Here is a 243793-nt window from a genome sequence, read left to right on the forward strand (position 1 = left end):
TAAAATAATAATCTGTGCATTTAAGAGCACATTTCTCGGAAAATGCCTAAAGTTGCAAACAGAACTGTGCCAACGTTTTAGGGATTTAGATGCTCAATGAGCCAGCTTGTACTGAGGCAGCCAGTGGATACAAAGAAAAAATGTGTACTTGAAGGCCACATTTTACTACACCAAGTACACAAACTGTTATTCCATGCACTCAAGAAACAATGTATGACAAACCACCATATTGCAGTACTTCTGGGAGCCCAGAATTTCTCACATAATGTTTTCAAGGGAGCCTAGGTCTTATTAAGATGAGCCAAGTCCCACTCTGTAGTCTCCTTCCTGGCTTTGGCATGAAAGGCAGGTCTGGTGTTGGCTCACTGTATGCATTTATCTTGTGCACACAAATTAATCAAACAGTGGAAAGGAATTCATCAAAACTTGCACGCAGATGAATCAGCATGTGTATGAGATCATTCATTTCCATATAACATTTTAATTTAGGTAAATTGTGGCCTAAAAAAAATATTTTTTTTAAAATCTGTGGTTACATGAAGAAACAAAAGCAAATGAAACAGCCTTAATCAACATGAGAACGCAAGTACAACAATTTATGTCTCATGTACCTGGAAGAAATTACATTCATTTATTCATTTTATAATAACTTTACTTTGTATTAAATTTACTGATAAATGAAACCTGTCCATGGAATTTTCAAAATCTCATTAATTTAATTTTAGCACATGAAGCTTGTGCTTATTGTGCTTATTGTTACCAGTTAATGTAATTAGTATGTTGGCTTGGTTCATTATATATTATATATTATTTTTAGAATATGTAAGAAAAAGTAAAATGAAAAAAAAACAAACTAACAAATATAATGAAGTATAATCAGTTCAAAGAAAACTATGTGTATACATTTTGAGCTTTTTATAGATTAACTAAAAACTTGGCTGTGTTTACTGTTTTCTCCATTTGAGAAAACAAATGGTTAAAATGTCGTGCAATTGCAGATATTTAATTGTAATGTGATTTTGTTTTAAATATCTTGCCTGCTTCATCATTCTTGTTAACACAGTTTGTCTGTGGTTGAAATTTCACAAAGCTTTTGATTCAAGTGTCCTGTGTGTGTGTGTGTGTGTGTGTGTGTGTGTGTGTGTGTGTGTGTGTGTGTGTCTGTCTGTGTCTGTGTCTGTGTCTGTCTGTGTCTGTCTGTGTGTGTGTGTGTGTGTGTGTATGTGTGTGTGTGTGTGTCTGTCTGTGTCTGTGTGTGTGTGTGTGTGTGTGTGTCTGTCTGTCTGTCTGTGTCTGTGTGTGTCTGTCTGTGTCTGTCTGTGTGTGTGTGTGTGTGTGTGTATGTGTGTGTGTGTGTGTGTGTGTGTGTCTGTCTGTGTCTGTGTGTGTGTGTGTGTGTGTGTGTGTGTGTGTGTCTGTGTGTGTGTGTGTGTGTGTGTGTGTGTCTGTCTGTGTCTGTGTGTGTGTGTGTGTGTGTGTGTGTCTGTCTGTGTCTGTGTGTGTCTGTCTGTGTGTGTGTGTGTGTGTGTGTCTGTCTGTGTCTGTGTGTGTCTGTCTGTGTGTGTGTGTGTGTGTGTGTGTGTGTGTGTGTGTGTGTGCATGCGCGTGCATGTGTGCATGCGTGCGTGTGTTCGATAGATCAAGCAAACAATTTAAAACTGCAGGTGTGAACATAAAATGACATTTACGAATCGCATCTGCGCCAGTGCGCATGTGGGCTTTGACACTCGTAAATAGGACTGAGCTGAATTGGCATCACAGAGAGAATATAAAAGAAATATTCCAGTTGTGTGCTGCAAATATCTCTGTAGCTGTTTTGTTTCTGTATATAGGCAAGTACTCCATTAGCACTGTCTCTAGCTGTTATAATGGAGCTGGTGAAGGCTTTTGGCAGGCCCATTACAGGATCCCCAGCCCCATTCCACCCCACCCACCCCTCAAATATCTCTTCTCATTACCTGATCGACCTGTTAGCATTCGTTACCAAAAGCTGTGGCCGCTCCCCGCAGAGTACTTCAGATAGATTTCCCATTTTAGATCAGAGCAAAGTGGAGTCAGCTTCGATTGGAGCCGACATCGGAGGAGTTCTTCAGGGCAAACCAGCTGTGACTGGGCTGATGTGTAGCTGTCACTGTGTCGTGACATGATATAATATGAAATGATATTGAACAACGCTGGTTTGGCACTAAATTGTTAGCAGGGCTTCAGGTCTGACAGCAGCCAGTTTATGGCTTTAATCCCAAGGTCCTTTAAACCTTGTTTGACATAAATTGAGTTTGGCTTCTTGACAGGGAAAAAAGAGCAATGACAGAGAAAACAGTTTCTGTTCTTCTGTCTTGTTTGGTTCAAACGGAAAGTTTTTTTCTGTCTGTGTAGTTTCATGAGCATCAGTAAATGTAGATGTTAATGTCAAAGTCACTCAGCGGAGTGAATTCTGCATCCTTACTCCAGAAAAGCACGACATGCGATTTTACTCCATATGTACAGGTCGATTTACACGTTCTGTATGCTTGCACTAAACAGATCGCTGTCCACACTGCGTCAACAGCCCTTAAATTAAAGTACTGAAGCCAAACGGTTTTAGACGGTCATCTCTCTCAAAGTTGGGACGTTGACATCAGCCAGTGATCTGTGATAAATCTGCTATGTAAAGCTCAATGAAAACCCCGAACACAGGTCTGAGGAACCCGTTACCATGACAAATGCTTCGACTGACAGCAAAAGATAAGACTCATCCTTCACCTCAGCTCAGCCTATTTCTCAGCAATAATGTTCATAATGGAGTGCCCCGGTGTCGTTATTGTGTGAATAATTTAAATAGTGATTTAGGTTACTGGGCACTGAGGTCACAGCAACAACATCTACACCCGATACAGCTTTACTGTACACGTATGAGAGGGACTTTCCTACCCAGAGGGAAAATGGTTGGAGATGACCGAGCTGCAATGATTTGGTGTGTGGCTTAATTAGATGTTCCGCAGACATCTGTTTTTAAGGGAAAACTGCAACTCTGGCATATTAATTCACTTTGTAATGAATGACTGAATGTCAGTGCAGGCCATGAAATCACCAAGAGAGAAGTATGTGTGTATGAGTGTGTGCAACACAGTGATGCTTTTCCATCTGTTTGGCAAAAACATTCTCCCAACACTGGCACCATCATTGTGCAGTAGCCAGAACAAGGAGGGATTCAAGATGGCTTAAAGCTGATTGGAATGCCATTTCAATGGAGGAAAAAAAAAATGAAACAAAGATGGAGTGGACATTATGCTGCTGAATCTTAGTTAAGGACGCTTCACAAGTGTGTGACAGTGTCATTAATCTCGTGAAATTACAGAAAGAGAAACCAATACAACAGAATCACGAGCTGCTAACAGAAAATGTGTTCACTTTTGGTGTGGAGGAATCCTGCAGATGCCCACATACAAACATAAAGATGTTATTCTGGATATAGAAATATGCAGGACATAGAAATATCACAGGACTGGAGGCATAAAAGCAGCTTGCACTAAAATCTGGTTTCATTTATTAAAGTAAATATCTTTTCTGTCCTTTAAATGGAATTAATGAATCTACACATGTATTTATTTTTTTTCTCCGGCAGGATAAAAACAGGCAGCAGCTTCCTCCCTGTGAGTGACTGACTGCAGTCCAAGGAGACCACTTGGCACCTGGAGTGACAGGCTGCCATCAGCGTGTAAAGATGCTAATATGAATTCTGATCACTCACTCATATAGGCAAGGGAATTACTGCCCATCACCAGCATCTAGTGATTCTCCACACATGGCAAAGTCAAGGGGCACGGTGTAAAACCCAGGCAAATGGAGTTGGCACGACAATCAAAGCCAGATTCTGCTTGACACTTCCTTCCTAAGTGATAGTGCTGCAAGATGTGCTCTGTAATGTAATAAATTGGGAGCTCTGCCCTCAAGATTTCAGACTGATGAGAAATTTCTATGACAAATCCATCGCTTAAACTATCTCTGTCCTTCAGTCTTCACGCCTGCTTGAGCCCAGGGGGGTCAAAGGCTAATTACCAAACAGGATAAGAGGCAGAGGAGGAGAAAGACAGCACATTCATATTTTTAAAAGGTGTAAATTTATGCAGATTATTGCTAAGAGTGGAATGTCTTTTAACTCTCATTTAAGAGGAAGAAGCTTGACGTGCATCCATGGATGGGAGCTAGCAAACTTTAACAGCATGTCACTGTTGATACTTAACTTTGGTTTGTTTCATCTAAGGGATGAATAAAACGAGGACAGATTGTTTTTCCAAAGAGGTTTTACTTTCTCATACTCACCTGTCTCACCTGTTTTGCAATAGTAATAAACAAGGATCTTGAAGCTATAACTATAGTAGATGCCCCCGTTCACTAAGACCTTGTACAGAACATATTTTTTTGCTACCAAAAGTCTACATAAGAATTCCCTGTCATCGAGGAAACTAGTTTTGACTCTAGTGTGGGACCATTAGCCTTTAACTTTGTTTTGTAATGTTTTTTGAATTTCAGAGACTGTTTGATTAGGTTAAAGCAGTAAGCCTTGTGTTTAGAAAACATCACGTTTTGGCTTAAAATTTGAAATGCTATTATAAAATATTAAGATAAGAAATTTTTAAAAATACCTTAATTGACACCTCTATATAGACTGCAAAAGCAAGGGTCCAAGTTTACTGGGGCCCCTGTCTCGCAAGGATAACAAGCAAAAGAACCAAAAGAATAAAACTGTGGATACAAGTGATAAAAATAGGACGCCGAGTGTCTTCAGTCTCCTTCAGATATAGAGCACTGTACAAAAGTCGTTGGCCCACTCTCATTTTTTAATATTTTGATTTGAGTCCGGCTTATAAATGTATTCTTTTAGTCCTTATACCTGTCCATTTTCAAAGGATTGATTTTTTTGGGGGGGGCCACTTAACCCTGACCTATGAATAATTCAGGCATAAAAAAGGCACCTAATGGGATTAACCAGTGTTGTGTCTACACAAAACACACAACTTTTTATCAGGACACACGGTGGAAGGCTATCAGTCTTCCACACATTCTGGACCTCAGCATTATTGAAGCAGTGTGGGATCAACTTGATAGAGAACAGAACAAATCACAGCCAACATCCAAGAAAAACTATGGAATCTGAAGAAGCCTGGAAAACTCGTCCTGAAGACTGTTAACAGAAATTACAAGAAAGTTTGTGTAAGCGAGTTCACAGTCCATGCTGAAGAATAAAGGTGGTCCAACCAAATATAATTAACATTCGTTAGAAATGTAAAAACTCTATTTTGGCTTACATATTGTATACATTATGTTTGCATGTTTCAATAACTCACTGTGCCTATTTTCCATTTTCCTAGCATAAAAACAAAAAGACAAAACAAACCCCAAAGAAAAAAAGAGGTTGTTAAAGTGTTTTGTATTGTATACTGAAGAACTCATTCACACAGGAGGGGTTCAGATATAGAGCAGCTACTCCTCCACAGTGAAAGGAGCCAGCTGAAGTGGGTACCTCTTAACTAGGATGGCTCCTGGTCACCTCCTGGGTGAGGTGTTTCGGGAATGTCCTACTAGGAGGAAGCCCCGGGACATGCAGGAGAGATTGAATCTTTCAGCTGACTTGCAAACGCCTTGGTGTTCACTCCAGGAGAGATGGAGGAGATGGCTGGAGAGAGGGAGGTCATGCCTTGCTAGATTGCTGCTCCTGTGACTAGGACCTAGATAAGCGACAGAAAATGGATGGATGAATGGACGGATGATTTAAACGGGAATGCTATCCTTTTCAAGGTAGTCTCCTTGTGCAATTCTGGACTTTTTCCAGTGACCCTGTTCATTTGTTCTGTCTAATTTCACTCATTTCGTGAGAGAGAGTAACTGCCCTTTTGCAGTCTAACCCATGAGGAGAAATCCACACTGGAAAGTCCAGTGTGGATTTCCAGTGTGAATTTAGGGAAAAAAGATGAGCACATTTTTATACTTCTCAATTGATGTGCCGTGCAGGAAAATGAATAGCAAAACGATGACACACAGTACATGTTGATTACAAATTTGTGACACATCACAAACAAATGTAATCTGATAGAAAACAGGTTTCTGTTTAAATGTCAGTGAGAAGCCAGTTGTGTGAGAACATAATTTTAGAAAAGAGGATGAACATAAAGACTGGAATGGGTTTGTCTGTCTGTCTCTTGAATACAGTCACACCCTTAAGTCCTCACTGGGTGTAGTGGTTATGTAATGGTGTCATTAAAGGTATATCTCTTCATTTTACTATCAAATAATCTTCAATAAGATTTGAAAAGCCATATATTGTGATATTTTGTGAGTTTTCACAGATTATGGTTTTGTCACTTTTATTCATATTTTATATATAAGCTAATGCTAACTATTCACTGGCTATAACCGTATATTTTGGAAACAGACATGAGAGCAGTATCAGAGGTCTTTATTCCCTTTTTCAGAGAGTGTCCCTGACAGACTCTGTATTCAAAATGAATGCAGCTTGCAGGTCAAGTTTAGCCAATGAAAGTATTTTCAATCTGCATTAATTGGAGTGGACAGCAGGGGGCACTCCACTGGTTGCAGTTATAAAGTCTACAAACAAAAAAAAACAAACAAAAAAGACCAAACCTCTGATTTGATAAATGGGTTCAGTAGATGCTGATGAGCATATGGTGTCACTGACTAGTTTCAAGTCTTCTTCAATACAAAATGCAAATGACTTTAAAAGTTATAGTAAAACCTGACAATAAGGCTTCTTTAAATTATGGCTCCCTTTCAATTTAAAAGTCTTTGCTGTGTGGCCATGCTGAGTTTCAGAGTGTCACTTCTGTTTTTAAAATACCAAGCTATGATGGCCAAAATGACAAACTCTGGTCTTAAAAATGACATTTCACAAACCAGTGGATATCTTAACACCATCTTACATACGTAACATCCATGATTTCACTTAGACTTTAACTGTTTAACTTTCAAAGGACTTCATGGATATGTATCAGTATAAGTTTTCTTTAGAAAAGAAAGAAAGAAAGAAAGAAAGAAAGAAAGAAAGAAAGAAAGAAACTTTATGAACTCGGCCCTATTTAACTTGAGCACCCTCAAGATGAAGCGCAGCCAATTTTGGCTTGATAGGATTATTAGAGATTGAGCACGCTTCCAGTAGAATGGCTGTGAACATTTTTTCTTATTTTTACGGCTTCTTTTAATAGATTTTTTTTTAAATAAAACATATCATGTGATTAACACAACAAACTCGATGCAAACCTGCATCTCCAAAACTTTAAGTGAGCAAGGTAAGCAAGGAGGAAAAAACCCAAGCTGACACAAAAGTCAGGCCAACGGTGCCCAATCTGCACCGCTGTCCCTCCACTTCTCTTCTCCCCTGTGAATTCTTGCTTCACTCTGGAGAGTGATGATACTGTCTACTCTGCAAAGACTCCCCCTGCTTGACATCTCGACACGAGGAGAAGGACGTTCCTGTCTGTCTCGTCACATCACAGACGTCCTGATTCGGATCCCTCCCATCCAACACCCTGTGATGCTTCTCTTTAAAAAGCTGCCCGTCCATCATAAACATCCTCCCTTTTATGTTCCCCGCCTGAGAAGGAACAGGAAAGAGAGAAATCAGCCCTGTCTCAAACACATGCTGACAGCTCTAAGCAGACTGACGTGACATCAGAGGAGCGATGTGCCAGACATAGCTTTGAATTTCCATAACAAGGTAACACCACAATTATTAGTCACTCAGTGAGACCATAGCTCCTAAAACTTATTGAAATATTTCTGAATTTGTTCAGAGTAGTTCAAGCAGGGAAAAAACCCAGCAAATCCATATTAGAGTTACAACTGTGTTATACTTTTTTCCTGTGAAAAGTGTTAATCATATACATCATTTTCCTTTAATCAGTCTTTTTCTAAATGTTCTGAGCTGTTCAGCAAGAGTCCTAAATTAAATCCCTCACCTTGACTTCATATAAATGTAATACTGTCAATAAAGGAGATATAAATAGATAGGGGTGTAACAATTCATAATCTACCTGAATATTTTAAAAGGGTCTTTTGGGCAATGAAGCACGGGAAGAAGAGAAGAGAGAGAGAGGGAGAGACTTGATCAATCACCAGAGTTCTGCCTTTACAATCAGAAGTGCACTAATTGAAATGGTGTGGAGTCGTCTACCACCCCTAAAGGATGAACCCTATCAAATTAACGATTTTTCCTAATAATTTACCCCAAAATATAAATCCTACTTTTGTCTCCCATATGCTTCACTTTTCCCGTCTGGACAATGACTGAGAGAGAGTTGGTTGTCGGCTGTCTGGAGCGAAGCACAAAGAAATGTTAAGGAGACCTTTTCAATGCCTGACCCATTCAGTTTGTGAATGTTAATGTTTATTAATGAGGACATGAAGGGAAAACCAAACTAAATGGCTTAATAACAAGGGAAAAGAGAATGAGAACATTAAAGTTTCTTTATTAAGTCATCCATGCCTCAACTACGTAAAAAAAAAATCTCTCCATCAAAAGTTTAAAGAAAGATCAAGAGTGTTTAAGGTGGTTCATGGGATATATTACAAAAGGTGCTTACTTTGAGCCATCATCACATGTCCACCTTTTCCTGAGCTTTTCTATTTTCAGTGTGAAGCTAATGAATTGGGATCTGGAAAAGGTTTTTCTGCAGGCTTACAATGAGAAATGATAAGAGATTATTTTAGAATGAAGATCAATGACAAAGTCCAAACGGTATGAGGAGGAGCAGCAGCAGGAGGAGGAGGAGGAGGAGAACAGGAGAATCATGTGCCCTAATGTAAGATGAGTGTAATGCACAACCCAAGGCCAAAGGCAAGAGCTTCATCTCACCAATTTTCTTTACAGGAGTGGAAATTACTCTGTGCCGTACATAGCTGATTTATACAAATTAATGACCTGGCTTATTAATAGGAAGAGGTGCATATATTAAACACTATGAGTAAAGGTAGCTTTAATTATGCATCCTTTATAAAACCTGTTTGACTTCAGCACGTGGTGCGTAGGTGCGTTTTCGAGATTAATCAGAATGTTGAAAAATTAGTTCATATAGCACTTGTGAGTCTTTTCCTGTTCTACACACTGTGGTGACAGTGACAAAAGAAAACACAAGGAGTCACATGGCTGTTTATTTTTACATCTTAATTTAGCTCCATCTTCAGTCATTTCACTCACGTTTTTATATTAAAGATTTTTTTAACCTTTCCTATGGTACACTAAATTTACACAAAGGGCATTCGCATTTCACTGGACACTTCGGGGTCGGTGTATGAGCAAGTGTCCCTGCCCTGCCCCTTTTGTTGTCCGAGGGGACTGCTGCGCTGACAATGGTGTCACCTCTCCCTTGGGGGGACACCTCGGAGTGATTTGTGGTTGGGGAAGACTGATGAACTGCTATTGCCACCCTGTTTCTTTGCTAGATCAATTCTACATGTAGGAGTGCGCTTTATGAATGATGGAGACCTCCTCAAGCCATCCATACAGCTGCCCAAAGACACTGCCCTGGCCCCCATTGCACCTACAAGGCAGGAATAAAGCAATCATTCTTCTCAACATGGCCATGCATTATGCACCCGTGAACATAGCCACATGAATACACAGACAAAGCAAGTGCACAGACAAACACAAGTGTCTGTTTGCAAGAAATCAATAAAAAATACCCCATCTATTGCAAATTTGTTGGCTCTTAAGTTTTATTCCTAAGCATTTTTGAGAATAGCATAAAAACTTTGCAATATTATAAAAGATTGGTCCTTTTCTTGCACAAAGCGCTACTGATGGGGACTTCTCATGAGAACAGAACTGTCAGATTGCGCTCTGCCTCTACACGGTGCTGCCCATAACGGTGCAGGCCAATAAGAGCGATTTGATGGTACTGAGGGATCACTTGCAGCACATATCGGAAGGCTGAATAGCATTGTGAATAGGAGCGGCATACATAGATGTCATGAGTCCTGCCTCCCGCAGAGAGGTTGAAAGCAAAAAGTAGAGCGCAATGAATACTTGAGTGTTCTGGAGGCTATGAAATTGAAAGGCCTCTCTCTTTTTTCCAAAAGATTTCTGTAGAAAAATAGAAGCAGCTCATGCCTTTTAATCACAACTTTGAGATTGATTGGGCGAACTTGTGTGCAAATCAATGCAGGCTTGACAGACGTTCCTCTTTTATGATAATCCTGGTGTCGAGAGCAAGAAGAGAGGAATAATGCAGCAGGGCTACCTGACATAAGAAGGAATCACACATATGCCTTAAAAAGAAAGTATCTGAGTATTAATAAAATATCCAAATTTCCTGTATAAAATTGCATACCTTAAAGCAAGTGAGTAATTGAGCTTGTGAAACTGCGTGTTGTTGTTTTCTTTAATAAAACCCTGCACAATGAGTTTCAAACTTTCATCAGTACAATATTGTTAAAATGCTGGAAGCATACCAGATACCATTTGCATCACTCTAATTATACCCATAATGTCCTCTTTTTCTGAATGTGCTAAACACCCGGCTAGATTAAAGTATCTCCGTTTCAAAGCTTTAACACACACATGAAAGTAAGACAGATGCACAGCTGAGATAACCTCCATTTACAGTGTAAGCCTGGGAGAGCCACAGTGTAGAGGCCATATACTATTTATGGGTTAATCGATACAGTAGCTGGATGACACCATGTCCCCGTTACTTTCTGTCATGATGATGGCTCACTAATTTTGGAGTGACTGCTTTCTCCTCCTGCCTTCAGCAGGCTCCAAGACAGTTTAATTTGGCTGTAAAAACGCCAATCACCAGGTTACTTCTTGTTCCTGGGGGAGGTCATAGTGAGGCCAAGTCCATAGGAGGGAATATATTCGCATACTTCTCTAGCAGACACTGCTAACCCTTGACATCCCATTTGGGTTGTAATTTCATGTTGTTAAAGTGACAGGGACCCAGCCTATGTGCTCTTAGAGATGCAGAGACAGAGGCCAGTCCTGATCAGAGAAGGCTTTAATTCTTGTTCTCTGAATGAGGATGCTTACGTGTGTGTGTGTGAGAGAGAGAGACAGACAGACAGAGCGAGAGACAGAAAGGCGAAGAGGGAGTGTGTATGGTGTTATGTTTGTCAGAAGATCCTCGAGTCTGAGCACACTCGCTTCCATTTGTGTGTCTGCAAAATGCGTGTGTGGCTTTGAGCACACGGCATGCAGTATGTTTTGGTATTTGTATGTGCCGTTTTTGCTGGCAGGGGTCAACGCACATCAGAGACACAGAGGGAGACCCGGGACCGTCCCACTCTGCAGAGATGCTGCTGGCATCTCTCATTACCTTGGCTCTTAAGACATGACGCTGTTCCCTTGAACTGGCTTTGATCTCTACCTAACGCAGATTTATGGGAGAAGCAATACTTTTTTTTACTGTGATGAAAGCTAACATTTTTAACTGTTCACATCAAAATATCGTGGATGAGGCATCGGACATGTTTGCATAGTGGAGCGGGATTGTTTTACAAATTTTGTTCATCAGTTATAAAATATTTTGACTATGTGAGCTTGCAATGAAAATGACTTGCAATATGCAGTATAAAGACCTCCGAGAGCCATTGTCCTCTCTATTTGCATCTCTTGCTATATATATAATTGATTGTATGTCTTTAACATATTACAAACATACATTGCATATACATACTGTACATATTGTCTTCGTTGACACTGTACATACAATTGTACTTATTGTACTGCATTATTAATTCGTCCCCACCCATATTTTATACACTGTCAGTTTTTTTATACAAAATTTTACTTATTCTGTGGCGTGCCAAGATAAAAAGGTTTAACCACATTGAATATAAACCATGCAATCAAAACTTTTATATACTAGTAATTTTGGATTTGTCCAGCTGTGATCCACAAGTATGAAAAAGTACAAGATTGAATTGTGGGAGATTATTTACACACACACACACACACACACACACACACACAAACTGGTGAATCATAAAAAAAAATCATAAGAAGTTGATCAAAAGTTAAAATGTCATATAGATGAATGAATTACAATGTAACAGATACACTGAATCATTGTGGCAAGAAAATTATAGTTACGTAAGTAAACAACGGGGAAAATTTGTTCTTTTAATGAATAGAGCAAAGTCACAACGTGTGATAAACGTTACATTCTATGATTATTCGTTAGACTGACGTGCCTGGTGGTATTACTGGAATCATTATGATAGCTGTGGTTTTGTGGCTTGTAATAATCAGCTGCCTGCGTGTAATAACCTCTGACTTGCCTGAAAACCAGAGGTAGGAGGACACTCGTGTGTGGTGTCCGCCCCTCTCTGAGAAGTAAAGAGTTAACGGAGCGGTGGGTTTGCCCATTCTCCTGCTGTGAGTGACGCGATCATCTCTCTTATCCCTCAACTTTGCCTGTTGCCAGACCAGGCAGCCGAGGTGGACGCTGGCTATCACCGCTGACATTCTTAACGCGATCACACCAAAACAAAAATATGCTCCCTCACCTTGTTTATGTATTTTCCCGCTGACTTCTCAGTGCATGCCCTTATTCCAGTGACGATGGTTTTTAGTTTTTCTTTTCATCGGACTCCCCGATGTTGTGCAGTCTACTACACGAAGGCGTGAATCTTTTTTGAGTAGAGGTGGATCTTCCCGGATACGGCGAGGGGGCAGCTATATGAAATAAAAAGAAGACTTCTCACGGAAATCCCCACAGATTAAAAAAAAAATGCCACGGAGGAAACAAGAAGCGCCGAAGCGCGCAGCAGGTATGTGGATCCAAATACTATGTGCGTAAAATAAGGCTCACGGTGGCAAAGCTGCGGTTCATTTGTTTTGTAAAGCTCACTTTCCAGTCACCGCATTTCCGTTTTCACTTCGGGGTTTTTTCCCCTCTCTCCAACGATGCGCTTTGTCACTCTTGGCTACTCTTGTGAGACCTCATAGAAACTATTACCAATATAAAGCGGACGTATAGTTTACATACAACATTCTGCGTTTTCGCTCTCGCTTAGAGTGGCTAGTGTGCCCCGGTCGGACGAGTCGGCTGCTGTAAACTTTCGCTTCCTATTTTTCCAAACTTGAATCCATGATAGTTTACCGATTCGAGATGTAATTTAAACTGGATCTTTAAGCGTAAAACCTCTGGAAATAAGCGGCGTTTTCTTAACGAGTGCCCGAGGCGTGCCATAAAAGCATAAGGGCTTTGTGCGCATTTGATCACAGCGCATAACTTATTTGCACAAGCGAAAAAAAAACTCTACCTCTGAGGTATTTCTTTTCTTGGGATAAGATAAACAATTTGAGAGCAGACAATGGGGTTTCGTGGGCTGGAAGGAGCCATAATCGACAGTTGCCATGTCTGATTTGACGGTTGATTGATTGGCTGTCATGCGGCTTTGATCTGATCCTTCCCGATTTGCATCAGAAAATCACTTCCCACCATGTGCTGCAGGCCCCTGACGTCACGTTTAAACCACTTTGAAAGGCCCTGTGTACTTTTTTACACTGGCTCTCACTCATACACACACACACACACACACACACACACACAGTTTCTATTACCGTGATGGTCAAGTGACTCACGAAAAAGTGAAGGAAGGGGGGGACAAAGTGGTTTCACAGTGAGACATCACACACACAAGCAGACACATACTTCCAGCAGAGAACATCACACTTCCATGTGCACATGCTCACTTCTTCACTTTGAACACACATAGGCAGACACAGTTACACACATACAGTGGGTGAAGTAGGCGGGAGGAGTGGGTTAGGGGTTGTAAAAGGAGCCGTGTGCTATGTAATGGAGGGGAGGAATGGGTTTGCTCTGTCAGACCGGGCCGTCACAACGGCTTTGTTTCATGTTTGATTTAATTGTCTCTCCCCTGACAGGCCCATTCATCAATGGCTTTAATGGTCAATCAGAGACAAGCTGAGTGAGTGCTCCCATTCTGTTTAGCCATAAGCTGGCCTGGGCTTTTATTTCATCAAAATGCCCCAGCCTAATGTACATGCTCACTGGCTCAGAGTGGCCGCGGGGAGCACATAAAGAATGACTGAAAGCTTTCTGATTTCAGATCAGTGAGAAGGATGTTTTTCTTTTTTCATCTCCTCCTCTCCTCTCCTCTCTCTTCCCTGCTACACTGCTGTTTCTCTGTTGACGAAAGGGAATAAAAGGCTGTAATATAGATCGTTTTGTGTTTTTAGAAAACAACTTTTTCTCCCTGAAACCAGGCTTCTTTGTTCATTCATTCATCTATTCATTTCTTCATTTTTTCATGCTCCCCTTCCACCCCTGTCAGTCAACCCGTGCAGCTGCAAGTTATAAAGTTGTCAACTGTTCAGTGGCACACAAAGGGTGATGATGAATTGATTGCAGCACAGAGCATGGTGATAGAGAGAGCAAAGAAAAGGATGACAGATGATGGGCCTTGATTAGGGACTTAGGGGGAGAGTCAGCCCACTGCAACCTTGAGACTTGCATGAAAAATCTACCCCCCCCCACTCCACCTCACACACACATATAAACGCACACACCCACCCTGCTTTGCTCTCTCTCATTGTCTCTCAAACACACTCTCGGCTTCTCCCTCTCTTTCTTTCCTGTCTGAGAGGGTTTCTCTCTCCACAGTAGAAAACTTGTTTTGCCTGCTTCATTAGCGTTGGTCCAATTAGCCGTGAGGCTGATGGAGTCCTGACAGGCCCTGTGATTGGAGATGACAAGCTCGGGGTGCCCAGCCCAATGAGGTTTGCCACCACTTTGATGTAATCAACTTGATATTACACAGAGCCGCTCGCCTTTGGTTGTGCTGTAACTCAATTTTCTGCTGCAGGTGACAAATGGGCCTGCGTACCTGGGTCAGGTCTGAGTGCTCTTAACAGCCAAGGGCAGCTGGCCACATAAACAGGCGAGCAAACATGAGAGAGCGAGACTTTCCCGGCTGTGGAAATGCAGAGCCCTTCGTGAATTTGCCACCAGCTCGGGGTCCCGAAGCTGTTGAAATGGCTTCAGAAAGTTGAAATACTCCGTCGACTTAACAGGAAGTCGACATAGGCTTTACAACACGAGGGCGAAGACGCAGCTGTTTGCAGCTCGTGTCAGTGCATTGTCACACCACCACAGCGAAATCCATCCTGCCCTTTTCATTCTCAAAACGCTGTGCTTTGCTCGTTTGTGTGAGAGTTAGTCTGAGAGAGGGTGTGATATAGATGGAGAAGGGTGGGGAAGTCGGTCTGATGTGGACAGGACTCCACAGCAACAGTTTCTTCTTTCTGCAGGGTCAGGATTACAGCTGCCAAACTGGCAGCCATCACTTATGTTTGTCTATGAGCGGGTGAGTGAGTATACACTTAAATAAGTGGGCATCTACCTTTGAGTTTGTTGGGTTTGAATGTGTATGTGGTTTGACTTACTGATACTAATGACGGGAATGGTAATTACAAACCACCTGCTGCGGTCAGGTTGTAATTCTCTGAACCCTTCAGGCCCAAGAAGTCTCCACTTTTTCTTCTCTTCCCACCTCTTTCTTAGCAAATCATATGTGTGTGCCAGCAAAGAAACAACAAACACAGAGTGTTGACACCAGTAAAGATACAAGCGTTTACAGCACACATTGCAGACGCACGCCCATATGTTCTGAATGGGTTGTAAAAGCACCAAGTGAAATTAAGTACGCTTTTATATCTGTCTGCCTTCCTGTTGTTTATGTGTGAAAAGCACGCCCTTTTGGAAGCAGCAGGGGACCGCAAGTTTGGACTTAATTGTCCAACCGACAAACGCAGTGACAGCGCTAGCGAGGTTTAACAACAATACGTCTCCTCAGCTGCTGTTGTTTGCAGGTGTGAGTAAGGCAAGTGTTTTGGCCTTGCTGGGCCCGTTGCTAATGAAAGTCCTGTGGCTAGATTCCGGTGAGGTTGAGTCACGTCTGTGATCTATGTGTCTGATAAGTGCATACCTAATGAGGCTGTGAGCACCAGTGAAAGGAGGAGGAGGAAGGCTGACAGAATGTTTCCCACAGGTATTGACAGACGCCTTTTTGTTTTTGCCATAGGCCTTGACTCCATAAATCCTGCCTGTGTAATGATAACAGTGCCACCCTGCCAGCAAGTGACTGAAAGAGATAGTGTAAGAGAAGAGAGAACGAGGGCAGAAGGGGGAGGAAGGGGAGGAGGAGCTGGTGGTGGTGATGGGGGTGGGTGGTGGAGGGTGGTGGGGGGGGGCAGGATGACGAGAAGAAGAGCGAGGGCGCTGAAATGGGCCTTCTCTCCTTTTTAACACGCACTTGGCAGACGTCAACCCATTGGGTTGGGCTCTGAGAGCAAAAGAAGAGTGTAAGTGCTGTAGTAGTGTCACAAATAGAAAACCGTTAGCCATACACTCTTCCCTTTCAGCTTTCAGTGTGCTTTCAGCCGAGGTTTTCAGCTGAGACTGCTGTCTGGGCACCGAGTCGGAGGCTTTGTAAAAATAGTCCCACTGCTGTTGTGATAGATGCAGCTGCACTGTGGCGACAATTGGGACAGGCTGGATCCTTCCAACCCCACCACCCTCCCACCCCTCCCAGAGGTAGAGAGCGTTAGAGAGCGTTAGAGCCTGGTGGGATGTGTGCTGTTTCGGGGAAACTGAGCTGCTCCGGTCTTCAGGGGTCCTGAAACCCAATCCAGGAGGAGAATAGCCCGGCCATGCCAGAGAGCCGATTTCCTTTTCAACAGAGTCATTTATCACTGACCCACCCTTCGCTTCTGACACGCTGACGTGTGTCATTTATCAAACGGGCTTTACCAGACACACAGAAAAGGGAGGTGGATAGGGGGCAGAGAGAAAGAGAGAGTGAAAGAGGGGAAAACAAGACAGAGATTGCACTGAGAGAAACAAAGAGAGGTAGTATGAGGTGTAAAGTCAGCAGAGTTTCACACAAAAAACAGTTGTTTGTGTATGAGTTTGGGAGAGTTTTTCCAGGGACGAGTGAGATTTCCTGAAACCCTTAAGGAGAAGCGTTTGGGAGGGGAGATTTTTTCGAGATGACAGAGAGGATTGAGTTACACCGAGTTGTGTTTTGATGAGTGACAGAATGTTCTTCCATGACACATCTCTGGATGTCTGAATGAAGGGGAGAAATATGCTTTGTGAGTATACAAGTCCGACAAGTGTGTTAGCGTTGTTTACTCATAATATATGCACAACGAGGACGCTTGGAGGCATTGTAGAGGTGTGTGTGTCTGTGCGCAGATGTGGCCATATGGCGCCAGTGTCTAATGCTGCGTGAGTGTGTGTGCTGCTCCCTGATGAACAGGGCTGACAGGTATCACTCATGCAGCAGCCTGGCCTTTAAATGAACCCGAGCTGCTCTGCTCTCCCGTGGCCCTAACAGGCTCTCTCCAAGATGGATGCTTCTTTAAAAATCAGATTAATGATGGATACCAGGCTTATAGTGCCATTTATCATGAAGAATATTATTTAGGCCGGCCGTGTATGGCTGTAACTGGAGAGCCAGGACGAGAAGAAGCAGGGTGGAAAGCCTTAGACAGACACTCACTGTGTGATGGATGGCTGAGCGCTCTCTCTGAGTGTTACTAGACACCAGTGCCGCTGCAGTAAGCCATAATCAGATAGCCCAGGGATGTTTATCCCGCAACTACACTACCCAGATTGCCTTGCCTGAAGGGTTGCTTTATGAAAGGTATAGTCTGTCATTTTTATCATCTTTAAAAAAGTTAGTTGAATCGCAAAAAACTCTCCAGACGTAAAAGGGCAGGTTGAAGCCACTATAGAGTTTATTGCAATTATGCCTTATACAGCAATCCATTGGATCCTTTATAACCCAGTGTAATGATTACCCAGAAATTTCCATTTAGTTTTGCCCAGAAGAGTCCCCAGACCCACATCATTCCCCAACAATCGTGAAAAGTGGAGCCAGCTCTGCTGGTGCTGCTGCGGCAGAAAACTGGAAAACACATTTTTGTTTTTGTCCTCTTCATGTTGCCTTCTCTCTGTGTCCTACCTCCTCCTCCTACACACTCCTGTGATTTATGGTGGCCATCCATCTTCGGGCTGCGTCCATCACCTCCTCGTTGCTAGGCGATCACGGCAGCAGCTGTGTGTTTTGAGAGGGGTTCGGTCATCCCACTCCCCAGTCCTGATTTTATACCCTTCACCTTGTGCTCTGACCCAAAGTTTCGACTTTTAACATCAAAAACAAAAAAAAAAGGCAACTCCAGAGGCCGTCCTGTGGTTTAGGCTCGCACTCTTTGGGCCCCCATTTTGACTAAAATAACTGGATCTCAGTCAGTCAGTTTTTTTCTGTCCAGTCGTGTAAATATTTTACTCAAGCTACTTGTAATGAGAAAAAAACCCCCTACATACTTGTCTCCCTTGCTGTGGCACCGCCATGATATCACTTTGAGAGTGACAACTTACTTCACGTAGCACAGAAAATGAGGGCAGATTGGACCAGTCCAGTTTAATCCAGTTATGAAAACACTAGGAGCTGAAAATAAATATGAACATCAAAATGATTAACTAAGCTAGCCATTGCAAACTGTTACGGCTTTGATCTACTGTACTAATGCGATTTAACTGCATGCTGTCTTGCAATGTAACGACATGAATGAATTATAAGCGTCCTGGTGCATTGAATTACATTTACAGATAATTGTGTTTATGTTTTCTACAGGTTCAGGTGCACATATGCATGCCCCCACTAGAAAGCATTTCAGATTGCACAAACTAGAATGTCAGAAAGTCTAAACTAACATAGTCCCAGTATTTGAAGCTGGCTTGATATCCTTAGTTTAGCTTTAGTCCGGCTTTCAGCCTGCTGTCTTTCTGTTTTGCCCCATTCACACAGCCCAGTGACTTTTTAACAACATTGTTATATGAGGCCTAAACAGTTCAAGGAATGTGGGAATGAGCAGCAGTTCTGCTTCACGAAACTTTGCTTGAGAGCTGCTCAAGTAAGGCGTATATAAAAAATTGATGGAAAGAATGAGGGAAGATGTGGAATAGTTGAAGGAAGTTTGACTGACTACGTATCATCAGACGAGACAGGCTTGATGTGCACATCAGACTGGAACATCACCTTCCTCTGGAGCCTCAGTCCTTATTACTGCCTTTTATTTCCGTGCCTGTGGAAGTAGTTTGTGTGTATTTTTTTTTTTCTTCTTTAAAATTTTATCACCTATTGCTTTGAAATAGGACGTCATGGCTTTCAACTTATAGTGTTCTATATTAGATAGATTATAGTAAGAAACAGGAGGCCTTTGTGTGTTGTGGCTTGTCTCATTCTAGATAAACTAGATGGAGTTTCGGGTCTTGTAGGTCTGTATTTGCAGCTGGCAGCTTTGAAGTCCAGTTATAACACAACAAGCAGCTGAGGGTTGACTCTATTCACTTTCTCTCTCCCTCCTCTTACCATGTGCATTGACAAGGTTCAGCCCTAAGCTTTGCCTGGGGCCAGAATGATCTCTCTGTTTTTCCCATCTCCCATATCACACATCCTGCACTACAATCGGCGGACACAATGTATTCACAATGCCATCAGGGGGTAGAGAACACACACAAATAAAAAATGACAAAGACATCCACGATTGCCTGTAACACGATAGCTTGTATAAGCACAATGAGGCAGCAGAGCAATGTATTAAAAACCTACAAAAAGAGAGCAGCACAAGACAGTCTTCTGCGGTCATATCTGAAAAAGCGACTTATGTCAGAGCTTGTTAATTTTTAAAATAATCACACATCACCTGTTTCATTTTTTTCTCATGGGACTTTCAGCCAGCTTGTGAGGATCAAAGGGAAAAGAGTAAGAGAACTAAGTTTGATTGAGTGTGTTACTTTGACAAATGTGTACAAGAGAAAGGCATTTTAGGTATGTTCCTGATCTGCTGCTATTTTGACAGAATGGGGCTGTTTTAGACTAAATTATTCTAATCTATTAAAGAGGTTTAGATCGCTGCAAAACTTGAGTAAGAAGCAGTGGTTTGTAGGGGTTTTTTGAAGGTTACTTCCTGTTCTTTAATGTGCTGGAGGTTTTTCCTGTTGGTAAGAGCCCCCCGCTGAGGGTTCGTGTTGGTTTAAGGATGTCAAGTTCCAGCTAAAATATTGTACACATGTCGAGACACACACGCCATGTTTTCATACAGATTAACCCTCTCCTTGCAGAGCTTCACTTTCTTGTGTTGGAAGCTACTTTTAGCCTTTTGTTGTATCCTTTTGATTACCACTGCAGAACTTTTCTTTTACAGTAAACTATTAGAAACCACTCATGTGGACAACTTCCTGCTCCCTCCCTGGATCCCGGTTGTGTCTTTGTGCACTGAAGGTGATCTAACCATAAAACCCACATAGACAATGCTCCTTCGGCAGTATTAATTTCCATTTTAATTTCCCAAGAATGTAAAGATTATATGTCTTACTTCTCTTTTCTGTCTAAGTAATTCTATATAATGTACACGCTGGATTTACACTCTGCAATACATTAGTTTGTGGCGTAACTAAAAGCATTTTACAGATTGTTACTAATAGCAGTAGTTTTGCACAATAATTTTAGGAAAAGAAATGAAGACGCGGTGCTTTTGTTCTGCAATTTACAGCCATCTGTTATACAGGCGGTGTTCTTTTTTAGTGCGGAAAAACCCGACAAATAAAATATTGTGCTCATGATGACCGCGTAAAGGACTCTCCTACGATGCCTCTAGCAAGGTTGTGTTCTTGACGAGGCAGTCATTTGAGTATAAGGGTCAGACACAGGTAGAGATTTTAATGACACATCCTGTTTACCCTGCTTGTGTTGGGTGTGATCCGGCTCCCAGACTGTTTCCCCAGCTGTGAAAACCAGATCACAGACACTCCCTTTGGTCATCAAGGGGGTAACTTAAGAAAGGGGTCTAGATGAATTTGTAGCTCGATGAAAACCTATTTGTGCATTCCGTGTTTCTTCCTTTTGCAAATGTAAAATTACAGCATTTTTTTTCTTCAGGAACTCACGCCGTATTTTCCTTATGCATACAAAACCTGTTTAAAGCGTAGCATCAAAAACAATGTTTTCAACTGCACTTGAGGAGAAAAAACCCAAAGGACAGAAGGAAAGAGACAGACAGAAAGAGACACTTAAAGCCTCAGCTTTAGAGGCAGCCACAGCACCTTCCTGCTTAATCACCCCCCTGTCCCTGCCCTCTCTGTTGTTCCTGATCGTCAGAGCAGCACTGCAGTATTTCTATCAGATGATCTCTCCCTCCTCGTCTGCGGCCCTTATGTTTATGAAAATGATACTCCACAGGAATGCCTCCTGCATGCCAAGATGTCACTGTCTTTCCTCATCGCTTGCATCTACATGCGTGTACAAGTGTGTGTTTGTGTTTGTTGAGGGGGGTGGGGGGTGTCATAACCGACTGAGTAGTTGTGTTTATAATTATGCGAGAGCGTATTTGAGGTTGTGTATTTTTACATTAGGTGAAATGTGTGTTTCGGCTTGCGAGAGTTAGATTTTCTGCAGTTTGTGTGTTTGTGTGAAGTCGTTATTGCTATTTCTGTGTGAGCTGTGACTGAGATGTTGAGTGTGTGAATGTGCACCTCCTACCCCTCTTAACCCCTCCACCCCATTTCCCCTCCCTAAAGGAATCATTCATAGAACCTAATGATTCTTGTCTTTCCCCCACATGGCTTCAGCTCAGTTTATCATTACATGAACACACACGCAATTTCCTTTTTTTTCCCTGCTTCTCACACCAACGCACACACTAGGAAAATTCATACATTGGCCTTACACCATATGCTCAGATATTAGTTAAGACTGCATCCAAGAGTATTGTTGTATTCATAATATTCATAATTTATTCTAAGGGAGCCTCTATACTCCCATCACCTTTTATTAGCTTGATAAATCACCTCTGTTGTCAGTCAAGGCAGGGAGAATAATTGGATGTGGTTGTCGCCCTGTGTGATGGATTATCAGTCATTGGGGATTAAATTAACAGATAGTGCTCAGACATAATGGTTTTTGTTTTGCATTTTAAATTGCCTGGGAGCATGGTTTGACTCTATAGGTTTTTATAGCCGGTCCTTTTGGACTTCACTCCCCCTTTCAGTGCTTTCTAGGCTTCATGACAAATGAACAATAAACCATAGGGCTGGAGCTCTGTTAGTACAAAATGTAAAACATTTGCTACCAGGTTAAGAAATAGACAGGGACCTGGGAAGGCTTACAAATGCAATGGCGTGATGGAGATGTAGAATTTATTAAAGCAACAGTTTGTTGAAATATCCAGACAATGCGAAGAAATGCTTGGAATGTTTTTGTGTTGAAGGATGAGAAAGGCGACATGACGACTCAGTCAAGAGATGTAGCTAGTCGATACACAAATGTGGTAACTACCTCATTCTGGCTGGTTTTAGTCATTTAAATTAGAATCAGACATGACCTTCCAAAAGCAAAAGAAAAAAAGGATGTGGAAGTCACTTCAGCACTGGTTGTACAGAGATATCTTTCTTGCATGTTTTCCTGAGGGTGAGCAATTTACCTCCTCACCCACTTCACCGGCCTCCCAGACCCCTCCCTCCCCTTCAACGTCCACATTATCATAATTGTGTCCAGAACATGAGGGGCCGGGGAAGTGATCATGTCATTTTATTTACACCCTGCTTGGCCCTTTTTACAAACGACATGCCACTGACTGCCAAGCGGACTGGGGCCCAACGACATCTTTTGATCAGGGCTGTCGGAGCCTATCAGCGGAGAATGGCAGGTAATGGATACCCAGTGACAAACCAAATCTCCGGGAGGACGAAGAGTGGGCCGCACCTGCCAGGTCTCCATTAGGCTGGCCTCTCAGTTGGGCTGCCTGCTGACTGTGCCCCCAGGGCCCAAATCAGACCAGCGCCAGCCGCATGGCTGCCTAGAGATTGGCTGTTAGCACTGGAAATGAGAGTTATTTCAGCTATGACATTTTTGTTTAGACTGGATGTGAGTGCATGGGGAGGTGGGGGGAATGAAGGATTTAGTCACAGCGCATGTCTGTGTGTGTGTGTGTGTGTGTGTGTGTGTGTGGGCGTGTGTGTGTGTATCTGTTTGTGTCCACACACATAGACTCGACTGTGCGTGAGTGCTCAAACCGTTTAGTCTATACCTAAAGGTTCTTGCCGTAGTATTTGTCTTGGTTTACAATATTGTCCAAATGGCCTCAGACCTGTCCACAGGCCATCTACTATTTTCTGAGAGTATTTGTTTTTCCTTAAGTTGAGTGGTTTTGTGAGTGAGGTGGTCAGGAAGCAAGGGAGCAGGGGCTCTGTGACACTGCGGAAAAGGGGGCGTGTGCTAGGCGAGTTGGTGCTAGGTGGGTAGGCTCATCATCACGAAAGACATAGTGGTTGTGTGTGTGGAGGGATGGGGGACGCAGTGGTACATATGCACACACACCAACGCACATACACTCATCGCTCTCTGTAGACGCCACCATGCAAAGTGACAGGTCACTTATGCATCGCCATCGTGTCAGCCGTCCTCAGTCTCGCCTCGTTCTCTTTATCCCCGCTTCCTTTGATTTTAATTATAGAATTCTTTGTCTGTTTAAAAATGCCTTATATGTGATATTTAACACTCTTTGGGTCTTTTGGTGTATAGTTTGAACAAGGAGTACTGATTATCTGTCGTATCAAAAAAAACTAGTGAACTTACTTTAGTGCAGATGAAACTGTGTGGTGTCTATTCAACATATCTGCATTTCATCAACAAAATTTTGACATCCCTTTCTTGAAATTCTTGAAGACATGCTCTTTGCCTGTGTGCGTGTGTGTCAGTATGTATGTGTGTGTAATCAGAGAAGAGGCAGATGAAGAGGCGTCAGACATATTAACTGACAGATGGAGGTTGATCCAACTCATTTATTACCCCAGAGGAGAATGCCACAGTGAGATTGGGCTTCATTAATTTCAGATTTAGTTTTCATTTCAAGCTGTTGCGCCCTGAGATAAATAAAATGGTGCATTATGTTTTTGCCAAGATATTTCTTTTTTGTTTTCCTCCAATAGAAGGAGTGAAAAGAGGGGAGGCATAAGTTCCGTGTGGCTGGGGTAGTATATAAATACAGGCTCGCCTAGAGGAAAATAACACCTCAACGGTTGATGAGGTGAAATGGGATGACTGTAATTTCTCAGCTCAGCTTTAAAGGCTCCCACACAGATGGCTCATTTATCCCTGGGAGTCCTCGGGCACACATAGCAGGGAAACTTTTTCTCCAGTTATTCTAACATAGCGTGTTCACTCCCTGCAATTTAACTCATCTCTTTCCTTCTCTCTTTGTCTCGGTTCTCCTTGCAGCTTATTCTCCCGACGAGCTGACAGAGCACCATGTGGAGGATGAGGAAGCAGAAGCGGACGACCTGCCCTCAACCCCTCAGGACGACCTTCCCATGAAAGATGAGTTTGTGGAGCAAAGTGTAGAGACTGCCAAGGAGCAGGCATGTGACCAGGAATCAGCTGAGACCACAGAGCTCTCAGGACAAGAGATGGACAGTGAGTCACATGTGAGTGAGACTAGTGACCGTCTTTCAGACTTCGAGAGCCCCTCCAGAAAAGTTGAGGGCAGCGTTGTCACAGCATCTATGAATGCTGACAGCAAGACGCCTCCCATAGGCATGGACACGTTAGAACAAATGAAGGCTATCTACTCCAGCTTTCTCACCAGCCCCTTGTGGTCACCACTAAATTTTAACTCCACACCTCTACAGGCGCAGTCTTCGACTTCTGCAGAGAAACCAGCTCGCAGTAACAGCACCAGTAGCAGTAGTAGCTGTAGCAGTGGTAGCTATGACTGGCACCAAACTGCAGTGGCAAAGACACTACAGCAGCATCCTCCACAGAGCCGTCACCCCGCTCAGTCAGAGCCCAGCCTCTTTAGTACAGTCCAACTCCACAGGCAAAACCCAAAGCTGTTTGGCTCAATCTTTACTGGGGCCAGTAAATTCCGTTGTAAGGGCTGTAGCGCTGCTTATGACACTCTGGTGGAGCTGACAGTTCACATGAATGATACAGGCCACTACCGTGATGACAACCAGGACAAGGCAGGCAGTGGCGCCAAGCGCTGGTCTAAACCACGTAAGCGGTCCCTGTTGGAGATGGAGGGAAAAGAGGATGCCCAGAAAGTTTTGAAATGCATGTATTGTGGCCATTCCTTTGAATCCCTCCAGGACCTCAGTGTCCACATGATCAAGACCAAACACTACCAGAAAGTGCCTTTGAAGGAGCCCATGGCCCCTGTGGCAGCCAAAATCATGTCTTCAAAGAAGCGGGGACTCGTGGGGTTAGACCTCAGTGCTACACCGCGCTCTAGAGAAGGAACCCCTAAAGCTAAACACCCACAAGGAGAACTTAGTGAATCCTCACAGAAACCTTCCTCCAGCCCATACACTACCCCAAATAACCGCTATGGACACCAGAATGGTGCTAGCTATGCTTGGCAATTTGAATCCAACAAATTTCAGATCCTCAAGTGCATGGAGTGTGGGAGTTCCCATAATACACTCCAAGAGCTGAGGACCCACATGATGGTGACAGGACACTTCCTGAGGGTGACCAGCTCTGTGGGAAAGAGAATCAAAACACTTCCCGAGGCTACCTCCCCCAATCCCGGGAGAGTTACCACACCTACAGAACAGAGGGTCCAGTCTGTACCTCTTGCACCCTCTACCTTCTCCCCTCCGCCTCTTCAAACTCAACTTACCACAACTCCCCCAGCCACCTCCCCTCCCCTCAGAGAGATCAAGAAAGAGGAGGTTGAGGAGGAATGCACTAAGCAGGAGGCAGTAGGAAATGAAAAGCAAGTTGCAGTTACTGTTAGTAAGGAGGAAGATACTGAGAGGGAGGAAAAATACGACATTTCGAAATATAACTACCTTACCGAAGAGGACCTGAAGGAAAGCCCTAAAGGGGGATTGGATATTCTGAAATCACTGGAAAACACTGTGACATCAGCCATCAATAAGGCACAGAGTGGCAATCCAAGCTGGGGAGGCTATCCTAGCATCCATGCTGCCTACCAGTTCCCCAGTGCCCTTAAGCAAGGAAGCATGGAAAAGAATTCACAAATGAAGTTCTTGTTCAATGGAGGCGATGGAGCGCCGTCCTCCCTTGCCAAGAACCAGCCCCTCATTTCCCCACCACTTAGTCAGTCGTCACTTTTTCCCAGCAACAACTTTCAGGCAATGGAAGACTTAGTGAAAAAAGTGACTGAGAAAGTAGCAAAAGTAGAACAAAGAGTTAAGCAGTTATCTCCAAAGAGGGAGAACCAGTTCTCCCCCTGCAGCAGTGAGGCTGGAGAATCACACAAGGGAGGGGAGGCAGACTCGCCTCGGGAATGGAGGGAAGTTACCCCAACCAATAGCGACAGGGGAAGCCATGGTGACAGAGCATCTCCAGCAACCGAACCCAAGAGAGAAGCAGCAGTGAAATCCCCGCTTGCCTCTACACTGAGATGCAGCACCGCCATTATCACTGGTCACACTCCTCCAGAGCAGCCCTTTGTCAACCCTCTAAGTGCTCTTCAGTCAGTAATGAACATTCACTTGGGGAAAGCAGCCAAGCCCTCTTTGCCAAACCAAGATCCCTTGAGTCTCCTCTCTAGGCTCAGCCAGAGCATGGCTGAGAAGGCCGCTGTGGCTGCTCCTCCATCACAGACCAAAAAGCAAGAAAGTGTAGCTAATAACAATAGCTTTTGCCAGCCAAATGATGACCAACCCATGGACCTTACAAAAGGGAAAAGTGATCGAGGGGACTCTGTAAACTCAGCTCCTCTAACGCCATCATCCACAGCCTCCTCAGTCTCCCCCATCTCTCTTGTTACTCCTGCAAAGCTAACAGTGGTCTCTCCATACACATCCAGCAGCCCTCTACACGAAAATGCATTGTCGGATATCTCAGACATGCTGAGAAACCTTACACAGTCCCACCATGTCACAAAGTCGGCGTCACGCCCACGTGTGACGGATAAAACTGAAGTTGTGGGCTCTACCCATGACGATGATGACGTGTCCCTGCATGGCCACAAACGAAAGGGTCGTCACTCCAACTGGAACCCACAGCACCTCCTTCTTCTGCAGGCCCAGTTTGCCTCAAGCTTGAGGCAGACGTCAGAGGGGAAATATATCATTAATGACCTCAGCCCACAAGAAAGAATGCACATATCTCGTTTCACGGGTCTCTCCATGACCACCATCAGCCACTGGCTGGCCAACGTGAAGTACCAGCTACGGAGAACGGGCAGAACGAAGTTCCTCAAGAACCTAGATTCCGGTCAACCTATATTCTTCTGCAGTGACTGTGCCTCGCAGATTCGAACCCCAGCAGCTTACGTATGCCACCTGGAAGCCCACTTGGGGTTCAGAATCAGGGACCTGGCCAAGCTGTCTCCCAAACAGACTGTCAGGGACTCTCAGACTCTCACTGAGAAAGTAGTGCCCCTGGAGTCCTTTCTTCCTCCACAGTCGCAAGATGACTGCAGTAGTAATGGGGGAGTTTATCGCTGCCAGCTCTGTGTCCGTAAGTTTGCCACTAAGCATGCCATCAAGCTTCACCTCAGCAAGAGCCATGGGAAGTCTCCAGAGGACCATCTGCTATACGTGTGTGAGACGGAGAAATGTTAAATCCCTCTTAGCAGTAGAAATACTGTAAAACATATGTAGAATGACAGACTGTTAAAAAAGATAAAATGAAAAACAAAATATTCGAAAAGTGTGGTAATGCACAAAGTTGCCATGAACTACTGTTAAAAATTTCAGCACAAGGTGTTTACATCTATTCAGCCTATACACATTTCTGATTTCTCTGTATTTCAAAAGACATTTATTTCACTTTAAAATATACTGTAGGTCAAAGCTATTCAGCTCCCTCAGTCTGTGTTCACCTTTGTGAGACGGATTATTTCACGATTATTTCAGTGAATCTTTTGACTTGAGAGTCAACTATTGACTTGAAATGTACTAATTTTATTGTATTTATTTTGTATTTTTGTGAGTTTGCTTTCGGTTTGCTGGTAGACTGCATGTTTTACTGTTACATTTGTACAGTCCTATCCTGTCTAGATTTTAAAATGCCCTTCCAAACTGGTCATCAACACATTAAAACAGCCAAATGCCTGGGAAAGCTCCTTTAAAGAATCTGCCAAACAGCAGAAGTTCATTGCTTGTTTTATAGTTTTCTCTGTGCGGTCTTGTTTTCTTGCTGATTGTAAAAGCTGCCTTGTTCTTTATCACTGATTAAGGGGCACTTAAAATCCAGGTCTGTGTAAAAATGTACATATAGTGTGTAAGCTTATGATTTGCTGTTTAAATTATGCATACTTGTTATATTTCCTAATTTAAGAGGACTATGACTATCCACTGGTGCAGAGCCTTTGAAGAAGATTAAAAAGGACACTGTTTTGCACAATAGTTTTATAAATGTTATTTGATAAAAAAAAAAAACAATACAGATATGTTAATGCCTTGTGCTTCTATGATTAAATCAAATTAATTGCTGCAAAAATACATTGTGTTCTTTTATATTTGTTGATCAGGGTGGATTTAACGAAGACAAACATCACAGTATTGGCTGAAATGTTGCCGAAAAAAGAGAACCTCAGCCCTCCCCTCTTTTGTCCTACTTTGAGTAAGCCTTTACAAATCAGCTGCTCACCAGGATACATCTGCAGATACACTACACAGAACTTTAAAACTCAACATTTTCCAGTGCAGTTATCTCCACAACCACAATTTGTCAAGTGTTCGTGGAGATTTCTATGTTGTTGCGTTGTTGTGGAGCGGACTGTAGAGGTGCAAGCGGTGCCACTGCCTGCAAGGCGTCTGGCAGGTGGTGTGTGCTGCATGTAAACCACCAGATGTTTCTGAAACGAGCCACTGGAGGAGGAGGAGGAGGAGGAGGCAGGCGAGCTGCAACAGCAGGCAGAGTGGGCTGATTACCACGGGGGCTTGGATGCCATCAGGAGCCCTGGGCATAGACAGCAGATCTGGCACACACCTGGACTCCAAGACTGTCCCTTGAAAAAAATAAAGCAGATCCTATATACGCACACTGAGACAAGTTGACAGTGGTGCAGAATGCACAGACAGGTGCTATTCCCTCAAAGCAGGCTTTTGGATCTAACAATATTACTGGCAGGTGTTGATGCTATCAGAGTAGTCACAATTCAGGCTCAGTGCCATATAATGAGAGTGTTGTTTTTCTGTTTTTTTAATATTTTTCAGCAGGCGTGATGGAGGCGTGTGCGCACACACACACACACACTGGAACACTCATATTTACTCTTTCAATTTTTGACCAGCTACCTTAGTCTTACTCGAAGACGCCTGGGGACATCATGTTCTTTGTGTTTGATGTTCCCACCTTTGCTTGTCATGACTGACTGACTAAGTGACTCAGGGCTGGGGAAGTTATATGGTTACTATGACGACGGCCATTTGCCCAGCCTCTAACCCTGCTCGTTCACTCAGCAGAGGACAGCTCGAGTGCAGCACACCCATTTACTCTCTTAAATCTCATCATCTCGCTTCAGTTCCTCCCACCCGGGAACAGATTAATTAACACACACACACTGTGTCCTGACCCCGTCTTCTCACACAAACTCATTACCGCCTCAGACTTGCTCCCAGCCCTCCGACGTTTAGGATACATTGGTGAAACGTTGTGGGAGAACCCAGCGATGACTCACATCTGACAAGCAGAATAAAGCCCTTAACAAAGGATGATAATTGAAAGATGGGATTCGGGCCGGTAGCCATTGATAATGCAAATGAAAAAGGCTGAGCGGCCTTATTGAATATCTTGTGAGTTTTCAGAGCTTACCGAGACCTCGCAGATATAAAATTACCTCTCAGACGTGATCAATTTTTTTTCATCACTGTATGTGTTGATAACGCTTTGGGCTTAGTGATGGACTTGGGGTGAGGATGGTGGGGGACATTAATGAGATGGTTGACACTTTGGGGGTTAATGAGGGGCTGGAGGGAGAAGGCTAAATGATTGGACTTCTGCTTGAATGAGCATTATAGTGGCTGCTTGAGAGCAATGTAGAAGGAGCAGCTTTACTAAAGCCAATTATTTAGAATGAAGAACACAAACCTCCTCTCAGTTGTATTTTTCTGCAACAATAAAGAGGAGATTAGATGTGTTATCCATTGTTCTTTTGTCTTGACTTTCCTTGAGGGTTGGGTAGTTACAGACGCCGATGCGCCTCGATGCTCCTAAAACAAAGTCAGCAGTGAAGGGGGAAGGAAGGAGGCGGACAGGACAGGGATAGGATAGGAGGACAATGAGTCCCCCCACTCCTCCACTCCACAGATCTCCCATCAGCTCTTGTCATCCCTCTAATGAATATCAGTTAAATTGCTCTGTGGATCTGAGGAGTTTGGATGTCAATGTGATTTGTGTGAGTGTGGCGGATGGAGGGGCCCAGACTAATGAAAGGCGAGCCTAGCCTGACAGAGTGATGAGCATCAAGACCATCAGACCAATCACACAAGAGTGGCTGACAGTGCCAGCAGACAGACAGCTGAGAAGGAGAAACTATGTATTTAGGAAAACAAAATGGCTGCCAAAATAGTGGTGGATGTCTTTAGAGCACAGTGATATATATCACTCCTGTCTCAGTGTGCATGAACAGTTAAGCGGATCCAGGCCACAATGTTATGCACAAGTATGTGTTTCTGGAAATTCGTAAATTGCAATTTCTGTAGGAAAAAAAAGCCGGCCTTCTTTGTGTTCACTTTAATCAGAGAAAATGTTAAAATATCAACAGGTCATGGAGATAAAATTATTTAAAGGACAAAAAAATCGTTTTTGTCTAGGTTTGTCTTGGCCTGACATAATATGTGATGTTGCTGGCTACAATCAGATCCCCACCCCATCATCTCCTTGCGTGATGAGACGGAAGACAATGTACGAAGTGTTGCCAATTCAAATAGCCTCCATACCAAAGATGATACAATGTCTTCTGACAGCAGCGCAGGAGTCGTGGGTAGAGTTGGCTTCACCTCGGACCCTAATCCGTGTCGCTAATGTATGGGAGGAGTCGCACGCGTCTGTGACAAGCGATATAGAGGTCGTGGCCTGCCAACATTTGTGCAAAAAGGAACTGTTTTCATATTAAGAAAGTCGCAGTATATAACAGGTTTGAGTTATCCACAAAATGCCACGATGATGAACCCAAGCGGTACAGAGATTGGAAAGCAGACAACATTCAAAGAGACAAAGAGGTGAGTTTAAGGTGTCTGGATTTCCAAATGTGCCTTCTTTAGTGGGTGCAAGTTTTCATGCCGCTGTGTTGCAGTGCTCTGGCATTGCCTGAGATAGCTGTCAGAGGTATTTTGGTGTGATATCTGACAGATTTGCTAAAGACACTCGTCTCAGGGCAGTACTCTATATATTGTTAGTTTAATGCACAATGACATGACCAATTATAGCGAGCTCCATGCTCAAATAGCATGTCAAAACCTGTGTATCAATCCATTAGATCCTGTCTCCCATCACATTAAGTGGTACCTTTAGCTATCTGTTCAGCATGTAAAGAAAAATGCTGACTGAATGGAAAATCTGCCAGTGCTGCTCACAGAACTGATGTGTTTTGGAGAAAGTCTCTCTCTCTCTCTCTCTCTCTCTCTCTCTCGCTCCTTCTTTGTCTCTCCTTCCCTCTCTTTGCTGCTCTCTCGCTCACTTGCTCATCCAAGCCACGGAGCTCAAAATGCATAAACAATACATCTAGATAATGGCCCGCATTGTTTACTTAGCTCTGAAAATGTATTTGTGCAAAACTCTAAAATGCATTTAGGAGGAATCATTCACTGGGTGTAAAGCCTTGTTGACATTGGGGTGCTCTCAAAAGCAGGGGAAGTGTCATAACAACATCATATATCACTGTATCAATTGGAATAAGAGGGTATGATGTGCATTAGTTGTAACAAACCAGCGGATTCCACCAGTAGCTGCTTTGCCTCTCCCAGTATTTCTGCATCAACCTGCTTCGTTGGCCACGACAGTGGGTGGGAGGAGGTATATGATTTAGTGCAGTTGGTCCTAACGACCTCTCTGTCCTTGTGACGAGGACACTCAGCCTCGGGGCTCTGGCATGGAGGATGTGCCTTGGACCGCCTGGCACCTCGCCTGGCACCACGCGTGGCAACACGTCCACACTCTGCCACCCTTCTGATGGATTGGCCTGTCTCTAGTGCCACCTTCATGAAATCACTTTTTGATTTGTTGTCATGTTTTGCTCCTTTTTTTCCTGCTACTTGGGTTTTTCACGGGTAAGAACACCCTCTGGTCAGGTATTACAAGAGTGATTAAATTAACCTTCAATAAATCAGCATAATAGAGCATTACCTGCGAGTGTGTGTGCGTGCCTGCCTGATGATATGAAGGTGTGCGATCAAGAGGTCAACATCAAATGTCCATCCATGACTACTCTATGAAACACAGTTGCCCCGTGGCTGAAGATGCTCTTTCCGATGTGCCATTTCACAGGAAACACATCAATAAGGCGCGATTACAAGGCTGACAAAATTAATCTCAACTGTCATTTCACAGAGCTCGGGTTTGAGAGTGCTCTGATCAAGTTACATTAGTGGAAAGCTACTGAATGATTTGGAGTGGAATCAAAATCCATTTGACTTCCCTTCTGTTTGGCAAAGGCATATCATTATCTAGAACCATTTCTTATCAGATATAAATGACATTTATGAGTGCATTACATTCCAGGCTCCAGGATTTAAAGTTAACCTATCATGATATACTTTATCTTCTGTCACATGTACAGTGCTGTGCAAAAGTCTCAAGTCGCCCCTCATTTCTTTATCTTTTGCTAGAATGGTGCAAGGCTTCTTTTGAATTTTTGAAAGTGGTCTTGATCGGTAGTGCCCAAGACTTTTCCCAAGTTTTTTTCTTTTTCTTTTGGACATTGTGAGTCCAGGTATTGTACCTAACAATTTTCATTTTTTCTGAACCACTTAATGCTGACCTATGAATCATTCAAGCATAAAAAGGGCACCTAACTCAAGGGATAAACCAGTGTTGTCTCTGTACAAAACAGACAACTTATCAACAAACCAGTTTAAATTGTACCTTTAGGTACTAAGTCACTGGTAGCTGTTACAAAGGCACATCATTTATTCCCTCTTCTTTAGTTAAATCTATTACAAAGATAATGATGTTTGACAGGCATAGAAACAGTATATAAGACCATTCCCAAATAGCCAATAACCTCACATTTGGCATTTCTCAGCATGCTGTGCAGTGTTTCTCTATATAAGTTGAGGAAATTGGACATGTAGGGGACAAAAGAAGAACTGGCAAGCCTGAAAAATTATCTACACGAGATAAACAGTATCTGAAAGTCATATCCTGAAGAAAGAGGAAACAAATCCAGCAAAGACCTGACACGGGACCTAAGAGATGCATCTGGCCTTTCAGCTGATCTATCTACTATTTTAATAAAGCCTAATCAGAAACAGTTTCAGTGCAAGTGTGGCTGTCAAAAAGCCATTCTTAAGTAGGCGAGGAAAAGGTGAGGTATTGCTGGACTGAAAATCTGTAGCAACAGGTCTTATGGAGTGATAAATCCAACTTTGAAGTTTTATTTCCAATCCAGTGTTGGAGGTCACGAGATTGGTACAAAAGTATTAGGTACAGCCAGTCTCTGTCATGGTTTGTGGCTGTGTTGGGGACCTTAACAAAACCGATAGAATTATGATCTTGATCCACCATGCAAAACTATCTGGAATTTGGGGTCAAAAGGTAGTCAACATTCAAGAAGATGTTGCAGATTTTTCACAATGTTTCTAGCAAATTATAAAGAAATGAAGGGCGACTCAAGACTTTTGCACATTAGAATGTTGGATAAGTAAGTAAGTAACTAAAATTTTATTTATATAGCGCCTTTCAAGATAAAATCACAAAGTGCTTTACAGAAGCAGAAACAGACATAAAACCTCAAACAAACAAAATAAACCAAAAGCAAGTTTAAACAGATTTTGAACAGGTTTTTAACTGCTTTTTAAAAGAAATGACTGAGTCCATAGGTCTCAAACTCAAAGGGAGCAAGTTCCAGAGTCTGGGAGCCACTGATACAAACGCTCTGTCACCTTTTGTTTTTAACCTTGTATGCTGGACAACCAGCAAGCCCTGGTCACAAGACCTCAGGGACCTGCTGGGGCGATAAGGAAGAAAAAGATCACCAGTGTAAGTTGGACCTACACCGTGCAGGGCCCTATAGGTCATGATTATAATCTTAAAATGGACCCTGAACTTGACAGGGAGCCAATGCAGTTGAATCAGCAGGGGAGTGGCATGTGAGTATTTGGGATGCTTTGTCAGAAGCCTAGCAGCAGCATTTTGAACACCCTACAGTCTTTCCAGGGAGGCATTACTTAAGCAAGTAAACAAGGAATTACAATAATCTAAGCGGGATGAAACAAAAGCATGAATAATCATTTCCAATTCGGAGCATGACACAATGGGACTCAGCTTAGCGATATTTCTTAAATGGTAAAAACAAGAGCGAACCAAAGATTTAACGTCTGTGTCCAGCGTCAGAGCTGGGTCACATGTAACACCAAGGTTCCTAATGGAGGGTTTAATATAAGAAGCAAGAGGGCCTAGATTTTTAACCACGAGGGGAACAAATTTCTCAGGAGCAAAGACAATGACTTCCATTTTATCAGCGTTTAGCTGAAAGTAATTATCAGCCATCCAATCTCTAATGGAATCAAAGCAGGACTGCAAGATTTGGAGCTTAGAAACATCAGGTGGCCTAAAAGAGATATAGCTGAATATCATCTGCATAACAATGATATGAAATATCAGAAAAAGAGCTAAGAAGTTGCAGAAGAGGGAGTAAATACAACAGAAACAATAAGGGTCCCAAGACAGAGCCCTGTGGCACCCCATAGGCGAGAGAGCTGACGGAGGATCTGAACTTAGAGGTAGCCACAGAGAAAGATCGATTAGACCAGAGGTTCCCAAAGTGTGGGGCCCGCCCCCTGGGGGGGGGCGCAGAGCCATTGCAGGGGGGCAGTATGAAAAGAAAAAAAAAAGAGCGCTTGGACACTGTGGACAGGTTTTTGACGGGGGTCCCACACAAACGCAAAGCAGGAGATGAAGCATCGCCAAATATGTTTCCAAACCAACTTCCTTCCAAGCCAAAGACTAGAAAATATGGTGAAGCATATCTTCCCTTTGGCTTCACCTGCACAAGTGCCAAGGTAGGTCTCCCCTTCCCTGCGTCGGGAGCAGCGCTGGGCTCTCCAAATCACGGCCAAACAGTATCTGTTGTTTGTGTTTGGGAACTAAAAATGTTCATTTTTAGTTCACAAACACTTCTTGTAATAACTACTCCTGACATTTTGGACATGTTAGCTTATGCAGTAAAGTTACAGCGGGATACAAATAATATCAGGCTGATCCTGCCGTAATTTGTTCCCCCCGGTTCAAATCACGGACAAACAGTATCCCACAGCTGTTTATGTGTTTAAACCCATTTTGCACAGAGAGACATTTGTTGAAAAATGTATTGATACCAATGTTGAATATTATTACACAGGAAAAAAAACAACTACACGTAAAATAATTACACCGTGACTCCGCTGCCTTTCTAAATGGAGGGACAGTAACTGCGTGTGTGTATGTAAGCCTGTAAAAGCTGAAGATAGATTAACAGTAACAGTATTTTGTCTCTATCTGCCATTCTGCAATTCATCTCATGTAAACAATAACGTGGCGCACAGCGTGATGTGAAAAGAGGCACATACCTTTGACGTTGCGTGACGAACTCTGTAATCCTCGTCCACACGTAAACGCAAAAAAGGAGTTTTAAATAATCTCCGTTTTCGGTGAATCGCAACGTCGTTTACGTGTTGACGAAAAGCCCAAACGCATAGAAACAGCTGCGTTTTCAAAAATACCCGTGTAGGTGTGGACGTAGCGTAAAAGAGTTAGTGGTATATTTTATTACTACCTGTAATTTATTGCCGTTTACTTGTATTTGCTTAATTGTTTACTATGTGTTTGCGCGCGGGGGGGGGGCGAACATTTTTCTTGTAAAACAAAGGGGGGCCTGGCAAAAAAAGTTTGGGAACCACTGGATTAGACAAGTAGGATTTAAACCATTCCAATGCGGTACCCGATACACCCACCCAGTGGTTTAATCTATCTAACAAAATATGATGATCAACAGTGTCAAAACCAGAGGTCAGGTCCAGCAACATCAAAACAGTGCACTTTCCAGCATCATAATTCATCAAAATATCATTAGACAAGTGCAGTTAAGGTAGAATGAGCCATACGAAAGCCAGATTGAAATTTATCAAGAACGTTGTGTTCATCTAGAACAACAGTGAGTTGCTTGGCCACAACCTTTTCTAAAATCTTGGCACTAAAAGGCAATTTTGAGATGGGTCTGTAGCTGGAAAGCAAAGAAGCATCAAGTTTTGTTTTGTTTTTAAAGTGGGTGAATGACAGCATTTTTACAGTAAACAGGGACCTGACCAGAGAGCAGAGATGCATTAATAATTGTAAGAACACTAGGACCAATAGACTTAAAAACATTTAAACAAAGACCCCGATAAAATATTGAGGGGGCAAGAGGATGATTTCATTGAAGTAACCAGCTTCAACAACTCAGGTAAGGACACTGGTAAAAATCTTTCAAATATGACAAGCTTAAGTAAAATCGGAGCAGGCAAATGGTACATGGAGGGAGAGATGTTGCTCCTGACATTGCTAACCTTTTCAACAAAGAAAGAAAGAAAGTTTTCACAGTCTTCATTCGAAGAGATTGGGACAGCAGCAGAAACCGGAGCAACAATATCCCTAATAGTGTCAAATAAAACCTTGGGGTTACCTCTGCTCCTACAGAGTAGGTTTGAAAAATAAGCAGCCCTTGCACCACGAATTGAAGCACTAAAAGAAACTAAAAGGTCTTTTAAATGAAGGAGATGAACCTGTAAACGAGTCTTTCTCCACAAACGCTCAGCTTTACAACAGACACGCTTTAAACAGCGAATGCTGTCGTTTATCCAGGGAGAGGGTTTTGTAACAGGGGCTAGTCTTGTTTTAATAGGGCAAATATGATCTAAAATAGAAAGACAATAATTATTAAAAAGATTTGTTAATAAATCAACATCATTAGAAGCAGGCAGAACCAAATTAAAAATGTCAGAAAATTTAGCAGCAGTAGAAGAATCTAAGACGCGCAAGCTAAAAACACGACGTACAGGAGAAGGAGGCTAATAAAAAGACAAATTAAATATAATACAATGATGGTCCTAAATAAAAATATCCTCAGAAATAATACAGTCAATGGTTAAGCCAATAGTACAAACGAGGTCCAGAGTGTGTCCTTTGGTGTGGGTGGGGCCAGACACATGCTGTGTGAAATGAGAAGTCCATGAGTTCATGATGCTAAGAAAACCTCTGGCAAAGAGGTCAGAGTCATCATCAATGTGTGTGTTAAAATCCCCAATTATTAACAATGTGGACAACTTCAAGATGGAAGATAAAAAGTCACTGAATTCCTTTAAAAATTGACGGTTAGGTCCAGGTGGACGATAAACTACAGTACAGTAACACAGATCTTTAATTCCAATTTTAACCAGCTGTAGTTCAAACGATGAAAAATTTTCAACCATCAGTGAGCGACAGTGAAACCAATTTCGATACACCACAGCCAGACCTCCTCCACGACCAAAAAAGTCCTTGGCCAACTGATGAAGAAGTACCCGCCCAGGCAAAAAAGTGATACAGTGTTGGGGAGTAACGGAATACATGTTACTTTGTTGAAATAAATGGATTACACGGCGGTCTTTTCCTTTTCATATGTTAGGGTGTGCCCTCTCTATTTTTGGTAATTCCATGCCGGTGGAAACAAAACAAAACAAAACAAAACACGCATTAAAACGCTCTAATGCCTGTTTCTCAATCTCACAGGCCATCTCTACTTGCGACCGCATAATGACGTGAAGAAATATTTTTTTAAATTATTATTCAAAACATTCTTTAATATGAAGGCAATAGGCAGAGTGTTACAGGCATAGCCCTAAAGAATGTAGCCTCATGGGCAGTGTAGTCCGTGCTGCAGGGAGAATGGACTGCCATACCCGTTATGTGTCTGTGAGCGAGGGAGGGAGAAAAAGGAGAAAAGTACGAGTTGTCACTGAGCAGAAACAGGAGATGGAAGCATGTAAATATAATAATAACCACTGCAGCCAAAAAGAGTGCCTGACGAGCCCAGTTGTAAGTAAGCTGTTAAGACTCGACTGTACACTGTGTTCCTGTTTTCCTCCCAAACAATAAGCTCCATTGGAGCAGCCTTTCAACGCCTCTCTCTGTCTCTCGCTAGCAGAGTTGACCCGGACAACAAAGTAAAGCTAGTTTTCGGCTAGGAGCCGGACACAGAATCTGACATATTAGCCAGAGGTCCCTTTACTACGGACCTGTTTTATACGCGCGGAATAGTTTTCTATACGAGAGTGCTGCAAAAAGTGCAGCCTTACCCATGTCCACCCTACTGTTACTTATTTTATATTAAGATTTAAAAGTCTAGTTGGTATTGGTATGGCGAGTACATTCATGTAGTTGTAAAAAGCATGACAGTATATTAAGTAATCCAAAGTATTCAGAATACGTTACTCTCATTGAGTAACGTAACGGAATGCAATACAAAATACATTTTGGGGTATTCTGTAATCTGTAGTACATTTTGAAAGTAACCTTCCCAACACTGGTTGGATAATAACATTCAATATGGCAAAAAAAAATCAAATATTCAGGTATTCGCATGTGTCAAGTAATCTTAGTGAGCCCCAAGCTAGATGTTAGGCAGATTTTATACCCTTACATCTGTATGATGTACGAAAAAGGGGAGGGGTCTGTAATGCGGTCATCTCAGGTGGACATTATGGCTGTAAGCGCAGCAGCCACACATTGACATGTACTGGGGTACCTGTGGTTTTCAAGGGTGATAAGGATGTGTTCCAATTGTTTTGTCTTACCTGAAGAACAAGGAACAGAAGACTCCTTTTCTCAACAGACCCCAGTGAATGTGCCTGCTCCATAAAAACACCTTTGGGTCAGAAGTGATCGGTGCAAGTAACACTATGAATGTTTGTCTTGTATTGACTGAGTATATGATTTGTAACTACAGGTAACAGTGTAACTAAGCTGCTCTTTAACATTCTGCTAAAGTCTATAATTTTTTGTTGTTGTTTTTTGTTTTGTTTTAATTAATAAAAGCAGCAATAAGGAATTGTGCTGGGAGACTTTAGCAGTTATTCAACAGCAGAATAATATTTTATTCAGCTACAGTATTGTACAATTTTAGATCCCTTCATTTCTTTATATCTTATGGGGAAAATTAGGTGCGGCTTTTATTTAGACATATTCAAACATAGATGGAAACAAAAACAGAGTATGGGTATGTTTTTACTGCTTCAAGCTATGTGTTTGACACCATTGCTGAAGCTGTTGCCAGTCAAACGCTTTCCAGACGGTACTGCATGCAAATCTGATGGTACTTTTTTGCATTCATGATTCCATCAGTTTTGACAAGATCCCCAACAGTGCTAGCTGAAATTCAGCCCAAACCATGACAGAGCCTTCACTGTGTTTTACAGTTAGATGTAAGCCTGACGATGATTTGAACCAAACATTTACAAACTTGGATTCATCTCTCCTCCTTTTCATAAGATGTTGTCACCGATCTCGGCCTTTCCCTTCCTAAAGAATGCCTTTTTGACGGCTGCACGTCCACTGAGACCGTTTCTGATGAGGCTTCATTAGAACTATTGATGGAGCAACTGAATGATCAGATGCATCTGTTAGGTTCTGTGTCAGGTTTTTGCCTGATGTTTTCTTAATTCTTAAAGGTATGACTTTAAGCTATTGTTCATCTTCTGTGGAAGCCAAGATGCCAAGTTTTCAGTTAATCACATTTTGGTAATCAACTTAAAATTTTATGCCTGCCAAACTAGGTTATCTAAAAAAAGAAAAACTCTTCTGTAAATAGTCAGGTACAAGGACTGGACTGAAAATGAGAGGGAAAAGCAGCTAAACGTAAAAAAACAAAACAAAAACAGAAAGCATTCAGAAATCCCCGAAAACTCCTGCTCAAGACCACTTTAAAAAATACCAGAAAGTTTGTCTCCTTTGAAGCGAAAATATTAAAAGAATAAGGGCAACTCAGGACTTTTGCACAGCATTGTACAAGTCACAGTGGGTTCACTTTTAAATCCAGGAGCCTGGATTGTAATGCACTCATAAATGTCATTTGTTGCAGCCATTCTGACATGAAATTGTAGGTAAACACAAATGTCACTCACGATATTAATTAAGGCTCTGCACCTAAATATTACTGAACCCTAATTAATGTCATTAGTAACACCTCCTCTTAAGTATTATTTCATTTATTTCATGTCAAAATGATTGCTGTTAATTTTTTTTCTTGTACAGTTTAACAAAGTTTAATATTTAAAATAATACTCAACACTACAATACTGTTGTTAAAAATTGCATACGGCAGTAGAGCCGTTTGGTATTGTATTTTCAGCTATGTAAAACTGACATGTTTAATGGGATTTGTTTTTAACTAAATGTCACTGTCCATATTTTAGATTAAGACAAGTAAGGAAGTGATGCTTAAAAGAAAAGGCAGCTTGACAGACTGTTATGTGCATATGGATCTTTTAAAAAAAAATAATAATAATATTAAGCTGTGTGTTTTTCTAGAAAGCAATATTCTGGAACAAAAAAAGTCCTTCAGCACTCATTGTCATCAAAACAGAAAAAACTAAACCTCGGATAACTAATTTCTTCCGTTGTTGCTGTCTTCCTTGTCCTTCATGAGCAAATCTTGACGGCTCTGTCCAGAGTAGGAAGGCAAACTCAGGACATCTGCTTCTCTGCTTCACGAAGACATGGCAGAGATTTTGACACAGGGTATCAGGGTAATCTAACAAGACAAGCTTCATGTTTTATCGGAGCGTTCAAACAATGTGCCGCCGTCGCGCTTGCTTGTGTCTTCCGTACATCATTCTGTCTTCTTCTTGACTGTGACGCGACACATAGGTGGCATTGAAACGGAATGTCCTGGAAAACCGATGAAAGAGGGGAGAAAAGGAAAGAGAGGGAAAAACGGGAGAGAGAAAGAGGAGTCAGACCCATGACCTCTTCGGCCGCGCGATGTGTCTGGAGCTGGCAGGGGACGCAATTGAGAGTGACACTCCTGGTTGGAGCTGCCAAACTGCCACTTCCTGTCCTCTTTATTCACACATAGCAGGAGTTTAAGCTGGATGTTTGAAGAACGGAGAACAGACATGTGTCTCCTTGTACAGCCATCGCTTCTGACTGTCATTATTGTGGTACACAACCACTCCATCAAAGCCACAGTCTGACACGCATCTGCCAAACAAGGATGAAAAAGTAGGGGAAATGATGGGAAAGCAGTATAATGGGTCAAGATTCTCGATTGCGTGTGTGAGAGAGGGTGTTTTTCTTATAATTGACTGAAACGTGAAACTTTTGTTGTCATCACTGTTCCTTTTTCTTCAACTCTTTTCCTTTTGTTCAACGCCTCCTCAGCTCTATCATTGGATTTGGGAATCCTCAGTGGCTCAGCGCGATCAAATTGCTGCAGAATTGGAGAAATTGGACTCATAATTTTGATGTTTTGTGTTGAATAACCCTTTAACTTTGTTAGGATCAAGTTTGTCACTCTTTCTCTTGTGCTCTCTCCTTTAATGGCTTTGTTTTTCTCCTTCCTAGCAATCCCTAATAATGCTTGCGCCTGAGATGGGTCACTTTCACCAATACAAATAAGATTCAAAGCCATGTGTCCAGCTGCAGGTTTTCATTGAATTCTGTCCCCTTAGGTCAAGTTTGTTTTATTTCTCTGATATTCTTTCCTGCCTTTGTCTTACCACTATATCCATCTCTGTTTCTGCCCTTTTCTCTTTTTCCTTTCTCTCTCTGCACAGACACACACTATCTCGCTCGCATACACGCACGCATTATCCTTGGGCTATTACCAGGATAAGTCAATTTGATCCATCCAAGGCAGTGGATGTCATTTTATTCATATATTTTCAAGCCTAGTGACTTTATTAAAGGCTACTGCTTCAATCTATCCTGAATGGATGAATGCACCCACTGATGAAACACAGGAAAAAATGAGGCCCACACAGCCTGAAATGACCACAGCCAATCAGCCTGTCATTTTCAAACATGTTCGAGAATTCTGTGTTTTATATGCAATCGAAAACAGCTTGGTGATTTTGAAGCTTTTGGCACAATGTTTTCTATTCATCTGTGAGTGAAGAGACAGAGAGCTGCCTGCCCGCCTTCCAATGACAAGAGAATGGCTGTTGAGACTTCCAGCTTGGGGGAAAAAATGAGATGTTACAGTCAGTGGAGGCACAGAGCAGAGAAAGTTGGAGATGAGACAAAAATGTGTCTATTCATGCCAACTGGTGTCCTGACCCTCCTCCAGGCTGCCATTGCCTTCTGTCAGGAGAGGGAATTAAAGGGCCATTCACGAGACATGGAGACTTCAACTTCTTTTTGGCCAGGCCTTGCAACTTCTGCTCGTATGCTTTCCTCTCTGATACCTCGTAGGTGCTGGAAAAGAAGGCCTCTTAAATTAGGATTTATTCATAAAGAAAGAGATCCTGTCTCTTTAAGGTCAACAAGGAGATACCAGAGTCCACAGAGCCAACTAGTCTACCAGAGTAGAGAGGAAGGTCATGTAGAGTTCAGAGCGAGAGCACTGACTTATGGCTGTAGAGGGACTCTAATGTTGGCTGCTGGACCTCAAAGACCAGCCTTCACTGGCTGTGAACAGGTTGTTTCAAGCTGAGACTGGACCAAGGACATCAAAAACTGGACTTTAGTCACAGTGCACTGAGAATGCCATTAACTGTCTATCTGCTCTTTCCCTGCTGAGACAGCAGCTTGAAAAAATTAGATGACATCCCAGTTAATCAGTAGGCTTGTTAACTTAACTAAAATATATATAAATATGTAAAATGTGACCAGATGATCCAGATCTGTGTCTGAAAGGTTAGCAAATTACAGCTGTAAAAATATTGCAATTACTGCAATACAATTGCATTTCATATGAAAGAAAATTATAGTCTTTCTTGGTGAATACAGTCCTCAACACTGTATTCACCGGCTCAGCTGTAGAGATTTGGGAACGTGGACTCGTACAAGATCAAAGGAGCAAAAGCAAAAGCTCCCTAAAGTTTTCCAAAGATCTTATATTCAACAGAAATCTTTCTGTAAACACACAGAATTGTTCAATTGACCCAAGTGAAATATATAAAACATATGTTTGATGCTTTTTAAGAGACTGCTCAAAGATTCCTGTGAACAACCAAAATTATGTCAGGTCAACTACACCCTTGTCACATAATAGTGGTAAATCACAGCCTTAAACATGTATCAACAATGTTGATACATTAGAGCTTACTGGAAGAGGTCAGGGTCATTGGGAAATCATAAACTTTAAAGCTTTAAAAGGTACAGTACTTATTGTTTGCAGCTGCTTGACGTGGGCCTTTGAACCTTTTTACATTTAGAATATTCATTTACATTGGTGTAAATGCTAGAAACTGGGATTGGACTCAAAAAGCACAATAATGTGCCCTTAAAAAAACAACACATGTACTACTGATATTACAGGAAAAGTCAAAAACATTTGGTAACAGAGAACTGTACATGTACAACTGTACATTTTCTAAACAGCTACAGAGAGCCAATCACTGTGGTGGAGCAACCTGGTGCAGTTGTATAAAACGTGAAAGGGTTGATTACCGACCGCAATGCAAATGGAATTTGGATAGACAGTCACTATTTTTTTAAATAAATAAATACCTAAAAGTTTTTCAAGATATCAACAACTACCAGCTGATTAACATCTCAGTGCTACAAGAGAGTGAACCGAGAAGCTCAGCACCATCCAAAAAACATTAAGACCTGAACAAGAACACAGCGCGCATAAAGAGTTAGGCAGCACAGAGATTTTGCATCCACAAGGTGACCCGGATCACATCACGCTTTGACAACATCCCATAGCCTCACCGCTTTCTCTTTGACTTAACTACACCAAACAATAAACTAGAGTCTCCCACCGCTGTACAAGAGAGAGATATGTGCGAGTGCATGTGTGTGACAGTTACAAAATCTAAATTCATCCCCTATTGCCTCCGAAATCCTCCTGCATCTCTCCGCCGCCCCTTCCACCCTCCTCAACTATCAGAGCTGTATCGTTTTGCAAACCTCTGCGGTGATGTTGTCAGGCTTCTTTCTGTGAAGTGGCCCCAGCTATAAAACAACAGTGACGTGAGTGATTGATCCAGCAATGAGGATGGCAATACTCCTCTGCATCAATATGAAGGCAGCCTGCGGGACTGGAGCCCTTTCAGACAGCTCTCTGTTTCTCCTCAGAGGAAAAATCCATACACAATTGATGGCAGTTCAAAGAGAGGCTTTATTGTGGGATATCAAATAAAACATCAGAGAACACAGAGAACGGCAGAGAGAGAGAGAGAGAGAGAATGAAAGAGTGCATGTGAGTGAGTGAGAGAGTATGGGTGTGAAAGAGGGGGAGACCGAGAGAGCGATCTGCATTTTGCTTTATCTCCTTTTTGCACCTGAATGGTAATGAACTGGCTTAGATGAGACTGAGAGACTTCATCGTTTCCAGAGGACTTGCAAACAGCATGTGGATGTCAACAGTATCTATGGCACAATTACACTATATGATCCTACACAAAAATGGTATGCAGATACAGAGAGAGACCAGGTGACTGTGTAGGAATGAAGACAACCTAGATAGGCCGGTAAAAGTGTTAAGTATTTATAGGGTTATTTCAGGGTATAGCAAAAGAGTGGAAGTAAGAACGAGAGATATCAGTCGTTTCCTGTCTGTTCTCTGCAGCCTGGCCTCCAGCAAACCCTGTTATGATTTCATCAGCACTGCTTCTAATCCACTTACTTAATGAAATACATAATTAACACAGCTTAATTGTGGTAGGGACAGCTTTGACTGAAATCATTTCCTGTGGCCACTGTGTGCTGTAATTGAATGTGTTCTTCACACCCGATCGAGACCTTTGGATTGAAGCAGAAGAGGTTTGTTGGTTTTCCTTTAATTAGTTCTTTTGTTTGGTGAAATAGGAATCCTTCTGGCTTCATTTCTGTCACTAGCATCTATTTGTGTGTTTGCTGCCAGCTCGTATTTTAATGTATATTATGCATTATTTTTAAAAGCCAAATTACACCGGTAAATCAAATATGGAATGTTACTTCATTAATGTTGCTTCATTGTCTTCAGAAACAACTTGCGTTTTAAACTGCAGATAACTACATAAATTGTGTTTTGTATATTAAATTATATATATGGACAAAAATGATTGAATTTATTCAAGAACCCGTCTCAATTATAATAAAAAGCCCAGATTAAACCATCAAAACAAGCTAATATCTTTACTCATAACTGGTCGAGTTTCATAAGACACGCTTTTGCTTTGATTTCCTCTCACTCTCCTGCTTTCTCTCTCACTCCCGCCATCTTCTCTCTCTGTTGCACTTTGGTTGTGATTGATCGATGTGTCAGGTATGATGGGGCATCATGGTGTTAGAGCGGGTTTTGCAGCTCAGTCATGTGACCGCAGCAGATGGCACAGCTGAGTATTAAAGTGGGTTCACCTGCTGTTTGCTCTCCTGCTTCCTGCTTTACTGCTATCAAATACCACCAAGGGAGAGCGAAGGAGTGAGGCAAGGAGCTGGGAGGAGGGAGGGAGGTGAAAGAAGAGTTGCCAGCTAGGACGGGAGGGAGGGAGTGCAGGTTTTAGAACGACAGCGCAGGAGAGCAGACAAATGGGAGGAGAGATAAAAACAGGGAGATGAGATGAAGGGATTATGAGTTAGGATGAGGGAAATATGTGCAATTGTGCGCATGGAAAGCGTGCAAAAATGAATCCTCTGTATTTGTTCATTTATATCTTTCTCTTAATTTTCTTCTGTGTTGTTTCCATTTTGCTCTCTCCCTCTCGCTCTCTCTCGCTCTCTCTCTTCATCATAAGGCTGAAATCATAAGCTCATAATGATGGGATGTGGTCTAGGATCCATTTAACACCCGTTCCAGACCAGCGGATGAGTACAGATAGAGGGGCTTAAGAGACGCACAAAGTAACTATGACTGATTGCTGAGACTGGTGACTCCAAGGGACATCCTCTATGTAATTCTCTTAGTGTAGCATAATATCATTTATCCCACAAATAGGCATATGACCCCGCAGTACCCGTGTCACTCAGAGTTCAAGACTCTGGGAGTGCACTCGAAGGACAGGACACACTCATAATTATATACAATCGGGTTAGCGCACACACATAAACATACATTATAGTTTATCCACATGCCTGCGCTCTGCACTAATGGCGCTGAATAAACACAAGCACACACGGTTACAGATAAGAAACATCATTCACACATACAGTAGACACACATGCTCATTACATATGCATAACCAGCATAAAGTGCTGAGGGCACTGCTGACTAATAGAAGCACTCTATGAGGCCCGCAAACACAAGCGTGTTATCAGTGATGAATTCCACCACACCTACCCACCTTGACAGCAGTCCAACCAACAGCCTCCTCGGCTGCTATCTGCCCTCCACAGCCCTGCTCCTGGGCTGTTTGAGAATGAGTGGCAGGTGTGTGTAAATGCTGGTGCCGATATGTCACAGGCACCAATCTGCAGTCCCCGGGGATTCTACTGGGAGTTCAGCCTGAGTATCACACCGCGGAGAAAACAATTTCTGCTGCCAATACTCCCGCGCAGATGAGAAATGTTTTAATATTTGCTGCTGCTTTATGGCTGCTGCTGTGACAGTGATGGAGAAAATGTCAGCTTTTTCCACCCTTAAATGCCACTCTTTGTCTCAGTCTGTTTCTTTTCATTGATCTCTGCCTCTGCCTTGGAATCAATAAGGTCCACCAAACAGTCGCTTGTCTGAGAATGCATTGCCGTTTTCCCCTTCTCAAACCTTTCAGCAATGCAGAATTTCGCACTTTACTTTCTTTGCCTAATTAGTTATCCGATACGAGCCTGGCTTGTGTAAGGCAACATGTACAAAAGGAGAAATAGCGTTGTAATTCCACAGCTGATTTAGTTGTCAGTCACTGGAAAGTCGTGCCCCCCCCTCCCCCCTCCCCCCCATCCACCCTCCCTCTCGAGAGAATGTGAGTATGCTCACTTAACTTTCTTTGGCAGAGTTGTAGTGTTGTCTGTTTTGTCTAACTGCAGCAACATTCGGACCAATAATAGCAGCACAAAGAAGACAACAATGCCTCGCTTCTTCCCTCCAGCTACTCCAGGGCTCAGCAGAGGCTTGTCAATAGTAACTGACCCAAACTTGCACCCTCATGGGGTGAAGGGTAATTCAGTCAGTGTTGTCACTCAGTTGCAGTCCCTCTTCTGCTCTCCCCTCTGGTGCAGCCACAAAGATAGAAGAACAAAGGAAAAAGAGCACTAATAGTTTAAGGCTCGACCAGGATAGTGAATGTTTTCCATCGGCTGTGGCCTGTAGGAAAAGATGGGTGCTGGGCCCAGTGTCAATCTCAATTAGGTTTTGTGATGTCAGTAAAATATACACGCACGTCCTTAAAATCACACATTTCATTCAATGAATGAAAGTTTAAGATTAACATAGGGATAACAATAGGTCTATTTAGCCAAATCACTGATTCTAGGGTCATTCGGGGGGCGTTGGGCAGCGCGATGATATAATGTAACGCATCACTTCTCTTACACGTCGTCGGGGCAGACAATTAAAGGTTTGTTCTCGTAAGAAATGTCATCCATTCCTGAGGGTGGAGGAGGAGGAAGAGGAGGGAACGTGAAACTGATCCCTCCTGAGACTTTCTGGACAATGCATTGTGTTTTTAGACATTTACTGAAACACACACACACACATTGCTATATTCTACTATAGCATATAAACACATGCAAAGAATTCATATGCTCTTAAAATGTAACAATAGATATATAGCGTATGTTGTGATTCCTCTTCCATAAAGACAGGAAGTAGATGTACAATACCTGGAAGCACCAAACTTTTCGCAGGCAGTTACAGGTTAATGTTTAAAGCAAGTTCACCACTTTAAAGGGTTTACAGTTCACTTTAACAATTTACATGTTTTCCCTGTGGTCCACTACAGTTCAATCAATATTTACAGCATGAGCAGCTGTCTCCCAAATCCTGTTTCTGACCTTTCATGTTATTCTGGCAGTCAGCGTACAAGCAAACAAGTTGTTCACCTGCTGTGCAATAAAGAGCAAAGAGCTTTTGAACTATAACATGCTGACTTTCAGGGATCCAAAGACTTGTAGGGTGTTTCATGAAATTAGTTCAAACGCTTTAAATAAATAATTCTAGATTGTGGGAAAAAGTTCTCCTTAATGATGAGAGTTAGATGGAAAAACTGATTGCGCTTTCTTATATGTCAATAATTTAAAGGCTAGCTCTGCAACTGTTTTTTTTAATATATATACACATGTTCATCTTTGCAATGAACAACAAAAGAAATAAAGAATGTGACACATAAATGGACTCTAGATAACAATACAGCTCGTTGGAATGGTTAAATCTAGTGGTGTTCAGACAATGCAGCTACCTAGGGTACTGCTGAAGGCTGATGAATGGAATCAAAACAGATTTTGAGAGAAAAGTCAATCTAATTGGCAACAGATTTGAAACATTACATTCAGTTAATGCGTCTGTCCCGTCCAGGGAAATATCTGCATTTGACTGATAACAACAGCTATAATCCGCTTTTGAGTTCCTGTGCTTTAATACACATTGTTTAAGTCTTATTGGAGATTAAGTATCAGAATTTCAGGAGCGGGACCACGCCCCCAAACACACTTCTTCCGGTTCTCATCTATATAGGTTCCCCCAGTTCTACAAGCTCTTCATTCTCGTTTACGTGCCCCACCCTCCCTCCCCTTTTCAATTCTTTAACTTCTATATAGTACATGGGGATCTGCCAGGCCCGGGACTCGCCGCCAGTCCCCTTTGAGGCCTTCCCCAAACCGCAGCTCAATTCATGTCCAAGCCATTCACCTTTACCTACTAAAATGCTGTCAAACCTAAAATGAGGACGTGGGCCCAGGGAGTGAATAATACATATAATACATACATTTTTTCTTTCTTGGTGATTTTATACAGTATACAGTAATTTAGAAGTAAGTGCAAGAATAAATGAGGTTACTGAAAGCTGCAGCAATCAAACAACAGAAAAATACTAGTTCAACTTTAGGACAATAAACTTAAGAGCAAACTATGATTCTGAGCTACATCTTTCAAAACTCTGGAAGACCCTCAGAATGCCTGGAGAACTGTTCATCAAGACCACTTAAAAAAAGAAAAAAACTCCCAGAAAGTCTTGCTCCTTTTTGCAAAATATATAGAAATGAGGTCTGGCTTACCATCTGCAAAACTGGACACATTTGAATTGCATTACTAAGATCTGCTGGAAAATGGTTGGACATCCTGTTAGAGCTTTGTCTACCTCCTGTGAACAACAAACACACAGGATTCTCCAAGATCCCTCACATCTTTTTACGTTCAGTGTTTGAGTGATTTCCATCAGGACATGGACTTTGCTGTGCAGGATGCAGGAAACAGAGAAGGAGAGTCACTTTTCTCCCCACAGCAGTCCAGCTTCTCAACTGTGACTTTTTCCTGCTCCAGTATTACATTTGAATCAAGATTTTAGACAGCATTGCATATATTTTTATAGTATTAAAAAACTCTGACTTTGTTATTTTGGCTAGCCCATGCAGCTTCATGAGTTAAAGAATTTGCAATGGAAATTTGCAGTTTTCATGTTAGAAATATGACATTCTGTTCCTCAGAGTCTCTAATATTCTCTCTTAGTTCTCAATAACTTAAAGAATGTGACACTGTTACACACACACACACTGGCAGAGACAAGTCCTCAAGAAACATGAGTAAGAGAAACTGATGGTGTGTGCACACGAGGTCTTCAGAACACTTCAGCTGAGGTGCTACAGCTTGTCAAAGCAGCCCAGTGTCAGGTGACAAGGCATCACGCTGCCTCAGACAGAAATGGCCAAGTAATGTCTCAGCCAATGAACCACGGGCCATAGCTTTGTCCCTCCATCACAGCTGTGTCCAAACAGCAGCCTGCTGCTGTCACTGTTAATGTGTCTCCACATAAACACTTGCCTTAATCGCATCAGTGCTTCACTTTCATGTGACCTGGTATCATTATCACTTTGTTTCCACTCGCTTTGGGTTCTGATTTTGGATGTGCTCTGGTCAAAGTTAATGAGACCGCCTAATACTGTTTGCAGTCTAATTTTCAAGCTGACAAATTATCTTCTGGCAAAGGTTTACCTTTTCTCAGCATATTGGCATATAAATATTCAGTTCAAATGATACTTTTAAAGAAACCCGCTTTGCTACTTTTGTATCAAAGAAGGTGATCCTTTCTATAAGTACTGATATTCTATTCACTCTGTTCATTGCTGAGATCAACAGCAGCAGAAAAACACATCTTGTAATATGTCTATTCACCCTGAAGTGGTCACTTGAGGTTAAGCTGTTCCCAGAATGGAAAACTCAACTCAGTTTGTTTTTTGTTAACATTTTTTGCCACTTTTTGACAGGTCAATTTACTGTTTCCAATAATTATTTTCAATTTTCTTAATATTGAACTGATAACATTTATTTAGTTTTTACATTAGTTTGCTTGTTTTCGTTGTTTATTTCATTCTTTGCCATCTTCTTCTAGTTGTAAATCTGGCATTACTGTTATCTCTGAAGTATTAGTCGACTTTTAAATCACAGGATACCACATATCACAACAATGTCTTGTCGTGTTTGCCCTGCACCAATGACAATGAGCAGTGTTAAGTCACTGCTCTAAATTTCACGGGGAACTGGGGAGCTTAGGGAGTATATTCCAGGTTACTTCCACTTGCTGTTGTGCAATTGTTGCTTCTTTTCTTTTTTTTTCAAATTCTCCCCCTAATCAGAAACATGAGCAATGAGAAGGTTTGACAACATTCAAGCAATCGCCAATCTGCTAGAACTTCTTGGAACCTTCTGAAAGGTAAACTAATCAGATAATCTGTTTGTTGAAAGCAGCCATTAAACATAAGTGGTTTAGATTATCTTGCTAAATTGCTGGCTTGTTTTTAATTTACGTGCTCTTGTTTTTTGTTTTACTGTTGATACAATGGCATGTTCCAGCATTTAAGCTGTCACGAGTACAGTATTATGGTAACGATAGGAATACTTTTTTTTAAATGCTTGCTTGTCCATTCAAGCACCCACAATACAAAGCGTTAATATATGACTATATATAGCCCTGATCTCTGACTCGTGCCAGTAAGACACTGTCACTAGCTTCTGCTCGACTGTGAATAACAATATTTTCCTTTGATGTTTTGCAGTTCTAACAAAAGAGAACAATAGTTAACTATAGTTGAATCTAATTGAGCAGACAAATCATATTTTGGAGAAAAGATGATTTGTTTGACTGAATAGCGTTTGAATGCTGGTATTGTACAACATGTTTTCCTCTGCCACACATCTCATAGTATTCTGTCTAATCCTCTTTTCCAGTCTAGTATGAAAAAGGCCTTTCACTCTGTGGCCTAAGGGACATGAATAATGTTGATACAGAGGCTGTTTCATAAACTCCTAACACAGTAATCACACTCTGACAGATGTAGGCCCACTGCATACACACACATGCATGCACGCACGCAGTTAACCCCCTCTTTCTTCTCCCAGTGACTCACTGCTCATACTGTATCAGCATAATGTCCACAGACTGATCCCGCCCACAGGGTCTGAGGGTTGAAGCAAAACTGGGTTCTGAATAAACAATGAATGACGTATGAGAAGGAGCTGCATGTGGTAATAAACGTGTGTTTCACAACAAAAAGGGACACTCATAGGCCACAGACGCTGGCCATACCGCTCTAATGTGAAAACAGCCCTGCTGCCAGTAACTAGAAAATTGTTCACATGAAACGCTTTCAGTGTTTTTGACAGTCCCGGCTCACATCTGTGTTCCTTGCCCCCAAAACATAATTTTTCTCTTATTGCTATGGATTATAAAATGAATGACATGTGACCAAATGCAGAACAATGGGCTACAATCTAACCTTTTGTCCCCTTGCTAAGTGGCAGTATCCTGGTATAGATTCTGCAGCGATGAAGCATGAATAGTAATTGTTTACCTGCAGTTGGTACAATGTCAACAGACTAATCCATCACATGAACACTGTCAACTTATTTATAGACAAGGGGGTATAATTCAGGCAAGTGGATGAAAGTTGAAAAGACAAATACAAGGACACAAATAGAAGCCCCATAGATAATCCTTTAAACATTTTTAATCAAGATGTCAGCAACAGGAAAGATGAATGAAGCATCTATCCATCTGTAATTAACTTGTGCATCATCATAATGTAGATATAATGTGATAAACAGCCCAGCGGTGATATACTGATACTAATAATGCGGTAAATGATTTAAAGTTCATCATCGCCTGAAGTTTGCATTGTAATACTGAAGGTAAATGATTTGAGCTACATTGCCATTATGGCTTTACATTGTAAAACTTGGTGCTGAATGATATGAACTAGCGTATATCTTCACGCAGGCATAATGCAGTGTTGAGGATTAAAAGATTTTAATTATTATGGGAAGGCTAGAGAAAGGGGTTTCAGTGTTTCAAATTACAAATACATCTGGAATTTTTTGAAAGGGTGTTACTGGCAGTTTGTAGATAGCAATCTTTCTTCCTCATCTGACCAATGGGAATCAACACTTTGCTAGAAAAACAAAACTGTCATAAAACATTCCCAGTTCTGGTGGAAACAATAATCTCTTGGAAAAATCTGTGTGCAATATGCTTATCCTGTGATCTCTTCTTTAGCAGTATTCCTTTCGATTGTCAACCACCAGACTGCTATCCATCATTTCCTGCAAAAAATCCCCCCCCCCATTTGTTTATACACAAGAGATAAGGAAACACTGAGTGTACTTATGAGGAAATTGAGCATGCATCAATATTTTCCACATGAGCCTCATTTGAAATTTCAGAGAAATGTTCTGTGTCACTCTTTTTTACATCTCCCACACACTTTGGGATGTGCTGTCAGGAGGTGTTCTCTCTCCAGTGTCTTTTTCATCAATTTGAAAAAAGAGGAGACGGCAGCACACCTTCAGACAGTCAGACATACAGTATGATGGCTGGAGGAGAAATGCAAAGAGACGGGAAAAACAAAACAAAAGAAAACAAAACAAACAATAAAAAAAACGCTCCTAATCTCTACCAAGAGTGTTTCCTTTACTGCGAGATAGCACGGATTTAAGTTGATGGGCCTCATTCTATCTGCTCCAAAAACTCCTGCTACAGTCCTAACTTTCAATGTCATTGGATTTCTCTGCATGTTAGTAGGAGGGTGGTGTAGGCGGTGGGGGTGGGGGTGGCTTGGGGTAGGTGGAGGGCTGAGATTACAGTGAATGTCACCCTACCTCCTCTCTCAATCATCCACTTTCAATCCATCGCCATCCCGGGGTTTGTGAGACAGCTTGGCGATGATGCCAGTAAAATGGGATCAATAGCATAGGGAAAAACGGACCAGACAATCTCTTACCCCCTTGAACTTCTGTACCCATGATTGATTTGTCCCCTGCCACAGCACAGGAGACATTAGAGACAAGAAACATGTGTGTGACCATATGTGTGTGTGTGTGTGTGCGTGCCCGTGCACCTGCATACGTGTGTTAAAAGCATGTGTTTTGTAAAAGTCTGACTTGTGTGTGTGTGTTTGCGTAGGTGTGTGTGTGTGTGCTCAGTGATTGATGATCTGAAGTGCACACACATCATCAGCAAGGCATTTGCGAGGTGTGTGAGTCAGGAGCTGTCATCCCCCTCAGTCTCCCCAAGCAGAGGCCTCGTCTGCTGATTTATAGTAAATCATTAAAATCTGCTTATTATTGCAGCAGCTCATCACCCTCCCCCCCTCCCTCAGTCCCCCATAACCAACCCCCCTCCCCATTTAAAACTTGCCACACCACTGCAGAGGCACACTGAGATAAGACTATACACGCAGAGTGATGGTCAGCAGATTCTGGCACATTAAATCCATTCTGACGCCTGTTTGAAAATAAATATCCCAGATGTCTTGTTTCATAAACATCGGCTGAAGAAGCCAATGAAAGAATCTGGCCGTGTTCCTATACAACAGCTGGAGCCGAGTGGACATATCTACCCACAAAAAAGAAAAAAAGAGAGATGAAGAAACTTTCTTATGGGTTCTCATGCTCACTTGTGCATAAATACACACATGCAGACCCACACACACACACACACACACACACATCTGCACACCTCTCCTGTCTTCTGTTTTTGAATCTGAAAATGTGATGTGACTTGAACAATGACAGGTGTGTTTGTCAAGGATGTGGCTGTCACTTCAAATCAATGGACGAGAGCATCTTCCCAGGGAGGCTTTCCACTTCTTAGGGTTTGACTGGTTACACTGCGCTTCGGTGCAGATTGGAGAACAGTAAGTTGTCAAAGTGGCATTCAGGGAGCCTTGCTTGGGTGTCATCAAATCGAATAGATAAATAAATAAATAAATAAGCTCATTTCAGTTTTTAGTTCATCAGGAAACCGTGTATAGGTTCCATTGGCCATTATATACCGACTCATGTAGAGAAAAAGAAAATCGTTATGCGGGTGTCTATCCATCTGAAGATCGTTAGCATGAGCAAATCCGAGAATCACTGTTTTAAAGATGTACTATTCAAGGAAGTTGTGTAGGGCACCGAATAAAATGATGATAATCATTTCCACTGAATAACTCAAGTGAGAATCACAGCTTGTCTATTGTCGCTTTGCGGTGCGTGGTTTGTCAAATGCGTTTCAATTATAGCCTTTAACTTGAGGCACTATCACATCCCCCATGAAGTGATTTTAATGGAGTTTGGTGCAATTGTTTGTTATGCGAGACAGGTCTTTTCAGCAGAAAGTGAAGAAAAAAAAGTGAAAGAGAAAGAGAGAGAGGAGGCTTGAAACTCAAATCAGCTTTGGGTGATAACGCCACACAAACTGTACCTATGGACTCAAATCGAGTCACTTCATGTCACTAGTATTTAACTGTACACATGTACTGAGAAAGCTTTACTCTCCTGCATGTAAGCCTGAAACCCAAAACACGGATGCTGGCATCTGATTTGCCAGATACAGCATTCTTGCTGTCTCCAGCACCCCCAATCAGTCTGTCCTGTCCCACTTTTTTCTTCCCCCTCCTTCCTCCCCATCTTTTTTTTTCTCCCTCCCTGATTCAGTATAACAGCCTCCTCTCCATTCTGTCTCTAAAGCTCCTGGATCCTCAAAGCACAGGTGCAGGACTGCCGGGCAAGAGCCCACAGGCCCTGGATGCTGAAACAGGAGAGGCAAGCCGGCACACATGCAGAATTACAACGCCTCCATTTCTCACACTGACATAATCCCCATGTTTTATTTGTCCCCTTGTAATTCTTTTTATATCTTGGGCTTATGTTCTTTGGCATCCATTCAATCCCAGCCTCGGGACACAGGGCTCTACCAGGCCCATATGTGTGCCTTGCTCCACTTAACGCATATTAGTTCCTTTGTAACTGTGACTAAACTGGCATGTCTCAGCTGGGAGATGTGCCGGCTTTGACTGACAGTCCATGTCTGGAGCCTGTACTTTGAGTCTCACGCAGACTTGTCAAACACGGGCTCTGTCAAAGCATCCTTCACTCTGCTGTCAAGCACAGGAACCATGGAGAGCTGCAGAAGGTTTGCAGCTCCAACCGCAGATCTGTGATTTACCTTATATTCTATATATGTGCATCTCTATTTGTGTGTGTGAGGGAACCAGAGAATGAACAGACTTCTCCGTGTTTTATTAGAGCTAAATTTTAGAAGCGTGTTGTTGGCATGTTCCCTCTTTCCCTTGGTAGGAAAAATCTGAGGGGGAAAAGCTAAGTGAAACATTTTTCATGCTCGCATTTTGGCAAGATTGCCTGAGAAGGAAAAAAAAGGAGCGAGACGTGTATACCCCAATCAGATCAGTCACTAAAATTACATCTAGAAAGCTTTTCCAATAACAGCTTGATATTAGGACTTCAGCGTGGTGTTGATGTATGTTATCAGCGGAGAAAATCTGTTAAGTCTGTGCCATGTGATGCCAACAGTCTTAAATATTGTTTTCACAACTGTGCAAGCTAATTACCTTTAATTTTTCATCTGTGCTCCAAGGGTTGTAAGAGATTGTGATTAGTGATTCATTACTTCTCATTACCTGGCCTGTCAAACTGTTTCCTTTACTTATTCAAGCTGATTAGCTGTACATGGCCCGCCTCTCTCAATGAGGCTGAGAAAGAGACCTCAAATCTGATCTGCAGATCGGCAACAGTAACTAGTAGTAATAAAAGGATGGATAATAATGAGGACACGAGCAGAAATTAAAGGAAGACGAGAAGAACAGGAAGTGTTGGTGATCGTTTTCATTGTGGGAAAAGAGAAGAAGAAGAAAAAAACAAAAGATCTGTTAGATGTGTTTCACCCCGTTTAACATGTTTAAATGTTGCACTTTCAGACCAAAACGCTTGGCGTAAAAATGGCTTGATTCCGACTTCAGGTTGTGAAGATAAACCCTGCGTCGACAGTCACTGGGATGACATCTCTTCCTTTTCTCCAGAGAACGGTTATTTATAGGCGTCAGAGAATGAGGATTGATTTACTGCACGTAAACAGGATGTCATTCTCAGCAAAAGGTCAAGGTGAGCCAAAGCTTAGGCAAATAAAAATACAAGAATTTGGCATCTCTGTATTCTACTTGTCTGTCAAGCCAATCATATGAACACAGCCTTCTCAGATCAAGTGGCAGCAGGGTCTAAAATTGAGTCCAAATGTAAATCAGCACTAAAAAAAAACACGCAGGCCTTCCAAAGCACAAAAATCCTGAGCGTGCTAGTGACAACGGTAGTGTGACATTAACTAAAACATTCATCACCATTAAGAGTAATTAACAAACTTCTTCAGCATTAATTAAAGTCCCTGCTTTAAGGGAAACTGTGCCTAATTAGGAGCTTTGACAGGATGAGGCTTTAGGGATGAACCATATCCAGAGGGCTGTTGCAGGGGTACAAGCTAGTGAACTTTCTAGAGTTTTCCTCCTCTTGTCACAAAACTCTGTGCCCTTGGTCAACTCAAAAGATGGTCTGGTCTAGCTTGGCACAGCCCTGAAAAAATATTGACAGGTATGACAGGCCTCCGATTAGCCAGTCAGCTGGAGGCCCAGACCTTGTCACCTGTCAGGTAGAGACATGAAGGGTGAATGAGCAGAGGAGGTGGAGGAGGATGGTGCAGAGACAAACTTGGAGAAAAAAGAACTGGTGACATTCAGAGTTAACTGGGTACACACACATGCGAGAGGCAGCTGTGAAAAAAACCAAAACAACACATGTATATGGAGCCCGAGTCACCTGCAGAAGTGTTTGTGAAGCACTCCATTACAAAAACCAGAGGGTTTGAGGATGACAAATGTGTACCCAAAGAATCTGTGATTGGATCGGGGATTAAGGGGCTGCCATGTCTCTGATGGGAAACAGGCAGGAGACAGACAGACAGAGAGTGGAAGAAAGAGAAGGAGATGGAAGGAAAAGAAGGGTGGAAGGAGGACAGTAAACGAATGTCAGACTGCCCAGGCAGGGAGACAGAGTGGCAGAGTGGGTGGGCTTTGACAGACACATCTCACACAGGCTGACAGCTCCGTCAATAGCCCCAGGATGGCCGCCCTGATTGACAGCTAGCAGGTGGCGCATGAATGGAGTTGTCAGGCCGACTGTCAGTCAAAGTCACATCGCTGTGGCTACGAGGCCCCGGCTGAACAGGCACACAGCTGCCCAAGGTGATCTCTGGGTATACAGGCGGGCTTTTGGCACGGGAGGCTGAGGCAGCTCAGATCACGCTAAAATTACCATACATGGCCATAGCAGCACACAATAGCTCAGTTGATTGTGCCTGTGTTCCACTAGTGGATAGATCTGGTATATACAGACATGATTGGTTTGACTGAATTGAAAAAAGTAGGAGGGAAAAAATCATTTGAATGTACTATCGATGAATCTCTGCAGTTTTTCCATTTCTTTGGTTCCCCTTAATTGAGCATTGTTCCAGCACGAGGGCATGAAGCATAGGAGTTAATGGGCAATAATTATATGTGAGAGAGGCTTTCTCCCTGGAGTGGAATCCAGAACAAATGGAAGCTCCGATGTGCAACATTCTACTTCATTACATCTGCCGCGATTAAAGCCTGAACATCTGGCACCATATCCTGACAGATAGACAAGACTTCTGGACTGGAAGGGAAATCGAGCGATATTTACAAAAATGTAACACAGGGTATTTACTGGATGAAAGAACAAGTGCTTTGGGCAGGCACGGTACACTCTCCCTATCAGACAAGTGCTGGACTGATAGATGCATGTAAACACAAGTAAATCGTTTGGACACTTTAGACAAAATGAACGACACTAAGTACCCCAGCTACACATTCACATCACAATGGACTTTATTATTATAGGCAGCTTCTTTTGCTACAGATAAATACATACTGTGGCTCTTCAAGTAAACACTGGAATGTACATCAAGGTTGGCTGTTAACTTCTTTTTAACAATCTCCATCATCCTAATCCTTTTGAGGTGAAGCTAAAACAATAACCATAACTGTCTGTATGTGCTGTTAATACGATAACATCAAGTCCCGCAGAGGGATGTCACGCCGATCTGGTCTCTCTCTGGCGCACGGTTGTCTCCCGTGATGCTCAGAGGCAGTCTGGAGGGCATCTGGGGTGTGTGCGAACGTCGAAGGCGGCGGTCAGGGTACAGGCTGTTGTCGAACGGCTTACGGTGCACACAAAGGACGTGCGTCTTCAGGTTGCCCTTCTGGGAGGCGCTGTAGGGGCAGTAGCGGCACTGGAATGGCTTCCGAGCTGGAAACGAATACACGGGAATGGGGTGGCGGTTAATGTTTGCAACAAGTAAATAAATCACAATCCCACCAGGCAGTTTTTGAGATTATAATGCATTGGGTTTGTGCATGCTGAACACAACACAGTCAGCCAATAAAATCAAAGAAAAACAAGTTCCCTGACAAAAATAAAAACCCTCACTGTGTGACACAGAATAAACCTCTAAATACTTCAGAAAAAACAGAATAATACTGATTTCTGTGAAGAACGCATGTGGTATGTTTTTAGTTCTGGATAGCAAACATTAGTCTTGGCAGGTCATTTTTCCAGTGCTCTACAACAGATGTGGCCAGGTGAGATGTGAGAGAAATGTTAATATTTGTTATTGTGCACTGAAGCTGCTGTAGGCTTGCAGATTGTTGATTTTCTGATCACTTTGGCACTTAGCCTTCATCCTGTGACACCTAATGGGCTGATGAGTTTTTCTAAAAAGGCCTGCAAGTTCTTGCTCATTATTACACACTTCCTGCTCACAGCTCACACACACACACACACAATAAATAAACACACACACAAGTGTTGAGCTGAGGAATGACAGATGTCTGCAGCTGGGAGGCAAGGCATGCCAAAACTTCCTGTCTGTCCACCTCTTTAGTGCCCGCTGCATAGTTTCTCCATAAACAATGTGAACATACATGACCCAGCACACAATGTACCCTTAAGATACAAACAACAAAGCTTAACACTAGTAGCTTCCAGATGTTTATCTAACCTCAATAAAAAATCAGTATGATACCAAAGCCTTCGGGCTTGCTAAGATCAAAGCAAAAGTGACTCATTTACCTCTCTACCTAGACAGCCATGCGTCCTTGTTCACCGCTGTGCTATTTTTGAGATGTTACCTCATATAATGACTTTCTCTTTTCCCCTCTGTCTAACACTTCAATGTGTTTTTCTGTGATTCATGGTTACAGTAAACCATTATGTGCTGATGTCATTTGACATCACTTCCCAAAAAGTGAGGGCTGTCTCAGCCTTTTCACCCCGCCCTCGCCTCTTCCACTCTATCATGCTCCTCATCAGAGCTGAGACAGCTGTACACAGCTCAACGCTCGCTTTCACATCTACATAAAAAAGGTGTTTTTTGGAGGGAAAAGTGGGAAAACTCACAGAAGGTGTGAGCAATAAAAGGTAATGCTCCATCTGTTGCTGTATAATAACCTGATGGCCGTAAAGGACACACACACACACACATTTACAAACTAGGCCTGACACATCTGAATATCATCAGGATAGCACAGAAGGGTCTGTGTGTGTCTGTGTTTGTGTGTGTATAAGCGACAGAGAGCTGGAATGAACAACAGTAAAGATAAGCTTTGTCAGACCCAGGTAGAGTGCAGTTTGTGGTGCATCTTAAACTCTGCCTGCCTCACTTAAGCTTCCCTGGCTTCAGCGTGACGTGGAAAGACAGGAGAGGAGGTTGGATGCATAAAAATAAACACTCCTTGTTAAAACTTTAATGTCATTTTTCTGACTTCCGCTTCCTCAAATTTCACACGTTCCCTTGTAACTTGATAAACTTGACAGATTTTCCTCAATCTTATCAAATCCTTGTAAATGCACTCAGGCGCTGTGAACAATTCTGTAGCCTATTACACTCTCATAAAGTCGGTTAATAATAAGCCAAAAGGTCTTGGGCCTACATTAGTCGCTCGGTGCCCAGCGTGTCTCCCCCTTCTCTGCCTCTGTTGCCTTGCTTTCTGTCCCTCCTCGTCTTCCTCAGTCTGCCGTTCTTTTAGTCCTCCCACCAGAGGAGAGGGGAGGTCCAACAGAGGGCAACCTCCAAATAAGTTCCATTAATCACAGGCCAGAGTCTAATGTAACTAATATTTTACAATTAGAGGAGACAGCAGTGGGCTCTTAGCCATCCATCTCGCCGCCATATGATCCTCCATTCACAGGCTGCTCAAGCCACAGCTTCAGACCAGCCATTCGCTCACAAAAATACACTCACACACACACACACACACACGTACACACACACGTACCCCTATACATATATAACAATGCATGAAGAGACTCAACAGGAAATGAGAAGGGTGGGATTGTGTGGCGTTGAAAGAAAGAGTGGAACTCTGCCAGTAGCACAAAAACAGAGTGATTACTGATTTTGAATCTGTATAACGTTGACACTGAAATTAAAGGATAATCTCAGTTTCTTGCAAATTATTTTCGCTGTTGCAGCCAAAGGAACAGGACAATACGCACAAGCTTTCATGAATAAACCAGATTATAAACAAACCAACAGTTTAACCAGATATTCAAAATGACTTTATTTAAACAATAAACTGAAAGCGAGTGAACTTGAAATCACAGCACAAAAAGAAAAAAACCATAAATAACCTGTCACAAGTATGTTAGGTTAGAGATGAACCAGAAGGCAAGTCTAGAATTTCTTCGAATTGATGTGTTGCACCTCACATTTTATATTTCAAAGAAAAGGGCAAAACTTGGGAATTTGTTTAAAAGTTCATCACCCGACTCTGGCGTGTATTCCCAAATTTCTGCATGTTGAATGAGCCTTTTACTAATTCAAAAATCAAGATATTGAATCCAGAGCCAGCCTACCTATTAAAAGGTTAAATATAATCCTTTCATCTAACTCATTTGTTTCCCCAAATTTCTTATCATTCCTTTAACTAGCTATTTTTTTAATAGGGCTAAAACCTCAGAGTTTTTGTATAGACTAAAATGTGTCAACCTTGGATCAATTTTTAACACTAAACTATGCAAAGTTTTTATATATTCTTTAGTAGATTTTTACTTATTTGAGTCTTTCAGTTGTAATTATTCTCATCATCATTCTATATATCACAACAGTACGTTTATATGTGGTAACACTGTCTATTATGGGAAGTATAGTTTTATATATATTTTTGTTTTTGTTGCTGGGCAGGGACTAGTACTAGAAAAGCATATCCTGCCTTGCCTTTGCATATTTGCTTGAGGTTGTACACATGTATGTTCACACCTGCATGCATGCAATGATGCGTTTGTGTGTGTGCGTGTGTGTGTGCAGCGAGAGTGTGTTGTGTGTCACAGGCTGAGATAATGACCATGATGACAGTGGCGGGGCCGACGGGGGCCAGAAGAGCTGAATGGTGACGGATGACACAGGCCTGAGCTCTGATGGCACACAGACAGTGAGTGATGACTGCACATCCTTCCCAGTGCTCCACCCTTCATTATCTCTATGGGGAGAAGCACGGCACAAAGGCAGGCCGCGCTGCCCTCTCGCTGCCCTCAAACGACATCTGCTCATAGAGACAGCCGCACTACCGCTCCTCTTTCACCTCGCTGTCGCTCCATCTATCTCCATCTATGGTGATCTTTCTCGCTCCTTTTCTCTCTCCTTTTCTCCTGCTCTCTGTCACCCTCTCCGCGGAGGGTATACAGAGGTCAGACAATGAGATAATGACTCACCCCTTTCAACCTTTCAAATCAGGGCCTTTTCTTTCTCTCTGTCCTCCATGTTCTTTCATTCTTAATCCTTTCTTTATCGATCTTCTCATATTCACTTGTTCTCATGAGTCTGAGAGGCCTGGTCTGACATCACCGAAGGAACAGTTGACATGGTTAACTGGTTAACTCTTTTAAAGTTGCCCCAAGGCATCCATTTTGCAACATGACAGCATTCTCAGAAATAGTTGTCCTAATTGTGCCTCTGAAATATGGATGCATGTCACACTACTTGGGAGTGAGATATTTACCGCAGCCTCAGCTGTTGGAGTGGTAAATGTTGCCATCTAGTGGTTGAGCCCAGGCAGCGCAGAGGTAAGAGAGTGCTTAAAACACAAGGGAGGGCTCAGTGAGACTAATGAGCATGCAGACAGGTTCAACCAGAGGTCACCATCTGGCCAATTACCACTGCTGGCACACTGGAGCCGACCTGAACTGTCATCACAAACACATCACTCCATGTCCAAACTGCCCAGCAATATGTCACCATGCCACTCGACGTGCCATACAGTATGGAGAGGATGGGGTCAACAGAAGACAGCCCCATGACAAAGCCACCTGGTCAGCGCTGCAGACAGGACAGACTGCCGGGCCACCTGCTTAGCTCAGTTTTAGAGGACACTCGATGGACTCTCAATGTCAGCCCCGCATCTCACTGTCCAGCTTGACTGACAGGTGTTTATTGTGCCTTTGACATCAACTTCCTGAGAGAGAAAACGCAGAGGATCAATCTGCAGTGAACAAAAGGCAAGCGATGCTTGAAATAGCTCCTTGCATTGATCCGACTGCTGAAAAGTGCAGGCCACAGTTACGGTATGGCGTGCTGTATGTGAGGGATAAACTGTTTGATGTCATTTTTTCTGCTTTTCGGAGGAAAGTTTTTTTTTGTTAAATCAATGTTTTTTAATCCAAATGGCATTATACATAATAAAAGCAAGAAAGAAACATGAACAGTGTGACGGCTATGACAGGAGGTGAAGGGGAGGGGTGCTTTTCGGCATATTATAATAACCATCTGTACAATCAAATAGAAAACTACATCTTGCTGTTAGAATCATAAAGAAAGGGAACAGATGTTAATCCCTAATGGAGTTGACAGGCACTTTCCTGTCTTTCACATGAACATATTGAGTTTCTGAATAAGAGGGGGATCAGAGGGAAGGTGTATCATGTTGCACTCATAATACATGCATATCAAAGACCCCAGCTGTTGGATTCCCTCTCCTGAGAGACAGCATTATTAAATCTGCACTCAGCAAGCATATCACACCAGCACAAGAGCTTAAGCCTCTCCATCAGTGGGCTCCATTGGCTTGGCGATTTGTAACCTATCACACTAGGAGATTATATCACCCTTTAAAGTGTAGGGGTAATCAGTGCCACACACCTGTGTCTTCTTTAGCCCTTATTTGAGATCAGAGATAAGATCTGCAAGAAAAAACTCAAGTGCTATAAGTATAAGGGAAGTGTGCTGTTCATAATTGGTGTGATTCAGTCACACACTCACACTCGATCTTCACACTTCCGCTGTCAGGTGACGAGGGCTGAGATACTGCCAAAACTTTTTTTGGTGTTCTGTAGCAGGATCCTCATGCCAGACAATGTATAAAAGTTTGAGCTTGCACTCTAGTTGGCCAGTTATATATAGAGCTTAGTCAAAAACTAATAATCATGCTCTATTCCCACTCGCAGCAGTCTATCACATGCACAGAAATAATGTGGTTCAAAGCATAGCTGCTGTTTGACCACTAGGTGGCAATATTTGCCTTCAAATCTGGAGACAGCTCTGGCTACATCTTGATAACAGTGACAGCTGCATTTAGTGTATGTGATATATAAGCTCGTGCCCACCTGATGCAATATCTTTCTCCATGTTCCCCCCACCGTTCAGACCGACTTTGTGGGCGCTAGCAGGTGTGCTGTTGAGGCTCCCCTGGGATCTGAGGAAGGAGAGCAGGCCGCCCTGGTGCTGAAGTGGATCCGACTGTCCTGGAGCTAAGCTCTCCAGAGAGGAAATGGGAGATTCAGCCACAGCTCTGACCCATTGTCCTAGCTTGTCTTGCTTCTTTTCACCAGCACCCTCAAAATCAGCGCTGGCCTGTCCCGGCTCTTTTGACTCGAGGACATTATTTTTCACTATTTTCCACTTGGCAGCGTTGTCATTTTTGTCCTCCCTTCCTTGGTCAGATTTCTCAAATTCACCTTCACCATCATGAACTGTAGAGCCTGCGTTCTGTGCGTTCATCTCCTCCTTGGCTCCGTGCACCAAGAGGTCAGACTGAAATGTGGGTTTCACACTGAGTTCAGCTGGTGCGTTAGAGTAACTTTGTCGCTGGCGGGTAATGGAGGAGGACAGTCCATTACTAAAAACGCTGGACATCTGTACCAGCACAGCAGGAGACACAGCTGAATGAGATGTGACGGTGTCTGGCCTGACAGACAAATCCAAAGGCTCATACTGGGACTTCCGAGTTTGAGCAGACAAAGAGCCGTCTAGACCCGCATCTCGGTCAGCGAGATCGGACTGCTTGTTAATGAGCAAGGAATTTTCACTGTGGCTCTCCAGACCGAGGTACGGCCCCGCAGCCGGGCTCCAGTCCTCCCTGGATCTGGGTCGGAGCTTGGAGCTGGGGTTGGGGCTGGAGCTGCTGCTGCTGCTAGGCTGCAGAGGAGAAGAAAGATCCCCGTTGTTCTGCCAGTGGGTGAAGTGGTACTGATCCAGATGGAAGCCGAGGGAGGCTGTCTGTGCAGAGGTGTAGTCATTTGAAGGTGGACACCTGTAGACTTTCTCACCTAACAGAGATGATAAGAGCAAAAACATAAGACAAACTTAATCAAATTAGGAAAGCATGTGTATATGAGACATACTGAGCATTTGGTTCTGAGCATGTACCAACAACAGTTGTCTAAACATGAAAAATGTTGCAATCCCACACCAGGCTGAGTTGAATGATTTAAGTGCTGCCCTGCAGTAAATCAAGCTTGTAATCAGCTTTCAGCTCCAGTGATCCATCATTTTACAGTATGGACGCCACCACCATGTGCAATAAATACACCCAAAGACGTTAACACCAAACAAGATTCTTCCAGAAATAATAAACAGTGAGATTGTAAAGCAACTAGAACAAGGCAGATGTTGCAGACAAGAACCTCATTCCATCAAAACCAGTAAGTGGGTTTCCCAGTCAGAAATAACGAAGTCCAACATGTGAGCAGTTCTGATTAACCACACCATGTACTGTAGCTGAGTTTATTTTTGCTTCACACTTGAAAAATGGTGCGTTGGAAACATAATTCAAACAGTACAAAGTGTATTATTGTGGAGAATGACAAAGGGTGATTTTTCTCCTTTTAGCCAGTGAATAACATCCATCTGGATGCAAGATTTGATCTTGCACACCATAACTTTTAATTAAAGGTAATTTAAATGTCTTCTTCCCTCTGTTTACCTTCAGTTTAATCCTTATAGCTATCACAGAAACACCCTTCAGGGTTAAACACACTCCCTGTGACCATTTTGAGTTAGTGATTGTCTGAGACCTCAGCCTTGCACTGTCTTTAAACAGCCCAGCTGTTTCGCTGCCATTCCAATTACAGTAAAAGTCATCCGATGCCATTAAGCCACAAATATTGGCAGTTTATTGCCCAACACTCTCCTGGCATTTGAAGGTCAGGTCATACATTATACTGTGTCTTTTAGGGATGTGTCTGGGATAGGGAGATAAACCCACCACCATTAATTTAATTCTATGCATATTGATGCCTTATTGTTCTTCTTTAATGGACTAATATCTGAGTTACAACAGTGATTCATCCCCCGCCAGAGAAATATCAATTTCATACACCTCGAGATCTGACCCTGAGGTAATTCTCTGAGGTAAATCTAAATCTAATGATCTGTAGTAGTTACTTTACTTTGTTTCCAACTTTAATAGAAAAACCTGCATTATGAGCTGAATCGTAGTAAAGAGAGGGCTGTTTTTTACTATTACAATTTACAAAACCGTAAAATAACGCCCACGTATTAATTAAATAGAGCTCCAGCAAATGAAATTGAAAAGTCACAGCTGAAATGGGAAATTCGTGTCCTTGAACTAAAGTCGTCTCCTTTTGTTTGCACTGCACTCTGAGTGTTTATATGTGAGCGTGTTCGTATAGAGCATGTTTGACTTAAAGTCTGCGTAAGATTACATGTGTGTGGGGTGTGCAAGAGCGGGAAAGAGACTTCAACAGTGCCACACCCTTGTCTCCAGTAACAGACCAAAAAAAAAAGAGAGAAAAAAAAAGATCCAAACAGCTTAATGGAACTCTTTCAGACACACTATATATCTCAATTATTCTGTGGCTTAAATTACGATGACATTACCGGTCAGCTCCAAATGCAGAAAACACATATATCTGACCTCATCTTTCAGTGCGGACCTTCCTAAACCCATTTGCCAGCCTTCATGAAAGCGGTTAAAAACAACACAAAGACTGAAGACTCTGCCTTTTTTTCTCTTCCTTTGGATGGGTGCCATCTTTGTGATTGCCTGGTTCATGCTAACTTAATCAGTTTAAGATTTACTTACAGTGCAGAGGCGCACATTATGTGAGGGGAGTAATTTTAGAGCTTAGATTTATCAACCAAAACTCCAATTACTGCATCATTACAAACCCCAGCCTCTCTCACCTAACACAGAGCATCTAATGAAGTGATGCGTATGAGTTATCCGCCCTTACTGAATGTGCAAGGCGGAGGAAAAAGGTAAATAAATAAATAAATGCCTCAAGTGAGCCGTGTCTATGGAAAAAGCATGCAGCTGGGCTCGGACGAGTGATTCATTTCATATGGAAATGGGCTTTAAAATTTACGTCCATATATCACCGTCAATGCAATCACGTACTCACACACTATATGCTTAGACATGCATTTGGCAGCAGCATATTGTAGGTATCAAACTCTGTATGCAGCGGGGCTTTGCCTCTTTCTGTATATATGTAATCAAGCAACTGAAATGCAAAACAGAGATACATAGTGGCTGGTTTGGTTTAAGATGAAACAGTGAGAGTGAGAGTCACACACAAGACTGGTGAGAAAAACAGGGGCACCAGATGTTCTTTGATGTTTATAATAGCATATATTATTAATATTAATTAGACCACATAGTCAATGACGCATTTGGGACGTTTCCAAGTCAATTAAGCCAAATGGCATTCAGGAGACGGTGGAACAATATTTCAAGGCAGGTGTTCAGAACTCCCTGGGTAAATCTTTTTATCTGCATGCTAGGAAAACAAGCATTTTGAGCTTAATTTGAGCCTCATATCTGCAATAATAATTAAAAAGAGGATTAAAAGACAGAAGTGAGAGGGAAACGGCAAAGCCAACAGGTAATCAGTTTAGAGAAACCAGTCAGACTGACTCTGATCTGTGAATAAGAGCTGAATTTGTTAAGCTAGGACAGAGTTAGATAAGGACCTATTTAGTAAAAAGATGCTTTCTTGCTTTCAACAATCACAAAGAATAGACGGATGGAAGTGGAACAGCCAAAGGAAAAGTGATATTCTGCACAGCAGCCTGCTTTATCTGTGTTTCTGGGTAAACCGCTGCTCATATTACCATTCACAGTTTTATAGACGCTTATCACTTCAGGCTCTCTTGGCTGTAACACTTACAGTAAAAGTAGCATAAAAGCAGGGAACACATGTGGGGACAACATCGTTACATGGTGCCTGCTCGCCGACCTTGAGGTTAAGAGTATTGAATGGGACTAATTAATAACTGTCAGCGCATTTTAGCAGTTTGTGTTTTCTTCATTCAGATGTGGGATCTAGCTGGTCCAATGTAGGTCAGAGGCCTGCAGCATGGACCCTTTGTGAGTTTTAAGAAGAGTCGTTATTCTTAATCTCAACTTATAATTAAAGTTAAAGCGCATTTTGAAATCTGTCCTGATTAGATATTGAAAGAAGCAATTCATAACACGCCTCCTATTCAAATCAAAGTCAGATTTCTCATTTACGACGCTGGGTGTTTGTAGTTAAAAATCTAAATCGGGCGCTGTAAGAACCTGTCTCCCACTCTGACAGCCATGACTGTACTATATTTGCCATCCATATTGGGAACATCAATAACTTCATGACCACCATAGGCTGACTATGAATAATGTAGCCTGTAATTCTGGACTAATCAATGTTCCTCAAGCCGAACATCTGGCAGTGGTAATTCTTCCTCAGCATCTCCGCTCTCCTGAATTAGAAAACACTCGCTCTCTCACTCTCTCTGCCTCCGTGTCCAAGCATCGAGACAGACAGACTTGATCAGTTACAACCCCCCACCTCCGAAAAAACTTATCCCTGTTATTAAACCCTCATCAAGTGGTGCGTGTTCTCCATATGTGTAGGATTTACCTATCTGTCCCGCAGCAGACCTGTGCGTTGAGCCAGGGCCAGCAGCGTGTGATTGTGTTAATTAATCTGTCATTGTGAGCACAGGGAGCAGCTGCAGAGGTCTCTGGGATATATTGTCAGAGCTAAACAATGCGGTGCTAAGCCCCCAGAGTGAGTCTACCATTACACAGGACTAAGAACAGAGAGGAGAGGAGGAGAAGAGGAGAGAGAGCCTGCCGGATCCATCATTGACTAAAGCAATGACGCCTGACCTTTACAATGAATTAGTTTCCATGCTTAATATTGACTGAAATTAGAGTCTGATACTGAATGTGCCATCCCAGAACTGTGCACGCTCAAATCCTCAGCTAGCCAACTATCGTAAATGTTTCTGGAAGTGACACCGTATGGTCTCGGAGATAGGGGAGAAGAGGGAAAGTAGAAACAACAGAGCTTGAATATGTTTCTTAAAGAGCAACCAGAGAGGGATTTGGCTGTAAACTGTGAGCATTTACATGTAAATATGCAGATGCCAGTATGTGTGTACAATATGGAAACAAAACATCTAATGAGATTAGACCTGATCCATTTATCTCTGCTCTACGGCCATCATTTAAGAGGATACTGGCCCAAATCCCACAGGAGCGCAGCAGACTTAGATGCACATAAGTAGTTCTCTAACACTGGAAGAAAATAACCGTAAGCATAAGCTGTGAGGAAAGCGAACAAAGTTTGGATTTATCTTTTCTTCTCGTCTCTTAATAACGCCGTTACAGCAGTAATTTAGACTCATGATAACATGTTAGCAGGATGCCATGATAAAGAAGGCATTTACCCATAGAGCCGAATCATCTAAATCACCAGGTGGAACAGAAGACTATCAATAAAAATACCAGGTGGTAGATCAAATCATAAAAATCACTGGGTGGTATATATCAAATCATTAAAAACACCAGATGGCATGCATTAACATCTTGTGCCCCTGTAGGCAAGGGGTGGGGATGTGACGGATATAAAATAGAGGGTACTAATTATCCCTACAATTCACCATGATGCCATTATCTTTAAAAGGAAGACAAAGTCCTTGTGGATGATAATATCTGTAGCTGTGTTGCTGACCCTGTGCTTGCTTCAAATCCACCTACTCTGAGTAGTCAGAAATATGATGACACATGTTTTACATACACTTGATAATTTCTGACAAAAAGGAAAAAAATATTAATAATAATAAGATGCTTTTATGTCAAATATTTTAAGGTTACTTCACAGATGAAAACATCAGGGTCTAATCCCTAATGAATGATTAAAACATTATCTAGAGGCTGAGAAGTACTCCTAATCTTTTACTCTGAAAACTTGTCTTCCTTCACTGAATTACCTGTAGCTGGAGAAGAAGACTGTGGTCGATGGTCCACAGCGCTGCCAGAGTTCCCTGTCTCGGTGATCATCTCTGCTGGCCCATGATGACTCACGCTGCCTGGGCTCCCAGGTCTGCTTATGGCTTTGGTGTCTGGGTCACCGAAGCACAGTTTCCCATCATCTACAGGGAGACATCTCTCTGGCAGATAGGAGGAGCACTGCTGCTGCTGCTGCTGCTGCTGCTGCTGGTCTTTAGGGCTGAACATTTGCTGTTCAATAGGTAACCCTGGTGTTATGATCTGCCAACCCGCATAGCTGCTGCTGTTGGTGAGAGCATCTCTGGCAGCAATTACTTTCTGCAGATATTCCATGCTAGAGGAACTCAGCGGAGGGTGGAGATGATTTAGACCCAGCGAAGAAGAGCTCTCTGCATCTGTCACTGCACCAGGCCCTGAGGAAATCATCCGCCCTAACATCTCTCTGACCTTCATGTCAACACCTGCTGCAGCTATCATCTGGTTGTAATCTGGGTGGTCCACTCTCTCAGCTGTAAGGAACCTGTTGTGAATGCGGGAGATGTACTGGGAGTAGAGGTTGCTCTGATGCTCCGATGGCGTCAGGTTACTCATTTCAGCAGAGGAATCGCGCTCGGGTGGGAGACTGGTCTTAGCAGCGAGCTTATTGAGGTGCACCTTCATGTGGTTCTTTAGAAACCAGGGTTCCTTGAAGCGACGGCCACAGATTTGGCAGCAGTGCTCAAAAGAATCCTTGTGTTTCCTCATGTGGCCCTTTAGGAACCAGGCCTGGCTGAAGGTCTGGCCGCACACCTCACAGGGGAATTCACCGACAGGCTTTCCCTGATCACCAGCCCCAATCGCGGGCTTTTGCCCTGAGCCCGAATCGGCTGTGATATGTGTCATTTCAACATGGCTGATGAGCTCCTCCTCGTGTGAGGCCGCAAACTCACACAGAGTACATTTGTAGGGTTTGTGGAGGATTCTGATGTGGCGCTCGAGCTCTTGCTGCTTCCTGAACTTTCCCTTACAGAAAGAGCAGCGGAACCCAGTGGTTTGGGGCTGGATGGCCTCGTCGTGAATTGTAGTCAACTTGGGAGAGGTGGATCCACATGGCTGGCTGTCTGCTGCGCTAGAGTTGCTTAACAGCTGAGGCTGTGTCGGAAAAGTCTGCGGTAGAGGCTTTTGATGATGGTTTATATTAGCTGCTTGCGGTTGGCTAACGTGACTAGCTCTCATCTGCCTGTCTCTTAGTATCGCCCTTTCCTCGAGCTCGTGAAGCAACCTGTTCTCCTCCCTAATCCTCCCACGGCCTTTGCCCAGAATGCCTTGCTTGTGTGTGCGGAGGTGTATCTTCAGGTTGCCCTTCTGTGCAGCCCTGTGGTCACAGTATGGGCACTTGAAAGGCTTCTCACCTGTATGAGTGCGCATGTGAAGGGAAAGGATGCTGTTGAAGCGGAAACGTTTTCCACATAACGGGCAGGGATACTTCCTGTTTTTGCGGTTGTCATCTTGGGAAGAATTAACCTGGGAGACAATGCTTTGATTGGTGACTCTCAGGAACTGGGAAAGCTCTACTCTCCCATTCATGCTGCTGAGAATTCGTGCATCCATGATTTGATTGGCCAGAAGTGCCATCTGGCTCCTAATTGGGTGGGTGGACGGGGTAATGAAGCTGTCCTTTCGGGGACTGGGTGATGTTACAGTATGGTGGTCAGGGGTGTCTAACTGGGACAGTCTGAAGGTTAGTAAAATGAAGTGTTTGCACTTATTTAGCTGAAACAGGATGTGGATTCATGCTGTTTAGGTGACGTGTCTGTTTCCTGTTTGTCTGACCTGAAGAGAAAAACACAGAAGGTGCATTAAGTTATTTCAAAGTCTGCTGCAGGAAATGTATTATTAAAAAAATTAGAAGCAATAAGAAGAGCAGGTAGTAAAGAAAAAACAAAGCTAAATAAATATGGCCATGTGTTGTCAACAAGGTGTAAATCTGTACTTTTGCAACTGCTGTATAATGCCAGTTATGCACCACAAATAGGTCAGGAAATAGTGCAAAGTAGGTTCTGACTCTCCTCATCCTGTCTTAAGTATACCTGTGGTTTTACATTATTGTTGGAGACTGCGAAAATGCTGATTATGTATAACCACAAAGGCTTCCTCAACAAATATCTCATCTTTACTAAAGGGTAAGTTGAAAATCTTTGTCTAGATCTCATTTTGTTAGTGACACACAATACTAAAGCAGCAGAAACATCAAAGCTTGTCTGCTTCTACTTGCCCTTCCTTCGCATTTCACAAATCTTTGAAATGCTTTAAAGAGAAGATTAAAGTAAATAGTTAAGCTTTTTCAGCAGGTCTGCTGCATATTTGAATAAAACTGTTACTAGGATAATTATGTCACAGGAGTACTGAGGAAAATAAACAACTTAATGATGGATGCAAAAATTTAAACTAAAGTTAAAGGAAGCATATCTGAATAAAAAGCCTGCCCTTCCCAGCTCCCTTTTTTATTCGACTGTAGCTGCAAAACAAAGCTTCAAATTCACATCGTGCTACAATGGTAGAGGTCACACAGGCGAGCCCTGCACAGCTCTAGTGCAGCACCAAAGGGCACAGAACAAAGCCTGCACTGTCCACACTGAATTAACACAGGCTTACATCATCCTGGACTGCAACCTCAGTCAGTCACGAAAATGATGTACACAAAACCACACAGATAAAGAGTTGGCAGGCAGGGAGCAATGGTTCGTGTGACTGGCGTGTCCGCTCTAAGATGTAGATTAGAAATCAATGTGACCATTATGGTGCTGACTTAATCATATCTGACAAGAAAAGGTCTGTAAATTATATCTTTATATCATAGATCCACTTTACAGCTCCTGACCCGATATTCCTGAACAGTCTTTCCACAAAAGAAAGCAAATGGGAGGTTAGCCCCACTTCCCACGCATTTTCAAGAATGGCCGTCAGTTAGACCGAGCTCGCATTTGCCTTAATTAATGTCATTACTGTGCAGTTGCTTTTATTGTACGGTGTATCCAATATAAAGTCTGCAACCAATCAATAATGATTGATTGAACTTAACTCTAAATAGCTCTGTCTCTGCATCTTCTGAAATCACTTTGACAATGGTTTAGTGCACAAGTGCATGCCTTCTTTCCTTAAACACTGCACATGTGTACTAGCTCTGGTGACATTTAGCGTTTTAAAGAGAGATTGAGCTAAACAAGAGAGCAATAAGAACAATCTGACACAACACAATCTTGCTGTCATACTCCAGCACACTAATTCACCCTTACCTGGGCGCCAAAATGAAAACGCTAACTTTCATGTAAATAACGGCCTTCCAAATCAAGTCTGATTATGAGTATAACCCATAACAACATCAACCAAATGTTTGTTGATTAAAAAAAAGTCTTAGTCAGCAAAGTTTTGTTTGGTCAGTCACAGAAAACTCCAACAACCACAGGAAGTGGTGACATTGCGTCAGACAGCTAGTCACAGATAGACATTGTCATTTACAAGAGCTGGTGTCTGCATTTGTTACAGTGCACATGTCAGGCAGGCAGGAAATCCAACATGTGGGCTCATTTTGTGAAGGTAAAGGACGACACCCGAGAGAGTGACAGGCAAACTCTGCTGGCAAATATTTTGCCCATCATTCATCCATCTCAAACTTGGCTTATCAATTGAAACATGTAAGCAGCCACTTAGCATGGCTGTTCATTATTATGCTAGATAGACCTTGAGTTCTCATGTCTTGCAACAAATTTAAAATTAACATCACTTTTGCTGTTGTCACAAACAGGCAGCTTGCCTCCCGTGTGTTCTTGTATCTTTTAAAGCTTTGTTATGATGGTTATGTATTCTTCTGCAGTGTAAAACAGCAATAACAATGTTACTTATACATTCCTCCACTCAACTCAAACCATTTTCTGATGCCCCTTAACATATATATATATTTAAATAATTAAAATAATATCCTAAATGTGAAACACCTAGTCAGCTACTAGTCAAGGAGAAAGCTCTATCCCTAGTCCACAGCAACTTCGATCATCCATGAAAATGTTGCACATAAAACCACCCGGATAAAGAGCTGCCTGCAGCCATGGCTGGTGTGAGCAGTGTGTCTGCACTGAGCTCAGATCAATGTAAGGCTACAGGCCTGACCTAATCACATCTGACAGGAAGAAAGTGAGCGAATGATATTAGCATACACTAGATCTACTTCATATTTACTAAAGTGATATTTCTCTGATTAACTACGCATGGCAACGAGGCAGAAAGCCGTCATCGCTTGTGTGTGCGGACTTTAGTAGGAATCTGTGGAGATGGGAGCGGGGCCATCAGGTGTTTTCACTGTCAGAGTGGATTAGGCTCTTTTAGTGCAGATTGAGAGAGCGCTTGATTGTTATGAAGCATTGTGTCACAGTAGCGCCTCTTAGGTGTGGACGCACATATACGAACAAGGAGCAGGTGTGATTTAGCACAGGCAATAAAAGGGAAACAAAAATGTGACACATACATTACAACCAGCCAAGGAGGCTGTGCATTCGGGATGATTTTAGATGTGACAATATCAAACACTGTTATATTTACTCTCACTGCTGTCAGGCGAAGGGGATTCTATAAAAGATTTGACCTACAAGAGAGTGGAAACACGATATTTTTACCTTGTAGTGCATTGCCATGTAGGATGGATGGATAGATGCATAGAGGCCTAGAGTGATGAAAGTGGAATGAAACACATAAATGAAATTTATAGATCAGAAGCGCATATTACATTTTTCTTTTTAGCAGCGGTTAAAATTAATAAAAATCCATTAATAATTTATCTTGATTGTAGAGCTGAAAAATACAATAAATGCACCACAAATGGCAGCAAAAGCCTTCTCCCAACAGCTACAGTAAGCCCTCTAATAAGCAAAGAAAGCTAAAGATCATCTGATGTTAACATGACTGATAACAGCCTTTTCGTGTATGCTGTTTTCAGATGACCAAAAACTGGAAATTCTTGTTTAATTTCGGTATGTATCTATTTACCGTCCCTTGTGATAAAGTGTGAAAATCTACATGCAGTGCCTTAGATGTGTTCTGTTTACCCAGGCAGGCTGGAAACAGTTGTATGCATGATACGGTAATAAAAACTCAACTCAATACTGAACACATGCAGCTAAAAATGAAACACATATGTAATTATACAGTTGGATGCAGATACTCATGCCTCATATGCGCAAATAAGCATGCAGCCTGACATTTAATATGTCTGTTGATGTCCCAGATTCTTTGTAAAATGGTTCAGCCTACTTCAAAATTCCTGGAATTCCTGACTTCCCAGGCTGCAGAAGGCAACTGTTTATCACACACAAGCTTATGTAAAGACAGTGAAAGCCCCATGCTATGCTTTATGTCCCCTGTATCTCACTTCATCCACGTGCCCACCCACCAAATCAGCCAGCCAACACTCCTGTGGACTGCAATGTCAGGGGATGAACAGCATGCTCAAGGAAGAGGGCAGTGGTAACACAGCTGCCCACCATGACCCATACAAAAGATAGCACACATATACTTTCTGACAGCCAGATTAATGAAACCCTATAGGAGCTCCTCTGTAGGCCCCCCAAAAGCCTGACGGAGACAGAATAGTCTAACCAGCACCATTCATTACTGCAGGAGTACAGAGCACAGAAAGAGCACACACAGCACTGACAAACTAGCTCCTTGTGAGTAATAGCTAAAGAACTCATAAAAGAATACATACACATTTGTTGCGGGTGTTGTACGTAAATCTATGCCACTCCTTCTACCACTATCAAAAACAACCCCTAAAAACTGACTTGTGCCCCTTAAAAATAAACCTGGCATGCAAGTGATACAGCAATGATGAACAGTTATGTGAGAATCAGCTATTTCAGGTGGCTTTCGATTAATTTTGTTTGTCTCAGTCAGCAATGCAGATTAGCGGCCTTGAATGCTCTGCGAAGGAAAAATAAGTTCCTCTGGCAACATACTAAAAGCCACAGGGTATAGCACCTGGAACTCAGACTGAAAACAGCAGGTTTGCTTAGAGGCAACCAGCTGTGTGCGTACCTGTATGAGTTGGTGGCGTCTAAGTCTTTTCAGATGACAAACGGTTCCAATCCACGTGCAAGGATAAGACATGAAAAGTGAAAGTGTCCATAGGTACTCTGGTGAATAGTATCATAACCATATTGTGGTATGTGTGTGTGTGTGTGTGTGTGTGTGTGTGTGTGTGTGTATGTGTGTGTGTGTGTTGTAAATAAATTCTGGATTCGTGAAATTCCTTCGTTGTTTTCATTAGCTCTCACACACTTTGGAGTGAGGGAATATAAACTTCACTCTTCTTTGTCAGGCATTTGCAAACACACCCATTTTCACATCCTCTCTCGCTGTCTCTATCTTTCCATAACACACACACACACGGAGGCACATGCATATAGAATGTATTTAAGATCACTAATGTGTAAACAGTTGCTCTTGTTTGCACAGACCACCTGTTCTTTCTGGACACAAACAAAGCTTTGGCGTACGATGGGGTGTGTTAACAGTGTGGGGTGAGTAGGGGATGCCTCACAGAAGAGAAGCCTATCCACATGGTGTAGGCTGCATCAGATGGTTGGGCCCTGCATGACAGCAGTCAGCTCCAACATAACTCGCACAGATCTCAAAGAACACAGCTTCTTCAGCCTGCAACAGACTGACATGTTTTGCTTTCTCGACAACTTCCCCCGGCGAATGCAAACTCTTGCTCGCTATAACGTTTAAGTTAGCAGCCCTCCTAACTGTGAAAGGATCAATTTGTTTTTGCACTGCATTTGTCTTTCACATTGGCCAATATTTGCAAAAGTGAAAGGAAGACAAGAAAAAAATTAGATGTGTCTATTTTCAGTTGCGAAAAAAAAGCACTTGAAGGCACTAAAACAAAAGTCATTAAACGAGTCATCACAAAATCACAGCAGGAGTCTGGTAATGCCACTTACAGTATCTCATTAAGCTATGGCATCCACAGGAAAAAATACTGACAAACAAAGAGCATAATCCAAGGCACATTAGCTGGGCTGATAATTCAATGAACTCTCATTTGGCAGCCATCTTGCCCTTGTGATGGTCTTTTTTCAGCCACAGCAGCAGAGCACAGACCCCTCGTGAAGTTCCTGTCTCTCTGTCTCTCTCTCTCTCTCTCCTTCTTCCTCTCCCCATCAATCTATCTATCTCACACATACTGTATATCCCTCCTCCTGCTCTTCCTCCCTTTCTCCCACTCTCTCTCACATGCTCTCTAAAACAACAAAACATCCACCATTAGACAACGGGGTACCAGCGTAATTAGAAAATGACTTCCTTTGCAATCCTAGCTAAGTAGTTTACACACTGTAATTACAGGGACAAAATCATCTTTTCATCATTTCACTGATTGAGCTCATCAACCCAGTGGGATCCCAGGACTGTGCTCAGGCAACATCTGGGCTAAGAGAATTAGCCCTTAGTTTAGCAGGCCTTACACAGTGGCAAGCAACGCAGCATGACCACCGGACATGGTCATGGCACACATCTCTAATTGGGACTGTATTTTTTTTTCTTTTTGATGACGTTGAATTAGGCCTTATCAAACAGTCATCATCCAGAGGAACGTTCAAAAGGTACCCACTTAAATACAACAGGGGAAGAAGAGCACAAGCAACACAAAGCAACAAAAAGGATCATCTCAATTTTTCCCACACTTCCCAAAATGCCTTATCAAACTTTTACTCTCCTGCAACAAACTCCTGTAGTTGTTAACTGAAGCACTGAAGATCGACCTTGGTGCACAACAACGTGTCTTTTCGCGGAGAGCTCTGTTTACTCTAATTCTGTGTGTAACTCGAGCCTTGACTTTCTAACAAACACATGCGGTTCCTGGAGTTGAAGGTGAAGTGCTTTCGTTCGTCTCTGTCCTGTGGAAGGGCTCTGCCTCTGTGTGTTGGCAACAGAGGCAAGTGTTTAATGTGGCAGCTGTTAGCCTCGTGGATTTTCACTAATCACTCTCTCCTGATTACTCTGATGAGTGTATGATGCTCTTAAATAATCAACCCGCAATGAAAAAAAAAGAAAAATAATTATCATCATCTCCCTAAGTAGTGCAGCTGCACCCGCCTGCAATAATTACAACTAGAACAGGGCGCCTTCTCTCGTCACTTACAACCACTTATTATTAGAGATAACGCTAATTGGTGCAGTGGTGGGCGACAATTCTTCATGGGGTTCATCATAAAAAGCCAAACCTTGAAAGTTATGGCACATTAGAGGTCTTAAAGCCAAGGTACGGTATTAAACACTGCATGCTGAGACACGCCGATAATCTGAGCCAGGGGAGTAGTAGACGTCCTATCACTAGCCCCCTGGTTGCCTCACTACCTTGCCCTCACTCCACCCTTCCCCCACTCGTGGTATCAGCCTGGCAGACACAATTAACATTTTCATAAAAACAATTCCCTGCCTCCAATAGTCCAATGTAATTTGTTTTCCATCTCTGTTCATTAATCATTGTTTAAATCGGTGAGCCATCCCCTCCACTCTGCCATCTGCACTCAGCTGTGTTACAGATATGACACCTTCCCCCTTAATGGGAGCTGACAGCCAAGAGAGGAGGCCTGTGGAAAATAGCTTCCTGCATGTGCACTTCCACCTCACATACTGCCAGCAGGTGAGAGAGGGGTATTTAATGGGTTCTGATTAATCTCAAAGGCAAACAACATTACACTACAACATTATACAGCATGCAAACAGCATGCAACCCCTACATTATGTGCAAGTATGGAACAGCAGTATAGAAAGTGTGAAAAGCAACAGTGGATGGAATAACTAGAGCGAAACTCACACAGACATGCTTTACAACAATGGCAGAGCATTCCACATTTTGTCAAAGTTTTTTTGTTTTTTCTCCTCTTGTTAAATTAGTGCAGTGTTCCTACAATATGCTATTGTTTTCCTGGAATTGGGAGCAAGGTTATTAATTATTCACTGTTGTGTTCTCATATGAGGGGGCTATGCTTTTCACTGTATTGCCTCATAGCTCAAATACTTAAGGCCATAGTACTCGGGCAAATTTCATGAGGCAACATCACAGAGATATTATCACAGTGCAGACACTTAGCAGATTCAAAGTTTCCTGAAGAGTTTGAATGACTGGAAAGGTTCTGATACTGTTTCAAAGTTCCACGATTTCCACACAATGCATCGGGAAAGACAAAATAAATTACTTTTGCATTGCTTTGTCTCCATACTCGAAGTGATTTTAAGCCAAAGTCTAAATAGCTTAGGCATTTTGGGGGGGAGAAAATCCTACTCAGTGTGGTGGTAAGAAGGTGCCAAAAAGTTCATCTGGCCTGTTGATTTCAGCATGGATTACAGATATTCAAATCATGTGCCTCATGTTCAAACAAGTGCTTCTATCAGGGGAGAAAGTTGCCAAGCAGAGCTTTGTCATGTAAGCTGCATGAATTTACCGCAGCATAATGAGAAAACGGCTGTGGCACTAAATTTAATACAGTTTCATCCACTCACCCTCCCTCTCTCTAATTTCTTCTCAGTCATAATGATAATAATTTTTGATACCCCTCTGGTGTCAGTGCAGCGTATAGTTTACCTTTTTTTTTGTGGTGCCACCTGAATATGCACTGGCCCAATTTTTCATCAGGAACTGTGTCACAGCTCACGCACACTCTCGGTTATAAAACGCTTTAGACAAGCGCCCCAACTATTTTTCAGGGTGTTTCTAACAAGGAGAGCAGCAGCAGTATTAGTAAATGATGTGTATATTCAAAGCTGAATATTTCATGTTGATTGATCGTACTGACTGCCACCCACCTGCTCCTCCTCCTGTCCCACCGGAGCTGGCATGAGGAGAATTCAGTAATTGAGAAGAGCAGAGCATGGTCTCTCTTTGCTCACATATGACAGATGGGGCATCATCGCTTCAAAGGAGAGCATTTGGAAACAGGAGGAAGGAGAAGGGGGGGGCAGAGGGTGAGGGTGGCTTTGAAAGTAGCTGTGCCACTCTGTACAGGTGATAGTTAAGAAAAAAGGTTACAAAACCTAAAACGTGGGCTTTTAATGCTGCTAGAGGTGTCAAAAGTACAACTTTAAAACTGTGAATTCTTTTAGGCTCCTGCTTGTCTTTAACAAGCAAACTGGGGATTGTAATGCACAGCCACCTTGCGTCATTCTTATTCATAACTACACAACTTATAGTATAAAAATCCTCATTTTTATGTTTCTAAATCATAATTTTACATTCTGTGAAAGAAAAAACCTATATGCAATAATACGATATAATTGAAGGTTGCAGTGAAATATGATAGAATATGATGCTCGTGGTCTAACTGTATACTAATTATATGCTCAATAAACACCAGAGAAATACACAGATTTGGTATTTTTTGCATTCTATTGGATGACTCTCGACTAATTTTTACGATGAGCTGTAGAAAATTCCTTAGTCACCTTTCAGCCCTCGCCATTACTTCCTTTTTTAACAAGAAAGAAAACCAACAGTGGCATCCCTGGGAAACGCGTGTCCATCAGAATCCGACTCGTCAGAAACTTTTCACAAATAACTTGGGTAAATCTTTAAGAGTCGCAGTGATTTCTCTTACCTGGCCAGTTCGAAGAGGCGCGGAGGACACGATGTGACAGCTGGAGTTCAGTGGAGAGTGATGTTGAACTGGATGACTGACTGCTGACTGACGGACTGTACGCTTCACACGCTTTATCATAAACGCCCAGCACACAGTAGCGCACTGATTTCCTCCTTTAACTACCTTTTCCTCCTCGGTCTAAAAAAAAAAGCGTTTACACGGTTTAGCCAGACGAAGCCAGCAACGCGCTTTGCTCTGTAGTATTTCCAGTTGAAGAAAGAGGTAATGAAATCTTATAAAAAATTACTCGGGATACTTCGACATGTCCCGAAGCCGTATGTCTCCCTCATCTGGCCGCTGGTATGTAAGTGTAACAGACTGGCACCGTGCGTAAAATGTGCACCAGCGTCTCCAGAACGCAGACTTTAGAAATCAATCCTCCCCCCCCCCCTCCCATATGCACGCTTGTAGAAGTATTATGTTATATCATGCATGTCACATTAGTCCCGGGGATTACCTGCAAGAGTGGTGCTTTTATTTTTGAAAACTTCTGTGAAAGCACGAAGGATTTGTATGGCGCTCTCATCTTTAAAAAAAATTATACACATTTATATCGGGATAATGTTGTGTGGAACACTTTGTGCTGCAGCTGCTGCTTATTTTTTTCGTATCCGATATGGGGTTTTTCGACGTTTAAGAGAAGACGGGATTATACCTGAGTGATTATAGGTGGTAAATGACTCTATTAAGAAAGCTTAATTGGAGGCTTGAAGCATCTCTCACACTTCTGCTCTCCGCCTGACATTCAGTATTCTCCAAAAAGGAAAAGAAAATCTTGCCATCTTGCTTCTAATGCAAACATATAGATAAGAGAATATATATATATACATCAACAGGTCCTTGGGTTCTTCATTTAGTTGTAGCTGTAGGTGTTTTCTATGAAGCATCGATTTTTATCATCATTAAGGCTGTAACCATTGCTTGTTTTTCAGTGGGGGAAGTGATTTTTTTTTTTTTTCATCTTTAATTTTTTACATTTTCTGGCCAAAACTTAAAGGTACTGAATTTATCAATATAAGACAAGCTCACACAGATAATTAGTTGGTAACATGTCACAGGTTTCTCATTTTCTCTCAATCGTTTATAAATTATTGACAAATTAATTCAGCTCTAAAAGTTCTATAATACGCTGCTGTAGTCGTCCCATTGATTTTATTTATGAATATATAGGCTTTAATAACACACACAAAGCAGACTAAAGCAAACAAAAAATGACATTTCAGAGGATTTAAGAGATTAAGGATCGAAAGAGCAGCGCAAAGATCATACCACAAAGCTGTTCCTGGACATTTGTTTCTCTCCTGTGATTTCCACCTGAGCCTCATTAGTGGAAAAAGTCAGGAACAGAAACCAGTTGCTCTTATAGGCAGTGAGTGTAAATGATCCAAGTACAAGACCGTTGGATATTTCATATCATATGTTCAAATAGCAGTGAAGCAGATACACTGGCTGCTGTTTAATCCATTCTTCTGTCATTTGGAACTAAAAGCTCCCCCTCTCAGACCCAAGCACCTGTCTGGACAACAATACCTGCTGAATCCCTAATCATACAACTCTTAAAATCCCTCATAATCCCTGAAATGTAGATCTTGAGTGTGTTCCAGCTCATTACATAGATTGTATGCAAGTTTTCTTTGAAATGTAGTTCCAGCATATACCTACGCAGCTTAACCTACATAAGACCATTGATCTGTGTCTCACCAACACAACTCTAGCATGTTAAGCGTTGCCTAATCTGTCTCATGCTACCTGGATTTTCATATTGGAGGAATAATCCTGGAAGGGAGGAGGGTGAGGGGTGTCACCTCTGGACCTGTTTCAAAGCTTCTTATCAGAGACATGCACTCCCACCATTTAACTAAAAGGGGAGTGATAGACTTTTTAATTCAAAAATCATAGCTTTAATTAAAGCTGCACTTCAGTGTAGATGAAGTACACGTGCATCCGCTGCTGTGCTAATAATCAATAGGTGCTCAGTTGAGTTCAGCATTTTGACCTTTTAGGCCACTAAAAACAGGAACACCTCCCCTCACTACTTCATCCAGCTAAAAAAAAAAAGAGGCCCTTTTGGATTTTTCCTATGATTGTTTTGAAACTAAGTAGAGTCACAGGAAACAGTCTCTTAGTTTTGAAGGTTACTTGATTGTTACTTAAAAGAGCACAACTTATAATGTATTTATTCAGCAGGGTTTTTTCAAATCAGCCATTTATGTAAAAAAAAGAAAAATACATAAAATACATAAAAAATATAAAATACAACGAATGAATATTTTGTTTTAGGAAACAACTTGCAAAATACGTCTCATATTTTATTTTGTGAACAGTCTGTTTCACTCACTGTTCTCTGAACTGCATATTTCTCAACATTCATGCAGTGGTTTTAGTTTATCCTTTTCCTAAGCACATTTAATGCAACCATGAACTTCTGACTTTGATCTGTAAGTAACACTTGCTTCTGGTCTTTAACAGTGAAATGTTGGTGTTGCACCCAAAACATCCTCGATTTGTTTGTCTTGGGAATTCTTTCTCTTCCTTTAAGACTTGAGTTTTTACTAACAGGAGGAGCCATTTTGCTTTCAATTAACTTCCACATTTGATGAAGCATTATTGCTGCCTTAGAAAGTTCAATGGCGGATGGTGCTTTACTTAGCTCTTCTAATTCCACTGCATAACAGGAAATTCACTAGGAGTAACAATAATTCATAAAAGCCTTATCTCAGCGTCTAGTAACAGCTATTTAAAGACTGAAACAATTTACACTAAGCATCAGGCAAAAAATAAAAAAAAAAACGAAAATATTATTACCCATTATTACTGCACTGTGTGCAACAACAACTGGAGAAAAACGTTTTGGTATAAGATATTCAGAAACACAATAAAGCCCTGTCAGCAGACCATAAATGAAATATAGATCCATCTCCTTGTGTAGGAGAGTAAGAATTATTTTCTCTTATGGAACAAAGAGAAATCAAGACTTGTAGTCAAAATCATTTATTTTTCTTTTACTTTCCATCAATATTTTTTTTCTGTTTTACATAAAGCTTGTCACAAAGGGATACATACATTCAGTAGGGCAGGTCAAGAGATGGTCAAATGAGAGCTAACGAGACCTGATTCTGTTTAATAATCAATACTGGGGGAAAACAAACAAACAAACAAAAAAAGGCAACTCATCTTATGTGGCAAAGCCTACAGTCTGAGTTAACCTGGTGATATCACAGATCAACAGAAGAGTAGACAGGTAAACATATGACAGACTGCAAATGTCTTAAACAAGGCTAAAAGAAGAATGTCTTTTAAAGCAGATAAGCAAAAGAGGCTGCAATAAACCATAAAAAAGCAGTGTTACACAAAGGCCGACTGGTTAAGTGTTCTACTTTACAGACAGAAACAGAAACCCTATCAGTGGATGAAAGGCGTGCAAAGAAATGAGCATGTGGTTTGTTTTTTTGTTCGGTTACCAAAGACAAACAAAGGATTCACAAAAGATGTTCATATAAAAGCTGAATATTTGCCTCTTAACAGTCACTTCTGCTGCAATCGGGCAGCTTTGAACTTCGACACCCTCTTTGGGGCTTGCTGGGGTGGGGTAACATCAGGCGCCACCTCCTCCTGTTTCCTCTCTAGTATTGTTGGCAGAGCTGGTGGAGAGATGGTCAGATGAGGGACAGCTGAGGGCATTGGATCCTTTTCTATTACTGTACCTGAAAAAGCCTGAAAAAGAGGAATAAGAAAGAAATAACAGTAAGGAGACTGATGTTGGTGGTGTTGCATCGCACTTTCATATATTTGTGCTCGGATATATTGCAGAATCTTTCACACCAAAATGAGATTAAGAACTATACAAAGAAACGTGTAAAGGTAACAAATACTAAACAAACTTAAAGCTCTTTCCAAAGCTGGGACACTACTTAAAATGAAATAACACAAGTGCAGTAACTTTGAATCATGCAGACCATACATTTAATCAAAATGAGTGTAAAAACAAACTCAATGCTGAAACTTCAGCTCTCTTTCACCTCAAATCTGCTGGGAGGTTGCAGCAACACTGCTGTGGGACTGTCCTCTTCTGTGATGCCATCGCTGGTGTCGCTGTGCGTTGCCTCGTCATGACTGAAGCTGCGTCCCATAATTCTGCGCTCCTCAAAGTCTGCAGCGCTGCTCTCACTTGTGTCGCTGCACACGCTGTTCTCTCGACTGCGTGATTTCAGTATGGACTTCCTAGGTATGGGTTCCCCATTTTTCACATCTACAAACAACCTGATTAAAAACACAAAAACAAAGTAAGAGTCAAAGCAGCTAAACATGAACTATATGGAAAAAAGTACTGGGCCACCAAAATGTTACTTCCACAGAAGCTGCTCGAAATCCCATGAAGTTCCTGGGACACGTTATTTTTCCTGATGTTAATGCAAAAGCAGGTTTATAACTCTGAGTTACTGAGTCAGCACAGTGTTGCCAACTATGAATATGCTCTCAATGTTGACGTTCAGTTATTGAGATAACAGCGACTGAAGCAATGCTTCTGCTTTGCAGTAATGCCACTAGCAGCTGATCAGAGAGAGGGAAGAAATTTCCCCAAACCTATTACAGCACTCAAAATCAGTGAGCGCTTTAGAGTGACCCATTTCTTCACTGGTTTGTATTGCTTGATTTTGTACACGTGTGACAATGGGACTGAAAATACAATGTGGCCAATTTTTTTCCATACTTCAAACCAGAACCTGTTTATTGCCAAATTTCAATTTTAAACACGCAAAATTCATTCGTTCATTAAGTCTAACTGCAATATTTTTACCTGTAAATGTCTGCTGGTGTTGTGATTTTGTGAAGTTCGTGATGAGCATGTCCATTGCTGTGGCCATTTTTCTTTTTCCTCTTCGAGTGTTCCTTCTGCTCTTTCCTTTCACTAAACTTCAGTGTGGTGTTTTTGCCTGTATTTATTCTCACCTGATGCAAAAGGCAGACACATGGAAAGGTCAAGAGAAAACTCACAGAAGACTTACAGATGTTCTAACTTATTCACTGCTCTAACCTTCTTGGGTTCGACTGTGTGAGAAAAGTAGATAGTAGGAAAATAATTGGCTTCCTCTTCCTCCTCAAAGTCTTCTTCCTCTTTCCTGTCCTGTCTAAGTGGTGCTGTGCTGGAAGGCAGCACGCTCCAACCTGGCTTCAAACTCAGCCCATTTACTGGAGTCGCAGCATCTGCATCTTTCTCCTCTTCTGAGGAAGAGGAAGATGTGTCCTCACCATTCATGTCTCCATTATCAGATAATCTGAAGGGACAAAAAAACAAAACATCTAAATTTGAAAAAGAACAGGGAAAGAGCAGGATTATTGATCCTCATACAAAAACAGAAAAGTATCTTCACATACTTGTCCTGCTCATCTTGTAGTTCCTCCAGTTTCTCGAGTTCATCCAATCTAGCCCATAGCTCCTCCTCAGTCATAACGCATTTCCTGCTTCCACTATCTCTGCTTTCCTCCTCATTCTCCTCATCCTCTTCTTTAAAATCAAAAACCACATCCTGCTTGGGCTTAGAGTTTGGCTTGTGAGCTATTCTTTGCTTTCCTGTTAAAGCGTACAGAAAAAGAAACCTTTAAACTATTCACAGCTACATATGAATTTAATTCTGGTGTAGAATTAAGCAATGGGTGAAAAGCTACATTGCTTTCTCTACGGCCATGATGCACAAGTGAAATGAGGTCAGAAGAAAGGCTGACAAAGATACCTTTGGTGACAACAGAGTCATTGTTTCCAACCTCCTCTCTGATGTCAACATAGTCGCCTTTACTCTAAAAGAACAAGAACACTACAGTTAATGTTTTTGCCCCCATTTATGACTTGCACAATAACTTATGTGTGAGACAACTTGTTGGTAATGCAACATACAGCAGAGATGGTTTCCAAATCCTTCGCAAACCCAACTCTGGCTTCAAAGTTTTTTATCGTCTTGGACAAGCCGTCTAGTTCATTCTTCACATCTGTAGACAGCAAATGCATTTTCATTAAACTGTGCACTTAGGAGGGCAAACTGACAAAGCCACATGTGTCGAAAAAAAGACACAGAGACAGCAGGCAGATTTCAATGAAACGCTTCAAAAAGAAAAAAGACAACCAGCTTGTAAAGAGTTAAAATCCTAAACAAGTTGTGAAGAGAAAAAAAATGAAAAATGATGACACAAACAGTTCATAATATCTTCTGCCCTGAATACTACTCCGGATCATTAAATCTTCACAACAATTAAGCCCTTTCACTAATAGCAGCAGAGGGCCCTTGTTTCCATGGCAATCGGGAGCCCCTCCAGTCAGTGCATCAACTGGAAGTGAGGAAAGGTCAAACACAGAAGGCCTGACAACTCAGCCGCTGTCTGACACATTTCAGCTAGCTATGTTTGTATTACAGCACTTAGCTCTGTAATAGCAGGGTGGGCAGGGTCAGGAGATGGGGGAGGACGAGAGCGGGGGGGTTGGGGGTGGCGCTGCGGATGGGGCTGTGGCAGCACATTTCTGCTTCACTAAACATTCTAATAATGTTCACATCAGAGATCGTTACTTGGGCCCATTTGACTTGATATGAGATTTTCAGACCTAGAAATGAGCAGCGGGGTTAACACACACACAGGGAAGCAAAGCTGCACACAACTGATGCGAGATCGAACAAAGCCGCCGCAGTAACGGGTTACGATTTGACCACAGAAAAGAGGAACAGGTAGGAACTGTTATCCTACGGTTCACAGCCTAAGCAGCGACAGCGGTGATCTGAATGAATGCAAGAGCTGCACGGACAATGAGCCCTGCAAACACTGCACATTGAAATAAATGCACGTCGAATGTGTCTGCAACCCGCTATGACAAACTTCCAACAGCTGTAGCATCTTTGCATACGTATGACTGCTGTGGTGAATCGTTACACGGTTTAAAGTTTTTCCTTCATGGATCTGCTCAGACGAGCTATGTTGATATGATCAACTTGCGCCCTCTGCTGGATGAAAAGCAGCACTAACAGATTATGTTAACGTCAGGCAGTAAGTATTCAGTGAGAAGTGGGGAAAAAAAAAAAGTTTAAAAAATACTCACATTTCATCCTGTGATCAACAATTTTTTGAGCTTGCTTGGCAGAGCACTTGGCGAACCAGTTATCACCCAGCAACACTGTGACCTCGTTGGTGTGTACCAGTTTTCCGGGCATAAAGGCCAAAGGGCCAAATGGTACCTGCACGTGTGGAAAAACAGAGCGTAAGGAAAAAAAAAAAGGGAAACAGGTAGAGCAAATGTAAATAAAGGAGTAAAATGTATATAGGTGTGAACTTTTGTGTATTTTAGAATTCTCTCCTTTCCTCTGTATTTTAAATAAGGTCATCACTCACCATGATGTCATATGACAGTTGATCTGGCAGAGTTTTGAGGCGGTCATTCAGGGCTTCATAGTCACCCGACACCTTCTTCCTGCAAACAAAACGTTTCTCCCATGAAACCACAGCTCTCTGAAGCCATCCTGTCTAATATGGTGTGTTTCAATTCAATTCAATTCAATAAAACTTTATTGATCCTGAAGGTTGACCCCGAAGGAAATTGTCATATCTTGGGATAAGTTGAAATTTAAACAATGGGAAGCAAACAATGGAGTAAAGGGGGAGTGCCTGTTTTCCATTTGGGGAGGGCAAATGTGGCATAGCAGCTAAAGTAGCCTCAAGATGTCACTGTTTTTCATTTACTTACTCTTATTACTTATTTTTTTGCTGGGCATTATAAAACTTTAGGAATTATAGGAAGAGAAACTGACCAAAAAAAGAAAGAAAGAAAAAGGACAAGCTAATTAAAATTTCTTATCATATTTATACAATAAAGACCACAGAAACCCTCCGCAAAAATCACTTGACCACTTTGTAAATGGACCACAGCTACCAAAGCTTTATGCCAGCATCCCCAACATAAACTACTGAATCAGGCTCAGCTTCCAATGCCTTTTACAGCAAGTGTTATATTCCCACTTGAAAGCACAGTGCTGCCAACTATGGAACGCCAGGACTGCCATAATGAATTACTTAAATACACCATTAAATAATTAATTAAATGTGTCAATAATTAATTAAAATGGGAATTAATTAATTAAATACATAGTTATGACACATGTATTTAATTAATTATTGACACATTTAATTAATTATTTATGTATTTCACATTTTAATTAATTATTGACACATTTAATTAATTAATTATTGACACATTTAATTAATTATTTGTGTATTTCACATTTTAATTAATTATTGACACATTTAATTAATTATTTAATGATATATTTATTTATTTCATTTTGGCAGTCCTGGCGCCTGGCTCTCACCATGAAATAATTTTATCTGTCAGCCTCACCCATCAAACTCAGGGGGCGGGGTTAACGCTGATCGACTCAAAACCATTGCTTTGGCCTGGTGGCCATTGTTTTTAGCCCACAACAACCGGCAGAACTGAACTTTGAAAAACCCTGTTTGTGTGTCACCAAAAACAGTTTTAATATTTTTTTAGCCGAGAATGTAGTGGTTTAATCTTCATATGTCTGGTCGGTTTGTCAAGATACAGCCTCTTTGCAAAAGTGCTTCGATGATTTCGGAGATGTCTGCCCAGTCTCACGGCAAAGCGTGGGATAGACCCGCTCGCCTCGCAAGCAATCGAGCTGTTATTACCGCCGACAAAGCGCAGGCCCCGGTACACAGCTGTAATAACCCCCGCTGACACTGACTTATTTTACTGAGGTTATATTTATCGGGGTGTTATTTCCTGATGTTCGTATGTGTCCTACGTGTTTCAGTCGCCAATTCTGAATTATAACTAACATTAAAAACATGTTTAAGGAGGAGGGAGAGCAAATAAATTCGATTAACAGCTGATCTTTGGGTTTCTGTTCAGTAATCAGCGTGACCTGCGTATAAACGCAGAAGAGAGATAACGTTAGTGTTTCCGTCATGTAGTAGCTGCTGGCTTTAACTGTACAAAGGTGGTTCGACACTATGAAACACATACAGACTTCATGATGTTGGGCTAATATTTTTATTGTGAATATTAATCATGAGGGTAAACGGACCTGTACACCACGGAGCAAGATCAGCATCTCCATGACATCTTCAGATCTCTGAGTTAACACAGAGTTTCCCAGCTGACTATCTAACTGTCATCTACGAATATGTCACGGGTCATATCAATATGATTTTACAGAAAAGCATCCTTAATACTGCCAACTATTCCAGAGACGTGAAAATCTACAGCATAAAGAACACAAAAATATAGCAGTCTAACGAAACACCGTAACAGAGATGAACCGTCAGTTTGTCGCAGATCAAAGTGGAATGAAAGTGATTGGTTGAACAGTTCGTGATCTGTGTTATCTGCATTTTCATCAGTGTAAGAGACTCAGCAGCAGATTAGACTAACAGTTATACATTTAATAAATTACCAAATGAATCCACGATCGAACCTGTTCCGACAATTTGAGTTTGTATTCCCTCAGCTGCAGACTCGCTGCTGTTTAAATGTTTGAGAGGAAGATTAGATATAAAGCAAACGTCAAACATAGACTCAGTCTGCGGTCACATTTGATATGAGGCCAGCACGGATATTGGCTGTGTCCTGTTTTAAGATCATACATGTAAAATTGTTGTCTGACCTCCGTCGATCCAGCCGCTCAGAGTCCGTGGTTACCATGGTTACTGCATAAGCAGCTATAATGTAAACATTACGCAGCATGGGTGTTTATGTTTTTCATTGCAAAAGAACTGTCTGAATGGTTAACTGACGTTAACTTGGATAAATTATAGTTAAGGAGTATCACAGATAACGCCCATGTGAGCTGCTGAAATAAGTAGGCTATTACTGAAATATACGTGCTATATCATAAACTACAATATAAATAGGGAGGTCCTATTAACATGTTTAGTTTTAAAGGACACCTTCCTGCCTTTAGTCTCATTCATGAGCAGTATTAGTTTTCTTCTAACATCCAGAAGTCTGCACGATGTGTTTCATAGTTTGTAACAAACCTTTTACAGTTAAACATAACATGACCGAAAAAGAAAAGAGAGAGAGAGAGAGAGAGAGAGAGAAATCACACAAATTATATGTTAAGCTCATTTATTTTTAGTTAAGTAAACTCTAAAAATTCTAACATAGCTGGTGCTTAGAATACAGTTAAATAACTATTAAAAACAGATGATATAATATTTCTGTCCAGGTTGCAGTCTTCATGATGAACACGCTGTTGCAAACTCTGCTCCTCTCGGTGGAAATGCGCCTTCTCTTTCCTCTTTGTATAAAAACATTTTAAAAGTCAGTTTAATCTCAAAATTCACTGTTAAATCCGAAACACACCAGATAAAGAAAAGCGAATAGTTCAGTCTAACACATGTGCCAGTGAACCATTAAACGTCTGTAAAACTATGCAGTTATGAAACGTAACTTTAACCTCAGCCAAACCGATTTGCTCAGTTGTAAATAAAACAGCGAAGTAAACGTGACCCGACAGACAAAACCTGAGTGAATTAAGTCCAGCGTTTAACCACTGAGAGCTAAAACTCAGGTGAGGTTTCAAAGCTGTGTGCAGGTAATTGGACATCAGCTGCCGATAAAGTGGCTTCGCCTACAAAGTGCTCTGTAAGAAAACAAGCTCCAGCAGCTCTGCGATCGGGAAAAATACTATATTTACTTATGTTGTGCAGAAAAATGCGCTGACATTGCGTTATATCGAGCACCGGCTGCCCAGTTAAACTGTGACTATCACCAGGTAACGTGGGCGTGTTTCTTGAATTAGCAGCAGGTGTTAAACAGCTGACAGGTGAGGAGGAGGATGCATGCAGGTAAACTGAGGGCCTGCTGAGCTGATCGCTGGTGTCGTGAGAAACATGTCAGCTCGTTCTTTATGTTACAGAAGCACAGAGACACAAGACCAGGCGGAAAGAGACGATCGTTCGGTGAAAATGAGAATCTGCGAATGCAACATGTGGAACGCGGAGAGTGGAATATGTAAACAAACCGGTTGACGTAACCCCCCTCGGTGCACTCTGCATGCTGACTGTTAGCAGAGCTACTGAAATCTCTGAAAACATCTGAGCACTTTTGCAAACATGTTCTATGTTGACAACCTGACCAGACGTGAAGATTACGGCGCGACATTCGCAGCTAAAACACTGTTAAAAGTGTAGCTGGTGACAGAAAAACGGGGTATTTTAAAACTACACCACCACCATTGCTGCCTGTGATTTGAAACGCATTCTGGGATACCTGGCTGCCTCAAGTCTACAGAAGCGATCGATTATCTAGGATCGACCTGTTTTGACTTACATTGCACGGCAACCAATCAAATGTTAGAGAAGCTGCATGGGCAGCGTTAACCCCGCCCCGTGAGTTTGATGGGTGAGTCTGACAGATAAAATTAATTCATGATGAGAGCCAGGCGCCAGGACTGCCAAAATGAAATAAATAAATATATCATGAAATAATTAATTAAATGTGTCAATAATTAATTAAATGTGAAATACATAAATAATTAATTAAATGTGTCAATAATTAATTAATTAAATGTGTCAATAATTAATTAAAATATGAAATACATAAATAATTAATTAAATGTGTCAATAATTAATTAATTACATGTGTCATAACTATTTATTTAATTAATTAATTCCCATTTTAATTAATTATTGCCACATTTAATTAATTATTTAATGGTGTATTTAAGTAATTCATTATGGCAGTCCTGGCGTTCCATAGCCAACAGCCCCCTCATACTGGGTAATAAATCCCTTACTCCAGTCATCTGTTGGAAGAGTATTTTCTCCTTTACAGTCTCCTATTGCAATCAAATGTTTGAAACCAAACTTTTTAATGAGCACTTTAAAATCCAATTAGTAAACAGCTACAGCAATGGAGGCAATAGTAGTTTTCTGTAGCTTTTGTAATGCATTTTCAGTAGGATTTATGAATTTTACATTTATGAACTTTGTATGCAGTTACATCCATACGTTGTTGGTTTACAAGCAGTTGGATTAACTGACAAGCAGACTGAATGTCAGGTGAAGCCTGTTCCCTTATTTCATGACAAGTAATACAGATAAAAGATCTTGAGTCGATTATAAGTTTTTAACTTGGATTTAGTAGCTGTTTACTGGAGGAGATGTTGATGAATGAAGGCCATTATTATGGTTAAAAAACAAACAAACAAACAATGATCAAGAAACTGGCCTCACAGCCTATTGTTCGTCAGTGGAGCTAGTTTCAGTCATTGTTCAAAGGCACTGTTTATAAGGGTGGGGAAACCTGCAGTCAGCTGAGACTAAAGAAGTCACTTGAATGAGTGATTTAAAACAGAATCTACTTCTTGTGAAACAAACAAAATGAACCTATGTAATCTGGCCTACAGAAATGTCAGATTACACGTTAGAGAAAACACGTGAAAGCCCCTGCGTATTTTTGAAAAAAAATAAATATCTGAACCGATGAAACCACGATTTACTTGTACCTCAATGATAGAAAGCAAAAAGTATGGAGAAGGAGAGAAACAGCCAATGAGCTGAAGAACACAACATCATCTCTCAAACTTGGTGAAGACAATGTTATAGCATGGGCACATATGGCTGCCAGTGAAACTGGGCCAGGAGTGTTTACTGATGATGTAACTACTGACAGAAGTACATACGGTGAAGTGTACAGAGCTATACTCTCTGTTCAGATTCAACCAAATGCTGATCAGAAGGTGCTTCACACTGCAAATAGATAATGATCCAAAGCAAACTGCAAAAGCAACCCAAGAGTTTATCAAAGTAAAGAGATGGAGTATTCTTCAGTGACCATGTCGGTCACCTGATCTCATCCCAACAGATCCTGCTTTTCAAATACTGAACACAAAACTGAGGGCAGAGAGACCCCCCCAAAAAACAAACAAGCAGCAGCAAATGAAGGTGGCTGCGTGAAAACCTAGCAGCATTTTATGATGTCCTTCGACAGACATTGACTGGAAAGGATTTTCATCCACGTATTTAAAAAGATCCTTATATTTACAAGTATGTTTGTTTGCGCAAATAGTTTTAAGTCTCTGAAAATGGGGGAGTACGTATGATTAAAAAAAGCCAAACTGTGTAAATTTCATCATAAATCTTCTACTGCGTGCTCCTTTAATGGGCCACCACAGCAGATCATCTCCAACTCATATACACATATCCTCCTTCACTGTATCCATGACTTTACTCTTTGGTCTTCCTCTTTCCTTTCTGCCTGGCAGCTCCAAAATACCAACCATCTCTCCTCTACACATGTCCAAACCATCTCAATCTTACCTCTTTAGCTTTGTCTCCTAAACTGTCCTGTCAATATACTAATCTCTATCCCTATTGGTCACTCCCAACAGAAATCTGAGCATCTTCAACTCTGTCACCTCCAGCTCTACCTCCTGTCTTTTTATCAGTAGCAACACCTCTAAACCATACATCATAGCAGGTCTCACTACCATCTTGTAAACCTTCCCTTTCACTCGTTCTTCTATCCATTTGTCAAATCACCCCTGGCACTCATCTCTATCTACTCCACCCTGTCTGTACTCTATTCTTCACCTCTCTTGTACACTGTCTATTATTTTAGATCACTCACACACACTTCACTCACTGTGTTGAAAGGATAGAAAGAGTATTTTGAGCAGTGGTGAATTTAAAAATAAAGACATTGAGAGGGGACCTTTATATTCACAGTGCAATACAGTGGCCTCAGCATTCTTAAAGATATTTTTCTGCTTCTTCTTTTGAATTTACTTACTTTTTTGTTTTTTAATTTGGGAATAGGCAAATTTTCTGCCAAATCAGACCCTTGTGTAAAAGAAACGTGAGAGAAACTAGACTGAATAGCGTATAACTGGACTGGATTAATGTATCAATTAGGGCTGCTCAATTAATCGAATTTTAATCTCGATTACGATCTGGGTTTTCAACGATCATTAAAAATGACTGAGCCGATTATTAGCACCTCCCTCGTGCTTTACTCTCGCGCTGCTCCGTGTGGCAAATCGAGCGCACCTCTCTGCGTTTCGAACACGGGTCACAACAATTAAGAGGACCCGAGGGAAGCTCGGAAAGCTAAGCAGAAGTTATTTGGAGAGGAGAGGATAATGGCTGCTGAAGAAAGAGTGCCGTTGGTTGAAAAGAGGTAAAACGACTTCAGTGGTGTGGAAACCAATGTTCCCTCTAAGCTGCGCACGTGCGCAATTGCGCACTGCTGGCACGGTCTCTGCGCACAGAAAATCTGCGTTGCGCACAAAAAAAATCTAACCTGAATTGAAATTAAAATTAAAACTTTAACAATTCTGTTTTGCAGTGTTAGTCAGTAAGTGACTGGCTGCTCCTGTATGGGATTAGAACGATGCCACCTTATCCCATAGTCCAGCCAATGATGCGATTCACATTCGTATATACGCAGCCAATCAACGTCGCTGACAGGCTATGACAGCGTCCTTATGTGCCGACACCGGTGTTTTAGCTAGCAAAGCGGCGTGGCTGATGTGCAGTGAAGCCACGTTAATGACAACGTGTACAACCATTGGAGATGTGAGCAGGACAGACGGAACAATTGACAGAAAAAGTGTGGACTTTACACCAGTTTTTAAATTGTGTTGATCGGCCACGTAAAACCAGAGTTATGATAAAAATATCTGCAATGTTTGGTTTTCTTCCTGAATACTATCGTTGTTTATATTTACTGCGGGAAGAAACGGTAAAAACGGCGTTTTATAAGGAAAACGCTCGAAAGCACTCTCCGCCTGTGAACAAAAACAAAACCAAAAAAACCCCCACCCTTTCCTATTGGTCGAAAAAAGTACCGTGTCGACCAATCAAAAAATGATATGGCAACGTGGCATCTAGTTGTTAAGAAACGGGGGGAAGTTTTAGGAGTGACGGCGGTGTTCTGAGATGTGAGAGATTTGAGACGTTTAGCGCAAATCTTGTGTAGTTAGTGTGTAGTTAGTGTGTAGTGTAGTCAATAGTGTTGTTGGTGTGTCAGAACAATGAGGCGGCTGCTGAATGTTACAGGTGTTACAGCAGTGATACATCTCCTGTTGTCAGGCCTGCAGGTATCAGGCTGTTGTTCTCCTTTATCTCATAGTGGACAGAAATTATTTTTTTGGAGCAGCACAAATAATTTGTGTGGCATCAGATTTGATGCAGAACAGCTGATTGTTCTGTAAATAGTTTGAAGTGTTTATTTAAAAAAACACCTTGGCTGCATTAAAAAAAATAAATAGCTGCAAAAAACTTTGTTGTTTGCCAAACTGAGTTACTTTTTTGAAGTAGTAACTATATAATTAATTGCCCAACATTGGTCATTATATACTGTATTTGGCAGACAGAGTTACAGGACTCTCTCCCAGACCACAGACTCATAATACAAGTCAGAGCTTTATGAAAAAAAAAAAAAAGAAAGAAAGTTGTGTTTTCAAAATTGGAGTTCAAGTTATTTTTACTTCCAATAGTGTTAACATACTACACAGGTCATGAACAGGATTTTTTAAATTTTCATTGTAAGTGGGCTAAAACAGTTAATTAAAAGTAGTCTAACATAAATGTAAATGCTGTAATTTGATTATTTTAATAAACCATGTAACTTGGATGGATTAGATGCTGGCGTGACCACAGTGCACACGTCTGATGTCGCTCACAGTGGTCCAAGGGACGCTCAGGGAGTCTGTGTGTTCGCTCAGACAGATGAAATATTAGAGGGAACATTGGTGGAAACATTATGGGTTCGCGGAGTCAGACGTGGATCAAATATTGTGCAGTATTTTGAAGTTCACTAAACATAGATGATTACATTTTTCATTTATTTTTTATATTGCAAACATTTGCACTGTAATCAGTATTTGCACACTATTTTATATTATTTTTTGACAATCTTTAAAGCCATTATTGTTAAATAAATATCGTCAAATAATCGAGATCTCAATTTCAGTGAAAATAATCGTGATTATCATTTTTGCCATAATCGAGCAGCCCTAGTATCAATAATAACAAAACAGGGATTTATCTCACGTCAGGTCCGTGAATGCTAATAGGAGCATGAGGTAGATATTTATCACACTCTGCACGCCCATATAGTCTTTAAAAGCCCTAGTTAGTGGAAATGAAATCACCTGTGTGAGTCTGTCGAGACTTACAGGACAATGTTTACACATCTGTTATAAAGAAAATGTTTTATCACCCTTTTACTGATAAGTACTCTCTTTCATTTTACACATAATGCAAAATAAATGTAATAACACAAAACCTACATGCACTTTTCTTATTTTAATCAATAATACTTAAAACACTGATGCTAACACCCCCTGCTTAGAATCAATGGAAATGCATTTACCGTAGCAAATCTACCCTGTAGTGAAGCCCCTACACAGTCATGGTCCACTCACACAGGTGTTTTTATCTGTCTCTTAAGAGCTCTACTATCTCTTAATGTCTCTCTGTGCATACACCACATGTCAATTCCCTTAAATGCGTCAATACTTTTAGCATCTTTTTTTTGTTAGCAGCTCTGCTAATCTATGTCTGCTTACAATGCCTGTAGTATAACAAGGCACAAAAACAGACTACTGCCACTGAAACAAAGTAGTAACTTCCTCAAATACGACAAATGGCAGTGTGAAATATACTATATACACTTAAATATTGGGTCACACCTTTAAATCTTTGAATTCAAGTACTTAAAATCCATCACCTAAACATCCATTTACAAACATTTGTGAAAGAACGGGTCTTTCCAAAGACTTCACTGAATTCAAGCGTGGTACTGTCATTAAATTTATTTCCTACTAGATAGAGTAAAAGTATTTCGGGAACCATTCAGGAAGTGGCAGACTATGTAAAGTTTCAGAGTGAGGTCACTGAGTAATGAAGCGCATAGTAGACAAAAGTCGTCATCACTCTGCCGACTCAGCAGCTACAGACCTCCTCTGGCATTAAGATCAGCACAAAAGCTGTGCGTTCGGAGCTTCATGGCACAGGTTTCTATGGCTGAGCAGCTCCCGTAGGTGTAATGTGTAAGTGGCCCAGTATTTTTGTCCATATACGGCATCTCTGCATGTTTCCCTTTTGTAAACTACTTGCACGTGCACATTTAATAAAATAAGCCAGTTTTCTTTTAATCAGCTGTGCTGTTGCAACACAATTTGTGCTAAACAAATACATCTAAATTTGTTGATTTCACATCAGAGTGAAGTCTGTCCTTGAAGACCCACAGGTCATAGCAAGCAAGGACTGACGAGTATCAAGTAAGAGAAATGAGATGGACCCACCCTCCCTGACATGTTACTTCTCTGATAATACTTTGTTCTATTTATTAACCAAATTCTGTTAAGGTGCTTCCATGTCACTAACCTGCTGTTTTGCATCACAGGCACTGTTTATTGTTAAATACTCCAGGGTTGTTGACAACACTAACAGTAACACCTACAATAAAAAGTCAAAAATCTGTGCTGTGAAATGGGGCCTGCTGGAACCTGAGCAAAGGTCAAACACTTCATTAGGAAATAAAAGAATATCACCGTGTGGGTGTGCACAAACTTGATAAGCAACTGATGTTTTCTGTCAATTTAGAACATATTTATGACCCTAAAGGAATCAAATTTTGGTTATAACAGCGTGTTTGTGCAAAATAGGGCAAAAAAATGGGGATGTCTAAACCTGATATAGTAAACTTCCAAACTACACTGAAGGAATATTAGAACATGAAGAACCTACACAGTGTACTCAGTTAATGCAAGCATATTTTAAAAACAACCAACTTTGTGCTCAAGTTCATTGGTGCTTTCATGCTTACCAGTGTTGAATCCGACTTTCACAGTCTTTCACCACCTGTTTCAGGACAAATAATTTTAGTAAGAATCAAGCTGATAAATCTACGCAACTTACACAGTCTTCAGGTGGAAAATCTAAACATTTAAAGCATCTGTGATAAAACATTCATTTCACCGAGGCTTTTACTTTACCCCGGCTGCAGACACAACTGCCCAGAGGCACGAATTTATATGTAATAATAGTTTGAAAGTCATCACACACAGGGAAGTAGGTCAGCAACTCCGAGGAAGTAGGACGAGACAAACACGGCTGTCAAAAAATTAATACATTTAAAAATGAAGCAAAAAAACTGAAATAAAAACACAGTGTTTTTGTGTCTAGGTGAAATTTACTTCCCAAAGTAAAGAAGCAAACAGCACTGGTATGAAATTCTTTTTTTTTTAATGCCAAGAAACGAACCTAGCTGAGCACGCCCTCCTACAACATTTAAACTTGAACATGTGAGTGTCTGCAGGAGGAGGAAGCTTCTCGAAAACTGAAAGTCAAAACAACAAACACTCTTCGTGTAACCTGTGAAACAATAATGGCACAAATGTCTATATCTGCTGTAAAAGGTACTTCAGCAAGTCCCAGCAAGTGGTTCCAAGACCTTTCCCGGTGCACCATGTGGCCAGTGGCAGACGGTGGCTTGGCTAACGTTGCATACTAGCCAGCAAAACGTTTCGCGACAACTGGTGATATTACCTTTTCGTGCTCCTCTCGGAGCCTGATAACTCCGCCGAGGTGTTCTACATCCACTTGACCCTTTTCAGCCATTGTCAACCCACTTGCACAAAAGAAATTTCTGGTGTTTCGTGACCCCAAAACAAAGCTCAAGGGCTGTTGTGAGTCCTAAAGAAGTGTTTATGAATGCAGCAGCAGCTATTCCTGAGACCCGTTCTGCTCGTATTCATCAATGGGGCAGTGATAGTTATCCACACTTTCGGAAGTGATATCATCTCACACTCTCATTTCAGAATTTCTGCATGATTTCCAAAAATATCCACAGTCTGAATATCCGAAGATTAGCCAATACTCCTTGTCACTCTCGCTGCGCCATGCACCTCCGTCCAACTCCAAGAACTCAACCGTTATTCCAGGGTGGTATCCGGTCTGAACTTTCAAAATAAAAAACTTCGGTTGTATACTTGGTTTAGCATTAACAACAACAACAACAAATACAAAACGTAAAATTAAAGAAAAACAAACTAAAACAATTATACTTTTGGTGGACAGAAGTGAATAGGAATAAATCTGGTAAAATTACAGTCACAACAAAGTGCACACCTTGTTGTGGCTTCTTTCTACTCTCAAGCCCATCCTCCCAGTTTCACATCAGCAGGTTTTTCGTAAGGCTAAAAAATCAGTCAGTGTTGGATTCACACAAGAAGTAATTCAGCTTGCGTATGGAAGGTTAAGGTGTGGAGGTCGACTGGGCCACTGCAACACCTTGAGTTCGACAGACTTAATAATTGCAAGGCGCACACATCCTGTGACTACAAATGATTACATTTAAAAAGTGTGTACTTTATTTTTACCATGACTCCACGAGTACTTCAAAAGTTTTAGCTTTTAATGCATCTCTTTCCTTTCACATTTAATGCTTTTATTATCAATCTCAAACATTACATTTTCCGTTTTGGTTTCAAATGAAGCGAGCTTGATGCAGTTCTTCCTCCCAGTGTACTCTGGGTAAATATGAACGTCTGCACAGATGTAAACAATCTAAAGCGAGGTAATGTTGTTCCACCTGCATATAAAAACAAAGTGACAAGCACATCAGATTTGCACATTCAGGCACTATTTAACTAGCAGCAGGTGCAAACCTCCCCATGTTCACATTCCCGATGCTGCACGAAAATTTACAGATATTATTTAAACACACATCACATAAAACCCTATAAAAGTATCAGAAGTAACGAGTGAATCAAACACGGCAGTTGAGTGAGTTTGGTTTAATATGATAACAACAATATAATTTATCCCCAAGCTCCCAATCTTCCTGTGTGGCAGGCATTAAATAGTCTGTTTTTGTTGCTTTTAATTGCTGTTGGAAATATGAGAAACACCAGTTATAAACAAGGTGTACACAAGGGACAAAAAAAGAATGGCTAATAATTCAGAGTTTACCCTTTAAAGCACAGTGAACACAGATTATTTGGCCTGAAAATCAAAGACTATTTTCAACTGTCCAATGATATTTTAACGTATTTAAGTTAAGAATACGTTATAATGGCTTGATGCCATATATGCTATATTTATAAACTCACACGCTGTTAAAATGTACAATTTGTAAGAAAAATATAACAATACTAATTTAGGCTAGTCTAAAAATATTATACATTGCTGAAACTTGTATTGGAATTTAGGCTGAACACTCTATTTTAATTCAACTGAATGTGGTTTACACGTTTGTAGTTTTTGGACTTGAATGCAACTTCCTAGCCATTCCCATCAGGCATTGCGACAAGAGTCATACAGCAAGCTTCATATATCATGAGGTGCATGCGGAGCCTGGCCGAGCTGAACAAATAATGAGAATGACATAGTAAAACCAGGACCAGTAAATGTCGATAAGGATTTGAATAGACAGCAAGGTATGTTCCAAGCGGTTACTGTGGATGGTGAAGCAGCTATGGCTTTAATTTGAATTGACAGAGTTTTGTAGAAATGACAGAGCTGCGCAGTCTGTTATGAAGCTTTTGATTGCTTGATCGCCTTAACAATACGAAAGCATGCGGGAAGAATATTCATAATGTTAATTGTTTGTTTTTTTCAAAAACTGTTTTTAGTAAAGGTCGCCAAATTCAGCATCAGTTGAAGTGAGATAAGGGCTCACGGTGATTAAATTGCGGCTGTATGGATAGATAATACTATCAGTTTAACTTGCATTAAGCCAGAAGTGTCATAACACAAGAACACTCACCAAAATGTATTAATTATCAACAGCCCAAACCGTCCGTTTGAGTTGTTAATGACTTTATTATTCCTAAACTTCAATGTGTAATTATGGTTTATTTAACCATTTATTGTGACGAGAGTCTCTGGTGTCATGGTTGAATTTAACTGTAATTAAAAACACTCTGCATATAATTATAAAAATCAGTGCGTACAACAGCTGACAGTAAACATAGTTTTGATTTTAGTAGAAGTGTCAAATTCTTATTAACAGAGAAATAAAAATGATGCGTTCACGAGTCAATCCGAGGGCGCATGCTCGGTAAAAGTATGACCGTTTACGTCAGCATACCTGGAGTGTACATAAAGGCAAAGCATTTTAAAAACAAAGACCTTTGTAACCTAGCTTTTCGAGATACCGGTCATTGATTTTTTTTAACCTATTTATATCACTTCTACTCATTGTCTCATATTTACCTTTAACTTTGTTCTGTTTTATTTTTAAGCTTAATGTTATTTTTTCATTGAGAACTGATTTAATTACGTCTGAAGTTTCTTATTTTAGCTATTTAAAATGTTAAATGTTTTATTGTTAAAGTTTACCAAGTAATGTGTGGAATTTAAGATGAGTTAAGCTGTGTTGGTATTTTGTTCATTTATTTAATTTTGAATTTACTTTTCAATTATAACCTGCTGAAATGTTGGCAATGTTGCTGCTGTACTCAATCTTGTGAAACTGAAAGTATTTAATAAATTATGAGGGAACACTTCTAAATAAAAACACAATTTCAAATCCTTTCAACTTTTATGGGCCTGTGTTGCTGAAATGTTGAATAAAATTGTCTAAATTGTGCAATTGTTTTATGAATCGCAAATCTAATCCACAGTATGTCTCCACGAATGGATGATGTTATGAAGCTGTGTTGTGAGTTGTCCGCCAATCAGCAAGTTAAGACCACAGTAAAAGGTTCTGGGAAAGGAGCAGCAGCAGCTGGGGCGCTGGCCTTTGCTGGAGGATTGGTTGGGGGTCCTCTCGGCATAGCTGTAGGTGAGTGGAACAATGCAACAGTTCCTCTATCTTTAGGAACCATTTCTAATCATATAGATTCATCATAAATGCTGATGTATTGGAATTAAGCTGTTTATTTTGGAGTGATCAGCATTATTGCTTTATCTCAAAAGTTTGAAATTTTGATCTTCTGTAGGAGGGGCTGCTGGAGGCCTTCTGGGCTGCTGGCTGACCAGTGGTCAATTCAAACCACTTCCACAGATCATAATGGAGCTCAGCCCTCAGGAAAAGCAGAAGCTTTATGATGATCTCATGGAAATCCTGGGAGACATTCAGTGGACTGATTTGGCTCAGCTGATTGCTCTAGTCATGGGCAACGCAACTCTGAAGCAGCAGCTTACGGCTGCTCTTCTTGGATACATCACCAAGGAGCTCCAGGCAGAGGTGCACTATGTTGATTAGTCGCTTTCAATATTGTGACACAGAAGCCTGATTGCAGAGGAGGATGTTCTCTGATGAGTGTGAACTGCTTTTTGACACTTAAAAGATTCTTAATTAAATTCTGTATGATATAAATGTTAAATATGTCGATGAAAACACCTGTATGGCTGGGTAATTTATTTTGATAAGTGCAATTATTACTTATTTATTGTATCATTTATTCTGTCTTTAACTGCACCGATCATCAAGTCTGGCTTTAAGTCATAGTGAATTTTGGGTTTCATGGAGTTGTGCATTTACTCTGTTTTTGTCCAGTCTACCATCTTATTTACATAAGAAGGATTGTGAACTGACTAAGCCAAAATTCTTCTGTGTAATATAAAGATTTGATATAATTACATCAATTACCAGCCTTTTTACATTTTAGCAGATTTGCCAGCAACTGTATACAGCGTATTGTACACTTTGAATAAAAAATAAAACCAGTGTGGACTTGGCATTTGGCATAGCAGTCTTCATTCCTTGGCATCGAATCCATCTGGGCATTAACATTGTAGCTCTGTCTTTTATTAAACTTAGTACTAACACACTTAAGCTAGCATGCTGGGGTTGGCATAGGATTCTAGTAATCTGAAGGTCTGTGATTTTATCCTAGCTCTTCCAGTCTGTATGTTGAAGGGTCTTTGGGCAAGATACTGAACCCTAAGCTGCTCTTAGTGCATCCATGAGCATTTGTGTGAGTGTGGTGTGTGCGTGCTTATTATTCACATGAAAGTGCCCGAAGGCATAAGACACATAGACTATAGAATGTGTGAATAAGTGCATATAGCATGTGGAGTAATGGTTCAAGTGTTCAAAAAGACATCCATTTAACTTCCATTTTATTGTGATTCTGCTCTATTGTATAGACATATACCTTCTCCATTAACCTTTTATCAGCCTGAATGAAGAATAGCCTTTAAGAAAGTGCCTCCAGACATCGTTAATAAGAGAGTTGGCTGTCAGATAATTAAATGTATGTACAGGTTAAAATTCACACTGGTGTATCAAGTTATTTTTTAAGCATATGTATTTTTAAATATAGTGTTATACACCTGTTGTGGGTGTTTTGGTTCTGTATTTTACATGGTTTCATTCCTGCTTTAGTCATTTCTGATAAAAACTTAATTCTGGTCTATTTGTCTTTGCTTTTCTACTGTTGTGTCATTGGCCCAATAATAAAGTGGTGAAAAATGGTTTGTGTAAGTAGATTAAGTTCTTTATAAGATTCAGTATTAACGTGTAATTGCTTTATGATATCAACATAATGAACTGAAAAAATACCCCAGTTAAGATTGAAAAAAAAGATCCATGATCCCAATAATACAGTTGGATATAATATTCTTTATTAGTAAATACACAACCCAGATTCTCTCAGGGAGCCATCAGAAAATACATATTACAGAGAGGAACTGAGACAGAGCTCCTGTATTTATCCCACCACCACTGTTTCATCATCTTGGAATTCATAGTAGGGAACCTCTAGGTTAAGGGGAGCGGGTCCCTTCCTGATTCTTCCTGAAGCATCATAGTGAGAGCCATGGCACGGACAGTAGTAGCCTCCGTACTCTCCGGCATTAGCGATGGGCACACAACCCAGATGGGTGCACACACCAAGAACGATGACCCACTTGGGGTTGGTCACTCTATCCTTGTCATGCTCGGGATCACGCAGCTCTGCAAGATTCACTGCCTGCTCTGTGGCGATTTCCTTCTCTGTACGGTGACGGACAAACAAGGGTTTTCCTCTCCACTTGAAGGTCATGTTTTTGCCTTCTGGGATATCGCTCAGCTTGATCTCTATCTTGGATAAGGCCAGGACATCAGCAGATGCGCTCATGGAGGAGATGAACTGGGTGACGACTGTCTTGGCTGCATAAACTCCCACCACAGTGGTAGCGCCAGTGACCAAGTAAGAGAATGCCCTTCTTGCCTCACTGCTCTCTTGGGAGGACTTGTTGGGGTCCATAACCTCAGGCCGACGGTAGTCTGAAAAGTCTGGAATCTTGATGTCTGTGTGAGCAAGGCGGACTCCTCCAGGAGCTGAAGCGACAAATAAGTTTCAAAGACACGGGCAGCAGATAAATAAACAGATAATAAACTATACAACAACTCACAAAATAATCATTTTCTGTCAAAAACTCAAGAATCCAGAAAAGTGTTGTTTAATTTGAGGCTTAATTCACAATTGACTGTAATGACAATAACTTCTGGTGCATTCAAATGACCCTAAAAACTGAACGAATTTGGTTTAGCAAAAATATATATTTAAATCTCTACTTTTGGGCTCATGCTTTAAATTCATAGAAACCATTAAAAAAAAACAATCTAAATAATCTGTTATATGTTTCCACATGTCCTAATTTTGCAGCCATATGGTTGTTCTTGGTTGTATTTGGACCCAACTGTTCTGTCCAATTACAGGCCTATCTCAAAGCTTCCCTTTCTATCTAAAGTCTTGGAGAAAGTGGTCTACCTACAGTTGCAGGCCCACCTTGATTTTAAAATGATCTCTGAAAAATTTCAATCTGGTTTTAAATCACTACATAGCACTGAGACGGCACTTTTAAGGATTTTTAACGATATTCTTTTAACTCTGGACTCTGGCAGCCCTGCTGCCCTTTTATTGTTGGACTTGTCAGCAGCTTTTGACACGGTCGACCATGACATCCTGTTATCACGGCTAGAATTTCATGCTGGCCTAAAAGGATCTGCCCTACAGTGGTTTCGGTCCTATTTGTCAGAAAGGTCTTTTCATGTCAATATGGGCCCCCACAACTCCAAAATAGCCCCTCTTAAATACGGTGTACCTCAATGCTCTATTTTGGGCCCTGCCCTGTTCGCACTCTATTTGTTGCCATTGGGCTCCATCTTCTCGCGGTACAGCATCTCATTTCATTGTTTTGCTGATGATTTACAGATTTATCTACCTTTAAAAGCAGGGTCAGACCATCCCCAGCTCTTATTACGCTGTCTTGACGATGTCAAACAGTGGTTGTCATTAAATTTTTTAAAGCTAAATGAAAATAAAACTGAGGTTGTCATTTTTGGCAACTTTAATCATATCGACAGCACTCTGGGCGCCCTTTCCTTGTATTGTAAAACACATGTAAAAAACCTCGGTGTCTACATTGATGGTTCTTTTAAATTGAATAAGCAGGTGAGTGCAGTAGTTCAGTCCTGCTTTTTTCAGCTAAGACAGCTAGCCAAGGTAAAGCCATACCTCCCGGCTAACGTCTTTGAGCGTGTTATTCACCTTTTTCTTACTTGCAGATTAGACTACTGCAACTCATTGCATTATGGTCTAGATCAGGCCACCATCCATCGTCTTCAGATGGTTCAAAATGCAGCTGCTCGCCTGCTAACTGGTACCAAACGGAGAGAGCATATAACCCCAGTTTTAGCTTCTTTACACTGGCTTCCTGTCTCCTACAGGATCCAATTTAAAGTTTTACTTTTTGTTTTTAAGTCACTTAATGCCCGAGCCCCTCCTTACCTGTCTGAGCTCCTCTCTGCCTATGCTCCAAGAAAAACCATGAGGTCTAGCTCAAAATTAATGCTGTCCATCCCACGGACTAATCTCAAATCCCGTGGTGATAGATCCTTCTCTGTGGCAGGTCCCAGACTTTGGAATAGTCTCCCCTTAAATATTAGATCTGCACAAACACTTGAGCAATTTAAATCATTACTAAAGACACATTTTTATGCCCTGGCTTTTAACACACTATGATCCAAGCATTTTGGTCTTATTTGAATTAGTTTTAGTTATTGTTTTAATTCTTTCATTGTCCTATTATTGTTTTTTATTGTTATTATTGTATTACATTGTTACTTTTTAATGCCATTTTTATATTGTTAAGCACTTTGTGCAGCATCGGCTGTTTGAAATGTGCTATATAAATAAATTTTGACCTTGACGTTGTTCTAAAAGATCCCTAAGTTTTGCCGTCACAGACTCGGCATGCTGGTGGACTGGCAATGTTGTACTGAGTACTTCTTCATCACTTTAGTGTTATAGTCTGTGTTTTATGCTGTCTTCTCGTGTTCTCCTTTTTTGTGATGGGTAGTTGTTGCTCCCTGAGCCTGGTTCTTCCATTTTCTTAACGTTACATTGAGTTTTTTTGCCTGACTGCTTGCGCATACACGAGTATCTCATTGTTGAGGTTTTCCCTTTAATATGGGATCTGTTCCTTTCAATATGAATGCGTACAATACACATATAAAATGGAAGTAAAATGAAAAAGGAAATTCAAATTAGGTCAACTGATACAATGGTATAAAAAAAAAGTGGTGATATTAAAAATTTAAGCCTCATGTTCATAATGCACATAATATTCTAAACAATTCTGTGCAGACTCTGTAGCACCCCGTATTGCTACTTCAAGTGTTAAAAATTTGAGAAAAGAAATTCAAAATCTAAGAAATACAGTTAAAGAAGAGAACGTTATTTCCTCTTCAAACTTTATACAAGACAGAATAATATTCTCATTGTAAATTCTTGAAGCTATGATAACATTATAGTGACAATTAGGGCTGCTCAATTAATCGAATTTTAATCTCGATTACGATCTGGGTTTTCAACGATCATTAAAAATGACTGAGCCGATTATTAGCACCTCCCTCGTGCTTTACTCTCGCGCTGCTCCGTGTGGCAAATCGAGCGCACCTCTCTGCGTTTCGAACGCGTCACAACAATTAAGAGGACCCGAGGGAAGCTCGGAAAGCTAAGCAGAAGTTATTTGGAGAGGAGAGGATAATGGCTGCTGAAGAAAGAATGCCGTTGGTTGAAAAGAGAGGTAAAACGACTTCAGTGGTGTGGAAACCAATGTTCCCTCTAAGATGCGCACGTGCGCAATTGCGCACTGCTGGCACGGTCTCTGCGCACAGAAAATCTGCGTTGCGCACAAAAAAAATCTAACCTGAATTGAAATTAAAATTAAAACTTTAACAATTCTGTTTTGCAGTGTTAGTCAGTAAGTGACTGGCTGCTCCTGTATGGGATTAGAACGATGCCACCTTATCCCATAGTCCAGCCAATAATGTGATTCACATTCGTATATACGCAGCCAATCAACGTCGCTGACAGGCTATGACAGCGTCCTTACGTGCCGACACCGGTGTTTTAGCTAGCAAAGCGGCGTGACTGATGTGCAGTGAAGCCACATTAATGACAGCGTGTACAACCTTTGGAGATGTGAGCAGGACAGACGGAACAATTGACGGAAAAAGTGTGGACTTTATACCAGTTTTTAAATTGTGTTGATAGGCCACGTAAAACCAGAGTTATGATAAAAATATCTGCAATGTTTGGTTTTCTTCCTGAATCGTTGTTTATATTTACTGCGGGAAGAAACGGTAAAAACGGCGTTTTATAAGGAAAACGCTCGAAAGCACTCTCCGCCTGTGAGCAAAAACAAAACCAAAAAAAACCCCACCCTTTCCTATTGGTCGAAAAAAGTACCGTGTCGACCAATCAAAAAATGATATGGCAACGTGGCATCTAGTTGTTAAGAAACGGGGGGAAGTTTTAGGAGTGACGGCGGTGTTCTGAGATGTGAGAGATTTGAGACGTTTAGCGCAAATCTTGTGTAGTTAGTGTGTAGTGTAGTCAATAGTTTTGTTGTGTGTGTCAGAACAATGAGGCGGCTGCTGAATGTTACAGGTGTTACAGCAGTGATACATCTCCTGTTGTCAGGCCTGCAGGTATCAGGCTGTTGTTCTCCTTTATCTCATAGTGGACAGAAATTAGTTTTTGGAGTGGCACAAATGATTTGTGTGGCATCAGATTTGATGCAGAACAGCTGATTGTTCTGTAAATAGTTTGAAGTGTTTATTTAAAAAAACGCCTTGGCTGCATTAAAAAAAAAAAAAAGCTTCAAAAAACTTTGTTGTTTGCCAAACTGAGTTACTTTTTTGAAGTAGTAACTATATAATTAATTGCCCAACATTGGTCATTATATACTGTATTTTGCAGACAGAGAGTTACAGGACTCTCCCAGACCACAGACTCATAATACAAGTCAGAGCTTTATGAAAAAAAAAGAAGAAAGAAAGTTGTGTTTTCAAAATTGGAGTTCAAGTTATTTTTACTTCCAATAGTGTTAACATACTACACAGGTCATGAACAGGATTTTTTAAATTTTCATTGTAAGTGGGCTAAAGCAGTTAATTAGTCTAACATAAAGTAGTCTAACATAAATGTAAATGCTGTAATTTGATTATTTTAATAAACCATGTAACTTGGATGGATTAGATGCTGGCGTGACCACAGTGCACACGTCTGATGTCGCTCACAGTGGTCCAAGGGACGCTCAGGGAGTCTGTGTGTTCGCTCAGACACATGAAATATTTGAGGGAACATTGGTGGAAACATTATGGGTTCGCGGAGTCAGACGTGGATCAAATATTGTGCAGTATTTTGAAGTTCACTAAACATAGATGTTTACATTTTTCATTTATTTTTTATATTGCAAACATTTGCACTGTAATCAGTATTTGCACACTATTTTATATTATTTTTTGACAATCTTTAAAGCCATTATTCAATACATTGTTATTGTTAAATAAATATCGTCAAATAATCGAGATCTCAATTTCAGTGAAAATAATCGTGATTATCATTTTTGCCATAATCGAGCAGCCCTAGTGACAATCTGACAGTGAAAGGCCAAATAGAAAAAAAAAATCATTTACTGTGGCTCTACAGCTGCTTGAAAAATTTATTTAGAATTATATGATAATCTGATAATTATACGACATCGAGTTGTTCGGTCGATCTAGAATAAATAATAGAATTCTAGGCTGACATCTTCATATTTTGACAAAACAACGAAAATAAACACATTTGCTACAAAACCGAGGCACCATTGTTCATGTTTATCAAATTGGAAACTGTGTAAATATGAGGCTTAAAAAATGTCTTTTATGTAACCACTTCCATGCAAATGGAATTATTTAAATATATATTATTATATTTCTTTAGAGCCTTCTATTGTCATCTTTCCTTATTCCACTACGCCGTTATTCGGATCCTATTTGTCAGTCAGGTCAACGATTACCCATTACCCTTCCGACGTCCTGCTAGCCATCGCAAGTTGTTTACGATTAGTTTTCAAGAAGCCTCCGAAAATAGGTTTCACATTTTACAGCATTAATATGTTATAGAATAATTAAGACGCCGGTACTGCGTTTTTGATCGTCACATCATGCTGCTCATTAGCAACCCCGGCTAACATTAATAACGTTCGTCACTGGGCCTTACCAGCAACAACCGCCACTTCTTTGGCTCCCGGAGACATCAAAGTTTTTAGTGCATGCTTTGTCGTCTGGAGAAACGGGGAAAAAGCCCCGGGACGAGCGGTTATAGACATCATTTTCGCCCAAGACAAGATTTCTCAACCCCACAGTTGGGGACACGACCTTGTGTACAATCTCAGGTATGAAACTTGTGTGTACCACTCTAATCTTCTGTACCGGAAACTGTCCCCGAACTTTTTTAAAGTTCCGCATAAACCTAACTGTCTTTCTTTTTCTCATCTACAAAAAAATCGTTATTAAATATTGTCTGACTTCTTCAACTAAATATAGGTATTAACACGTTACGATAATTTGACCCTAAAGCCTACAAACTAAACACAAATGTTTTAGTACAGGCATTTTTCTCCGTCAGCTGAATCCAGGGGTCCTTGTGATGTAAACAAGGGTCCTTGCAACAGAAACGGAGCTACATACACCATGGTAACCTGAGAAAAAAAGGGGAGAACAATGAAAATACCAAAAAGAAAGCTGTTCCTTCTCCTTATTTTTGCATATGTAGCGTTTTCACTCTATGCTGCATATAATGTTTTCTTCAGCACCAAAGTACTATCCCGCGTTCACAGGGTGGTGAAGAAAGAGACGGGAGCACAATCGGGTAATTTCACGGAGCATGAGGGCCGCCTGAAAACAGAAGCCGATAATTAAAAATTATATTTATTTAATTTCGTGTGGAAAAAAATTGAATAGATAACGGTGTGTTGGGTTTGTAGGTGGTGTCAGGGATGGCGGTGCTCCATACGTTGCTGATGAGTGGAATCCGTGGGAGGATGAACAGGTGGAGTACAACTCTGCTTTGAACAAAAAGAGAGAGGCCTTCAAGCAGTACCTGGGTAAAATTGACAAGAACAAACCCAAAAGATACAAGGTCCAGATATGGGGGAAAGCTGCAATAGGTAGGTCATGATCTAATGTGTCACAGCCTGAAAGGAGGTTTTGATGTCATCTAAAAATGGAAATGCTTTGCACTGTGGCAAGATATTATGGTTTTACATATATTTTATCTCATACTTGGAGGCCTACAGAACAACCGTCACTCATCTATCTATTTTCTTTACAGGGCTTTACCTTTGGGAACATATTTTAGAGGGCCCCCTCAACCCCACTGACAAGGTAGCACAATGGAGAGAGGGGGAGCTGCAGTCAGGGAAGATTGATTTCAGGTAACAGATCAGAGATAGAAAGTTTAAAACCACAAACATATAGTTTGCATTTGAGCCTTAATTACATATTTACAGAAGAAAACATGACCCCATCCTTGTAAATCACTCTGTCTCTAGTTTCTACACAGGTCCTGCTGTGGTGCAGGGTCATGTGCCTCTGGACATGAATAGTCTGGTTTTGGTTCTCAATGGCCGCGAGAACCAAAAAGTCACTTACTCCACACGGTGGCTGGAGCACGTCCAAACTCTGGTTCAGTCCAATACAGTGTCTCACGTTGCTGTGGTTCTGCTGGGCAATGAGCACTGCAACAACAACTGGATCAGCCCACATCTGAAGAGAAATGGTGGCTTTGTGGACCTGCTGTTTGTAGTGTATGATAGCCCCTGGGTCAATGACAAGGATGTCTTTCAGTGGCCTCTTGGTGTTGCTACGTATGTCCTCGCTTATTGTCTAATTTTTGTGTATGTGTCGTGTTTCCTCTTTGAATTAGTAACGCTGTCTAATATAATGCCACAATTTTGTCCCTGTACAGATACAGACAGTTTCCAATGATCAGGCCTAATGCCCAGTTAATTACCTCCAACCGGCCATACCTCTGCAATTTCTTAGGAACTGTTTACAAAAATTCTTCCAGAGAAACACTCATGCATATTCTGACACAGTCTGGCCTGGAAAAGGACTGCATCACCACTGGGAGGGAAAAGTAAGTCATTATTTATTACCTCTTTCATTGCCTTATCTGAAAGAATAAAATCTTTTATTTTTTTTATTGGCTGGATTATTTTTTACTTAGGATGACTCTGCTTTAACATGGCTATAACAAGAGGACAAAAAGTTGAGATATTTAGAATAGTATAAAAAACATCTTGCCACTAAGGCCGTCCTAGTGTATCTTTGTTAAACTATTATGTCTACAGTTAGCAACATGGTCAAGCGGTTTCAAATTATTAATCTTGTATAGTGAAATCCAATACTTATTTAAGTTTTTGGGAACCAAACGACTTTGGTTAAAATTAGACATCACAGAGGCCTAAGCTTTTAATCCACATGTGGGCAAAATATAGGGCAAATCAACTGAATCTGACCAAAATCTCCTTAAAGAAAAAGAAAAATGAATAAGAAAGAGGATTATGCTATGGAATGTCAAGGAGAATGACTGCAATGAGTCTTCACTGCTATTTAAGTCAATTTCAGTGCAGTGTGGTTCATCAATAATCTACGCAGTAGCATAGATCAAACAACTGGCAAGATAAATGCTAATTTAAGGGCTGATAAAGAATTTATGTGATTTTTTTTAATGCTAGCAATACTTATGTTATGATTGATTTATCCAGTGTGTACCCCTACAGATACTTCATCTAAGCCAGTGTGACCTTGTAAGAAAATCCCATTGCTGGTTTAAATCTTTTAATATCAAGAAAAATTGATATGATAAATCATTGAACGCTGCCACATCAACACAAACATTGTTCCCTGGTTTTATTGTGAACAGCTAAGGCATTCAGATACTGTTCAAGTAAAGAAAGTAAATAATAAAATTAAGCCTTTAAGATAATCAAGCCCTAATTATATAGGCATAGATAATTGTGACATGTGCTCAGTATTCCACTTATATTTAGGTTATGGCAATTTTGTACCAAGAAACACTTCAGAGCAGTTTATCAAAAACTTTGAAATCTGTTATGTGAAAGATGGGACAGTGGATACTTTTTGTTTAAAATGAGTTATGGTCTGTTACTATTATTACTGTCAGTGTACCACATGTTTTAAGTAATAAACATGTCAGACACAGAGAAATTAGTACCTGGTAAAAATGGATAAGAAGTAGCTATTAATTTAAGTTTACTCTTCTGGCTTGTTTATTAATAAATGGAGCTGAGGTGAGACAGCTTTGACTTCTAAATGTAAATTACATGGAACAATATTATAGTATATCTTCTGCGTTTATAAGGGTAGACTGAAATATCTCCCCTTCTTACTTGCCACAGGTGGCTCCCTCAGGAGACGGCAGACAGTCTGAGACGCTATCAGACAGCTCTGGCCCAAAGTGAGCTCACTCTCTGCCCAGTTGGGATCAACACAGAGTCTTACCGCATCTACGAGGCCTGCTCTTATGGCTCTGTGCCCGTGGTGGAAGATGTGATGACACCTGGGAGCTGTGCAGCAGGGCCCAGCTCCCCGCTACGTCTCCTAAAAGCTGCAGGGGCGCCCTTCATCTTCATCAGCGACTGGAAGGAGCTCCCAGCCATCTTGCAGAGGGAGAGAGGGATGACACAGGAGCAGAGGGTGGACAGGAGGAGGAGGCTGCTGGAGTGGTATTCCAGCTTTCGTCAGCAGATGAAGGAAAGGTTCACCGAGGTCATCGAAGAGACCTTTTTCAAAAACGGCTGACTGTGGTGCTTCTAAATATCAGCGGGGTGGGTGGCGGTTAAAAACTGATTTTATTTATTTTATGGTTTGTGGAGAAATGTGATGTACTACTGACATAGTGAAAGTGGTGATGTTCTTTTCAATATTCTGGCGCAGGTTATTAAAAAAATAATTTATGTGTGTAGTAAAGTTGTAAAGCTGCCATTACTAGTCAGAAAGGGGCCTCGTGATATTTAAGTATATTCATCATCTAAATGTTTACAACTGTGGAATGTACAGGCATTTAGAAATAGAGAATTATGAACTGCCTTTGCATTTTAAAAAATCCTTAATTTACTTTAAGTATGTTTTATGTGTTTTTATGTAATTCTTATTGTGATTTTTAGGAAACACTAAATAACATGTGTAGAAGAGATTGTAATGTGTTTGCACCATTTTTAACACCCCGATATCCTTTTTAAATCTTTTCTCTTTGTGAGCTGCTTGCAAATGGATGTTGGGATGAAATGTTTTGGTTTGTGGTAAAAAAAAAATAAAATCAGCTGTTTTATATTTATTTCAGTACTTTGCTGCATGTGTGTGTGGATTTCTTTTTTTCTTTTCTTTTTTTTATATTTATTTCAGTACTTTGCTGCATGTGTGTGTGGATTTCTTTTTTTCTTTTCTTTTTTTTTTTAAAGACAGTGCAGTAAAATAAAATGGAGCATTGTCCTGAACAGAAATGTGAGGTTGTGCTTTCATTGTGCCTGCAGATGGCACTGTGGACCAGCTAAATGTCACTGGATGCGATGATCTCCAGTGAAATGTAAAGCAGACGCTTTTTGAAGTTGATAAAAAAAAAATTATATGTGGGGAAACTTACTTTTCACATAAGCTAATAAACACGAAACATGCCGTGAAACTGAGGAGAAACTTCTGGATGTCTATCAAACTAATGTATTTGAGATGTTTAGGGCACAGATCGATATTAGCTAAGAATATATTGATACGTGGATGTTACCAGGAATTATGGGGTTTCTCGCTGTAGTTCAGCTAGAGCTGTGCACAGGTGTGCGGCCACACTTTTAGTCTACCCTGTAGACTACTTAATGTCTGTAAATAACAAAAAAAAAACAACGTCATTTTGTTTTGGTTTAGAAAGAAAAATATTGAATGCAAAACTAATATAATGTGACATCTATTTCAAGTTACGTATAAGTAGTTTGTCCCTAATAAGGACAAAAAGGCTTCAGGTTTGGCAGCAGGAGTGTCCGTCAGGGCGCGGATGTCCACTAGTGTGGAGATCCCTCCCTCCCTGTCCTTCCTACCTCCAGCTGCTGTGTGCTGCAGTCGGCCTGCCTGCCCTGTCTGCCTCGTCGCCTGCTGGGAGTTGAGTTGTAGGGTCGGGGGGGCGAGAAACCGTTGAGGGAGAGCGAGCAGAGGGGGGGGGACGTGTGGATGTGTGGGTCTCAAACTGGAAACCACCACCAAAGGAGCGCAGACTCTTAACCATTCAAACCGACTTCCAAGCCCTTCGGACATGCTGTTGACACTACTTCTGCCGGAAGGACCCTAAACTTGCGCGATTGTTTTTTTCTTCTTCTGTGGTTTCAGCAGTGCTGTCGCGCCGTGCCGACTGCTCGGATAGTTGAGAGGATTCATTGGTTGGAGCAGGATTGCGCATTGGCCCTGCCGTGTATCCGCCGCTTATCCTGAGGGAAGAGGAACAATGAAGCGATAAACGTTTCCTCCTTTCTCCAAGTCCCGCTGCAGACTTAAATCCCGCTAAAGAGTCTAAAAAAAAAATCTCGCCCCTTCTTCCCCTGGCTTTCATTTTTCTCGTCTTGTTTGGGATGCGTCGGTAGCTGTAGGATCCCGCTTGTTGACAGTTTGTTTTTCTTTATACAAGAAGTTTACAACAAGTTTCGGACATAGGAAGACGGAAAATGTCCACACCGAGGTTCAAAAAGGATAAAGAAATTATCACGGAGTACGAGAGTCAAGTCAAAGGTAAGGGGAGGGTTAAATGTTTCTCTGGGAAATGCGCTTGTAGGAGCTGCTGGGAGAACCGAGAAAGGACTAATTGGGACCAGGCTGGTTCATCACTACCTGCATGAGTCATAGCTAGTGATGGTGGTCACTGGCTATGACTTGTGGTGAGGTGGATTAAGAAAGAACGTTGGTGTAAATGACCCCCTTTTGGTCAAGTCAAACGAGGACATGTATTTCCAAGAGGTCCAGCCTTCATATAACTTGGATATCTGTAAAATGACTTAAAGGGCTGTCACAGCTCAATAATATTTGTGTCAGCAGGGATATAGGGGATATTAGGGATGTAGTCAGCAAAATAAATCATTAGTCACAGTTCAGGAAGGCTTTTTAGTCTTGCATAGTTTTCCATGTGAAACCCATTGAGAACGCTCAATAGACTGACCACTGGTTCACATGGCTTCAGGCCTGTAGCCTTTAAAAAATAAATAAAATAAAATCTGTTATTTTAAAGCTGTATGTCTACCCATTGTCCTTAACAACCGAGATGCTTGTAATTATTCCCGCTTGGCCTGTTGCATTTTTAGTCACGCTTGTGTGTTATAACTACCTGTTACTGTTGAGGTTTTTTCTTCAACTCTAGCTGGTGTGGGACTTTTGTCGTTAAGGCATTGTTCCCATAATATCACAGCAAGATTATGCAACTGGAGAGGTGAGAAAGGACAAGTTCAGGCATCACAGATACACACAAATTAACTTTGACTGAATTGCTCAGGGGCACTTAAGAAGTACTGGATGGTTGTGCGTTTGTTTTTAGTATTCTATGGCAATTTGTTTCCCACTTAATGCCACACACCCTTTAAAACATAAAACTGCTCAGTGCCTAGATTAAGGTATGTGATTTAAAGGTGTGCTTCACTGATGCCGCCCCTAACTTATCTTGTCTCCTTCAAGTCCCCTGTTGGCTTATTCCCAGACAGAAAAGGCAGTTGCTGCTCCAGGGTAACCATGGGAATTTGGGCCCCAGCCAACCAGCTCTGTTCCTCAGTGCTATTAGTTTGCAGAAATACCACCTATTCACCTCCCATAGCCAACCTTAACTGCTGAGAAAAGAGGGGAGGTTAGTGGTGGTTGGTGGCGCTTTAAGAAGGGTATAGAGAAAAAGAAGAAGTTTCCAGTGTTGGTTGAGGAATTACAAGATTGCATGAAAGCAAGCTCTCATTTGCTAAGGGTTGTTCAGGACCCCATCCCCCTGCACCCCCCTGCAAGGATGACTAAGGGCTTTCAGCCAATAATAGAAGATGATGCACAGTCATAAACGATGTCAAACAAGACATGACTTGGCCTCCCATTTGTCTCGAGGAAGTTGGTGTGTTAATAAAAAGCACCTGATGCTGAGAATAGCTGCTGCTTGACAGCACCAGAAGAGCCTCAGTAAATCAAAGTTTAAGTGTATTGTTTTGTTGAATCTAATTCTGAGGCTAATGCTCTGAAGCTTGTCGTGCATTGTAAATATCCTCTAGGTAGGATATTTTTCTTCGGGGGAGTTAACTTCACAGGCGGTGCTCGGCTATTTGCATAAAGTACTGTTCTGGTTCTTTTTGCATTGTAAATAACCCATGGGTATTCCATTTGAGAGATGCATTATTTGTTATCTTTCAAATGTATGTTCCAAAAAGACTGATTAAATATATCTTTGACTATAATTAACCACAGGTAAACACTGTATTTCTTATCACATGTTCAGAAATACTGTGTCGTCTGTTAAACAGAAAAAGATGAATCTTTATTAGGTCGGTGTTCGCCTGCAAAGGAAGACTTGTTTTTTTTATGGGGGGGGGATGTTTCCCCCCAGGTAGCTGCTGGGCTCATTGGGATATGAGTAAGTAGTCCAGGAAGACAATGCTTTGTAATGTAGTAACATGGTTTCTGCATTCAGAAGAGCAGCTCCTGATTCAGCGGTTGTAAAGCCTTTTATATGTTAAGAGTTTGCAGTGGTAATGAGTGGGATTTCATCTGCAATGACCGGTGACAGCCAGAGGCAGAATCTGGTGAACAGACATTGATTACTTTAGAAGTAGAACAACAAGCATCCTAAAAAACACCAACAACTGGAGCCAATAGCCTGATCTTTCGGCCAATATTCTCCTTGTTTCATAGCTTTTAAAAAGTGCAGAATTTTCACAATATTTTGACAGAGATCTGGAAGCCAGTTTTGCTGCATCTTACATAAGCACACTGATCTGTAGCCTCAAACCCTCTGCCTTGATTTTGACAGGAGACTTGCATCGTTACACCAACAATTCATGCTTCTTTTTTTTCCCTGCGACTCATCATTTTCATATTTGTGCTCAGCACTCTTGTGCTTAGTGGGATTGCTATTCAAGTCAGTAAATTTGATGTATTTAAAGTAGCTTTCCACAGTGACTGTCTGAAAGCTTTCCTACAAAGTCTTACACTACTGTTCCCTGGCCTGGTTTGTCATTCAGCTGACATTCGTTTCATAAGTCCCGTCCAATAGCCTTTTCTTAACCTCCTACGAGAAATGTAAAGCAAGTCATTTTGGCAATTGAAGGTAGTTATCTTTTTATTGACAATGCTTTGTTGCATGGGGATTTAATTCTTTATAATTGCTAAGAATTGGCATCTACATCAAGACTCAGCTTGATCTGGGAAAACAAAAACATTAAGAAGATTGGGTTAAGACAGTGGAGTTTGTTCGTGCTTTATAACGTGCATCAGTTGCAGTCAATTAAAGTAATTGTAAACCAGCAAGTGAAGGCTGTGGGTACATTGCAATTCTCTGTATGCCTCTGTTTCTGTGGACTGGTGGAACAGGGCAACACTGGCTGCGATGTTTTCTTGTGGGTGAAATGTCAGTTTGATGTCAGGCTCCAGCTTGCTGTTTGTGTCCTGGGGGTTGTGACTCAGATGGCAGAACCCCTTAAAACCTCTGACAGGGGTCTTCTCCTGGATCATTATAAAGGCTGACCCTTGACCTGACTTCACTGCTCTTTGAAATCAGAGCTCTGCCCCTTTGCATACAAAGAGAATGGTCCCTCCATGTTTGTACGCAGGGGGATTAAAGGAAGGAAACTGCTGGGAGGTTGTATGGTGGTAATTGCTTTTCAAATAGCTAAGATTTGTCTTGTGGTTAAAAGTGTGATTAGTTAATTTACTTTACTATCAGCATGAATTACGTCTCTTCAAATGCATGGAGACGTGCGTGTGGATCATCATGCATTGCATTTGATGTTCATGTGACATCAGGTTATCATGTGGATGGATTTTTGCTTTAACTCTGCCTGCTACCAAGTTTTAGCATGGACAGTGGTCTACAGAGGCTGTCTTTATTTATTTAGAAAGAGTCTAGAAGAAATACTGTGAGATATAAAACACTGGGAATTTTTCACAATACTTCAGAAAATAGTCTGTTTAGACAAAATCAGTTTGAAGAGGGATTTCACAACAAACCCAAAATAGCAATTAGCCAATTTTACATCCTTGGGTACATAATTTCATGTTTCTGGTACTCCAGTTATTAATATCAGTATCATGAATATTGAATTTGTAACATTAGAAGTTTGTTACATTTGATCTAGTCGCTGATAGATTGACGAACTGTTGGTTGGTTGTTTCATACTTTGGGTTAATCCAGATAGAGCAGCTGTCTGAGCAGACTTCTATTTCCCAGTGTCACCTTTGCCTCCTCCTTCAGTAAATATTGTCAGATGTGAGTTTGAAGCTGTGAATGGCTCTGAAGCCAGCTGTCAGTATAACATGACCCTTTTTGCAATGGTCAGATTTTTTTCCCATTAACACCAACCTGTAGTTACACCACCAAGCCTCTAATTTCAGCTCAGCTTTCTTCCACGTTGCTTTTTGCCTACAGCCAATCAGTTCACATAGAGAGCCATTTTACTAACAGTATTGCACTTCCCACAACAGTTAAGTTGTAACCAATACCATGGTGTACATTGGTGTATGTGTGATGCTCCATCTTGGCAGAATCTCAGAGGTGTTGATGGAGTTTAAAGGCTGCAAGACTAATGGAATTCTAAACCCTCCTGGATCACTACTTCACATTATCACACATCCATTCACACACTTATCATCAATTTTACTCCCCCCCCCAACTTCTATAACTGTGTGTGTTTGTAATGTGCTCACATGCAGTGGTATGGCACTGGGTGTTGTCTTTGTGCATGGGTGTGTGTTTGCATGGCTGGGTGAATTGTTATTGACAGCACCATCTGTGGCCATTCACCCTTTTTGTAGTTTTAATAAACTCTGCTGAGCACAAGCAAAGCTTCACATTCCCTGCTGTGCTCTTTATTGTCACCACAAAGGCTACCGGGACCTTACTGCAGCCCCCCACGCTGACCATCAACATGGAAAAAAAAAGAGCTAAACCAGCCCCCATTCATGCCACTATATTCCCCAAACCAAACAAACATGTTGCCTGGTGTATTGTCTTCAGATCCAGTTAATTCAGTTTCTTCCCAGAAATGTACCCTACTGCAGTGTGACTGAATAAATTTAGTCCGAAACTTTACTTTCAATGGCTGACTTTTGTTCCTCTTTTTTTTTTTTTTTCAACTACTATTTTCCATCTCTCTGGTGATGTTGGTGCAAAAAGAAGAATCCATGTAAGTGCCTAGTAATGAGCTGGATGAGATCCAGTGTGTTGCTGCACTGGATTAGCTAATATGAGGTGCAGGGTATAAATGGAATAAGACTGTGCTTGAAGAAAGTAAAACCGGAATTAAAATCGAAAGGGGAAAGTTTAAAGTAAAAAGGAGGTTTTGTGGGGGATTTGCAGAGATTTTGGTTACTCTCTGGACAACCTTAATTTCTTTGAACCATGGCTGAGGCCCAACAGATGGACAGACAGGAAGGCAGATAGACACAGTTTGACTACCAGGCCATGCTGCTGTCTGCTACCCAGTAGGCCTGGATTAGGGGTAAGAAGATTGGGGGAAGGGAGAGGACAGTATGAGGCCAGGGCAGGAATAAGTGAAGGCGGAGGTCACAAGCTCTGACTTGGGTGACTTGTTTTAAACTGCGTGTGTGTGTTCATCCGATTCATCTGCGGCTGTAAGCCATTTATGTGGTTAGCGGTGGTGAAAGCTTTTTAAGATGAGTGCAAACATTCTATAAGTGAAGTCTCTCGTTAGCCCTTGTTCTGGGTTCCCTTAAACAATGTGACATCTGCCACTTTGGTTGCTTTTTTCCCCCCCTGTGTCAGTGGTTTGGCTGACCATGACCAGGAAAGCTGAAGCTTCTTTGCTGAGGTAGTTTATTCATCAGCCACAAAGAGGGTACTGCACTAAAAAAACCCCTCTGTGATTGTCTTGGTTGCTAGCAAATTACAGTGCTCGACTGTTTACATCGATAACATCGACTTGTCTGCAAATATTTGTCATTTATTTACTCTCTAAGCTGTAGTAAAGCTTAAAGTGAAACACAAACCAGAAATGTAGAAGTGTAAGTTATGCCTTGCTGCTGCAGTCAAAACGGTTCAAAATGTGCAACTTCTATCTTGAAGGTAAACATTTTCCATTTACAGTTTGTATCACACTTTTCTATGTTTGACTACTGCTTGGTGAATAGTTTGCAGATGACTCTGCATCTTCCAAGCAAACTAATTTGGCAACTGTGCCAATCTGCTACTAACCAAAACGGTTGCAAGGAGATTTTTTAGTGCAGTAACACATTTCTCTCGGCGACCAGTTTCACATTAGAGGCTGCCAGAAATCACTTGCCAACCAGTTGCAGGATACACACTTTTCCTTGTGACTGGTGGTTACCAGATGGTCACTGACTGGTCTCTAGGGCTGTGTGGGGGAAAAGTTTCTCCTTTTAAGAAAGAGAAACTGATAATATTCTACTTTGTTCTGGTCTTTTGCACAAATAGAATGTTTATGTAATATTTTGGCTTAATTAAAGCCTAAACCAAAGAAATAAAAATATGTGTCATTTAAAAAGTGAGCGATATGCAGTCTATTATTAACAACTGTGCTCGCTCGTACTGATCTTGAGCCTTTGTTTGTGCCTGTTTACTTTTTACCTCTGATCGCCTTTGGTTGGCAGCCTTCCCAGCATTCTTGAAATAATGGAATTCAAAACAATCAAATGTATGACAAGACTGACAAATAATATTTTGCTGGCAAGTCGAGCCTTGTTGGTGTTCATCAAATAGTTACCCATATTCCCAGCACCTGACAAAGATGATTATGCTAGTAATTTGGTGTATTGAAGAAATTTCTTTTCTTTTATTCCCGCTATATGCTCAAGTGAAATATTTGTATTTGGACGTGTGCATACTTTTAGACATGTAATATCCTTGAACTCAACAATTCAACTTTTTGCTGATATCGCACACCATCTGGAATGTGCTTTGCATAACACTGTCTTGGTCAATCAATCCATGCGTAATCTGGAAGAAAAAAACGCATTCAAATCGTATAACATTCCCCTCCATCTTAAATTGCAAAGGTGAAGAAAGCACCTCTTAGTAATCTCAAATAACCCAAACGCGAGAGTTTCTTTGGGTCTGATAAAAGGTGGTGCATGAAATGTAATTTGCATCAAGGATGAAACCTTGTTTCCAAAACAATTTCTTACTTCACTGTGTGCCATAAACTGTCCTTCCCATCTAGCCTTAACACTGGTGAACAAGCTTAATGTAGTGATCCAGTGGCTCCTCCTTGCCCCCCCCTTTTTTTTTTTTTTTTTGCTTTGTTCTACTTTGACCTCATGACCTGAGGAAAGAGAGCTTTTAGCCTGCCTGATCTGTAGCCAGAGACCACCCCTTGAGGCACGACTACCATGTTGGGCTGCTGCCCTGAGGAGATTTCAGGGGGTGGGGTTATAAAATCTAGTCAGAAAAATGTCAACTAAGTGACTAATCTTTTGTGTGTGTGTGTAGGTCTGATTGACTACAGCTTAAAGACAAGAAGTCACCCATGTCTTTCATTTAAAAATATAACAGTGTACTGCTGTTGCGGACACCACAAAGTCTTTGTTAATGTAGGGAGGAACTGGAGAGAGTTTTCCACGGTCTCAGCTTATCAGCCTTGCAATAAAGGATCATTGTGGGTTTGCAGGAGGAGGAGGCACGAACTGAGTGTACAGCAGCCGGGGCTAGTGTTTGAGGAGCCTCAGGCTGGTCTTATGAGCTCTAGCCTGAACTCTGCTCCACCCTCCCTTGGGATGGAAACTGGAGCAAAAACTGTGGTTCCAGCCACAGATATGTGGGGTGCTTGGAGAGGAAAAAAAAAAGCGCCATTTAGGGATAAAGGTCTGTCAGCCATGTTCCTCCCCTCCTCTTGGAATCCTACTTCCAGCAGTCACATGTGGAGAGAGTCCCACTTAGTCCTCTTTGAGCTGTTGTTATATCCCTTCTCACTTCTTAGTCTGTTTCCAAGCCTCAAAGAGAGTTTCTCCCGAGATAACTAGTATTGAACAGTTAAATAAACCTAAGGGAAAAGATAACGCTGTGTATTTATAGTTCTCTTTTATCATTACAATCATCACGGAAAATTTAACTTTTCCTGAAAACTGTCCTTGGTTCTATGCAACACTGTCCAGCTGTTTCCAGAAATAACACAATTATTTTGTTGTCACGAGGCCTGATATCATGTGGTTATTATCAAATAGATGAAATGGCCAATATTTGTGCTTGCTTGTGGTTTAAAGTTAGATGAAAGTTAATTGTAGCACATTTACTGCTACTCCCTCACTGATTTATCCTAAAAGTTTATATCTGATATGTTTGGAGCATGCTTCTTAATGGCATTCTGTTTCCGTCGGTCTGTCAGTGTTGCTGTTTGTCCTCACTGACCCTCAGCTGGAAGCCTTCTCCCCAGGACAGCTTTGCCCTTTAGTCAGCAAACTGCTGACCTTTGATCTTTGACCTGAATTCTAAAATCTAATCTCTCCCACTTCTGTTCACTTGGTTGGTTGTGTCTTTTGTGTAGATATCGTGGCTTGCGGACAGTCAGAAGATTAATGGACAAATTTAAAGTCAAAGTTGTCATTTTGTGCAACTTAACTGCTCAGTTACTGGCAACAGACAAACCAGTTCTTACAGCTGAAATGAGTAATCGGTAAAAAAAATTTTCATCATATTCTTCCAAGAAAAATTCAGTTTCCAATTTAAAAACAGGAACTAAACAAGGAACTCAATTGCCCACTGATTCTAAAATTAACCACTTCCTAAGAACGATGTATTTACTATGAATGGCGTTTAGATTAACTGGCACTTTAATACATCTTTTTGCAGTTGACAGCTTTCAAGATTTGTTGTCTGAATGAAGCTGTGAAGTTTTCCTCTTGACCATTCTACTACATATAGTCTTACAAATTTTACCCCTAGATTCAATACATTCAGGGTTAATGTAAATTAGTACAGACAATTTTGTTTTCTTCTTTTTTTGTGGCAGAAACCTTAACAGTGGCATCATTTACTGTGGTTGAAATGCAGGTAAAATTCCAAAGTACCTTCAAAGGTTTGTAAGCCAGTAGAAATTTCTGGTATGAGCTACTGAGCCTTGAGTTAAACTATTCTCGAGTCCAATGAAGATATTCAGATCTCATTTCTAATTGTATTAATGTCTGTATGGGGAAAAAAATAACAAAAAAGTTGCAGAACTGCTTTATTTTCTGGTGGATTTTTTTGTAGGTTAGGGTGAAGTGGAGCATATTGCTGTCTGTAAGAAGTCTCTGCGGAGTCTGACATCCCATTTTATTACAGTTTAATAGGAATGGCGTGAGCTGCAAAGAAAGTTCTGGTTTCTGTTTTTTATGCTTTCTGGGGGTTTTTTTTTTGTTTGTTTTTTTTATCAGTCTGGTCTCTCCTGATGTGCCCTATTTCTCTCAATCCAAAGTGGAGCATGATACCAATCATTATGAAGAAAATAGTCCACAGAACTTTTTTTTTTTTTTTTTTTTTTTTTTTAAATCTCCTTAATTATAGATGGTGATCTGCTCTTAGGATGACAGAATCTGTCACCAGTATAGCTGGGGAATAAGATTTTACAGAAAAAAATTAAAATGTAAACGTGTGTGTGTGTGTGTGTGTGTACACTTGCACTTTTCAGCTTTCCAGCAGTCGCACAAGCATGGTGGACATGCCTCATATATCTTACTTTTTAATCAGGCAGTGTGGAGGAAGCTCCCGTCTACCCTGGGGTCCTGTGATTTGTCCTGGTTAATGATGTGTCAGAGGGACGTGATACATAGTAACCTGGCTGGTTGTGTGGCACATGCATGATGGTGCTATGGTCACTTGCAGAAAAATAGGGTGGCCTTCATGTCCTGAGCCTGTAGGGGACAGAGAAAGAAATGGCTAGTTTTGCTTGCCTTACGGTAAAAAGACAAAGGGCAGTGAAAACTGATCTGTCTGTTCTTTTATTCTTTCGCCCCCTTTTGTCCATTGTTGTCACACTCTTAACAGCTGCCCTAAGGTAGACCACATTCTCCGATCTTTCTTGTGTTAATCCAAAAGCCCTGGGTGGATAATGTTGGGGTTGCCTTCTGCATGCAAAACTAGCATTTGATTTCATCTGTCCAGTCTTGACAAGTTTGTTTTCCACATAGGTACCATGGCATATTCTGATGGACATTTATTCTGTTCAAGATGTGTCATCTCAGCCCCTGAGAACAGGCTCTCAGTCAGCCGTGGGTACTTTTAAAAAACGGAGAGAGGATTGGCAGTTAAAGCCTCCCTGAGGGTAGGTCTGAGGAGATAACAGAACGTAACTCTCTGTCACTTCCTCCATATTGGCTTCCACTGTAATTATCTGGAAATGAGGTCTTTTTGAAGCCTCCTCGTTCTTTTGTTTTCACTCTGTGTGCGTGCACGTTGGAGCTGATAGTGTTAGCCTGTCTTAGCCTCTGGTGCCCTGCAAAGTGTGGGTTGGGACCATTGTGGACTTTTCATTCTTCACAGATTTGCTTTCACCACCAGATGCCTTGTGAGAAATCAATCCCTGCTGCTCGTGACTGGGACTGTGACAAGGGGAGTGATTGAGCCTCAGGCTACAGTGAGATCGCTCTGTCTGAAACCTGAGTGAGGGCCAAGATAAGGGTGTGATTTGAGCTACAGCAAGTACAGTTTTTTTTTTTTTTAAAGCTAGGATCAGAGAAAAGACCTAAGTAGAGACCATCTTATAATGGATTTACACCAGCTATGACACCACCGAGTTCTCTGACCACACCTATCTTTGAACTCGGCTTTCATTTTGCTGACACAGAGTCCTTAACTTTGTTCTCATGGACTGGACGTTGGCTGTCTTTGAACTCAACATTCATTTTGATGTCAAATGGAAGAAAGTGCTCCCTTATTTCCAAATCTGCCACAGCAGATGGAGCCGCATATTAGATTTGTACACATTTCTTCACCGGATGCCCTTCCTGATGCAACCCTCCCATTTATCTGAGCAGGCACCAGTACTAGCATGTTACTACCGGAGGCTAGGTTTGTGTCTCCACCTGGTTGTAAGGCAAATATATGAACAACTATACTGCACGACTGTGTCTTGTGCAGTGCTAACACAGTTTTCCCTTAGATTGAAATAAATATAAATAAAATAGACACTTGCTAAAGTACTCAAAACCATCATTACTGCTACAGTAGATGCCCATGGGCAGTTTCATTTATGTATGTGGTCTGAGAACTCATTGGTGCTAGGGGTGGTGTAATCCCATTGCAAGATGGTTTGTGGTTTGTTTTGCAGGTGTTTACTCAAAATTGGCTTGATTATTAGCGATTATATTGATTGACCAAAATGATCACAATTGCTGTCCTGAACATAACACGAGCAAATTTCAATAAAATCAAAGAATATTGTTGTAATGTTACAACTGAGAGGAAAGCCGTGGCAGCGCTGAATTCACCCTCTGAATACCATGAAGGAATGAGCTGGTGTAACACATTTACTCATTCCAACTTTTTCTTCCTAATCTTTTCCTTGTCAGGTGATGATCTTTACAATTTAGGATGGGGAATATGTTCCCCATCCTGTGCCTACTTTTAAGTATCCTAACTCGGCTCCACTGCAGGAAGCCATCTGAATCAAAGCAGCCTCATTATTATGCCCTCACAGTGCAGTTTAGCCTTACACATTTTTGTTGTATCAGCCTGCAACTGTTAAAAAAATAAGATCCTGTAGTATAAAGTATTTTCAGTGTTTTCTTTTTATCTGTCAGTTTGGTTAGCTCCAGCTTGAAGGATGTGGTTCTACTGTTTTTCTCAGTTCTAGGAATGTTTGAATCATTCATGATAAAATGATTATGATTGTAGGCTTCAGATGGAGCTCTGATGATTCATTCACAGCCCTTAAACAGCCTTTAAAAATACATGTGCGCGTATATGGCTGAAAATGAAAAAGTGCATCATATCAGCGTAATTATCTCGCTTTGATTTTTAGATTATGCTTTTGCTTTGAAGTTTGGCTCTTGGCAAAAATTCTGTGGCATTTTACTGTGGCTGCGGGGAAGACCTCCCCCAAAAGAGTTCTGTTGGTGGGAACTGGTTTCAGTATGCGTTTCAACTGGTTTCTTGGTTTTCATTCACTGTCATCATCAGCTGGGTTAATTATAATGGGTTTAAAGTTAACAAGACACTTATGTGGTTATTGTAGCTACTGTATTTCCTCAAATAAAAATTTCCTGTCAACTACAAGCCAGATTCTTGGCTTTTTGGGGGTGTGGGGCCTGGGGAACAAACCATCCTGTCAAGCTCTTGTTGCATGTTATCGCTGCAACTGTTTCACAGTAAGGCCAAAACGAGGGTTCCATCCATTCATCTTCTGCCCTTGTCCAGTTCTGGATCGTAGGGCCAGCAGTCTAAGTAGAGATGGCCAGACATGTGACATGAATGTTATTACACTTTTAGGCATATTTCCCTCACTATCCTCCACCTGCCCTTAAAATCTACCCTTAAGTACCAGCTGTAGTGTATCCATCCAGGCACCTCATTACTTTAACCCCCAACCTGCACTGCTCAGTGTCAAGCAGATGCTCTTGATGCTAACATTCAGATTGAGTTGAGGTGTCAGTAAACCAGGTTCATGTCTGTACAGGTTGGCAGTGGTGAGGTCTAGTATTGTCACGTATCAACATCCTTGTTGATATGGTGTGAAAATTGAAACTTTTCTGTGTAGTAAGCACATTAAGGTGGTTTGACTGCGCACAAAAGGATTAGTTCCTGTTTAGAAGCAAATTGTAACATGATCCAAGTTTCTCCGGTGCTTGCAACAAGTGAGAATTTTTTAAATACTGCCTTACCTCTTGGGTTCTTTTTTCTAACTTGCTGAAATGTTACATAGAAAACTGATAAAACCTTGTAGACTTGCAGGACTCTTTTGTTAGCTTGTATAGTAAAGTGTGTAATCAAAACATAGCACCAAACCAAGGCAGAGCTTCCCAAATGAATTTCTTGCATTTAAAGAATGAAATGTACTTTATCTGACTGATTTGGCTTTCGGGAAATCGAAGCACAGATGCATGGGATGTCATCCATGCCGATAGGTAAGATGTTATATCTGCCCTGCTCCCCATGCCCCACAGTGTGCACAGAAATCATGGCGTAACTTGTAATTCAAATGTCCTTTCTGGGAAGCGGTGTAGAAATAGTTTCCAGATTAGTACATAAATTAGCTGAGCTCTGCTTCATATGGTCAACATTTGTATTTCTGTGAAATAGATAAGACTTTTTTTTAATGTTCTTAGTTTCACAGTGGCTCAATAACAAAATTATTACTCTGACACTCTGAGAAATGTACTGCTCTTATTTTAGTGCAGTTGAAAGACAACTTTTAAATTACTTTATACTCAATACATGACAATTAGACTCCACATTTAAAGGAAACAAGTATGTTGAGACTTGGTTGAAGATGTCTCAATGAAAGGATTGTATTGATGTCTCTCCCGTCCAGATGAGCAGAATCAACTTTGCAGGACAATGAAAGCATTGTTTCACCTATCAGATAAATAAATGCCAAGTTGGAAAAGATTATTATTTTTTGGTTAGGGGAGAGAAAATCCAACTTTTTTTGATCATATTTTCCATCATAAATAGAGATTAAAGTGGAAGGATAAATCTTTCAGTCAATGTCTGTGTTTCCTGTCTTTGCTGTCCCAGAGCTGGTAGCTGGCAAGATTCCCCAAATTGAGTTAATTATACTTTACTGCATTTTTGCACAACGTCAGCTTATATAGATTTTATCAGCTAAACCAGACGATTGCATATACTGAACATTAAGGAGATAATATATGTATTCATATACAGTATACTAACAATGTCCCACTATAAAGCTTCAGTCATGCCCTGCACATGCTTTTCAACCAAACAGCCTCTTGTGTGATCACACGGAACGACTGAAAAGATGAAAGATGCAGACAAATGGCACAGAGACACAGAGCACATCACTACAAAAACATTCATAGATCCCTATTGACACTCACAAGGTTACCACACAGGGAAGTTCTGTGCTACTTAGAGTCTAATTTAAAGGCATTACCCTAGTAATCAATACTGCCTGTGTGTAGACACAGAGGGGTTTGTAATAGTATTTTTAGAAAAGCCTGAATGGGCATGTGTGTTTCTTCATGGTGTGTGTCTGTATGTGTTTGTGTGTGTGCATGTACAAGCTTTTACTTGTGCTTTGTCTAAGCCAACTGCTCATTTGCAGATAAAGCATGTTATTCATTGTCTTTGACCTTGAAACTATTTTTCTTTTCCAAAACCTTAACCTATGAAGATCTGATAAGGAAATCAAGCCGATTATACTTCCAAAAGTATCAATCATGGGATCTGTCTTTTCATGGTTTGTTTTTAAATGAAATGAATAAAGTAAGCACGGGGATATTAAACCCCAGTTTATTTCAAAGCAGACAAGATGAGCATTAGGACGACAAAAAGCCTACTCACTCATTTTCAGGTAAATTAAAAATAGGGCAACAGATATGTGCAATTTGTTTTACAGTACAGACTAGCTAGTGGTAGGGCGTCAGGTTCACAGAAGCTAAACTGCAGGAAGAGGAGAGGTGCTGGTTTGTATTTAAGTACAGCAACATGTAAAAATTTATATTACTTTTTTTATTTGTCGTGTGTGTGTGTGTGTTGTGGAGCAGTCTTATTTGTACTCGCCTCTGGATTCTCATAATACACTATAAAGAAAACTATTAAATTAGCTCAAAAACATCATGGCAGGAATTTGAGATTTCTGGGGTGTCCCTGTGGTGTCTGTTACCGGTATGGTGGCAGTGGATTATTTGAGTGTGTTCTTATAGGTTGTTAGATTTGCACTCTAACAATAGCATACCTTTTTTTCCCTTTAATGTTTAAGAGCTTGCTAAGCCCTCAGTCCCCTTTGCAATATTTTTATTTTACTGACCTTATACCACGTTTGCTTCCCTTATCAGTTTCTTTTATTCCCTCCGTCTCACCAGTAGGCTTGCAGCACATGTCCTTCCCGATGAAATTACAGGCCTAGTCTTGAATAGGAGGGTTGTTCCTCCTCGGCCCATCCAGTTCCACTGCCGGCTTAACCCTATCAAAGGCCCAGAAACCGCACATCCTGCAAGGTGCTGTTTTTTGTGGTAAAGCAAGGGGAGGGAAGGAGGAAGGGCAGAAGGGAAACCGAGCAGGGGAAGATGATTTTTCTTTGCTTTTCAGTGTGTACTGTACAAACGATGAAGGAATGGCTGTTTCCTTCTCTTGGTTTTTAGTTTAATTTCAGGATATTTTTTTGAAAGATTTCTGAAAGGGAAACAGAATCCAGACAGAAGCAGGTGTTTATGAGGATGTAACTTGCAACAAGTGGGGCCAAAAGCATTTAAGAGAGATCTCAAATGGGACTGATCTAATCTTTGCATGCAGTTGGTGTTTTGTTTTTTTTCTCTCTCAAGCTTTTTGTTTCCCAGCATTCCCTTTTTTAAAGGTCGGTATATTGCCTGGTCAATGTAACCTTAGCTGTTGCCGTGTACAGTCATCTCCTCTTCTGCCCCATAAACCAAAGTGTCCTGACTGTGTTGTCAGATCTGGTGTCCCTGTCCATTTCTGAAGTCTCCACATAGCAAAAACAGTATCTCAAAAGAACAGGTCTTTAAATCAGGTCGCACAATCTGTGAAGGAAGGCAGATGTACAAACACAGTGGGTGAATAGACAGCTGGACAGAAAGAAACACAGAAGGACAGATGGCTTTGGAAGCCAGCTATTAAATCATCTGAAACAAAACAAAGTACGAAAAAGAAGATGGATGGACAACAGAGGCAGGCGAACAGGTTGATAGTGTTAAGACAAACATTCATGCAATCGAGGAGGCTCCACTTAAAGGTCGACAGTAACGTTGGTGATAATGTTGAGATGTGTTAATAATTTAACACAAACTAAAATGCCACCTATGTAACATTTTACTAATCAAAGGATGAATGTGTTAGTTGATGATACATACAACGTGAGCAAACATACTTACAAATTAGTAATTCATTTATTATATTCAATGTCTTTAGTGAGTCATCTCTCCCACTGAAAATCTCTTTGTAGCTTTGTCTCTATACCTGCAGTGTAATTGTCCAAAGCCCATACAGGTACAAATCCCTGCTCCCCTTTTCTCTCCCTTTCTCATCTCCTTGAGGCCCAAGAGAGGGAAATCTCCTAAAAAACAATCCCTCCTTCAACACTGTAGGCCACATAACTGCCCCGCCATTCTTTAGGTTCATCTTACAGACATTGTGTCATTAAAGTCTTTACCAGCGTGCTACAGTTTCCATTTGTTTACTGTGATTTAGAGTAAATACTCCAGCAGATGAAAGCTTGTGCGCATCCGTTCCAGATGTTTCTCATGCTGCACCCTCTTCAGCTGTCCAACCGCACAATTTTCATACTATTGTTACCCCAAACAAACATCCCAACTGTAAGACTTGTAGGCATGCCCAGCCAAGTTTTTTTTCTTTCCCCCCTAAGGGCAGCTTTGTTAAAAATGACTGTTTGCCTTGACATACGAGCTTTAGCCCCTTTATCTCTACCTCCACTAATATGTCCAGACAAAGGCACTAAGACATGCCAGATGCAAGGTGAGGAGTTGGATTTTTTTTTTTATCTTGGCAAAAGGTAAAAAGTTCAAACTTTAGACATATAGAAATTTGGTGTTCGGTGCAGCATTCCTTTTGAATTAAAATGAGCTTTTTTCAGTATGTACAGAATATTTACATACTTCATTGTTTGACACAAAAGAGCCCACACCGGTCCCTTTAGGGCAGCAGAGAGAACAGCTGGGTATATTCAACAGATAAATGAGAAGACTGGGCGAGGTTAGGCCATCATACTGAAAGAGATTGTTTTCCTCACAGATTCTTATTTTTCTGGCGTTAAGCCACACCATCCTTTTTTTCTTACTTGACTACTTTCTTGCTTTAGTTTAACATGTCATGTCAAAGCATGTGTCAGTGGGAACTTGGGTCCCCCCCCCCTTTCTTTTTAATTGTGCCACTGGCTCTAGAGAGCTGGGTAGTTAATGCTCATCAACTGAGTGGCACCATGCAGTTTTATTTAACATAGCTATAGCAGACAGACATAACAAGAGTCATTAGTAAAAATCCATCTTGAAGATTAAAAGAAGCACAATTTCAGATACCATAAAATATGTTTAAATGAATTGGAATAACTATATTTAGTTAAGAATAAAGTGATATGATAAAACATAGTTTTCAAAGAGATTCAAAGGTAGACACTAAGGCAAGAAGTTTCACATTCAAAAGGTGACAAGTCAGATGTTAGGACATACAGCAGGCTCTGCCTGATGTTATGAAATGGGCATTTGGGTAATAGAGGGCAGACATTTAAACTATGAAGAAGGAAAATGTTTTAAAAAAAGAGCTAGGTATTATGGTACTATGACTTGATAGGAGTTTGTCTTCACATGTTACCTCTAAACTTAACAGTAGGCCTGTTTATGGCTGCAGTCATACCAGGCTTCAGTCATGCTAGATGCTGGAAGAGCTCACAGTTTAGCCTACTTTATTCCTCACAGAGTTAGATTATTCTACACTGGTGATGTCATATTTTTCCATGATTATTTGAAGCTTTTGTTGTCACTCTGGCTTGCCATTGCAGTCCATTGTTAAACAAAGCATTCTCGAGCACAAAACACCACACTTTCGTCTGACGCACCAACACACCAGACTGGTATCCAGATCAAACAGTGTGTCTAGATGTTAAACAGCAGCTGAACAAACAGCTCAGACTCTAAAAACGGGCTCACTTCATCCAGCGTTCGGCTCCTTGCACTCTTATTTTATTTGGATCATAATGATGGTCCTCGAAGGCCACCGTAAAGTGATTGATCTCATGCCTGTCTGCTGTAAGCCTCTGGTGTGTCAGGGTGTTGCCTTAGCAACGGTGCCTTTTGACTTATGAGCCACTTAGCAGAGCTGAATCTAATTAGCATAGATTATTAGATTTCTGTTATTAAAATTATACATTTTAAATATTACCTCGTTGAATGGACTTGACATAGATTGAAGCCTTTGTTTCGTGCAGTTAGAATCTTCTAGCTTAAGATTGGTTTTTAACTGCTAGAGTGTGTTTTGGTTGCACAGTACACAGAGTTATCCACCATGACTGAGCGGTTTCTGAGCCAGACTGTAAAAAACTAGAGTGCAGGAAGGAACCTGAACTCTTTGAGTCTGCTGCTCACAATAATCCTAGACCCAAGAGGAAACACAAGGATTCACAGCACAGTTACTACCGCATTTCCTGTTTCTATGTGTGTGTGGGTGAGTGTGTGGGTAGGAGTTATCAAGAAAAGTAGCTGGTTTGTTGGTCACTGCTGCCACTATGGAAAAAGGAAGAAGCTTCTTTAAAATGTACCTCTGGTGAGTTTAAGACTGTTGCTGCTCAAACACAGAATAGGTCAAAGGATCTAGTTTTGATCTGAGTGTTTGAAAGAATCGGAGAATTATAGGCTGGGCTCTCTTTCCATTCTAATTTAGCAGCCGTTCTCTGGATCACAGTAGCCTACAGTACTTGCACTGGAAGCCTCTCCGCGGTTTTGGAAGCTGTTAACATGTCAGTCAGATGTTGTAATGTGGACCTTGTTGCCAGCTCTACAATATTTTGAGATAAAACCCTTTAGCAGAGCTGCCAATGTGTTATGTGTAATTTGGCTGTGCTTTAAGCAAACGGAGGGAATCCATTCAGCCTCTTTGGCAAGTCCCTCTGACTTAAGACCAACCTGACTACTCCTCAAGTTAAAGCTGTGTCCCTCACAGCTTTATTTCATTCAAAAAAATTGCCTGGCTGCCCTTTGATTATTTTTCATTTTATTTTTTATCAGAGAGACAGGATATCTGATACAAGTAGAGAAGGCTTACATATTAGTAATGCAGTCTGGGTAGTGATGTAATCTGAGATAACACTAACATATTCCAGCTGTATGCCCAGATGTAGGACAGAAGGGGTGGTCAGGCATACCAAGCAAACTATGAATTTTATAGTGGTTTCCCCAGGCTAACGGAGTCAATTCTCAAGTTACTACATGACCTAAGCAGATATAGTGACTGACAGGGTTTTTTAGGTGCACTGCATCTAACGCTGTCCTGATGAGTAATGATGTAAAATGTGGAAATCTCTCCCATTTGGAAAACTTTTAAAGATTTCAACGTGGATCAAGGGTGGGTCACCCACACCCTCAGCATGGGTTTGATTTCCTGTGAAATTAACAGCAGTGTTGGTGAAGATTCACTGTGCATGAGTACTGTGAATGAGAGAAGGCAACAGTTAGACAGCTATGGCTATAGTAATTTATTTATTTCATTTTTTGCTTTGCATTCTTGTTGCACCCCTGTGCTAATAAAACTACCCGCATATGTCCACGATCCCAACTTTTCATCTCCCTTTTTAATATCTAATTTCAACATGCCCCTATCACATGGTTTGAGTTTTCACATCAACGATTTTCTGTTTTTCTGACACATTAATATATAACAGCAGGGCCTTCTTCATAGGCAGTAATGTAAATGAGTATCTGGACAAGCAAGATGTCGTTTAGATCTTTTATGGATCTAATTGCTTGGATAGAACTGCTTTTGTGCCATTTTGTGTCTTGGTATGTGTTTATCAAGACAGCAACAACATGAATGATAGCACTGCTGCAGTTAAATATAGCAGCCTTTGTAGGATTATCCAAATGTGAGAGAAATAAGTGACATAGGCGAGTTTTTCTAGAACATGATTCCATTCCAGTTATAATTAAAAACCTGTTCTCTATTAAAAGCTGATCGGTGGTTTTGTAATTACGTTTGATGCTATTTATCCTGTCTTGTATCCAGCCTCTAGAAGAGGCATGGACAACTCCCCCTCTCCCATAACCCTAGATCTGAAGCAGATGGTAAGGTTGGGCACGCTCCTTTATAGTCCCTCCCCAGGCCTTAGCCGCTATTTCAGGTGCTGCTGAAGAGCCAGTCTGCATGTGGAAATGCAGCAGTGGGACTGATGTGGTACAGCATGTCCCAGATAGCTGCTAGTGGAAACTGTAATCAACTTGGAGCAACTGTAGAAACTCTCTGAGAGTTTAAAGTCTTTTATAGTTCCCATGGAAGAGTACAATGTTGCACTCATTATAAGTAACAGATGTATTTCAGGCAGATTGATTCATAACAAAGTTAATTGGCAGCATCATGGGAGGGCATGTTGTTGAGGGAGAGGAAAAGTTATCTCTCGAGCCCTCTGACAGTAGCTGAGTTGTTTTTTTACCGGAGCCCAGTTTCTCTCTCAGAGGGTCAACACTGTGGGTCAGTAACCATCCTGCTTACAAGGCACTTTCTTTGACAATAGAACAAGCCTATCTGGCAAATCAGATCAGCCATTCTGAACTGCAACTTTGGACATATTTGTCGCCATGAATGGGGTTATGTGAAGTATGTGATGTGCTCTCCAAAGGAGCAATTGGATAGCATCCAGCTCAGAAACAATGGGGCCTTGGTCCTACTGATCACCACAAAGAGCAAATCGCATTCTCTCATTGTCCATATCAAAACCATGTGCATTCTGGGTAACACTGACTGGGTGTCCATCGGTGAGCTGGATTTGTTGCCGACATGTTTACAGGCTATGCTATCATTCTGCAGGCTGCGTAGCTTTGCAGGAGGAATAGGAAGACTGTGTTACACTGTGCATTTCTGTTTTCTTTAGCAGAATTTAAGACATAACACGGGTGCTCTCATTTCAGCTTGACTGTCTATCACAGTTGTGCGTGTGTGTGCGTGTGTTAGGGTGCAGTGCATCACAGGCTTTGATGTAACACCGCACAGACACACACAGACCTCCACACATGTTTACCATACAGATGAGCTCAGAGTGGCAGAAAGGAATGCACCATGTAATAGTAGATCAGCACTCGCTGCCGCAATAAGATGGTTCCAGCTTGAGAAAAACTTTGGAGTGGCTTGATTTTTAAAGCCTTCAAGGTCCCAAGTGACGGCCTCTGTTGGTCGTGTTAGCTTTTTAAGAAGTGAGTCAGACAGCAGATGCTGCCCTTAGTATGGGTTTCAGATAAAGCATCAGTATGATCAAAAGAAGCCTGACCTCAAACACCAAAGCAAATTAGTTTTTCCTTTCAAATATTTACACGTGGGGTTAGATGAATTTCTCCCGTTTTCATATAAATGTAAAATCATAACTCTAGTTTGTGCCCTCTAAATGGTGCATAAACATGAAAAATTTGCAGGTGGTGAGCAAGCTTTCCTGTCACTCTTTCTGTTGGTTTGCAAATACTTTCTTTACTCTGCTTTGTTCTGTTTGGTTTCCTGAAGTTTAAACATCCACTGATAGCTATTTTGGTTTTGAGACACAGTTTCATTGTCCTGTGTGACACTGCAGTTTAGTATCTGTATAAATGGACAAGTTTATATACTCCGAAGTGATCATGGCACATAAACAACTGGTTACAGCTGGCTATTCTTGCAGCAATCACTGTATATTTCTCATGCATATCCCAAGTCAGTGACTTCTGTGCACAAGGCACCTCAGCACTCGGCGACCCTGCTCTATAACTTTATGTTGTCTGCCACTTTGCAGCTGAGTTGCGGTGGTTCTTAAATGATTTGACTTTGCTATTGATCGTGAAACATCTAGCAGGGAAAAAGACAAATTTATAAACTGTTGAAAGTTGCAACAATGCCATCCTGTTACAATACCACACTTGTGCATACAGTCTAGATTCCTGGTTTGAACCCACCAGCTGATTGAGGCCCTTCTATGTGGAGTTTGCCTTTTCTTCCCATGTTTGTGTGGGCAGTTTCTGGCTGCTCTAACCTACCCCCACAGTCCACAGGCTTGCATGTTGTGTTTACTGGTGATTCTAAATTGGCTATAGGTGTCGTTGTGAGCATGCATGGCTGTCTGTCTCACTGTGTTAGCCCTGGATGGACTAGAGACAAGTTCAAGGTGTAACCTGCTTTTTGCCTAATGACACCTGGAAAAGGCCCCAGTTCATCCATGGCTCTGAATTGGATAAGCTGCTAGAAACTGGATGGACGGCTGGTCTAAACTGAAATAGAAAAATCAGCAGTTGGAGTTTTATAGTTATTAAAGCACAGGTGTCGAACTCCAGGCCTTGAGGGCCGGTGTCCTGCAGGTTTTAGATGTATCCTTGATCCAACACAGCTGATTTAAATGGCTAAATGATCTCCTCAACATGTATTAATGTTCTCCAGAGGCCTGTTAATGAACTACTCATTTGATTCAGGTGTGTTGACCCGGGGTGAGCTCTAAAACCTGCAGGACACCGGCCCTCGAGGCCTGGAGTTCGACACCCCTATATTAAAGTGTCCAGCATTTGGAAGGCAGTTTTGGAGGATATGGCTTTAGGTTGGGAAAATAGCAGCTACATGTGGCCAAAACTGAGGGGGGGAAAAAACAAATTTATTTTTGTATTTATTGTGACAATAGGCCTTCGCGACTTTGTTTTCACTGTTTAATTTCTAGAGCTAAAAAGTCAATTTGCAAAGCACGTCCTAGTTTTAGGGAGCACCCGACCTATTATCTTGTCTGACAGGTGGTTGCCTTATAACATTCGTTTCCAGATTTGTTATTTTGGTGCTACAGCGTTAGTGGCCAATACTTGACTTCGAAAATGAATGATTTAATGAGTTTGTGTGCAGTCACGAGTGTAATTGTGTTAAATGATCCAGTACAGTCCTTTGTGTCAATGCCACGGTAGCTTTGTTTTAATCCGCACACCCTCTGGAGATGGGAACAATTGCAAGGTTTACTCATTCATCAAAAAGCCCAGTGTACTTTGCTCAAGTCAAATTCAAAAGCAAACCTTTTCTTAGTGCTCACTGGTGTCCTGCTAGGTCGATTAATGGCCTGATGTTCTTGATTGCAGACTGTCCACGATAATGTTGTTTCTGGTTCACAGGACTTTAACAACTGTGATAAACATTCATTCAAATTTAGTATCTCTGTGTTCCATCTGTTTCAGAGTGGTTTATTTGCTTACGAGTGCCAGAAGGAAGTCGATGCTATGTGTGAATGCAAAAATAATCAGTTCTAGACCCAATGTAAATGTTTAATTTAACAGGATTGTGAGCACATCTTGTGTTGATGAATGAAGTGGAGCTTTTTCTAATTGATTACTGCATCATGGGCATGTGTCCATATGCACACACAGAGACAGACAGACAGACAGCTCTCACCCATCTTTGGCTGGAAGCTTTCTAAATGAGTCAGCAGCTGATTGGCCATTAATTGAACTATTGATGGATTTCTGTTAAGACTCTGGCTCTTAGGGATCTTTTATCTTCCTTGCCAAAGTATTTGTTCCTGTATAATTGTATCATCAAATACTTATCGCAACGTTTTGTATGCTTTACTTCTGTATTAATGACTGCATTAACTAAGTAGGAGGTTGGCTGATTCAAACACTGACCAAGCCTTAATTTCAGTATTGTGGCTCCTTGACGTCTGGGTTGTGTTGCTCTGTGGTTCAAAGGATGTGTCCTATATATTTGACCATGGCATAGGAGATGATTAAATTCCCTCCCTTATAAAGCTGAACAGCCATGAATGAATCACAATTTCAGACACTGATATATAAACATAGACAGTAAGATCGAAACAAATCAGGTAGTTCAATAGTGATCCAGCAGCGCAGTATGCCAAAGCCTTTTCAACAGGAACTGATACACGTTCAACTATGACTAATGAAAAGGAAACTGATTCACTGTGACATTCATGAAGATGAGGCCAAAGTGGGATTCAGGTCTGACGTACATTTAATACTGGGCAGAACTACATAATCCACAAGACTGTTTCACTTAATTCCTAACAGGCTGTGCTTATGCTTTCTCTTTACTACAGCAGTGAAAGAAGCCATCCAGGGTACTGACCAGTAGTTTTAACAAACACAGAAGCCTAACCAGTTAGCTAAAAGTAGTGAATACATGGTTAGCTAACACTAGGAAATAGGAACTCAAAAGTAACAGAATTTTCCTATATTTATTTACATATTTTTTTCTCAGTGTAGCTGAGATTCATTCATATGATGTAGATGTCATTTCACTGAAGATCTTACGCCACTTTTAATCTAAACAGTAAAGCACAAGAATACTCCTCAAAGGAAAGCAATGGTTTGCTATTATATGTTTAGGTAAAAGCTATCTGGGTTGAACCAAAGCGTTAGATCTCTGTTCAGTTTCTACTCAGTGATAATCTCAGTAACTGCACCTTAGAGCTCACAAAAAGGATTTCTCTACTGAGTAATCAGAAAATGATAAGAAAAATCCAGTGATAGTGCTTGGAAGGAAAAGGAAATGTAGGAAGTTTTGCTATTGAAATTGATTTTTTCAAATTCACTCTTTTATTAGAAAAAGCAGAAAAACAGATAAAAGAGTTTTTTTTAAAGGTCAAATGATATGGTCATTTGAGCTGATATAAAAAAAATATGGCATAAAAACCTTGAAGTTTAGTCGGCTTTTTCTGAATGGCCCTGCATGGTTAAATCTTTAACCCAATCAGGCTGGTTTGGTTTTTGTATAATGGTTCAATATCACACTACAAATGTTTCAGAACAACTTGTGAGGCATTACAAGTTGTCATCTTAGTGTTTTCTACCTTTAAAATTAGGGATCACTCCACACTCCTCTCCAGTGGTGTTGGCTTTAAATCACCTCATTAATCTGCTTCCTTTGCTGAAGATGTCCGACCAGGCTGCCCCCATTAGGTAAAATCCATTATACACGGCCCTGGTGAGATGGAACACACAGAGGAAACAATTTGTGTGCGACTGTCTTCATGCAAGTGTGTGTGTGTGTGTGTGTGCGCGCTCCCAGTTGCCCTGTTGCGCACGTAAATTTAAATGAGGGCCACGCTGACAGCCGTGATTTCTCAGAAAAGACCTTAGAGGGTCATTTACCTGCATGTACAGCTTGTTTATGTGAGGCCTGGTGTTGTCCCTCTGCTTCCTTAAGTGGATTTTCACTGATGAGCACCAATGAGAATGCATGTATCTGTGTTTGTGTGTGTGCGTGTGCATGCACGGGTCTGTGCTGTAACCTCGGTATGATGTGAATCAGCTTCCATTCATCCTCGAGTTATTTTCAGCCTTAATGAAACACCTGAGACCAGTCGCCAACCCCATATCTTTACAAGCATTCATAAAACCCATAACTAAGGGATAATAAGCTACGGTGGGCCATTCAGTTGCACTCCTATGCACACATACTATAATGTAATTGCTTGCATTGCTGATCATTTGTCCTATTTACCTATCAATACATTTTAGACATTTTATGCTTGCATGCCCAGTTTTAAGCCAAATTGTGCACCTTCATAACTGATATTTTTCAAGTATTTTAACATTTAAGAGTGTGTAGTTTTCAAAATAAGAGCCAATTTAACAGGCAAATACATGCGATTACTGCAGAAATAACTGTTGAATGTAATCATTTAGCTAGTTTAGCTCTATTACAAGATCTCAGAAAGCTAAAACATCAGTATATGAGTACCAGCCTGATGTGTGTTTCTGTGGCTTCTTCTCATCCATTCAGTTTGTAGCTCCTAATATATTTATATTTATATATTTTTTTAAATTTGTGTCTTTTCAGAGATCAGGACCCAGTTAGTGGAGCAGCAGAAATGTCTGGACCAGCAGACAGAAATGCGGGTCCAGCTCCTGCAGGACCTCCAGGATTTCTTCAGGAAGAAGGCGGAGATTGAGATGGAGTACTCCAGAAACCTCGAGAAGCTGGCCGAACGCTTCATGGCAAAGACTCGCAGCACTAAAGATCACCAGCAATACAAGTGAGAGGAAACTGTCTTGATGTTTGTCTGGCGTCATTGTGTTTCCTATATAACATGGGTCCAATAATAACCTTTAACTGTTGCTCTGTAACTCTAAGCTTTTCTAGATTTTTACATGACAGGTATGGATGTAACAGATCTCTAAATTAATCAGATCAGGCATTGGCTAGTTCACCAACCAGGGAGTTTTTCTATTGGTGTTACCTGGCCTCATTCTTTATTTACATCCTAGAAATGGTCATACAAAAAAAAAGTCCAAAATCATCAGCTTCCTACAATGTGTGTACGGCCAGATTTGTTCTTATCACTGTGCATTATTGGTGAATCAGAATTACTCTAAATATACAGGTCCAGGTTGTTTTAACAGAGAAATCTGCATTGTTAAAGCAAAAAGAGCAAGACAAGGTCTAACTAAAGAAAAACCGTATAGTGTCGGAGGAGGAATTTGAAAAGGTACATCTTTCCAGTGTGTTTCGTGACAATTTGTACTGGTGAAGTGTTGCCTGTATGAATGTGTAGAACCATGTAGTGTTTTATATTAATATATTGAGAATATTACATCATTGTAGCAGGGGAGTTTCTTGAATAATCCATCTTGACTTTTCATTTTTAATTTCTGTTTGTGAGACAATAGACACAAACCTAAGTAATGAGGGCAAAGTGCTGTGAATGTCATCATAAGGACATATTAGAAGTTATCTAGTGGGTGGGGTATTATTTTGATACAGTTCCTAAATATATTCTAAAATTGTCAAAGCTATTATAAAACGGATTAGAGTTAAGATCTTTGACAGTCTCTGTACTGTATTTTGGATATTTGGATATATTTAGTTCTCAAGGAGTATTTTTGTTTGGTATCTACCCTTAAACAAAAATACCAAAGTGTAGTGAGAAGAAAAACTGTTTGCTTTCATTCTGTTTGTCTTCTTTCTGGCTCTGTCCTCCTCCCTCTTCTTCCGCTGCATTTATTGTGCATCGGTTTGTCTCGGAGGCTTTTTGATCGATTTTGACACAGTTAAGTATGGTGTGCTTTTTGGCCTTATTACATCGTAGGAGGTGGCTCATGGAAAAAGCAGACATTAGCATATCGTTTGAACTTGTGGTGGAGCAAAAATAAAATGTATGTTCGTCCTCGCTGTCTGCAAATAGCCCCTGCTCTCTGTCTGAAGTTCCAATGGCTCTAGCAGCTGTGTGTGCCCATGTGTGTAACCAGTGAGAAGACTCTGGTATGGCGCTCTGTGGTTTTCATTGTATGATGTACAGTCTGGTCACTTCATTCACAGGGTAAACATTTGGCATCTGCCTAGGAGCATATTTCTTAAGTAAATATAAGACGTTTGAATAACATTAAGAATTCTCCTGTGGGTTTTAAATCATGTGGCCCATATTTTTGTGTTCACATAAACACACGTACAGTAAGGCTTCAGTATTCTCCAGGCTGTTTTCATTGGACAAATTTGTCTGTGGTGTGAAAAACTGTTTTTATTCTGTCTGTGGCATGATGTCCATTTTTATTAGCGATGCACTGGTTCTATTAGCAAAAGCCAAGGTGTCGAAATAGTGTTTGCAAATACTAGGTAATAACGTAATATTTGTTTTAAGGGTGTAGGGGTTCGTTGGTCTCGTATCAGACAACACCAAGCTCTGCTTAAATACTATTTATTTAACTTTGTAGCAAATACATGCCTCAGAGAATATTAATTTACTGAAATAAGTATCTACATCTTTTACCTAAATTATTTGCAGTAATCACGTTTCAGCTGAGTGTGAGAGTTACTTGGTTCCTGCATGCTGGTTTTAAAGTTTTGCTACTTTTATATTTTCCTGCTCTTACTGCAAGTGTAGATTTGACCACAATGCAGTTAGTTCAAAAAATATTGAAGACATAAAAAGAAAAGTTGTGTTGAGTGTGAAAGGCTTTCAAACTGTTGACCCTTTGCGGTTTGCTTCCTCTATGCTGTTAGCTCTCCTGCTAGCAGTTGCTGCACTGCTGCTGCCAGCTAGCACAGTAACCACAGAACAACTGAAGTGACCTGATGGCCCCATAAATCTGACCTTTGTCACTGATACACCATCCAGCTCTTCGAGTCAGGACTGGACAGAGATTGTTTCCAAATATTAGGTACATCACTAGTTTTGAAATGAACCTGGGGGGGGATTGGTGAAATCGAGCAGCGAGTTAAGGTCTTAGTTAAACAGTATTAGAAGCTGGTCAGTGACCCTTCTGATAGTTGGTGAGTGGTTGCTAGCGTGAAATTGGTCGCAGAGAGGTATATGGTGCTGCACCAAAAACCTCCTTGTGATTGTGAAGTGAAGACACTTGCAAACTACTCGCCAAGTCCTAGTGAAACTCTGAAAAATGCAGCACAAACCAGAAATAGTGAAAGTTCACTTTCAAGGCACAACATTTACAACAGTATATGCTTCACTTTTCAGTTGCACTACAGCACAGAACATAAATGGCAAATGCTGGCGGACAAATTGACATATTTCATGCAAATTACAGGTGACTGTGGCAGTCTGCTGGTGATCAAACCAATCACAACACCTTCTTTATGACCATTCTCACCTTGCAACAGCCAGCAGCCACTCACCAACCAGTTGGGAAATGCAGATTTCCCTAGTAATTGGGAAAGCCAGATGTTCACTGACCACTGACTGAGGGCTAAGGCAGGCTATGGAACATCCACAATGGCAGATCAGTTCATCTACATAAGTCGCTTTAGCCTGCCTACAGCCGCTGACACCTGCAAGCCACTTTATAACCCACCATCATCCCAGCTCCACCTGCTATGCTGTAATGAGTAATGATCAATAACACGTCGTTTACACTGATGCCTACTCCATTATGAGCTGCTGATGCTTCAGATCTAGCTTTTGGTAGGCAGGGAGCCATATTGCCAAACTCAAACTTGTGCTTATTTTGACTGTAGTGCTCCTGGCTGAACTATCATCCTTTAATCAGCAGCTACATCTAAGAACTGGTCAAGACCAGCTATATTCACAAAGGGTTGGCAATGAAGCAGTATTGTTGAGTCTGGTTTGCGTAACAGATTTTGAGATAAGCTGTCAAGATGTCATTCTTTTTAGTCAAAAATGCATTAATATACAGCATTTTTGACATATTCAGTTTCTTTGGAAAGTTCCCTTGTAGACAGCTTCATGCCTCATCTCATGGGTATTTGTTTTAGTTGCCTCAGGGAAATGGGGCAAAACACAGGTGGTGGTTGATGCTATGCTTCTGTGATCCCATACCCCCTTCGTATAAACCATGTTTCTGTGAAGCTATAAAGTCACGGTGCCACAATTTCCTTCCACCAGTCTGCAAACATTGCCATGTGTGATTGTGTTTGACGAGACTAAACCTAGTTTTCTGCTGTTGGAAGGCAGCTATGTTGTTCTTGAACCATTTACGTGTTACCATAAAGTTCTCAAGCTATTCCAAGCTACGAAAAAGTTTTGACACAGTAGGAGTTCAGTCTTTCTCGGGGGTGAAATGAAGTCTGTGCACATCTGAAAGCACAGACTTTGTGCGACCTGTGGGAGTATTGCAGTTGCTCGCTGCTGGAGAGAAATGCTTCTTGCTTCGGGGGGTGCCCTGTACTGAGCTGAGCTATACCTGTGGAGTCTACAGAGACTGCAGTAGAGGTCTGCTGAACTCTAAAGTAAAGGTTTTCTGAAGGCCTAACGCAAAATAAGTGTAATTTTTAAAGTAATAGTGCTCGTTTCTGTTTCTCAAAATACTTCAGCATAACAAAAGAGATAACAATATAATAAATATGTGAATATAACGTCTTACAGGCATCATTACTTTTGAACATTATGTAGTTTAGTGTTTTTCTAAGCTGCTCCCTGTTCTGCTGTTGAATTAGTTTGAATTCTGAGACTCTTGTTGTCCAAGAGAACTTCTGTTTTGCAGTTAACTACGAAGAGATCATTGTGTAGTTCTGTTTTTAGGTTTTGTTCTTCAGCCTTCATTATAGAAGTAAATGCAGTGCACAGCATTGGAAAAAATTGTCCCAATTAAACGTAATAATTAGCAGCTATAAAGTCAAATTAGGAAACTTTAGAGAACACATGCTGTTAAGCATGTAGTTTTATTTTGGTCTAAGCAAAAGTGTAATAGATCCGAAAACTTTCAGGGCTTTAAGTGTCCAGGATGTTAGGCAAGGCTGCAGTGAAGCAGACAGCAGCAGCTTCTGAATGCGGCACATCAGTATCGAAAGTGAACGGGCATTAGGACACTCCAGAGACACCAGTTTAGTTTTGGGTTTTTTGTGGGGGGGATCTTCTTGAAAGAAAACAAAATTACAGTGCTGTCCACTGCAGCTCTCTGTGGGAGAGCCATCCATTTGTGTTTCAGCGGCTGTTTGCAGAACACACACAAATGAACAAATATGGGCAAACACTCTCTTCTCTCTCTCCCCCAGTCTTTCTTAAACACACACATGCAAACAACCAGATACTGTATTATGCAAGGTTTGTTCAGGGAGGGGACGTGGAATCGGAGAGCAAAAGAATAACTGAAATATTTATGTAGCATCAGCCACAACTGGGATTGTCTTAAATATGCTGCTTTTATCTCAAATTAAGCCGCTGGTTAGAGGACTTCCTCACTTTGTCTCAGAGGATTAGCAGAAGGTGTGGAAAACGTCGTGGCTGCTTAGTCTGTATAATGCCACACATAACTACCTGCTGTCTAGGGAAAACTGCTGACGCATTCTCATTTGATTAAGTTCAACTTTGTTGGGATTCTTTCACAGGACCAGTGATGAAGAAAATGGTGTATTTCCTGTGGTCATTATGAGCCTTTGGCATTCTGGTGCTTCCTTTTAAAATGTAAACGTGTACTCCAAGAAGCAGAAAGGCTGCACCACGAGTCATCTTCGGTTGGTGCTGGAGATTTGTGCAATTTAAAGTGAAACGTTTTGGGGTTTTTGTTGTGTGTTTTTTTTTTTTTTTTTTTTAATCAGTGTGGCACTAGACAACTTTGCTATTTTGCCATTTCTATTGATAAGACCTTCTGTTTAAATACTGTACATACTGAATTGGTATCCTTCATTTTTAGTGTCATCCTGCTGTATGAGAGTGCAAGTATGGTGACATTGTTCCTCTGTCCTCCCCCACCCCTCTCCTACACACTAGTTCCTCTTTTCATACCTGTGTTTGAGTCTTGTGGGGAGTCCTGTCTATCTGTCACTATTCTGTCTGACCCAGTTCCTGCCCTGGCTGAGGGGGAAATGATGACAGTGAGAGACTTTCCTGCCATTATATGTGGGGTTAGCAACTCCCAGGGGGTTATGTCGTCACAGCCTGTGTGGGTTTCCCACTTGTTTTTGTGCCTGTCCTCTTTATAATTTGTGAACGAGCTGACCTACTAAATCAAACTTTTTTTTTTTAACAAATTGATTTAATTTGATAACATATGCTACACTGTTACTTATGCTACGTTATTCTTTAAATGTCTCAGATTTAATCCTATTTCATGTGAAAGATGGGTGACGTTTTTGTTGGATGCCCTGGATTTTATTAGCCATGTGCACATAGGTTACAGATTTACCTTTGGTGTTAAATTAGGTTAAACTTCTCATAGTTGGGAGTAATGCTGTCCTACTTCACACAGTACAGTGATTTTTTTTTTTTTTTTTTTTTCCAGCCAGAGGAGTCAATTTACCAGTATTAAATTGTTTAGTGGCTTGTGGCGTTTTATGCCTAGCTTCTTGTCAGTGACCTACAGAACATTATTCATCTGGACCTGAGAACATGAGTGAATAAACACAAACTAGTACTGTTCCCACATGTCTGGATTGAGTGCTGTAGAATGGATCTGATACATAATGCAGAAAGGATTTCTATAGTAATTGCTCTTTGACAGATGGTGAGTGATGCCGTCAAGCAGAGTTACTGCTTGAGTAAGTGTGAGTGTGAGAATCTATATTTTTCTCCGCGTGTAAAAGTTATTTATACACAAAAATTTGATTAAAATGTGTATTTGTGCTAAATGGCTCATTTTAATTTATACTTTTACTTAGACCATGACTTCACATGGTGCTGTGAGGGAAGGTACAGTGAACTAACTTGCAATGAAGGGCGCATTCACAGGGCCGACGTCAGGGACAGCTGAGGAAAGCAAATCAGGGAACTAATGTATTAAAATGATATGCCGCTGCTTTGTGATGCCACCATTATCACAGGCAATGTATTGCAATACTATAGTCTTAAAATGTAGTTATTTTATGATTCCCAACCATACTGGACATGTTATCATGTTTATCTGGTTTCTTTGAAAAATGAATGCCCTTGGATGTTTTTCATGACTGCGTAGTTGTCTTCCTGTTTTTGCTTCACCTCAGGAAACATTTCAGCTGTTTGGAATGTTTGCATCAGTTGTTCATTCGCTTCATTTTTGCTCACCAAGCAGATGCTGTGCCAATGTTGAAGGCTAGGTCAGGGCTGGGCAACTTTGCCAAGTGCAAAGTTTCACCTGTTGCGTTGACAAATGTTGTCCGTCTTTGCAAACTCAGAGAGGTGCAGAGGCGAGTCTCCATATGGTTCCTGAAAGACTTGACCCAAGACCCAGTTTTCAGATCTCTCCCAAGCGCACACACATGTGCACAAGCATGCACACTTATATTCTGTGTCACTTTTTTGCAGGCAGGAGGAATGTTATAGATTAACCCAGAGGAAGTCCGCTTGCGGGCCACTGCTTACACAGGGCCCCAGCTCACTCTGGTCTGGACAATGTCCTACAGTTAGCCTGGCTGCAGGCAGCACACAGCGCAGGAAACGCCTCTCTGACTTCTGTATTTTTATTTGAATTCTTTTCTATTATTATCCACTATTCTGCAGCTTCTCTTCTTTTCCTTGTCTTTCTTGTTCTTTTTGCAGTTTTACAACATATACATGGCTTCTTTAACACCAGTCTACAGCATGTATTTATAGTCTTAGGCACACTCTTCCCTGGTTTTAGAAAATCATTTTTGCTCAGAGCATTGTAGCTCTGCCCTAAAAATGTCACTGATATTTCCAAGTTAGCTGTGTAGTCCTTGTAATATTTGGAGAACCTTTTTGGCCCAGAGCCGGTGGTACATGGGACATTTAACGCCCTGGGACTCCTGTGATGAATCTGTCTTCTGCTTTAGTGACGAGCACTGGTGCTCTTGAGGTTTTTTATGGGTGCTCTTGAGGTTTTTGTAAACATCCTGCTTGTCACGATCTCCTACATTTAGAAAAAAAAAAGAGGAAATGCTGTCTAAACCAGCCAGCAGTTGCCAATAGGAAAATGTTCAGATGAATGATACAGATACAGATATTTTGTACAGGCCTGCAAGTTTATTTTGATAATAATATTGATGTATGAAATTGTTTTGGGGGCAAATAGATCTTTCTATACAAAGAATGTCTCATTTAGCTCCTGAATTTAAACAGCAGCACAACAGCTTGGCTTGGAAGTAATGGGTGGTTAACAGTGTCGTCTGAATGAGCCACATTTCAGTCATTTTGTTGTCTAGCAAAAAAAAAAAAAAAAGATAACTGCTTTAATGGGAATTTTGTTGCATTAAAATACAACGAAAAACCCAAAAGACTTTAGGTTGCACCAATTATTCTAAAACAATATAAATAGTAAATCCTCTTTAATTCTGTAAAATGGTTAATTTTACTCCATGATACGTACAGTCTGGCACAAACGCTAACCTAGAAATACCCCCGTTATAACCATTACTTTATAATGTTTGTAATTTTCATTCCCAAATTGATCTGACCTCTATTTCCATTGGTTTATTCAGGAAAGACCAGAATCTGCTGTCACCAGTCAACTGTTGGTACCTGCTGCTGAACCAGGTGAGGAGGGAGAGTAAGGACCACGCAACACTGAGTGACATCTACCTCAACAATGTCATCATGAGGTTCATGCAGATCAGCGAGGACTCTACACGGCTACTCAAGAAGGTGAGGGCAGAAAATGCAAAGTAGTTTTTAGAGTTGAGGCGGTACACACACACACACACACACACACACACACACACACACACACACACACACACACACACACTGTAGAATGGAAATAAGGTGGCATCTGCTTTTCACACCTAAAAATGACTTTTGAGTCTTTATTCGTGCTATAAGAATTGCAGCAGGTATTTTTCATTTAGTTTTCATTCATTTTCTTTATGGTTTAAAGGGGAAAACTTGTTTGTTTGTTTTTTTTAACACAAAGAAAATCAGCACAAATTTTTTTTTTGCAAATTTGCAGGAATTCATGGCACTTTTCGGCCTTGTTTATCGTACAACTGTATAACAAAACCTTTGTTCTTGATCTTTAACACAAATTACATTTTATAAGTTAATAAATTAGTATTTTTCTCTGCATCACCGTTTCCTGGTCTATTTAAATCCTCATAGTCTCATTTTGACTGCTTTTGAAGGTTTTTTGTTCATTATACTGATGTTTGACCTCTGCTAGAAATGGGTCACATGTGCCTTTTTCTTTGATCAACAAAACACCCAAAGTCACCACTAACACGATCCAGATTTTTCATAGCGGTCACATTGGGCAGCAGTGTCTCCAGGCACTCATGTTATATAAACAATCTTTCACTTTTAATGCATCCATTCATTCAAAAACAGTGTATATTTAGTCGCATGATATGCGGGATATATATTCAGCATTGCGTTTGATGGTATGACCGTCTGTGGCGCTCCCGTGGTTTCGTTTTGTGAATTAAGAGTAATGCGCTGGGAGCTCGGTCACCAGTCTTTCAGATTCAGAACATCTTCGGTCTCTCATGGTTTTATGACCAAAACCAATCTGCTGCATTTTCTACCACAAAGCTGACGACTCCCTAACAGATTATGAGCTCCTATGTTGCAGGAGTCACATGAACTCACCGCAAACCTAAATTACAAAGTGTCTTTTCTTCAGAGGAGTGCCTTTTTGTCATTTTAGCTTGCACAACCTTTTCATCCTTTCTCTTTTTTTGCTCCACTTTCTTGCAAACCTCCAAGATCTTATCTGTTTAAAAAGAAGGAAACATTTATTTTTTTTAATTTGGTCTTCAAAGCAGTATGATTTTTTGGGGGTTTTTTTTAAATGATTGCCTTGAACCCCCAGCAGACCCACAGGAAGCTGCAACACTCATTTCCCTTTAAAGGGTTCTGGTTCTACTAACAAGGCCAGATGTGAAACAGACAGTATTTTCTCAAAGCTTCGTCTTGTTGCAAATACTGGGGGAAAAAGAGCCGCTATAATTTTAAAACAAGAATAATCATGAAAACTATTTATATATAATTATGACTTTAATCCATTTCAATGTGCTGGCAACTTCTTTGTTTTCATCAAGCCACAGGCAGCAATCAACCACCCAGCCCTGAGCGTAAAATAAACTTAATCAGCTCAGGGTCGAAAATGTGTTGATATTTATTACAAATAAGAGCATATAAAATGTGTGATTTCCGTTTCTCAGCATCACTGCAGAGCTTCTCAATATCAGAGCTCTAAGAAGTCACTTTAATATTCATGCAGGACTGCAGGGTGTCATCAGTTAGGAAACAGCGATGTTTGGACTTCATGTAGTTGATGTCTGAGAAAACCTGCTCGCATGTGGATCCAAAGATGGACAAATACGGAGATAAATTTGTCTCAAAAGGGTTGCAAATGCACACAATATGATCCACATGTGTAAGCTAAGCTTTGCAAATGTGTACAGTGAACTTTTGTGGACTCTCACGTGCGTGCTTCAATCCACACACAAAACAAATGACTACCACGTAAAACTATTTTACAGATGCAAACATCCAAACCTGAATAAATACTAATCATTTACGCACGATCTATAAAGTTCAGCTTCACGAAGGCAATTATTTTCACTTTCAAAAAGCCTTCTGTGTATACAGAGTCTAAACCTACACGTAACATCACTCAACCCTCTCTTAAATACGTGTGGGCGAGCACCTGATACGCACAGATCACGTCACGCAGGGAAGGTTATGCCTGTAACATTTAACATTTTCTTATTTTAGCCACAGCGAGTGAAAGAGCCACGCGTCGCGGACCTCTGTCCTGGCTTAACTTACTTTCACGATCATAATGATAGACTACTTTGAATGATGATACATATTTTTAGTGCAGCTCAGAAAGCATTTTGCTAAATCCTCACAAACTGTGGAATAGTGCAGTCCTGTCATTACTCCACCTGCATCCCCATTACTCCTGTGGAATCTGCAGTATCTAGACACTTTATAGACTGTCCTTTTACAGTTGGCATTTACTTTGTGTATCCAGGTGACATTGCGCAGACAAGAAGCAGTCTGATGGGAGGTCCCAGCTCATTGGAGACCCGAGACACAGCTCACACTCTAATTAAAGCTTCCCCGAGCCTTTGATCTCAGCAGAGCTTCAATAACGAGGCACAAACAACAGAGAAGTCCCCCATGTTACGTGGACTCCCTCACAGCTTTGAGGAGACAGCTGTACTGTTGTCATCCTTCCACCACATCAAAGACCCGTGTTTATATTTCCTTGTATGTTCAGGTTTCATGCTGCGAGGTGCCGCAGCGGAGGAGGGACCCCATAGTGGCCATATTGTCTTCGTCAACATCCTCTGGTTGAACTGTTTGCTGTTCGGCGTGTGCATTTATTTCTTTAGTTCTGCACTGTGGTCACTTAAAAAGAAACCACGGCTTTCTTTAGAAGCACCACATCTTTTCTTTTTTTTCTTTCTTTCTTTCTTTCTTTTTTTTTTTTTTTTTTTGTTGTTTTTTTTGTTTTAAACGCAAGACTCGAGTAGTGGGCTTTTTCTGTCTTTATGCTTGGAAAGATCTTCTCACATGCATCAAGTTTTCATTATTCATACAACTGGCTCTTTGTTTTGCTCTGCCCTGTTTTATTCATGAAAGTGATATTCTGTGGCAGCAGCTACATGGTGGATTTCCTAGAGCTTGAGGCACTTTTGAACTTAAAGCAACACATAAGTTTACAAAAAGGTTATTGAAATAATTCAAGCTGAATCTATTTAGCCGATTTGGTGTAACAAAAAAAGTGTAATATCCCAAAATCCAGTACCAGCACCTCAAATACGGTGCTTAAAAAATTCATTAGTCCACCACTCAATGTTAATTCAGGGCAGCTGTGGAGTAAACCTAACAGTAGCGGTAATTACCAAATTCATTTTTATGTTTCTGTAATAGTTAATCTACCAGTATGTGCAAACACTTTAATCAAAATAATATTTTTAATGCTAAAATAAAATTATTGATGTTATCAATGAATTTTTAAATTTACTCTTTTACAAAAAGCTGAAAAAAATTGTAAAAGATGCCAAATTAAAGCTATTTATGTTCAGTAATTTCATTCCTGAGCAGAAAACTTAGTGTTGGTGGTTAAATGTTATGCATCATTGAATTTGTGACTTCTCAGAGACGTCCACTGTGCCGGTGTTCTGACAAACCATCCTACTTTGGCAAACCGTTCATCGTACGTAGTTTATGCATATTTCTGCTGTCACACAAGAATTTCAGCAGAAATGTAAGTATGTAGGACAGTTTGCCACTTAACTTTACCCATCAGAGTATGCTTCTAGTTTATATTCACAAAAATAGGACGGTTTGCCACTAATTTTGTGTTGTGCGTATGCACAGCACATGCACAGAAACAACCGGTAGGATGGATTCCCAGAACACCGGCTCAAATTTTTGTATAAAACATGAATTTAGTTTGTTATTTATTGTGCAAATAAGAATGCAACGTTTAGTTTTAAACACTTTAAAAATCTGTCAAAAATGATTTTTGTTTTTTTTAATCACAAGGGAAACAGCGGGACTAACCCGAATTTAACCATGTGAACCAATAATTACAGTTACTCTTACAGAGGCTGACATTTTGTAAAGGGTTAAATATTTGTGTCATTTGGTCAAATCCCAAGTTACAGTCGGAAGACACTCTAATCTACACACGGGCCCTGCAGGGTATACAACTGCCATCGCTATACCATGATTAATGTCAGTGGCAATATGAAACCCACCACTCCCTAAGTGCTGCCATGGTTTCTTCTCTCTGGGTTTGTTTCATCTTTCTAATGTGGTTGGAATACAGATGGTATGAAGTTGAAAGGGAAAACCCATTTGTAGGATCCTTTTAATGAATTGGACTGAATTGGAAACCCCCCAGCTGAGATTCCTTTAAGCAGGAAGGGGAAAAAGTTGTGCAAATTAAATCAGCGACATGGGTTACACAACACAGCTTCGCTAAACAACCAAAATTCAAAACCTCGTGCTATGTGTAGCTTTTTCTGGTAAAAGGCAGTCGTGATTGTAAATGTAATTTACTATCATCTCCCTCACATCCAAAACACACACACACACACACACACACACACACACATACATTCTTTCTTGCACATCTTGTGATCTCTAAGAAGGCTTTTCATTGAGCTCTGGATCACTTCCCAGCCTCCTCAATGGGGAAGAACTGATGTGTGTTAGATCTGACAGATAGTCAAAGGTCCTGTCCATGGAACTGATGCTTGCTAATGGATTTTCCCACAGGGGAAGGTCTGTGTCTTTACAATCGTGTGAATTTACATTTAAGAGGCAGTTTACTGAGTATTGATAAACCCAAGGACCAGGTGATCGTATAATTCACTAAAAAATGTAAGACTGCTTAGTAACATCCTTATCTACACTCAACTGTCAAACATGCCTGAGGTTTCCTCTTGCTGAGTTTGTTTCTCCTGGGCTCTGGTTATCTGATTACCTCTCGATTAACTAAAGAGCTACAAATCGGGGAAATGACAGACCAGGTGGTGGTTAGGTAGGTGTTGCAGATCAGTCAGGTCACCTAGCGTGACTCTATAATTTCAGACACCAGCCTAGCAGCCAGTGACTGCGAGCGTAATCCTCTTTGCTGTCTGTTAACATACTTGGACACTGTACAGCTTTACCTGTGTGCAACGTGAAGAACAAGAGTCACAGACTGTGAAAATCTGTGTACAAACACTCGCAGTCTTGCTGCGGTTCAGGTCGGTTGCATATGCACAGTTCAGTTATAGCCAAAAACTGGTGGTGTTTCGTGCAAGCATGATCATATCTGAGAACTCACTTGGATCGATGATGCGTTTAACGACATCTTGTGTCACAAGTAATAAACAACTACGACACAATATATTGCATTGTAAAAATAAATGCATCCAATTAACTTTGCTTCAGTTTATCTCTTTATGAATTGTATCCTGCGGCTAAAACTGGCAGACTGACTACTTTTAGTCTTATTCAGTAAAATATAAAAACAGCTTTAAGACGACTCACAATCTACAATGCTTTCGGTGGGTTTTTTGTATCTAAATTCATGTTTTCTTCCCAAAAACATTGTGCACATCCAAACAGGTTTAGCTACATAACTAATTTGCTTGGCTTCAGACTGTTGCCAATGCAACAGTCTGAAGCCAGCAGCAGGAATGTGCATCTTGTTGCTCGTGAACTCGCCCCAAATTTACCCTCACTCCTAAAATCATTGTGCTACCTTTTTTCAAAAACTCCAAAAGCCCCCTTTCATATTAAATTTAGTTTTTATTTCAGCGTTATGGCTCTTAAAAAGACTACAATGCCCTCTACATCTTTATCAGAAAATAAATCCCCACTCTCTTACTACAGGAGGTGGCTTAATACCCACTCAGAAAGCTTGTCCATCAAATCGCTGTGAGTGGCTCCCACAATGAGTTTTGTCTGAGGATAATTGGGTTAGATATAGACCTGGTGCACAGGCCAAGGTTGTAACATCATCCAGGTGGCAACACTATAGTGGAGAGATCAAAAATTCATTGTCATGACTCATAATCTCATAAACATCTGATACACTATATGAGTCAGTGTGAAAGAAATATGGAAGCTTCACTGTTAAATTAATAGTAAAGGCCTCTCTAAATCCATCACACCATCACTGTTAAACTGTATCCCACAACCATCAGATGCATTAATGTGGGCGTGTGTGTGATAGCATTACTGAGTCAGCTTTGTGGCGTGGCTGATTGAGTTAACATATTTGGAAGAAATCTTTTACATTCAGGCGTAGAGGCCAGATAATGTGTTGAGCATGTGGACGCTGAAACTCTAGCGGTGTTCGATGATTTAAGTGGAAAAGCTAGCATGACACCGGCACCACTTTCACACACAAAAGCCTGTATTTGACACAGTATTAGAAATGCACTCATCTGTTTTGTATGTGCACCATTAACAGTAGAGAATGGTTTCACCTCAGTGTCTGGTCACTTATATTAAATCTGATATAGAACGAACAGTGGGCATTTGCTGAAAAGATTTGTGACGCTGCAGTTTACTAATGGTTGTTCCCACAGTGCTTATAATGTGTTGTCTTTAAAGGGGAACTACCTAGATCGAACATGCATTTCTTGTGTGATAATCAGGATTTCTTTGTATTGCTCTTATTGTTTTTCCTTTTTGCATTTCTTTTACAGAGCAAAGAAATAGCCTTTCAGCTCCAGGAAGACTTAATGAAAGTCCTCAATGAGCTATACACAGTAAGTAGTAATGACTGCTATTTTTCAGTAATGCACTTGAATGCATTCATCTTGGCTGTGGTTGAGACAAGTTTATAGCATTGAGCTCAATAATTTCTTACTGTCTATAACAGCTTGATGTCTTTAACCCTGAAACTGGAAGATATCTGATGGATTCTAAATGAAACATTCAAGCAAATGTATTGCAAACAAAGTACAGGAAAAGTCGCATTTCTTTGCACCACAAAAGCATAAAACTGTGCCCTTTACTCTCATAAATCAACCATTCAAGGCTACAAAGTTTCATCTCTGTGTTTGCTTGACTCATTACAGTTCATATTCTGTTTCTAATGGCTTTCATCAGCCAGTTTTATTTTATTTTTGCAAAGTCACACTGGGAGGTCTGAGCCAAATAGCAGCTTGCTCCCTATCATTCTTTATTTCTCTCAGTAGCTGACATCAGAGACAGACAGAAAACCTGGGAAAAGCTCAGGTTGCATTACACGCAATAAAGGTCAGCAGTCAAAATGAGAACCATTGTAATTATGCTATATGTGCCCAAGACTACTAGCTTGCAGGTTGCACTCTATATGTATTTTAAGATACCAAACCATGGCTCTAAACCTGCGAACCCACAGGTTAAAATTTCATCCCAGTAGGTCAGTGAAATTTTACCAAGCTGTCAAACTGGTGCATCACACAGGCTGCACATGTGCAGTGTAGTTTCTAACCCTTTTCATTTGTAACATTAGCAGCCTCTGTGTACCTCTGACCCTGCTGGTTACTATCAGCTCTGCTAGTCCTTTGTATTTAATGCCTCACAGAAGCCATGGATATGCAAACCCTTAAAAAGTAAAATGAAAGGATCAAGTTAATGTTTGATATTTATTAAATATTGTGTAGCTTATGTACCATAGCGTGAGTAGCATTTCATAAATAACAACAAACCTAAGGTTTAAAGCTTATGAAATGGAATTCAGTAATACTGTTCATGTGTGTGTGATTTTGTGGTTTTAGTTGCTTTTCCTGACGTATTGTCACCTTGCATGTACGGTGATGTAGCAACAAGTCAAATCAGTTGTTCTGCCTTCCCAGAACATTCACTGAAGAGCAGTTCAGTTTGCTTATAGAGTCTCCAGTTACTCACCATGAAGGACTGAAGTTGGTTACACTTCCCGTGTGTGTAAAGGGGCAGACCAGCCCTTTCTCCTCCAAACACAACAACGTGTTACCCTAGAGCTTAATGTGTGTCACTCTCACCACAGTCCACGCTGTAGATTTGGCCTGCTTTAACCCCAGTGGGAGGACACACGTGAGCACACGCGCGCGCACACAGGGTAGCTGTTGCATCAGACAGCCGCAGTCCCAATGTCGGCCACCGCCACTGAAATAACAGGTCTCGTCCGCGTCTAAATGTGTCCCTCTAAAAAAAGCGGTAAAGTAAACACAGCAGTGGCAGACTCCAGACCATTAAGTGAGGAGTACGCGGACCAAGGTCACTCACCCATCTCTAAACTGGTTCCAGTTAAGCCAACCCCACCAAAGACGAAGGGCTCCAGACAAACCAGGCTTTGCTCTGCTGTTCCACTCGTACAGAAATAACTCACATTGGGGGAAAGATGTTTAGATTTTGAATGGGTGAGTCTCTATTTGTACTAAAGCTGAGGTTTTGTGCAGACAAATGTATTTCATACACAGGTTGTGGAGCTGTAATTTGCAGGAGTCGGTTCATTCCAGGTTAAACCGCTCTATGCTCTGTATTGCTGCCTTGGACGTTTGAATATAATTTTTGCCCTTCTACTTAGTTCAGTAGTTTTGGCCGACCGCCACGAACCATCAGCTCAGATCTCATTTCCTCTCCTCTTCATTTTCACCTGTTTTGTTTCTCCTTCCTCCAAATGCTTCCCTAATGTCTTCATTTTCATGGATGTGTGGGGTTGAGTGGCCTATTCTGCTTTTAGACTTCACAATGACATCATGAATTTGTTTCAGTTTTCCTCTTACCATGCCAGTGAGTCATCATTATTTTCCTATGAGTCCACTGTCTGTTTATCATCTATGTTAATAAGACTTTTATCATCTCCCAGCTCTCTTGTAAAGTTTGGAGAGTTCATTATTTGTATTTTGTAGTTAACCTGCTACTTGCAGCTGAGTCACTGCCTAATGGATCCATGGAGTACTGTGAGGAACACACGACTCCTTATTCCGAGGAGGATGATTCAGGCTTTAGGAAGTAGCTCTAATCAGCAGGTCACTATCAGCGTAATAAACTTCTGCTGTATTACGTTGTTACAGTGTAATGGCAAAACTGGGGATGACTTCAGCTTAAATGTGATTATAGCTTTAAGAAAAAGAAACTATTTTGAAGTTTATGCTACATGACAAATGGACATGAAGCCAGAGCCAAATACCATCTAAGTAAAAAGCTGAATTGAAAGTCTAAAAATAGTCCTCTTGAAAACTTCCTAAGTGCATCTTTTTTGTTAAGTGTCCCTCAAAAACAAAAAAGACTTTTTGATTTGTGGTTTAGCACAAGAAGAACTGTGAGCGATGAGTGCTTTGACATGAGTTGAATCGATAGGTGATAAATGAGTGAGTCCGAAGATGGAAGCCTTATTTGCGGGTTAGGTCACGGTTACAAAGGTGGGTTATTCTGATCTTTGACCCCACAGAAACTAACCCAAGGCCCACAGGCTGTTGCCTTTTTTGTTTTTTCTGGTCTTGAAATAAAATAATGCCTTTTCTTTTCTGTCCAGGTGATGAAGACGTATCACATGTACCACTCGGAGAGCATCAGCGCTGAGAGCAAGCTGAAGGAGGCTGAGAAGCAAGAAGAAAAGCAGATTGGCAGGGCTGATCCTGTCTTCAGCATTCGAATGGAGGAAAAATACCAGAGGCGCAGCTCTGTGAAGAAAATTGAGAAGATGAAAGAGAAGGTAAGATGCCAGGTGTTAAAGGCAGTAAAAGCCAGTAATTGCGCTATAAAAGACAAAAAAATAACTGTTCAGTATTGAAAAAGTTATCGGAGTTAAGGAAAAGGCTCACCCAGGCTTTGTTTTCTTAGAACAGGCCTGTCTGTTAAATCTCTGTGGCAAATGATTAAAGTCCAGGCAACTGATTTTTTATAACACAAGTTTTCCAGGAATGCTTTTGGGAAGTCTTAAAATATGAGTGATCTGGAGTGTGAATCAGAGCCTAGTGCAGTGGTCAGCGCATGTTGACTAACAGCCTCATGCTTGTCTGCTGAAGAGGAAGTGCAAGTTAAAAACTTCTGTCCCACACTGAGGTGTCCAAGTTGAAACCAAGGCCACAGCCTGGTTTTAGTTTATTTTTTCCATACTTTTCCATACTTGTTCCTTTTTATGCCAGAATGTAACTTATTTATCCTCTAACGTTGCCTAAAATGTTTTGTTTTGACAGTAATCTAGTCCCAGCACTGTGACTCGCAGTGCGTGCGGAGACATGAAAACATAATCACTTGTCAAAAGGCAAATCTTCACTCATTAAATTCACCGTCTCGCTCGCTCTGTTGTTGTCTGTTTCTCATTCTTGCTTCTAATTCTCTCATCAGCGTCAAGCCAAGTACTCCGAGAACAAGCTGAAGTCGATCAAAGCGCGGAACGAGTACCTGCTGACGCTGGAAGCCACAAACTCATCCGTTTACAAATACTACATCCACGACTTGTCGGACTTAATTGATGTAAGTATGAAACCACAGGATTTTGGCAGTCGTGTTGTGAGCCAGCTTCTTCTTCTTCTGCAAACACTTTTTTGCCTCAAGTGAGATTGAGGAAAATATTAATAATCAGAACACACACGTTTTAAGAGGTGACCCAAAATATGTTTTGTTTTGTTTTGTTTTGTTACTTTCCAATGCAGATTTTAGGAGACACTGATACTGGTTGGTACATATGATGATGATGATGTATTTTCCCAGAATAATTTTATTTTTGGCAATTAAATGTCTATTCACAATTAATCAAAAGCATTGTTGCGCAACAACAGAACTCAACCTGCACTGCAGATGTCTCTGCATTCATTTTTGGCCTCCTGAAATTTTCTTTGGCTGATGCAGATTAAACTGCCAAAATGGTATTTAACATACTGATTTATTGTCCAAACAATCAGTGTGTGCATCAATTCTTTTATTTGTCCTGAAAAACAATGCCAGGAATACGCACCAAATCAGTACTATTGTTGTTAAGTTGATAATAAGTGTGCTCCACCACAGTAACGGTGTGGATAGGTTATTTAATGATACCAGGCTGCTTTAGGATAGTTCGATTATGGAGATGATTACCCAACCTTACTCACTACTTCACCCTTTTTTATAGACATTGGCCCCCCACCCTCTCCAATCCCAAAAAAGATTTTCTCATCTTTGTTTGAGCTTCTTATGCAGAAGACCAATTACTGCTCAGGGGCTTTTTCTCTGACCTTCAGAAGAAAGACTGATGACTTTAGCAGCTGTGCTTAATGTAAGAGTTCTGGACACTAGACTGTGGGATGGAAATTATAGTGCAGGACCAAATTAAAGCAGCTTTATTAACTTTGGTGACGAAAGCTATTCTTTCCTCCTACCATACTCTATCATTATTGAAATCCTATGTATAATATTTAGTTATACATTCTGTAACAGCTATTTTTCACATGTTTCAGATTGGTTGAATAAAGGGGGCTTTTTTATATTAAAGATGATTGTTACGTAAGCTGATCATGTTGTTTTGCTTTGTTTTGCTTTATACAATACAGATATATATATATATGACTTATTCACAGTTTTATTACCTGGATCATTTCTTTTTTCTTTCTTTTTTTTTGAGAGACAGATAAACTTACTGCACCACTTTCTGTCGCGTTTCTAAGGAAACAGGAGACGGCTGGGATTTTGGCAAGTGTTTGGGTTTTTATATTCCAGACAGGACTGAAGGAGAGAAGAGAGAGAAATGCAACCTCTATTCAGCAGCATGCTGTGCGCTGAAATTACCCCTCTCCCTGCTTTGCTCAGAAGCCTTCACATCTCACCAGGGTGTGTGTGTGTGTACGTGTGTACGTGTGTGTGTGTGTGTGTGTGTGTGTGTGTGTGTACGTGATTGTGTGAGAGATGCTCTCTGCGTGAGTTTGTGTGCAGGCTCACAAGCATTTGTTTATTGATGAAGAGACTTTTTATAGTGAAAAACAAAGTGAACAAGCAGGCTGGTTGTAGCATCGTGTTTGACAGTTGTTCAGGCCATTTTGTGTTTCTCTGCGTGGAACTCTCGGTGGGTGCTGTTGTTAGAAGTGACCTTGGCAAATCAGATCCCGGAGGTACCGCTCGAGTCGTGCAACACAGAGGCAATACTTTTGGCTCAGAAGATGATGTCATTTAGTCTATTTTTTAACCATGAAATGTAGCCAGTTATTGGTCATTTATTTTTCCATATAAAATTGAGAGTTGGTCTTCACTTTTAACAAGAAGAATTTAAAAAAAAATTTTTTTTATTCCATTCATGGTTTATAATTTACAGCATCTAAATAAAAATAAGCACAGCAAAATATTAGTAACACAAATTCACTCTTTGTTGGTATTACACACCAGGTCTGTGCAAATAAACTACTTTCTCTGCTTGTCATTGGTTTGCTATTGCTACTATCGCTAAGGGTGGCCTTTTCACTTTCATCGAGTGCTCCTTTGCATCACAGTCTGGATTTACAGAAACCACTTTGAAATGCATTTATCACACTTGGAATCAACTGCAGGCCTCTTTATCTGCTTAACATGTGAAGAAATAACCAACGTGGCTAAGTAACAATAATCTTTGGGTGAATTATTCAGTTACTTTTTTGCCAAAGGTTGAGTGTAAAGTTGATGAATAATAACAACTAAATGATTTTGTTTAACCCCCTTAAATTAAAGCTGAAAGTCTAAACTTCATAATAATCAGCCATAATTGATAAAAGCCATTTACTAATCTGCCTTTTTTTCTTTCTTTTTTTTCCATCCAGTGCTGTGATTTGGGATACCATGCCAGTCTGAATCGTGCCCTGCGGACTTACCTGTCTGCCGAATACAACTTGGAGACGTCACGCCACGAGGGTCTTGACATCATTGAAAATGCAGTGGACAGTTTAGATCCACGAAGTGACCGACAGAGGTTCATGGAGATGTACCCTACGGCCTTCTGTCCACCAGCAAAATTTGAGTTCCAGCCTCACATGGGAGACGAAGTATGTGGTGCAGCTGGATTATATCTAATAAGTGGTGCAAATATACCGAATACCTTTGAGCTTAATTTTGAAAAATAAAAATATCTCAGCCTTAACAAGGTCAGATATTCAGTGGCTTAAGTGCAGCTTTTTATTGCGTATGGGCTGCTGGATCGGGTTTTATGGGGTACTGAAATTAACAAATCATGTGTTATTACTTCCCCTGAAGTCATGAAGCTCAACATGTGTTAGGGATTTTACTGTTTGGCTGGCACTCTGCTGATAGCGTGTCTGTTTACTAGCTGTTTTTGCGTCGGTGTCTGCATTCATTTGGGAGAAGTCACTGTGGTTTGCCTTGCAATTGGAAAAAGAATTTGGATGCCTACATCCTGTTTAAATTTAGAGCTTACGTGACCTTGTTCCTCTGATAGCTTGAAATTTCAGGTTCTTGGTCAGTGATGCTGTGATTTGTCTGTTTTTCCAGGTATGTCAGATCTCAGTGCAGCCACCAGTGAATGGGGAGCTTATACTGAGGTTCCAGCAGCTGCAGTCTCGCATTGCTACTCTGAAGATTGAAAATGAAGAGGTAAAATGGGGGCAAGAAAAATGGAAATCGCAATCCGGGTGTTTGTGTTGCAGGGGATTTAGTTGCATCAAACATGTCTCAGTTTTGTTGTCTGCCTGAGATTTGGCAGCTTTATGTGTTTATTTGTTGGATGCACGGTGCTGACAGTGAATTAAAGATACTCAGCAAAGTTAACTTTAGCCAGAAGTCATCCAAGGTGAGATAAAAAGTAGTTATAGATGAGCTGTGTTACAAACTGTGTTTTTTCTTCTTGCTCATGCCCTGAAGGTAGTCTCTGAAATCCTCTCTGTGAAGCCTGTCTTTTTGCTCCCACCTGTGCTGCATTGACATTGTAGGTGCTTCTTTGCTTCTCAGGCTCTTTTGTTTTAATGCATCTGCAGCATGCTTGAGTAAATTTACATTTTGTTTTCTTGAAAATGGAGAAGAAAGGCTTTTTGTTGGTTCAGAGTGCAGTCACCTCCATCGGGCTGTTACTTTGTATCACGTCTGACCTGCTTCTCCTTTCTGCTTCTCTCCCTCCACATCGCTGCACTTTCTTCTTTTATCCTTTTACAAAGACGCACACAGGAGCAGGCCTCACATCTGCATTCATCATGATTTTATATTCCCTTTGATCAGATTGTCAAATCTTTAGTTAAACAGACGTCTAAACTATACGTCTACAGGAATGAACTATGAGTGCAGAATAACAGTATGTGCGGCTTATTTGAATATGCTAAATATGAAACTTTAATGACTGACTGTGTGTGTGTGTGTGTGTGTGTGTGTGTGTGTGTGTGTGTGTATACACATATACCCCACATCATTAGAAGAAAATATCAGTCAGTCAATGGTGAAAATGATCCTCAGTCACAGCTTACTTACTGTGACTCAGATTGTGGTGTTTCATGCAGTATAACCAGACAAGTCTGAGTCCTGTTGGCATCATCACAGTTCGTCTGCAGTACGTATAGTGTTTAATCAACTGTGCATATACTTGTGACTGTGTGTGTGGTTGAAAAGCCCCGGTTGCTTCATGCCCTTGTCCTCCTGCCTCGCTGAAGCGGATGTCCTGGTGGGTCAAAATTGGAGGGCGCCGCTGCCTCATGTTAGGATCACCAGATGGCCTCTCTTCCTGGGCATGACGTGCCAGATACATCCTTGGAAAATGAACTTTCTAAGCACTGTGGCGACCTACAAGCTTGACTGTTAAACGTACAAGGGAGAAGGAGCGTCTGTCTTTATCTGGACAGGAAAAACTACAGGGCAGTGCTTCATAGAGAAGTGCAGCTGCTTCCTCAAACCTCTTTGGCTCCCGTGAAGTGGTGAAAGAAAACATTGCTGAATAATTTACTCTGTATTGGCGCTGGATAGAATGCAACACAGGGAGAAGGACGCTGGATTTCACTTTTATTTAGGCGTAGGGCTTAGCATAATCCTGCTGGATTTCTTTCATCAAAAAAGTCATTTCTCTAAGGACATAATTTCATTTCTCCTCATCAGTCAGTCGGGGTGATTTGTCTTTTTGCAGACTTAATAATCTGCCCATTTAGATCTCATTTGCCTCTGCATGACCCAGTGCTCACACAGACTAATTTTCCTCCTCTGATTTCTGTCGTCTTCTCCTGCAAATACACAAGCACACTTAATGGTTATTCTCAAGATGTTTCACACTAAACCCTGGCAATCTAACAGCATCATCTTTGCAGGGAGTGTTTGTTTTTCCTCCAGATAAATATCAAGGAAGCACATCAAAGCCTGTGTGTGTGCTCATAGCGGAAGATCAGCAAATTACACACTTACTGTACTGCAGGGTCTGTTGAAAGCTGTGGACAGTCTGACTTCTGATGACGGATGTAGGATTAACTAGGAGTGGTGCGCTTCCCTGCAGAATAAACCTTTATTCCACTTTTTTGCAACTGGAATTATTTTTTGCTTTTAACAGTGCTGAAGTTAAGTGCAGTTTAGATAATGTTGGCTACTTGCTTACTTTTGAAATGTCCATATCAAACTATAGAGAACACTTGATTTATGGTTTATAATTTACGGATTAACACACATATCCACCGAGTCTCTCTAAGAGCTCTGCTGTAACTGAGCCCTGCACCGAACACTGGTAACTATCCGTCTGCTGAATAATAGATAAACTCAACAACTTTTTCACTAGGAGCAGTTCTATCACACATGCATGGCTCTTGTCTTCATGATGACAGCTGGGCCTCTCGCCTCCATGGTGCCACTCTGAATGAGGCTGCCAGGAACACGGGGAGAGGGAACTCAAACACACTCAGAGTGTAACCAACAACTGCATGTTAGAAGTTACCTGTCATTGTGTGAATTTGCCTTTTTAGTCATTTGAAAGGTTCACTTTACTGAATCTAGCATTTCATGTTCCGTGCGTGCGTGTCTGCGTGTTTCCTTTCCTTCATGAAAGGTGGGATAACTCTGTAACTACATCCATTCTGTGTGCCCGAGCATGTGTGTCAGCGCCGTAATTCATCACAGCAACACATGAAAGCTGAAAAGTCTTCTTTGGTTTTCAGGGCGACTCTTTTTTTTCTTCTTCTTTGAAGGTGAAATGAGTCACGGGTCAGGCAGTTTAAAAGAAACAAGCCACAGTTGTCTCAGTGTGTATAATTGTTACACGAGGAATTCGCCTTGTTCTTTCATTACCTCTGAGGTTGCGCTCACTAAATAACTGACAAATGGGGTCACTACCTTTTGAGTTGGGGTCATTCTGATCATTAAGGATAATCAAGAGGAATTTCAGCTGCATTACTTTCAGGGTCCCATTGACCTGTTCGTTCCCCCCCTTTTTAAAATCTCAATAATTGAACTGACATGGTGAGTGTCTCCGTGAAATGCTGCGATAAAGGTTTCACTGAATTTTTCCAGGGAAGTGGTTGCTGGTGGGTTTTTGTTTGTGTTTCTGTTGTTGTTGTTTGCATCAGCTTTGTGGCTTTTCCACATCAGTGATTCATGTTCACACTTAACACACTTCAGTTCACACTTCAGTTTAGTCTCTTGACTATGCCTCCCTGTCTGCCTCCTTTACTTTTTCCCTGTTTATATTTGCTCTGTTAGTCCATACACTGCAAGTGCCTTGATCCCTTCTATATATATATTTACATTTGGGATTAAACATGTGCCAAAATGGCCAGTTTTTACCCCTGGATGTGTGTGTGTGCGCGTGTCTTTAACTTTTATGGGACTTATCTACTTTCTCATTTGAATGTCACATATTGTGTCATCTTATGTCATAATATTATGGGCACAGTTATGCCCTGCAGCTCTTGCAGCACTGGTCGAACATCTTTCACACTAAGTGGTGGGGCAGCTTGGCCAAGTCCTGGTGTTTATAAGCTCCGAGAGAAGAACTGTTGACAGGGAAGACGTGGTTATGAAAATGAATCTTAAAAGCCTACAGCTCAATCTGGCATTTCCATCTGGCACTGTTCACCTCTGCACCCCGTGAGTGTGTACAACATGATAAATGAGTCACTTTGAATGGATTTTTTTATTTTAGGGAACATTCACCTCATCAGAAACCACCTGAATTTTAAAGTGTGTCATGGGATAGAGAGTGATTTTCAGGGAATGTGATGGAGTGAGTTTCTGTGTATACTGAGATGGTAACATAGTGATACTGAAGAGATGACATCAGGCTTTTATGCAGGCAGCTTTTTCTCACCTTCTCTTCTTTTCACAGATCAAAAAGACATCAGAGGCAACCCTGACCACCATCCAGGACATGGTGACCATTGAAGACTACGATGTGTCTGAGTGCTTCCACCACAGCCGGTCCACCGAATCAGTCAAGTCCACAGTGTCAGAGACGTACCTCAGCAAGCCCAGCATCGCCAAGAGGAGAGCCAACCAGCAAGAGACGGAGCAGTTCTACTTCATGGTGAGTGCAGAGATGAGGTCTGCTGCGAGTTAGCGAAAGTAATGACTTTAAAAATGTATTTTTAATGTAGAAAACAGAAATAAATATCAAATCCATTCTCTCTGTAATGCAGCTTTACTTTTTATTGTTGCTTTTTTTTTTTCTAAAGAAGAGACAAAAGATTTGATCCTGTCTTATCATAAACCCCAGAATCTATATAATAATAATAACATGTAGTCAAAGCTTTTATCTATATCTGAGTATCCTTGATATTTGGGTTGTAGGTGATGTTTAACTTATGCACATCATTCCTATGAAATCTTTGATCAGCTGGCAGAGGAGTAACTGTCCCAGAATATTTCCATTCTGTAAAGCCAGCTGCAGTCTTGTTTCAGTCCAGGGATGGACATGCTCTGATAAGGGCTTCTAAAAGGGGCACTTAACACGTCCTTTTGCCCTTGGCTGCTTCATCATAGACTGCCGTCTTAAGAGTGGGTGCTCTCGCCGGTGCTCAGGGCTGCTGTGTAATTACTCTAAATTCTCCACAGAAATTCCGTGAGTTTTTGGAAGGCAGCAATCTCATCTCCAAACTGCAGGCCAAGCACGACTTGCTGAAGAGGGCACTTGGTGAAGGTACGTTCATGACCCCGTATTTACCCTTAGACTCTACACTGTATTGTACTTGGGCTTAATTCATACCTTGAAATGGGAAATGTTCAACCAGCCAAAATGACTTATTAGCCCCAGTCAATATCCAAACATCTATTGTAACAAATAATTGTGTACTTTACTGAATTCCATTATATTGGGCAGTCCACCTTGAGCAAATTCAGTCTATTCTACGGCAAACTTCCCATTGTTTGTTTGCTTTTGTCACCAGTCAAAGCTCTTAGATTGTAATCTGGTTTTAAAGCAGGCAAGTCAGAGCCGAGGGGGAATTATGAACTTGTATTATCCATCTTATGATTGATTTGCTCGAAACCTAATGGCCTGCCCTGTATAAGAACAGGCCCCCCTTGTTCTACACTGGTAGGATCTCCTAAAGGGCTCAGCTTGTATTTGTCAGTTCGTTGTTCTAACAGGCAGTCCCGGTGGTCTCCTTCAAATTCGACACTGAATGATTAATGGAGCCTTAAGTTAAGAGGAAGAAAAAACCCTCCTGTTTCTCCCACATGCTACTTAGTCATTTTGGTGTCTGCATGAAGTACAGTTTGAGTCACCCAAAAATTTGAGTGTCTTCCTGTTATGCGAAACCATTTGGTAGTTATTTTTGCTTCATCTTCTTTTACTTGTTTTAAACTTAGCTCTGTGCATTGTGTGCGTGTGCATGCACCCATCTGTGTCCTGTTAGATGTTGGAACTATATTTTGATGTAACTGTCTCGGCACAGGTTATAATAGTATGTGGAAAAACAGTGTCTATGGGTTTCTGTTGGATTGCTCAAAAGGCCAGTGGTTGTGAGCAGATGGTAAATGCTTTGTTAGCCATATGCACAATTCACTGCAGGGACTGCAGTGATGAGTCTTGGCATGTCCACCCAACTAACTTCTTGTCACACCTTGTCTCTTTTCTCATATCTCAGGCCACCGAGCTGAATACATGACCACAAGGTAAAGTAGACACATCAGCACCTGTGCATATTCACTTCCCTTTCAACAGCAACCGAAACATCAGGACGGTTTTTCTTTTCACAGCAACTTCTGTAGTTAAATAACTTTGCCTGTTATACTAGTTTTATATATTATGATATTTCTATCGGTAAGTTCTAGGACCTCTCTTCCTGTGATGCACATGGGTGGACACCATATACTGGGAGACCAGCAGGAATCGGTGACAGCTGATGGCATTGATGAAGTCGGACACACAATAAAATGAAAGGCTGAGATGGAGACAGGTTGAAAGGGTATTGCAGTAGTAGACATGGGCCGGTTTAAGCAATTTAAAGAGATTTGTCGCTTTCGACTGACGTTGGCTGGCTGTTATCAGCAGATAATATGCTTAATTTGATGAAAGGAACCATATTTAGTGACTAGTAACTCAACAAGGAATAGACGTTTAATTTGAACTTGCCTCTTGAAGCAAGAACATTTACTTTACCCTTATATTTTTCCAGGGGAAGGGTCACAGTTTCAAACTAAAGAATTTCTTATGTGTACCGTTGACCAAAATGGGCAAGTGTTTTGATTACTAATAATGATATTAATTATGAGTCATTTTGATCTTCTAGCTTATCGTCAAAATTTGATTTTGGTCAAACGACGTAAGACAGATGTGTCCTCATGTGCTCTGCAGAGTTTGATGGGTTTTGTCACTGTTTTTAACATCTTCAGGCCTTTTCACCAAAAAGGTTTTTAACACTATGACTGAGCAGCAAAGGGAACCCAAGTCATGGATTCATTTCACCTCCGTCCTCCAGATCTCAAGAACAGCATTACATCACACACACACTAACTAAAAAGGACTGTCACCTGCAGGCTCTGTCACGAGGTGCATGCTGACACATACAAAGCTCCCCGTGGGTCTGGCATTTCTCTGGCCTGTTTGTGGAGGATTAAAAAAAAAAAAAAAAAAGGTTATAAAGAAAATGTTATTTCATGGGTTTCAGCTGTGTTTGAAAAAATAGCCTTATTCATCCGTCCAGCCATCATCTGGAGTTGAAAGGTTTTGAAGATTAGTCATCCTCCTCTTCAGTTCAGGTTTTGAAAGGACATAAAGGTGATGGGAGGGTACGTGCAAAGAGGGAAACCACAAAATGCATTGTTTGCCTTTTCTGATTCATTCTTTGTGTTCTAGACATCCCAATGGGCCGTACAGAACCCTCACTGGCACCCGGCGGGCTAGACCCCGCTCTGTTTTTAATGTTAGGTTATTTAATGGCAATTTGGAGTCATTTATCAAGGTACTGATTGCCAGTCTCCCACTTGACTTTTCACCTTCTCCTATCCGTTTTCTATTTCCCTCTGGCTTTCTGGTCATTTTGGTGGGTTCCCCCGTAAGCGTCTTAGCTTTGATCATCATTTACCAACAACAAAACATGAACATTTGTGCTAAGATGGATTCTGGAAACCTTCCTCATGAGTCAGCGAGCTCTGGCGGTCTGCTTCTCAGATGTGTGGGGTGGTGGCATTGATAGATTTGGAGGGCAGCAGGAGGAAGGGAACAGCAGTTGGAAGGATAAATGTTTGCCTCCATTGGCTCCCCTGACTCACTGCTGACCTGGCATCACTGAGCTGCTCTGGCAGGAGATATTCTCTCCTCCGCTTCCAGAGTAAGAGCAGAGGCCAGTGAAAACAGCAGGATAGATGGCAGTCAGGGAGTGGATGCCAAACTGATAAGGTGTGCTGCCCCCCTCCTCCGGCCTCTTCACTGCCTCTCGCCGGTGGCCGTGTCGAGTCCTGCCTGATCCTGTCCAGTTCCTGCTGTTTTGTTATGGGTTTGATGCCAGCACAGAGTGGAATGTAACGCTCTCTTAGTAAAAGCTTTGGTGGGAAGCTGCTGAGATGCTAATCTGAATCTTGCTTTTTTCCCCCCTTTTTCCATCTCTGATCATCTCCGACTCTTGCAACATTTCTCTTTAGCCGTGGACGACGGAACTCACACACTCGACATCAGGTAGAAACTCTGAGGCATGTTGGGGGGGCCCGTGCTGCTTACCTTTTCTCATTTCCTGTATCTATTCTGTACTAACAAATTATTTACCTGCGACTTGGACAGACTGAGTTGAAGGTTACAGCTGTAGTTTCAGTTGTCTGTGCAAATGTCTATTCCTTATAGATCAAAATCAGTCTCTCATATCCAAAGGGATCGCATTACATAATCTAGCAGCACCCAGACTTGTGCCTCAACCCTCACTGCTGCGCTCCAACCATAGCTAGTCGATTTTAGTATGGCTGTTGTGTTTGGGCTCATTGTATACCCCTGAGGGCTGTAAACAGATCCACTGTATCATTAAAAGCATGTACCGAGTCCCCGTCCAGCAGTGATTTACAAGAGGAGCCAGCACACAGGCAGAAGGAGAGTTGAGTGCACATCTAAGTGCTCTTATCTTGCCATTTTAGGCCCGAACTTCATATCGAGTCTGTGCCCTTTTGGATAAGCTCTTGTTAATTTAAGCACAGCTCTTGATTGTTTGCATAAAAAAAAGACATAAGCCTTGTTTAAGCACATTTCAATTGGCCTGCGGTGTTGCTATTCCAGTTGGTTAGTGATTTTTGTATACTTTGTGATAATCCGCGACATCCATGACACTGAGTTATTATGGGAGACTGAGCATGAGCAAAGGAATAGCTGTGAGGTCAAGTCAGTCTGTCTTAATAAGATCACACACACTTTGTATTTAAACTTACCAGCTTCACTTACACTGGGTGTGCATGATTATATTCTTTTAACATGGTGTTGACTGGCTCCTATTGGGCCACAATCAATACATTGAACCGGTCAGCAGTCTGCATGCACCAGATATGCATTAAGAAAACACAAAAGTGAGACACTTGTTTTAATTGATTAGATTTTGGCTAAATTATCTCCTCAAAATGTGATATAATCCTGTTTATTACATATTTTTTACACAGTTTTCATTTTATGTGTTAATGAAGAAAAACAAGGACATTATAAACCAGTGATTTTTTTTTTTTTTTGTAATGAATCACTGCAAGAAATTTAGTGTTGGTTAGGCTCTTATACATGTAACAAAATGATGATTTACTCATTATCTGACTTTTCTTCAAAGGACTCTGGACAAGCTATTCCTCGTGTGGTTGAAAGTTGTATTCGCTACATAAATTTGTATGGTGAGTGGTATACTGTCAGCTCTTATTGTGTTACATTAGTTGCTGTATTTATACCTTCTTTGAAGTCTTCTTATAAACCAACCTTAGGTTTATCTAGTGTGGGAGAAAGTAACACTTTCACAGATGCAGATGTTCGAGTTTCAGTTTATTCCATGGAAATATGCATATTCCGTCCTGTTTATCTTTTTGCAGTCTCTTCTACTGAAATTCCCATACATATTGTGAGACAGAAACCTCCCACTTGTATGACTGATGAGTTTAAATATTACTTACTAAAGCAGATTTATAAAGACTCTGAAAGAATCTTAATTTTAAGCATTGGAAGGTGTGACTGTAGATAACATCCTCTGCATCTTATCTGGCAGCCAACTGATGACACTCAGAGATAAATTCAAAAAAATGTTGCAGGCTAGTTACAGTACCTTTTGCAATATTGCTTAGTAATTATTATTATTATGTGTCGTTTTGGGCTATTTTTTTTTTCTCATTTGTATGACCACAGGTGGATTTAAGCTCATGAGTTGGTCTTCTGCTTTTCTTTGCTTCCTGATCCCCTTTCTTTGTTTTGTTTTTCCCTGTACAGGCCTCCAGCACCAAGGAATATTTCGTGTATCTGGATCTCAGCTGGAAGTCAATGACATCAAGAACTCATTTGAGAGAGGTACCGGGGTTCTGTTACCACTATAAAAGATGCTCGTCAACAGCTTGATCTCTTCTATATTTGTTTGCAATTTTAATTTTAATTAGGTATATGTCACCTAAAATGATTCAATAAAATAAATCCAACTTGACCTGCTCGCTTCTCTTTATTTTAGGAAATGACCCTCTGGCAGACGATGAGAATAATCATGACATCAATTCGGTGGCTGGCGTTCTCAAACTGTACTTCCGGGGTCTGGAGAACCCACTTTTCCCCAAAGAGAGGTTCAATGAGCTGCTCTCGTGCATCAGTAAGAACATATTTTTGTGTATTATCAGTCAGTCGCTTTTTTTTCTTTATTGTTGTTGATTGTAACAAGTTTTATTTATTTACTTACTTATTTTAAATACTTTGCGTTACAGTGAAGAGCATATTTGTCTAATTTAGATGGATTTAGATCCTGGTGATTTTATTGTCTTGTGGCTAATTAACTAAAGACCTAAAATTAGCTCTCACATCCTCTGTCTTTACACTGTAGCCTTGGGGGGGGGGGGGGGGGGGTTGTACATGTTCGATAATGAAAGTTTGAACATTTTGGGATATTCCTTGTAGTCTTGTTTGAACCCTTTGTCATTCTGAAGTCTGAACAATGACTTGCGTTTTGTGGGTCCTGCTCTGCTGTGTTTGGTTGAGCTCTGAGCCGGATCGGATCTGTTGTGAGCGGCACAAAGCTGACCATAGAGTTTTGGTGGAATGTTAAATGTTCGCAGCCCGGGGCTGAATCTGCAGTGGAGTCCTCACAAGAATGGTCAGATTGTGAATTTGTCTGAATCGATTCACAGTTCAGTCAGCTCTTTGTATGGCCTATTCAGATCTTTAATGACACTGCATTACATCACATCAGCTCTGTTAAAGAACAATTGAATATACACAGAGTCACATGGACATAGTGTGCGTCCTGATGCCTCGTGCGACTCTGCGTGAGTGCGTCTGTGCCCCATGTATTTGTGTGTGTTCTTTGTGTACTCGCAAGTGTGTGAAGTGTGTCCTCTTGAGTTTCTTGGGTCTACCGTCGTTTACACATTTGTGCTGGATGAGTGATGGGGATTCCCTGTTTACATTTCCCAGCTCTGCATGCCAGTGATTGCAGTGTGGGCTGAGCGCCCAGCAGGCTCCATATATAAACCTTATTCCCATATGGAGCAGCTCAGACCAGCTACGAGATCATTTAACCGCTCTCAGTTGACTGTTTCATTTTCACCGCAGCGGTGCACTGCGGCTTGTCATATCTTTCTTTTCGGAATTTGCGGTAAGAATGCTTCGCGAGGATGTGCTTGCACACATGTGATGTATAAGTCTGCATTCGAATAGATCTTTAAATAGCAGCTTCTGAAGTGCTTGAGAGCCTCACAGAATCCTAGTTAGGTATTCATGAAAAATGAAATACATCACAAGTATCCCAGAAGCCCAAATCCCAGATGGCACACAGTGGCTGGAGGGTGACATGGCTATTTTTAGCAGCACAGCCCCAGCTTAGCTGGGTAAAACAGCCTGCTTCAGGTGCCACACTGGGACAAACATAATAGTAACGAAGGACAGAAAGGTCGACATTCTCCAGTAAAGCACAATATTTTTTCTCTGTGAAAATGATAATAAAGACTTTGATGAAGAAAGCTGCTCTTTTTTTCAAAAGTAAGCAAAATGTGCATGTGACAGAGTGCCTATTTTCACTTCTTCTTCCTCTTATTTTATGAGAGAATCGGGTGATAAACCAAAGTTGTGGTGAGGATAATTACCAGAGTCAACATATCACCTGTGGCCACGAGGACTATACAATTAAACTTCTGTGCCCGTTCAAATATTTAATGTTTCTAAAAAGTATTTGGCCGAATTTATATCTTTAGACTTGAGAGTATGTGGATATCGTCGATTACACAAGTGTAAGCCCCAGGTATCTACTCCATGGACTGAACCAGAGAAAAACTTGTTATATATGCTTTTATTTTTTTGGTTTATAACATTTTATTTTGCTAACAACATACTCTTTTTGATCCTCCATTTTTATTTTAAAATAGGAATAGAAAACCTGTATGAGCGAGCGCTGTACATCCGTAAGATCCTCCTGACCATTCCCAGATCAGTCCTCATTGTGATGCGCTACCTCTTTGCCTTCCTCAACCAGTGAGTTTAACAAAAAAAACATCCTAAATATCATGATTGCCCTTGCTCAATGATTTGTCCGAAATACTTTATACTAAAATATTCCAACCTTAAACTCCTTTATATTTTGTTTCTTCACTCTCCTTCTTACCTCCGTCCCTCTCTTCAGTCTGTCCCAGTACAGTGATGAGAACATGATGGACCCGTACAACCTGGCCATATGTTTTGGCCCAACACTCATGCCCACACCAGACAGCCAGGACCAGGTCTCATGCCAGGCCCACGTCAACGAGATCATCAAGACCATCATCATCCACCATGAGACCATCTTTCCTGATGTCAAAGAACTGGATGGGCCCATCTATGAGAAGTGCATGGCAGGCGGGGACTACTGGTAAGAAATAAGAACATATGTCGACAGTGCTATACACCAATCAGGTGAAGTGCTGCATTTACTGGACCCAAACATCCAGAGATGTTCACACTGGGGAGTCGATGTGAGCGACAACACATACCAGTTCAACACGTGCAGCTTAAGAAGATGACGAGGTAGCTCATGTTTCAGGACTGTATTTAGATGCAGGCCTGCTTTGTTTGAGAGACAGGCTGAAACAATCATTTTAAAAAGGGGGTCACCTGGCAGGAAGGGGGTGATTAGTTGAAATGCACAGCAAACTGCAGTCAAGCAAGACAAAAACCAGCCCCACATCTGTATACGAGGCTTATCACTTGTTTCTTCCCGTCTTTATCTACCTCTGTTTCTCCTTCTCTGTGCTGCCCCCACATCACCGCAGCCTGACAGCGATTTATCTCTGGCCAGAGTAAATCACCTGTCTCAGCGTGGCTGTGTCTCCCCGAGTGAGGCATAACCCCTGGGACTTTTTTTTCCCATTCGTTGCTTCCTCCTCTCCCTAAAGAGGAGGTTGCTACTGACATGTTAGCTTGGATGCAGACGTTCATTTCCTGGCCGGGGTAATCTGCGGTCATGTGTGGCGTTCCTGTCAGCTCTCGTTCTTCATTTCCAGGAGATCATTTAGAAAGACTTCCTAACCACACAATGGGAAAATCTTGATAATGACTGCTGGTTGAACGTCCTCTATATCTTATTAATTGTAAAAACCTTCCTGCTTTTCATCTAGTCTTGAATGACATTTTATCATTAAAATTTTGTGTGTCTGTTGTTGAAATGTACCTTGGCCCTTGAGCCCTGTTGTGGCTGTGACCCTGGTAATTTGGATGTTGTCCCCAACAGTGAGAGCCCCTATAGCGAGCATGGAGCCCTGGAGGAGGTAGACAATGAGGGAGGAACAGAGACACACACCAGCGAGGACGGTGAGTGACTGCACAGCAGTAAATAGTCATACAAATGTTTAAGCTTGCTCTTACATACCTTTGTGTCCTTCTAGAGTCCAATCAAATTGTGTTTTAAGGAGTTGCAATCACTGAATATAGAACTAAAACTAATTATTGTAACTATTGTTCATTTAACATATGCACGGTTAAATTAAACCCAACCCGGTCTTTGGTGTGCGGAGGGTTAAACTTGTCTCTCTGCAGCTCAGGGTGGCTAATCCTGCCTTTCAGCCCGATAAATGCATTAACCTTGAAGAGCCAGGGAACCGGGCTCAGAGTGACAGACAGCCATTCATATTCTAATGGTTCTACTTTCCTTGGGGCTTTGGACAGCTCCACACCCCCTCAGTTTACAAATTCCTTGGTGGTCTGCACCCTTTGGGCCTCCTGGGAATGAAAACTTGGTTCTTAAAGGTCCCAACCTTGGATTACATTTTTAACTCCCTTTGTGAAAAATCAGCGCAAAAGTAATTTATGAAAGAATGGCAGATTTATGAAGCGTGTTTCAAAAGTGTCACATTTTATCCGTGGTTCAAAAATAATAAAGTCTACATTTAATTACATTTCCATATGTCCCAGAGAAATCTATAGACACGAAGGAGAAAGGAAAAGAAAAAACGCTGGGCTGTTGTTGACACTGGAGGACATTAAGTACTTCAGCCAGACGCTGTTGTGTGATCAGACATGTGGTCCTTTGTTTCCATGAAATGGATACCAGTTCGTCATGTCCAAATCAAATATTTAGTGAGTTAGTTGAGACCAAAAGATCAGACGTGGTATGACTTTGCTGTTTAACGTACAGTAAAAAGCAGAAAAGGACAATAAAACTTTAAGCTCATTAAAAAGTGAGAGATAACTCTGACAGAAAACTGACCAGATGTAGACAGAACGGGGCAAAAAACACTTGAACTACTGTTGAACCTAATTTTATTGTCTTACCTTAGTAACACACTTTCCTAAACTTTTTCCGTTGAAAGCAATCACCCAAATCCTTCCACATCATCACCAAGCTACATGTTTTGGGGCTCCCTGTTGACATCAGCCTCCACAGAGAGACTTTGAAAACCATAGTTGATCTCTTCTCGTGACATTAGCTTTTAATCACTGTTTCCAAATAAAGACCCTCATCTTACTGTTAAGTATAACCAAAGGAAATATCTGATTAGACGAGGAAACTTATTCCTACTGTAAAACACAGATGGCAGCTATCAACTTTGAGTAATTACAAGAAGATTATGTTTTCCAGAAAGCCCTTGCTGCCATGGTTTTGTTCCAAAAGCTTCTCTAAGCAGACTGGGAGGATGTCCTCACTGACTGAGTTCCTCCCTGTAGAGTCTTGAACTGTGGTCAAGTTATTGTCATCAGTTATTTTTAAATCCCTATGACCTCAGTTGGATTTCAGACACAAAAACAGAGCTTGTTTCCTGTTTAGTTACTCTCGCTTGTTTTCTCCAGACTTAAATAGTTGTCATTTTTCTCTCCTTTCTTATCAAGGATCCAAATGTGTAAAATTGTGTTGGCCTTTAAAGCAAGTGAATGCAAGTTAGGTGGCGAGAGAGGAGTAAAAGTCACCTCGTGTGCAAACAGGGGTTGAGAAATATCCTTGACTCGTTAGAGCAGATGCATTTCAAGCTGATTACATACAGAGTCTTAATGCAATGTGCTGTCCTGATAACATTTGTGGAAAAAATGAAGTGTGTGGATAACTGATGATCAAGATCTAACTTTTGTCATATTGTAGTTGTGACCAGTCAGAAAGTATAGCCACAGTTTATGTATTTCATGTATTTTTTCGGAGGCAAACAGTCTTCTGAAAGACATAATGTCAGCCTTCGCCAGGATTGCCCAGATGGTTATTTCATGAAAAGCTCCCCAAGATGTACCAGAATAGTTGGGTTCCTATGCTTACCTTTGTTTTTAAATATAAGATAGCAGCTTCTTGGTTTTAATAAACAGAAGTGTATCTCCAAAAGAGGGTCCGGTTGTCCACCTGTTTACCACGTTGGCCCTCACTAGTATCTCTTTTGCCTTGAGGTTTTGCACAGAGGATGAATCCTATATTAGTCATCCCATTTCTTTCATGTCAACAAAAGGTCTAGATTTTCACTCATCCTGTTAAATTTGATGCACAAATTCTTATTCTTTTTAAGAAGACACTGGGTAGTCACTTTTATTTTAGCAGCATTGTGAGGTTTTTATGCTCCTGATACATTTTGTTCGTGATTAAAAAGCAGTACTGCGCAAAAGTCATGAGACACACTTAATTTCACTCACGTTTTGCTGGGAAAATGACAAATAAATGCAACAGTTTATTGAAACATCTACAACCATGAATGGAAATATAGTATATAACGTAGAAAATGAAGCTTGAAGGTCAGTGTTTGGCATGAGGACTTTTATTGAACACAGCTTGAACCATTTTAGGCAAGCTGTATTTAATTTTTTTTCTTTAGTCTTCAGGGATACTGGCTATGGCTGTCAAGATGATCCCACATTGCTTCATTATAGTTGAGACCAGGCCTCTGCAGAGGCCTTCAATGCCCAATGTTTCACTGTCTTTTTCTATCCAGGTATGCTTTTACTACATTGGCAGTGTGTTTGATATCACTGCCATGCTGAGAAATGAAGTTTCTGCCAATTGAAAGCTTTCCACATGGTATTACACAGTGGAGCAAAATCTAATGGTTCTTTTCTGCGTTCATAATGCCATGAATCCAGCCTCAAACCATGACAGAACCATGTTTTGTGATGCTGGCTCACTGTTGTACCTCATTCCTGACCTCCTCTGTACATACTCACGATGATTTGAACCAAAAATGTCACATTTGTCACCCCATCAAACCAGTTGACACTGATTATCAGGCTAGTTCTTGTCTAATTTGGCCTACCTCACCCTTTTCTCTCAGTTTTCCTTCCTTAAGAATGGCTTCTATACAGCCGATTAATTTTCAGAGAACAGTAGAGGAATTAACTGAAGGTGCAGTTCCGTTTCTTTAGGATGTGACTTTCAGATACTGTTCATCTACTGTAGCTGGTTTATTTTTAGGCCTGCCACTTCTGTTTTTATCCACCACTTTCCTCACACATTTTAAGGACACACTGCACACCATGCTGAGATAATGCCAAGTTTCAGCTAACGGCTTCTTGGAACTCGCCTTGTTGATGCAAAAATAGTATTCCGAGCCAGGGAACGAATTGTGTTTTACTAGTAACACAGTGCCTAAAGATACCATTTAAAATTGGTTCTTTCCCAAGTTATCAGTTATGTGTAGACACAACACTGGTTCATCCCTGGAGAACCACTCAAGACCACTTTAAAAAGTGACAATAATGTGTTGCTCTCTGGAAGCAAAATATAAAGAAACAAGAGATTGCTGAAGCCTTTTGTGCTGTATGTGTAAAACTAATCACATTCCTCTCGATCTCTGCAACAGTTTTGTGCTTTTTATTAACCTGCTAAGCAAAGACAGCTTTGAAATCAATCTTAAATTATTAAAGTTTTTCTCCTATAGGACACGGTTATTTGAAGCAGCAATAATGTTAACATATGGGAGGCACAAACTGGGGCATTGTGACATTTGAGATGATGGTTGTCACGCGAGGAGCTTAACTGTTTTTAGAGTGGCAACATTAATGTTGTGTCTGCTGGTAAATTTCCCACAAGGTCAGAAATGAACTAAGTGACTCATTGATTATGGCAGTTACAGGAATATACCAGGATGCCCTTGATGTCAAGTGAACCTGCCAGCTGTATTGTAGATATTGGATTGTACATGTTAAAGGGGAATGTATTGTTTTACTTTGCAGAGAGGGTAATCAGTTTTCCTATAAAGAGCCATGTTTCTTTTCTTTTTTTTCCCCCCAAGTTCGCTGCAGTGTCTGCTGTTTGTTTTGTAACAACAAGAACATGCGATTATTAACATCGTTATTATTATGATGTGTACTGGGGGAAAAGAAGCCTCCTTTTGTGCCATTGATCCTAAAAACATATCAAACCAGGCTTCTGCTGCCCCATTTCTCTGTGGGAACATTGGTGTAAGCAACATCCACACCAGCCGCGCTCCACTGGCGTGTGCAAGACATCTGACAGTTTCTATCTCTTGGACCACATGCCTCCAACTCTCATGCTTCAGCATTTCTTTAGCTCCAGTCTCAGTGTGGGAGGGTGTGTATATGTATGTGTGCAACTGAGTTCAGGTGGTTCTGAAAAATTCTCATTTATAATTGCACAACATGACAAAGGGAATCCGTTACCCGCACTGAGATTTTGAGTTTGTAGCCTGCTGCTTCCAGCTGCAGTCACGTCCCTGCAGCGCTCACACGCGTGTGCCTTGGATACACATTTACAGATCGCAGGATCAGCTTGTTGACGTGAATGAAAGGGATGAAGAAAGTAGAGGAAGGAAGAGAATTCCCCTGCACCGACGACTGTGCCGTCTGCTTTATTAACAGCCTCGTCCACTGTAGTGCAGTCCAATTAATTCAAACTGTAAATTCCTGCTTGTCACATTTCATTGGAGCCACGTCAAAAACTGACAACCCAGTGAAGCAAAGACAGTAGCAAGTTAAAGGTGGGATGAACTGAATGAGAATACATGAGATAAAATAGGACACTGGAAGAAATGCAGAGCCCACAAGTCTTTCCAGAATCAAGCCTATATTTTCTTTAGCACACGGGATTCTCATCTTGAAATTAATCTCCCACTCCTGAGAAAGATGCAGTATATCACGATGAGTTGTCACAGCTGAGACAGGTTTCAGACATTTACTCTGTTGCCTTCCTACCAGCGTGTATATATATAGAGCCCGTGTTACGTCTGTCCAGGGACCCCCTGTCTGACTTGAAGTGAGAAAGTGAGCTGGGAGGAAAGCAGAGGTAGGAGCGAGGGAGGAATAAAGAAGCTATTTTTAGACTCGTGTTGCTGTAGTGCATACATATTGGCTTGGAGACATGTGCCTTTTTTGAAAAGTAAAGTCAACTCTAGATGTTGTTTTCTTCGGATTGTATGCGGGGAACACAAATATTTAAATGTGTACAAGTAAATTAAAATAAACTGTAATAATAATTGTTCAGTCGACCACTGGCTAGTATTTTACTTTTCATGGTATGTTTCACATTCTGTTGTCAGTGATCCAGAGCTCTATTTGTACAATTATTGAGTAGTAATCACCCCAGTCTGATGATCCATACCGTGACTCACATGCCCCTGAGTCGTATAGATCTCCTTTCAAAAGCTTCTATACATGTCCTGCTAAAGCTCCTCGGGGCCCATAGTGGCTCTGGCCTGGTGTTGTAAAGCTGGGTTACTATTGACTGGAACTGGAGGAGGGGGGGAATCAGCTGGCATAGCTTACTTGCACTCCATGTGCACTTGCACCAACTGCATATTCACGTGTACAAACATGTCGGTGTTAGACTCCCTTGAATTGTAGCCAGCCTGTATTTGTAAGTGCATTTGTTTCCAAAATTACATTTTTATTTCCTCAGTCTACAGCACTTTAATCAGTCATTAGAAATGTCTGCACATGAAATAACAACCATCTGTACATGATGACTTTGCTATATCTGACATGTACTTGACCTGACTAATCCTCTTTCTGTTGACAGAGGGTGAGCCTATTGAAGCCATTGCCAAGTTTGACTACGTCGGGCGCTCTTCTCGAGAGTTGTCTTTCAAGAAGGGCGCCTCCCTGCTGCTGTATCAGCGGGCATCTGAAGACTGGTGGGAGGGGAGGCACAATGGGATTGATGGCCTGGTGCCACACCAGTACATTGTAGTCCAAGACATGTGAGTGTCCTACATTACAAATATAGAGCAATAAATGTCTTCTGTTTTGAGTGCAAACAAAAGATGTGCATCATCTTTTGTGAATGCTAACTGGTCAGTTTACCTCTAGCTAACCTCAAACTGTAGGCAGTTGTAAAGGAATAATCAGATGTTCATGATATATTTTATGTACTTTCTTCCCAAGAGATGGATGGGAACATTCATCCATCCATTTTCTTAACTGCTTATCCAGTTCAGGGGTGTGGGGGTTGGGCTGGAGCTTATCTGAGCTGTCTCAGGGCGAGAGGCAGGCTGGACAGGAAGATTTATACTGTTTCCTATCTGCACAGTAAATATGAACCCACTGCCAGCATCTTTTGGACTAAACCTAAGACGAGGGAAAACATTTACTCGTTCCACAGGTGACAGAGTCCTCAAACCTTGAAAAATGCTCTAACACATAGGTGTCAAACTCTGGCCCGCGGGCCAAATTTGGCCCGCAGCCTAATTACATTTGGCCCGCGAAGCCATACCAAATTACTATTAGAGCTGGCCTACTGGTATTATACAGCTAATATATATATTGTTTAGTATTAAGCTTTGCTTGTTCCATATTCAGTTTTTCAGCAAAATGTGTTTGAGTCCATAAGAAAAGAGTCATTCTTATATCTGGAGGAATAAATATATTTCAATAAATATTAACGTTAGCCCGCGACTTTGTTCCAGTTTTGAATTTTGGCCCACTGTGTATTTGAGTTTGACACCCCTGCTCTAACAGAAGGTGATTGTAAAGAATTATAGAAAGCAATACATTCATTTATAAATTTACCAGTGTGGGGATCCTTTGGCAAAATGTAAGTTTTATGTATTTTTAATCATATAATTAAAACAGAATTCTTTAGGTGGAAGAGGAACGAGTAGTTTCTGACCTCTCCTTGCTTAATTATTATACCAAAGGCTACTTAACTAGTGCCGGATCCACTTAGAGTCTGAGAGCTAAGGTCCTTAGCAAAATATCCCTGTGGGTTAAACAACACACTTGTCCTTGTTGACTTTGCTCCACAAAAAGGCTGCTAGGCCGTCAGGTTACTATAGGGTCACACACAGGGGACCTTCAGGCTCATTTGTCTCGTCCTCCACTGTCATCCCTGCTCAGCTGTGGAGCATTCTGCATCTCCAGGGTCCTTAACCAAGCCTTCTGTCACTGTCTCGTGCTCTCAGCACTAACAAGCATACACTCTGCCATAGCAACTGTTGGTGCCTAATGGACTGAAGTCACTGTCTCGTTAGGACTGGAACAGAATCGCTCCAATCACTTAGTAGCTGGCTGGCAAAACGGTCATTTAGAATGCCTTCACGCTCTCTGTTTTCCTCCTTCCCCTGCTGCTGTTGTCCTGTCAAAGGACCCCTATCAATAATTCACTAGGAGGGAGCACTGCTGATGGGGTGTCATCTTAGTTAATGAAAGAGCACAGAAATTTACAGCTGTACACGTTGTTCCCGAGGAAGTAACATCCTGGTCTCTACTTAAACTGAGCAGGCAGAGGAATGCAAGAGCACGCAAGATTACAATCTTCACTCGCCACGTTAAAAAATAAAACATACAGGGAGATGTTTCGGAAAGTACTTTGGCACAAGATGTCACCTGTCAACATTTAACGTGAAAATTCGTTTGTAATTTTTGTTGGTAGCTGCCTCTGCTTTGGAGAGTGCTCGTCTGTGCTGTGACCCTGTGCGTTCATGTGGATTTGCTAAATAAGTGACTGTGTTTTATGATGCCATCAGAGGCAACAGTGCAGCTCAGTAGGTCTGATTACTGCCACCTGACAGGCACCAACTGTACCGAGTATCCAGTGACACAGCTCGCTGAAACTCATGCAGCTGGTTTGTGTGTGAGTGTTTGTGCGTGTCGCCGCCACAGCGCATCACCAGAATGCTGAGAGGTTCGGGACTATGACTCATCTGACTCCGTAGACCTTGGGGGGGGGGGGATACATGCTGACTTTCAGGAAACGGATAGAAAATACTGATACTGAAGAACTGAACAAATATAAAAGATTGACTGATTTGCTGATTTGTCCCTTTTTTTACTGTTGGTTTGTCTATCACTTCTTGCTCTTTTCATGTCTCAATGTCACACTGTCTCTGTGTCCCAGAGATGACAACTTCTCAGACACTCTGAGTCAGAAGGCTGACAGCGAGGCCAGCAGTGGCCATGCTGGGGAGGATAAATGCTCAGGAAAAGACATCGGTTCACCCAATGACACCAGGATCTCTGAAGCCTTCATCACCAGGTGGGTATAAAAGTGGTAGCAATGTTGATGTTTTATTTTTGGTTTTTTAAACAATTTCTATCAAGTACCTTAAACAGGAACCACAAAGATTTTGCAGTTCTGAATATCAAAAAAAAAATCACAGTATTTTAATTTGGATAGATGCTCTTGCCATGTTTTTAAAAAGGGATGTCAAAACTCATTTTACATCCACATCCAGCCCACTTTAATCTTATGTGGACAAAATTGCCCTTTCTGCCAGTATATACAGAAGTTTAACTACATCTCTAATCCCTGAGATGTATATGAAAAATAGATGAAAAATGAACAGTTATTTCAAGAGAAAGAAAGCTGTCAGCACCACTCTTTGGGCTTAAAGTCATTGGTGTGGTATTAATAGCCATGGGGCAGGTCTTTATCAGTAGGAAAAGCTGTAAAATCTATGAAAATACAATAAAAAGTCCACATTTTCCAAAGTCATCCAGCGGGCCAGATTGGAGTCTTTGCTGGGCCGATTCTGGCCCCAGGCCTTACGTTTGACACCCCTGTTTTGCGGTAATTAATTTACTGCAAATATGACTTTTTGCAGTGATTTAACATAGTAATTATTCATAATGTTTCCATTTTACCTAAAACAGGGCAGTTGGAGACCATTAGTTTTACGGCTGCAGTAACACATCCTGAGTGTGCTGCCTTCCTCTGACATTGTGTTTCCTAAGCTCAACTCTTTGTCTAATTGCAAGTGGAGGACTCAGCATCAGCCACATTGTTTTGTCCCAAGTGACCAGACAGTTCCCGTCAGAAAGTATGAGTATTAAACAACTATTTCAGTCGTGCACATGGAGGATTGGTGTGCGCGCACACACACACACACACACACACACACACACACACACACACACTGTGTAGACACACAAATCCAATCACACCTCAGTCTTTTTGGCAGTCTCTCTGCTGGTTGCGTGCCAGTATTTTGTCTCCTGCTTCTCTTTTCATTGGTGGAGGATAAGCGACCTTGAAATATCTCTTACTGGGTTTTGGCCAAACACATGCTATTTTATTCAGAGCCATACTCACTCCCTCTACTTCACTGTTGAAATGTTGATGATTCATACTAGAGGCAACATTTACACCACTGCAGGTATTGGTATGCAGCTGAACGTATCTGAATGAATCATCCTTTTAACATCAGCCTTAATAAGCGTCCTCATAGTCCTTAAACTAGAATCTGCCACACTCTTCCTGTCACTGGCTCCCAGGTGATCCCCACCTCTCTCTCCTTTCTTCTACCCTCCACCCTCCCCCTGCTCACTATCTACTTTTCCAGTCAAACAGCAAGTGTTGAATCATTTATACCACTGGATGTATTTTTCTTTGGATATTTTCCCCTCTTGGTGGTCTCTGTCTGGTGAGCGTGTTATTGACTGACTTCTATGGTAATCACAGTAAGCATTAGTAAACAAGACAGCTGTGTTAGAGCCTCTTTAGTGGAGAAGAAGCATGTTGATGTGACCAGAACAATTCCTTCACTCGGCCTGTTTTCCTGTGTTAATGAAGAGGGGCATGTACAGCGTCTTGTGATTTATCTTACATTATTAGTGAAAGCCATAATAAGCAAAGGGTGAGCTGTCAATGCGGTGACAGCTTGCAGAGTAAGTTGCGGTGCCTGTTGTAGTACATGCTGTCCCAGAGGAAGATTAGTGTTACGCATGCTGACTGCTCCACCTGCAGTTTGTGAGCAGGCACTGCAGTTGTTTTGCTATTCAAGAAATGTCAGTGCAGTCAAGGAAAAAAAATGTTGTTTTCTCACCAGACACCGTGTCTGCGCCACTCGACCACATTTAGTGTGTGAGCTTTCAACAGCAGCCGTTGGTGCAGTCATACGTTTTTATTGTGCACATGAATGTATAAATTTACATTCAGACGTGTGTGTGGGTTTCACAGTGTTACATAATCAAAGGTCTGTTTGGATTTACCTGATACTCTGGCACTGCAGGTAGAGCTCACATTATATTCACCAAAATATTCACCACCTCTTGTCCATCCTCATTACTGCTTTTTGTTTATCACAGTAATAAAACTGCCTGGAAATGTTAACGATAATGTCTGAGAGCATGTTCATAGGGCTGATGTAAATGCTCTACTTGAAGCCATTTGTTTCGGAGAAACGACCGAGGAAGAGTTATTACTGAAGATGATTAACTCTAATAGCTGACCTGACCTGCATTAGAACCCAGATACTGTATTATCTGTATTACATGTTTTAAGTTGTCCCCATTTCCATAAATGTAACACCAACTCAAAAAGCAAGTGATAATAAAATTAGACACTGCGCTGCTTGACTGTAAGTGATGGGCTGCTTTGATTAATCGTTACAGCCCTCGACTCTGTTGTGGTTGTCATACTCAAGCAGAGCTGAACCTGTTGGAGCAATACAAAGGAGGATACGCTCCTCTACTGGTCTTTTACGGAGTAACAGAAATGCTTCAGTGAAGCTGATGTTGATATGGAGCAGTCTGTGAATGTAAAGGGATTTATGTGTGATAGAAGTGCATTCATACTCAGCTCCATCTCCATGTTTTAACTGTGTGGTAAGGCAGCTGCAGCGTCCCCCGGAGGAGTCTGTTTTGATGCTCTGATGAACAACAGACCTCGCCCCTCTGGTTAACAGATCTACCTGCTCTCCAGAATAACCTTAACTGATGCTTGACATCAAGGATTCCCTCAAAAAGCTAATATGCCGCATCTAATTCTGTTTTTAGAAGCTTTAAACTACTGAATAAATCACAGCTAATGTGATGAAGTAGTGGTGAGGAAAACTGCTTTTCTCCTGGGAACGCTGTAAAGTCATGAATTAATGCTTGCCTGTTGTTTCCTCTTTCCTGTACTTATATTGCAGCAGACACAGGAAAAGATCAGATCCACCTTCTCGACGGCCACCTGCCCGTCCCAGTGATGTCCACTGCATGGTGCATACCTCCCAGCAGAGTCATAGTGGACATGGTGGGACTCCAGAGATGGGCTCACCAGTTCTAGGCCACTTCAGCCCACGGGACATGCTGCGAAGTCGCAACCACGTTCCCATAGACAGCCCTGAGCGACGGCGCCGCGCTGGCCACAGCAGTCTGACGAATATCAGTCGTCACGAGTCCCTGAAGAAGATGGAGAGCCCACCCATTCGACGTTCCACCTCCTCGGGCCAGTACACAGGCTTTACCGATGCCCATCACCACCACCACCACCACCACGGCGGCAAGCCCCTGGACCCGGAGACCATCGCACAGGTCAGCGCGGGACGAGCGGCGACCCGACCGCAGCTCCCTCCACCATCAAAGCCCTGCCCTGCCCTGTAAAAACATAGTCAGTCCCTGTCTTCTGCTTCCTCTGGCTGCAACCTAGTCCCTGTGCTAAAGAAACACAAAAGACTAGCTTCACAGGCAGACGGCAGGGATCACAGTATACTCCTACATACAATATTCCTATAAATTCTGAACTTTTTGGAAAATGCCAAATATTCCAAAGTCTGATCCTGAATTTTGTGATCATTCTAATATGGCTTCTGTCATATAAGATTATATAATAGTGGAGCCATAGTCTTTTTACAGGCTGTCATTTAGAAAGCAGAGGTTACAGAGAGCACCTTAAACTGTGCTGGGCTGTCGATCTGCCTACTGGGAGCATGCTAAGATGAACATGTCATCTCTGCATCTCATTTGCAATCCAGAGCCATTAGCATGGTGAGGGAGAAGAGCCAGTATTAAGTAATATTGCCTACTAACTAACTTGCATGTATACTGCATGCTTGGTGTTTTTTAAAAATCTCTCCTTGTGGTCTGTTCTCTCCACGTTTTTGCATGTTTATGGTCTTTTTCACTCTTAATTTCTCCATCCAATCTTGCCTTCTTCTTTTCTCTCTTTTTTCATCCTAACCCTCCTGATTTTCTGCTCGTGTCTTGCCTATGTATTTATCATCCTCTCTCATGCACATTTTTCTCCTCTCCTGCAGGACATAGAGGAAACTATGAACACTGCTCTGAATGAGCTGCGAGAGCTGGAGCGGCAGAGCTCAGCCAAGCACGCCCCCGACGTGGTGCTGGACACCCTGGAGCAGCGGCAGACCTCCAGCAGCAGCGGCGGAGGTCCGACACCGGCCAGCTCCAGTGAGTCCCTCAGCCCCATCCACGGCGTCATGCTGAGGTCAACTGCCAACACTGAGCTGCCCACCCGCCGCAGCACCAGCTCCTCCAATGAGTCTGTGAGCACGTTCAAGCCCGTGGTAGCACCACGCATGGGGGTGCAGCTCAAACCCCCCGCTTTGAGGCCCAAGCCCATGGTCTTACCAAAATCAAATCAGGCCCCTCAGCCTCCTGCTAATTCTTCTCAGGACCCTCTGGATAAGTCCTGCACCATGTAACCTCCAGGGCGGGAATCGGAGAATGTAAATCAAAAACTCTCAATCTAGTTCCCAAGGGACTGTGAAATGCTACCAGTGTTTACAGTTCTCAGAGAGAGTACAAGTAATATCCAAGAGTGTGTAAAATACTTGGCCCTGGATTGGAGACATTTCTTTTTGATGGTTTGAAGCTGAAAACAAGAATTTAAAGAGGATTAGATCTGAGTTATTGATGTAGGAGTTGTAGTGAAGACAGATTTGTCAGCCAGATAAGTCTGTTGTCTCAGATTTGTGTTAATATGCTTAGGTAATATTAAATAACAGATATCTTTTATTTAAAAAAAAAATTAAAACAACAAATCACAAAGGCTTCCGGAAAGTTTTAGAAAATGTACACATTAGTTTAGTTTACAGGTGATAATGAACTGTAACTCTGAACAACATATGGTGCATGCAGTTCTTGAACCTGTGGTGAGAACTGTAGTGACCACAGGGGTTAGGAACTAGATTTTTCTTTCCCTTATATCTAGAATGGCCTTCGGAGGTGTTGTGAACCAGTACATAGGCCTTTCAGACTTGTGACCGATTTCAAATGTTCATTAATAGAAAAGGTGCTGTGACTTGCTGGGCAGAAAGAGTTTTAAAGTCGGAGCCTAAAGAGCCCTTTACAGATGATTTATTAACGGTACTCTGTTAATAAATGAATAGTACTGACACCAGTATGCTTTTTTTCCACTCGCATGTAAACTGCAGCTTTCTTCAGCAAAGCATGCCATCTGTTGTGTTTCGTTAAGTACAAAGATCACCTCTGTGCTGGCTTCACTCAGATTTATTTAAGCATATTGCCTGGAATGAGAGATGATGATTGGATAAAACCACTACTGCTTTATGACTTTTACGTCTGAACATTTTGATCCGTTCATAAATTCCTGCAACGTTATCTTAGGTTGCGGGAAGAAATGCGCCTGATATGTGTTTGGCTTTGCATCTGTGTAACCTTTAGGGAGAAAATGATGATGAAAAATATGTTGTTATACTGCGTGGACTACATGCCATAGCTTCCTTTTATGCCTTGTTTGGCTTTATTTACCCAAAGACACGAGTTTATAAGTCAAAGCACGGATACTCATCCTTCATGTTTAGACTCAAGGTGGCGCCCTGTGGTTGTGCTGCCAGTAGCCATGGACCTGATGACTGTTAGTTGTAAAAGCCTCCTAATACGTTCCCCCTGCTTCCTGTGCTTCTCTTTGCAAAGGTGTTTGAAAACAGCAGCTTGCTTTGAGTCCCTCTAGTCTGTTTTATATTTGGGAATGAATGTCAATAATGTTTGCATACTGCTCTCAGACTGACATCGACGCTCTCGCGCATTTACCGATTTGTGTGGATGATACTTAGAAGTGCATGAAAAGAAATGGGCTACGTGGGTCAGTCAGCTCCTATATAATTATTTCAAAATGCAAAAGCCTCATAAAATTGTATGTGCCAGACTTCCAGTTTTGTGGCTGCACCCCTGTATGTCTCGGTGTACTGTAGAAATAACAGAGCTGGGTGCATGTCACTGGAGTGTTTGGCTAGTATAGTTACATATAGAAAAGAGTTTGGTAGTTAGGTTGCAGTGCATAAGCAATGCTCTCTAACAGCAGGTTTACACTATCTTTGACTTGACAAATATTATATGTATAAATAATTAAAGGTTAATTAATTTCTGAATTACTAACTTTCATTATTTTTGTAATCTTCTTTTTGTTATTTGTTGTGTTTCTGGGTAGAAATCACTTAGAAGATATGATGTAGAATAAATATCCAGAGATACAGGTGTCCCACCTATAGTGTGAAGCCAGTTGTGTATATAAAAATGTGTTTTTGTCACTATGTAACATCAGCAACAGTAGGACTCAAGTTATGCCGTCTGTAGGCTTTAAGCTACTCTGTGGTGTTATGTACATCTGTATTCTGTGAAAGTGCCTTTGGAAATGTTTTAGAGGAACTTCAGACACTCTGCCCGGTCGCATATTAGATGCCGTGTTTTTGAGAAAATGCAGTGCAGGATGATGAAGTGTGTAAGAAATTATGCCATTTTCCAAACAGTTATATGGCAGAATTGATAATAAATAAACAGCTTACTCAATGTGACATTGCACTTTTATGTATATAACTGTATATATGGCATGTAATATCATAACGTTTAGAGTTCATTCAAGGATTTCTTTCTAATAAAGTAAATAGTTTGTCGACCCTGTGTTGTTGTTGTTGTTTTTTTGTTTGGTTGGGGTTTTTTTATTGAGGAACTTTAACTGCAGTTTATTCACTAGATTGACTAAACTTGTGTAGATGAAATTTTAGTGACCCTAAAAGACATTTGAGCCAGGACAGTAAAATGACCAGTTTTGCAAAGAATAACACACTCTGGTATTGTCAGGGATAGTAAAAAGAAAATGTGAAAGTTTTCATTAAATTAGGTAACACAGACTCATTGCCTTCATTGTATGGGGACAAGGACCAGCTTAGTGTCATCGGTTTCCCACAGAGCCAGTGTGAATAACCTTTTCTTTGATCTACTTCACACTTGGCAGGTGTTCTGCTTGGGAAACAACAAAGTACAGTTTCAAGATTGTAGTCATTCAGATTTGCAATAGTCAAAAAGAGAGTAGATGAATGGTAAATAGATCGGTGCTTACAAAGCACTTTTCTACTTTAATTGCACACCCAAAATGCATTTTTACTACAAACCTCATTCACCCAATCTCACATGCATTCATAAAAGTGCTTTTTTTCTAAACCTAGGCACACTGACATTCATGCACACTCTGTTAGATGCACTGGGACAACAGTATCTTGCGCATGGTTACTTCAACGTGCAGACTACAAGAGCCAGGGATCAAACCTCTAATCTTACAGCTAGTAAATGACCTGCGCTACCTTCTGATCAATAAGGTATTCTCATCTGAAAAAGATGAGAATACAGAAACTCATGTGAGCACAACAAAAGGCAGAAAGGCCACAAACAAACTGAGTTGTTGGCACATTTCCTCACAGCAAAAGAGTCCCGAGTCCTTGTTGTGAGCACAGGCCAGGGCAGGGCCCTGATGTGTGGAGTTTGCTTTTGTTTATTCCAGAAGTTCCCGTTTCTTCCTGCCGTGACATGATCAGTTCATTCTCCTGTCATTGTGCCATTGAACAAGGCAAAGACCCACAGCTGCAGATGGTCCTCGGGCACCACACCGAATTACAGAACAAGTTTCCCTTTTGTGTCAATAACGGCTGTCTTAATCTTAAATGAATGAGTCACGTTTGCATAAATAAAGAAAGGAAAAGCAATAACAGTATGTATTTTTAATCTATCATTCATAATTTTGAATAAGTAACTCTCAGGGACGCAGACATGATGAGGATGAAAGCCACTGTTTTTACATTTAACAAATAGCATTAAAAGATTGCAAACAATAATAAACAATGCAGATGCAGAATGATTGATGGAAAGTTTTCTTGTTGTCATCAAATCAGTAATTCGGAAAACTTTTTGACTTTTTTCTATTGGTTATGTTCTGCTATTTGTGGGAGTTTTATTGGGATTTGGTGTTCCCCGGAGCTAGTTCCAACCTGTTTGTTCCACACTTTAGTGTGGGTCTTGAAGGCCATCTAGTTAAAACAGAGATTACATTGTTTTAATACAACAGTTTGATTTTAATTGAGGAGAGACAATCTAAAAATAACATTTTACCTCAGCAATCCCAACCTTTCTCTCCCAAGTGTGAATGCTCTGCTTAAGCTTCTTGTATTTGTCTTTGACATGCATGTACTCAGTGATATCAGGAGCCTGATAATCTCCGAGCTGCCGTCTGAGTTTGTGGGTAAGGGCTTCAGCCGCTGAATGCTCCTGAGGAGAGAAAGATCAGGTATTAAAATTGGGGGTTTTAGATTCTTGAAGTTTTACTAACTTCGACAAACCTTCTCAGCATGCTGTAACTCCTCCTCTATTTTTGCCAGCATCTGCCTCACTTTGACGATGTCATTGCTCAGCTCTGCCGACATTAATGTCACACTCTGCAGCTTTTCCTGCTCACACAGATTTGACAGATAAGCTGAAGGTTATACTGGAAATAACGCCAAGAACACCATCTGAAAAATTTCCAGCGAGTTACCTTGTGTGAGCTAAGAACACGCTGAACCTTCAAACTGTTGATCTGAAGTTCATCCAGGTTTTTGCCAGGTCTTGGCTCGTCATACTCCGGAAAAAATTCCTAGATGCAATACACAGAACTTTGCATTTACACACTAGCAAAATGAGCAAATATATAAATGGTTACAAACATGTAAGACATTGACAAACTCTGGCAGCAGAAAGCAGACTGTACATTGATTTTCTGTCCTCTTGTGTAACAGTCTAACCCACAACCTACACAATATCCTGACAGCAACACATTTGCTTTCATTCTCTACCTCATACTCAGCTTTCCCCATCTCCTTTTTCTGCTGCAGCTGTTGCAGGAGCTTCTTCTCGTGGAGCTTTAGTGCCTGATTCTTTACATTAAAGGTCTCCAGCTGGGTGACCTGTACATACATTTGAACAGAACACAGAAAGAGGTGAAAGGGAGGTTATAAACAGGACTGAAGAAAGCTGATAACTAACAAAGGTGAATAAAAGTTCTTTACGCTGCTTGCTTCAATCTTTAGAAGCCAACCCATCTTAATAATCTTAGTAATTTTTTTTTTCTTCTTTTTTTTCTTTTTCTTTCTTTGTTTTTTTTTCCTCCTCTTTTTTTCTTTTTTTCTTTCTATAACAATAAGCTAATGATTTTGTATTTGTTTACCACGAGGCAAACTGCTGGTATTTCTGCTACTGCTGCTGCGGCTTGGTGTTCAAACCTGAGCTGGTTTTTATTGGTAGCTAAAATATCTCATACTGTGCTTAGTAATTTTATTGACTTTATATAAAATACTTGGGTAAAATTACTTTAAAAGGGTAAAAAATCTCTGGCCTTTGGAAATGTGCATACCTCTAACCTGGGACAATCTATTCAAATACTGCTGTGCACATGATGATGTCACTGTTTTGTTAAAAAGACAAGTTTTGTTACCTTTAACTTATCTTCAATGTACTGGAGCACCTTCTCTGGCTCTTTCATTTCTAGCGTGTTGTCCTTCGTAGGTTTAACCAGTCTACGCTCAAAATCGTTCTTGGCCTTCCTGATATCAGCCAGACGTAATTCTGCTTCCTTCATAGAGGCCTGAAAGGACGAGTATGATTCATGAATAAATGTACCTGAGGTGAGTGTTTCTATGTATTGTGTTTTATTTTTTGCATGTGTGTGTTGTAACCTTGTAGTTGTCCTTGGTTTTTTCAGATTTCACTTTGAGTTTCTCCCGGTCCTGTTGTGTTTCTCTTACTTCTCTCTGTGCTACGTACAGTTTTTGTTCTAAAGTGAGCGGCTGAAAATGGTCCGATATGTTGGACCTGGACTTTCCCCTCCATCCAACGCCCTGAAGGCACAAAAACTCAAAATAGTATCCTATGATGTTTTGTTCAAGAAAGAAAATGCAAATATTTTCAGTCAAACATTCATTGGCTGGAAAGAGTGTGCATAGGACGCAATAAGATCCGCTTTATTTTGGCCTGTCTCAAACAGTCAATAAATTGACATTACCTAAAACTATAAAAACATTACACTGCAGCTGGGACAGCCATAAAAAGGACTTTGTTCTTCATTCTCTATCTAATCACAAACACAAAAGAACTGATTATGGACTTTAGGAAGCATGCTCCTCCTCCTAACCCTGTCACCATCAGAGGGGCTGATGTGGAGATCGTTGAGGACTAACGGTACCTGGGGGTACACTTGGACTGTAAACTGGACTGGACCAAGAACACCAATGCTATCTTCAAAAAAGGGCAGTCGGCTTTTCCTACTGAGGCGACTCAGTTCCTTCAATGTTGGTAGGAAAATGCTGACCATGTTCTATCACTTGGTGTTGGAGAGCATCGTGTTCTTTGCAGCTGTGTGCTGGGGAAGTGGGGTGAAGACAGCTGATGCCAACAGGCTGAACAAACTGATTAAAAAGGCTAGTTCTGTCCTGGGTGTCAGACTTGAGAACCTGGAGGAGGTGTCTGAGAGGAGAATGCTAAAAAAGCTTCTTTCTATCATGGACAACCCCTGTCATCCCATGATGGACCATCGGAGCAAACGCAGCAAAAGACTCATCGCCCCGAAATGCAGAACTGACCGCCACAGTAAATCCTTTGTACCGGTGGCAATAAGACTGTACAACTCTTCCTCACTCTGTAGGTGATTTTCCTGAGACTATTACCAATGTTATTCTGTTCCCTTTCAGACCGTGCAATTTCACCCAACAGTACCTTACTGAATGTTTCATCTCCCCATCATACGATGGTACTCCCTTTATTCAACTGCACAATACTATATCACTTTCTAGAATCGGCTGCACTGATAGTTAAGTTATTTATTCTGCAGGATATAGTTATATTGTTACTTCGTTAGAGTTATTTGATACTATGTCTTGCACTATCCTACTGTATATTACTGTATACTACTATTCTTATTGTATATATTGTATATCTTATTCATCTGTTCCTCTGTCTCTCTTGCTGCTTTTAGCATGTACATGACAAAAGAATTTCCCTCGGGATAAATAAAGTTATTCTTATCTTATCTCATCTTAATTCACAAGTTCTGACAAATAAAGTGTGCTGTGTGTAGTTATGTGTTGGGTGTGCAGCATTAATCTGCAGTCTTTACTTTTAGGAAGAGACATACAATGGCAAGTAAGGATTTGCATTCAAGGTTATTTAATAATCCTTTGTGGTACTTACCCCACCCCCCAGCTTCAAGCTTCGTGCTGCCCTGGCACCCTCTCCCCCAGCCTGGGATAGCAGGTCCTGTGGATCCAGGCGGCAAATGAAGCTTTCAAACATGTCATTCTCTGCCAGGAGGGCTGCATTGGAATGCCTCGGGGAAGAATGAATAAGAAAAGCAAGCAAAATAAATACTTTTTTTTTAAAAAATCACTTAAAAATGCTTGGAGAAGAAACCGCTTATTTTAAGAAAAAATGAATTAGAAAAAGCATTATGTAGAGGGTGGAACATCTCACCCGGTACCTTTCTAGCTAATGGTTAATGGGCCTAAAGTTGTATTTTAGTAGCATTTAACTGAAATTACAGACCATTAGCAGAGCATTAGCAAGTAACTTTGGTGGGTTATACGGAATAAGTAAAATAACGTCAGCTGTAGGCTTACAGCCGATATGACGGAGTTGTTTTTATTTTAATAAATATGAGCTGTCATTACTTTAGTTCTTCGATCCGTTTGTAAACGAGTTCCTTCTGTTCTTGCGTGACCTCGCCATTTTCCTCGATCAAGGAAAGCTCGTCCTCCATGGTTGCTAAGGTACACTGAACCTCTGCAGTGGTTTCCATGGCCTAGTGTTGCATTCACGCACTTCTGGAAACGTTTTACTCGGTAAGTTTTGCAATGAGAGTAAGAGTTTAATACATGCTCTCGCCTTCTTGAGGATATATATTGGGTTTTTTGTTTGTTTGTTGGTTGGTTTGTGTAATCGAGCACTAATGTGTCGAATAAAATGTAAAAAGAAATAAATGTATAATTTATTTATTCCATGAGTTAAACATACATTTCCCCAATCATTCCCAGACAGGACTTACAAAACATTCTACTTCTGGGGTATCCAACTCCAGTCCTCGAGAGCTACCGTCCTACAGCTTTTACATGCATCCTCACTCCAACACAGCTGAATCAAATGGTTGAATTATCTCTTCAGTATGCCATCAAATTTGGCAAAGGCCTGACAACAAGCCATTCATTTGATTGAGGTGTGTCGGAACAAGGATGAGTCTAAAAGCTGAAGGACGGTAGCTCTCGAGGACTGGAGTTGGGCACCCCTGTTCTAATATCCCAGCTGCACATAAGACCATCAAACCAAAGGTGCGAATCAATGACTCCACAGCAGGGGTGTCGAACTCCAGGCCTCGAGGGCCAGTGTCCTCCAGATTTTAGATGTGTCCTTGATCAGACACAGCGGATTTAAATGGCTAAATGACCTCCTCAACATGTCTTGAAGTTCTCCAGAGGCTGGTAATGACCTAATCAACCTAACCCTAACTAACCCTGACCCAGGGTGATATCTAAAACCTGCAGGACACCCAGTGGCGGTCCTAGCCTGTTTGGCGCCCTGGGCGACACTCCCTCTGAGCACCTGATGGCTTTGAACTTTTCTTGTCCATCTTCCATTGGTTTTAATTTTGCACTCCAGTATGAACACAAATCCCCCAACCTGAGGATCACCACAACATAACCTAACACACCTACACCTTAGTTCACAGATTCACTTTGTCTAGGGTTTATTTCTGGGATTTCGCACAACCCAGGATTCAAATCATGAATACATAATGGGCTTGGATTTACAACATTATGAATGAAATGTGCTCTATTTGGAAGCAGCGGCCCCCTCCCCTTTCGACAGGCTGTGTGTGAGACTTTAAATCATCAAACTGTAAATTTTAAATTGTTATTGATCCCTTTACCCCTCGTCCTAAAGTGTATATTTATTTTCTTACTCTTCTTATAGTTATTGTTTGTTTACTTGCACTGCTGTAACTGGAGCCTCGTCGTCTCGTCTCTCTATATACTGGACTGTTGGTAGCGGAGATGACAATAAAGTTTACTTTGACTTCAGCAGCAGGCGCACCAGGGCTCTCGCGCTCACTTTTCGCGTATAGAATTTCGTAAAAACATCGGTACAAATTATAAGTCTGTATCATGATGTCTGGTGTTTTCGTGTTTGTTGGTTTGTTTTTATTTTGTTTTATTTTGCGAGTTGGTTATTAGATGCTGCTCCAGCCAGCCAGAAAAGCCCCCGCCGCCCCGCCCTCTCCTCCCTGTGCCGCAAGCAGCAGGCGCACCTCGCAAACGGAGGGCGCCCTTACCCCAGCAAATGGGCGATAGAAAACCGATCGGTGCCTTTGCCATTCCCAATATGCGCGGGCTGATGTCGGGGCAACATGAGTACGAGCAATTTCTTCTTTTCTTTTCTTTTTTTGCCGATGCCCGTGATGCCGCCCCCACCACGATGCCGCCCCGGGCAACCGCCCATGTCGCCCGTATCAAAAACCGCTACTGAGGACACCGGCCCTCGAGGCCTGGAGTCTGTGACCCCTGCTCTACAGTCACTGGTGCTAACAAATAACACTGCAAACAATTCGGGTCTCAGCGCTATGCATGACCTGCAACCTGGGTTTGTAAAGGGAAGTGGCACAAACAAATAAACAAGAAGAGAGGTTAGTCCGCCCTTACAAGACTCACTCTCAATCATTCATAACAGCCTTTGCGGCGGCTGGGCGGGCTGGCCAAAACAAAAATACAAAGCAACCAAAAGGACAAAAGAGAAGGACAGCAGAGGTGCAGTCAATCTAGAATTTGATTGATTAAAACTTGTGGTCACACGAACAACATAGTTAACTCACTCGCACCAGAGTGAGTTAATCGTGTCTGGAACTTCCCACAAAAAGCGCTCACCTCACCTCACACACCCACTGCCTTTTCAAAGTTCCTGCCAGGTGACATTTGTTACATTTCTTTTGTACGATTGATTTAGATTTAATGCAACCACATGAAAATCCACTCCTACACTCTCAGAAATAGGGGTACCAAAGTGTACCAAAAAGGGTACAAATGCTTGTCGCTGGGGGTGTTCCTTTTTGAAGGACATTTCTGTACCCTTTAGGCGTGGTACATTTTTGTACCTTATGAAGTTGTACCATCTGAAGTACAATCATGTACTTTCCTAAGACATAAATGTACCTTCAAACTATAGTACAGAAATGTTCCCTTGAAAAGGGTACAATAGGGTACCTATGAGGGTACCCCCCCAGCGACAACCTATTTCGTACCTAAAGAGACAAAAATGTACCCCCAATAGTCCAAAATATTTGGTTATTTAACCATTTATTTTCGATAATAGAATCACATCAAAGCATTTAAACAACCACAGGAATACATCCTTGATTACATTCGTATATTGCCATAGGACATGTCAAGAAAAATACATTCATTTAAAAAAAGTAAACAATCACATAAAGACATTAAACACCTGAACACAATGTTTTTGACGGATCACAGAGATGGCATGTATTTAAAAAACTGTCCACACAAATGTTTTGCTCTACTTCAACAAGCCAGAATATATATATGTCATATATATAGACAAAGTGGAAAATGTGCTTGCAACGTCACACAGAATACCTCAAGGACACAAACAGCCTATCATCAACTAAATAGGTGTCTAGAGCTTGAAAGTCTAATTCATTTCCTGGATTGAACAGGATCCAGTCATTGTCAACTGCCACTTGGTAAGCATGGAAATGACATTCATAAGTGCAAGGAAGTAACAGTTTCCCACACAATACCCAACAAGTATCAACATTCAAAATATACTTGATTTTAAAGAATATAGGTATGGCTTCAGTGTGTACATGGCCAACTACAAAAACATCCTCAAGTTCATATTTGACACTGCTGACAGATATAGCAGACACACGCTGAAGCACTTTATCCTGAAAATGCACATCTGTAAAACTTTTGTTCATTTCCAGAGCATTCTGTAAGTCTGTGGATTAACAGCAGTGTTTCCCCTACATTAGCTTAGCTGTGATGCTGAACCGCAGCTGAATTCAGCTCCATGCCAACAAAACACCGAGAATGAAACTTGTGGCCAAAGGCTATGCATTGCATCATGCATTTACCTCTCCAAGGATGATGAAATCTTCTATCTTCTCCTTGAAGATGGATGGCAAGAGGAGAAGTGCCCCCTTGAAGTCAATTCCTAGGTCATACAGATGCAAATGCACTTCATTAGATTTTGATAGCATGCAAATTCCCATTAACATGCTCTTGACATGGCACTATGGTACATCAATTATCTTTGGAAGAGAGCGCAAATGAATTGTCACAAAATTTACTATTTGTATGAGGTCAAATTAGTACCTGTAATGTCTTCAGCCAGTGCATTCTCTCTTGCCTCCATGTAGACCTTCTTCAGTGGCAAATCCTTGGTCATTTGAAGAACATTTTGAAGAACAGCAGTGAAGTTCTCGCTAAAGCGGCAACAGATGTTGTCTTGGCAGGGATGCATTAAATCAACCTCATCACACAACTGGAAATGAAAAGAGCAGAATAGACAAAAGAATGACATTTTACATTGAGGATTTAAACTTTTGACATGTTTAAAGACACAGACTGGAGATAAATGTAAAGTGCTTTAACCCTTGAACAAAAATTCTAAAGATAATAAACAGATTGATTAATCAGTTAGTACAGAAAATAATAATCAGATTTACAGACAAAAAAATCATTAGCTGTTTGCCCAATCATCTTAACAATTCTTACCCCTGCAGATGTCCCCAGGAATGGATATCTCTTTAATAGGTCCACAGTACACATTCCTTCAGCTACCTCTTGACGTCTCCATGCAAAGGTTTTTGTCATGCGGTCTTTCACCAGTGCTGTGTCAGGATGTAGCGTCCTGTGCTGATCATTTAGCACCTTGATATGAGCATCAACGGAGGCTGCATCTTCCCCCACAAAGCACGAATCCTTTGTCAAAGCAGATATCAGTATTATCATAAGTAAAATCTGATAAGTTAATGTTACTCGAAATGCAGTAATTTGTACACCAAATGCTTTGAAAAAAATGCAAAAATGTTGAATAGGAATTGCAAGTTGAGCTGACTTTTGTTAAATCAACTGTGAAGTTCCTTTTTCTATGTTAATGTTATCTGTTAACATGTTTCTTTCAATTAATGTTTACTTTTAGCTTTACAGTGAACATAATAAGACTACATATGTTACCTTAGCTCTTAGAGGCTGAGGGTGTGAGGATTTACGAGAGAGGGCTTCAGTCTCTTCAGACAGGAGCTGCTGGATTCCTCTGTGGTCCGATGTTTCTGCGTGCGTCCAAACTTTTCTTTAACCCGGTTCACTTCTTCGTTGCTGATTAGGGGAGCCCGTTCTGCTTTGAACTTTCTCTTGAGTTGGCTGTGCCAGGTGTCCTAGTTGTTTCAAATGTATATAAGTAGTTAATTATGCTTACTTTATATTAATATAATCTATAAAAGAAACAAAAAAGGAGAGGTACTCACATAACCATTTCCGTGTACATCTCTTAAGAAAGGATACTTCACAATCAGGGCTTTGATGACCTGGATGTAGTCTGAGTGGGTTGGGTACCTGTTTCAAACATAAGAAAAACAACACACAGTACACTGATTACTCTTATCCTTTTCTGGGGGCTTTTCTGTTCTTCAATTCTTCTACTCATATTGTTATTACCGTAAATAGTATGTTATAGACCAATGTCAAATCAATGTAGCTAAAGTTGATTTTAATTTTTTAAAAATGGGCGCGGACAAACAGCCACACCTCTCCCAAACTTCATTAATTAATTGACTGCAGTCCTGAATTATTAATTTACTCTTGAGCAAATTCGAAAATGAACACTTTGGATATCATAGTCCAGACAAGGTCTGGAGACACAGGATGTATGGTTTTACCACTATTGCCAGTTCATTGGAACCGTGTGTCACGCCAGACTCGAACGCTGGTCTCCAGATTGGGAGGCAGATGGGCTAACCATTTGTTCTCTGCCTCTCGTACAACAGCAATATTAATATTAAGAAATTAATGTAATTATTCAGAAAGGAACCCTTACATTGTGTACTGTGACAGCATTTCATAAAGAGTCCCAATTATTTTGTTTCGGTACTTCTGTTCTTTCTGGACTGGTTCTTTGAGATCCAAGCGACTCTGGACATCTTGTGGGAATTTTGGAATGGAAATAACTGCAGGCAAGAAGGTATAGAACTGCAATACAGTAGGAAAACAGCATTAACTAGCCATTTTGCAAGCACTTAAATGCATATGCAAATTTAGACATTTATCACAACCTACCTCTGGTTTGCTTGGGACACTGGACCTTCAACTGTACCTTCAATGTTGTACATCGTTATCTGAAATATAAAGTACAGTATGAAATAAAAATAAAACCATTTTCAAATTTCTTTTGGGGGGGGGGGGAAATCCTTGCGCCGATTGCCTGTTGGCTGTAGGCATTATTCATTGCAACCAAAACAATAACCCGAGTTGTGGATAGAATAGAATCCTAGGCTATCTTGTCTGTTTTTGCTGCCCACAATTTGCCTCCTTGATTTTGGTTTATTTGAAATTATAAATCGATCCCTGATCGAGCAGCTAGCTGGCATCACAGGTGTTTGCAGACAGTGTCCCTGCGCAGAGCTTACAGCTCTCATATTCGAAAATCCCACTAAGTAGGTGGAATGGTACAAATGTGTACCTTCCATTGTTTAAAATCCCTTTGAGCGGGAAACAAGTTAGATGCGATAAATTTTGCTTAGAAAACGATTTTGTTAATAGCTATATTTACATACTAGCACGTTTTGAGAAATTATTGATTTTTCTACATTGTTGTACACGGTTAGTCACTATTTATTGATAAAACACTCGAATACGGCGGGCAGACAGACGTTGAACATTCCACCAACAGTCTAAATAGTCCACATTTGTATCTTTCTTTGTTTAAAACTTAGCTAACTGCTAGCTTTCACCCATGTTAAATCTAGCTCTTCGGACTTTTGCTAACTCTACTGTAAAATTACACGTTGTAATTTTTATAAAAACACAAAATCACACCCGACTTACCTCTAAACCTTTGCGCCTCGTCGTCTGACACATCAATGCCTTCTTCCATCAACTTTTTAAGGAGCTCCTCCATCAATAACCCCCTGAGAGTCATTTTCTGTGTCAACGCTAGTCAGCGCGGAGGCGGAGCACTCATCGCTGCTGGCTTTTCAGCCTTTGGGATTAATGCGCGTTGCGAACTTGACACATGAAAATACAACATTGTGGTATTAATGCGCAGTTGTTTAGAAACCGTTATGCTGTCTTGGCGAACTATATTTGTAACTTACAAAATGTAGTCACCGTAACATAAAAATCTGCTTGACATTTTAACTTCCAAAGAACCTCGGTTTAACTTGATGTTGCAAATTCCATAAAAACCTCACAATTAATGAACAATTCTAGGATGTAGTAAAAGCGAAAAAGTAAATGGCCAAACATAACTGTAAAATGATTTCACGTTTTTGAAGGCTACAACCAAGATTTAAAACATTAAAAATTATAACTGGAACTTAATAAAATGGAAATGGACCAGTTTTTTTTTTAACATCATTTGGTTGTGCCTGCATGTCATTGTGTGTGTGTTTTTTTTAATATAATTTAACATAACTTACACAAAGGTAGGTTACAGATATTCTTTGCATCATAGGATAATTTACGTACAGAGGAGAGGACCAACAGATTTGATTATAACATGTAGCTTTTATGAGCACACTCACATCTCATATGAATTTTACAATTAACCAGGCCCATCCAGATTTTCCCATGCTGACCCATTACCACATTCTGCCACTGTCACTGCAGTACAGGTCAAAATGGTACAGATTTGTACTTTATTTCAAATTGAACCTTTAAAGGGGCATTTCTGGACTTTTAAAGACCAGTATTGTACTTTTAAGGGAACATTTACAAAAAATGTACCTATAGGTACAAAAATGTTCTTCTCTCGTACCTCTATTTCTGAGAGTGTACTAATTTAAGATAAAATTCACTTTATTTTCAGATTTTATATGCTACGCAATTTCGCCCTCGTGACAATATCTATTTATTTTTGTATTTAAAAAAAACTTATAGCGATAACTTTCCTTCTGGGCAGGGCAACCATGTTTAAGTTTCAGTTTCATTTCCCAGTAACCGAGCGTAGCCGGAGATTTCGGTCAGAGCTATAACTAGGCTACTTTGGAATTCTTGGCTAAAGGAACGAATGTCATTGCAGAATGACATCGACTCTGTCTAAATTCATTATCAAGACCCTGTGCGACAACCAGGGGTGTTTGGAATTCGGGAAATTAGAAGATCAGCTCGCACAGAAATTCACGGTTGCGGATTCGGTCCTGCGCAATGTGCTCTTTGACGATGGTAAAATAGCCATTAAAGAAAGCAGAAAGACGGGAAGTAAAATAATCAGCCCGGATAGTCTGGTAGTGGCTAAAACCAATCTGCGGCTCTGTCAGAAAAAAGCTGGAGAGTGTCCGCAGTGCGATGGGTTACACCTGTGCAAGTATTATGTTTGCGGGGAGTGCACGTTCGGGTAAGTAACCTACTTTTTTTTTTTTTTTTTTTTTTTTTTTTTTTTTTTAGAAAGCTTTCCTGTCATAAAAAAGACTTGGTGATAGTTATCACCGCCATAAATGAGCAAAAAGGTGCTCAATCATTCACGATGGGGTTTTTCAACAAACTATGCAGAGCGCAAAAGGGCTTTGCGTGGGTTTAAACTTTAAAGCCCAGCAAATGATTCAGGTTTGTTTTCCTACTATTAGTCATCGCCTATGGTTGCAACGTATCGTCATCTTATTGGTGCTTTATAGTGACCTCATTCCCAGAGCAGTTAATCTTCAGTCTGAACACAGGTGTAACTAAAACCCCACAGGGGAAAAGTGCTTTTAATACTCAGTGTAAATAGTGAATGATGATGGAATAAGCACCATGACCTTATAAGAACTCTCGTTTTGACTTTACATAAAAACCGAGCTGAATTTCATGAAACATTGTGGAGATCACCGTAATCAAAATTGTTAAATGTGACTTTAGCTTGGCCTGATGGGGACTGCGCTCCTCACATTCATTATGAATTTTACGAATTTGGGTCACTCCATTTTTTTCCTAATTTTTGCACGATTGTAGTGCAGCATTTTGACCAGAAGACGGCAGCAATTTGACAGTTAGTCAAAGTCCAATTAGAGGACTTTGATCATTTTTTTTTCCAAATACAACACACCCATAATGTAAATAAATGATAAAGAGAGCCTACTGCTCACGCTGAAGGTCATGCCTTCATCTGGATACGGCGTTTTTAGTGGGAGAAACGTTAAACTCATCCAAGTGACTTCTGTAGTCTCAGCTGAATGCAGATTTCCCCTACCTTATAAACAGTCCATTTGCATAATGACTTGAACTAGCACCACTGCATACATCTTTAAATTAGCTTTTTGACTATGTAAAATTATAGATATGTTGGCTCAGACACTAAACTCAAAAGCAATAATATTGAAAAATATTATAAGTAAAACAGAATATTTTAATTGGATGGCATGTTGTCATTTACAGAGGGAAGTGTAAGAATCCACACAGTGTGGCATTTCCATACAATGCTGAGCTTTTGAAGAAGTACAATCTTCATGATTTCACAGAGAAACAGCTGTTCCAGCTGTTACTGCAGAATGATCCTTATCTGCTTCCTGAGGTATGTTTTAGCGGTTTGCACTTGGAGGCAATTGTGGAGATTGTCTTGTTCTTCTGTTGAAAATATGTGAACTTCATCTTCCTTTATGATTCCTTTTAGATATGCTCACATTACAACAAGGGCAATGGTCAGCACGGCTCATGTAAATTCACCACCTCGTGCACAAAGCTCCATGTCTGCCAGCATTTTTTCCAGGGTGACTGCAAATTTGGCTCTTCGTGCAAAAGAAAGCATGGCCTCGATGGACATGCGATGAAGCCCTTCCGAGGATTCAGTCGTGAGAATATTGAAAACCTTCACAAGATCTACAGAAATAAATTTATCATCATGGGTCAACAGGAGAGGCAGGCTACTGGTGTCACTGGTAAAGCAGATTTTATAAAAACATGTCTTGCACAGATTTTTGTCAACCAACAAGACCAGTAATCTACACAATAAAAATGTGTCTCTTCTCTAGTGCTAACAGAGGTAAGAACCTCAACTCAGCAGCCTCAGCAGCCTTCCCAGCAGTCTTCGCACAGCAATCCTGGATCCCCAACCAGTTCTGTTTGTCCATCTAAGCCACCGAGCAATGCTGACACAAATGAAATCTGCCTCTATTTCATTCGCAGACATTGCGGGTTCAAAGGTAATGATCATGATGATGGAAGCTGCCTTTCATATCTACAATACAGTAACATCTCAACACGTATAGGTCTATGTCCATATGTGTACCGCCTAATAAATGAATGCCTGGTGTGTCTTTTTCATAGACAAGTGTGCGCGTGTCCATTGGCATCTGCCCTACAGATGGCAGGTTTTAGACACTGATGGTGTAACCTGGAAGGACTTGCCCACTATGGAGGAAATTGAAAAGGCATACTGTGACCCAGCAAAAGAGACGAGCTGCATGGAACAACCTTCGTCCAGCTTAGGGCTTTTCAGATTTCTGTCTCTTCAAAGGTACATGAAGAAACCGAACACAGAGATGTACAGTGCACACAGTTTGTGGTGCATCTGCAGTAAAAGATTAAACGCATATTACTGTTATTCACATGAGCTCAGGTCTATAGATTTCCATTAATTTTGATGGAATTTACGTCCCTCTTAGCTCTTCATCCCCTGTTGAGCAGTCGGTGGACTTCAGGACCATGAGATATGGAAACTCTCCAGTTCGTCGCCTGTCCACTGCCTCCTCTGTCTCGAAGCCCCCTCACTTCATTCTCACTACACAGTGGGTCTGGTACTGGAAGGACGATGGTGGGAAATGGTTGGAATATGGAAAGGTGACTTATCATTTTGATTCTTTCACTGAGTCTGAAGATCTTGCCACCCTTAACAGAACTTTTCTGAGGGAACAGATGTGTTATAGTTAGATATGCCAAGTAATTTAATCACTGGCATGTTTGGAATCTAAACTTTGGTGGATTGCTTGTTGTGTTCTCTTTAGGGTGATGAGGAATCATCAGTGACTTCTGAAACCCTGGAGAATGTATACCTTGAAGACAGAGATACAGAGATTCCGTTCAGTGCTGGCAAACAGCAATATATTCTCCATTTCAAAGATGCGACAGGAAACCAGGCGATGTATCAGCAGAATATAAAATTCAAAACCAAGCGAGACGTCAGGAGGAGGCCTCGCTTTGTGTCTGCTCATGACGTGGAGGACAAGCTGAAGAGGTATTTTGACTTCCACTTGTGCACATTGATTCAGGCTATTCAAATATTTCTGGTTTTGGTTGGTTGCTGGCTTAAGTGAGTTCACCAACAAAATGAATACTGCATGTCTTCTCTGTAGTACGTCATCAAAGAGCTGCAGCTCCTCCACAGCTGAAAGCGTACCTTCACACTGGGACAAAAATGCCATACCCGAGTTTGGATACAAGGTATCATTCTTCTATTAAAAAAAACAACCACCCAACCCTGTGCTCAGTATTACTAAACACTAAACCCATATTTCTACTTTTATTGTTGACTTGTATATTTGCACTTTATTCTTGTCTTTCAGCTAATACATCTCTCCCAATCTGCACCAGATTACAATCTGATTGAGTCTTTATTTAGACGCACAATGCCGGTGAAAAAAATTAAAAGCATCCAAAGGATCCAGAACCCGTCTCTCTGGAGAGTCTTCCAGTGGTAAATTACTGACAGAGATTTTTGGCTTTTTTAAAGAAATGATTTGAACTTTTGGAGGAACCAGGTGATAAAATAGTGAATCTACTCTACACAGTGTAGCTTAGCTTAGCAGCAACACAACACAACTTGTTACTGTTAAAAAATAAAATAAAAAAAACAAAAAAAACAAACGAACTGTTTTGCAGGCGTTGGACTAAGTACTGGCCAGGCACAGCAAGTAGCTGAATCTTCACTAGCTATCTGATGGGGTTATTAGTTTTTTCCCCCCTCATATCAAGTCTTTATCTTAAATTAAGCAGCTGGATGCAGACAGAAAGGTTTTACACATAAATCTTTGCAAGAAGGATGTTTCCACTTAAATGGCATACACTGTGTTCAGGCAGAAAGAGCAGATGAAGGGGAGGAACGGAGGAGAGCCCTCAATGATGTATTTGTTCCACGGGACTGATGAGTCTCTGATAGAGGCCATCTGTGAGCAAAACTTTGACTGGAGGATGTGTGGGGTCCATGGCACAGCCTATGGCAAAGGTACAGCAAAGCAATCTTTTCATCACTTTTTGTAGTGTAATGGACACATTGTAGCTAAAATTTGATACCGGAAAGCCATAAAAGGAATGCATCTTCCTCAAAATGAACACCAGAAAACTCTTGAGTACTAAATCACTAGCATTTTTTTTCTTTGGACTATATTAACAGTAACACTTTTTTATTTTTAGGGAGCTACTTTGCCAGAGATGCATCTTACTCTGACAGATATGCCAGTGTCAGAGCAACTCCAAAGAAGATTATGTTTGTTGCCCTGGTCCTGGTAGGCGAATACACCAAGGGGAGAAGCACGTACGTTCGCCCACCGCTAAAATCAGACGGAAGAACTCTCTACGACAGTTGCGTTGACTCTGAGGACAACCCCAGCATTTATGTTGTCTTTGAAAAACAGCAGATTTACCCAGAATACATTATCAACTACTCATAAGTCGCAATTTTGCCTTTCCTTTTTCAGACTAGTGAAACTCTGTGGATGGGATGTTCTTTAGTTCCGTGGTGGATTTGAAAGTTTAGAATTTTGCAAATGTAGAAAAATGATTAAAATAATTTAATAGTTAACACAGATAATGACAAAATGTTTAAAAAATGCAACTAATGAACACTCCACAGGTTTTCATTTTACATTTTGATTATTCAGAGCTTATATGTATAAATAGCCTTTAATTTTAAATGTACCTTCTTATTCCTGTGACATGCTCAGTGACAGTGACAGGGATTTCTCATGTCCGTTTTAAATGCAGTGTCATGTAAGTTTTTTCAACTCTGTTACCGTTTGTGCTAGAGACAAAATTCAACCAGTTTCTGAAAGAAAATAAGAACAGTTTTATAAATATTTGGTGTGTCTCAGAAACACAAAGCACTGTCGTCTGACCACAGAGAGAAAAATCAGCTCTGCTATATTTAACATGTGCGCTTCGCATTACAGCAACTCCTCAACTATTTTGGGCTTAAGAAAATTTAAATCATTCCTAAAAGATGACAATTATTTAGGAATTTTACAGCAAATATTATTTAAAAAAAGCCCAGGCTGCCTGCATGATACTTTCTGATTGCAGTTCAATAAGTCACAGTCATCGGCCTTGTGAAATTGTGGCGATTTCTACAAATCTTCGAAATCTTTTAATCATAATGTATCAGAAGTTGAGAGTGAGAAAGGTTACTATAAAACTACCAAACTATTAGATTACAGTATGCAGTATTTTCAGTATTATACTATTATCTTGATAAGGGACTTAACTTGAAATCATTCTAATGGTTTTTCTTGAAATGTATCAGAAAATCCTTATTTTGCACTTGAAACTTTTCCTCACAAAATTTCTGCTTTCATGCTTGAAGTATATCCTTAGGCAGAAACGCTTAGCAAAGTACATCAGTGCAAGCCTTAGCAAGGACAACAGATGATCTGGTGTTAAGATAAGATTGGATTGTTTGTTTTATTGCAAAATAAACACATTGCAAAACTGAAAAAAGGAGCAATGTTACCACTTTATTTATATATGTGCATCAACAACAAGCTGCATTTCACCCATTTTATATGTAAATCAATTAAACAGATCCTTTTGTTTCTTAGAAAGATTTGAATGAATCATCAATAAAACACTTTTAGATCATTTATATTGAGGCCTAATAACATTTCAGCACTGCAGTTTCTCAAGTAATGGCCAAAAATCAAAATTGACAGATTGGATATGAGTATAGGAAACTGTGATGTTCCAATAAGGTGCAATAACAACAATGAACGAGTTCATCAACACAGGTAATTAAAGGATTCTAATGTTTTGTCCCACAGACTTAAAGTGCAGTGAGTGTTTCACATCCTGAGACATGTAATATTGTAACATGTAACAGTGACAAGGGTCATCAGGAACAAAACAACAAAGATTTTCTTTCCTATTATAAAACCACTTACTTCACCCTCAAATAGCAGCTTTGGTGGTACAGAGTTACGACCACTTCATGCTCCATCAAAGATTTCAGTGTATCAGTAACAAAAAACAACTTTTTTGCCAAAAATATGTCATTCTTTTGTAAATTCAACTCACTTAAAGTGGAAATATGTGACTGTGAGAAGTGCCATTCAGAGTTGTGTTGTAGCACACTCACAAATGAATAACCCGCATGGTGCACCCATCAGCAGGGAGTTCAAAAAGAACTAAACTGTATCCAAAAGAGAGAGACCGGTAAAGAGCACTTGGATCAACAGCACTTTTGTGCCACTGTCTTTATCATTACAGCGGCAATATTATCATTATCATCGACTTTTCAGATCACTGTGTGGGCTGAATCATTGAGGTATGCAGAATGTCAGTAACTATGGAAATATTTTGCTGTAAATCAAAGGAAAGGTATGATACATTAAGACCCCGACCCTCAGGTTAGTCTCTAATCATCTGATGGAGAACTGAATGGACCATCTCTTTGGTCCCTTCTTGTGATTTTCACAAAAATGCCATTTTTAGGTCCAAGAGTGCTTGATGACTTCAACTCCAGAGGAACCTAAAGACAAAAGAAGTGCATCTTTACATATGTATGTAAACATCACAGCAAATATGAAGGCAGCTGACAAATTATAAGTGAATTGTTTGAAAGTTACGGCACTTTCTAATGTCCAGTCATCTCCTCTATGGTCATTATTATACTGACTGTCCAAATATTTACATTACATACACATTTTAGTACAAAATAATAAATGAATACCTTGGTCTCAGAGCAGGCCACAATGCTGAAGCTGTGGAACAGGCGCACTAAAGCCATTTTGATTTCAAGCTGGGCGAGCCTCATTCCCACACAGTTACGAGGGCCGGCCCCAAACGGTAGGTATACGAATGGATGTCGACTGGCCTTGGCCTCTGGTGTAAACCTGGGGATAATCCACAGGTTAGATTGCTTTGGGGGAGAATTAAAGGCAGTGCCAATACAAAATCATTCTGTCAGTTATGTGTTTCATTTTAGAGATAATTTTAATTTGGAAAAAGCAAGACCAGGCATCTTTTTCAACGTGAAGCTCAAAACTCAAAGGACAGAGTCAAACTGAACAACTAGGTTACTGGCAACAGGCTTAAGGTTTATTTTTAAACTGTTTAAAACAGCAGCTGGCCTTTAAGAGGCACACAGTCTTATAGAAAGGTATATCTGTGTGTTATAGTCATAGCATGAAGAGATATTGTGTGTTTTCTTTAATGCTACTTAATCATCAGAAAATAAACTGGGACATGAAATTAAACCTTGTGGTTCACCACAAGGATAATGAACGGTTGCCCATGGTGACTAAAAAGGATCTTTCTAATACAGTGGCTTGCAAAAGTATTCGGCCCCCTTGAACTTTCCCACATTTTGTCACATTACAGCCACAAACATGAATCAATTTGATTGGAATTCCAGGTGAAAGACCAATACAAAGTGGTGTACACGTGAGAAGTGGAACGAAAATCATACATGATTCCAAACATTTTTTACAAATAAATAACTGAAAGTGGGGTGTGCGTAATTATTCAGCCCCCTGAGTCAATACTTTGTAGAACCACCTTTTGCTGCAATTACAGCTGCCAGTCTTTTAGGGTATGTCTCTACCAGCTTTGCACATCTAGAGACTGAAATTCTTGCCCATTCTTCTTTGCAAAACAGCTCCAGCTCAGTCAGATTAGATGGACAGTGTTTGTGAACAGCAGTTTTCAGATCTTGCCACAGATTCTGGATTGGATTTAGATCTGGACTTTGACTGGGCCATTCTAACACATGGATATGTTTTGTTTTAAACCATTCCATTGTTGCCCTGGCTTTATGTTTAGGGTCGTTGTCCTGCTGGAAGGTGAACCTCCGCCCCAGTCTCAAGTCTTTTGCAGACTCCAAGAGGTTTTCTTCCAAGATTGCCCTGTATTTGGCTCCATCCATCTTTCCATCAACTCTGACCAGCTTCCCTGTCCCTGCTGAAGAGAAGCACCCCCAGAGCATGATGCTGCCACCACCATATTTGACAGTGGGGATGGCGTGTTCAGAGTGATGTGCAGTGTTAGTTTTCCGCCACACATAGCGTTTTGCATTTTGGCCAAAAAGTTCCATTTTGGTCTCATCTGACCAGAGCACCTTCTTCCACATGTTTGCTGTGTCCCCCACATGGCTTGTGGCAAACTGCAAACGGGACTTCTTATGGTTTTCTGTTAACAATGGCTTTCTTCTTGCCACTCTTCCATAAAGGCCAACTTTGTGCAGTGCACGACTAATAGTTGTCCTATGGACAGATTCCCCCACCTGAGCTGTAGATCTCTGCAGCTCGTCCAGAGTCACCATGGGCCTCTTGGCTGCATTTCTGATCAGAGCTCTCCTTGTTCGGCCTGTGAGTTTAGGTGGACGGCCTTGTCTTGGTAGGTTTACAGTTGTGCCATACTCCTTCCATTTCTGAATGATCGCTTGAACAGTGCTCCGTGGGATGTTCAAGGCTTTGTAGCCTAAGCCTGCTTTAAATTTCTCAATAACTTTATCGCTGACCTGTCTGGTGTGTTCTTTGGACTTCACGTTGTAGTTGCTCCCAATATTCTCTTAGACAACCTCTGAGGCCGTCACAGAGCAGCTGTATTTGTACTGACATTAGATTACACACAGGTGCACTCTATTTAGTCATTAGCACTCATCAGGCAATGTCTATGGGCAACTGACTGCACTCAGACCAAAGGGGGCTGAATAATTACGCACACCCCACTTTGCAGTTATTTATTTGTAAAAAAATGTTTGGAATCATGTATGATTTTCGTTCCACTTCTCACGTGTACACCACTTTGTATTGGTCTTTCAGGTGGAATTCCAATCAAATTGATTCATGTTTGTGGCTGTAATGTGACAAAATGTGGAAAAGTTCAAGGGGGCCGAATACTTTTGAAAGCCACTGTATATCCAAAGGTCAACACAGAGGTTGTATACAAAAAGGGAAAGTGAAGGCTAAGATCTTTCAATGTCTGCAGAAAAATTACGGAGATTCTCAGTCGTGGCGAGCATAGTGTACTGTGCTGTGGTCTGCTGGGAGGCAGCAGATCATTGTGATGGCAAATAGTGATTATTTTACTGCATTAAAATGTATAATTAGTACACTGTACTTTGACTTTGATCAGAGACGTGGCACACAGCCATGTCATTTGAGCGCTGCACATGGTGTACTTTCACCAGACAGATGGATGAACAACACCTTAGGTGTGATTATGCTGAGGTAATTATGATGCCGATTTGCAAATATTCTAGTTTTATGTTGTCAATATCTGTCTTGTATTAATGTTATTACATCAACATTTGATTGACTTCAAAGTTAGTTACAAGTGTTGATATTTTTAAATCTGAATATGCTCTGTTTGTCATTTATTAGAATTAGACTGAAGCACCTCTCTGGGATGAACTTCTCAGGCTCTGGCCAATGTTCCGGGTCATAATGGAGGAAGCCTGCAGGGATCTCCACTGTTATTCCTTTAGGAAGGAACTGGCCATTCACTACACAGTCATGGTCAACTTCTCGTGCAAACCTTAATGGGACAAAATATGGAAATAATGTAATACAATTAAATTATATTTAAAAGAAAATCATTATATATAGCTTTTATATATATAGCTCCACAACAAAGACTTTTGCAGCTGATCAAACACACAAACCCACACATGTGCAATAAGACTGCTATACGTGCAATTCTTCTTCTGACGAAGTTGTGTTTTTGTATTTTCCTACTCAGTTGTATATAGTATTTGTATTTCTATTTTATTCTATTGTATATATTATTTTATTTTATTTTATTGTATTTTATTGCATTCCAGTGTTTTCTAATTTCTGCTACATAACTTTGCACTTTTGCTGTAACAAAACAAATTTCCCACCTGTGGGACTAATAAAGGCCATCTTATCTTATCTTAATTTAAAGTCAAAAAAATCTTTCACAGGTCTCTGCAGTCCAGTGAAAAACTACATACTTCTTGAGTTAAGAGGGTAATTAGCAGCTAGGTGCAGTTAATCAAATGCATTTTATTGATTGATCAATAATTTGACCTTTATAAAGATATAAAAGGGTTCGTGTTAACTCAGTGCCAAGAAGGAAAAGTATGAGTTTAGAGAAGCTATTGTTCCTGTTCATCAATATAGGCATGGTTAGAAATCATTTCCAAACAATTTCAGGTCTGTTGTTCTGTAGTAAGTTCTGAAGCAACATTGATTCCTTATACATCTGGTTCTATGAGCTACTGAATCATGGGGTCGATTTACTTTATCACAGGATAGCAAAGAGCCTGAAAACTTTCTTTTACATAAAGTAATGGAGATGATAAGCAACAATACTCAGACAGATAGTGACATTTAAATAATGCTCAGCTAGTAATAAGGGGCCCAAAGTGTGCCTGGAAAATATCCCCCACATCATTACAACACATGCAGCCTGAACTGTTGATACAAGGCAGGATGACTGCAGGCTTTAATGCTGTGCAAGAAATACAACACCATCCAAATATCCAACTGATCAGAGCAGGCAATATTTTTCTAATCTTCTGTCATTTTGGTGAGCCCGTGTGACCTTCAGCCTCACTGCCCTGTTCTCAGGTTACAGGAGAGGCAACTCAAATATCTTCTCCTCCTGTAAAACTACCTGCTTCAAGATTCAATGTGCTGTGCAATCAGAGATGCATACCTCAACTGTAGTGAGTGGTTATTTGAATTACTCTTTCCTTTCTATCAGCTCAAAGCAGCCTGGATATTCTCCTCAGACTTCTGACAGCAGCATTTTCACCCAGTAGATCAGCAGTGGGTCAATTATTTAGAGCACCCTGCCAAAATTACTGTGTTTCTGTGTGTACGTGTGCAACAGTGTAAAAGAAAGACAGCTAAAGTTTTAAGTGGATTGCAACTTGTTACATTACTTTTAGGCTACATGTAACAACAGTTACCACGCATTTAATCCCTCTAACAGCTGAAGCTGCAAGATTCCAAATAATAGACCAAAATATCTGCATCATTTCTTTTTTTAACATCTGCGTCTTTCAAATGAAGCCACCTTAAATCTGACGGTCAGTGTTTGGTGGGCCATGGCACCATTCTCCCTTCCCCAATGGGCCCAACCTACTCTTGCAAAGCAGTATATTCAAGAGAAACAGTGACTTGTACATTTTATCTCTATGTTGTATGGTATACATGTATGGTTAAATATGGCCTATCCTCCAAAGTGCTATAAAAATGCCACCTCGTTTCCACTTAACATCCTTCTTTACCTGAATCCAGGAGGGTAGAGGCGTAATGCTTCACATATAACCATGTCCAAATACTTCAGCTCCTGGACATTTGTGTAATTGGGTGATTCCTTCAACAACAGTAGCAAGAATATAATCGATCACTGTCCACAATAACATGCAGCAAAAAACCCCAAAACAAAACAAAGCACCACAATGCAAAACACTCACATGTCTAGTGTAGAAATCATCCACCTCTTTCTGTACTTTGAGTTGACGTTCAGGGTGGAGGGCCAAGAGGTAGCAGGTGAAAGCCAGAGTGTTGCTACTGGTTTCATAGCCTGCCAGGAGGAAGACGAAAGCCTGACCAACAATCTCATCCTCAGTCATCATCTTTTTCTGTGGACGCCTGACAGACGGCTCCTGTGAATGAGGAGGGTCATTTTCCTGAACCGAGCCCGAAGGCTGGGTCTCCTGGTTCCTGTGTTCGATCTCCTCGGGGTCATTTGATGTGTCAAAGTGCTCCAATGACACACTCTCTTTGGTGGTTCGAGCATCTAACATCAGCTGAAGGAAGTCTCTACGTCTCTACATGTAAAAAGAAAAAAAAAAGAAAATGGTAAATATTTATTTCAAACTAATGATGAAGGGAGACGGCTCCTTTTACAGCAATTAGACACAGAGTGACTAATGTCTGAGAGTCACCTCCTCAGGAGGCTGCGCCTCTCTCTGTTTGATGATCTTCTGAATGCTGTTAATGAAGAAATTATTCATCTTATCTCGTCTTTCATTGGGGATAAATTTTGCCATGGGAGCGGCAAGGAAAGGAAAAGCCACTGAAGACAGAAAGACACAAATTCGCAGATGTAATTATGAAATGCCTCAAAAAAAAAAAACACAAAACCAAAAAAAAAACCTTTGCCACTAAAAAATGATTAAGAATTCCCGATAACACTGTGGTAAAGTTGAAATCTAAACAACATTTCTGATCAATGCAATAAATAATATATCTTATTGTCTTCCTCTATAAATCTTCTAATTAATTAAAAATTATTAAAATGAATTACAATTCCAAAAACTTCTATGGCATAATCCAAAACTATGTACAATTTCTCATATTCCTAAATATATTCATCTTCATCTTTTAATGTCCTATATAAATATCTATAATTCAAGTAATACTTAAGTAATATTAATGACTAACTGAAAAACAACAAAATGGGCCTGAAGAAGGAAAAATTGAAGAACATCTGAGCGTGGTGGACAAACGGGTCATCTGGGTTGTTCTGTGAGTCCACCTGAGTTGCAAATGCCACACTGGCAATAACATCCATGGTAAAGTAGCCAAAGCACCTGTAGGAAAACATATACCCAAACAAATAAATAAATAAACGAGAAGATTCTTTCAGCAACTGGTTTTTTTTTGTTGTTCTTACTTGTGGATGTCAAAGGCCTGTGCTGACTCAGCGTGGCCATTTAAATTCTTCATCAGGGCATCGATGGCTATGTTGATGAATGGAACCATCTATACCCAAAAAGATAAATCATGAAAGATTCAAACCAGTCCTGCCAAAACCCTTCAGTGAGTCATCACATCACCAAATAGAAAATTCAAATACTTTGCAATGCATTTTGTAACAATGCTTTCCCAAGTAATAGAAATGTTAATGTCTCACTTCTTTCAGCTTGGCAGCACTGAAGGATGGGGTCAAGATGCTCCGTACTCGCTTCCATTGTTCATTCCTCAGCATGAGTAGACAGTCAGTCATGGGCTTGGTGGCAAAGCGAAAAGCCTGCAAAAATGAGACAAGACCACAAGCACAAAATTTCATTACAGCCCATGAAGTAAGGTCGTGTGGAAATAATGACTAAACGCACATCGTGCATCTAAACGCTCTGTCTAATGTCCTCACCATTCTATTAGGGAAGCTACTGAAGTCCTTGACCATCAACTGTCTGAGCATATCAGGATCCGCTATTATCACAATTGGTCTGCGCCCCAGATAATACCTGAAATATGCCAATGTATACCATATGAGTGAGATACCAGCCAAAACAAACAAAAACCTTTGATGCCAAGTAAAGTATTCGCGTCATTTCAGAATGCAGAAAAATTCAAATGTTCAGATCATCATTGTATCTACTTTTTCAAACTTGACGTTGGTCAAATGGTGCGTGCACAGAAATAAAAGATAAACAGCTATTAATCTAAATCCAAGGTAATGAGTCCATTTTTGTGCATTCTTTATCAGTAGGTGTCTCTGTTTCTGTGGGAGGAATACTCCTAGAACTACATAGAAAGCAGACGCAGCAGCACGAGTTATTATTAGTTTCTGTGTCAATGCTGTTATAAAAAAAAAAAAATTCCAGGTGTACTGATCTCTTTGCAAATGTTCAGTTTGCTATTTTTCCACAATAGTAATTTCAGTAGATGCTGATTTTTTTTTACTTACCCACAAACTCTACCATGTGTTTTTATTAGATAAGTCATAGGTTTGAAAAAACCCTGAAAAGAATGTGGAAAAAAAAAACATCAGACAGACTAAAAATATCCACATTATTTACTGTTTGTATAACTGAAATCGCAGAAAAGGTTAACAGCACATCGGCTTATCACAGCCATGACTTTATAAGTGATCAATTTATAAAACATAATGATCAACTGACAACCCTATAAAAACTGAAAATAAAACGTTTAAACAGGAGCTTAATCCCAGTTTAATAGAACAAATGTTGCATATTACTCAGCGATGGTGGTATAGTGGCGAGCATAGCTGCCTTCCAAGCAGTTGACCTGGGTTCAATTCCCGGCCATCGCAGTTGCTACTTGCAGTGCTGTTCAAGCATGAGGTCTGCATGCCGTTTTTCTTAATTGCCCCTTGGGGATAAATAAAGTCTTACTGATTCTGTATTTTTACTTCACTGCATCAGAATATTTCAAAAAAATGACAATAGATGTAGATTGCAACCTTTAAGCCATCCCAGTTTATTGCAAAATGAAGCAGATGTTGAAGGTAATTCTGGTCTTCCTTTGTTACACTGTATCTTACCTGCTGAAACATGAATAAGTTGCCAAAGAAAGGCACTGGCTTTGGATGTTTGATGCCACATCGTGAGAGGACTGAGAAGGGGTGGACTGAATACCTACAGGCAAAAGGGCAGAAATGTGATGATGTGTTGTGAATGAAAGGATTAAACATCAAGCACATTAAGGAACACAGATACAACATTCAGTTAAATGCTATCCACACCATCCTTATAGTCCTTTGGTCTACATATTGTTAACTTAGGACCATACATTTTGTTCTAATAACGCATTTCCTGTACACCTCCACAGTGAATCAAAGAGTTTAACAAAAGCATTGTATTACATTATTAAGGAATTACAGCTATTTGCATACATACTCTTCCATTTATCGAGGCTCAAAAAAATAATTGGACAAACTAACATAATTTAAATGTACAATATTGTTTTTAAGTCCAGAACTCATAGCCATCACTAGATGGATTTCCTTCCTTGAGATGTTCTGCTAGGGATTTACTGTAGCTGCCCTTGGTTGGTGCTTGTTTGGGGGTATTACTGCCTTTGGTTTTGTATTTAATAACTGAAAAATATGATCTACTGGGTTGAAATCAGACAACTAACTTGAATCACTGTTGATCTGGCCACTCCTGAAGTTTTTTTCAGTCTCTTTGATAGGTTTATTTTAATTTTTCATCCTAATGATACCTTTTCCTTCACTGACATCTCATATTAAAAGTTCCAGTGAACAGCGGCCAAAATTAATAGTTAACTCCAGATCTCTTAAGTGCTTAGTTTGCCATGAAATAATGTGGGAACAGGCCTCCCCTGCCTATCAGTCAATTGTCCAATTACCTTTGAGTCTATGAAAATGGGTGACTGTGGATATACATAATATGTAACATATAAAATATATTGCTGTATTTTCACAGCAGAACAATATGTCACAAATAAACATAATATGGTTTTAATTCCAGGTGGAGTACAGAGAAAAACTGACTTAAAATGTGTCATTATCCAAAAACTGTCCGACTGTCCATCATAAATAAACAAATACTCAACATTTGTCCACTCACCAGTAGAGGAGACCGAGGAAAATGAGGAAGAGGCTGAGGGTCACAGATATTCCGCTGACCTCAATGTTGAACACGTTTAGAAAGTCACCTACAGCCTGCATGTTGGAAAATCTCTCACTTTTCTATCATCAGAATGAGGTGAAAGTTCCTGCACAGAAAAACAAGAAAAAGGGTTTAAGTGAACAAAGAGAGCTAGATTGATTCTAATGTACGTACAAAAACAGGAAGTCATAAAAAATACTTGCAAAACAGGTCTTTAATATATATACATATATATATATATATATATATATATATAACACCTTCATAAACTTTGTTGCCTACAGTTTATTTACCAACTGAAGTAAAGTTATAAGACATAAAAACAGACAGAAACATTGGGAATCACCACAGCAGAGAAACCAGAAGTGTTATATAGCGAGGTAAAAGTCCTTTTATATAAATACTTTCGATGGATCTGTAGGAACCATTACCCACGGAACAAGTGAAACCTGACCTACCCTGCCGTCCTTACCTGTGGCGCACAACTCATTTATCATCATGTGATGCTAGGTTAGCTCGCTGATGAAATAAAGGAGGTTTCCATCTAACTAATATCACCAGCATGTTTCTATTACTTATGTCTTTATAATATTAACATTGCAACATTCAGCATATGGGAAACACACTCACCTCACATCCTATTCTTCGTCCTTCGCCCAGGTTTTGTAAATATTGTGGTCACGTCTTCCTCTTTTTGACAATAGCTCGTCACTCCATAGGAAGCTGTGTCGTCTACTGCCGCCATCTGCACCGGAGTGGAAAGGCTCTTCTTGCATTTCCCAGAGAAGACAGCGGTTTGTGACATTGTTACGTTAAGCACAAGATGATAATAGCAAACATAACGTTGTTACTTTTACAGAATATATTTAAAATATTCAATGATTTATTTTTTCTGGATGGTATTGGACAGAGTCTTTTCCTGTCGTTTCTGGGTATTTGGTACAGATAGATCACCATGTACAGACTGTGGGTTTCATTTCAGGTCACAGCAAATATAGCGTAATTCTCCTTTAGACTGGGACACAGACGATTTTCATTTCTTGTGTGTTTTGGTGGTTTGTAACTCAGCTGGTGTCAGATCAAGTACACTGACCATTAAAATTTAAGGATAAACCATTTATTTGCAACGTTCGCACAAAAAGTAGGTGAAGCAGGTGAATAACATTCGTGATTTAATGTGACAAAATTAACATGTGCCTCCTTTACCCATGCTCCATCTTTTTACAAGATATCATGGAATGGAGCCATTTGATTATTTGTGCAATTCTGCTGACAAAATCAGGACTGAAATCATAAGGCTGCCTGTCGCAATTCCTCACACTGGTTGAAAGAGACAGTGAGTGATTCATTGGATCAACTTTCCTGTGAAAAATGATTCATTCAATGTTGTAAACAACAAGCGCATAAAAACTGCAATAAAGTGTTTATTAATATATGTGCATCAATACAAAAAAATTTAAAATATTTAAATGTTGCGATTTTTCAAGCATCTCCCAAATATTGGATTAACTTGAACTAGGACAGTTGAACTCATTTTGCAGTCTGGTGAAAATGATCCAGTCATTTGATAGAGAAGTCAGCAGACCATCTCACTTGCTCCTTCTGGAAATTTTCACACAAACACCATTTTTAGGACCAAGAGTGCTTAATGACTTCAACTCAAGAGGAACCTGAAAAAAAAGAGTGCCCTTGATAAAATAAACATCTTTTTTTAGGACTGGCTGTTAATGAACATTCATGAGATTTGCTGAGCAACTCTAAGTCAAACCTACCTCAGTCCAAGAGCAGGCAGTGATGTTGAAGTTGTGGAACAGATGCATTAAAGCCAGTTGGATTTCAAGCTGGGCGAGCCTCATTTCCACACAGTTACGGGGGCCAGCCCCAAATGGTAGGTATACAAATGGATGTCAACTGGCCTTAGCCTCTGGGGTAAACCTGAGGATCAACAGCAAGTTGTTGTTTTTTAAGTTGAATGAAAAGCATTGGAAACTAAAAGACCGCATTCTTAATGAGACAAATTTCTCTTGCTACTTTATACAATGGCATAAACTACTGTTATCTTGAACTGAGATATTTAACTACATGAAAAATATTACATGATACAGTTCTGTTCATAGTTTTTATGGAAAGAATTTCTAGGCATATCCATGTGGCAGAAGGCTTCCATTTTGGTGACCTTTGAATCTCATCTTTGCTTTTTACAGATGATGTGGGTCTCTTGGCTTCATCTGGTGGTTGTCTCCAGCTCTCACTGGAGTGGTTCCCAGCTGAGTGTGAAGTGGCAAGAATGAGAATCACAGCTCCAAGGTGGAGGCTATGGTTCTTAGCTGAAAAGGGTGGAGTGCCTACTCTTTTTAGGGACGAGTTGCTTCTGAGGGAAGAAGGGAGTGGGAAATTGACAGGCATATTGGGACCACTGCTGAAGTGATGTGGAGGCTGCATCGGTCCGTTGTGGTAAAGAAAGAGCTGAGCATGAAAGCGAAACTCTCAATCCAACTCCAGCAACTGGTCTCTTCAGTTTCCAGACTGTTGTTAAAAAGAGGAGATACTACTAACTGATACTACTAACTACTAACACTGCAATGTCCCAACTTCCAACAAATTCAAAATCAAGCTATATCTCAGTTTAAATGTTCAATTTTGAATAAATTATGGGTTTATAAGATTTGTAAATGAATGCATGTGTACATTTTACACTGTGTCCCACCTTTTTGAATTGAGGTTGTATTTGTGGGTTGCAGATGTGATAATGTCACTACACAAAAGTGTTTACCACACTTTAAAAATTGTATTTGTACCACTGTACAGAAAAATATTTCATGTGTTGTTAATATACAGCTGAAATCATGTTAATAAGTCAACATTTAACTGGCGTCACAAGTCAGTCTTTTTACTAGTTTCAGACAGAACTCTGGCTCTGGCCAGTGTTCTGGGTCATAATGGAGGAAGCCTGCAGGGATCTCCAGTATTGCTCCTTTAGGAAGTTGCTGACCATTCACCACACAGTCATGGTCTATTTCTCGTGCAACCTTAGTGGGAGAATTTCAGAATTACACAGTTACAGAATGGTCTCACACAGTATCGACAGAAGAGCTGTAACTTTATTTACTTTATTACATTATGTAATTCCCTGACCACTGCCACCACCAGAGAAACTAAAGGGGGGGAAACAGTGAAAATAAATTTAACATCATTATCAAAACTGTTATTTCCTTAATTTATTTGGACTTTCAAGCTCTATTGCTTTTTGCCGTCATAGTTGCCATTGTTTCTCTTGTCTCCCCTGCTCTCTATTTCTCTGTAAATAGCTCCATTAAAAGAAGAAGAGTTTAAGTGTAATGATAGCTACAAAAGCATTTTTAATGCATCTGCATCCAAATGTGAACAGAGCTTAACCCAAACGTCAAAAGGTCAGAAAACATCTGCATTGTTGAACCCATCTTTAATCTTTCAACAGTAATAATAATAATAATAATAATGATAATAATAATAACAATAATAATAAGAAGAAGAATAGAGTTTTTCCTGATGATAGCATTATGGCTATACCCCATGAAAAGCTAATTAAGGGACAATGCTGAAAATTTTCCTACATCACAGCGTACCACAGCTACCCCACTGTAGCCCCAATTTACATCCTTCTTTACCTGAATCCAGGAGGGTAGAGGCGTAATGCTTCACATATAACCATGTCCAAATACTTCAGCTCCTGGACATTTGTGTAATCGGGTGAGTCCTACAAAGCAAACAGCATGACAATCAATAACTGTCCACAATCGCATGAATCAAAATAGATCAGAACCAACTGTAAAACACTCACATGTCTAGTGTAGAAATCATCCACCTCTTTCTGGACTCTGAGTTGACATTCAGGGTGGAGGGCCAAGAGGTAGCAGGTGAAAGCCAGAGTGTTGCTACTGGTTTCATAGCCTGCCAGGAGGAAGATGAAAGCCTGACCAACAATCTCATCCTCAGTCATCATCTTTTTCTGTGGACGCCTGACAGACGGCTCCTGTGAAGGAGGAGGGTCATTTTCCTGAACCGAGCCCGAAGGCTGGGTCTCCTGGTTGTTGCCACCGATCTCATCAGTGTCACTGGATGTGTCAAAGTGCTCCAATGGCACACTCTCTACGGTGGCTCGAGCATCTAATATCAGCTGAAGGAAGTCTCTACGTCTCTACATGTAAAAGAAATAAATAAGAAAGATAGGAAAATGACCCTTTCAAAGCCACGCACAGATTTAGGAAAGTCTGAGATTCACCTGCTCAGGAGGCTGCTCCTCTCTCTGTTTGGTGATTTTGTGAATGCTGTTAATGAAGAAATGACTCATCTTGTGTCAAGAGATTTATTCTAAAGACACTTCTTCAGCTAAGAGTCTAAGGGTAGAAACACACACAGACGCTGTGGTTTTCACTTGTATACAAGGGCGGTCACAGAACGCTCACACCAGAGTGGGGGCCCTGTGATCAGCGCCCTGTTACCGCTCTGGTCTTTATTTATATACAAAGCAATACAACAGTGAATACGTCTATTCATAGGCAGAGGAATGTTAGTGCGTAGGGAGTGAAGATAAGAGTGGTTCAGGTGTATGTGTGTGTGTTGTGAGATTCAGAAGGACGCAGCCCTTCTTCTTGTTAGAGAGCGCAGATAAAAGTGTCCAGCTCTCCTCTTCCTGCTTGTTCAGCTATTATCGCTGTGAGAAAGAATTTATAAAACAGTCTTGTAGTTGACAACAGTTTAAGTCATCAAAAGGTCAACATACAGTATTCTATCATATGCAAACTTATATCATTAAAAGCTTATACTGACTACTAAGTACAATTTTCCATTGACATCTTGTCTTGTCTTTTGTTGGGTATGAACCTCGACAGAGGAGCCATGATGGAGGGAAAAGCAACTAAAGACAGAAACACACAAATCTGCAGAGAAATGCCAAATGTATACACAGGTATATCAACAAAAATGCTTAAACACTTCTTTGGCATATTCTAAATCTATTTAACCTTTCTGAAATTCTTCCTTACAATTTTTTGTGATCAACTTTCTCTTTTAATGTCCTATATGAATATCTGAAATTCAATTGTGTTATAATAATGACTCACAGAAAAGTAACAAGACAGGCTTGAAGAAATCATTGATGAAGGCCATCTGAGCGTGTTGGACAAACGGGTCACCTGGGTTATTCTGTGAGTCCACCTGAGTTGCAAATGCCACACTGGCAATAACATCCATGGTAAAGCAACCAAAGTATCTGCAAAATAGTAAAACATTTTAGAAATATGAACAATGACAAAAAAATTAGAGTAGAAATGAAGTAGACAAAATGCTTTCAGGCTTTCCTCATTGTTTATGTACTTACCTGTGGATATCAAAGGCCTGTCCTGACTCAGACATGCAAATTCTTCATCAGGGCATCAGTGGCTGTGTGGATGAGCAGAACCATCTACACTCAAATGGGGAGATAATGACGGATGCAAAATAGTCCTATAAACACTTCAGTGAATCATAATGGGTCCATAAACATAAAAAATGGGGGAAAGGTCCATGTAATTCCATAAACACCACTACCACAGCTACTTAAATTACAGTTGTCAGTTGGGATCCTATGTTGTCAGGAGGCTTTTGCAATCTGGTAGGGTCTCCCATGTCAAATTGGTCCTGGGTGAGGAACCAGACGAAGGGCAATTCAGACAACTGTTGTCAGTGCAAAAGCAAGGGAACAGTTTACCCTGCGCTGCATAGGGTTACTGGGACACCACCCTGGAGTCAGGCGTGCAGAGGGTGCGTGGTGTTCTATGCTTTAGCCCATGGGGCTGGGGTGGGTATCCTGTTATCCCCTTCGCCTTCTGCCCTTACATTGGAGATTTTCCCAATGGACGAGAGGGTTGGTTCTCTACGCCGTCAAGATGGGGAACATGTCCTGACTTTTGTCTGCATCTATGCACCAAATGACAGCTTGAGTACCTGGCCTTCTTGGAGTCTCTGGGTGGGGTGCGTTCTACTGGCACATTTCAAGTCTCATATGGGCAACGACAGTGAGGCTTGGAGGGCCGTGACTGGTGTTTTGTTACTAGACTTAGTAACAAACCAAACTTATGGTTTGTTACTTGACAGTTTTTCTATAATGAACACCATGTTCAAACATAAATTTCAATCAATTTTATTATTGTATCATCAGATCTGTGGCTGTATGTTCTGGACACTCGGGTGAAGAGAGGAACTGCCAGCTGATCACCACCTGGTGGTGAGTTGGATCAGGTGGGGAGGGAGGATGCTGGACAAACATGGTGCACCCAAACGTGTAGTGAGGGTGTCCGAATAGACCATGTTCAGCACCTCCATAGCTGAAGCTGCTGCACTGAGCTGCAACTGTAAGCTGGTTTGTACCTGTCATGGTGGTAAACAAACTGAATGGTGGACACCGGAGGTAAAAGGAGGCATCAGGCTGAAGAAGGAATCCTATCAGGCTTGGTTAGACTGTGGGACTCCAGGAACAGCTTATGGGTGCCAATAGACCAAGCAGAACACGGCTCAGGCAGTGGCTGCAGCAAAAACCTGGATGTGTTGGGTGTTTCATGGACAGAATATCTAGACGTATCCAGGTGGTGGTGGGGTTTCCACTTTGGTGGCCTCAAGATTTCATCTTAGCTTTTTGGCTTCATTAGGTGGTGACTTTCAGCTTGCACTGGAGCGGTTTGTGAGTACAAAGCGGCACGAATGAGAATAAGCACCTCCGAATCCAAGACCATGGTTCACAGCTGGAAAAGAGTGGAGTGCCCACTCTGGGTCATGGACAAGTTACTGTCCCAGGTGGAGGGATTTAAGTATCTTGGGATGTTGTTCATGAGTAGTTTGCAAGAGAGAAGAGAGAGCTTAGGATAAAAGTGAAGCTCTCGAGTTACTGGTCTACGTCCTACTCTCACCTATGGTCATAAGCTCTGGAGAGTGACCAAAAGAATGAGGTCACACGTGCAAATGGCAGACATGCATTTCCTTCAAATAGAAAGGCTACATCTCTCAGCTGGCTTGGGAATGTTTTGGTGCCCCCCCCCACCAGATGAGCTGGAGGAGGTGACTGGGGTGAGAAATTTGGCCTTCCCGTCTCAGAATGTTGCACTCACGACCCAAACCCGGATAAGCACCAGAAGATGAGATGTGATGTCATGTATCTTATCTTATCTTATCTTATCTTATCTTATCTTATCTTATCTTATCTTATCTTATCTTATCCCACTTAATGAGAACTTTATTTTCTCACTTCTTTCATCTTGGAAGCACTGAAAGATGGGGTCAGGACACTCCGTACTCGTTTGAACTGTTCATTCCTTAACTGGAGAAGGCAATCAGATACAGGCTTTTTGGCAAACACAAACGTCTGCAGAGAGACAAGAAAGCACAGGCACAAAAATCTGTAATAACCCCTCAGTAACTCTTGTGTGACAATCAGGAATAAACACACATGTTACATCTTTTCTTTGTATAATTTCCTTACATTTCTGTTAGGGAAGTTGCTGAAGTCCTTCACCAGCACCTGTCTGAGCATATCAGGGTCTGCTACCACTATCACTGGTGTCTGTCCCAAATAATACCTGAAGTCCAGACAAAACATGATGGGTAAAGTATCATCTCAAACTGTAGATCGTTTATATAAGCAAAATATTCACAATCTTATTTCAGTAGTTGCTGTTGTAGGATGTATTTTTACTTACCCACATACTTTACCATATGTTTTGACAAGATCATTCAGAGGTTTGAAAAAACCCTGAAAAGAATATTTAAAAACTTACAGTAGATGTAACAGTCAACTGACAATCTTTTAATAATGACACAAAGTAGGAACAAGGACACCATCCCAGTTTGATGCAAAATGAAGCAGATGTTGAAGGTAATTCTGGTCTTCCTTTGTTACACTGTATCTTACCTGCTGAAACATGAATAAGTTGCCAAAGAAAGGCACTGGCTTTGGATGTTTGATGCCACATCGTGAGAGGACTGAGAAGGGACGGACTAAATACCTACAGGCAAAAGTGTTGAAATGTGTTGTTTGTAGGTTGAATGAAAAGAATTTGTATCAAATGCAGTAAAGAATAGAGCTCACCTTTACCCGGATTCTGTCTCGAATTATTGTTGCATTCGTTTGCACTATCTGCTCTATAAAATGTCAATGTATGTGCTCTATGGCACTAGCAGATAATGTCCTCATTTCCTTTGAAAAAAGTACATCATTGACATACTCACCAGTAGAGGAGACCAAGAAAAATGAGGAACAGTGTCACAGATATTTTGCTGGTCTCAATGTTGAATACAATTAGAAAGTCACTTACAGCCTGCATGTTGGAAAATCTTCTCTCAGTTTTCAACCATTAATAGGAGAAAAAGGCCCCTGGAAAGAAAAACAACAGAAAAGAATTAGTTATACTAATATTTTTGCTCAATTCATTAGTCATGACTTTCACTAGAGGTATTTTAAAGGACAAAGCATTTAAATGTATTGTGCAGAAATTCGGGCTTTTGGGAAAATAAACACCTGCCAAAGACCATGTATCTATTCCATGTTGTTTCTTCCAAGACTTTCTACTTACTGAAGCTTTGTTTGTAGCCTTGAGAACTCACCTGAAGAGGAGAGATGTCTGTTCCTATTGTATCCACCTCTGTTTTGTGCACACAAAAGTTAAACCACAGGTAAAATAGTAACTATGGATATGCATTGTCTCACCACCTCCATAAATGAGACAGAAACCACTCCCACTTGTGTAGAAATGTGACAGAGCAGGGTAAAGGTAATCACTTAAAGAGCTGCTATTGCATGAACTTGTAGGGGTCCATGGTTCAGCTTTGCTTTTTTTTAGTCAACTGTCTGAACCTGTATTGCAGTTTTTAACCCTAATGTAATTCATGTAATGTTACGCTAGCCAAAGAAAATTACTTCTTGAAGAAAGAAGATGTGAGAACAATATTTGATGACAAGAAAAAACATCTATCAAAAGGTGACATAAAGTGACACAAAAAGACTAAACTGAAGATGCCAAAATATTCATAAAATTACTTTCTTTTTTGCAGCAATAAAGCAGGAGGGTTAACTTTTCTTTGCCATTCCTGGAGGTTTGACAGTCTTTTTACATAGGTAGAGCCTCAAAACACCTTGGACAACCTGCCACAGTTTTTCATCAAAGTTAAACTTTGTCAGTCGATTCTTTCTCTTCATGCAATACCAGGTTGAGACATCACTATTTATGATTTTGTTGTGCTGTAGAGAAAATTTGAATCAGATGTTTTGTTTCTAAAGAGTCATGAAGGTAGTCTAAATGGTACAAGATAGATGTTCTTACACCTATTTTTACTGATAGACAGATGTTTTATTTCAATGCAGAAAATTTCACATGCATTTAAAAACTGCAAAATTTCACAAAATGTGCTCTTTTCATTATTTGCACAGTTTTGTTTACAACCAGCACTGAAAATCTCAGCACTGGGGATGATATAAATGCTGCATGTTGCAATTTCTTTCATTGTCTGTAGAGAGTGCTGACGCCCAATGTGTGTAGACACTGTCTGTGTACCGATCTACCTGAAAGAATTTGCAATGTAATAGATTGAATCAACTTTGCTGTCAAAAACGATTCAGTATTTTATGATTTGCAAAAAGTAGTGATTTCATCCACTTTTTTTGTACATTATAAAGAATAATATCAAATATATTGTCATGTTTCATTTCTCTCATTCTCAAACAGTTTTAATCACAAAATTACAATTTATATGTGCCTGAGAAACATTTGCATTAATTATCAGTCATTCACTTATTATATTCAAGTCTAAATATTTCAGTCTTGCAATTTTTCAAACATCTACCAAGTACTGACTATAAATGAAACAAGTGCCACTGAACTGATGGACATAAGAGATCGTTATGTTTCAGTATGGTGTAAATGACTTAATCAGCTGATGACAGATCATCTCCTTGGTCTCGTCTTGTGATTTTCACAAAAACACCACTTTTGGGTCCAAGAGTGCTCAATGACTTCAACTCAAGAGGAACCTGAAGATAAAAAGAGTTTTCTGGTTAAAACAAACATTTTCCACATATTTGTGTAAAAATATCTTAAAAATGGAAGCATCTGACAAATGTGTATCTAACCAGTAGTCATAGGATTACATGACTATTTGCAGCTTATGGCAGTTTCTAATGTCCAATAAACTCCAGTGTACTAATTATTTGCAGCTGATAATACTGACAGTCCAAAAATGTATATTACATTAAAGCAAAAAACAGTTAAAGGACATGTGAGAGTAGTTTTTGGTCATGCTTCCACTAAAACCTAAATGTAAAGATAAACATAGGTTTTCTTACCGGTGGTTACTTTATGGCATATTATACAAATGCAAATATGTTTTCAGTTTTCTCAGTGTAATTCACAGTGAACAGTGGTTGTAGAATTACATGCTTGTACTTATAAATTCAGCAGTCTTACAGTTATCCAGTGTAGGAATTACTTTAATGAAAATGTATGGGTTTTCTCTTATTGCATCTTACCTTAGTATCAGAACAGGCCTTTATGCTGAAGTTGTGGAAAAGATGCACTAAAGCCATTTTGATTTCAAGCTGGGCGAGTCTCATTCCCACACAGTTACGAGGGCCAGCTCCAAATGGTAGGTATACGAATGGATGTCGACTGGCCTTGGCCTCTGGTGTAAACCTGGGGATCAACAGCAATTGTTTTAAAGAAGAATGGAAAGCATTAGAAAATAAAGGCAATCCCATGCATGGTTCAGTCCCAGTTCCAAAAATCTTTTACTATGTGTAAAGTGTAAGAGAAAACAGAATGCAATGATTTACAAACAACAAATCCAGATGCTGAACTGGCCTGCCTGCAGTCTGCACCTTTTACCAACATTTAGCACATCATGAAACAAAAAGTGCAACAAAGAAGTCCTAAGACTGTTGAGCATCAAGGGTCTTATACAGTATCAGACAAGAATGAGACAACATTCTTCTCCCAGAGGTCCAGCAGCTGGTCTCCTCAGACTGTTGTTAAGAAGAGGGGATACTAGTAACCGGTAAATATCACAGTGTCCCAACTTCGAAACTGCCAACAAAAACAACATGAGCAAATGTTGTTTCATGAAATAATAAAATGTCTCAGTTTAAATGTTTGATATCTTTTCTATGTCCTACTGTGAATAAAATATATGTTTATAAGATTTGTAAATCACTGCATTGTTTTAATTTACATTTTACACTGTGTCCCAACTTTTTCAATTGAGGTTGTATTTGTGGGTTGCACGTGCTATAATGTCACTACACAAAAGTGTTTACCACACTTTAATAATTGTATTTGTACCACTGTACAGAAAAATATTCCATGTGTATGTTGTTAATATACAGCTGTTATTCATGTTAATAAGTCAACATTTGATTGGCTGTCACTCACTTCAAAGTTAACTTCAATTGGTGCTATTTTTAAATGTGAATTTTCCACACCAAGTCATTATTTCAGTAAACACAAGTCAGTCTTTTTACTAGTTTCAGACAGAACTGAAGCACCTCTCAGGAATGAACTTCTCTGGCTCTGGCCAGTGTTCTGGGTCATAATGGAGGAAGCCTGCTGGGATCTCCAGTATTGCTCCTTTAGGAAGTTGCTGACCATTCACCACACAGTCATGGTCTATTTCTCGTGCAAACCTTAGTGGGACAAAAAAAGACAAAAAAGATTGTTTTACAGAATCCAAATACTGTTTTCTTTATTCCACACAGTTATAATTGGATTCAGCATATTCATAAGAGCTGTAACTGTCAGCATGAAGTGTTTTCCCCTGCCACTTTATTGACTTTAGCTGTCATTTATAGTTGCAGTCATGTCCTCCTCTCGGTTTCTCTGTACTCGTGTCCATTTAAGGAAGATGAGTTTAAGTGTACTGATAGTTACTGAACATATTTTAATGCATCTGCAACCAAATATGAACAGAACCTGAGCTTAAATGTCCCAAAGTCAGAAAACATCTGCATTCTTAAAATGCACCCATGTTTTATCTTGCAACAGTGTCACTAATAATAATAAAAATACTACTACTACTAATAGAGTTTTTACTGATGATAGCATTATGGCTATACCCCACAAAAAGCTACAGACAAACAACTTTTATTTGTCACATACACAGTCATATAGAGTACAACATGTAGTGAAACGCTTGCATCGGAGCTTCGGACAGGCTGCAGACGTAGCCGCGCCATCCTAGGGCTTGGGGTTTTTTTAAGCATGGGGGGTCTAGCCAGGACCCTTAACGAATACCAGGTGGAAATCGAACTTGCGACTCCCGCTCCAAAAGTGTGTAGCTTTACCACTACACTATCCAGCTGTGACAAACAGCTAATGAATGTTTCTAAAAAAGCCAAAACTGAAAATCTTCCAAAGGCACAGCATACTACTCCAGGCCCCACTGTGGCCAGCGTTCATATCCAATTTACATCCTTCTTTACCTGAATCCAGGAGGGTAGAGGCGTAATGCTTCACATATAACCATGTCCAAATACTTCAGCTCCTGGACATTTGCGTAATCGGGTGAGTCCTACAAAGCAAACAGCATGACAATCAATAACTGTCCACAATCGCATGAATCAAAATAGATCAGAACCAACTGTAAAACACTCACATGTCTAGTGTAGAAATCATCCACCTCTTTCTGGACTCTGAGTTGACATTCAGGGTGGAGGGCCAAGAGGTAGCAGGTGAAAGCCAGAGTGTTGCTACTGGTTTCATAGCCTGCCAGGAGGAAGATGAAAGCCTGACCAACAATCTCATCCTCAGTCATCATCTTTTTCTGTGGACGCCTGACAGACGGCTCCTGTTGGTGAGCACTGCCGTTTTCTTGAACTGTGCCTGAAGACTGGGTCTCCTGGTTCCTGACATCAGTCTCATGAGCATCGTTTGATGTGTCAAAGTGCTCCAATGACACTGACTCTTTGTTGGTTCGGGCATCTAATATCAGCTGAAGGAAGTCTCTCCGCCTCTACGTGTAAAAGAAATAAATAAAAAGGATAGGAAAATGACCCTTTCAAGGCCACGCACAGATTTGGGAATGTTGAAAATTTGACGTTCACCTGCTCAGGAGGCTGCTCCTCTCTCTGTTTGATGATTTTGTGAATGCTGTTAATGAAGAAATGATTCATCTTGTCTTGTCTTTTGTTGGGTATGAACCTCGACAGAGGAGCCATGATGGAGGGAAAAGCAACTAAAGACAGAAACACACAAATCTGCAGAGTAATGCCAAATGTATACACAGGTATATCAACAAAAATGCTTAATGCTCAATACATAAAATTATTTATCATGCTTAACTATAACTACATGGAATTCCCCACATTCCTAAATGTATTTATTTTCTTTGCCATCATCTTCTTTTATTATTGTCCCATTTACATATCTCAGTTTCATTGATTTTATTATATTGACTCACAGAAAAGCAACAAAATAGGCCTGAAGAAATTATTGGTGAAGGCAATCTGAGCGTGTTGGACAAACGGGTCATCTGGGTTGTTCTGTGAGTCCACCTGAGTTGCAAATGCCACACTGGCAATAACATCCATGGTAAAGTAGCCAAAGTATCTGAAAGATGGCATGCAATCAGAAAAATATGAACAGTGACAGAAAACCCCCCCCAAAAGTATTATTTTAATTTTTCCTTTACCTGTGGATGTCAAAGGCCTCTCCTGACTCAGCGTGGACATTTAGATTCTTCATCAGGGCATCAGTGGCTGTGTTGATGAGCGGAACCATCTACACTCAAGTGGAGAGATAAGGACAGATGTAAACCAGTCCTCTATATACTCCAGTGAATCATCATAGGTCCATAAACATAGAAAATGGGGGAAAGGTAGCTCCATAAACACAACAGCACAGACATTTAAACTACACATATTGCAAAAGATGCAGACGTACAGTAACCAACTGCAAAAGTGAACGCTGGGTGTTTAAAGGTTTATGAGTTCCTTCTGGTCACAAAGAAAAATATTTAACTTGCTGACCAGTTGAAATGAAGACATAAAGAAGGTACAAAGTTAATATTAAATTTATTTAAATTTACACTTAAATGATACAAATTATGTATTAATAAAAGTAAAAAATAAGCACCACCAAAAACTAGATGTTTATCTCTTTTACCAGAAACTTTGAGTTTTTTCCTTCCTCATTTCAAACATTGTGTAAGCTAAAGATGGGGGAGATGTCGAGACCCAACAAAAACAAATAACAAACACTTGAATGATGACATTTATAAACTGACTCAGACACACAAGATTCAAATCATTCTCTTATAGGTAAAAGTTCTCGGCTTAATTAGAGGAATCTTGTTGATCTTCTAGTTCTTATCTTATCTTATCTTATCTTATCTTATTTTATCTTATCTTATCTTATTTTATTTGTCTTGGATACATGAGGAATCTTTATTTTCTCACTTCTTTCATCTTGGCAGCACTGAAAGATGGGGTCAGGACGCTCCGCACTCGTTTCCAGCGTTCATTCTTTAACTGGAGCAAGCAATCAGATACAGGCTTTTTGGCAAACACAAATGTCTGCCCAGAGACACAAGAGAGCACAGGCACAAAAATCTGTAATAACTACTCAGTGATTTGTGTGAGAATCAGAAATAAACTCACATCATGCATCTACATGCTCTATATAATGTCCTCACCCTTCTGTTAGGGAAGCTGCTGAAGTCCTTCACCATCACTTGTCTGAGCATTTCAGGGTCTGCTACCACTACCACTGGTGTGCGGCCCAAATAATACCTGAAATATGCAGCGTATACTTTAGTGACCAACCAAAACATAAAGTGTAAAGTATCATCTCATTTCACTCTGTAGATTAATCAATAATCGTTTATATAAGCAAAATATTCACAATCTTATTTCAGTAGTTGCTGTTGTAGGATGTATTTTTACTTACCCACATACTTTACCATATGTTTTGACAAGATCATTCAGAGGTTTGAAAAAACCCTGAAAAGAATATTTAAAAACTTACAGTAGATGTAACAGTCAACTGACAATCTTTTAATAATGACACAAAGTAGGAACAAGGACACCATCCCAGTTTGATGCAAAATGAAGCAGATGTTGAAGGTAATTCTGGTCTTCCTTTGTTACACTGTATCTTACCTGCTGAAACATGAATAAGTTGCCAAAGAAAGGCACTGGCTTTGGATGTTTGATGCCACATCGTGAGAGGACTGAGAAGGGACGGACTGAATACCTACAGGCAAAAGTGTTGAAATGTGTTGTTTGTAGGTTGAACGAAAACAATTTGTATCAAATGCAGTAAAGATCAGAGCCTTTACCTGGATTCTGACTAGAGTTATTGTTGCATTCGTTTGCACTGTCTGCTTTATATGTAAGTGTGAGTGCTTTATGACACAAGCAATTATATAAGTGACCTCATTTCTACTGAACAGAGAACATCACAAATAAGCCACCTGACATTTATTTACTCACCAGTAGAGGAGACCAACAAAAATGAGCAAGAGGCTGAGCGTCACAGATATTTTGCTGGCCTCAATGTTGAATACATTTAGAAAGTCACCTGCACCCTGCATGTTGGAAAATCTTCTCTCACCTTTCTACCATCAACAGGACATGGCTTTCACTAACGCTATTTTAAACACCAAAGCTGTGTAGTAACTCCTTCTGCAAGGGAGACAAACATATGACAGTGATCATACATATTGTCAGGCTCCTTCGTCTCTAACAGATTAGCCGCACGGTTTCTTCCAAGACTTGTTAATTTTTTAAGCTTTGTTTGTAGCCTTGAGAACTCACCTGAAGAGGAGAGATGTCTGTTCCTAATGTATCCACCGCTGTTTTGTGTGCACAAATGTTAAACCACGGGTAAAATACTAACTACTGACATGCATTGCCTCTCCACCTCCATAAATGAGACAGAAACCACTCCCACTTGTGTAGAAATGTGACACAGTGGGGCAAAGGTAATCTATGGAAGAGGATTAGGGCCACTGGAAAGAAAAAAAAAAAGAATTCTGACTTTAATCTCAGAATTCTGACTTTTTTCCTCAGAATTCTGAGAAATTTAAAGTCAAAATTCTTTTTTTTTTTCTTTTCCGTGGCCCTAATCCTCTTCCGTAGTAATCAGTTAGAGGGCTACTTTTGGATTTATTTGTAGAAGTCCAGGGTTCAGTTTTTGTTTTCACCGTATTTGTCTGAATTTGTAATGCAGCTTTTAACCCTGATGTAACTCATGTAATGTTATGCTAGCCAATAAAAATTACTTTTTAAAGAAAGAAGTTACAAGATGTTTCTACAACACTGGATTTTTTTGTGATGACAAAATATACTGTGTTTCACAAAGTTCTACTGTTCCTATAGAGATACTGCAGAAAAATTTATATCATGTCAAAACATTTGTAATGTTGTAGTAACTGAAGAATCCCACAGTAACAAGTCACTGAATACTGTTTTTGTAACTACAATGCGTAACAAAGGATGGCCCTACAATTAAGCATTCTTTCAAGTCCAATCGTTATCTGCTTCCAATGAGGTCAGTAACCTTGCACATAATTTCAGGCATGGTGTAACATCGTTTTCAGCACAACTACAGCTGCAAGTTAAAACAACGCTGCCGCATCAGCAGTAACAAAGTATGAAAACTACAGAACCAAAACAAGCTCAGCAAACACGATGTCCTTAAACTAAATATGAAACACAGTGGCACAGAGGCATGATGGGAGATTGCATTTAGCCATTTAGCCATTCCCAACACTCCACAACAGCATTTTTTATAACTATAAGGGAGAAGTTGTGTTTACTGTCCCTGGATGGGTTTTTTCTTAAACTTACACAGGTTGAGCTTCAAAACAACATGCCAAAAGTCAAATTGAACCATCACTATTTATAATTTTGTTGCATTGTAGAAAGAGCTGGAATCAATTGGATGTCTTGTCTCTGAACAGTCAACGCATCTTTTTATATTTTTTTTAATTTTATGCTAATTTGAATAGATATAAGATAATTGTTGTCATAACATGATATTGCATTTAAATATTGTATAAGTACTTCTGTTACCCATGCTTTACCTCAAGTTTAACGAAGTGTAGCTATTTCATTATTTCCGCAATTTGGTGACACAGCACTGAAAACCTCCGCATCAGGAAATAGAAAGGCTGTATGTTGCAATTCCTCACACTGCCTGTAGAGAGCGCTCTTATACAACGCTATCCACATCATCTGTCACAGCTGACAATACAGTCTTCTTCACATCAGAGCTTAAGCAGAAAAAAAGCCCTCTGATAAACACATCAATCAAAATCACAGTTTTCCCCAAAATAAACCTCCTTAACGGCTTAAAGTTGTGACTGAAATCTTTCAATATCCATTCAACAAGAGTTTTTTTTGTTTCTCTAGATTTCAAACACAAGACTCATCTATTCCTGTCTGCAGGACAAATAAACAGCTTTTGAGAGGCGTATAATAATAAATTCTAATTTATGAATATAAAACACAAAACAGGTAAGACATTAGAATTTAGTTACACATTGTATTGGGCCCTATTTTTTAAAAAAAACATTCTTGATAAAACAATGCAATTCCCATTATTTGATTTATTTAAGAGAAACATCTCTATTCACCATTGAGGTGAGAGGAAAATGTGTTTTTAATGACAGACAGTGAAAATAGAAATGTGACACTAATGTGTTCATTGGCTCATGAGTAACAGAAAAAGTAACAGATCATTAGGGTGAGCTGGCCATCTGAATTCAGATGACATAGTGTCCTTATTATGCAGATTCAATGACAATTACTTATCCAATTCCTTTGAGGTTTTAAACAAAGCTGACTCTACAAGTTCAAAATGTTTTTGCGCGTGAGCGTACGCGTGCATGACATGCCAGTAATCAATTTCAGCATAAAGCATCATGTCACAAACTACAGGATGTGCAGAGGACTGATAGATCTGTGTGCTGGATTTTGCAAGTCAGCTTTTAAACTATCAAATGAATCCATACCCACAGTTGCTTTCAAAGGCTCCAACTCCACCAGATCTAGAAAAATCTGGTCTGGCCTAAGAGTGTAACAAGTAAAAGCACACTATTTATCTTTGGCCTAAATGACCAAAGCTTTTAGAGAGCTGCAGAGAAAAGGTCAAAGAGATTGTTCAAGACGAAGTTATAGCACACAAGAGGATGACATCTGGAGTCAGAGGACGCGTTCTTTTCAGCATTCATTCTCACGAGGCAGATTTGCACAATATTTCTGGTCTGATAAACATGCATCATCCTTAGTGCAGGATGCAGCCAGGCAGGAATAACAATGGAGTTGGAGCGGCACTAAGCTATTAATGGAGAGACTAGCTCAGGAAGAAATGAGGAGTTGGTTGGGTACCGCCTGCTCTGAGGACCGCCAGAGGGCACTGGGAGGCTGAAATGAGACATGATGAAGACTCCCTCCTCTCCCCCCTCTCCTGCTAGTCTACAACCACTCAGACTGCCTAAAGCCACGCAGCGTCAAAGTTTGGTATGTGGCTGAATGCAGCATAAAAGAAATACCGCAGAGATGATGGTGCATAACATGTAGTCTTATCTATAGGCAGGTATACGGTCTGTTGTTTTTCTCACTAAGGTCTGACTTACTTGTTAAACACTCATCATGTATGTAGCAGTGTTTACTACTTCCCCTTTCTCTGAGTTTCTTGACAATGCACAATTTTCTACCCACAGACCCTTTTAAAACACTTAAAATCTTTACATACTCCATCAGGGCGCAGCCTGAAGGGCAACCTGCAGGAGGGTTTCCATCATACAGTGAATCATAGCCTGCTGTTATATCATTCAGTTCTTCTGTTGTGGGTTTTTGTGTCTGATAAAACGCATAAGATTTAAAAAATGGGTGAAACTCAAACAGAAATATATTTCATTTGCAATTCAAACTATGCATGTCAAGGTTTCTCCCATACAAGACAGCCAAAAAATCACTGAAGTCCAAATATGTCAGAGTTGCTCAAAATATGAGAAAATATATGTTCACCCAAGCACTTGAGTTAATTTAATAAAATGTTTATGTCCATGCTGATATGGAACATCATGAGAGCTCATATTTTTAATTTAGGATAAAGTGAGTAGCCCCACAGCTATTTGTGTGTTTTACCATAATCACATGGTCGTTCATATTCATAAATATTGACTGATTGCAGACCGCTTGAATCAAGCCCACAAGTGCATCTATTTTAAGGTGCAGGATCCCTGAGGGTAAAACAGAGAAGGAAAACAGGTTTTACAGTGTTTGAACCCTTCAGATCTTTATCAAAAAACTGTAATGGCTTAGCATTTTTCACCCATTGAAATCATTAAATTCAATAGTTAACCCTGCGTTAGCATTGCCCTATCTAAATCCTCAGCTGAAAGACAAACGTACGCCACCAAAAGGGGAAGGAAACATATCAGGCACAAAGGAAACGACGCACGTAGCTTTGGCAGGTTATTCCAAGAGGGCAGACCTTGGCATAGTAACAGCCTGAATGCTGGCAGAGTAGTCTCTCTGAAGTGTCATGTCTAATGCTTAATGAGTCCAGGTAAAGTGTTTGCTGTGAGACAGGGGCAAGGGAACTAATGAAATCCCTTCCACCCTGCTTTCAGAAGCAATTACTTCAAAATAAACGCTAACCACCAGACGACATGTCAAATAATGTCTAACAGCTCAAAGCATGAATATAACGTTGCCTTAAAACTTCACTGAGATTCCCTGAATCCGTATTCAAAGGGGAACCCCCAAACTTTCCATTGACATTCTAGCAGTGCGAGGCAGGAGGCATCAAATTGGCTCTGTACGTTTAGATGAACCTCTCTTCAGCAAACTGAGGTTAATTAATGAAGTCATTTAAAATAAAAAGGGAAGGGGAGGGGGCAATCCAAAGAGTGGAGACAACCTTATTTTTATTTTTTTCTCTAATGCATTCTTTAGCAGGTCGCATTTGATGGAGACAAAAACATCCAATTACTGTGCAAATAAAGTCAGCTGTTGTGGCTCTCCCTTTTATGCCTGATTTGTCTTTGTGTTTGGGCCTTTATGTTCCTTTGTCCAGCCTCCCCTTCCAGTCAGTGCCTGCCAGGCTTCCTGGCCTTGGCTGCTTACAGGGTAGCTGCATCCTGGCTTATTTACATTACATTACATCCAATTTGAATGAGGCTTGCTGAGAGACGAAACACACAAAAATAGGCTGGATACAGTGTGTCGTAAAGCAGAGCACAGAATTCTCGCAGCATCTTTGGTCTAGCTACCATATCTGCACGTTTTTGTTGGGTCATCAAGAACTGTTATTAGTGTAAATGCATATATGTGAAAAACAGTCTGAGGGCTTTGGGTTTTGCAGTCTGCATTGTGTGTAAGCTGGAAACAAGACACAGACATCACAATCAGAAGAAAATAACCCTGTGACTGTGAAGAATGGGTCACATAAGAGCTTGAATGGACTGTGATACCAAACATAAGAATATACGTGTAAAAAGAAAACTTACAGATCCAGTAATCTGCATTTTTACAATCCTAAGAGATTAAATATGGTAGTTGTCTATCAGTGCAATCCAGTGTTATGCATTTGTAGCTCTTTATTTTAGGGCCTGCAGCTATATTTGGTTTAATCTCTGTGCACTAAGAAAAAGAAGCTTCAAGGAAAAAACACAAAACTCTAAAAACACACATCAGACTAGCCAGACTGCCCAGTGCCAGGAAGTATTAGCAACACATAACTGAATATTGAAAAGTGCTGGATATTAAACAAATTCCAACATTTCTCTGCTGGATGTGGAAGTGGGAATTAGTTTAATGGAAACAAGCTGTACACGATGGTCAAAACAATCACACAGGCCACATTTATTTTCAGTTTCACTACAACGTGCGGTATTCGAAAATATGCCATCACTCAAGAGTTTGAGAAATTATTATTATTTTGTTATTTATTATTAAAAGTCCTTATATTATCTCTTTGTGTCATTCTAGGTAGAGAAAAAATGCCTACACATCCAACTGAAACATCCAGACATGGGTCACAACTGAGCAAGATGAAAGTCTAACAGACACTTACAGCACTGTGCAAAAGCAGCGAGACGCCCCTCACTCATTCGAGTTTTTCTTTGGACATTGGCTGCTTTTTCCCAGATTTGCTTGGTTGTTTATTTTTTTGTTAAGCCATTTAACACTGACTACATGCTGACATACACAACAAGGAATTAGTTTAAACTGTACCTCTATGCAATATAGCTCAATATAGCAATCCATCCGTAAAAGACTTCTGCGAGGATCTGGGTTTGAGTCTGGAATCTCCTGCATGTTGTTCTCTCCTTACTTTCCTGTACTGTTCTATCTAATAAACACCAAAAATAAATCCTAAAATAAATAAAACTAAAAGGAATTAAATTAATGCAAACAAACAAACACAAAGATGTCCACAAACAGTTTGACAGGCATAAAATGGTATCTTTGGTAATGTGATTCATACAGAGCTATGAGCTAAAAACTAACAGCAAAGCTTGCTTTTCATGATGTGCAGCATTTCCTTAAAAATTTGAGGAAATGGGACAAGTGAAGACAAAAGAAGAAGTGGCATGCCTAAAAACACCATCTACAGCTCATACACAGTATCAAAAAGCTATGTCGTTAATAATTAAGAAAAAAATCAGAAAAGACCTGACGCAAGACGCATGTGACTCTTCAGCCGATCCATCTACTATTTGCTGAGGTTCATTAGTTGGAGATTAAGTATCAGAATTTCAGGAGCGGGACCACGCCTCCAAACACACTCCTTCCGGTTCTCATCTACATAGGTTCCCCCAGTTCTGCAAGCTGTTCATTCTCGTTTACGTGCCCCTCCCTCCCTCCTTGTTCTCAATTCTTTAACTTCTTCACTTCTATTTAATACATGGGGATCTGCCAGGCCCGGGAGCCGTCACCAGTCCTCTTCGAGGCCTTCTCCAAACCGCAGTTCATGTTCAAGCATTCACCTTTACCTACTAAAACACTGTCAAACCTAAAATGAGGATGTGGACCCAGCTAGTGAAAAATATTCTCAGTGGAAGGGTGGCTGGCAAAAATCCATTCCTAAGGAAGGGAAACAGGAATAAAAGGCTGAGATATACCAAATTACAAAAGACCTGGACTGAAAATCAGTGACAACAGGTCTTACAGAGAGGAGGCGAGATGAATACAAATGTGAAGGTTTTGGGGGGTTTTTGTGGAGGAGGTCAGGACAGAGGTACCAACAGTCTACAGCATTCTGTAAAACACAGTGGACTGCATTTCAGATCTTAATCCACCATGCAGTACCATCTGGAAATTGCCAGATTGGCAATGGCTTCATTCTTCAGCATGACAATGACCCCAAATACCCTGCCAGTGCAGTTAAAGAATACCTGGATAGAAAAACACACAATGGAACAATACCAGTCATGAACTGGCTCCCCATAGGCTGAACTTCACATTAGTGAAGCCATATGAGACAGAGCATGGAACAAAAGGCAGAAAACATCCAAAGAAGAGCTTTGAATGTCTTTCAAGAAGCCTGGAGAAATATTCCTGGAGCCTGCTTAAAGACATTCCAAGCTAGCTTGAGAGTTCAAGCTGTGTGAAAGAATAAAGGTGGTTTCATTAAATTACATTTAATGTAATGTATCATTGTTAGACGATATGGAAGACATCACGACTACAAATATGACTTTTGGAATTATGTGGAAACATAAGTATCCACTGTACCTGAAATTGTTTGTGTTAACAGGGTAACAACGTCAAACGCTAATTGGTGGCTTTTTTTGACCTTCACTTTGTTTTGCAATGGCAGTGTTGGTATGCAGAAAATCCAGTGATTGTAGTAGTCTCCATTATGGCACGGCCCACTCATCAAGTGAAGAGAAACAACATACTTTCAACAATAAAAGCCATTAATTCTACACTACGTTTATAATTTAGGAGAATATTGGAATTAAATGCAGTATGTAATTTTTGAATACCTACATGGAGGAAAAGATACTTTCAAAGAAAAGGAAGCCTTCAGAATTAATAAATTATGAAGCATTAAAATGCATAAGGTGAAGATAATGAAGATAATATTTTGCTTTGATCTATGTTTTGCTTAAGGGTTAATGCTGTCAGAGGCTCGGTTTATCTGATGATAAAATATAAAAGAAAAATGCTTTGACCTCACCAGCCAGTCCCAATTACTACAAAAAAATGAGGATCCAGCAAACCCAGCATGTCTCTCTGCTTTCCTGACAATTATTCCAATAGCTAAACTGTTAATTAGTCTAAGCAATCACTAAAGGTGTGTGTGTGTGTGTCTGTAAAAGCCAGAGCACTGGTGCAGGGATTGATTGTATTTTTGTCTGGCAAAAAAACAGACAAAGCTGGTCACCATGTTCACTAGCTAGCACCCTCAGGTCATCAAAGCAAAGGAAAGCAATTAAGATAGTGATTAAATGACAAAAACACAAAGTTACCTATCAGGTATAAAGTACAAAAAGCAGCAGATCTGCCTATCAGGCCATATGCCATACAGATGGGGACGGAAACGAAAGCACAGAGGAGCAAAGTTGCTCTGGGGAAAATAAGATAAAATAAAACAAAAATGGGGGAAATGGCTAAACGAGGTTACGTGAATCTCATTTATGTAAAACTATACATGGAAAGTCACTGCTACACACGTACACCCACATTAACCTAGACACAATGTCTTCATGAAGGCACGCATAGGGAATTGTTCCAAATATTTTTATTAGCATATTAGAGCTGAGTTTTTACCGATGCCTAATGGAAAACAGGAGACACGGGAGAAAAAGACAACTAAACTGACACTAGCTGAGGAATACACGCACACAGTCTGGTCATATAGACTCATACTACATACTCAACTGGGACTGAGTCTGCCAGTGGACTTTAAGGGGGGAGTCTCCCCTTGTTCATTGTTCTACAAGACCTTGGATTTCATTCTGAACACAGGCTGTAATCCTGTATCATAAAAATTAACATTTCACTTATGGTGTTAAGAGATGCAGCTGATGGCTGCTGTGTACATGAATAATGAGCCTTTCTTCTCAATCCCACAATTATGTATATACAATAAGCTAAAGGGGAGGAATGATATGAATAATGACTAACTAAGCTGAAAAGAGAGTAAGTTCCATTCTGTTTAAGACAGTGTAATCACTCTGTAAAAGCCAGAAATCAGAAATAAAACATGTAATAATTAAAATGTAATATGGTGCTGATGGTAATGATAGAAAGCACAGGTGTAGATTGTGGTCTTTGAACAGCTCTCAGACACCAGTGCACAGAGTCACATGAAAGCATTGTTGGAAGAAGTCGTTGGGGTTTGCCTTACAGAGCAGAGGGGGGTCTTGTAGTAGACTTTTAAAGGCAGCTAGACTGTCATTAAAAAAGAAAACAAAAAAGAAAACAAACATTACAAACCTGTTGCACAAATATAAACGGAGAACAAAGAGGAACTGTTGTAATCATAATATTGTGACGGCTGGGGCAGCAGTCGTGTGGTGTAGTGAAGGAGGAAGTTGCAGACAACGGCGGTGATGCGAGTGAGTTTATTTAGAGTTAGTGACAATGACAGAAGTGAGGACAAAATAAAGTGATAACCTAAACTGGGGAAAACTAGAGAACAAACCTGAAAACATACAAACACAGGGAAACATCACGGAGACTGTAGAGCAAAGAGACACAGAAATACACAGAGTTACAGAGACGAGCCGACAAACAGCACAGACTGACACCCACTATATAAGGTAATCAGGTAATGACACACAGGAGGGGAGCACAGCTGATCCTAATTCACAAGACAACAGGAAGACACAAGCTGACACAGTGATAACAGACACAGACCTTCAAAGTAAAACAGGAAATTCACAAAGAATAACTCGGGGACACGAACAAAGCGCCAAGAGAACGACACAGAAAATAAACCTAGAACTGGAAACCCTGAGAATGAAACCTACATACTAATAAAGATAACCATGAAGAAATTAAACATCAGATCAGCTAATAATAATAATAATAAACATAATGCCAAACACAACGACCCAGCACCATGACAAATATAAGCTGTAGTTTACAGATCTACATTAATCTTTAGGAGGCTATGTAAAAATGTAAAATAATAATAATCTCACGTGTTTTTATCTGGCTGTCCCAAACTAATGCTAACATTGTTTCTTGACTGCCTGGTGTATAAATAGTAACGTAGTGTTTTTAAAGCTCGTTGCTGTGCTACAGGATTGATGTTAAACTATGGTAAGACCATATTGTGCATAATTTAAATAGTATCTATAAAATCTTTCTTTTCTGGGAAAGGCTTATCATTATTTGGTAACTGTGTAAGTTCATGTGGGTGTAGACTTAATTTCTGAATATCTTTATAATGTGCTCCGATTTGTGATGACGTTACACTGAGAAGAG

General features: G+C 40.7%; 13 protein-coding genes, 2 long non-coding RNA genes and 1 other non-coding gene across 31 annotated transcripts; 7 read left to right on the forward strand and 9 right to left on the reverse strand.

The window, feature by feature from the left end:
* The first annotated feature begins 12362 nt into the window (after window positions 1–12362).
* tshz3a (teashirt zinc finger homeobox 3a) lies at window positions 12363–28509 on the forward strand. Its single transcript, XM_005471081.4, has 2 exons — window positions 12363–12765; window positions 24310–28509. The coding sequence occupies exons 1-2, from the start codon at window positions 12726–12728 to the stop codon at window positions 27627–27629; spliced, it is 3360 nt and encodes a 1119-aa protein (XP_005471138.1). The 5' UTR covers window positions 12363–12725; the 3' UTR covers window positions 27630–28509.
* Window positions 28510–58672: 30163 nt separating this feature from the next.
* On the reverse strand, window positions 58673–72144 carry LOC100696892 (zinc finger protein 516; the record flags this gene model as incomplete). The annotated part of the gene is made up of 3 exons (XM_003447130.3): window positions 58673–59110; window positions 64460–65401; window positions 70356–72144. Coding segments are annotated over 3 exons (2967 nt in total), but the record flags the coding sequence as incomplete, so codon positions are not given.
* An 11878-nt stretch (window positions 72145–84022) lies between these two features.
* Window positions 84023–100008, reverse strand: uri1 (URI1 prefoldin like chaperone). Of its 4 annotated transcripts, none has more exons than XM_003447129.4 (11): window positions 99609–100008; window positions 98887–98921; window positions 88419–88497; window positions 88129–88264; window positions 86941–87032; window positions 86780–86843; window positions 86424–86619; window positions 86083–86323; window positions 85846–85997; window positions 85067–85307; window positions 84023–84761 (listed from the first exon to the last, which is right to left on the reverse strand). In XM_003447129.4, the coding sequence occupies exons 1-11, from the start codon at window positions 99678–99680 to the stop codon at window positions 84573–84575; spliced, it is 1497 nt and encodes a 498-aa protein (XP_003447177.1). In that variant the 5' UTR covers window positions 99681–100008; the 3' UTR covers window positions 84023–84572. The 4 variants fall into 4 exon arrangements, with proteins under 4 accessions (XP_003447177.1, XP_005471139.1, XP_013127957.1 ...); XM_005471082.4 differs by lacking the exon at window positions 99609–100008 and adding an exon at window positions 99483–99560; XM_013272503.3 differs by lacking the exon at window positions 99609–100008 and adding an exon at window positions 99056–99286.
* Window positions 100009–101359: 1351 nt separating this feature from the next.
* On the forward strand, window positions 101360–104907 carry zgc:112052 (protein C19orf12 homolog). Its single transcript, XM_003447067.3, has 3 exons — window positions 101360–101500; window positions 102689–102849; window positions 103007–104907. The coding sequence occupies exons 2-3, from the start codon at window positions 102690–102692 to the stop codon at window positions 103270–103272; spliced, it is 426 nt and encodes a 141-aa protein (XP_003447115.1). The 5' UTR covers window positions 101360–101500; window position 102689; the 3' UTR covers window positions 103273–104907.
* Window positions 104615–110766, reverse strand: LOC100702099 (cytochrome b-c1 complex subunit Rieske, mitochondrial). Its single transcript, XM_003447066.5, has 2 exons — window positions 110552–110766; window positions 104615–105333 (listed from the first exon to the last, which is right to left on the reverse strand). The coding sequence occupies exons 1-2, from the start codon at window positions 110661–110663 to the stop codon at window positions 104723–104725; spliced, it is 723 nt and encodes a 240-aa protein (XP_003447114.1). The 5' UTR covers window positions 110664–110766; the 3' UTR covers window positions 104615–104722.
* A 199-nt stretch (window positions 110767–110965) lies between these two features.
* Window positions 110966–114712, forward strand: rxylt1 (ribitol xylosyltransferase 1). Its single transcript, XM_003447128.5, has 6 exons — window positions 110966–111202; window positions 111318–111500; window positions 111665–111767; window positions 111885–112199; window positions 112301–112471; window positions 113757–114712. The coding sequence occupies exons 1-6, from the start codon at window positions 111055–111057 to the stop codon at window positions 114157–114159; spliced, it is 1323 nt and encodes a 440-aa protein (XP_003447176.1). The 5' UTR covers window positions 110966–111054; the 3' UTR covers window positions 114160–114712.
* Window positions 114713–115374: 662 nt separating this feature from the next.
* On the forward strand, window positions 115375–190185 carry srgap1a (SLIT-ROBO Rho GTPase activating protein 1a). Of its 7 annotated transcripts, none has more exons than XM_005471086.4 (22): window positions 115389–116127; window positions 141227–141422; window positions 149210–149372; window positions 155891–155953; window positions 158689–158868; window positions 159504–159632; window positions 161918–162139; window positions 162603–162704; window positions 166393–166590; window positions 167118–167202; window positions 168152–168179; window positions 169363–169468; window positions 171299–171359; window positions 171943–172020; window positions 172175–172309; window positions 174075–174180; window positions 174329–174553; window positions 175412–175491; window positions 181121–181301; window positions 183437–183574; window positions 186453–186902; window positions 187560–187697. In XM_005471086.4, the coding sequence occupies exons 1-22, from the start codon at window positions 116064–116066 to the stop codon at window positions 187564–187566; spliced, it is 2997 nt and encodes a 998-aa protein (XP_005471143.1). In that variant the 5' UTR covers window positions 115389–116063; the 3' UTR covers window positions 187567–187697. The 7 variants fall into 7 exon arrangements, with proteins under 7 accessions (XP_019217426.1, XP_005471143.1, XP_019217425.1 ...); XM_019361880.2 differs by having other exon boundaries at window positions 186453–186913; window positions 187560–187692; XM_025908497.1 differs by having other exon boundaries at window positions 115393–116127; window positions 186456–186837; window positions 187560–190185.
* LOC112847265 (uncharacterized) lies at window positions 140304–157387 on the reverse strand. The gene is made up of 2 exons (XR_003220695.1): window positions 157080–157387; window positions 140304–140365 (listed from the first exon to the last, which is right to left on the reverse strand). It is a non-coding gene; the product is annotated as an uncharacterized LOC112847265 (long non-coding RNA).
* A 1079-nt stretch (window positions 190186–191264) lies between the features above and the next one.
* Window positions 191265–195723, reverse strand: cfap263 (cilia and flagella associated protein 263). Of its 4 annotated transcripts, XM_025908500.1 has the most exons (10): window positions 195252–195466; window positions 195055–195112; window positions 194776–194911; window positions 193266–193427; window positions 193025–193174; window positions 192387–192497; window positions 192089–192187; window positions 191895–192002; window positions 191668–191823; window positions 191265–191585 (listed from the first exon to the last, which is right to left on the reverse strand). In XM_025908500.1, the coding sequence occupies exons 3-10, from the start codon at window positions 194875–194877 to the stop codon at window positions 191478–191480; spliced, it is 996 nt and encodes a 331-aa protein (XP_025764285.1). In that variant the 5' UTR covers window positions 194878–194911; window positions 195055–195112; window positions 195252–195466; the 3' UTR covers window positions 191265–191477. The 4 variants fall into 4 exon arrangements, with proteins under 4 accessions (XP_025764285.1, XP_019217427.1, XP_025764284.1 ...); XM_019361882.2 differs by lacking the exons at window positions 195055–195112; window positions 195252–195466 and adding an exon at window positions 195626–195723; XM_025908499.1 differs by lacking the exon at window positions 195055–195112 and having other exon boundaries at window positions 191683–191823; window positions 195252–195469.
* Window positions 195724–197898: 2175 nt separating this feature from the next.
* On the reverse strand, window positions 197899–202128 carry LOC109202940 (uncharacterized). 3 transcript variants are annotated; one of them, XM_019361885.2, is made up of 8 exons: window positions 201693–202124; window positions 200925–200983; window positions 200686–200815; window positions 200117–200204; window positions 199862–200026; window positions 199365–199571; window positions 198963–199131; window positions 197899–198801 (listed from the first exon to the last, which is right to left on the reverse strand). In XM_019361885.2, exons 3-8 carry the CDS (start codon window positions 200703–200705, stop codon window positions 198710–198712), a joined length of 741 nt encoding a protein of 246 aa, XP_019217430.1. In that variant the 5' UTR covers window positions 200706–200815; window positions 200925–200983; window positions 201693–202124; the 3' UTR covers window positions 197899–198709. The 3 variants fall into 3 exon arrangements, 2 of the variants coding, with proteins under 2 accessions (XP_019217430.1, XP_019217429.1); XM_019361884.2 differs by having other exon boundaries at window positions 200686–200837; window positions 201693–202123; XR_002062949.2 differs by lacking the exons at window positions 197899–198801; window positions 198963–199131 and having other exon boundaries at window positions 199453–199571; window positions 199827–200026; window positions 200686–200837; window positions 201693–202128.
* A 651-nt stretch (window positions 202129–202779) lies between these two features.
* parp12a (poly (ADP-ribose) polymerase family, member 12a) lies at window positions 202780–209223 on the forward strand. Its single transcript, XM_005471091.4, has 11 exons — window positions 202780–203202; window positions 204219–204354; window positions 204454–204718; window positions 204812–204982; window positions 205107–205296; window positions 205445–205619; window positions 205784–206013; window positions 206132–206219; window positions 206342–206472; window positions 206852–207000; window positions 207189–209223. The coding sequence occupies exons 1-11, from the start codon at window positions 202889–202891 to the stop codon at window positions 207443–207445; spliced, it is 2106 nt and encodes a 701-aa protein (XP_005471148.1). The 5' UTR covers window positions 202780–202888; the 3' UTR covers window positions 207446–209223.
* On the reverse strand, window positions 208729–219149 carry LOC100695569 (thromboxane-A synthase). 2 transcript variants are annotated; one of them, XM_019361886.2, is made up of 14 exons: window positions 218974–219149; window positions 218302–218449; window positions 217254–217347; window positions 216657–216709; window positions 216117–216213; window positions 215880–215996; window positions 215640–215728; window positions 215408–215556; window positions 214909–215039; window positions 214435–214791; window positions 214246–214334; window positions 212385–212522; window positions 209716–209878; window positions 208729–209514 (listed from the first exon to the last, which is right to left on the reverse strand). In XM_019361886.2, exons 2-14 carry the CDS (start codon window positions 218400–218402, stop codon window positions 209401–209403), a joined length of 1692 nt encoding a protein of 563 aa, XP_019217431.1. In that variant the 5' UTR covers window positions 218403–218449; window positions 218974–219149; the 3' UTR covers window positions 208729–209400. The 2 variants fall into 2 exon arrangements, with proteins under 2 accessions (XP_019217431.1, XP_019217432.1); XM_019361887.2 differs by lacking the exons at window positions 216657–216709; window positions 218974–219149 and having other exon boundaries at window positions 218302–218341.
* Window positions 216951–217022, forward strand: trnag-ucc (transfer RNA glycine (anticodon UCC)). Its single transcript has one exon. It is a non-coding gene; the product is annotated as a tRNA-Gly (tRNA).
* Window positions 219150–219749: 600 nt separating the features above from the next.
* Window positions 219750–227723, reverse strand: LOC102078896 (thromboxane-A synthase). The gene is given in 14 exon segments (XM_025908754.1): window positions 219750–220013; window positions 220116–221371; window positions 221989–222079; window positions 222164–222520; window positions 222605–222673; window positions 223179–223240; window positions 223446–223594; window positions 223703–223735; window positions 223737–223786; window positions 225602–225718; window positions 225836–225932; window positions 226053–226105; window positions 226265–226358; window positions 226582–227723. Coding segments are annotated over 13 exon segments (1431 nt in total). The 5' UTR covers window positions 226677–227723; the 3' UTR covers window positions 219750–220013; window positions 220116–221207.
* Window positions 227724–228115: 392 nt separating this feature from the next.
* Window positions 228116–234311, reverse strand: LOC100695304 (thromboxane-A synthase). Its single transcript, XM_019361888.2, has 14 exons — window positions 234152–234311; window positions 233828–234019; window positions 233495–233588; window positions 233283–233335; window positions 233029–233125; window positions 232793–232909; window positions 232027–232115; window positions 231796–231944; window positions 231440–231570; window positions 230992–231348; window positions 230819–230907; window positions 229886–230023; window positions 228875–229037; window positions 228116–228379 (listed from the first exon to the last, which is right to left on the reverse strand). Exons 2-14 carry the CDS (start codon window positions 233926–233928, stop codon window positions 228275–228277), a joined length of 1683 nt encoding a protein of 560 aa, XP_019217433.1. The 5' UTR covers window positions 233929–234019; window positions 234152–234311; the 3' UTR covers window positions 228116–228274.
* On the forward strand, window positions 232081–232849 carry LOC112847325 (uncharacterized). Its single transcript, XR_003220817.1, has 2 exons — window positions 232081–232184; window positions 232217–232849. It is a non-coding gene; the product is annotated as an uncharacterized LOC112847325 (long non-coding RNA).
* Window positions 234312–243793: the final 9482 nt, after the last annotated feature.

The sequence above is a fragment of the Oreochromis niloticus genome, linkage group LG7 (genome assembly GCF_001858045.2).
Source record: "Oreochromis niloticus isolate F11D_XX linkage group LG7, O_niloticus_UMD_NMBU, whole genome shotgun sequence".
Classification (NCBI taxonomy): Eukaryota; Metazoa; Chordata; class Actinopteri; order Cichliformes; family Cichlidae; genus Oreochromis; species Oreochromis niloticus.

Coding starts and splice junctions, on each gene's coding strand:
- LOC109202940 (XM_019361885.2), bottom strand. CDS start 200,705: ATGCTGTCACAGTACACAAT. Junction 200,205..200,685: donor ATGCTGTCACAGTACACAAT/GTAAGGGTTCCT, acceptor TGTTTGAAACAG/GTACCCAACCCACTCAGACT. Junction 200,027..200,116: donor ATGTACACGGAAATGGTTAT/GTGAGTACCTCT, acceptor TGAAACAACTAG/GACACCTGGCACAGCCAACT.
- LOC100695569 (XM_019361886.2), bottom strand. CDS start 218,402: ATGCAGGCTGTAGGTGACTTTCTAAACGTGTTCAACATTGAGGTCAGC. Junction 215,729..215,879: donor GTGCTGCCAAGCTGAAAGAA/GTGAGACATTAA, acceptor TTTTGGGTATAG/ATGGTTCCATTCATCAACAT. Junction 215,040..215,407: donor GCCCATTTTGTTGTTTTTCA/GTTAGTCATTAA, acceptor TTCTGTCTTCAG/TGGCTTTTCCTTTCCTTGCC.
- LOC100695304 (XM_019361888.2), bottom strand. CDS start 233,928: ATGCAGGGTGCAGGTGACTTTCTAAATGTATTCAACATTGAGGCCAGC. Junction 233,589..233,827: donor TTTGTTGGTCTCCTCTACTG/GTGAGTAAATAA, acceptor TTTTGCCTGTAG/GTATTCAGTCCGTCCCTTCT. Junction 230,024..230,818: donor CTCTACCCTCCTGGATTCAG/GTAAAGAAGGAT, acceptor TGTCCCACTAAG/GTTTGCACGAGAAATAGACC.
- rxylt1 (XM_003447128.5), top strand. CDS start 111,055: ATGAAAATACCAAAAAGAAAGCTGTTCCTTCTCCTTATTTTTGCATAT. Junction 111,203..111,317: donor AGAGACGGGAGCACAATCGG/GTAATTTCACGG, acceptor TTGGGTTTGTAG/GTGGTGTCAGGGATGGCGGT. Junction 111,768..111,884: donor TCAGGGAAGATTGATTTCAG/GTAACAGATCAG, acceptor CTCTGTCTCTAG/TTTCTACACAGGTCCTGCTG.
- cfap263 (XM_005471087.4), bottom strand. CDS start 195,379: ATGGAAACCACTGCAGAGGTTCAGTGTACCTTAGCAACCATGGAGGAC. Junction 194,912..195,251: donor AAACGGATCGAAGAACTAAA/GTAATGACAGCT, acceptor TTCTTCCCCGAG/GCATTCCAATGCAGCCCTCC. Junction 192,498..193,024: donor ACATTGAAGATAAGTTAAAG/GTAACAAAACTT, acceptor ATGTATGTACAG/GTCACCCAGCTGGAGACCTT.
- parp12a (XM_005471091.4), top strand. CDS start 202,889: ATGACATCGACTCTGTCTAAATTCATTATCAAGACCCTGTGCGACAAC. Junction 204,355..204,453: donor ATCCTTATCTGCTTCCTGAG/GTATGTTTTAGC, acceptor GATTCCTTTTAG/ATATGCTCACATTACAACAA. Junction 206,014..206,131: donor GTGGAGGACAAGCTGAAGAG/GTATTTTGACTT, acceptor TCTTCTCTGTAG/TACGTCATCAAAGAGCTGCA.
- srgap1a (XM_005471083.4), top strand. CDS start 116,064: ATGTCCACACCGAGGTTCAAAAAGGATAAAGAAATTATCACGGAGTAC. Junction 168,180..169,362: donor GCTGAATACATGACCACAAG/GTAAAGTAGACA, acceptor TTTGTGTTCTAG/ACATCCCAATGGGCCGTACA. Junction 175,492..181,120: donor GACACACACCAGCGAGGACG/GTGAGTGACTGC, acceptor TTCTGTTGACAG/AGGGTGAGCCTATTGAAGCC.
- tshz3a (XM_005471081.4), top strand. CDS start 12,726: ATGCCACGGAGGAAACAAGAAGCGCCGAAGCGCGCAGCAG. Junction 12,766..24,309: donor AGCGCCGAAGCGCGCAGCAG/GTATGTGGATCC, acceptor TTCTCCTTGCAG/CTTATTCTCCCGACGAGCTG.
- zgc:112052 (XM_003447067.3), top strand. CDS start 102,690: ATGTCTCCACGAATGGATGATGTTATGAAGCTGTGTTGTGAGTTGTCC. Junction 102,850..103,006: donor TCCTCTCGGCATAGCTGTAG/GTGAGTGGAACA, acceptor GATCTTCTGTAG/GAGGGGCTGCTGGAGGCCTT.
- uri1 (XM_003447129.4), bottom strand. CDS start 99,680: ATGGCTGAAAAGGGTCAAGTGGATGTAGAACACCTCGGCGGAGTTATC. Junction 88,265..88,418: donor AACTGTCATATGACATCATG/GTGAGTGATGAC, acceptor CCACACGTGCAG/GTACCATTTGGCCCTTTGGC. Junction 86,324..86,423: donor CTACAAGATGAGCAGGACAA/GTATGTGAAGAT, acceptor TTGTCCCTTCAG/ATTATCTGATAATGGAGACA.
- LOC100702099 (XM_003447066.5), bottom strand. CDS start 110,663: ATGATGTCTATAACCGCTCGTCCCGGGGCTTTTTCCCCGTTTCTCCAG. Junction 105,334..110,551: donor AGAAGTGGCGGTTGTTGCTG/GTAAGGCCCAGT, acceptor TTGTCGCTTCAG/CTCCTGGAGGAGTCCGCCTT.